The 265868-nt window shown below is 39.9% G+C and overlaps 2 protein-coding genes across 3 annotated transcripts; one reads left to right on the top strand and one right to left on the bottom strand.

Moving 5' to 3' along the window:
* Window positions 1–6821: 6821 nt before the first annotated feature.
* On the bottom strand, window positions 6822–89992 carry LOC126101570 (transmembrane protein 242). Its single transcript, XM_049912219.1, has 3 exons — window positions 89711–89992; window positions 21822–22042; window positions 6822–7214 (listed from the first exon to the last, which is right to left on the bottom strand). The coding sequence occupies exons 1-3, from the start codon at window positions 89745–89747 to the stop codon at window positions 7080–7082; spliced, it is 393 nt and encodes a 130-aa protein (XP_049768176.1). The 5' UTR covers window positions 89748–89992; the 3' UTR covers window positions 6822–7079.
* A 154-nt stretch (window positions 89993–90146) lies between these two features.
* On the top strand, window positions 90147–230243 carry LOC126101569 (palmitoyltransferase app). 2 transcript variants are annotated; one of them, XM_049912217.1, is made up of 9 exons: window positions 90147–90559; window positions 90633–90793; window positions 139100–139258; window positions 147634–147771; window positions 147872–148026; window positions 170851–170968; window positions 180558–180676; window positions 196799–196934; window positions 223523–230243. In XM_049912217.1, exons 1-9 carry the CDS (start codon window positions 90321–90323, stop codon window positions 223843–223845), a joined length of 1548 nt encoding a protein of 515 aa, XP_049768174.1. In that variant the 5' UTR covers window positions 90147–90320; the 3' UTR covers window positions 223846–230243. The 2 variants fall into 2 exon arrangements, with proteins under 2 accessions (XP_049768174.1, XP_049768175.1); XM_049912218.1 differs by having other exon boundaries at window positions 139103–139258.
* The last annotated feature ends 35625 nt before the right edge of the window (window positions 230244–265868 follow it).

Below are 265868 nucleotides of genomic sequence, written 5' to 3' on the forward strand. Positions count from 1 at the left end.
TCGTGTTGAAAGATGCAGTAGCCATCCCTGAATTGCTCTTCAGCAGTGGGAAGCAAGAAAGTGTTTAAACATCAATGTAGGCCTGTCGTGTGACAGTGCCATGCAAAACAACAAGGGGTGAAAGTCCCCTCCACGAGAACATGACCACATCATAACACCACTGCCTCCGAATTTTACTGTTGGCATTATGTACCATGATTCGTCCTCCACACAATGTTTTTCCACTGTACAATCGTACAATGTTTATGCTCCTTACACCAAGCAAGGCGTTGTTTGGCATTTACTGGTGTGATGTGTGGCTTATGAGCAGCCGCTTGACCATGAAATCAAAGTTTTCTCACATTCAACCTAACTGTCACAGTGCTTGCAGTGGATCCTGATGCAGTTTGGAATTCCTGTGTGACGGTCTGGATAGATGTCTGCGTATTACACATTATGACCCTCTTCAACAGTCAGCGGTCTCTTGTCAGTCAACAGACGAGGTCGGCCTGCACGCTTTTGTGCTGTACGGCTCCCTTCACATTTCTACTACAGTATCACATCGTAAACAGTGGACTAGGGACGTTTAGGAGTGTGAAAATCTTGTGTTCAGTTGTATGACCCAAGTGACACCCAATCACCTGATCACGTTTGAAGTCCGTGAGTTCCGCAAAGCACTCCATTCTGCTCTCTCACGATGTCTAATGACTACTGAGGTCGCTGATATGGAGTACAATGCACCTAATACGAAAAACTTTTTTTTTGTGTCCAGATACTTTTGATCACATAGTGTACGTACTTGTCCCCAAGACAGGATGGAAGCAGGGAAGGAGATTAGCCTGTAGTTTTCTGTATTGTTAATGAAAAAGGAAAACTTTCAATTAAAGCCATAAGTGCCATAGCAAAGAAAAAAAATTGCTAAAGACATTCAATGAAACAAAATACAATGGAGGAATATTAGTACGATCAGAATCAGCAAAGAAAATCATCTAACAATGCAGTTCAAGTATTCACTAACAAGTGACCTTGAGTGTACTAAAGTGGATTTTAGACTGGTTGCCCATCAATACTACTGCAGCTTTTGCATCAAGAAGAGTATGAAATAAAATTTAAGAAGTGAAAAAATCTTCAGGAAATAAACTACATCCCTCGAATTTATCATGACTTCTGTAACAATATATCCCATTCCCAGACCAGTTACCATGGATGTAAGGAGAGGTAGTAGGGACAGAGGAGGACGCGGTCAAAGAAGGGAACAAACAAAGCTGAAAATACACAACACACTGCTACAGCATGACTAGTGTTGCCCCAGGAGTGACATTCTTCAAGAGATACCACAGAAGGAATGTATATTAAGGCACTGACAGTAAGGTGGCTATAGAAAATAACGACGACTAAAATCTCTCATATGTATTGGAGCCATACCAATATATATTCATTTAGGTATTTTTATTTGCTTTTTTCAGTTTATTATATTAATTTTGCTTTAATTACACACACACACACACACACACACACACACACACACACACACACACACACTTGTTTCATAATGAATGTGTATTGTTCTAAGAGTACTGTACTGCAAAACTCATCAGAATAAAGCACAGTAAAAATGATGTTTTTGCAGGCCGTTGTACTTATTTTATGCTAAAAAGTTTTAAGGTGTAAAGAGTATAAGTATTTATAATATACTATAAAAATAATGCAGAAGCCTTACAATCTTGAACCATATCTACAGCCATACATGGACTAACTGACGATTAGAAAAAAATATCTGACATTTCAGTAGCAATTCATGTAATTTATAAATAGCCATTTAACTTTGGCTGTCATTTACTCAGTTTGCTTCAGCAAGCACTTGTACTCCAGCCCCTCAATGGTACATTACGATTGAACAAGCCAAACAATTGTTTTGATATCAAAACATTTGTTAAATGAAGAAAGAAAGATTAGGATCTAATGTCCCATTGACAATGCCATTTATGATGGTGTACATGCTTGGATGCAGAAGAGAATAGGCTGTGGTTTTTTCAAAGACCTTCGTCAATATAATAAATTTAGGAAATCTAAAATCTTAATACTGATGTTCAGTTTGTATTGTGTTGTTTGCTATGTGGAAATATGCCTATGGTGTCAGTCGCATGTGCTGAAGGCTACATTTCCACTGGTCAGTCTGTGCAGTGTGACACTAGTGTATGCGCTCCTGTTATACAAATGCTGCAGAGATTATGGCAGTGAAGTTCTTGAGGCAGGCCCTAGTGAATTCTGGCTGAGGTAAGTTACTAGAGTTATTGATGGTCTGGTCATTGAAAATTCATGCACATCCTGATATTGATTATTTTAGGAAAAAATAATCCCTTCTGCCTCATCCTTGAACATGTCAGGATATATTCTCCTGTTAATTAATCATTGGAACTTTGCTAGCAACTACACTAAAATCCTACGAAGTTTGGAGAAAGTCATTTTCATACTCTTTTTCCAATTACATTAAAATTTATTCTCACAAAAATTTAATAAAATCTTGATCACAGCATGTAGTGGAACACCTTGAAGTGTTTACCCAACAATGCCTCTTGATTACCTGAACTTATATATTTGCTTTTCTTGGACAGCACTGCTTACTGTTTAATATTAGAATGATTGAAGCATTACTAGTGTCCCATGGAGATTTACAAACGTATGCATAACATAAAATTAATTCATTCTTTAGTGGTGTATCTGTCTTATGTCCTGTCCTGTTCCAAGCATCTTCCCTCATCTGTTTGTTCATCCTCCCTAATGTCATCTATCATTCCAATTCTCTCATTCCTTCCACCTTCCCTCTATAATTCTCTGTTGCGAACAACTCTTACCCAGCACATGTCCCAGCCAAGATTCTTTCCTCTTTTTTATCCTTCCAATAATCTTATTTTCTTCCTTTTTATCCTTCCAATAATCTTATTTTCTTCCTTACTACTTCATTTTTAAATCTGTCAGTCCAGTTCACCTTAAACATTCTTCTTCATAACCACATTTCAAAACTTTCTAAATATTTTTTTTGATCCATCGACAATTCACTGCTTTCTAACACTACACTCCACACACATTTAGCAAATCTTTTCCCAGCTCCGTTCAAACTCTAGATGCTTTCAAATGCTCTCTTTCCTTTAGAAATCATCATCCTTATTTCTTCTGTACAGCTTATGCTACATGTCAGTAAACTTCCAAGGTGCAGAAAGAATTTTACTTGTCCTATCTTTTTTCCACCTAAGAATATGTTATGTGCAGCTTCCTTCTTTCTTATTCTTATCACTTTTGACCTATATTTACAGTCTACACCAACACATTTTCAATTCTCAGCAGTATACCACCGTCGACTCTACTAAAACTCTTCTCCCAGTCTATCATTCTTTCTCCAGTCCTCTTTAAGACAACCTATAGCATCTCTTGTTTCTTTACCCTTTCTGAACCCAAATTGGTCTTCACAGTATTTTCTTTTAAATTCTCCTAAGTATGACCCTCGTTACGGCCTTTGTAACAGGACTGGCAAAACCAATTGTCTTTGTATTTGTCTTGTGTTGCACTTTTTTTTGTAAAGATACTAGATGATTCTGAAGACACCTTGAGGCCAAATTTCTGTGTCAAATTATGTTTACTACCTCAATAAATCAGGCTACTGACTTTCGAATTACAGACTTGCAGTGCTTCAGATGGTATTCTGTCACAGCCCAATACTTTCTTTTCCCAGAGCTCCAGAAGCACTTTCTCTAATTCCCATTTCTATATCTTGCTTAGTACCTCTGTTTTCTTCATCCTGTTCCCATAGTGTGAATGTGCATAATCACACAGCATGCGAAACAAGTGCCTCCATGGCCGACTTCCAACACTGAGTGTTGTCACGCCTGTCTCCTATAGTGAATGGTCTACTTTACTGGTACTTGTCAAAGGAACTATTGGTACCCTTCAGCCCTGTGGCAAGTTAAAAGTGTCTGTAACTTCACAATTCATTATCGATACCTATCCCTTACCCTGTCCGGACAAACTTTCAGCACAGATTTCAGGGGGCCAATATTTTTCCAAAGAAGATTTGTAAGAAGTCTACTTACGACTGTCTCTGGATGATGATTCCAAATGTGTCCCTGTAGTGAATACTTTGTTCAAGTTATATAAGTAACAGCACCCGCCATTCAATGCGGCTAGTGCCCCTGCCATTTTTCCAACAATTTCTGGGGCAGCTCGTGGTCTCCATGCTGGCGTGCTTTAACTACTTAGATGATAATGTGATTTCAGCTCACTCAACAGCCGAATGTTTGCGGAACCTCCATGCCTTCTGATGGTGCTACAGGCTGCTGGTTCTAAATGTAATTTGGACAAATCATTGTAATTAGGGTTCCAGTGTCACTCCTTAAAACATTTATTGACTGACAGCTGTTTGGAAGATTTCCATTTTCAAGTAAGTCTATGTTGTCGTGATGTGTACATAACATCTGGTGTGAATGTATCTCGTGGCTATTCTCATTATATTTCATGTGGAATTACAAAATATCAATTTCATGTTGATTTTGGGCTGTTTTATACTGTGTGGCATAATATATTGATATAATATTGTAGATATTTCCTGTAATTTTTTGACTGTTCACGCCACAGTTGTTTTATGATAAAACAGGCGTGCACTGCACCACAAGGGGCGGAGGTCTGTCCAGTACAAGGTCAGCCGTGCATGGACAGAGTTGGTCATTGTGTCTCAACACCAAGTCAGTGGAGGTGTGCACAATGCAGAGGCGACAGCTTCAGAAGCAATGGATGACTGCTGGTGCATGCTTAGGGTGCTGGCCAAATCCATGGACCCAGATGGTGGAGCCTGGATGGAATCGCTGTGAGGCAGGTGCAAACAGGTCACATCACATCAGCCGGAGCAGATTTAAAAAATGTATAGGGCTGGAGCTGTACAGCAGCTCCGGTGGGCTCTGGTTCCCAACTGGAGTGAACGTGTATGAACTCAAGAACATATGAAGGACTTCCTCGGGAGAAGATTGAGTGATATATTTTTTCATCTGGGTTTTGAATGTAAGGATCAGCTACTCCACCTCTCCATTAAACTGGAGATGATAGGGAGGGGCCATAACAATAGAGAGCTTAAACAATTGGTTTTTCCAATTTTCTTCACAGTTCACACCATAGATGTTTTATCATGAAACAGGCCCAGCACTTACTATATTGTCACCAACGAGACACTATACTGATGTGTTCTATAGTTATGAGACTTTGTACTGTTCTATATTTCGTCTGTGATATTGTGGATCTCTTCACGTGGAAGCAGAATAAAACTTGGTTGGTATTACTTTCAAGGGGAGCCGCTGAATATATGAGACTTTATGTTCAAAATTAGAAGTTATAACCAATATGAAAGTATGTCTTGTACAAGGATGTGCTGACAAGTAACGCCAACGAATTTTTGTTTTATGAAAACTTAAAGCTTTTTAAACAAAACAAATTTTATTAACATCATAAAACTTTATTCTTCATGCCTACATATTTATTTCTCGACATTCACCCAGGCGACTAACATATTTCTCCCAACAAGAGACCAGTTTGTTGATACCATCACTGTACAAGGATTGATTTGTTGACAGAGCCACAACCTCACCTCTGCTTGCAATGCTTCATCACATTCAAAGTGAAGTCCTTGAAGGTATTCTTTATGTTTTGGAAACAGATAAAAAATGGGTAAGGCCTAGTTGAGACTGTATGGAGGATAATCAATGACAGTGAACCATGGCATCGGATTGTTGCAGATGTCACAGCATTAATGAGCAGTCTGACATTGTAATGCTGAAGGACAGGGTTCTCCATGTGCATACAAACTCCCTAAATAAGTGCTTTTGATTACAACATGCTGTTTCTTATGCAGCAAAATAGTTATGTTACACATTGCCAGATTACATACTACAGTTCGGAGCCCTCTAGTGGCAGAGGGTTGCAGCTTGCACCAGCAAAACAGAAAAGGCAACCTCAATCTGACAGAATTTGGTGCCAGATAAATATTAGCAATAACAGTGTAACTTGTTTTCTTTTTGAGAATAAATTAACACCAGCCCACTCACATAGATTTCTGCTGATCTGTCAGCAAATGCACTGTCAGCCAAAAGGTACATACCTTAGATTCTTCATGCAGCAATCAGTCCAACACTTAAGAGCATTCTTGATTTTACAAGTCTTACAGATGGGGCTTCAAAATACATTTTCAAGTAGTAGCATAGTCTCTTTGTGTCACAGTTATTCCACCAAGTCCAGAGAATGGATAGTCTTTTAAAGATCAGCTGTTGAACCACTTTCTAGCTTTTCACTGAATTACACACGTACTGCACAGGCAACTAGGGAAGAATTTTTCTCATTGCTGCCTGCTGAATGGATGAACTCCCTGTCACTTTGCTATCTTGGATATGAACACACTTTTATGCAACTTACAGTTGTCCGTTTTAACAATACTAATTCTTATGGCAAGATCCTCATATGGTTTGTTCCCACTAAATTGTTCCTTCAGAATTCTAAAATAATATTTACTTCGGTATGCTAGTTTTATTAATAACCTAAAATATTTTGTGTCAAAAATACAGGAGCATCAATTTATAAGCTGTAGGAATGAATTGGAGCAGGGCAGACAGACTCATAAATTAAAAAGAAAAAGAAAAAAATTACCACTGGACCTCTAGCATTCGAAGTTTTAAAGACTGCCGTTTCCCATTAAAAACGAGGAAAGAAGAAACACATATAAAGGAAAAATAACTTCCATCCCTGCACCAGGAGAGACAATTCTTTCATGTATCTTGCATCTTCTGTTCCAGGGTGTGGTTTACAGATTACAAAATTTACTTAAATTTATTTCACAGGTTTTAAATTATACAAGATTGAGTTATTTTCTATTTGTAAGAAAATGATAAATGGGTATCCACGTGACAGTGGAGGTAGTATGCACTCGAGCATAATTATATTTGTAGTGACAAACTACTTGATGTTTGGAAAATATTGTAGGTAAAACAGAAGTTAACAGAAATTATCTTTTTCAGAATTTTTTTGTGTCATTTAACATTATGAAACTCAACTATAGCTCAAGAGAATTACTTCTTCCCATATTCTTCTGAAATGTACTTCAGTAGATCTGTCAGTCCATCAAATTCTGTCCTGCTTTGTGGAGGGTCGTTCTTTGGTATTCTTGGTAAAGCAGACCCCATTTTCTCTCTGAATTCTTGAAGCTAGAACATACAGTTTTACTTAATGTTGTATTTAGCAATGTATTTTACATTATAGACATTGGCTATTTGCATCTTTCACTGGTTTCATCAGTTCAACAGCCTACTGACAGTAATATGTAACAGTCTGCTCTCTGTTGAACAGAGTTAGGTTCCATATTTTAGATACAATTCTAATGTAACAAAAAGAATACTTACACCACAAAGTTATCACCTAGAACTATTGCTAGAATACTATATCAGTAATCAATTTTACAGTATTGTTTTGACTCAGAATAATAAAAACCACATAAAATTCAAGATACACAGTTGGAAAATGAACAGACATAACATAGAAACATCATATTTACAGAAGGCAATACAGCCAACATGCTGTGAAAGGAGTAGGGACCCAGTACTGAATAAGAGAACCCAGCATATAAAATCTGTATTTGCCTGCCCAAAAGTGTGAGCTGTTGTTTCAAGTATCATACTGGTTTAGTACACACTGAGACATGCCACTGCAGTCTTGATGTGTGCAATTAACTGAATCTCAGAAAGTTATATAATGAGTCTGCAGGAGGTTAAGTCGTCATCCTGAAGACTCACATGACAGGTATAGCACAAATTACAACACAGCTGCAACCAAAGTAAGCTACGACCAATGGTATTGTTTACTGGAAGGTGGCCAACAAAAAAGGATGCTGCTAATCAGACATATCTAATATTGTTTGCCCACCTTCAATGATGTGGAAAGTTCCAATTTAATGATACCACATTCTGCCTTAGTGTCAGTGCACCATCAGAGCGAGTATCAAGCACTCATACCCAGACCACTTCTGTGCATCATTCCATGGGGGAGGCAAACCTATCAGAGATCACCACAGTTTGGTGAGGGAATACTAAACAGTACACAGTACTAAACAATGCAGGGTAGAGCCACATATTTATCCACTTAATTATTCCTGTTTCTATACCATGGAGATGTGCTCTCCCAGCAGTACAATGAGCATAGAAAAATATCTCTCATAATCAAACATATTCACCAAGATACATCAACTCTTCAGACCATGACAATCTTCAGCCTAGTCACACACTGACGAACACGTGGGACGCGGTGGGATCATGTTGTGCATGGTCTGTAATTACAAGTGAAAGTAGCACCCAGGAACACTCTCAAGATGATGCACCACACCTTCACACATGATTGTAGCTCAAGGTGGCAATACAAAACAATGAAATGAATTTTTGTCTGTTAATGTATGATCGTGTCACTAAAATCATATACAGGGTGATTCACGAAGATATGCAAATATTTTAATGTGTTATTCTACAAGTAAAACTAAAGAAAAAAAGACCATATAAACATAGGTCCACAATGTTTACCTATGGAGTTATAAAAGGTTTTGCCTGAAATTTAGCAACTTTGCTAATATGAAGCCATCGCAAAACTGTACGAGGTTAAAGTAAAGCACGATTTCCATTTATTTTGTTGTTTTGGTCTGGTGAATCTAATAAAACATGTCCCAGATGTGTATCTGCAGTAGTTTTCCATAACATCCCATAGTGCTCAGAGCCATTTGAACCATTTTTTTGCAACTGTCAGTTCACAACCTACTACCATTACAAAACAAAGCTTTCGTTTTGTACAAATATGAATTGAAGAGAAATAAATAATATAGAAATCACTATTAACACAAACATTGTTAAATAAATAAGTGAATACAGTACATTCATGCTGCTGAAGCTTGAAATAACAGCAGGGGAGGGGGAGGGGGCAGCGAGAAGAGGAAAGAACAGGCAGGTGCATTGCAGGATGATAGAGATGTGTAGTACTGGAGCCGGGGGGTTTCAGTAATGAAGGATATATTGTAGGGAGAATACTCACTTTCGCAATTCAGAAAAGCTGCTACTTGTAGGAAGAACCCAGATGGCACAGATTGTGAACTATTCTTTTAAGTAAAGAACACTGTGTTGGATGGCATGTTTAGCAACTGGGTAATCCAGCTGTCTCTTTGCCACAGTTTTGCTGTTGCCATTCATACGTGTAGGCAACTTGTTAGTTGTCTTGCCCACGTAAAAAGCGGCACAATGGTGGCAGCTTATTTGGTAGATTACATGGCTGCTTTCACAGGTAGCCCTGCCTCTGATGGGTTAGGAGATGCCTTTGACAGGACTGGAGTAGGTGGTAGTGGGAGAGTCTATGGAATACATCTTCCCTCTATGCCTATTGCAGGGATATGAGCCACATGGCAAGGGGTTAGAAGCAGGCATCGAGTACGGAGCACTGTGGTTATGAACTGCAGGAATTACATGCCTGAGAGACTCTGCCAGCTGTTAGATATGCCCAGTTACAAATCCTGCCTCAGTGACTCCACTCCTGAAATCCAGCAGGATCTCCAGTTCCTCAAATGCTTAAGACCATCCCAGAAACTCTCCCTTGAGTCTATCTTTCTCCTCAGCCCTACCCATTACCCTCACTCGTACATGCTACATGCTGGTTCTTAAAGTTCGTAAACCCAACCAGGTAGGACACTCCATCATGACTGGTTACTGTGCCACCATAGAAAGAATCACTGCTCTTGTGGACCCATTGCCTACCCTCCTAAGTAAAAGACAATGCTGTTCCTTTACCATCTGGAGCCCTGCTTGTCACTGCTGATGCCACCTCCCTCCGCATTAAAATCTCCAGTGTCCACGGCCTTGCTGCTACTGAACACTACCTTCCCTAATGTCTGATTGACTCCAAACTCACAACCTCCTTCTTGGTCACCATGACCTCTATATATCCACTCACAATTACTTCTCCTTTGAGGGCATCACTTACAAACAAATAGTGATACAGCAACATGAACCTGCATTGCACCTTCCTAACCACCTAGAATGCCAAATCCCTCAACTGGTTCAAATCCATTGATGATTCTTTGTGAAGACACGTCATCCACATTCCTCCAGAATCTCAAAACCTTTTCCCCCAAATTGCTTCATCTGGTCCAACAAGCCACCTTCCTCATTGTTGACCTTCACCTCAAGAATTATTACATCAGTACCTCTATTCACATCAAACCTACCAACAACCAACAGTACTTCCATTTTAGAAACTACCACCTATTCCATACCAAGAACACCCTTCCGTAGAGCCTAACCCCCTATGGTTGTTGCATCTATGGAAATGAGCAGTCCGTGACCAAATACACCAAGCTTCTCACTGGTACCTTCACAGATTGAAATTACTCTCCCTTTGTTCCAAGACAGATCTCATGTCTCTCCAGTCACCTATCATCCCCCCCCCCCCTCACACACACACACTCTGTCAGGACACAAATGAGCACTCTTCTCATAATTCAGTGCCACCCAGGACTGGAGAAACTGAATCACATTATCCATGAGGGTTTTGACCATCTCTCATCATGCCCTGAAATGATGAATATCCTCGCCAACCTTTCCACAATAGTAATCTGTCACCCACCAAATATCCTTGTCCATCCCTACTCCAACTCTGCTCCCAACCCTTTGCTTATGGCTCAAATCACTGCAACAGACCTACATCCAAGACCTGTCCCATACACCCTCCTACTAGTACCTATTGCAGTACTATCACAAGCATCTCCTACCCCATCAAAGGCAGGGCCACTTGTGAAAGCAGCCTTGTGATCTACCATCTAAGCTACAACTACTGTGCCACTTCCTACATGGTCAACTGTGACTAAGAGACACCTGGATATCCCAATTGCTGAACTAGCTGCCCAACACGATGTGATTCACTTTAAGTATGAGCTGGGCCTCAGTGCTTTGATAAAGTGGCCATGTGTGTGTTAGTTGTGCTTGTGTGAATAACTTATTTTAGTTAGTCTCTCTCTCTCTCTCTCTCTCTCTCTCTCTCTCTCTCTCTCTCTCTCTCTCTCTCTCACACACACACACACACACACACACACACTATCTGATGAGACAAAATATTATGATTAAACAATGGAAACTCTAGTTTGGAATAACAACAATATTAAGAATAGGATAGATTGCTACTCACTGCAAAGATGACCCACTGAGTTGCAGACAGGCACAATGAAAAGATTGTAACACATGTTGCTATCAGCCAAAGCCTTCCTTAGAAAAGAAAACATTCAAACGGGCAAGCACACCTCATACACACTCAGCTGCCATCACTGGCAGCTCCAAGTAGACATTATGACCAGTGCACATGGCTGGAATGAATGCTGCACGGTGATGTTGTGGGCACATGACTTGCTGAAGGAAGTGGAGAAAATGAAGGACCATGCTAGCCATGATACAGGCTGCAAATGGGGAAATACATAGGCATGCGACTTTGACAAAGGGCAGATTGTTATTGTTAGTGTCTACAAACAAGACTTTTAAAAACGGCTAATGGCTCTGAGCATTATGGGACTTAACTTCTATGGTCATCAGTCCCCTAGAACTTAGAACTACTTAAACCTAAGTAACCTAAGGACATCACACACATCTATGCCCGAGGCAGGATTCGAACCTGCGACAGTAGCGGTCGCGCGTTTTCAGACTGTAGCACCTACAACCACTCGGCCACCCTGGCCGGCTAAAAAAACAGCTAATCTGGTTGGTTGTTCATGTGCTACTGTTTTAAGCATCTATGGAAATGATTGAAGTATGGTGAAACTGTAAGTAAGAGACAAGATGTTGGACATCTGCAACTCATCACAGAATCTGGAGATCACAGGCTTGCTCACTATAAAAGGCAGGATGGGCAGCGATCTAAGGCAGATTCAATGACAGAGTACAATGCGCATGCAGGCACAAGCGTTTGGAGCGCACCACACAGCACACACTCTTGAACATGGTGCTCCACATAAGACAACACCTACAGGTCCCAAGTTCGATGGGGAAAATCTATGTGTATACCGAAAGGATAGGTTAATAAGAAATTGAGGTGGTGTGTTTATCACAGTAGACAAAAAACCCAATTCCATGAAGAAAGAAATAGAAGCATGCCAGTTTGTTTGGGTAATGCACAGTATCAAGGGTGGACATAAACTTATAACTAGTCTCCTACCAAGCACCACTCACCTACCAATGTAACGGAATATTTTAAGTTTTTTTAGTGGTGTGCATGACAAAATGTCCTGAGAAACATTACTAAATGCCTTCTCTAGAACAGATATATTTGAACTGCACTTATGACCGAAATGCATTGGATCTAATGGCAAAAATTAAATCTAACCTATTTGAGGATATCCACACTCAAACTAGTATCAGTGACCACGAGGCAGTTGTAACAACAATGATTACCAAAATGAAAAGGACAACTGTAACAAGCAGCAACATTTATTTGTTAATTGAACTACACAGATACAGCAATGTCATATCTCAATGAGGATCTTGAAACTTTTAGCCCAGGACAGGAGCATGTAGCGGAGCTTTGGCTCAAGTTTAGAAGAACAGCTGACCATGCACAGTTCATGTTGGGAGGGACCCTTCATGGTATGTGCTCACTGTAAATAAACTTCCAAAGAAACAGAGACTACCGAATAATACATGTAAAACGGAGTATGGCACTATAGATAGAGAGATATGAAGTGAAACGCATCTGGCTGTGAAGAGGGCAATGCATGAGTCTTTCAACACTTGCCATAGGAAAACGAATTGAAAGACCTTACACAAAACCAAAAGAAATTCTGGTTGTATGTAAACACTGCTAGTAGCACTACAGATAGTATCTAGACACTCATGGACAAGACAGGAACTGAAACTGAGTCACAAAGCAGAAGCAGAAATGCTTAACTCCATTTTTAAAAGGGAAACACAGAAGTATTGCCCCAATTTAATTCTCATACCACTGAAAAGATGAGTGAAATAGATATTAGTTGCACTGGCACTGGAAACATCTGAAATAATTAAAACTGAACAAAGCTCCAGGGCCTGATGGTATCCTTATTAGACTCTATACCCAATTTGCAGTTGAATTAGCCATTGGTTTAGTCAAGATCTACCGTAGATCCCTCTTGCCCAATAGCTGAAAAAAAAAATCCAAGTCACACCTGTGATCAAGAACAGTAGCATATGTGATCCACAAAACTACCACATGATGCCCTTGACACCTATTTCTTGTAGAATCTTATGACATATTCAGAGCATAAACGTAATGAGATATCTCAAATAGAATGACTTTAATCAAACGATGGAATCTCCAGATAGGAACATCAACAATGTAGGAAACGATAGATTGCTGCTTACTGTAAAGATGGCATGTTGAGTTGCAGAAACGCACAACTAAAAGACGCTTACCCAAAGCTTTTGGCCACAGCCTCCATCACAAAAAGAAAAACCCACATCATTCATTTACACAAGCAAAGACTGTGGCTGAAAGCTTCGTTTAAAAAGTGTCTTTAAAAAGTGTCTGTCTGCAATTTATCGTGTCATCTTTCCAGTAAGCAGCAATCTGTCCCAGCCTCCATCACAAAAAGAAAAACCCACATCATTCATTTACACAAGCAAAGACTGTGGCTGAAAGCTTCGTTTAAAAAGTGTCTTTAAAAAGTGTGTCTGCAATTTATCGAGTCATCTTTCCAGTAAGCAGCAATCTGTCTTTTCCTACTTTGTTGATAGAAGGACTGTATGAATGCCAACCACCGTTGATTCCAGACACATCAATCATGTTTTACTCACATGGTATCTCAAAAGTCAGAAATCATGGCAGTCAGGTAGATGCAGTGTTTCTTAACATCGGAAATGCATTTGCCTCTGTATCACACACACACACTTATTATGGAATGTATGTTCATATGGGCTATCAAACACCATCTGCTACAGGGTGGAGGATTTCTTGGTGTGGAGAACACAGCATGTTATCTCAGCTGGAGATTCATCAATGGATGTAAAGAGACTTCAATTGTGCCCCAGGGAAGTGTGTTAGGACCCTTAGTGTTCATACTGTATGTTAATGACCTCTCAGACAAAATTAATAGTAACTTCAGGCTTTTCACACATGGTGCAGCTATCTGAAAAAAGCTGCACAAATTTTTAATTATGATAAGATTTCAAAGTGGTGCAAAGATTAGCAATTTACTTTACATGTTTAGAAATGTAAAATATCAATGAGTGGCAATTGGAAACAGACAACTCATACAATATACCTGGGTGCAACACTTTTGTATGGATACGAAATAGGACTATCACATAGGCTCAGTTGTAGGTAAAGCAGGTGAAGATTGTGGTTCTTTGACAGAATACTGGGTAAATGTAATCGGTGTACACAGGAGATTGCTAACAAATCATTCGTGTGACCCATTCTAGAATATTGCTTAAGTGTGTGGGACCTGTACCAAATAAGACAAACATATACAGAGAAGGGCAGCATGAATGGTCATAGGTTTTTTGACCCATGGGAGACTGTTATGGAGATGATGAAAGAACTCAACTCTGCAGATTACTGAAGATAGTCACAAGCTATCCTACAACAGCTTACTCAGAAAGTTTCTAGATCCAACTTTTGAGTGATGAATCTAGGAATATACTACAGCCTCCTATGTATCACTCCGATAGGAATCACCAACAAGATTACACTAGTTACGATGCATGCAGAGGCATTCTTGCCATACTCCATACATGAATAGAATGGGAAAAAACCCTACTAACTGGCTGAGTTGGAAGTACCTTCTGCCATTCACTTCCTAGTGGTTTGCAGAGTACAGATGTAGAATGATACTGTCAATTATGATTACAGTCACCATGGATTATCAAGATTGGACTGCAGATCAGTGGAAACATGTTACTGGTCAGATGAATCAATTTTCTTGTTACACCAGGTTGATTGTTGCATTTGCATATGCCATCATCTAGGCAAATGGCTGGTCAAAACATGTACCATGTCATAGCTCCAAATTTAATGCCAATCAGCTGTTACTTTATTAAGGGGAAGATGTATGCCACAAAATCACTAAACTTAAACCACTTCAGTGTAAAATATCATATTAACAACTTTGACTGTAAATACTACAGATCTAGTTTATATAATTGCTAAAAATTTAAAATGTTGAACGCTGAATATTAACATACCATTCCATCATGAGGCTTATCTCCGACAAAATCTTATTTACCTATTTAATTTGCTTTAGTCAACATTTTTTGTTATTCTTACAATTTCCACTAAAACTGCTAAAAACTGTAACCCTAAAACAGCTTATGATTTTACTTTGATCGAATCATTACTGATGTGTGCAAGCCAAGGATATTTCTTTTCTCATCTTAAACACACAAGTCTTTTAACTAGTTTAGGAGGTGGATTACACACCATTACTTCAATGTTAATTGTATCTGAACAACAACCAACTAATATTCGGTGTCAAGCATTTATGACTGACAAGTATTATCTATGCTTAACTGCCATTGGTTCAGAGCTGCAGTAATATTGGCTCATTTTAAAAAACAAACGTTGTTCACTGACATTGCAACTTTTCAAACTTCATTGTGACTTGTGTTATAGTTTAAAAATGGCAAATTAAAATGCATTGCCTAATAATAAGTAAGTAATGTGATGTACAATACCTAGAGTCTGACGTGTCATAAGACCAATTCATCCTTTGATACATCAATCAACGAGATATAGGTCTTATTTATTTATTTTATTTTCCATGTCTAGTTACGTAGGACTAAATTGAGGAGCAAATCTCTGAGGTCATGGAATGTGTCAGTACATGAAATTACAACATAAAAGTAATGACCAATAAATTAAAATGTTTATGAACCCAAAAAGAGACAAGCCATAAGTTTACGTAAATGCAATCGACAATATAACACAAGAATTAGCTTACTTATTCCAGGAACTCTTCAACAGAATAGAAAGAGTGAACCATGAGCAAATTCTTCAGTTTCAATTTGAAAGCGTGTGGATTAGTGCTAAGATTTTTGAATTCTTGTGGTAGCTTATAGAAAATGGATGCAGCAGTATACTGCACACCTTTCTGCACAAGAGTCGAGGAAGCACAATCCAAATGCAGATTGGGTTTCTGACTAGTATTAACTGAATGAAAGCTGCTAATTCTTGGGACTACGCAGATATTGTTAACAAGAAACAACAGTAAAGAACAGTAAAGATTAGGTATATTGAGAGGCCAATGTTAGAGTACCCAGATTAATGAACAGGGGTCGACAAGAGGTTCACGAACTTAAACCTCTTATTGCCGAAACTGCCCATTTTTGAGCCAAAAATATCCTTTGAGAAACTGAATAGATACCCCAAAATATAATACCATATGTCATAAGCAAATGTGCAAAGTAGTCTACTTTTTGTGCCGAACGATGACTTACTTCAGGTACTGTTCGAGTAGTAAAAATGGCAGCATTAACTATTTGAACAAGATATTGAATGAGGGCTTTCCACGACAGTTTACCATATCTGAACAGCAAGAAATTTGAACTGTTCAGTTTCACTAATCATATGCCCATTGTGTGAAATTAAAACGTCTGGTTTTGGTGAATTGTGTGTTAGAAAATGTAAAAACCAAGTCTTACTGTTATTTAGCATTAATTTATTATCTACAAGCCACAAACTATTATAATGAACTGCACTATTTGAAACTGTGTCAATGTTGCACACTACATCCTTTACTACCAAGCTAGTGACATCAGAAAACAGCAATATTTTAGAATCACCTGTAATATTAGAGCACATATCATTTATATAAACAAGGAACTGGAGGGGCCCTAGCATTGATCCCTCTGGCACCCCTTATTTGATTGTGCCCCACTCAGACTCCCATCATAGCCATTCTCAACACTGTGGATACTGATCTTTTGCTGGTTGTTGTTAAAGTAAGAGGTGAACCAATTGTGAGCTACTCCCTGTATTCCATAATGGTCTAACTTTTGGAGCAATATTTTGTGATCAATACAATCAAATGCATTAGTTAAAAAAGAGATACCTAGTGATTGAAAACCTTCATTTAAGCCATCCAGTATCTCACAGAGAAAAGAGAATATAGCATTTTCAGTTGTTAAACCACTTCTAAAACTGAATTGTACATTTGATAGCAAATTATGTGAAATAAAGTGATCACTTATCCTTACATACACAGCATTTTCAATAACTGATGGCATAGAAATAGGTCTAAAATTGTCTACATTATACCTTTCTTCATTTTTATAAAGTGACTTTACTACCGAGTAATTAATCATTCAGGAAACTGACTATTCTTAAAGAAAAAATTACAAAAATGGCTAAGTATATGGCTAATGTGTGCAGCACAGCACTTTAATATTCTTCTAGGTATTCCATCATATCCATGAGAGTCCTTAGTCTTCAGTGATTTAATTATTCGCTAGATCTCTCCCTTGTCAAAATCACAAAGAAGTATTTCAGACACCAGTCTTTGGAAAGACATTTTCAAAAGAGTTCTATGATTCTAGAAACTAAGTTTTTATTAGTTCACCAGCAATTCTCAGAAAGTGATTGTTACATACTGTATCTGATGTATGAGAAACAGAAATATTTTTACTACAAACTGACTTTATATTGTCAACCTTGTGCTGCTGACAAGACACTTACTTCACGACTGACCATATGGCTTTAACTTTATCCTATGACTTAGTTATTTTATCTGTGCACCACATTCTCTTTGCCTTCCTAATAACATTTTTAAGCACCTTACTGTTTGTAATGGCTGTTGTAGCTTGATTGTGACTACTTCTAATATTTGATGTAATTTCCACTTTCTTCTACATGATATCTTTACCCCACTACTCAGCCACCCAGGATGCCTTTTGCTGCTAGTACCCTGTTTAGAACGTTCTAATAGAAAGCAACTTTCAAAGAGCATGAGAAATGTGTTAAGGAAAGCATGATATTTGTCATCTATGCTTTTGGCACTATAAACATCTTGCCATTCTTGTTCCTTAATGAGGTTTAAAAAGCTCTCTACTGCTGTTGGATTAGCTTTTCTACATAGTTTGTAATTATGTATAACAGCTGTTTGAATGCAAAAACCTTTTAGTGTTAAAATTTGTGCATCATGGTCTGAAAGGCCATTCGCCATTTTATTAACTGAAAGACCATCCATTAATGAAGAATGAAAAAAATATTGCCTGTGGCTGTGCTGCTGTTCCCCTGAAACTGGTTGGAAAAAAAAAAAAAAGAATTTAGCAGATCATCCAACATTCTTTTTCTTGCACAATCACATACAAAATTAATACTGAAGTCACCACATTTAACTAATTTTTGGCACTTCCTATAAACAATAATTATTAGAAGCTTAGATTCACTAAATTCAACTGCCCCTGCACAACATTCAAATACCTGTTCAGTGCAGTGCTGTGATATGTCTACGGACTCCAACAGAATACTAGTTTTTACATACATGGCAACTCCCCCACTCCACAAAGGACGCCTTAAAAAACAGCCAGCTAATCTGTATCCTGGTAAATGAAGCCTCTGAATTGCCAAATTATTTAAGTGGTGCTCCGACATACCAATAATTTCACAGAGTCAACATCTACAGGCAGTTCACTAACTTTATCTCTAATACCTCTTATATTTTGATGAAATATGCTAATTCCTTTACTACTTGGAAATCTGGCCTCCTTTGAAGGTGATTTCTTTGTTAGAGGGACTTCCTTTAAGCAACGATACTTATCAGCTGACTTCAATCTAAAAAAGGTGCAGCTCTAACCCAACTGCTACAGGAATTTTCCCATGAGTGATCCCACCACTGCCCACTACACTATCACCTATAAGCTTTGCCAGCCTCCCTTCCCTTATCTATTGAGGTGCAAGCCATGCCTAGTGAAACCTGATATATTGATAGACTCAACTGGCACTACTGCAGTGTGAGCCATACACTCCACATCAGTGCCTTCTCCAGCCCTATGTTAACACACCTGACAGCAGCATTAAGATGAGGCTGATCATGACACAAACAGTTTCATGAAGTGCACATTAGTGCCACCAGTTTGAGTAGCTATCTTTACCAGACCACCACCTACATTGTACTCCCTGTCCCTATCAAGACTATTTTCAGCACTACCTACAATCACTATCTGATCCTCTTTTGTGAAACTCCTACATAACCCCTATGTTGTCAGTTATCTGAGCCAACCCTGTACTAGGCTTCGCAATGCTGGTGACATGGTACTCATTCCCCAATACTTCCTGTAACTGCTGGCCCACACCTTTGCCATACGAACTACCTTGCAGCAGAACGTTCTTCTTTCTGTTAGAATTTTCAACTGACTTAGGCTTCCTATCTGCTGAGGACTGCTGCATGTTTCCTACACATATAGCTACACCCTCAGCTAGAAGCATTGGTGTACATTCAAGTGAGTTGCAAGAGTAAGATAAATTAGCAGCAAACTAGTAAATATAGGATTTTACCATTCCTACAGGCGATGACATCTTTCAATAGTATAACTGTCTCTATACCGAGGCCAGTATCATACAACAGTGGTTTGAGAAGCGTGCAGCCAGGTTTGTACCCACAAGCTGCTGGTCCCTGGTTCACAGGAATTACGTAAACTGTGAGTAGGCACATACCTCCAAGAACCCTACCAAGACCTTGTTGAATCTATTGCAAATAGAATTGCTGCTGTACCAAAGGTGGTTGTAATGTTTTGGCTTGTCAGTGTACATTGTTAAACAGGCATTTACCATTCATTCAGACCACTAGGAGGTATACTGGTTGTTTAGTATTGCAAATCATTATTTGAAAAATATATTTGTAACTAACTTTCCATCAAATATTAAGTGAATGCTAGGTTATGTTTAACAGGAATAAAGTGTTGCAGATCTCATGAGGACTGAATTTCAATACTGGTACTTCCTTTCTTGCACAGTGCTTAAATCATTTGTCATTTTACACTTTCCTCATATTTCATGCAACAAAGTCAACATACCCATAGCAAGTCTTGCATAGTTGTAATCATTGCTTGTTGTAATGTATGTTTAATGCTGCTAACAGTGCAAGTATAGTGAGGTGCAAAACTTAAGGACAAAAGTAATTTTCGCATGAAGTGTCACTGCCAAGTAACATAGCTCAATGAAACTTGGCTGTACATAGAAAGAACTGCTACAGTGTAGTACAGAAGGCAACTGGGGGGGGGGGGGGGGGGGGGGGGTAAACACTCCTCACGCTGGCCACTAGATTGGATGTGGGAATGGAGTGAAATGTCACAATCACGGCTGACCGGTTAGTGTACTGTGTTCAAAGATTTGGAGGTTAGTATGACTGTGCAACATTTTGCCTTCACGCACTGTAAATGTAGACTATCGAAACAATCCTATTTGACAAAGTTCCTAGGTGCACTGCGTGTTCTCACCTCTCACTATACGAGGGTACACTCAGCACTATCAAACATGCTTTTGTGGTCCAAGTGTTATGGTGTGGGGAGGCACAATGTTGCAAAGGGCATACTGACCTCCAAATCTTGTAACATGGTACACTCATCAGTCAAAGTTATTTTGACATTGTACTTCTTTCCCACGTGTGTCTTTTCAGGGGTGCATTCTATACTGACTTCACTTTTTTGGATGACAAGTGTGAACACATACAACAGTGCAGATGGAGGAGCTTTCGGAACAAGAGCATATTTGGTGAATGGACTGGCCCACATGCTTCCGTGACTTAATGCCATCGAGCAGTGTGGAATGTGTTGGGGAGTCGTACTGCAGCACCACCGACTATCCAGTAGTTGTCAACCACGTTGATGGAAGAATGGAACACGCTACTGCTAGAACTCCTTACCAGCCTTCTGGCCAGCATGGGAGCACATTGCAAACCGTGCACCGTCAACCACGATGATCGCACTCCCTATCAAAAGCCATGTCCCACCTTTTTTAATAAATCACAGTGGGCCCAGTGTAATTATTATCTTTGAATAAAAGTTTCATCTCTTTCAGCTACCTTCTGTACTGTAACGTAGCATTCTTCCTACGTGTAGTCCAAGTTTCTACAAGCTACACTACTTGGCTGTGATACATCACGCAAAAGTTACTTTTGTCCTCTTAAGTTTTGCACACAATCTAGTTTTCAGTATCAGGCAGTTGTGCCAAACAGCACCAAGACAACAAAATCCTATTTACCTGATGCACCTAATACAAATACTCATCACCACCATCTTGAGAATTTTACAAAATAAAGTGGAAAACTGAGCACTGCCTGATTCTGTCAGTTTGGTTTTTCATGTTACCTTTGCATTTCTCTATACCACAGGCAAAACAATTTTCAAATATGGTGTTGATGAATCTAGATATATCTTGAATTCCCATTTTGACACATGAATACACGAAAAAATCATTTTATACTTATTTTAGACAGTGCTTATGCAACTTTCAAGCAGTCCAAATAACTTGTTCTCTGCCTCTGATGGCAGTCATGGTCTGTAAAAGATGTTCATTTACGTAAAAAAACAAGGAATTACTTAATTTCCAGTGCATACATGGAACCTTAAAACTCAAATTTGTATTCACAGAAAGGTTACATCAATGGTAAGAAATGCCCTCATTTGCAAAGCTCAAAGTTTTAAAAGAACTAATTAAGCATACATAATACTTGCAAAAAGTTACAGTTTTAAATGTTAGCATTAATAACTGCTACAACAACATGAGCATGTTTATGAGAGAGACTATGCTACAGCTTAAACTATAATCCTTACATTATTTGCTCCTGAAAGTTTCCAGATTGCATAAAAAAGGCAACCACAACCTGCAAAAGCGTATAATGTTCCTCTACCCAGAGCTCTGATGGCTAGTGAGACACCTGTCTCCTCGAGTCCTTTATCAAAATTGGCAGGATCTTTCCTTTTGACCAAAGCAAGAGTAGAACCAAAGCCTATAAGTGCTGATATACTGCCCACAGTGGCAAGAAATGCAGCAGCTGGAACAATGTATAAATCAAGCCATTTAAATGGGCATCCACACACACACACACACACACACACACACACACACACACACACACACACACAGGGCATTAAAAATATTCCATATTTTGCTAGATGGTAGTATGGGCCAAAAGAAAAAAAAATGTTCAGTAAACATGGGCTCTATAATGCATACACTAAGACCTATGAGCTCTTGTTCAGCTTTGCTACTGTAAAACATCTCTTCTATTGCAAGCTCTCTGCTATTAGAAATGACCTACAGAATGCAATAAACAAATGAGAAGACATTATTATGTGACTGAAACAACAGAACTTGTAATGTAATCTGATTGCTTGTTAGTCATCGCTAAAGGTGCTCATCATGGTGTCCATTGATAGTAAGGTATACTTCTGTCTGATGTCTTACGGAATCATCCACTCCCTGAAAAACTCCAGATCAGTCACAGATGCATTGCCAGGCATTGCTAACACATTCCTGTAGTGTTTGTACACCATTAACGGGATTATTATACATCCAAGATTTCAAGTGTCCCTGAAACAAAAAATTATAGGGAATAAGATTGGGGAACAAGCTGGCCAACACACTGGATATTCCTGAGCAATCCATTGCATATTAAATTATGTGTGAAGTACACCCATACATTTAGGAGGAAACTGGGCTGGTGCACCAGTGTGCATGAACCTTATCCCCAACAGCTGTTAAAGTGGTACAGTCTCTAGCAGAACAGGCAAATTATCTGACAGGAACTGAAAACACTTTGCACTAATCAACCTATTTGGTAGTACCTAAGGTCCTATTAGTCTATTGTCAACAATTCCTGTCAATATATTAATTGAAAATTGGAGATGATGTCTAGTTTCTTCAACATCTTTGCAACAGCAATTGGCAGAACTGCATTCTGGCAGACTGATCTTGGGGCCAAAGAGCTTGGAGGAATGTGCCCTCGTTTGCTTCCTGTATTCTGTACGTCATCTGAAATAGCAAAGAGTTTGCAGCAGAAGAGATGTGTTTCACTGTAGTGGAAATGAACAAGTGCTCAGATCTCTTAAGGCATGCATTTTAGAGTCTATGTTCACTGGATATCTAATTTGTAGGAAATTGGCATTCATGATTTAGTTACTGTAGCAGACATTTTAACTAACATATTTTCCCTTGGAGAGGAGTACATATGATTTATGTTTATTATAAATTAACTCTGCTATCGTGTTTGCTAATAACTACAATTAACCTCAAAACTTCTAGGAAATTAGTAATTTTTTTCCACTCAGCAGATATAAAAGATAAACAGCAGGCTTAATTCATACTAATATGTTCACTGTTCTGTAATACACTGCACCAGCCAAAACGAAGCTTCACTGTGAATGATGTTCTCGAATACATGATGAGTTTGCTGACATCCTTAAGCAGCTGGAAATTGCTGCTGGCTACTGTCAAAAGATTGGCTGGCAGCTGCTGCAAATCATTGTGTTGGAAGATCTGTCATTACTCACCCACTTGACTGCAAGTGGAGCTTCAATGGTAGATCTTGGCATCCTGTCCAGTGTGGACGGGGATCAGGAAGGACTCAAGTGCTACACCGTACCCCCTAACCAAGTTTGATGTGAAGTCTTTCACTGAAACTGAGCCAGCGGGAATAACTTTGGTCCATCATATTTCGGGCTTGCAGCCGGATCACGTTGACATCTTGGCACGATATTTCGGCTAACAAACATGCAGCCATCTTCAGGTGAGTACGAGATTGAAGATTACTGGTGCGCGTCGTTCTATATATACCGAAAATTGGCGCGGCGGCGCCTGCGCAGTGGAGCGGGCCCCTATCTAATTTGGCGCGCTCTGCAGCACAAGCGGGCTGCGCATGCGTAGTGGTGTACCTACATTTGCGCTATCTGTCGTAAAGCGCCTTCGCGCAGCTGAGGCGCGGTAGTCGAAAGTATAAAATCAATTTTCGTCAGCCGTCGCAATAGATGCAGAACAATGTCTGTGTGAAGCGATTAAAGAAATTACAGGATCCCATGCTTTATCCATCTGAAAGCCGCCATCTCGATTAATAAGATCTTCTGCCAATCGTATCTCCACGGACTCCTTGATAATGGATTCCCAAAAAGATCTAGTTGTCGCTAAAATTTTTGTTCCACAATAATCCATGGAGTGTCCCGTGGAGATACAGTGTTCTGCTATGGCTGATTTGTTGGGCTGTAGTAGACGTGTGTGGCGCTCATGCTCCACGCATCTTTCCCGTACTGTGCGAGTAGTTTGGCCAATGTAGGATTTGCCACATTGACAAGGGATCTTATAAATACCCGCCTTCCTCAGACCCAGATCGTCCTTCACAGAGCCAAGCAAAGCCGATATTTTCGTAGGTGGTCGGAAGATCACTTTAACACAATGCTTCTTTAAAATCCTTCCTATTTTAGAGGAGAGGTTACCCACATACGGAAGGAACGCCCTGGACCTGACCACCTCTTTGTCTTCTTCTTCTTGTTTCTCTTTACATTTCTTCTTTGTTATAGCTGTGCGGATTTGGCGTGTAGAATATCCATTCTCCCTGAAGACGGATTGCAAATGTTCTAATTCTTTAGGAAGGCTGTCCTTATCAGATACCACATGTGCCCGGTGCACCAGAGTACGCAGCAAACCCATGGTTTGTGCAGGGTGGTGGCAGCTTGTCGCCTGCAAATACAGATCTGTGTGTGTGGGCTTCCGGTAGACGGAGTGCCCCAAAGATCCATCGATTCTACGATTGACAAGGACATCCAGAAACGGCAGACATCTATCTTTTTCGACCTCCATGGTAAACTGAATATTCTTGTGAATGGAATTCAGATGTTTCAAGAATCCTGCCAGTTTTTCTTCTCCATGGGGCCAAACTACAAATGTGTCATCCACGTAACGCCAGAAGACTTTCGGTTTAAATTCAGCCGACTCGAGTGCCTTCTCCTCAAAGTCCTCCATAAAAAGGTTTGCTACCAGAGGGGACAAAGGACTGCCCATGGCAACACCGTCAACTTGTTCAAAATATTCATTACTGAATAAGAAATAAGTTGAGGATAGGCAATGATGAAATAATGCTGTTATGTCGGCTTTGAACCTTCTGCTAATGAGTGCCAGTGAATCCATCAGTGGAACCTTAGTAAATAAAGAGACGACATCAAAACTCACTAATAAGTCAGAATTGTGGAGTTGGAGCGACTTCAGTCTACTAATAAAATCGGCGGAATTACGAATCTGATGTGGACACTTGCCCACATAAGGCCTCAGTAACGAAGACAGATGTTGTGCTAAGTCATAGGTTGGCGCACCGATATTACTGACAATAGGGCGTAATGGTAGTCCCTCTTTATGAATTTTCGGAAGACCATAAAGCCTCGGTGGAACAGAGCTATGCGCTTTCAGTCTTTTAATGACTTCAGGTGGAAGCGTAGAAGAGTGTAACAAAACTGTCGTTTTTCTTTCTACTCTGCTCGTCGGATCCTTGTCGATCTTCCGATATTGTTTTAGGGAAACCTGTTCTGTCCAATGTCAAGAGGCGGCACACACAAAACCGTAGCACTCCATTAATTGTTGGCAGTTCAAATGTAAGGTGAACAATGGTATTCCTTAGGGAAATGGCAGAAAGGGATAGGGAAGGACACCAGGTGCACACAGTGTGTGTGTGTGTGTGTGTGGGTAGGGGGGGAGGGGGGGGGGGGGGAGGCGTGCACACGTCTGCCTTGGGGTCTCGTTCAACATGTGGAAGATGCTATTCCAGCAGCCACTGAGCGAACAAGGTGCAAGCAACTGCAGATTGTGGTGCACATTGGAACAAATATCTGGGCTTCAAGGTCATTCTTGGATTATTCCAGCAACTGGTAGAGAAAGTTGAGAAGACCAGCCTTGTGCACTGACTTTCAACAAAACTCACAATTTGCAGCATTGTCTCCAGAACTGATCATGACCTCTTGATTCTGAGATGAGTGGGACTGAACCAGATATTTTTGAAGTTCTGTAACAAGTTAGGCTGCAACTGCCTGGACTTGCGCCTAGGGTTGGAAACTGTAGGATGCCCCAAAATGGGACAGGTGTGCCCCACACATCAGAGGCTGCTACTCAGCTAGCTGGCTGGCTGTGTTTCTGATGCACACAGGGACTTTTAGATTAAGAAACTCTCCATCCAATCCAGACGACGACAGCTGTAGGAAAGCCAGAAGTATCAGTGTAAAATCACAAGAAACCTCCCACAGATGAGAGTATTAATATCCTAGTGGTTAACTGTCGAAGCATTCACAACAAAGTGCCAGAGTATGAAGCACTCTTGAAAAGCAGTGAAGCTCACATAGTACTATGTATAGGAAGCTAGTTGAAACCTGAAATTGCTAGCAGTGAGATTTTTGGAGAAAATTTAAGCGTATATCAAAAAATTCAAATCCACCAAGATAGAAACTGCACGTGAGATTGTTTGGGAAAGACTCAGTGTCAAAGGTGAGCAAAAAATGGTAATTGGATCCTTCTATCAGCCACCAGACTCCTCTTGTGATGCAACCAAAAATTTTAGAGAAAATCCAGTTTGTTTGTATGTAAGTTCTTCAATCATACTGTTACCAACAATTAACTGAGAAAATTAGTTTTTTAGTGGTGGGTGTGAAAAGACATCCTGTGAAACATCACTAAATGCCTTCTCTCAAAACTACCTAGTTCGGAAAGTTTAGAACCCCACTCATGATGGAAATATATTGGATCTAACAGCAAAGAATAGTGCCCACCTCTTTGATGATGTACACACTGAAACTGATATCAGTGATATGATGCAACTGCAGTAATAATGATTACCGAAGTACAGAGGACAACTAAAACAAGCAGAAAGATATTTACATTTGGTAGACTACATGAAAAATCAATAGTGTCGTATCTCAATGAGTAACTTGAAACTTTCAGTACACGGCAGGAGCATGTAGAGGAACTATGATTCAGGTTTACAAGAATAATTAGCCATGTTCTGGATACATATTCACCAAGTAGACCATTTCATAATCGGAGGGACATACACTCACAGTCACTGTAAAGAAACTTCTAAAGAAACAGAGACTTCTGCATAACAAGTGTAAAGCAAAGTGTAGGAATACAGATACAGTGATGCTGAATGAAACACATTTGGCTGTCAAGAGGGCAATGTGTTAAGCCTCCAATGACAACCATAGCAGAATATTGTCAAATGGCCTTTCACAAAACCCAGAGAAATCCTGGTCATATGTAAAGGCTCTTAGTGGCAACAAAGTTAGTGTTCAGTCCCAAGTGAATGAGACAGGCACTGAAATTGAGGGTAGCAAAGCAAAAGCTCAAATGCTTAACCCTGATTTCCAATGTTCCTTGATAAAGGAAAACCCATGAGAAATGCCCTAATTTAATCCTCATGCCATTGAAAAGATGAGTGAAATCAGTATTAGTGTCAGTGGTGTTGAGAAACAACTGAAATGGTTAAAACTGAACAAAGCTCCAGGTCCTGATGGAATCTGTAACACATTCTATATTGAATATATATAATCCATTTTAGATAACTCAAACAAAAAGCTGTGCCTAGCAGTTGGAAGAAGGCACAGGTTAACATTCGTCTACAAGAAGGATAGTAAAAGTGATTCACAGAACTATTGTCCAATATCTTTGACATCGATTTGTTGTAGAATCTTAGAACATATTCCAATCTCAAAACATTATGAGACCTCTTGAACAGAATGACCACCTCTGTGCCATCTAACATGGATCATGCGTAACCCCACTTTTCTCACAAGGTGTACTGAAAGGTTGGGATCAAGGTAGTTCAATAGATACACTATTTCTTGATTTCTGAAAAGCATTTGACTTAGTACCACACTTGTGCTTAAAGTCAAAAGTTCAGTTGTATAAGTGAAATTTGGGATTGTATTAAGGAATCTGTGGTGGGGAGGAAGCAGCATATTATCTTGGACGGAGAGCTGTTGTCAGATGTAGAAGTAACTTTGGATGTGCCCCAAGAAAGTGTGTTGGCACCTTTGCTGTTCATGTTGTATATTAATGACCTCGTGGACAATATTAATAGTAACCTCAGATTTTTTGCAGATGATGCAGTTATTTAAATGAAGTACTGTCTGAAAGGAGCTACATGAATATTCAGTCAGATCTTGGGAAGATTTCAAAGTGATGCAAAGATTGGCAGCTTGGTTTAAATGTTCAGAAATGTAAAATTGTGCACTTCAAAAACCGAAAAAATGTAGTACAGTATGAATATTATATCACTGAGTCACAGTTGGACTTGGCCAACTCATACAAACATCTGTATGTAACACTTTGTAAGACTATGAAATGGAATGATGACATAGGTTCTGTTGTGGGTAAAGCACATGGTAGAATTTGGTTTATTTGTAGAATACTGAGGAAGTGCAATCAGTCTAGTACGGAGATTGCTTACAAATCACTCATCCTGCCTATTCCAGAATACTACTCAAGTGTACGGACCCACACCAAAGAAGACTAACAGGGAATATTGAACATATACAGATAAGGGCGGTACGAATTCTCACAGGTTTGTTTGACCTGTGGGAGAGTATTACAATGATGCTGAAGAGTGAACTGGCAGACTCTTGAAGACAAGACATAAACTATCCTGAGAAAGTCTACTAACAAAGCTCCTAGAACCAGCTTTAAATGATGACTATAGGAAATATACATCACTCACATACTGGATTTTGAGGATAAGATTAGAATAACTACAGTATGTGCAGAGGCATTCAAACATTCATTCTTCCTGTACTCCACATGTGACCAAATGGTAAGAAACCCTAATAACTGGTACAGTAGGACGTAACCTCTGCCACGCACTTTGCGGTGGTTTTGCAGAGTATGTATGTAGATGTGTATATTTTAGTATATTTTATCTTGTCTTGAACCATACTTCCACCTCTCAAATATGGAATACATTTCTTAAAACACCCTGAATGTACATAAAAATAAAACCAGCCAATAGCAGGTCTGACCAGCTGTCTGCATTGCAGTATCTTCTGTAAATATTTCAATACATGAACATATATTGATCCATTTTCATTGAAGGTAAAAACTTAAAGGTTATTATGTCATCATGTTGTTCCACAATTTCTTCTACCGGTTTAACCCACATAAGGGGATCTTCTTCAGGATATTCTGGTATTCATGGTTAGCTAACAACATAGAAGATTTTGTCGTCTATATTGATAATGCTAATATTTGTAAAATACATCAAAGGAAAATCCAGTCAAGAAAACGAAGATTATGAGACAGAACCGTTGGCCAGTACTTGTCTACAGGATGTGAAACGTGTAGTACTGCCGACACACACATACAAAAGTGAGGCATTTCCTAGCTTTCACAACAGATAGTTAATTCCTCAGAGAGGAGACAGAGACAGGGTGGGGAAGTTTATAAGGAACTGCAGGTCCCACGTACTCTAGGATGAGAGGGCCCCACCTGTAGTTAGGTTGAGGGTAGGCAAAGATGAAGAGAGAGGTGGCACGTAGAGTAGGTCAGGGATTGTTCGTTAGTAAGGCTTGATGCTCCAAATACAATGTGTCCACAACCAAGGTGGGACTGAATTTAATATTTGTAAATCCATTCTCCTCCTTGAAACTTTGGCATATATATTTGTAATTTTTTAACCACCTGTATATACACTAACTGTGTATGGACTTGGATTCAAGCAGAACTGGGACCGAAAGATTAAGTTCTTTGAAACTAAAACTGAGAAATAAACACAAAATGATAATCAAAATAAAGGCAGGGTTTTTGGCAGTGCACATATGTGAAACGAAAATGATCTGTTGCTAGGTAACATTCAATACTGTATTACTTTACCTCATGCATTTTAACTCGCTCGAGTCCACCTTACCGTGTTGTCCTAATGATGTTCTAGGCAGTGCTGTTTAAGCCAGTCCTATCTTCAGTGGCAGTCATATTGAGGTCATAAAATTTGTTAGGAAGGTTGTGTTGCAGTGTTGACAGAATACTGTAACGCCAAGGAATTATAGGACACAATGTTGACCAGTTACTGTCCCAAAGGCACAGGTCTTATAACACCCGAACCGTGTGACATGTTTTGTCAACCTATGGAAAGACTCCAGTAACAACATGTGAACACAGCGTTATGTCAATTGCATGCAGATGTCACCACTGCCAAAAAGAAAAAAAATTTCAGTGCAAGGGTGCTACAAATAGCTGCCTACCAGCAGCAACCGTCAGAGAAAACTTTGGCGACAGAGCAGCACACCTGTGTCTCAGGTCACACAGCCTCCTCCAGCCTGCCACGCTCCTCGGGCCCAAAGTTAAATTCCATTGCGCTGCTCACGGAATCCTAAGAAGACTTCGCCTAGCCACCACCAGCAGTGTTACCGTGCAGTTCTTCTGACCAGCAAGAATACTGCACGTTATAGCTGATGGCGCTACTCATCGCCTCGGCAGTGTGCTGTCTCCCATCAGCAGGCGTAACCTTCAGGGGTGACCAGCACCATTGCACCGACAAAGATGTTGCAGACTGACACTGAGCTAGGTCCACCAGATGAAAAAATACACCTCCGTCTGCTCATGCTTGATGCATAATAAAGAGTTTTCCTGAACCCCATCTACCTGATGTGTCCACTTCCACCTCTGATGGATTCCTGCAGTCCCCGTCGCTCTGTCAATTGCTAATCAGTATGTGGGAGAGCAGCTACGACATTCTGACAATCGAGAGAATGGTTTTCAACCCCTCTCCAGTGTTTATATCACTACAGCCTACATTTGGTGGCAGAAGGGGGATTTGAGGAGATACTACTAATATCTTCAATGTCATCATGAGTAAGCAGCAGCAGGTGCGTATTGTAACTGCTAGTGGGTTCCTTGTTTTGCTGGGTAGGTATATACAAGCATAAATAGTAGATAAGTGTAGGTGTAGTTCGGTAAATAGTAGGCAGGTAAGTTATAAATTTAGGAGTGCTCCAGGGATCTACGCTAGTAATGGGTGGGTTGATGCCCACAGAGTGCCAAAGTCATGTGTGGAGCCTTTCTCTTCCTTTCCAGTTTCTGTACCACACTCCTCCTGCTTCTATCTATGATTATTTTCTCTAGTTCAGTAGGTGAAAGCTCTGATTCGGCATAGACTAGTCTCAACATGAATTGATTGCAATAATGTCCTATAGTAAGATTTTTTGTATTTTTGTCATGCAAAATCTGTCTCAAACTGCAAAGTATGGTGCTGAGATATCACACAGACATAAGACTGTTATTGGCCATAATGTCATCACTATACCGCTCCTGGCCCCTCAAAGCTCAGCTGGTATGATATCAAAGAGTCTGCTTGAGCCAACTGCTGAACCAGTGTAGGGGATTATGGATGAAAGATCAGAAGTGTCATTAGGGTAGTACTCAGCAAGTTTCAAGGAAAAAATGCTAATGGAAGTTGAAATAAGGTAGCACATATTGAAGTTGGTAGAGCATCTGTGGATAATCACATGTCAGTGATATAACACAGCTTATGGAGAACAATATGCTGAATGGTTCTCTCTGGGAAGACGGGCAAAGTTTTATGGTTTGAGCAATGGTTCTCCAAGTGTTATGATCAGCAATGCAGATATAGTGACTATCATGAATTCTTCTTGTCAACCATTAAGTCCTCCTGGCCAAATTCTTGTCCTTGCAATTTAAATAGCAGATTTTATGATGTAATTATGAGACACACTCGGTTGATAGGATAATGTATAATGTGGGAAATTTGATGAATATATTGATGATGAGTGATATGTTGATGAAGACAGGTATAGATTTGTTGTGGGGCTGGATAATTAGCTTTATTGCAACATAAATACTCAACTGTAGCTCCTACGACTCCGTTAAATAGCACCTTCAACAACAGAATGAAACAGACATAAAAACAAAAAGAAAACATGAGTCAGTGACTGCCCCAAAGATGATCATTAAAAATAGTTATCACTTGCGCACAACATTACATGTCACATAATACACACTTCACCACTCTCCCATTGGTGTCAACAATACTTTCTGTGGAATCGGATGTGTTGTCTGGACCAGGTAACAATGGGTCAAGCACAGGCTGCTGATGGCACATAAGTGGTTACCTACATTGTCTGTAGCAGCTGATCTGTAACAGGCAGTGGACTGGCCTGAGTGCTTCATGGTGTGTGAAAATGAGCCTGTACCAAGGTAGGGTGTGTAGAAAACAGGTTTAAGCCTGTCGACAGTGATTGTGGTTGGCATACCCACCACATCAACATTGAATGGTTTGGCTTCCCTACTAACGGTACGGTAAAGACATTGTAGTGTGGCTGCAGCAGCTTGCATACTGCGTCATGCCGTATGAAGATATGTTGACACTCGCATAGCCCATCAAAAACAAACGGGCAATATGTCTGCTGATCTCTTGGAGCAACAGTGCGTAGTTGCCGGATTTGTGTATGCAGTTTTTGTACGAAATCTGACAGATCAATGCAGTCATGTGGCACGTTGGCACAGAAATTGCCAGGCAGTCTTATCAGCTGGCCATAAACAAGTGCTGCAGTTGTGGCTTTCAGGTCTTCTTTCAGCGATGCCCAATGGGCAATGTCTCTGTCCACTGCTGTGAGTCATGACATCAAAGCGACACTTACAGCTGGTGGTGCATGCGTTCAACTAAACCATTCGCTGCTGAGTGGTAAACTACAGTTCTAATGTGCTTTGTTCCCAGTAGGACGGAGAGTGCTTTGAACAGATACAACTCAAATTGTCTTCCCTGGTCTGTTGTAACTCGTGGAGACACACCAAAACAGGTAATCCATCCCCAGAAGAACACAGTCAAGTGCTGGTGGTAATATTGGCAATCGGGAACACCTCAGGCCAGCATGTAAAACAAATGATCGCTGTAAGGAAGTAGGTGCATCCTCCTGATGTTCTCGAGGTCTAGGTGGATATGTTCAAATCTATGATTTTAAGGAATAAATATGACAAGAGGTAACCTAATGTGCCAGCTAACTCTATTCCATTGGCAAGCCACACATTGTCGAACATATTGCTTGCAATCTTTGTCCACGTGTGGCCAGAAAAATGCTCACTTCACCATTACGGTAGTAGCTCATACTCCAGGGTGTAACATGTTATGTGAAGGTGATTGCCTATTGGCAAAAGTCAATAGTCACAAATGGTCGTGGTTCATTATTGGTGATGTCACAATACAGCAGCACAGTTAATGGTTGTATGCCTGATGGTTGCGCTAACAAACCTCATAGCTCGCTATCTGATTGATGATGATGTTTGGTTTGTGGGTCGCTCAACTGCGTGGTTATCAGCGCCCGTACAATTACCCAATCTTTGCTCAGTCCAATTTCGCCACTTTCCTGGATGATGATGAAATGATGAGGACAACACAAACACCCAGTCATCTCGAGGCAGGTGAAAATCCCTGACCCCGCCGGGAATCGAACCCGGGACCCCGTGCTCGGGAAGCGAGAACGCTACCGCGAGACCACGAGCGGCGGACGCCGCTATCTGATTGTTGCACTGTAGCGAGAGCTTCAATATCAACTGCATCAGTGATTGTTTCAGTCCAAGAGATAGTATCAACTGGCATGTTCAATTCTCCATTTGCAATGGCTGTCTTTAGCTTGGTAAATGCCAATCTGGCCTCATTATTCCACTGAAGTTCGTCCTTTGGCTTCGGTGAGCCATGCAAAAATTTATTCAGTGGTGCAGCTAGGATGGCATGATCATGAACAAACCGTTGGTAAAAACTGGTTACACCAAGAAATCATTGTAACTCTAACTATCATAGGCTGGGAAAATTAAGTATAGCTCCTACTTTCTCTTGTGGTGGCTGTACGCATTGTGTGTTGACAGTACAGCCTAGTGACTATACTTCAGATGCACTTCAATAGGTTGGTGAGCAGGCCATGTGCACACAGACGAGTGAAGATCCGTCACAAGTGTGACACGTGTTCTGCCTCAGAGTTTGACATGACCAGGACTTCGCTGATATACACTTAGCAAAGGTCTACATCACGTATGACTTCATCCACGAACCACTGAAATGTTTGGGCAGCATTGCAAAGTCCAAAAGACATTCAGGTAAATTCAAATAGTCTGAATGGTGTGTAGACGTTGGTCTTGGCAATGTCATCTGGTGCCACAGGTATCTGGTAGAATGCACGAACTATGTCCAACACAGAAAAGATGAGCTTACTGTGGACACTGAACATAAAATCTTTGATATTCAGCACTAGATATCAATCTGGAAATGTTCTGGCATTGAGGTGTCTATAATTGTCACAAAGATGCCATCCACTATTCTTTTTTTGGAGCATGTGTTATGGAGATGACCAACACTACTACTACTGCTCGATGCATGGCAGATTCCTTGTGCAAGCTTTGATGAGAATTCCTGCTTAACTATCTTCTTCAGTTGCTGGGGTGTCAAGTGGTACAGTCGAGCATGAACTGGTAGTCCAACTGTAGTCAAAATATAGTGCACAGTCAAGTGCTGTACAGGTGCTGGTGCTGGTGAGGGAGTCTGGTATGTGATCTCGTGGAACTGTCTGAGGAGCTCTATGAACGGAGAATCACTAGTAATCATCCCTACAGTTCTGTCTTCCACACGACGCACTCTATCTTGGCTTGCTATGTTGGTATTAAGTGTCAAGAAGGCATCAGTGATGGAGGTCAGGTAGGAGTTCATAAAATGATAAAAAGTCCACTCTGAGTATGGGATGCATTACATCCGCTATGACTAAAATCAAATTTGTGCCATAGGCCTAAGTTCAACAGTAATGTGACAATGATACACTGTGACTGTTGAACTGTGGGCAATGAAAAGATGGCAGTCATCATTGCTGCAATGCGGCAGACAGGCAGATGGATAGACTGAAACATCAGACCCATGTATACCAGAAACTTTAATTTTGTTGTTCAATTACAAATAGTTGATGGCTGCCCTCTGGAGGGCCAGCGGCTGTCATCACTGATTTCCTGCCAAGTTTCCTGTTCACACAGCGGGCTATACTTCAGTACCTAGGAACTATAACGTCAGTGATACCAGCAATCTTATGACCATCAGAGATCACACTGAGATCACCGATTGCTGTGGGGCTATACAATTAGCTTCATTGCAACATGAATACTGAACCATAAGTCATAAAACTCTGTTACATAGCACATTCAACAATAGAATAAAACACACATAAACACAAAGAGAAAACATAATTCAGTGACTTCACCAAAGATAACCACTAAAAAGTTACCACTTGCGCGTAGCATTTCATGGCACATAACCCTGCACTTGTGATTTAAAAACAAAAAAATGTTTCACAGATATGAATAGTATATAATTGTGTAATGTTCTGTAATTTTAGAAAGGTCAAACAGGTATGAATTAGTGATTGTGTAACTATACAAAACCTCCCAGGATCCCAAAACCCTGTCCCTACAAGATGGTTAAAACTGTTGCAGGATGGACAAATGAATTTCAGACTGTCAAAGTGTTCTACAGACTCACTTTGTCTAGACTCAGTGGGATAGCGTAGAAAGTGTTGCATGAAATAATGAGTGGACTAGGTGAACAGGTGGGCAAAAGTAGCAATTGGAGTCTAAGTGTATAAATGTACCACCTGTCCTAGTGTCTGATCAAAGCACGTGTAAATAGTTTCTGGAGTCAACCACTGATTAGAACAATACAAACTATAGAGACCTGTCATTCCTAAAAGCGTCTAAGTGTCTGTCCTAACTAGATTTCACTGGATATGTACCACTGCTACATTCGGGAACAGAGTTTCTCAGAAAGGGAGAGGTACATTACGGTGTACGCAGAACACCACAGTGCCAAGTAATTTCAGGATATAGGGATCCATTTGCCATCCTGAAGGCACGAAGCTGACGACGCAGCCAAACTGAAAACTTCTCTACACATCAACCTCTGCCAAGATTCTGGTAATGATGTGTCGACCCAGCATTATGTCAATTACACATTCATGTCATTACTGGTAGACAGCAAACAATGTCAGTGTGATGGTGTACAAATAGCTGCCTAGCAGCAGTGAGGGCTCTGTGAAGAATTCAGCACCAGACTGCAACAGACTTGTGCATCAGGTCAGACAGTCTCCTCCAGCCAGCCACAGGCCACCTTCCTTGGGGTTCAAAGTTCAACACCATTGGGCTGTCTCTTGAATCCGGTGAAGCCTTTGCCTGTCTGTGCTAAGTACAGTCACTCTGGCCTGCAAAAATGATGCACAAGCTGCACTGGCTACCGCAGCTTTGAGTGCTACACAGTAACTTGTCACACGATGCCTCCCAACGGTGTGCATGACCTCCAGGGACGACTGCTGCCATTGCACTGAAGCAAAGACATAATGGAATCAACACCATGCTGCACTCACTGGGCAAAGGTGCACACCTTGCTCTTTTTCCTGCAGTCCACCAATCTTAGTGTGCCTGGAACTACTGTCCCTCTTTTTACAGGCCCCCCTCCATTGGCTGCCGATACCACTGTGGATCAAAGACTTTGCAATAGTTATTCAGGACCCTCAAAGGGCCTTGCAGCATCTCACATGACAACCTTCGCCCCATCCATCACCACTTTAAAGTGGCTCTATGCAAAGGCGTGCTATCTAATTAATCACAGTAAGAAGGAATGCTGAAAGCATGTGTTTCTTTCATGGGAACCTATGTCTCTTCATCCCAGATGTTGGCTGAGCTACTCAGTCTACCTGGGCCACAAAAGATCAACAACTCTTCCAGGTCGCCTCTTTCGTGGTGTACTTTGCACCAATGCATCGGTTCTTGCTGAACACCTCCCAACCACTGTGCAATAATTTTGGTGCCCTCTTCTTATCCATCTACCTTTTGAATGCATAAAAGATAAGTTGAACTCTCCACTATCTTTTACCCACATAACTCTGCATTCGCTAAGCTCCCACTGATTGAGAACTGCTTCGGGCTCCAGATTGATCACAATAGGTCCAGGCTCTTATTAGTTTCATAATCCATGATCCATCACCTGAATGTCACTCACAGACTCCTTATACTCAGTCTTTGCCTGTACTGGGTTAATCAAGCAGTATCATATACCACGCTGTAGTTTAAAAAAAGGCCTGTTGTATTACTGTTCCAGATGTTCTATGGTGAATTGTCCCTACTGGAAACCACACTCCTAGGGGTACAAAAAGGCACCATGACTCATAACATTGCTGTTACTTACGTGAACAACTTTCTACATTAATAATCATTTTAGTAAAAGCAACAACGTGTGCATGAGACCCATTCACTCTAGGAGTCAAAGTGCACTACTGAAATACACGGAGTACACATGTTTACTTTCATCTTCATTACAGTGTGTGTGAGTATGTGTGTGTGTGTGTGTGTGTGTGTGTGTGTGTGTGTGTGTAGATCTTATGGATGCTCAACGGCGAGGTTATCAACACCTTTACATACATTAAAAGAAACGAATGTGGATAAAGCATCTAAACTGTCTGTCGCTCAGTGGGAAGGAAACCTATAAAATTATAGTCATTCACTTGAAGTGCAGTGTTATGTGCAGTGCAATGCTGTGTGTGAGTGATTGCCATTTGTGATTATTATCTCTGGTGCAATCTCTGACTTATGTTACCTCATTAGTTCTATTGTTTAATTTTCTAGTAAAGGAGCTGTATGAGTTACGGTGTGTTTTTATGTTGCAATTAAATAAATACAACTAGTCCCGCAACATTAGTGACCTGACGTGATGTCCGACGGTCACTAACGTGAAATTCAACGATCACTAACGCTCCGTATTGTGCTGCGTCGCATTAAATACGAACATCTGTGTCAGCCATGTCGCGCATCTTCCGTGTTCTATTTTGCCGTAACTCACGATGGCAGACCCACCACCAACTGCAGAAGGGTCTATTCGCGCAGTAATTAATCGTGTGACAGTTAAACTGCCACAGTTTATGCTGTGGTTTGCTCAAGTAGAAAGTCAATTTGTGCTAGTGCACATTACCGCACACAAAACGAAGTACAGTTATGTAGCTGCTACACTCAATGAAGATATTCTGGCGTCACCACCGAGTACTGATCGTTACGCAACCATCAAGAACGCTCTGATTACCTGGCTCTTGCAGTCGAGGTGAAGAGATTGGAGAAGCTACTACGAACAGAGGAGCTAGGCAATCGCACGCCATCGCAGCTACTACTCCGACTGCATACATTAGCGAGCAACGCGGTCAGTGACAACATTTTGTGGAATGTTTGGCTATCGCGCCTACCACCCGACTCGCAGGAAATATTGACAATGTGTGCCGGTGATCTGGATGCACTCGTGCAAACTGTGGATCGCAAAGCGAAAATGTATCCATCCACATGTGCCGCAACAGTTTGCTCACAATCTCAAGCAGATAACACTCTTGCTGCACTACAAGCATAGGTTGCCAAGCTTACCACACACGCAGCTGCATTACGGACCCAGACTAGCCGCCGATCTTGTCGCCACCACTCACCAGGTAAGCACAGCCGCTCACCTTCATCAACAAGAATCTGTTGGTATCAACGACGGTATGATTTGTTGGTATCAACGACGGTATGATTCCGAGGCATGCAAGTGTAAACTGCCGTGTGAGCAGGGAAACTCAGCAGGAAGTCAGTGATGATGGTCAGCCGTCGGCTGTTTGTAACGGAACATAGCACAAATTTGAAAGGCAATTTTTCGTTGCAGATGTGACACACCCCATACTTGGAGCAGATTTTTTATAATTTTATGGACACCTGCCTGACCTCCGTCACCGACGCCTTCTTGACATTACTACAAACCTAGCAAGCCAAGGTTGCATGCGTTGTGTTGAAGACACAGCAGTATGAATGGTTGCTGGAGATTCTCCATTTATAGAGCTCCTCAGACAGTTCCCTGAGATCACATGCCAGACTCCCACACTAGCAACTGTGCAGCACTCGACAGTGCATTATATTTAGACTACACCTGGGCCACCACTTCATGCTCGACTGTGCTGCTTGACATCTCAGAAACTGAAGATAGTTGAGCAGGAATTCTCATACCTGCTAACACAAGGAATCTGCCGCCCATCGAGCAGTAGTTGGTCATCTCCTCTACACGTGGTCGCATGGCATCCATGTGGCGATTACAGACAGCTCATTGCCAGAACCATTCCAGATCATTATCCAGTCCTGCATATCAAAGATTTTACTTTCAGTGTCCACGGTAAGCAAATCTTTTCTACGTTGGACTTAGTTCATACATTTTACCAAATACCTGTGGCACCTGACGACGTCGCTAAGACTGCCGTCTGCATGCCGTTCGGACTCTTTGAATTTACCCGAATGCCTTTTGGACTTTGTAATGCTGCCCAAACGTTTCAATGGTTCATGGATGAAGTGACACATGACTTAGACTTCTGTTATGTGTATATTGACGATGTTTTAGTCATGTCAAATTCAGAGGCAGGAAACCTATCACACTTACAACAGATCTTCACTAATTTACGTGCACATAGCCTGCTCACCAACCCGCCAACGTGCATTTTTGGAGCAGCTGAAGTACAGTTCCTAGGCTACACTATCAACGCTCAAGGCATATGGCCACCAAAGGAGAAAGTAGACACTGTACTGAATTTTCTCCAGTCTACGACAGTTAAAGAATTACGTAGATTTCTTGGCATAACCAATTTTTACCCTAGATTCATTTGCAATCATGCCTTCCTAACTGCACCACTGAATAAGTTCTTGCAAGGTTCACCGAAGCCGAAAGACAAACTCTAGTGGAACAATGAGGCTGAGTTGGCATTTAACAAGCTGAAGACTGCCATCGCAGAAGCTACATTGTTAGCGCACTCATTTCCGCAGGCACCTCTCACCCTGATGGCCGATGAATCTGCAACTGCAATCAGTGTTGCACTGCAACAGCAAATAGAAGGGCACTGGCAGCCCTTAGCCTTTTTCGGTAAAAAGCTATCGCCTTCTCAACAGAATTGGTCCACATATGATCGCAAACTGTATGCTGCATACGCTGCTATTAAGAAATTTTGTCACATGTTGCATCACAGACAATAAGCCACTAACATATGCTTTCCACCAGCATCCTGAGAAGGCATTGCCACGTCAGCTGTGACACCTTGACTATGTCGGACAGTTCACCACCAATATTGTCCACGTTGAAGGAGAACTAAATGTGCCAGCTGATGCACTCTCAAAGTTTGAAGCAATCAGTGAAGCAGTTGATTTTGAAGCTCTCGCCATAGTGCAACAATCTGATAGTGAGCTCCGAGATTTGTTGGCGCAATCATCGGGTCTACGACTCCATGTATTACACTGCCACTGTCAACTGTGCTGCTGTATTGTGATGTCACCACCAACAAACAGATCTTTTGTGACTACTGACTTTCGTCAACAGGCAATTGCCTCTTTACATAACTTGTCGCACCCTGGAATACGAGCCACTACCAACATGGTGAAGAGAGCTTTTGTCTGGCCACACAAGGACAAAGAGTGCAAGCAATATGTGCGACAATGTGTGGCCTGTCAACAGAATAAAGTTAGCCGGCATGTTAGGTCACCTCTTGGCATATTTCTTCCTCCAAATCAGAGATGTGATCATGTCCACCTAGACCTAGTAGGACCTCTCCCACCATCGGAAGGATGCGTCTACTGCCTTACAGACATCAATCGTTTTACACGCTGGCCCGAGGTGTTCCCGATCAGGGACATCACTGCCGAAACTGTCGCGACTGCATTCTTCAGGAGACTGATCGCCCATTTCGGAGTGCCGTTACGAATAACAACAGACCAAGGAAGACAGTTTGAGTCGTATTTGTTCAAAGCTTTCTCTATCCTACTGGGTACGAGGCGCATTAGAACTATAGCTTACCACCTGTCAGCAAATGGTTTAATTGAACGCATGCACCACCAACTGAAAGTGTCGCTTTGTTGTCACGACTTTCAGCGGTGGACAGAGACGTTGCCCATTGTCCTCTAGGTCTCCGTGCGTCGCTGAAAAAAGACCCGAATGCCATGGCTGCAGAACTTGTTTATGGCCAGCCGATATGACTTCCCAGTGAGTTCTTTGCTAATGTGCCAGACAATGGCATTGACACTTCAGGTTTTGTACAAAAGCTGCATACACAAATGCGGCAACTACACCCCATTGCTCCAAGGGATCAGCAGACCCATTGCCCATTTGTGTTTGAGAAGCTACAGGAATGCCAAGATGTCTTCTTACGGCATGACGTAGTACACAAGCCACTGCAGCCACCCTACAATGGACCTCATAGTGTCATCAGTAGGGAGGAGAAGACAGTCAATGTCGATGTGATGGGTACACCAACCACCGTCTCTGTCAACAGGCTCAAACCAGCTTTCCGCACTCCCTACACTGGAATGGACGCATCTATACACACTAAGGACATGACCGAAGTTCCAGCCACTCCACTGCACATCACAGGTCAGTCTCAACAGATGTCCGAGGCTACCTCTAATGCACCATCAGAAGCCTGTGCATGACCCGTTGTAAGCCGGTCCGGACTACATGCCCATTTCAACAAAAAGTACCGTTGACACGGAGGGTCCTCTCCCTGGAGCAAGAAGCCATGTGTCAGAGGACTGTGGCCTATACAAAGACAAGTAAGTACGACCTAATCCAGTCTTTGAGGCCACATAGTGGGTTTTACTAGACACAGCTTATCCACTGACGCATGATTCTCTACCTCAGCAGTGAGACAAGAGCAAGCAGAGGGACGGCACACTGAACTAACCGAGGATCAAGACACACCAGCTTGGCTGCTACACCTGCCCTTTCATTTCCTACGATATCCTCGTGCCCTGGCACCCAGGGGAATAATACCTTCTTCCTCAGCTGTTGTAGCTAGAGGAGGGCATTCTGCATATCCTGAACAGCTTTATCAGCTGGATACATTGTTTGCAGACACTGAAGGGCACTCAGGGAGTTGGAAAAGGTGAGAAATTTAGCAGGCATCGCACATCGCATCTAATCCAGCTCCCACAAGATTGTGGATACTTTGGTGTCAAACAGTGAACTCTAGAGGCAAACAAATCGTTAAGACACAACCTGGGAAAACAACAGAGCAACCAACAGAGTCCCCCTGTTTGAACCATCCACGAAGACAGCTACATAGTTGTGAAGCTGATATAAAATGTCAAAAAATGTTTCTTTAACACTCAGACTCCCAGAGGCGTCAAAATGACCCTTTTCGGTTTTTAAGTGCTAGCTACGTTTTGAAGAATAATTCAAGCGACATTTACTTTTGTGACATTTATTTATTTGGCATGTGCTTTCATTATATTAAAAAACAGTGCATTTTGGCTAACTGATTATGTGCTTTCATTATATTAAAAAACAGTGCATTTTGGCTAACTGATTATCACATTTTTCCAGTTTTACCTTTAATGCCCAGAGGGGTCATATTGACCCCTTTAGAAAATTCTATAATTTTGTTTATTGATGTGCCATACATTTAAAGACAAATCAACTTCCATTGTAGAAACAGTAAATAGAGCAAGAAGATAAATACCACATGTTATGAAGTCCTTGAAGACACCTTTGTATTCCACAAAAGTTTTAAAACATGATATTTCCTTGACAGTCTTTCAAGGAAAGAAAGCAAAAAATGTGCTAGTAATGTCTTCCTTTCATCACAGTGTTACCATAAATACAAATGAGAAAAAAGCTGTATGAACTGTATGTTATTACAACAAAACAAAATTTGGGGTTGACATAGTAGACAAAATGGTAAGGCAGTATTCAGTCTACACTTCCTCTAGAAGATGACCAATGCACTCCTCCTACAATATCTTTGACCTAGCAGGAATAAATGCTTGTGTAGTATTTAGGGCTGTTGCTGGGGAGAAGATCAAAAGAAAATATTTTATTCAGCACCTTGCAGATGAACTACGCTCTGAGTATGTGAAGAGTTGCTTTCCTCATATGACCACAGACAAGTATGAAAAGAATGAAAATGAAGATGAAGACGAAATACTACAGAAGCGCCGTAAATGTCAAGTTCTTGAATTCTGCAAATGTAATAAAACTATTTCCAAGTGCAGTGTCTGTAATATGATGGTTTGTGGAAAATGTACAAAGGAAACAGAATACAAATGTGTCAACCAATGAGGTAGCTGAAATTTCTGTACGCATGAAAAGTTCAGTTTTTTATGAATTTAGAACCAAGAAAAGCCCTTCATGTGCTTACACTTGTTTGCGTGTCACCAGGTTCAGTGAAATTTTTTTATATGTCAATAAATAATATAATTTGTGTCTGTTCTTTTTATTCACAACTCTGTATTTGAAACAGCTATAAATCTTGTAAATGTTAAAATATAATAAATGCTTAAAATTACACAATAATAGTTTAGAAAACTCTTTTTAAATGGTAGGAGTCAAATTGACCCCTCTGGGCATTCAAGGCTGCAGGCAAAGTCTGGATGTCCGAGTGTTAAAAACAGAAGCAGGAGTACTGTTTCTCCTATTCTGCTCTAAATATAAAATTACTCTGGGCCTCTGCAGTAACGAGGGTGGCAGACAGTTAAAAAACCAGATGAGAGCTCATACATGCCTCACACCAAGGGAAACCAGCACACATTTCGCACGGATCCGAAATGGCCTCATTGCCTGTATATGGTTCGTAAAGAGGCTTTCCAATGAGCAATGGTATGGTATGCTGGGGATGTGGGAGTAGCGAGAAGCTGACACACCTGATGCATCATGAGGAATTGCTGCTGGATGGTTCACCAGCCTTACCACAGAGACTGGGTAAGGGTCTAGTCCCGTAAGCACCCATGGCCAGCCTGATCCCTTCATGGTGGACAGCATCAATGATTTTCAAGTACGACGACCTCACTGTACCATACACTGTGTACCGCGACTGAATTAAAGGATCTGTGGCAAAGATATTTCAAAATATTCAGTGCCTTCTCGGCCCTTGCCTTCAGGTCTTCCAGGTGTGGTAACAATGACAGCTTGGAGTCAAAAATGAGGCCAAAAAACCGGAAAGAGTCTTTAAAAGCGAGAATAGTGTTCCACATATGCATCACACACTCTTCTCAGCAGAAAAAGTAAGATCAATCTGTGCAGCCCACCCCTCCAACCTCTTCAATGTAAGTAGCAACTGATGATTTGCTGCTGCAGTACTGGAGGACGAACAGAAAATTGAAAATTTGTCCACAAACAAGGAGCATTGTATAGGGCTCCTTACTGTAGACAAGATACTGTTGATGGCTATAGCAAAGAGGGTAACACTTAAAGCACTGCCTGGAGGAACACCATTCCCTTGCTTGAAACTATTTGACAGCATGTCATAAACTCAGTATCAAACCAAGTGCTTTGATAAAAAGGACCAAATAAAGATGAGATGGGGAGATGGCCATGAGAGCCCGGGGAGATGGCCATGGGAGCCCCACTCATGGAGGTGTACCAGGACAGGTGTCTTCAGATAGTATTGTACGTCTTACTAATATTAAAAATTATACCTACACCATGCTGTTTACATAGGGAAACTTGTTGAATAGCCATCTCTAGCAAGGGCAGGTTGTTGACAATCAATCGAAGTCTCCCGAATCCACAGTGAGAGCGACTTACGGGTTGTCTGTTCTCCAACATCCAGACCACATGACGGCTAACCATTTGCTCCAAGGTCTTTCCTACACAACTAATTAAGGTGATGCTCTGGTAACTACTGAAATAAGTTCAGTCCTTTTCCAGTTTGAGAAGAGGCACCAAAATTGCCTCCCTCCATAACTTGGGAAAGTGGCCTGTCTGCTACATCAAATTAAAACACTGTAAGAGGATTTCCTCGGACACTGGTTTCATGTTCCACAGCATGTTGTATCAGACTTGGTTGCGACCAGGTGCCGTATCACGAGCTGCAGACAGTGACGAATTCAGCTCCCACATGAGCTCTGGATTGTTAGACCTAAAGTCCAACTCACCCCTTTATATGGTGTCACGGTAATGATAGTACACTGGATCCTGGCTGGCAATGGTAGTACTCAGTGCAAAATGTTCTGCTACTGTCTGTGCTACCTCTCTGGATGCTGTTTCGACATCCCTTATTCAACAACACTGCTATAGGTAACTGACTATCTTTACTGGAAATTCTCTGGATGGCTTCCCATGCTTTTGTAGAACAAGTCGAATGATTGATGGAGTCCAGGAACACTTGACATGACCTTTTCATGCCCTTCTTATTTGTGTGTGAAGCCTTGGTTCTCACTACTTGAAAGCCTGTGAGGTACTCTGCTGTTGAGCGGCATTTGAAATGTTGAAGAACCACACGCTTGTCCCAGATTGCTGAAAGGTACTCATGTACAGTTTGCCTCCAAAGACAACCCGAATACTTTGGGATGGTTAAGCCAGTGGCACGATGATCACTTATGCGATGTAGTCCATCCATTCCTGGACCCTGTTGCGGTGTTCAAACATAGACAACTGCCTGAACAATGTGCAGTTAGCCATGCTGACCAACCATTTCAGTGGCTTCTGATCAAGCTATCTTTCCATCCAGTAGGTGAATGCACTGGAAAGAAGGTCGTCAATAACTTCTCACTGAACAGAGTCCATGAAGGCTGGAGAGCAGAATGAGAGGTTGATGGCTGCGAGTGACCCAGTAGGTGCACAGAAATGAGTGGGCATACCTGTGTTAAGGATGCACAGCTCCCGAGATGTCATGAGGCTCCTCAAAACCGACCGACCGACCGACCGCCCCCCCCCCCCCCCCCCCGAGGGCAATTAGAGGTAGATCTCACAAAACATGATGGAAATTAAAGTCTCACAGTAGGAGAAATGGTCGAGGGAGTTGTTCTGCAACATCTGTGAAAGCCTCAGCGTCTACTGCATTTTGCGGAGGTAGATACAGGGAGCTAACAGTGATCTTTTGACACACAAGAATTACAACAGCAACAACTTGCAGGTCCGTAGCCAAGGGGAGAGCAGAGGCGTGGTGTGGGTTATTAACAAACACAGCTATCCCTCCTTCGCCCTTTCCCTAGTCGAGTCACCCTTGCGACAGAGTGTATAACCCCGCCGTACAGGGGTATCAGACACTTTGAAATGCATTTCCTGCAAACACAAGCACAGGGGACATTCCTGTGCTAGGATTCTCAGTTTCTCCACGTGTCCTGAACCCATTACCGTTCCACTGTAGGAAGAGAGCCATCTATCAGAGGGGTACCACTTTCATCCTGGCTTTTTGCCTGGGAGGGGAGCCTACAACAGGTGGTGGCTCAGTCTTGGGGTGAGATGACTGCCCCGATCTGACACCAAGCTCTGCCGCCTCTAAAGAAGACAAGTGAGGTGTCAGATATAATGACTTCAACATCGGCGAGCTGTGTACTTCTCGTCTCCATCAGTGAGCAATTCTTTGTCTTTGACTTTAAGTTTTTTGTCTGAGGTGGCTTCAGAGCCCCAAGCATGGAGGTGGAAGTGACAGTGCTGGACGGTGGACACGACTTTATCTTTGAAGGGGCAGAAAGTTCAACAATGTCAGCAACCACGGCCTTCTCTGAAGTTCTGAGGGGGAGAGACAGGCTTCAAAGAAACTGCAGCAGTGCAAGTATACTGACAAACACAGTTTTCTGGACTGGCTGTCTGAGAATGGAAGCAAAGAAGGCAATGAACATGGGCAGCTGCATGACCTTGTATATCTTTTTGGTTTCACCACCATACAGGATGCACTTTGTTGTTTTTATCTCCTGGATCTTCTGTTCTTCAAGGAAGACATTGCAGTCCCTCTTCTAAATAGGATGATCCCCAGCACAGCTGATACTCTTTAGAGGAGAAGACCAACCAACTCAGTCATGGACAGCTTTGCCACATTTATCACAAGTGGCTTATCCCTTACAACCAAGAGTAGTGCACCCAAAGTGCTAGCATTTAAAACAGTGAATTGGGTTTGGAAAATAAGACTGCTCGCTGAGGTGAAGGAAACAAGCCTTAATATGTTATGGAAGTTTTGTGCTGCTGGAAGTCAGCAGTTGGTGTTCATCTTATATCCTCCCTTCAAGACACCATCCATTCCGTTCAACTGCTCTTCCACATCCTTTGCTGTCTCTGACAGAATTACAATATAATCGACGAACCTCAACGTTTTTATTTCTTCTCCAAGGATTTTAATACCTACTCCGAATTTTCCTTTTGTTTCCTTTACTGCTTGCTCAATATACAGATTGAATAACATCGGGGACAGGCGACAACCCTGTCTTACTCCCTTCCCAACCACTGCTTCCCTTTCATGTCCCTCCACTCTTATAACTGCCATCTGGTTTCTGTACAAATTGTAAATAGCCTTTCGCTCCCTGTATTTTACCCCTGCCACCTTTAGAATTTGAAAGAGAGTATTCCAGTCAACATTGTCAAAAGCTTTCTCTAAGTCTACAAATGCTAGAAATGTAGGTTTGCCTTTCCTTAATCTTTCTTCTAAGATAAATCGTAAGGTCAGTATTGCCTCATGTGTTCCAGTATTTCTACGGAATCCAAACTGATCTTCCCCGAGGTCGGCTTCTACTAGTTTTTCCATTCGTCTGTAAAGAATTCGTGTTAGTATTTTGCAGCTGTGGCTTATTAAACTGACTGTTCGGTAATTTTCACATCTGTCAACACCTGCTTTCTTTGGGATTGGAATTATTATATTCTTCTTTAAGTCTGAGGGTATTTCGCCTGTTTCATACATCTTGCTCACCAGATGGTAGTGTTTTGTCAGGACTGGCTCTCCCAAGGCCGTCAGTCGTTCCAATGGAATGTTGTCTACTCCGGGGGCCTTGTTTCGACTCAGGTCTTTCAGTGCTCTGTCAAACTCTTCACGCAGTATCGTATCTCCCATTTCATCTTCATCTACATCCTCTTCCATTTCCATAATATTGTCCTCAAGTGCATCGCCCTTGTATAGATCCTCTATATACTCCTTCCACCTTTCTGCTTTCCCTTCTTTGCTTAGAACTGGGTTTCCATCTGAGCTCTTGATGTTCATACAAGCGGTTCTCTTATCTCCAAAGGTCTCTTTAATTTTCCTGTAGGCAGTATCTATCTTACTCCTAGTGAGATACGCCTCTACATCCTTACATTTGTCCTCTAGCCATCCCTGCTAAGCCATTTTTCACTGCCTGTCGATCTCATTTTTGAGACGTTTGTATTCCTTTTTGCCTGCTTCATTTACTGCATTTTTATATTTTCTCCTTTCATCAATTAAATTCAATATTTCTTCTGTTACCCAAGGCATTCTACTAGCCCTCGTCTTTTTACCTACTTGATCCTCTGCTGCCTTCACTACTTCATCCCTCAAAGCTACCCATTCTTCTTCTACTGTATTTCTTTCCCCCATTCCTGTCAATTGTTCCCTTATGCTCTCCCTGAAACTCTGTACAACCACTCGTTCTTTCAGTTTATCCAGGTCCCATCTCCTCTAATTCCCACCTTTTTGCAGTTTCTTCAGTTTTAATCTACAGGTCATAACCAATAGATTGTGGTCAGAGTCCACATCTGCCCCTGGAAATGTCTTACAATTTAAAACCTGGTTCCTAAATCTCTCTCTTACCATTATATAATCTATCTGATACCTTTTAGTATCTCCAGGGTTCTTCCATGTATACAATCTTCTATCATGATTCTTAAACCAAGTGTTAGCTATGATTAAGTTGTGCTCTGTGCAAAATTCTACCAGGTGGCTTCCTCTTTCATTTCTTAGCCCCAATCCATATTCACCTACTACGTTTCCTTCTCTCCTTTTTCCTACACTCGAATTCCAGTCACCCATGACTATTAAATTTTCGTCTCCCTTCACCATCTGAATAATTTCTTTTATTTCATCATACATTTCTTCAATTTCTTCGTCATCCGCAGAGCTAGTTGGCATATCTACATCTACATCTATACTCCGCGAGCCACCTTACGGTGTGTGGCGGAGGGTACTTATTGTACCACTATCTGATCCCCCCTTCCCTGTTCCATTCACGAATTGTGCGTGGGAAGAACGACTGCTTGTAAGTCTCCGTATTTGCTCTAATTTCTCGGATCTTTTCGTTGTGATCATTACGCGAGATATATGTGGGCGGTAGTAATATGTTGCCCATCTCTTCCCGGAATGTGCTCTCTCGTAATTTCGATAATAAACCTCTCCGTATTGCCTAACGCCTTTCTTGAAGTGTCCGCCACTGGAGCTTGTTCAGCATCTCCGTAACGCTCTCGCGCTGACTAAATGTCCCCATGACGAATCGCGCTGCTTTTCGCTGGATCATGTCTATCTCTTCTATTAATCCAACCTGGTAAGGGTCCCATACTGATGAGCAATACTCAAGAATCGGACGAACAAGCGTTTTGTAAGCTACTTCTTTCGTCGATGAGTCACATTTTCTTAGAATTCTTCCTATGAATCTCAACCTGGCGCCTGCTTTTCCCACTATTTGTTTTATGTGATCATTCCACTTCAGATCGCTCCGGATAGTAACTCCTAAGTATTTTACGGTCGTTACCGCTTCCAATGATTTACCACCTATGGCATAATCGTACTGGAATGGATTTCTGCCCCTATGTATGCGCATTATATTACATTTATCTACGTTTAGGGAAAGCTGCCAGCTGTCGCACCATGCATTAATCCTCTGCAGGTCTTCCTGGAGTACGTACGAGTCTTCTGATGTTGCTACTTTCTTGTAGACAACCGTGTCATCTGCAAATAGCCTCACGGAGCTACCGATGTTGTCAACTAAGTCATTTATGTATATTGTAAACAATAAAGGTCCTATCATGCTTCCTTGCGGTACTCCCGAAATTACCTCTACATCTGCAGATTTTGAACCGTTAAGAATGACATGTTGTGTTCTTTCTTCTAGGAAATCCTGAATCCAATCACAAACCTGGTCCGATATTCCGTAAGCTCGTATTTTTTTCATTAAACGTAAGTGCGGAACCGTATCAAATGCCTTCCTGAAGTCCAGGAATACGGCATCAATCTGCTCGCCAGTGTCTACGGCACTGTGAATTTCTTGGGCAAATAGGGCGAGCTGAGTTTCACATGATCTCTGTTTGCGGAATCCATGTTGGTTATGATGAAGGAGATTTGTATTATCTAAGAACGTCATAATACGAGAACACAAAACATGTTCCATTATTCTACAACAGATTGACGTAAGCGAAATAGGCCTATAATTATTCGCATCTGATTTATGACCCTTCTTGAAAATGGGAACGACCTGCGCTTTCTTCCAGTCGCTAGGTACTTTACGTTCTTCCAGCGATCTACGATAAATTGCTGATAGAAAGGGGGCAAGTTCTTTAGCATAATCACTGTAGAATCTTAAGGGTATCTCGTCTGGTCCGGATGCTTTTCCGCTACTAAGTGATAGCAGTTGTTTTTCAATTCCGATATCGTTTATTTCAATATTTTCCATTTTGGCGTCCGTGCGACGGCTGAAGTCAGGGACCGTGTTACGATTTTCCGCAGTGAAACAGTTTCGGAACACTGAATTCAGTATTTCTGCCTTTCTTCGGTCGTCCTCTGTTTCGGTGCCATCGTGGTCAACGAGTGACTGAATAGGGGATTTAGATCCGCTTACCGATTTTACATATGACCAAAACTTTTTAGGGTTCTTGTTTAGATTGTTTGCCAATGTTTTATGTTCGAATTCGTTGAATGCTTCTCTCATTGCTCTCTTTACGCTCTTTTTCGCTTCGTTCAGCTTTTCCTTATCAGCTATGATTCGACTACTCTTAAACCTATGATGAAGCTTTCTTTGTTTCCGTAGTACCTTTCGTACATGATTGTTATACCACGGTGGATCTTTCCCCTCGCTTTGGACCTTAGTCGGTACGAACTTATCTAAGGCGTACTGGACGATGTTTCTGAATTTTTTCCATTTTTGTTCCACATCCTCTTCCTCAGAAATGAACGTTTGATGGTGGTCACTCAGATATTCTGCGATTTGTGCCCTATCACTCTTGTTAAGCAAATATATTTTCCTTGTACTACTGTAGTAGGTGTTGGCTTCGTATCTATCGTGGATACAATAATGCGTTCACTATGCTGTTTGTAGTAGCTTACCCGCATTCCTATTTTCCTATTCATTATTAAACCTACTCCTGAATTACCCCTATTTGATTTTGTATTTATAACCCTGTAGTCACCTGACCAGAAGTCTTGTTCCTCCTGCCACCGAACTTCACTAATTCCCACTATATCTAACTTTAACCTATCCATTTCCCCTTTTAAATTTTCTAACCTACCTGCCCGATTAAGGGATATGACATTCCACGCTCCGATCCGTAGAACGCCAGTTTTCTTTCTCCTGATAACGACATCCTCTTGAGTAGTCCCCTCCTGGAGTTCCGAATGGGGGACTATCTTACCTCCGGAATATTTTACCCAAGAGGACGCCATCATCATTTAACCATACAGTAAAGCTGCATGCCCTCGGGAAAAATTACGGCTGTAGTTTCCCCTTGCTTTCAGCCGTTTGCAGTACCAGCAGAGCAAGGCCGTTTTGGTTATGTTACAAGGCCAGATCAGTCAATCATCCAGACTGTTGCCCTTGCAACTACTGAAAAGGCTGCTGCCCCTCTTCAGGAACCACACGTTTGTCTGGCCTCTCAACAGATACCCCTCCATTGTGGTTGTACCTACGGTACGGCTATCTGTATCGCTGAGGCACACAAGCCTCCTCACCAACGGCAAGGTCCATGGTTCATGGGGGGAGGGGAGGGGGGCGGGATATTACAATATTACTTGTAATATGATTTATCTGTGTCATCATCTATGCCCCTCAATGCTAATGGTAAGTATAGCCTTCACTTATTTTGTATGAATGATATTCTGATTCTATATGCAACCAAGGACTCAGAAGCATTTAATCTAGTTATTCAAGGTGCTTTCTGGGACTTTTCAATCTAGCCTATGGCAAAGTTAAGAAATATATATATATATTTTTTAAACATCAAGGGTGTCATACGAATCTTGAAGTCATCAACTCCTTTCCTACTTATGAGTTTGTGCTTGAACTATAAGGATTTACACTATGTATTTGCAACCTTCAAAGGAAATATGTGACTGATGCCCATAACACTTGTTACACATTATATGGGAGGTATTTACAGAACATAAAATGGCAGGGGTCTTAACTATATCTCCAGAATTTGTATGCTCCAAAATAAAACAAAAAAAAAAAAAAAAAAAAAAAAAAAAAATTAAAATCTCCATTTCATATAACCTCAATTGCTGTATACTATTACTGTGAATGAATGTGAGTGCACCGAGTGTAGTGTCACTCCACGTGTGTGTTTGCATGGACACGAACTGAATCCGCATGGGCTGGACACAGCCTGTGGCAGGTGTGCATGTGGCAACATCTCCCCGGCTCTGTCCACCTGCGACTCATGTATACAGGGTGTTACAAAAAGGTACGGCCAAACTTTCAGGAAACATTCCTCGCACAAAAATAAAGAAAAGATGTTATGTGGACATGTGTCGGGAAACACTTAATTTCCATGTTAGAGCTCATTTTAGTTTCGTCAGTATGTACTGTACTTCCTCGATTCACCACCAGTTGGCCCAATTGAAGGAAGGTAATGTTGACTTCGGTGCTTGTGTTGACATGCGACTCACTGCTCTACAGTACTAGCATCAAGCACATCAGTATGTAGCAGCAACAGGTTAGTGTTCATCATGAACGTGGTTTTGCAGTCAGTGCAATGTTTACAAATGCGGAGTTGGCAGATGCCCATTTGATGTATGGATTAGCACGGGGCAATAGCCGTGGCGCGGTACATTTGTATCGAGACAGATTTCCAGAACGAAGGTGTCCCGACAGGAGGACGTTCGAAGCAATTGATCGGCGTCTTAGGGAGCACGGAACATTCCAGCCTATGACTCGCGACTGGGGAAGACCTAGAACGACGAGGACACCTACAATGGACGAGGCAATTCTTCGTGCAGTTGACGATAACCCTAATGTCAGTGTCAGAGGTTGCTGCTGTACAAGGTAACATTAACCACGTCACTGTATGGAGAGTGCTACGGGAGAACCAGTTGTTTCCAAAACATGTACAGCATGTGCAGGCACTATCAGCAGCTGATTGGCCTCCACGGGTACACTTCTGCGAATGGTTCATCCAACAATGTGTCAATCCTCATTTCAGTGCAAATTTTCTCTTTACGGATGAGGCTTCATTCCAACGTGATCAAATCGTAAATTTTCACAATCAACATGTGTGGGCTGACGAGAATCCGCACGCAATTGTGCAATCACGTCATCAATACAGATTTTCTGTGAACGTTTGGGCAGGCATTGTTGGTGATGTCTTGATTAGGCCCCATGTTCTTCCACCTACGCTCAATGGAGCACGTTATCATGATTTCATACGGGATACTCTACCTGTGCTGCTAGAGCATGTGCCTTTACAAGTACGACACAACATGTTGTTCATGCACGATGGAGCTCCTGCACATTTCAGTCGAAGTGTTCATACGCTTCTCAATAACAGATTCGGTGACCGATGGATTGGTAGAGGCAGACCAATTTCATGGCCTCCACGCTCTCCTGACCTCAACCCTCTTGACTTTCATTTATGGGGGTATTTGAAGGCTCTTGTCTACGCAACCCCAGTACCAAATGTAGAGACTCTTCGTGCTCGTGTTGTGGACGGCTGTGATACAATATGCCATTCTCCAGGGCTGCATCAGCGCATCAGGGATTCCATGCGACGGAGGGTGGATGCACGTATCCTCGCTAACGGAGGACATTTTGGGGTTGGGTTGTTTGGGGAAGGAGACCAGACAGCGAGGTCATCAGTCTGGAGGACATTTTGAACATTTCCTGTAACAAAGTGTTTGAAGTCACGCTGGTACATTCTGTTGCTGTGTGTCTCCATGCCATGATTAATGTGATTTGAAGAGAAGTAATAAAATGAGCTCTAACATGGAAAGTAAGCGTTTCCAGACACATGTCCACATAACATATTTTCTTTCTTTGTATGTGAGGAATGTTTCCTGAAAGTTTGGCCGTACCTTTTTGTAACACCCTGTATATACGTGTGTGCAGAGCAGCGCTAACTGATTCTCTTGTATGTCCTTTCAGTGTACTGCTCACATCTGCGCACTGTGTCTTGTTATTTGGAGATCCATGGAGCCTATGTTCTGTTATTTTTCAGTGCTTCATGAATAAAGCCAAATTTGCATACTTAGACCAGTCTTGTGTATTACTTACTTACTACACAATTGGTGACGAGTTTAGAGTGATTTCTGCATGTGCAGTCTTTAAGTGCTTTTTCATCAGGTTTATTCATTATTGGACACTGTGCTACCTGCCCTGATTGAACAACTTACTTCGGCTGTGACCACTTTGTTGGTTTCCATTGACAAACAGGGTACCCATTCACAGATCCATTCACCAACATTTCCTGCACATGATGATTTAGCTGAGGATGGGAATGCTTAAGAAGAGAGGCTCAGACAGCATTTTCTGGCTTTTGGAGTGACAGATTCGAATTTGTGCAGAACCTTCTTCCTCTTGTGGATTACACCTAATGTTTGTCAATTAGTGTGACAGCATACCCTTTACAAGAATCGGCAGCTCTTACTTTTAATCACTTGTGCAGTAATGTCCAACTACTATCGCAAATGAATGCATGTCATAACAGCACAAACTGAATTCTACTGATGCCGCAAGAAAACCAAACCAGTCATACAGGGCCTGGGCAGCCAAACTTCACGGCCCTAGCCATGTCAATTCATTACTGACACCCATCATGACTCTTATGCAGACTCTATGGTGTATGACACAATTACCTGTGTAGCTCCAGACAAGGAAGTATGCTACAAGGTTTTACTCTGTGGAAACCCCCCATTGGCAGAAGTTTTGCAAATAGCACAATTTCTTGAAGTTTCTTGGGCAGCTGGTCACCAAATTGAAGGGTGGGGCGATATTGGCAGTAGTGTCACAATTTATGCACACTAGGGTGGCAGATAGCTTGCACAAGAAAACAGCAGTGGCAGAGGCAAACATGTGGGCCCAGCACCGAGCCAACGAAGGCTGGGCTAAGCAGCAGTAACCACCAGTGCCCACATCTGTGTAATTTATATCTGTCTTGTCTTTTCTGTTTTATCCAGCATGAACAGTCAGTGTGGCCTAAGCATTGGGTTACTTGTAATGCTTGCTGGAGGAAAGGCTACATTGCCTTCATGTGTCATTCATGGAAAACTGCTTAAGATATGGAGATGGACATAAACTGTGTGACTTCAATGCGTGTGACTTCTCCAAAGATATTTATCAAGTTAGAGGTTTTTCACAAAGTGACCCAGCTACAGGTCAACACAGGGGCTGCAGTGACATTATTTAATTCTCAAAACCTATGTGAGTTTAGGCTCACCTCCGTTGACACCGGTCACACAGAAGCTGGTCAGTTATAACAAACAGAACATTGTGCTGTTGGGATAATTTACGGCAACTGACTTTTATAAGTCAGTGGTTTGCTCCATAAAATTTTTGGTGGATGCTGATGCTGGTGTTGAGAACTTGTGTGGGATGGACGCTTTTCAAGCCTTCGGATTTTCTATCACTGACACAGTTTACCTGGTGTCCAATCAGGTATCGTATTCTCAGTTGGAAACATTGAAACGTTTGGTGAGGAGTTTTTGGGCTTGTTTCCAGAAGGTATAGGGTGTGCTACAAAATTTTCTGCTCATATTTCTTTGAAATCCACAGCCCAGCCTTGTTTTTGTGATGTGCTTCTTATTCTTGTTGCCCTGAGAGACAAGTGAAAGCAGAATTGGACAGACTTCAATCTCTAGTGGTGGTGCAACCTGTTACGGCTAGTGAAAGGTTGTCTCCACTGGTTGTAGTTCAGAAACCGTTGGGGAAACTTCACCTCTTTGGCGAATTCAGTACTTCTGTCAATGTGTAGTCAATCGTGGATACGTTATCCTCTTCCATGCTAGGGGGAATTGTTGGTGAAAATATCGGAAGGCAGTACCTTTAAAAAATTGATTTGTCTGAAGCGTATCTGCAGGTTCCTGCATAAGAAGATTCTCATTTGAATACTGCTTCTGATCTCTATCAATATTTGCAACTTCCTTTTGGTGTGGCTAGTACTCCTTCTATTTTCCAACAACTTGTAGAGCAACTGCTGATGCCTGTCCTGGGATGCATTAATTATCTGGATGATATTGTCACGGGCTCCTCCATGGCTGATCACCTGACAAATATGCACACTTTGTATTCTATCCTACTGTCTGCAGGCTTACAGAGTAACCTCATGAATCTCAGTTTTTTTTCAACCTTCAACTTTGGGATTTTGATGTCTCCTGGAATGGGGTTTGCCGTTTGCTGGACCACATCTCTACTATTACATCTACGCTTTGCCCCCGTCCATGAAGGAGCTTCTGACTTTTCTAGGGAAGATAGCTACTACCACAAATTCCTGCCACAGGTGGCCATGTTGGCCCACTTGCTGCATGCCTTGTTACACAAGAACGTACCAAGAGGTAATGTTTGATAGCACCAAGGATATGGGCATTACAGATGTTGACTTACAGGAAAGTAGTGTCAACAGTGACAAGCAGGGATCCAGTAGGTAAAGGAAGGGGATTGCGGACAGTTGGTGAAGGAAGTTGTTAGTATTTTTGATGTGGAAAGCAAGGTTTCAAGCAGTTGGCTGGAGGTGCTGGTCAGCAAGAGTGGAAATTCTTTCTGTGGAAGCACAATATCTTGCTTTGGGATGGGATATTCAGGACTGCTGAGTTTGTGGATTCTGGGGAGCATGTAGAAGGTGAATATGCAGAGTGTTGGTGGGATGAGGAGGAAGAAAGGAAGATGGACTTGGGAGACAGGTTCTGGAAAGAGCCAATGGGTTTCAGTAGAGACTGGAGGCTTTGTTGGACTTGGATCTCAGTAGGGGTCAATGGTTATGTTGAACTTCTGGGATGGGATCAATACGGCAAAGATTGGGGTCGACAGAAGCATCCGATCCCACGCGTCTGCTTTGACCCGTGACGTAAGGGTGTTGTCGTGTGTGACGTCATGACGGCACAGAGTTTGGTTTGAGTGTGGCTGTCTCCAGTTCTGTTTTATCTTATTTTATTTACTTTTCTGATCTGTTCGTTCTATCTCGTGAGGTTTTTTTTTTTTTTTTTTTTTTTTAATTTAAAAACACTTACTTATTTTAATTATCTGTTTCCTCGAATTTCTGTTTTAGTTTATTATATTTATCTTTCTGATCTGTTCGTTCTCTCCCGTGAGATTTTTTTTTTAAAAAGACAAAAACACTAATCAGCTACTGAAGCATCTTTATCTTCTACGGGTTGCAGGGTTTACGACCCCTGGGAGGAAGGTGGGTATTCATGCGTGGCTGTCTTCACTTACACGTTATAGCTACGCAAGGCGTCTAAATTTGTTTATATTTAGTTTGCCCCCCACCCAAAACACCCCATTTCCCGCGCTTGTCCCGTTAGTGTCATTAGGCTTCTTGTGGAAAGTGTGTGTGTTTGTTTTTGTTTCCGCCATATTTGTGGCGTCATTGGTCAAAGCAGACGGGTTGGATCGGACGCTTCCGTATTTCCAAAGATTGTAGGTGTGGGAATCAGACTGAGACCTTCTGCTAGCTAGTCAATGCAACTCATCACAACAGTGGTGAAGCCTTTGTTTGCAGGAAGGATGATCAGTTCAGGATCAATTTTAAGGTCGTCTATTAACACCTTCAACCAACTGACTGAAACGTAGTCTCACACATCAAAGATTCTATCCACTTCCTTCACCAACTCCACTGTCTCCACCCCTCTGCCTACTGGATCCCAACTCATCACAGCTGATGCCACCTCCCTATACACCAACACCCCTAATTCCCATTGACTTGCTGCTACTGAACACCATCTTTCCCAACATATTTTAGGCTCCAAATCCACTACCTCATTCCTCATATACTTTACCAACTACATCCTGACACACAATTACTTTTACTCTGAAGGGAAGGTGCACAAAAAAATCCATGAGACTGTCATGGGTACCTGCTATGTACCATCCTATGCCAACCTGTTTATGAGCCATCTAGAGGAAACCTTCCTAGCCTCCCAAATCTCCAGCACTAGTCTGGTTCAGATTCACTGATATCACCATAATCTGGACTCAGGACCACGAAACCCATCCTCATTCCTTCACAAATTTAACACCTTCTCTCTCATCTATTTCACCTGGCCCCCTAAACCAACTTATCTTCCTGGATGCTAACCTCCACATCTCGATGGCTCCATCCACACTTCCGTCCACATTAAACCCACTAACCACCAACGGTACCTGCGTTTTGACTGCTGCTATTCCTTCCATACCAAATAATGCCTCCACACAGCCTGGCCACCCACAGAAGGTGTACCTGCACAGACGAGAATTGCCTTACCTTTTTCAGGGCTTTGATTATCTATCACTATGCCCTGAAATAATGGACATCCTACTGCATATCCTTGCCCCCTCCTAAAGTGACCTGTCACCACCAAACCTACACAACATCCTAGTCCTACCCTACGGCTCTCCCACTCCCAATCCCTTGGCACAGAGATAATATTCCCGTGGAAGACCAAAATGCAAGACCTGCCAAATCCAGCACTTCCTATCCAATTTTGTAACAGGATTACCCTACCTCATCAGAGGCCTGGCCATCCGTGAAAGGAGCCATGTTATATACCAACTCCACTGCAAACATTGCACAGCTTTTTATGTCAGTATGACTACCAACCAGCTGTTCAACAGAAAGAATGGCCACTGACAAACTGCTGCCAAAAACAAAATTGACCACCCAGTGACAACATGCAGCTGATCATAACACCCTTGATTTCAACAGCTGGATCACAAACCACGGAATTTGGTTCTTTCCCTGTACCACCAGCTTCTATGAAGTGTGCAGAAGGGAGCTATTCTTTCAATACATCTTTTGCTCCTGTAACCATGCTGGGCTCAATCCACCCAACAGTTTCCCCTTTCTCCATCCTGGCACCCCCTCCCAATTCACATCACCACGTCACCTTCATCTCCAGTGTGCACCACTTCTTGCTGGCTCCAGCAATCACACATCACGTGTGTAGCCCATGCACCTGCAAACCCTGCCTCCCACATTTTTTGCTGGCAAGCTGCCTGCCTCCCTCTGAGCCATTAGCCACCCACCACAACCTCTCTCCCTGCCCCAACCCCCTCCCCCTTACTACCTACACCACCAGATACAAACCCCACCCCGACCTAGTCCATGTGCCGAAATGCAGCACTGACATTGTGTGTCTGGTTGGCACCATGTAGGGGCATAGGCGCGCGTGTGTGTGTGTGTGTGTGTGTGTGTGTGTGTGAAAGAGAGAGAGAGAGAGAGAGAGAGAGAGAGAGAGAGAGAGAGAACAAAATATGGCACACCCTCACTGGCACATCGTGCAACCATTTACATCACTACCTAAGCTGATGAACTTTCACGTTACTGGATTGGGCATAGTGGCTCTGTTCACGGGGCTCCTAAGGCAACCTGACTTCCTCCTGTAGGGGTACACTAACAGCTAAGAACACCGCAGCTTCTCTGAGAGTGGCCCTTTGGTTCAGAGTCGAGTGGAAGAACTGAACCAGAAATTTCAATGGTTCTGTGATATGCTAGGTTGTGAATTCCTGGACTTGCGCCATAGGATTGAGACCTGTAGCATTCCCCAAAAAAAGAATCAGGTGTGCACTACATGTCAGAGGCTGCTACTCAGGTAGCTGACTGTGTGTGGTGTCGACACAAGGGTTAAAAGATTAGGTGACTCTCCAATCCAGATAATAATAGCTGTGGGAAACCCAGAAGTATCAGTATAAGATTGAAAGAAATTCCTCCTACAGGTGATCATATTAAAATCCTAATGGTAAACTGATGAAGCATTTGCCAACAAAGTACCACAGTTTGAAGTACTCATGAAAAGCAGTGAAGCTCACATGGTATTAAGTATAGAACGATGGTCGAAACCTGAAATTGATAGCAGTGAGATTATTGGGGAAAACTTAAATGTATATCGAAAGGATAGGCAAATGGGAAATGGACATGATGTATTTGTGGCACAAGCTGCATATGAGAGTGTTTGGTAAAGACTCAGTATAAGCGGTGGGCATAAAATGATTATTTAATCCTTCTATCACCCTTGTACATAAGTTCCCCAATCATACCGTAATCATCAGTGGAGGCTTTAATCATCCAACAATTAACTGAGAAAATTACACTTTTGTTGGTGGTAACTGGTATCAGTGACCATAATGTGGTTGTGGCAACAATGATTACTAAAGTATAAAGGACAACTAAAATGAGCAGAAAGATACCTATGTTCAGTAAACCAGATAAACAATCAGTAGTGTCATACCTCAATGAGGAACTTGAAACTTTCAGCACAGGGCAGGAGTATGTACAGGAACTCTGTCTCAAGGTTAAAAGGATAGTTGTCCATGCACTGGACAGATATGTGCCCAGTAGATCAGTTCATAATGGTCGAGAACCTTCGTGGTATACAGTCACTGCGAAAATACTTCCAAAGAAACAGAGATTACTGCATAACAGATGTAAAACAACATATAGGGCTATAAAAAAGAGATGCTGAATGAAACGTGTTTGGCTGTCAAGAGAGCAATGCGTGAAGCCTTCAATGACTACAACAGCAGAATACTGTCAAGTGATATTTCACAGAACACAAAGAAATTCTGATCACATGTTAAGGCTGTTAGTGGCACCACAGACAGTGTCCAGTCCCTAATGAATGAGACAGGAACTGAAATTGAGGGTCACAAAGCAAAAGTTCAAATGCTTAATCCATTTGAAAATGTTCCTTCACAAAAGTAAAACTCACAAGAACTGCTCCAATTTAATCATCGTACCACTGAAAAGATGAATGAAATAAGTGTTGGTGTCAGTGGTGTTGAAAAACAGTTGAAATCATGAAAATGAAATCCCTGTCAGATTCTACAAAGAATTTGTGGCTGAGTTAGCCCCTCTTCTAACTATAATGTATCGTAGATCCCTCGAACAAAAAACCATGCTCTATTCACAAGAAGGGTAGTAAAAATTATCCAAGAAACTACTGTCCAATATCCTTGATATCGATTAGTTGTAGAATCTCAGAACATATTCTGAGTTCAAACATGATGAGGTACCTTGAACAGAATGACCTTCTCAATGCCAATCAGCACGGATTTCAAAAAACATCGATCATGTGCAACCCAACTCACACTTTTCTCAAATGACATACTGAAAGTTCTGGATGAAGGCAACCAGATGGATGCAGTATTTCTTGATTTCCAAAAAGCATTTGATTCAGTACTGCATCTATGCTTACCATCAAAAGTACAATCATATGGGGTATCTAGTGACATTTGTGACTGAACTGAAGACTTTTTGATAGGGAGGACACAGCATGTTATCTCGGATGGAGAGTCAGCGTCAGATGTAGAAGTATATTCAGTGTGTGCCCCAGGAAAGTGTGTTGGGACCCTTACTGTTTATATTGTATTTTAATGACCTTGCAAACAATATTGATAGTAAAATCAGGCTTTTTGCAGATGATGCAGTCATCTACAATGAATTACTATCTGAAAGAATCTGCATAAATATTTAGTCAAATCTTGGTAAGATTTCAACGTGGTGCAGAGATTTGCAACTTGCTCTAAATACACAGAAATGTAAAATTTTGCACTTAACAAAAAACAGCATAGTATCTTATGACTATAATACTAATGAGTCACTGTTGGAATTGGCTAACACATACAAATACCTGGACATAACACTCTGTAGGGATATGAAATGGAATGATCACTTAGACTCAGTTGTGAGTAAAGCAGGTGGTAGACTTCGATTTATTGGTAGAATACTGGGGAACTGCAATTAGTCTACAAAGGAGATTGTTTACAAACCACTCTTGCAACCGGTTCTAGAATATTGCTCAAGTGTGTAGGAGTCACACCAAATAGAACTAACAGAGGATACTGAGCATATTGAACGTGTACAGAGGAAGGCAGCACAAAGGGTCACAGGTTTGTGTAATCCATGCAAATGTGTCACAGAGATACTGAATGAAGTGAACTGGAAGACTCTTGAATATAGACATAAACAATCCTGAAAAAATCTATTAACAAAGTTTCAAGAACTGACTTTAAATGATTACTCTAGGAATATACTACAATTCGCTATGTATTGCTCACATAGGGATCACAAAGATAAGCTTAGAATAATTACTGCATGCACAGAGGCATTCAAACAATCATTTTTCCCATGCTCCTTACTTGAAGGCAACAGGAAGAAACCCTAATAACTGGTACAACTGGGATGTACCCTCTGCCATTACCTCATTGTGGTATGCAGAACACAGATGTAGATGTAGGGTGCATCACTGCTGTTGTAATGACCACTGACAGAATGCTACCACATAAAGCACGGAATGAACCTGACTGCCATCTGGATGTGAATCGTGTGACCAGAGGGGCACTCAAAGAACATTTGTAGATTACAAAATGCAAACTTGATGACTTTATTGTTCTGTTCATGCATCAATCATATTTGTACATGTAATTTCTTTGGACAATATACAGTTCTGAAAACGAACATATCATCTGTAGTAGCCCTATATCATGACAGAGCCAATGGCCTTGCCACAGTGGTAACACCGGCTCCCATCAGATCACTGAAGTTTAAGCACTGTTGGGCTGGGCTTGCATTTGGATGGGTCACTGTCAGGCTGCCGAGTGCTGTTGGCAAGCAGGTGCACTTGACTCTTGTGAGGCCAATGGAGGAGTTACTTGATTGAGAAGTAGTGACACTGGTCACAAAAACTGACATGTCCAAGAGAGCAGTGGCCTGACCACATGCTCCTCCATATCTACATTCGGTGATGCCCAAGGGCTGGGCAGACACAGTGGCGGGTCGGTACCATTGGGCCTCCAAGGTCTGTTTGGTCAGTGTTGACTTATCTAGTTGACACTTGTGTACTGAAGTCAACACATCAGATGAATTCTAACTGGTTTAAAACAACTTTTTTCTTGATCAAATGTGGCACTAAAGCATACTCCTTTCCCAACTGTTTCATCTTCTCATTCAGATTTTTTGGATTCTGAAACATTATCAATTACAACTGTTGTAGGGAAAATATATCTGCATGTTATATCTGCTGATTTACAAGGTTCAAGGCGGTTTCTTCTGGATTTTGTAGAAGAGTAATATTATTTTCAACAACCAAAAAAATATGCTTCACTAGCTCACTGCTAATATCGTCACTTTATGAAGTGATGATTGCATTAGCTGTCAGTTCCAGTCTACCTGAGGAGCTAGTATACTCCATCAGCTTTTTAGATCTCGTATGATCAGGTCACAAACTGCCAGATCGAAAAGCTGTAATGAAGTCTTCAAGAAAACTTTTCCATGATTAGTCTTCTCACGCCTCAATTCAGTAGCAGACCTGAAGATGCAAAACTTATGACATTCATAACTGTACACTTATTAACACCTGTCTTCCTTTCCTTCTCTTTTTTCATTTCTTATGAATACACAATTTGATTGATTAACATGTGTCACTGAATAATTTTATTATTGGGTTTATTCATGCACCTACTCCCACTGACAGATTTCCATACCTTAGTATGGAACACTGCTGGACTGTGATTCAGGACTGCATCTAGACATAGGCTTCCTTCATAATCTCATGGCAACCATTGATTTTTGTTGTTTGAATAAGACATGCAGTATTCCTGGACCCACTGAATGCAAAGGTTGCTTTTTCATGGAAATGTTTTTTGGAAGGTTTTGCTATTACAAGTAGAGTAGAAACTGAAAACCAGTAATTTTGCTTCAATCTGATTGGTACTTTTTGCATACTGATGAAATACAATTTTTAAAAAAATCAAGAAACAAATGTCTACAAACACTCAACTGTGCAACATTTAACATTAGGTGCAGATATTGCACCAGAGCAACTCAAACGAAAATCAACATTTCCTGCACAAAGTCCCACATCCTACAGTGTTGTCAATTCGTACAGATGATGGACATTCGATTCTGAGAGGGAGCACAGTTTATTGGCCCCTTAGCGAATGACTCAGACTTAAAAATTCTGCAGTAATCAGCCAATGGTCTTCTGTCTTTTACTTTTTTTTTATGTGAAGCTATGAGCGTTGCCCAGAAAGTAATGCACCGCACTTTTTTTCTCAGCCGAAAACAATGCTACGAAAGTGATACGTTACGTATGTATTAATAAAGTCTCCTGAGTAGCTGCGCCAAGTTTCCATCACTTCCGACAGATAGCTTAGCTGCACTGCAGGACAGTTTCAAAATGGCGTCTGTAGGTGATGTACATTACAAGCAACATGCTATCATTCAATTTCTCACTGCAGAGAAAGAAACTGTGGGGAATATTTGCAAACGCTTGTGCAAAGTCTATGAAGCATCTGCTGTTGATAGAAGCACAATTAGTCAGTAGGCATGGAGAGTGAGGTCATCAGAAGGCGGTTTGTTGGAGCTCCACGATTTTCAGTGGTCGGGGAGACCATCCAAGTCTATCACACCTCACGTGTTGCAGTGAGCTGATGATGTCATTTGCAAGGACAGATGCACTAAAGGATGCCATTCATGGAAGACATTTTGAAGACAATGAGGAGGTGATTCACACAGTGAAGCACTGGCTCCGCCATAGGACAAGGCCTGGTACTGACAGGGCAAACAAGCCCTTGTTTCGCGCTGGAGGGATGCCACAGAACAGGATGGAGATTATGTGGAAAAATAAGGTGTGTAGATAAAACACCATTCTTCTGTGTGTGTGTAATTCTCATTATGTTCAATAAAGAATTGTTGAAGGAAAAAAAAAAAGTGGCACCTTACTTTCTGGGCAACCCTCATAATAGAACAGTTCATGATGGGACAGACCATTGGTGGTACACAGTCACTGTATACATACTGTACTACAGGAAGTTAAAAGCAGAAATGATGAACTCCTTTTTAAATGTTACTTTATGAAGAACCAAGTAATTAATGGAAAATCTCATATAAAGATGAAATTTACATATCCTAGCTTTCGGAACTTTGTTCCTTTATCATGGAGGAGAGAGGGGAAAAAAGGGGGAAAAAGAGAAAGTGGATTCAGTTACTCACAACCCAGGTTATGAAGCAACATGGGTAAGGTAAACAGGGAGGGTAGCAAAGATGTAGGCATGGGTGTCAGAGGGAAGGCGAAGATATTGTAGTGTAAGTACTATGCCAGCTTCAAACCAAAGAGGATGCATCAGAAGTAAGAGGTATACAGTATAAAGATAAACACAACTATGTAGGATGATAAGATGCATGAATGGCTAAAGAGGAAAGGGAAAAAGAAGACTGAAGAGTAAATGGGGGTGAGGTTGGTTAACGTAGGTTCAGTCCAGGGGGATGGCGGGATGAAAGGATGTGTTGGACTGCAAGTTCCCATCTCCGTAATTCTGAGGGACTGGTATTGAGTGGGAGAAGTCAAATGGCACGTACGGTGTAGCAGGTTCCTAGGTCCCTAGAATTATGCTGGAGGGCATGCTCTGCTACTGGGTATTGGACATCTCCTAGGCGGACAGTTTGTCTGTGCCTGTTCATATGCTCAGCCAGTTTAGTTGTCATCGTACCAATGTAAAAGGCTGTGCAGTGCAGGCATGTCAGCTGATAAATGACATGTGATGTTTCACATGTGGCCCTGCCTTGAATTGTGTATGTTTTACCAGTAGTGGGTAGCATCTTATCGTTCTACATAGTTGTGTTTATCTTTATACTATATACCTCTTTACTTCTGAATGCATTCTCTTTGGTTTGAAGCTGGCACAGTACTTACACTAGAATATCTGGCTTCCCTCTGACACCCATGCCTACATCTTTGCTACCCTCCCTGTTTACCTTTCCCATGTTGCTTCATAACATGGGTTGTGAGTAACTGAATCCACTTTCCCTTTTCCCCCTTTTTCCCCCCTCTCCATCATGATGAAAGAACAAAGTTCCGACAGCTAGGATACGTAAATTTTCTGTTCTGTTTTGTGTAACTATCGGCTGTACTGAGCTGAAGTAAGTACTTGCCAGCCCCTCTATCTCTTTATGAAGAACCCACTGTTTAGTTTTAAATCCAATGTCACTACAACAATGAGTGATATAGATATTAGTGTCTGCAGTGATGAGAAACAGCTGCAGTCACTAAAATTAAACATAGTTCTCCAGGGCCTAATTGAATTCTCATCAGAGTCTTTACAAAATCTAAGCTTTTTTGCTCCTATTTTAATTGCAGTTAAATCAAACAAAAAATCTATGTTCAGTCATTACAAGAAAGCAAAAATCACACCCATCTACAAGAACACTACACCTCAACCTCATTCATGTACATTTTTGTAGAATATTAGAACATGTTCTGAGTTCAGTACCCTCAACCCTGCTTTTACCACAAAAATATTTTGGTCAACAAGCCAAAACACTTTGATGTCTGATATTGTAGGATTCCACATTCAAACCCTTACTCTGTTAATAATAGTATTATTAAACATCAAACTGATTTCTGTTACTTCACTGTCATGCCTTTCCCCAGCTGCTGCAGATGTGATGAGCTGTGTTATCTGCTTGGGTCTTTCTCTGGGGGTATGTACAGATATGTCACCACTCCAATGCCTTTGATTTGTTGTGACGCTGGGGCTCTTGATGTTTCTGACCTCTCTTTATGTTTCTAGCTAATCTTCAGTATTGATGTTAAAATACTGTTCTGTTATTTGACCTGTTTTATAAGGGAGCAGAGGAAGAAATTCTTGCTATAATAAGATCTTCTTTTGGGCTCAGTATATGCTTTCAGATTCTACACAGATGTACATAGACTAGATTGGACAGTAGTTTTCTGAATCACTTTTGCAACTTGTAGGCAGGTGTGACTTTGCTTTCTTGTAACCACAGAGTATAGTTTTTATTTCATTTAATTAGGATTAAAATGGGAGATAACAAAGCTACACAGTCTGATGAGACTTCAATCTGGCCCTGCAAATCTTTGTTTAATTTTGGTGATTGCACTTGTTTTTCAGTGCCATAGACATTAATATTCATATCATTCACCTTTTTAGTGGTGTGGGAATTAAAGTGGACAGAAGTTCCTCTGTAAAGTAACATTAAAAAGGAGTTCATCATTTCTGCTTTTAACTTCTTGTAATGTGGTTTATTAACAGTGACTGTGCGCCATGGAAGATTCCTCCCATCATAAACTACTATATTAGGTGCAGCTTTTACAGAATGTCATAAGTCACTGGCTGACCACTGCAGAGTCTGAGTCATTCACTAAAGGGGCCAATAAACTCTGCCATCTCTTAGAACTAAAATTCCAGTCATCTGCACAAAATGCCACACTGTAGAATGCATTGTTGACTTTCATTCAAACGGTTTTGGCACAATATATGCGTATGGTCTGTTAGTAAATGTTGCACATTGTGGATGTACAGTCGAGTATTTGTAGTCAACCCTTTTTGGTTTTTTAAACTGTATTTCATGAATATGCTGAAAGCACCAGTCTATTTCACTTGCTGCCCTGCCAGTAATTGCAAAACCTTCTAAAAACATTTCCAAGAGCAACATTTGAATTCAATGGATGTAGGGAAGTATGGAAACCTGTCTTCTTAAAGACTTCCTCACAGATTTTCAATCTAGTTGCTTGTAGCCTGGTCAGAGGAGAGGTACAAAGCTTATGGCGTATACTGGCTACCAGTGAGGTTGGAACTGCAAATAATGCAACCTGTTAACAGTGAGCCACTGCTCTATTCCCTGTCTATCATGCAACACTGACAACTAATGGATTATTGCCAAATTAAAATATGAGATTAGTTGTAGCCTCTGCATGGCATGACCTCAATAAATTTACTAACTCTATGTCCCAGCTTAAGTGAGAATCATTTGGAATCTTATTAGAAATGATAAGAGAATGTCAAGTGAACTTAGTGGGATAATTCTGTGCCATTCCAGGAAGTAAGTCAACAGCACAGAACTGCCATACGTATTCTGTGATACAGCCAAGCTTTAATTACACTAGCAGCAGGAAGAATACCTCTCCACAGCCGACCTTTCTAATAAGTGGACTTGAGCAACACAGCATATGCTGCAGAGATGTGACATAAGCACATGCTGGTTGACAGACGGCTGAAATACCAATTGGACGGTCGAATGAGTTTTATTCTTATTTCTGTAACCAGGGCTGGGAGCTACAATATAATTAAGAATAATATTAAGATGGACTGACTGCAACAACAACGAATAACAAAGGTTCAAATTAAGAAAGTAAATTGTTCAAGGAAACTATGCACACTTACCACAAAAAGTGAACCGAAAGGCAGTGAACAAATGAAACTAGCAAATGTGTCTATTGCTAGTTCAGCTTCAGCAACTCTTAAAATGAAAGAAGAATAATTTATCATAAGAATACGAAAAAATCCTGACTGCAATGTCTTGATGAGTGGTTGTAAAATTGCAGCCCGAATCAAGTATTTCTGTGGTCCATGGTTCCCAGCCATATTTTATAATAATATACCTCTAGTAACTAACATTATGAGTTTATTAAGAGTGTAGTTCCTCTGCTCACAACAAACAAAAATACTTACAGAGATAGTACCATTTCGAGATGTGCACAGTTTTAACTGAAATTGGTGAATTCAACCAAGAGCTAAGTAAAGTTGGCCGATTACCTCAGGGGCAGAGGGCGAAATAGTAAAGCCAGTGCATTGTTAGAAAATGTGAGAGGGAATGTGTCATAGCTTGTCTTACAGTACTGACACCTCACGGGGATGCATGACTCGTACTGATCAGCTGCCACAGTACAAATTTCAAATGGACTATGCTTTCAAATGCAGTACATACTTGTAGCTGGGAATTTGAAATAATGTTAAGACTGTTGTAATACAGCTCAACGAATAGATGAAAAATGACATTCAAAATATTTAATACACACCTGTGATTGTATCTCATATAGCATAATGCATTTAAATGTAAATACAACTACTGTTATTAATCAGTTAATCATCTGCCAGACAGCAGAGATGGTGCCCCACAGTGTCAGTGTTGGTTATTGAACAAAAAAGTTTGACGACCACTTTATAGAATGTCACCCTTAAGCAAAAGGTCGCTGCTGAATTTATATTACTCAAAAGAATGAATACTTGTAATAATTACGATATAATTGATGCTGATGCTTTGTCGATAAAAGCAAAATGAATTTGATGAATGAAGTCTTAAATTTTAAGTGTGATCAAAACAGAGTGTACAGTCAATCAGGGCAGCTTTGTACCACTTCTTACCATGTTTTGACAAAGCACCACACAAAATAAATTACACATCACAACATACATTGTAACATTTTACATCTATAATTACTGAATGCCTGAAAAACTGAAAATATATACTAACTATGGCCTATTAGAGTAAAATTTCAATTTTAATGCTGGTGCAAAGTCACGCTGTCATTTAGCATAATTTTAGACCACTCTTAAAAAAAACTAAGAAATTAACCTGTATTTAATGCTCTGGGTAAATGTAGATCATACCAGAAGAAAATTAGCTGTTAGTAAGAAGTAAAAACAAACAATGTTAATTCATCAGTACTCCAGGTTTACTTTGAAATATCAAGATATTTGTACTGACCTGGCATTGTTCAACTTAAATCACTGTCACCACAAGCTCTCTTCACTGCCAATATAATTAAAGGTTGATCACAAGTCTAAGAACTTGTAGGAAGTTGAAATGACAATTGAAATACTAAATGGAAATCACAGACATAATAAAACTGTAACTTTTACTACTAAATAATGCAAGGAGGTGGAGCAGCAGCCCTTTGAAACAGAAGTGGTAAGTGGTTAGTTAGTTACTTGGTTGCATGTTCCATTGATCAATCGCATGGTACAGCCGTTGTGATGTGACACATGTCAAGTGCACAAGAAATGCACATATGAAACAAGATTTTTTAATATATACAACAATAAAGAGTTAGACAACCACCTAACAATAAAGAGTTAAAGATTAATATTTCTATTATTTGCATTATTTACCCCCCCTACCCCCATGAACCATGGACCTTGCCGTTGGTGGGGAGGCTTGCGTGCCTCAGCGATACAGATGGCCGTACCGTAGATGCAACCAAAACGGAGGGGTATCTGTTGCGAGGCCAGACAAACGTATGGTTCCTGAAGAGGGGCAGCAGCCTTTACAGTAGTTGCAAGGGCAACAGTCTGGATGATTGACTGACCTGGCCTTGCAACACGAACCAAAACGGCCTTGCTGTGCTGGTACTGCGAGCGGCTGAAAGCAAGGGGAAACTACAGCCGTAATTTTTCCCGATGGCATGCAGCTTTACTGTATGGTTAAATGATGATGGCGTCCTCTTGGGTAAAATATTCTAGAGGTAAAATAGTCCCCCATTCGGATCTTCGGCGGGGACTACTCAAGAGGACGTCGTTATCAGGAGAAAGAAAACTGGCGTTCTACGGATCGGAGCATGGAATGTAAGATCCCTTAATCGGGCAGGTAGGTTAGAAAATTTAAAAATGGAAATGGATAGGTTGAAGTTAGATATAGTGGGAATTAGTGAAGTTCGGTGGCAGGAGGAACAAGACTTTTGGTCAGTGAATACAGGGTTATAAATACAAAATCAAATAGGGGTAATTCAGGAGTAGGTTTAATAATGAATAAAAAAAATAGGAGTGCGGGTAAGTTACTACCAACAGCATAGTGAACGCATTATTGTGGTCAAGATAGACACAAAGTCCATGCCTACTACAGTAGTACAAGTTTATATGCTAACTAGCTCTGCAGACGATGAAGAAATTGATGAAATGTATGATGAGATAAAAGAAAATATTCAGGTAGTGAAGGGAGACTAAAATTTAATAATCATGGGTGACTGGAATTCGGAAGTAGGAAAAGTGAAAGAAGGAAACACAGTAGGTGAATATGGATTGGGGGGTAAGAAATGAAAGAGGAAGCTGTCTGGTAGAATTTTGCACAGAGCACAACTTAATCATAGCTAACACTTGGTTCAAGAATCATAAAAGAAGGTTGCATACATGGAGGAACCCTGGAGATACTAGAAGGTATCAGATAGATCATATAATGGTAAGACAGAGATTTAGGAACCAGGTTTTAAATTGAAAGACATTTCCAGGGGCAGATGTGGACTCTGACCACAATCTATGGTTATGAACTGTAGATTAAATCTGAAGAAACTGCAAAAAGGTGGAAATTTAAGGCGATGGGACCTGGATAAACTGACTAAACCAGAGATTGTGCAGAGTTTCAGGGAGAGCATAAGGGAACAATTGACAGGAATGGGGGAAAGAAATACAGTAGAAGAAGAATGGGTAGCTCTGAGGGATGAAGTAGTGAAGGCAGCAGAGGATCAAGTAGGTAAAAAGACGAGGGCTAGTAGAAATCATTGGGTAACAGAAGAAATATTGAATTTAATTGATGAAAGGAGAAAATATAAAAACACAGTAAATGAAGCAGGCAAAAGGGAATACAAACGTCTCAAAAATGAGATCGACAGGAAGTGCAAAATGGCTAAGCAGGGATGGCTAGAGGACAAATGTAAGGATGTAGAGGCTTATCTCACTAGGGGTGGTGGTGGTTGTTGTTGGGATGTTTAAGGGGGACTAAACAGCTAAGGTCATCAGTCCCCCACACTAGGGGTAAGATAGATACTGCCTACAGGAAAATTAAAGAGACCTTTGGAGAAAAGAGAGCCACTTGTATGAATATCAAGAGCTCAGATGGAAATCCAGTTCTAAGCAAAGAAGGGAAAGCAGAAAGGTGGAAGGAGTATATAGAGGGTCTATACAAAGGCCATGTACTTGAGGACAATATTATGGAAATGGAAGAAGATGTAGATGTAGATGAAGATGAAATGGGAGATACGATACTGCGTGAAGAGTTTGACAAAGCACTGAAAGACCTGAGTCGAAATAAGGTCCCGGGAGTAGACAACATTCCATTGGAACTACTGACGGCCTTGGGAGAGGCAGTCCTGACAAAACTCTACCATCTGGTGAACAAGATGTACAAGACAGGCAAAATACTCTCAGACTTCAAGAAGAATATAATAATTCCAATCCCAAAGAAAGCAGGTGTTGACAGATGTGAAAATTACCGAACTATCAGTTTAATAAGTCACAGCTGCAAAATACTAACGCGAATTCTTTACAGACGAATGGAAAAACTGGTAGAAGCCGACCTCGGCGAAGATCAGTTCGGATTCCGCAGAAATGTTGGAACACGTGAGGCAATACTGACCCTACGACTTATCTTAGAAAATAGATTAAGGAAAGGCAAACCTACATTTCTAGCATTTGTGGACTTGGAGAAAGCTTTTGACAATGTTGACTGAAATACTCTCTTTCAAAGTCGGAAGGTGGCAGGGGTAAAATACAGAGAGCAAAAGGCTATTTACAATTTGTACAGAAACCAAATGGCAGTTATAAGAGTCGAGGGGCATGAAAAGAAAGCAGCGGTTGGGAAGGGAGTGAGACAGGGTTGTAGCCTGTCCCCAATGTTATTCAATCTGTACATTGAGCAAGCAGTAAAGGAAACAAAAGAAAAATTCAGAGTAGTATTAAAGTCCACGGAGAAGAAATAAAAACGTTGAGGGTTGCCGATGACATTGTAATTCTGTCAGAGACAGCAAAGGACTTGGAAGAGCAGTTGAACGGAATGGACAGTGTGTTGAAAGGAGGATATAAGATGAACATCAACAAAATCAAAACGAGGATAATGGAATGTAGTCGAATTAAGTTGGGTGATGCTGAAGGAATTAGACTGGGAAATGAGACACTTAAAGTAGTAAAGGAGTTTTGCTATTTAGAGAGCAAAGTAACTGATGATGGTCGAAGTAGAGAGGATATCAAATGTAGACTGGCAATGGAAAGGAAAGCGTTTCTGAAGGAGAGAAATTTGTTAACATCGAGTATAGATTTAAGTGTCAGGAATTCGTTTCTGAAAGTATTTGTATGGAGTGTAGCCATGTATGGAAGTGAAACATGGATGATAAATAGTTTGGACAAGAAGAGAATAGAAGCTTTCGAAATGTGGTGCTACAGAAGAATGCTGAAGATTAGATGGGTAGATCACATAACTAAAGAGGAGGTATTGAATAGAATTGGGGAGAAGAGGAGTTTGTGCACAACTTGACAAGAAGAAGCGACCGGTTGGCAGGACATGTTCTGAGGCATCAAGGGATCACAAATTTAGCTTTTGAGGGCAGTGTGGAGGGTAAAAATCATAGAGGGAGACCAAGAGATGAATACACTAAGCAGATTCAGAAGGATGTAGGTTGCAGTAAGTACTGGGAGATGAAGAAGCTTGCACAGGATAGAGTAGCATGGAGAGCTGCATCAAACCAGTCTCAGGACTGAAGACAACAACAACAACAACAACAACACCCCATTCCCTTAAATGGCACAAAATGCATATACTAAATTTATTTATAGATTTTTGCTATTCGAATATTCATCTATGGTATAGAAGGAGTTGTCAAGGAGATACGATTTCAATTTATTTTTGAAGCTATTACTGCTGTCTGTCAGACATTTTATTTCATCTGGTAACTTGTCGAAAATTTTTATAACAGCATATTTTACCCCATTCTGTGCCAAAGATAGGTTGAGTAAAGGATAGTGTAAATCTTTCTTTTTTCTGGTATTATAATCATGAATGTCACTGTTTTTAAACCAGTCCATGTTGCTGAGAACAAATTTCATTAGTGAGTAAGTGTACTGTGAGACTGTTGTAAGGATTCCCAATATTTTAGAACGGTGCCTACAAGATGTGCAACTATGAACCCCACACATTATTCTAACCACTTTCTTTTGAGCAGTGAATACTTTTTGTCTAAATGTTGAGTTACCCCAAAATATTATTCCGGATGACATCAGAGAGTGAAAGTATGCAAAGTATGTTAGCTTACTAATCTCTATATCCTCAAAATTGGCAATTATTCTGCTGAACCTAGTCACTTTAGAAGATCTAAAATACGAATTTTCCAATTAAGATTCTCATCTATATGCACACCCAAAAACTTAGTATGCTCTACACTGTCTACTGATTTCTGTTGATGTGTTACATTTATTGAAGGAACTGCACTTTTTGCAACAGAAAATTGGATGTACTGTGTTTTTTCAAAGTTTAGAGCAAGCCCATTTGCAGAAAACCAATTAATGACTTTTCCAAAGACCTTATTTGTATCATTTTCAATTGGAGTTTCTTTTACAGGATTAATAATGATACTTGTAGCATCAGCAAACAGTGTCCGTTCAGCTTCCTGTTTCAAATAGGAAGGGAGGTTGTTCACGTATATCAAGAACAGAAGGGGACCCATGATTGAACCCTGTGGAACACCTAATGCAATTTCACCCAAGTTAGATGAAGTGGCGAACTTATTTAAATCATTTGTCCCATATAAGGAAACTTTTTACTTCCTGTTCTGTAGGTATGACTTAAACCACTCATATGCTATGCCATTTATACCACATAATTGTAATTTCTGTAACATAATGGCGTGGTTCACACAATCAAATGCTTTGGACAGGTCACAGAAAATTCCTATTGGTGACATTTTACTATCGAAAGACTTTATTACGTGGACAGTGAAATTTTATATTGCTGTCTCGGTGGAACAGCATTTTTGAAATCCGAACTGTGATTTACTAAGTATCCCATTATTGTTGAGATGGCTAACCACTCAAGTACATTACTTTCTCGAAGATTTTTGAATATGCTGTAAGCAAGGGTACTGGCTGATAATTATTGACACCTGTGAAGTCCCCCTTTTTGTAGAGAGGCCTGACAATGGCATATTTTAACCTGACTGGAAAAATATCTTGAGTTAGTGATGCATTACATATGTGACTCAGAACATCAGCTGTAATTGCTCCACATTGTTTTAATATGTCATCTACTCCAACAGAACATTTATTTTTCAAAGGTTTAATAATTTTACTTATTTCGCAAGAGGTTGTTAGGTGAAACTTAATCTGACTAATTTTTTTCAAAACAGACTCTTCCATGTTCTGCCTGGCTTTTTCTTCTGAACTGTCCTCACCAATTTTTTCTCCTACACTTAAGAAATGGTTGTTAAATACGTTAGCTACTTGTGTACTGTTGGTTAGGATGGTCTCATTTTCTTTAATAGTAATACTATCTACCCCAGTGGTTACTTTTCCTGTCTCCCTTCTAACAGCATTCCACATTCATTTTATTTTATTGCCAGAGTTTTTAATTTCTTCTCTAACATACATATTTCTTGATTTCCTTACAACTTTTATCAGTATGTTACAATAATTTTTATAGTGTAAAACTACTTCTGGATCTTTACTCATTCTTGCTATCTCGTACAGTTTTCTTTTTCTTTCTGAAGACACTTTAATACCTGTGGTAATCCAAGGTGGGAAACAATGTTCAAAAATGGATACAAACTTATCAAGAAATATGTTGCATTTATCATTATATACATCTCCCCAATTAACATTTCTTAAGCTTTCTCTGAAGTGCTCTATACAGGGTGTTACAAAAAGGTACGGTGAATCGAGGAAGTACAGTACATACTGACGAAACTAAAATGAGCTCTAACATGGAAATTAAGCGTTTCCGGACACATGTCCACATAGCATATTTTCTTTCTTTGTGTGTGAGGAATGTTTCCTGAAAGTTTGGCCGTACCTTTTTGTAACACCCTGTAGATACAGATTTGAGTGACCTCACACTTTTACTAAATGGTTTCCGAACTGTACACCCTTTTAGGTTTTGTAAGTTAATCAGTTGTGCATCATGGACTGACAATCCGTTTACCACAGGGAAAGCATGTGTTTGTTTTACATCCTCTTTCTGTACAAATACATTATCTATTAGTGTGCTACTGTCTTGAGCAATATGTGTAGGGAAATTGATCACTGATTCTAAGTTCTATGTTGTTAATGACACTTCTAGTTCACTTTTCCTATCAGAATTACTTAGAAAGTTTACATTGAAATCACCACAGATTAATAACTTCTTCTTTTCGTTTGACAGACAGCATAATAGGGAGTCAAACTTTTTTATGAAAAGCTCCAGTCTCCTAATGGGGACCTGTACACTGTTGCTAATATCGATACTACACTATCTAGCTGAAGTTCACATGCACAAACCTCAAAGTGCTGATCAACACAAAATTTGCTTACTTCTTCAGTTTTGCATTTATACCCTTGTTTTTGAAAATGGCAACTCAACTCCTCCTTTATCCATCCTGGATCTACAAATGTAAGATGCTAAATTATAACCACTTATACTGACACTGTCCACGCCCACAGTTACATGGTGTTTAGACAGACAGAGTATATTAATATCATTCTTATTTCTGAGGTCCTCTTAACACACTAATAGCTCATCTACTTTATTTTTTATTCCCCTAATATTCTGATGAAGTAAGCTGATATTACCGTTAGCTTTGCTCCTATTTACTGTACATGAAGTTTTTTTTTCTATTTATCTCGATTTCCATCTGTCTGGACTTTGGCTTTTACCTAAAAAAAAAAAAAAAAAAAAAAAAAACCTGTCTGCCTGGACCCATTAACCACAGGCATCACCCCTTGTGTGACTGTGGACCACCCCCTTACAGTTTCTGCTAATAGAGAAGCTAACTAATTTTTTCCCCATCCTATTCAGGTGTAGGCCATGTGTAGTGTATCCCCACCTACCAATAGCATTTACTGGAACAACACTTATGTGACAGTTTGCCGGTGTCTGGAGCATCCTGTTCAGCTCAGTGGTAACATGCCTTACAGCAGTGTTTACCCAGGGCTGATCATGGACCTGAAAGACCTCCACAAACCCCACATTTGTGTGCTCAGTTTCTGCTCCTATTTTATCCTGGTCGCTCCTAATACTGTATCTTGGATTCATAGCCAGGCCGTTTCCTGCTCCCCCAACTATAATTATCTGATCTTCCTTCAAGATCCCTGCATAGCTGACCTAAGTTTTCTGTCACCTGGCTAAGGCTAGCGCTTGGTTTCACAAAACTTGTGACCTGGTACCCTGCCCCTAATTTCTCCTGAAGCTGCTGACCCACACCCCTCCCATGGTTGCTGCCTATAAGCAGAATTCTTCTTTTCCTATTCTGGTTTGATCCCGACCTGTCTTTTTTCCTTTAAGCTAATATTCTGCTTCAACCTACTTTCAACTACACCTGGTACAAAGATACCCTGACTGGTAAAATATTATCCTGATTGACTGTAATCCAAATAACTGTGGTGTCACCGCCAGACACCACACTTGCTAGGTGGTAGCTTTAAATCGGCCGCGGTCCATTAGTACATGTCGGACCCGCGTGTCGCCACTGTCAGTAATTGCAGACCGAGCGCCACCACACGGCAGGTCTAGAGAGACGTACTAGGACTCGCCCCAGTTGTACGGACGACTTTGCTAGCGACTACACTGACGAAGCCTTTCTCTCATTTGCCGAGAGATAGTTAGAATAGCCTTCAGCTAAGTCCATGGCTACGACCTAGCAAGGTGCCATTAACCATATCTAGAGAGAGTCTCACTTGTATCATCCAGAATGCTGTATACAAATGATGGATTGAAGTTAAGCATTCCAGCAGCTACGTACTTTTCTTTATAGCATTCATTACGTATCCTGTTTCAGACTTAACGCAAGCCGGCGTGAGTTGACGCGTGCCCTTTCGGCTTCCTCGCCTTGTGTCTAGACTGTCTTGTCTAGACACAACAATAACAATTAGCAATTCAACAGGATGAATTGTTTCTATGTAGCGCCTTGAAGTTGGTGCAGTTTGCTCTTAGTACAGTTTTTGATGCTTTTGCAACAGGCTGAAGAGCCTAATGTGTGTATACAATGTGATAGTTCAAACTATCATCATCTCTAGGCTATTAGAGTATTAATATGAGAATTATTTAACTTTATTTGTTTGGCCAGACAGCTACTTTACTTAGTACTCTACTTGTGGCTGAATGACTCAGTTGGTAGCACTAACTGAAATTTCATTCCATATGTTGATAAATATAGAATGAGTTCTGAACTACTCTTGACTATTGTTAACCAAGTGTTATGTAAGTTGACAACGAGAACTGAATACAGAAATGAGCAAAATCTTCTCTCTGTTGCAGTAATAATTGTCACCACACTGTCCATTCATGGAGGTACAGATGTTGCCACGCAGTCTGTATGGATACTTGTCTTTCTGCAACGAAGCCCACTTCCAGATTCAGGGTATATGACATGGCTACTTGCCGATGCAAATAAAAACTTTCATATTGGAGGCCAGTAGACTGTCAGAAAAACAATCTTGTATGTCTCCTGGTCTATTACTGAAGCACAGCAAAAAGTTGTTTAAACAGTACTCTGTTATGTCTATACTCTGGGACTTAATTCGACCTTTTGTGTATATAACCACTCCCCCTTTTCTTGTATGATGGCTGCAGCAACGAGGTACAAACTTGTATCAATCTGGGAGCATTGTTTAAATTTTTTCCAAATGATCTTCTGTAATGCAGAACTTGAGGTGTATACATTCTGCTTTTAGCCTGCCCATGCTTGCCTATTAGCCAGGGAGGCAAGTGGCCGCATGTAATCAGCAAAATGCGCAGGCTGCTTTACTCCCATCCAAGCCAAGCTATGCCCAACCCAAGCATGCTAAAGGAGTCTTGCTTGCTTGTCTGTCTTCCCACTGGCCTGCACTATGTTGCTTATTCTGCACACTTTCTTTGTAGTGCAGTGAGTGGGGTTTGGAAATTGATGAAAATATCTGAATATCACAAGATGAAGCCCAATGAAATTTATATTCATTTCATGTAATTGTAGCCCAGAAAATGATGGATTTTATTTGTCCTTTTTTACCTTTTTGGTGTATTTTGGGCTTATTTATTTACATATAAATGATTCTCCCAGCATCTTCACCCTCTTTCGACTAGTACTGGACTTTCCCAATTCGAAGCATCATTACGACACGTCTAATACATGTTTTCTGTAGTTATGAGAACCATCTCTGAAATTTGAGATCTTTTGCACCTAAGAACCTGAAGATGTCTATTATACTGCAACATCATCTAAAGAAAGTTTGGAAGTCTAGTTTCTGTAACCTTAGTGTGTTACAGCTAAATATGATGCCAACTGTACCAATTTTAATTACTTTTGCCACGATATGTATTGCAGGTTTGTTGAATTCATTCTAAGTCGCCAAAATAGTATATTCTAAATTCACCAAATACCTTTTAGCAAGCATGAAGTTCGTTCTTCATACTTAACACAAAAAGCACATATCTGAAATAAGAAGCTTTTATTTTGCACTAAGCTTTCTTTGCACTTCAGACTGTGATTTTTAATATCCACTGAACTGCATTTTTTCCTATTTTGATCATTTTTTGCCCTTAATTTAGAAAGTCTATATACTGCTAAATGGCCTCAAGTCCTTAGGACACATTTCCGCACACTTGTCAGGTACAAAGTCTTAGTCCTCTTTCAAAATGTACATGGAGTGAGGAAACTGTGTGTCAAATTTACAAATACGTCTTAACATACTCAACATTCCTGAGTGAGTTTTTCGTAACTTTTTACATTACTTGCACTGCAAGACACCTACCAATTCATTTGAAGCTATCTCATAAAGACACACCATCTTTTCCTCCATTTGACTTGCACTCTGTTTCATGACTGGTATATATTCCCCAGTTCTCAATTTCTCCTCTATCTCCTTTACATATTGTTAGTTCATTTTGCTGCCCTCAACATTATGATAAGTGAGCTGCAGTGAAACTACCTACACAATCTGGCTAGTTACACTGGACTGATAGTGCAACCTGTTGCGACGCAGCAGGATGAATGGGTTCCGTGAAGCTTGTAAGGCTAGCGGAAACCCAATCTGACCTTCTTTAACCACTGTGCTTCAGTACATGTGTATCCTTGTGCATCTGTTGCTGCAGGTTGAGCTGCTTTAATGATTGCGGTGGAGACGTCGGCAAGCAGTCTGGAAGGAAAATTTGTACACCTCTGTGTAGAACACATCTGTAAAATTCCTTTCAATTGTCGATTTCATGTAGTGATATGAGAAACTCGTCTTTTTTACTACCAGACTTCATATGTTTTGATGGAAAAATTGAAATGTGTTTTGATTTTTACACTCTGTGCTCTCCACTCTTTGGTTTTTTGTTTTTCCACAGTTGTGTCATGTGATTCAGACAGGCCTTCACAATCAGCCAAGTGTTATATGGGCCAAACAAAAACATAGTCCCACAGCTGGGCACTGGAACAGTGCTGGTTCAGCATCATACAACACAGCATTTCATTTTCAGTAATTAATGGGATCACTATATGCTGCAGTATAATACTTAGATGTTTTGACAGCCAAGTATGACGGGAGCCTATCACCTATCATAACACACCCACCTGCAGCGAGCATATATGCTGCTAGATCAGCTGGTAGCAGCATTCCTTCAAACAAAGAGCATTTGACTGTCTCCATGTCAGTTGACAGTCAAATGTGTGGTGAAGCTACAACAGTTCCACTGAGCAGTGTGACCGATTATGGATGCAAAACCACTGAGCTATGAGATATCTATTAGCCTAGATGGTTCTGGGCTTGGAACTGGGTCAGTCAAGATATGGTCGCCCAGTGGGTGCCATTGCCTGACATTCCGGCTAGATTCTGAGGGTCTCGGGTTCAACTCAGGGTGCCTGCACATTTCTGCCAGACGCACTAGGCCATAAATGGTGCTCACCAGCCCCCTCATTTAACACTGCTGCACTGTTGAGTTGACAGCCGACTTGCATCAACAAGGACACTGCCCACTGACAGCCACCACTGTGCTGCCTTAACATTCTAATGCCTCAGCATACATTATTCATCATCAACTATAACCAGAACCTGAGTTGCCATCACTGGAGTGCTATATGAATGGCAACTGAAAATTATTTCTTTCTGTTAAGAAAGCATTCTTGACTCCACACTTGCCTTGGTACTGGAGACCCCATCCCACAGCTTCCACATGTAACATCACCGTCAAACATGCTATCCTCCAACACTGGTGTCAGCTGGCTGTACATCACTGATTGCTGCTACTTTGTTTATTCTTATCTGGCAGTTCTCGCTTCCAGAAACATTAACATTAAAAAGGCCTAGTGAAAATACTACAAATGAAATGGATTGGATAGACACTATTCTGAACACTTAGGGAAATTGGTGAGGCAAGTTACCTCTTACAGATAACATTCAGATGTACACTAAGCTGTGTCTTCTGGTGGGACCATAATCTCAATCATGCAAACAAGGATGCCATCAGGTGCATCACTAAGAATGTATCTGACTAATGTGATGGTCAAGCAAATCAATACTATGTAGAATTCTGTCAATTGTGCAAATGAAAAAAGGGACACAATTTTTGTATTAGTCTGATGAGAATTTTCAGAAGCATGCCTGATGTCATTCTCAACTGCAAGTTGAAGTTGTGATCCCAACTCTTGTTGACTCCAACCATAACCACTACCTTATTTTCATTACCAAGAACTGTCCCAGAGTGTCTAAATCAGAGGCGATATTACCAAGTCCTGTAATTGGCTTAAAAATACTTGTCTTCAAATACTATCAACAACATTATCATCCACCATCTCCATATCATAGGAAATATAGTTATAATTAAGACTCCTGTGTGTGCTAAGTTTAAAAAGTATTCTCCAAGTGAAATTGCACTGAAAAGCTGGTGCTGTATGAAAAGCAGTTACACATTCAATGAGGGGAAAGTTACTCTCAATCTTTTAGCATATATTCAATGTGCTGCTCCTTGTTCAAGTTTCCTATGCTCAATGAATGGAGACGGCTTGACAAATGTTCCATATCTCTCTATCATGATAAAATACAGCTGCTGCCATCCAGTCTGAGTGAGTACACATATCAAACAACATCTGACAGGTACCTACAGGGTGTTACAAAAAGGTACGGCCAAACTTTCAGGAAACATTCCTCACACACAAATAAAGAAAAGATGTTATGTGGACATGTGTCCGGAAACGCTTAATTTCCATGTTAGAGCTCATTTTAGTTTCCTCCACCTACGCTCAATGGAGCACGTTATCATGATTTCATACGGGATACTCAACCTGTGCTGCTAGAACATGTGCCTGGACAAGTACGACACAACATGTGGTTCATGCACGATGGAACTCCTGCACATTTCAGTCGAAGTGTTCATACGCTTCTCAACAACAGATTCGGTGACCGATGGATTGGTAGAGGCGGACCAATTCCATTGCCTCCACGCTCTCCTGACCTCAACCCTCTTGACTTTCATTTATGGGGGCATTTGAAAGCTCTTGTCTACGCAACCCCGGTACCAAATGTAGAGACTCTTCGTGCTCGTATTGTGGATGGCTGTGATACAATACGCCATTCTCCAGGGCTGCATCAGCGCATCAGGGATTCCATGCGACAGAGGGTGGATGCATGTATCCTCGCTAACGGAGGACATTTTGAACATTTCCTGTTACAAAGTGTTTGAAGTAATGCTGGTACGTTCTGTTGCTGTGTGTTTCCATTCCATGATTAATGTGATTTGAAGAGAAGTAATAAAATGAGCTCTAACATGGAAAGTAAGTGTTTCCGGACACATGTCCACATAACATATTTTCTTTCTTTGTCTGTGAGGAATGTTTCCTGAAAGTTTGGCCATACCTTTTTGTAACACCCTGTATATCTTGAACATACATTTCTATCAAATGTTCAGTTGATATGATTTACTGTATAGTAGATGCTTATGTCATAAGGATCTAATGTGCATATCTGTTATTCTGCTGCAGAATTCTAAATTAGGGAACATCCTCTAGACAGCAACATTTATCTGCTGAACTGTAAGCACAACTAAAAGGTTATCCTCCTTATTAGAATGTTTGTTGTCATCATGGAATGATAAACTCTGGCGGCAAAGTACTTGTGGAGTACTTGGTGACTTTTTGGCTAGGTGGTAGTTTGAAGGCCTCTGATGAACACTTGACAGTCAATACACAGAGAGCAAAATCAGATCGCACACAAAGTAGACACACTTCGACTGTCAAAATTTTAACAGTAAATTGTCAAAGTATTCGTAATAGAGATCCTGAACTTACTGCCTTCCAGGAAAGTTGTCACACTCAAATTATTTTCAGAACCAAGAGCTGGATGAAACCCAATGTAGAAAGCTCCGATATATTTAGCAAGGCATGGAATGTATATCAAACAGACATATTAGGTGCCACAGGAAGGGAAATGTTCATTTTTGTCAACAAAAATATCGTGCCTATCAAAGCCAAAACTGAGTCTGACTGTGTAGTTATCTGGACACAAGTAGCAGGCCTTGGTGAACTCAAGTTTATTACCAGATGTTTTTACCAACCACCTGATTCCACTCTAACACTTGCAGAAACATCCAGGCCACACAATATTGGTTGGAGGTGACTTTAATCTACTGAGTACAGTCTGGGACACCTATGGATTCACAGCCTTGAACAACTACTTCAACAGCCCACACACAATGGAAATATTTAGGACCTTGTAGCCATGAACAGACATTACCTTGTCAACAGTCTGTGTATGAAGACAGGGGTAAGTGAACATGACGTCAACATAACAATAATGGTTAGTTAAGTTAATAAAGCCTTCCAGATGGCTAAGGAAAAATAGATAAGCAGCTGTTAGCATCCCTCTTAGACAATGAACAGGCATGATTTACTTTGAATACAACAGACATATTATAATTACAGGCAAAGTTTAAAATGATTATTAATTGCACTCTGGAGATGTTCATGCCAAGTAAGTGGATTAAGGATGGAAACGATGCTCTGTGGTTTAATAATCAAATTCGGAAATTGCTGAGGAAACAAAGAATGTTGCACTGTTGGTTCAAAAAAGAATTCACAAATTTCAACAGGCAAAGAGTAGCAGAAATTTATGTGCGTATGAAGATCCAAGTGTGAAGCATACAACCTCCACTGTCATATCTTAGTGAGAGATCCTGCCTAAAATCCGAGAAAATTCTGGTCATACATGAAGTCACCAGTCTGGTGCGGCAATGAAGACAGCACAAGGAAAGCTGAAGCTTTAAATTTCGTTTTTAAGAACTTACTCATGCAAGAAGATCATACAAACCGTTGTTTGACTGTTGCACAGATTGCTGCATGGAAGACATATACATAAGTATCCCTTGAGTAGAGAAGCAACTGAAAAAGTTGAAAACAATTATAAGATGACAGGTGCAGATGGATTCTCAATTCATTTTTAGAGAGAGTACTCTGTAGCATGACCCCTTAGGCCTACTTGGCTTGCATTTATTGCAAATCTCTAACCCAGCGCAGCCCCAAGTGACTGGAAAACAAGTGAAGTGACTCCTGTATACAAGAAAGGTAAACAGAATGTACTGGTTTAACTGCAAATCAATACCCTTAACATTGGTTTGCTGCAGAATTCTGGAACACATACTGACTTTGAGAACAATAAATTTCCTTGAGACAAAAGCTTCTATCCACAAACCAGCATAGATTCAGCAACTATCATTCGTGTAAAACACAGTTTGCCCTTTTTCTCACATGATAACCTACAAGCCATAGATGTAGGACAATAAGCAGATTTCATATTCCTTGATCGCTTTGTCAACAGAGGAGAATGGTTGTCTCCTTTCCTGGACACACTAATAACGAAGAAGGTCGTTGTACTCTAGGCTATTCAGTATATAGGGAGAATACACAAGCAGCCCTATACCTGCATACAACGAGCTGCCACAATCTAGTGCAACGGCAGATAGTGCTGACTGCACTGATATGTAGGGCGCACGTCATCTGCGATAAAGAAAATCTTTAACAGACTCGCCATAGAGAGGAGGTGCTGAGTCACACCTAGGAACAATAAAAATACCTTTTGGACGAAAGTTTTAATGTGTAACTGTCTTCTCACTGATCTTGTCTGCAGCTCAAGATCTTCTCTATATGGTGCAAATGTAGCACATTTATCCTTTACATAAGACTGTATGTACATGTACATCATATACATTAATATACTCATTGGAAACTTGTCCATTATTGTAAAATTTTCTGAATATAGTATGCAGTTTTGGGAAATACGGAAGCGTCCGATCGCACCCGTCGGCTTTGACCCATGACGTCACAAATATGGCGGAAACGACCATAAACGACAATTCCAATATGGCGGATATAAAATTGTTGCATACGTATCATAAAGATGAAAATACATCGCAAAACAAACACACACACGTTTCACAAAAAGCCTAATGACTAACGGGACAAGCATGGGAAATGGGGGGTTTTTGGGTGGGAGGAAAGTAAATATAAACAAATTTAGCCACCCACCCCCATACAAAACCACGCAAAATGACGAAAAAAAAAATTGACATCACAAAACTCACCAAATACCACAAAACACAATATTATCTGGAATCGGACACTTCCCTTGACCTATATAGATCTACAGCAGCTCCCGATCCGATAAATTGGGATCGAACACTTCCCTTGACCTATATAGCTCAACAGCAGCTCCCGATCCCATCTCCCAATACAAAAACCAAAATGCACCGCCAAACATTACGAACAAACACTTCCCTTGACCTACACAGATCTACAGCAGCTCCCGACCCCATAAATTGGGATCGAACACTTCCCTTGACCTACACAGATCTACAGCAGCTCCCGATCCGATAAATTGGGATCGAACACTTCCCTTGACCTATATAGCTCAACAGCAGCTCCCAATCCCATCTCCCATTACAAAAACCAACATACTCCACCAAACATTGAGATTGAACACTTCCCTCCAACTATATAGCTTAACAGCAGCTCCCAATCTCATAAATTAGGATCGACCACTACCCTTGACCTATGTAACTCAAAAACATCTCTCAATACCAATACCAACCTTCACAGCCACAAATTTCAATGAAACACTTCCCTATACCCCAATACACAACACATACGCCAAAAACAAAAAAAATGAGAACTTACCACAAGAAAGTTCCAGCCCCACAAACTAGATTGGCCACCACAATCACACTCACACACACACACACACACACACACACACACACATACACACACACACACACACAAACCAACGAAAAAATACTAAACTAAAAGAAGAACCCAACCCACCCACACCTCACCCCCCCCCCCCGACCCCAAAATGAAAAACCCACAAACAAAAACCAAATGAAACATAAAAAACATCTCAATCACACACTACAACTCCACAAAAACTTCAACAAAATAGATCCTCCACAACTAAAACACAAAACAAACAAAACACTCCCCCTCTCCCCCCCCCCCCACCTTAACAAATACTATACAACAAAATAAACCACCCACCCCACCCTGAGCCACAGCCACCCACCCACCTACCCAGACCAGCCTAACTAACCACTTTCGGCCTATACATTTTACCCACAGCCCTTAAGAAAACCCGAACAATACAATAGCCCTCTGGAACACTCTTCCGCCAACAGTACTCATCTAAATGAGACTGAAGGTTGGAAGAGCGCCTCTTCCCCCTCCCAAGAACTGACTTAACCGCCCCCCACATCCCCTCTATTGTATTAGTACAAGCCCCTGTCTCATAATTCTTAAACTCTAGACTATGGTTCACTACTAAATGATTAAATCCCCTCTCACCCAACCCTCTATAAGAAGAAAAAGCATCAGAAACTATTGTGGACCCCGGCTCTATATACATTCCTCAATTAACCCCACTAATTCAGCCTTGGACCTCCCTTCCACAACCGTAAAAACACATTCGGAACCCCCACCCCCCGGAACAACAGCCCCCCACACCCAAAGACCAGCCACAGACTTCCCCCTCCCATACTTCCTTTTCCCAAACTGTGACTCGTCCACCTCCACAACAACCCCATGCCCCCCCAACTTACCCCTGTACTTAATAAATTGCGAACACACTTCACGACAAAAGGAATACCAATCTAAAACGCTCCTCTCACTCACACCAGTCTCATGCGCGCAAAAACTCTGTGGGGATCTATAACAAAAATAATATGTAACAAGCACAATCTCACGCATGCCCAACCTAGACTTCTCGAACCAGGTACCGCGCCGTATGGAACGCCATATATCATCTTTGCGACAGCACGACATATAACCGTCCCTGGTCCGAGAGGCCGGAACTTTAACCAATTTCATTGGTTCACGGCACACACCGCACTTCACCACCTCGGCAATTAAGCCAAAAAGCTGTAGGAACTTAATCAGCTCTAAAGCTGTGTCCCCCATCATAGCCCTCAACCGAGAACTATTTATCTTGTTTTTCATATCCATTCCTGAACTAAAAACCACAACCGATTAAACTTAATAACAAAACCACCCGACGTACAGCAATCATCACTACATTAACCTTCAAACAAAACCATAAAACCGTTAACTCACTGATACAAATTCTGCTTCAAAAATACGCAAGCAGCACTCGCCAAACTGAGCCCAATACACCAAACAAACGAAAACTCTGAACATACCACCAGAGGGCACAACAAACCACAACACGACGACATCTACAAACACGCCACACTCACAAACCAAACTCCGCGCCGTAATGACGTCACACACCACAACACCCTTACGTCACGGGTCAAAGCCGACGCGTGAGATCGGACGCTTCTGTCGACCCCAGTTTTGGTCCTTATGATGAAAAGCACATAAACACGGTGCAAATATAAATATTACACTATGTTACAGGTCAGTCTGTAAACACAATCTTTTCTTGACATTCACTTTTGCTGGCTTCACCAACAATCAACCTAGTTATCACCTTTCAACCTAACCTTGGCCTGCGACTATGCTACAGATCAGTCTGTCACAAGACCTAACATTTCGGGAAAAGGAGGGGGGGGGGGGGGGGGGGGGGATTTCAAAGTCATACACTGGACCTCTTTCATAACTGTTGTGATCTTCAGTTTGAAAACTGGTTTGAAGGAATTAGCCACAACTCAGTGTAGGTGCATGTGTTTGATGGATGGGAGGGGAGAATGGCTTTAATTTCCTCTTGGTGTCAGTCATTTCTTCTACTTCAGTCTCTACACCAACTCCTGGGCATAAGCCTCTTCCAAAGATTTCCATGTCAATCTTCACTGGGCAGTTTGTATTCAATTTTTTCCTGCATGTCATTGGATGGAATTTCCCCATCCTGTCAAGAGGACTGACACTGCTCTTTGACTCCCTCAAATACACTGTATCAGTGTTTTGGTCCGTTTAAAGTTGTTCCTGGCCAAATGTTCTGCACAATGCCACTTCAGTCTCTCTGTCTGTTCAATGTCATAGACCCCAATTCTTCTCCTTACCTCTTTGTCTGAATCCTATCTCTCAGACTCACTCCAAGTGTTGAGTCAGATGCAGGACCAAGAACAAACATATTAGGAAAAGAATGGGCCTCTACAGCATTGTCAAGCAGACAGTGGGACTAAAGTGGTTTAAACCAAAACACTGATGCAGTACCAGAACAGAATGGCCATGTTGGCTTATGTTAAGTGGCAAGTTGATCATCCACACTGTTGCCCCTGCAACTAGGCTACCACCCATCTTTAATAACCATATGTTAGTGCGGCATCTTCAGAGATATCAATCTAATGTGATAGGAACCTACAAGACATGCAGACTGCTCCGGCACGGCAAGGTGCACAGTTAGTCGGGAGAAGAAGGGGGTGTTTTGATGACAGACATCTCAAATTAAGTGTTGTGTTTTATTACTATTACAGCTTTCCTAAAGATGTCCATGTATCTGACTGGCACATCTAAATAGCCTATTTTGAATGCACACCTTTCTCCAACAGAAGAACACTTGAGCACAAATAAAAAGATATTATGACATTAGATCTGGGAGATGTGGTGCACTTAAGATCACACCAAATATACAGCAGAGGGCATTCTCCCACTTATTTTTTGTAACGCAGAAACTTGCAGATCTCCAACGACACTTCAAAAGTAGGTAACTTCACAGATAGCTTTTATTTTATATTCCCAGACAGAATGAGATACCGGTACTCACTGCATGAACATGCAGTGCTAGCCAGGAAGTGGTTATGGATTTCATCTCATTTCATGACAAGACCAATATCTTAATAAATGTCACCAGTAGGTCTTGTTATGCCTCAAATTAAAGTTTTACTTTAGAAACTAGGCCGAATCTTACATTTAACTGAAGTAAAACATTTTTAAAAAATTAAATTATTCACTTCAGTGAGATAGCTAGTGCAATGTTCTCCATCTACGAACATGGCAGGGAATTGAGTTCTATTACTCAATACTCAGCAGAAATCTTTAGCGACTCCAGAAACTAATTAGGCTCCTCAGCTTTATTTCTCTCTCAACCACAAAATTAATCTAATTTTACGAATCTTTTCATGATTAAAAGACTGAACTTCAACAAAGCAAATCCAAGAGTTCTGCAATTCATCAAGTGCAAAATTTCTTAATTCTCTATTAGACCATTCTTGGCATCCATTCATGTCCAAGAATACCGCAACACGTTCCCTGCATTGTCAAGAGACCAAACACTTGCATAGACCGAGTGTGCGGGAAATAAGTTGCAGAATGCATTTTGATTTTAGGGTCTAGCACTACTCCTGTGAGGGAGTCATTATTTCCAATATTCAAAGTGGATAAGATGTACGAAGAGTTCTATTGTGATTTCAACATAAATAGCTACGAACCTTTGGCCTTGAATTTGTTGTCTTTATCTTCAGTCATATCACACGATTAATAACGATAAGCGTTCAGTCAGTTGCTTCTTCTCCATTTCTTCTATTTATGCAGTTCATTACAGACTGTATTTGCGTTACAGACTATGTAAGTCTTAGAAACTTGTAAATTTAGTCATCACTTGTCACCGAGGCTTGCAAACACTAACCTATTTTGCTTGTTTCAACAATAGTTATAGATATCTAAATCGCATTTGAAGTTCGCACAGACTACAGACGATACTCCGCACGCATTGCATGGTTCCCTTTGGCGCCCGATAGTGGATTGTTCGTTGTAGTACTGTAGTTCCCCACGGAGTTTTGCTAGCGCTGTGATGTGTGTGATGTTGATTGTGTTAAAAGGGAGTGTAGCAGAAATAGCTGTCAATTATGTTTTTTGCTGCAAGTTCGAGGCATGTTTAAAGTGAAAATGGGCTATGGTTGTCGTGATGGAGTAAAAATGAAATACGATCTAACATGAGATTCCATAAGCAACAGAAGAGCTATAATGGCATTTAAATAGTGCCAAGCTGATTATTTCTTGTCATGTGCCCCTGGAGAACCGTAGCTTAGTTCAAAACTAATGGTCAAGGACCATAACCACATCTATCAACCTGTCCTCACAGAGTCACCAACTGGACCATCTTGTCAGTCCACTGACGAGGTTAAAAAAATGCCTCATGTTACACGGAAATGGGAATCATTTCCAGGGAAAAATCGGTTCTGCTGCGATGGACGAATAATGATGGCACCACAGACTGGCGTCTTTTACATTACTCTCATCCTTATAGTGGGAACTAGCGCACTGTTTTTTGCATTCGAGTAAGTAAAAACTTTTATGACACAGGATACCTCATCACAAGGGAGGCATTTCATGAAATGTTATCTTTTTCAGCTGCCCGTACCTAGCAACGAATTTGACGCCAGTAATACCCATCATCGGAGGAATCCTATTTATTTTTGTCATGTCAGCGTTACTCCGCACAAGCTTCAGCGATCCTGGTGTAATACCAAGGGCCACACCCGACGAAGCAGCCTACACAGAAAAGCAAATAGGTGTGTGCATTTCTTTCAGTCGTAGTCTATAGACTGTTGTCATGTCACTCAATATTTCAGACGCCTATTACCAGTAGTTGTTTTGTTTGGCTGCGGTAAAATCAGTTATGTACGAAACTCTGTTTGTACCTTTTGTACACTTCTGGTTAACAATCAACATTTGTGGGATATAATTCGGTTTCACATGCATGTGGGACATTTAGTCTCGCCGATGAGGGAAGTTTACTGGACAGTTGTTAAAGAAATATGTTTTAGCTTATAGCTATACTGCAGTCCATTGTAAGTTTGTCATTTGTACAGAGAAACAGGATTATAAATAGTGTATCTTTCAAGTTCCTCAATGTCTTCCACCTTAATTTATAAAATTAACTCCGTCGACACCAAAGTATCGGAAATAGCTGAACAGGTTGTGTAATCTTTCATTTGTTACATTTTTCCATCTGAATTGTGGTTCTGAGAATTCATTATGATACCCACAAGCCCATAACTTTATCTTTTTCATAAACTAAAATAATGGATCCAGGTCTAATACAGATGTTTCATTTTATTAGAGATTTGGCCTTCAAATTTGTTTTTATGAGTCATTTTATTAAGTTGAATTTTTGAATAAGGAAGCTTAAGATTTTTTTACAGCTGGCTTACATTAATCACTTATTTGGATGGAATATGAATTTCACAGACATTGTAACAAGCAGTATTGGACGTCTTTAAACTATCCTTCAAAATATCAGACAGCAAAATGCCATTAGTATGGAATTGGGTCAACTGAACTTTGCGATACCGAGTATTGACTTTGTCCTGAATGGAATGGTGAAATGCTATGTGACAACATATGTGCATGAACTGAAAGAGAAGAGAAGAGAACAAAACACCAATAATATTTCTTCTCCATCTATATTAGATTTTGAAATGTAGATTGTGGTGAGAGAATGATCCATGACATAGTACAAAGTCTAGGTTTGGCCAAAAGGTGATTGACTAATACTTGAAGGCACTGGATATGAATGTAAACTCTTAGACGTGATGACATACTGATCTGCAGCCAGAGTTCTAGGTTAGATTAAAAGGTGACAGTTTGATTGTGAGTTGGCAAAACAGTATCTGAACACTTCAGTTAATCTATAGAACCACCACCAGAGATGTATTAATATGTTTACATGACTTAACATTGTTAACAGATTAAAACACAGACTCAGCCCTTACCTTTGTTGAATGATGCTTTTATTGGCTAAACCCTCGAGACTGTACTTGTAACCCACTTTCACAGCTTTTTATACTACCAGTATCACTCTTGTGCATTCCACATTCCTCAGAAATTTTACAACATGATTTGATGGATTAACACTCCTGGTGGATAGATGGTTTTGCCACAGCATGAGGTCATGTCTTGAATGCATCTTCCACTCTGTGGTGAGGTATGCATTGTTGTGAAACTTTCACAGATCAAACAGCTCCCAAACTCTAGCTACAATATTTCACTGCTATGCCCTTTCTGTCAGGAGTAAATTTTATGATTATTTTGGATTGTGGGAAGTAAATACGGGCAGGCAGTATTTGAGCTGTTAAGGGAGGCAATGGACAAGCCTGGGGAATCAGACTAGCTAAGAGCACCATCCATAAAAGGCAAGGATCCATGTTTGAGTCTATCTACATTTACAGCCATAATCTGCAAATTACTGTGAAGTGCACAGCTGAGGATATTTATCTTTCATCATATGTTATGTTTTCTCCCCATTCCGTTTGCATACAGAGCGTGCAAAGACTGCCGGCTTAAATTTCTGTGTGTGTGCTGTGCTCAGTGTGATGATTTCTTCATCGATCCTATGGGAGTGATATGTAGGAAGCTCTCATCTAATCCTAAATTTCTCTCTTAATATTGGTCCTTGGAACTAGGCTATGTAAATAGGGTTTCACATAGAAGTTGCCATCCATCTTCAGACATCTGCTATTTCAGTTTTTTCAGCATTTCTGTGATGATGCCCTCCCGTAGGTCAAACAAACCTGTAACCATTCTTGCTGTCATTTTCTGTATACACCCAGTACCTTCTGTTAGTCCTTTTGGTATGCGCCCCTTACACTTGCATAATTTTATAATTTTCTAAGACTCATCACTCAAGTGTTTAGTAAGCCATCTCCTTTGTAGACTGATTGCAGTTTTCAAGTATCCTGTCAGTGAATTAATGTATAGTAACAATCCATTTCATATCCCTATGAATTGACTGACTGCAATTGTGACATGTAGGTATTAGTCATAGGACACTAATTTCTGTGTTTTGTAAAGTGCACACTTTTACATTTTTCAACATTTATTGCATCCTGACAAATGTTTACTTCCTTGGAATCGTATCAACTTTTACTCAATATTTGTGCAATTTTTACAAACACTAACCTACTTCATTATATATGACTGTACCATCTGAAAAAGGTCTGGGTTAAAAGAGGAGCAAACATATCTGCAAACTCTGTAAAGAAACTGTTAAAAATTCCATGAGGGCTTGGGGAGATTTCAATTTTATGAATTTCAGCTGCTTCTCATGACATTATTATTGTCATATAACAAGTAGAAGAGAGTGCAAATCTTAAAGAAAGCTACGGTCGCAGGTTCGAATCCTGCCTCGGGCATGGGTGTGTGTGATGTCCTTATGTTTGTTAGGTTTAAGTAGTTCTAAGTTCTAGGGGACTGATGACCACAGCAGTTAAGTCCCATAGTGCTCAGAGCCATTTGAACCTTAAAGAAAGGTCAACAGTGAAATACAATATGTGGCACTGAAAGAACATTTGTTACGAGCACCAACATACAGCCAGAACAGAACTGAACTCCTGGAGAGTGTGTGCAGCTATCTATGCAATCATCAAATATTCCAGAACACTCAAAAGTTACAAACATAAAATATATTGAGAACCTTCCGTAAATGATAAATACGAACATGACAAATAATTGGATATTTGACTGTTTTCTGGAAACCATCTGAAATTGTTAATCACATTATTTTATGCTCATAACATGCTTTTCTTTCCATGTGAATTTCAGAATTAAAAGGAAATGAAATTCAAATAATTTGGAAGTTTGCTAAAATGCTCCATTTGAATCGTGATGCCTGTGACATAACCGATTAGCATGCTTCTCCTACTGTCATAAAGCTCGATCACAGTACTATCTTGTTTTGGAAATTACATTTCGGAAATGGGTTACAGACGATGTGTAGTATCACATCGTACAAATATAGCTATAAAAACTCCTGAAAAGTTGCTTTTGAGTGTTTGAAAGAATGAGAAGATGCATAAAATTTGGATATAACTTGTTCGTAGAAATCCATATGAGATAGTGGTCACTGCATGCGCTTATTTCTACGAGGATCATTTGATGTAAATAAACACTCTACATGAACGCATTGTCACTTGTTGCGTATCAGGTGGCATGCTGTATTTCTTGTGTAGTGTTTGCAAGATTGATCCTGTTTTGGAGCAATTTTTTCCCCCCCCGTTCTCTTCACAAATATTACTGTCTTCTTAAGTTTACATTATTTTTGATACAGCTATGTAAGAGCTTAAAATTCTATATCATATTACATTTTAATATTGTTTTCATTTATTAGCTTCGTTTCTGATCAATTTGAGATGAACCACAAACGTGGTGTTAGGAAACTGGATATCATGCCTTGATGTAGCTTTTTTCCTGAAGAGTCGGAGAAACCATTTAATAATGTCTGGCCTTATTATGCTTTCCAAAAAAGACATTGCAAACAGTAATTTTTTGCTTCAACTGTCTCCATTGAACTTGTCATAAAGCTGTAAGATTTTGACAATGAGAAAAACTGAAAATTGCTTGGAACCCATGAGGAAATGTAATAAGACTACGACATTATAATAAAATGAAAGTTGGTCTCACTTTTAAGTAAGTGCTTAAAAGCACTTTAAAATTGAAGTGTCCAGGAGGTGAGTTCTGTTCTGGCTGTATGTTGGTGCTCGTAACGAATGTTCTTTCAGTGCCACATATTGTATTTCACTGTTTGAGCAGCAGTTATGTATTCATGTGGTCAAAACGGAGACACCGTCATGTCGACGTTGTACCTGTGGAGCAAAAAGAAAATGGTGTGAAACCTGTAATGTCTTGTTCTCTTTGCTGTATGTGGATATCATGACGTGCAAGGTTGTACCCCAATCTCTCTGTTCGACATCAGAAAACCTAAAAATCAAATTGCCAGTGTCGTAAGTTCTGTGAGATGTTCGTTTGTGGGTGGTGGGCATTTGTCATCCTGTGGATGAAGTTGCTATGTGAAATTCCCTCTGGTACTAGTCTCGACCAGAAAACTTTTCCATGATCAGAGATCACTATACAGCATGCTCTATGCTTGAAAATGATGCGTTCTACAAATAACACTGCAGTGTTCTGAGCGTCGGCAGTCAGCATAGTGTTTGTGACCGCGCAGTGGGTGAGAAACTTAGTACAGACTATTAGCCATCAATTTCTGTTTGTAAGCTTCAGGAATGTCTTCAAGAGGTTGATTCCAATTTGGTGGAATTGTGATGCTGCAGGCAGAATTGGTGTCAGGTGCTTCAGAGATAACTTCAACATGTGCTTCCATTGTTGACATTCCGAACAAATCAGTAGAGACCTGACCTGCAATATCTGCATCTAATTTGGTCTAGAGCCTTCATGAATCCCAAGTGACCAGATCATGGGAAAGGTTTGGGATAGCTGGCCTTAATTGAGCTGTGGTTATGAGCTTCATCGTATCATAGCTTCTCTTGTACTATGTTCTGTGTATTAATTGGAGCTCTCCTTTGATTGGTTCCTCATTGTTCGAAGTTTCTGTGGTTTTCAGCAAAGCTGGGTCTGGTACCTGGTGCTGGGTCAGACAATGGGTTGGCGTTCGATGCCAGTGGCATAAAGCTTAGTTGCCGGAGTCTGTTCTTCCTGTAGCGTTCCTGGTGGAATTGATGTTAAAGATTGATACGCCTCTTCTTCAACACATTTTATTACATCCTGACTTACAGGGTCGACATTCATGGGTGCTATTTCTTGCTTATGTGACACAATAGTTCTGGCTGCTATGAAGTTCTGTATCTCTTCTCTTACAACCTGGTTTATGATACAGCCGAGGTCATGGTAATCTTTCACAGCTGCCATAAGGATGATCCCCCCCTGCAGGCCTGGGGGTTAGAATAGGCCCGAGGTATAATAGGCCCAAGGTATTCCTGCCTTTCATAAGAAGCGACTAAAAGGAGTCTCACATCTTTCGGCCTTTGTGATGGTCCCCTGTCGGGTTTGACCTCTGTTTCTCAAAATTTTCTTGAAGAGCGAGCCAATTGGGGAAGAGCACCTTACATAGTTCATCATGTCGATTGTGCATTGAGATCTATAGCTCGCTTTCTCGTCGTGGCATTGCAGTTCCGTTCATCCTCCATCTCTTGAGCGAGGACACCTTCCTGTGTGCGTTTTCCTTCACCCACTATGCAGTGTCATTTTCTGCACAACGAGGACCATGGAATTCTTTGCACCTCGTATCCATCATGGTAGCAAGTCCATTGTGGTGGGACTGCCATGTACCCTCTCAGTTGTAGCCCCCTGACTACACAGGGATGGCTCTGCTGATGCCTGCACCGTTAACTCCCCACATATGCCAAGCAGCAGATGCCCATCACCCTGGGGTGTCAGGACTCCTGGCAATGGCCATCCTGCCAGGTGGCCTTTGCTGCGGCTGGCTGGTGCCCGTGGGGAGGGCCCCTGGTCAAAGTGGGTGGTGTCAGGGTGGAAGATGTGCGATGAAGCATAATGTGTCATCACTTACTGATGATCAAACACCAGCAGTCTCTAAGTGTTCCAAGTCTCAGTTCAGTGCAAGACTGTCAGGGTCAGTCTTGATAAAAATGGCATCCTCTGCCCAGTCACAGGCATTACTCGCTTGCGACAAGCTGGAGGATGTTTCCGTTACCATCAAGCCTCATAAGAGCTTAAATATGGTGCAGGGTATTATATTCCACAGGGACCTTCTTTTGCAGTCTGACAATGAGCTGCATGCCAACGTAGAGCGACGAGGAGTTCATTTCATCCGGCACATCCATCGGGGTTCGAGGGATAATTAGTTTTGCCACCAGTGCCTTCATCTTGGCCTTCAAGGGTAACATATTACCCGAGAAGGTCAAGGTGATGGTCTACCGCTGTGATGTCAAGCCATATATTCCTCCCCCAATGTGATGCTTTAAGTGCTGGAAGTTTGGCCTTATGTCTTCCCGCTGTACTTCCAGCATCACATGTCGAGATTGTGGACGCTTATCCCATCCCAGTACTCCATGTGCCCTGCCTCCCATCTGTGTCAACTGTGGAAACCATCATTCCCCTTGCTCACTAGACTGCGGGATTTTACAGTGAGAAATGAAAATCATGGAATACAAGACCCTGGACTGACTGACCTAACTGAGACCAAGAGGAAATTTGAGAGCCTACATCCTGTGGCTATGACTGTTGTGACTTCGCAAGACTGCCAAGTCACTATGTGAGGATGCCGAAATGCACGCGCTTAGCTCACGCAGGCTTGCGTGAGGTCTGGAACAGTGTAAGGTAGTTAATATAGCAAATAAAGTACGTAGTTGATGTAATACTTAACTTTATTCCATAATTGGAGAACATCGGTCTTGATGATACATAAGTGCAATCTCAATATACTGGTAATGGCGCCTTGCTAGGTCGTAGCAATTGACGTAGCTGAAGGCTATGCTATCTATCATCTCGGCAAATGAGAGCTTATTTGTCAGTGTAGCTTCGCTAGCAAAGTCGGCTGTACAACTGGGGCGAGTGCTAGGAAGTGTGTCTAGACCTGCCGTGTGGCGGCGCTCGGTCTGCAATCACTGACGGTGGCAACACGCGGGTCCGTCGTATACTAGCGGACCGCGGCCGATTTAAAAGCTACCACCTAGCAAGTGTGGTGTCTGGCGGTGACACCACAATGACCACCTCTTATGCCGCCACTACAAGAACAGTTGCAGCCCCATCAGCTCAACAAGTTCCAGTCGGCTTTCAGAGCTGGAAGACTACACCTGCCCCCTTGATGGTGGGGGGCACTTCCCTCCGTGTTGCTCCAGCACCACCAACTTTGGGAGCTCTGTCCCCCCAATCTTAGGGGACAACAGTCCCCACTTCCCAGCTGGAGAAGTGTAAGTCTCCTTTGGCTCCTCTCGCAAGGAAGGTATCCCTCTGGTCACTCCCTTCTCAGATTTCTGCTAGTGGGGAAGATGTCGATGACACCCGTCAGTGGCTGAAGTGCCCAAAAGTAGTTGGTTGGCTGGTTGTAGGGCTTCACACTCATCCTCAGTCCCGGAGACTGAATCAGTGAAGCCCTCCCAGCCAGGGAACCCGTGGATCAATGAGAGAAATTGAGAATGAAGACCCCCAAGACCAAGGGAATGGCAGTGGCACCCACACCACCGCTGCCTACAAGCCCTGCATCTGAGGATGAGGTGAAGATTGTGGCATCTGCTGAGGACCTAGATCTCGCCAGACCTTCAGACACAGTGGATATAGCCTGTTCAGGAAATAAATTGGTAGCAGCAAGTGACCCTGTGGTGTAGACTACCTCATTGAGTCTCACGATAACGTCATCCTCCAGTGGAATTATGGCGGTTTTTCCCACCACATGACTGAGCTATGGCAGCTGTTAAGCTTTACACCTACTTTCTGCATTGCCCTCCAGGAAACCTGGTTCCCAGCAATGTGAACCCCTGCTCCTCGCAGCTATAGGGGATATTACAAGAACAGTAGCAAATATAATAGTGTGAGGTGGAGTTTGCGTTTATGTCCTGTACTCAGTATGTAGTGAACCTGTGCTCCTTCAAACCCCTCTTGAAGCTGTGGCTGTCAGGACATGGACAATGCAGGAAATAACTGTCTGCAATGTATACCTTCCTCCAGATGGTGCAATACCCCTGAACATATTGGCTGCACTGATTGATCAACTCCCTAAACCTTCTTACTTTTGGGAGATTTTAATACCCATAACCCCTTGTGTGGTAACACCGTGCTTACTGGCCATGGCAGAAATGTCGAATATGTACTGTCCCAACTCAACCTCTACCTCTTAAATACTGAGCTGCCACACATTTCAGTGTGGCTCATGGTAGTTACTCTGCCATGGATTTATCAATTTGCAGCCCAGTACTCCTCCCATCTATCCACTGGAGAGTAAGTGATGACCTGTGTGGTAGTGACCACTTCCCTATCTTCCTGTCACTCTCCCAGCATCATGCCCACAGACGCCTACCCAGACGGGCTTTAAATAAGGCAGACTGGTTTGTCTTCACCTCTGCTGTCACTGTTGAATCTCCCTCACATGGTGCTATTGATGTTGTGATTGAGCAGGTCTCTACAATGACAATTTCTGCAGCAGAAAATGCGATCCCTCATTTTCTAGGGTGCCCCTGGCAGAAGACAGTCCCTTGGTGGTCACTGGAAGTTGCTGAGGCAATTAGAGTGTCGACGAGCTCTACAGTGACATAAGTGGCACCCTTCCCTAGAGCACCTAGGAGCCTGTAAGTGGCTCCGTGCCAGAGTTCACCTGCTTATAAAATGATGGAAAGAGGAGTGTTGGGAGAGGTATGTGTCAACCATTGGGTGCCATATGTCACCTTCCCAAGTCTGGACGAAGATCAGACATCTTTTTGAGTACCAGCCCCCAACAGCTGTCCCTGGTGTCAGCGTCAGTGGTGTGTTATCTGCCAAAGCAAACGCGATTGCCAAGCACCTTGCTGAGCACTATGCTTGAGCCTCTTGTGTCGGAGAACTACCCCCCAGCCTTTCGCACCCTCAAATGGCAGATGGAAAGGAAAGTAGTCTCGTTCACTACATGCCACAGTGAACCCTATAACACCCCATTTACAGTGTGAGAGCTCCTCAGCGCCCTTGCACATTGCCCTGACACAGCTCCTTGGCCGGATTTGACCCACAGTCAGATGTTTAAACATCTGTCATCTTACTACAAGCAATCTCTCTTCGTCATCTTCAACTGGATCTGGTGTGATGGCATCTTTCCATTGCAGTGATGGGAGAGCATCATCATTCTGGTGCTAAAACCCGGTAAAAATCTGCATGATGTGGATAGCTATTGGCTCATCAGCATCACCAGTGTTCTCTGTAAGATGTTGGAATGTATGGTGTGTTGGCGGTTGGGTTGGGTTGGGTTGGGTCGGTTCGGGTCCAGGAGTCATGTGGCCTACTGGCTCCATGTCAGGGCGGCTTCCGCCAGAGTTGCTCTGCCACTGATAATCTTGTGTCCCTCGAGTCTGCCATCTGAACAGCCTTTTCCAGACGCTAACATCTGGCTGCCATCTTTTTTGACTTGTGTAAAACATACGACACAACGTGGCCACATCATATCCTTGCCACATGTATGAGTGGGGTCTGCAGGGCCTGCTCCTTATTTTTATCCAAAACTTTCTGTCACTCCGTACTTTCCGTGATCAAGTTGGTGTCTCCCACATTTACCCTAGAATTAAGGAGAATGTCATTTCACAGGGTTCTGTATTTAGTGGCTGTCAATGGCCTAGCACCAGCTGTTTTGCTGTCAGTCTCTCCTTCTCTGTATGTGGATGACTTCTGCATTTTGTATTGCTCTTCCAGTACTGGTGTTGCTGAGTGGCGCCTACAGGGAGCCATTCGCAAGGTGCAGCCATGGACTCTAGCACACGGCTTCCAGTTTTCAGCTGCAAAGTTGTGTGTCATGCACTTCTGTCAGTGTTGTACCATTCGTCCAGAACCTGAACTTTATCTTAATGATGATCCACTCACTGTAGTGGAGACGTATCGATTCATAGGACTGGTTTTCGGTGCTAAGTTGATTTGGCTTCCTCACCTTCATAAGCTTAAATGGAAATGCTGGCAGCACCTCAATGCCTTCTGCTGCCTGAGCAACACAAAGTGGGGTGCAGGTCACTCTATGCTGCTGCAGCTCTACAGAACCCTTGTTCAATCCCGCCTTGACTATGAGAGTCTGGTTTACGGTTTGGTGGAACCCATCAGTGTTGCGTTTCCTCGACCCACTGTGGTGTTCGCCTAGCAATGGGAGCTTTTAGAATGCGTCCAGTGACCAGTGTCCTGTTGGAGGCTGGAGTGCCTCCATTGAAGATCTGACGTGCACAACTGCTTGCGCCAGTTATGTTGCACACATTCGTAGTTCTCCTGAGCATTAGAATTATTGTCTTCTTTTCGCACCCACGGCAGTTCATCTCCTGCATTGGCGGCCTTGGCGAGGACTCAATGATTGCAGTTCGCGTGCGATCCCTTCTCTCCAAACTGGAGTCCTTTCCTTTACTACTTGAACTTGAGGTCCATTCATGTACACTTCCATGGTGTACACCTTGGTCGAAGCTTCGTGTGGACCTTTTGTGTGGCCCTAAGGACTCCATTAACCCCGCCACTCTCCGCTGTCACTTCCTCTTGTTCCTTGATCTGTTCCGGGGCTCTGAAGTTGTTTACATCGATGGCTTGATGGCTGATAGTAATGTTGGCTTCGTATATGTCCACAGAGGCCATATTGAACAGCATTCCTTGCCCACTGGCTGCAGTGTATTCACTGCAGTGCTTGTGTCCATATCTCGTGCACTTCAGTACATCCTTTTCTGTTCTGGTAAGTCGTTTCTTTTCTTTTCTGGTTCCCTGAGCAGCTTACAAGCTATCGACCAGTGCTACCCTCGCCATCCTTTGATAGCGAACATCCAAGAGTCCATCTCTGCCCTGGAACAGTCCAGTCATTCAGTGGTGTTTGTGTGGACTCCAGGACATGTTGGAATCCCAGGCGACAAACTTGTTGACTGGCTGGCCAAACGGGCTATGCGGAAACCGCTGCTGGAGATAGGCATCTCTGAAACTGACCTGCGTTCTGTCTTATGCTGCAAGGTTTTTCAGCTTTGGGAGACGGAGTGGCATAACAGTATGCACAACAAACTGCGTGGCATTAAGGAGACTGCGAATGTGTGGAATTCTCCCCTGCGGGCTTCTCGCATGGAATCAGTTGTCCTTTGTTGACTCTGCATTGGCCATAGGTGGCTCACACATGGTTACCTCCTCCGTCGTGAGGACCCACCTCAGTGTCGCTGTGGCTCCCAAATTACAGTCATCCACCTCTTGCTGGTCTGCCCACTTTTAGCCGCTCTGCAGCAGACTTTTAACTTTCCCAGCACCCTACCTTTGGTGTTGGGCAACAATGTCTCAACAGCAGCTTTACTTTTACGTTTTATTCCTGAGGGCGAGTTCTATCATTTGATTTGAGTTTTAGTGCATGTCCCTTGTCTCTCTGTGTCCTTCACCCTAGGGCTTTTTGGGTGGAGGTTTTAATGTGTTGCAGAGTGGCTGGCTTCTGCTTTTTTATTCTCATGATCAGCCAGCCATGATAATCTGCTTTTTTGTTTTTAATCTCTTCTCCCTGTTTCTTGTGTCTCTCTGTGGTGTTCTTGCCCTGTTTTGTCCATTGTAGTGTTTGTTGTCCTTCTGTCATTCTGCTGGGTCTTCCTTTCTCCTGTTATTGTGCCGTACATCATCTGTGCTTTCTTATTTCCCTTGGGTAATTGTTCTACTGGGAACAAGGGACCAATGACCATCTTATTCCACCACTTTTGTTTCCATCATCGTGGTAATTCTTCTAGGTTTTCGCCATTTCTATCATTACTTCTCTGAGCTCATACCAGTTTCCCATCTTCTTTGTGTGAGGCTTTTTAATGAACTTGTTTCTGTCGTTTGAAAGAAATTTCGTGTCAATTCTATGGACTTTTTTAATTTTGGGGTTTGGTTTTTTAGGTAGAAAGTTGACTTTGATATCTATTAAAAAGGAAAGAGGTCTGAGTCTATGCCTAGTCCTCTGCTGACACATACGTTAATGATTTTTCTATGGTTTCGTTTGGTCATTTCTATGTGAGCCAGTTGATATGGTCTTAAATGTGTATTAGGAGAAGCCCAGGAATCCTTTTTACTTGGCAATTTTCTTAAAAAGGTTGGCATTAGTCTTAAGTCGAATTGTCTGCAGAAGTTGATGAGCCTTTCTCCATTCTTATTGGTGTGTTTGTGTTTAGGATAATTTCCTACTATTGCCTTATATTCCTCTTCTGTCAAACTGTGCATTGAAGTCTCGTACGAGTACTTGTATGTGGTGCTTTATTACTTTTGATGTCTCATTTTCTAGTGTTTCCCAGAATTGTTAGACCTTTTCTCGATTTTCTTCTGTTGTCATTGTTTGGTAGGTGCATGTTCATTTATGATGGTATGGCCCTTGTTCGCAGGTCTAAATGAGAGAAGTGACATTCGATATGATGGAGACACAAAATTTTTTATGGATTATGTTAGATTCTTTTTGGCCATGAAAGCCGTTCCAAGTATATTGATTTTCTATTTATTCTTTGTGGTTGGTTTCCTTTTATAAGTCCTTTAGCCCTCTGATTCAAATGCATTCTCATCTCTGTATCTGGTTTCCTGAAGTGCTAGTAGGAATGTGTTGCATCTTTTTAATACATCTGTCAGTTGTTTAAGTTTCCCAGCCTTTAGTAAAGTATTGATGTTCAATGTGCCTATCAGATGTTTTTTCTTAGGCGAGAAGCACTGATTCTTCCTTACATGATGTTCCAGGCTTTCCAGAATCTGGTGGCCTACCTGCATTGCTGTTTCCAGTGGTGAAGCATTGTTTGCCTCCTGGAGAACTTTTTCATTCACTGTTTACCATCATGTCTTCATTGAAAGTAAATTGGGAAGGGGTGTTGACGAGGTGGGTCTTAACAGACTGCCTTTCATAGCTGACCACTTTGGTAACGGACTCTACTGATTTATGCAGCTGCCATCAACATGTAGGCAGGTACTGATGACATAGCTGCTTGTTAAGAGTCAGATGCGATGTAGATCTTTGTTCTGCTTGGTGGCAGTTGTGCTTGGTGGGTTCCCTCTTCAGCTAGATCTGCCATATTGAGGTCTGTGCTATCTGCCTCTACTACAACTGAAGTATCAGCTGTCTGGAGAAAATTACTTGTCCACCTTTTTTGGCATTGAGATTAATATTTCCATCCACCACAGAAACCATTGATTTTCTTCACCTTGCATTGATTGTCTGTATCATTGAGTACTGAGGACCCTGCCACATCAAGACTTATTTCTGTTTAAATATGCCTGGAATTTAAATAATTGCATTAACAGTATTTGTACAGTAAACAACAAATGCGCTTGGTCGAAAGGAAAATGCAGTAACGTTAATTGTGTGTGTTTGGCGTTTAATTTCAGAGCCAAATTCCAAAAATATGCGAGAAACTGGGGTACTCTGAAAGGTAATCTGATTATTCTAAAAAGAATATACTACAAAACTATAAAGACCTAAATAAAATGTGATGATTACAATTCTCAAACATCTTTCCATGGAAGATGATCATAGTTATGCTTTCTTCCGGTAACAGTTTAATAAGTTCTAGACCCTTCCGGATCAGATTTTGCTGCAATAATGCGACAGTTCTGTAAAAAAAGATTACAGGTATTCTGTTTCTTAAAAATTTGCATTTAATGAAAGAAGTAATTTTCAGTTCTTTTACAGTTGCACAAGCAGTCATTTTTGGTGTGAAAGTTAGGAGTAGTCTTTCAGTAAAAACACAACCAGCTACATTTGTTCCTTCAGACTTTGCTAAGAGATTGTTTTGTCCTTTCTGGACAGATTTTAAATGGACACGCTTCAGTTATTGGATTTTTGTCCCAGAAAGTAGGTTCCTAAAATGGTATGGCTGTCAGTTTTACTAGGTATACTCCCTTGACTTAGTATTCTATCCCTCTAAAAAAAAGTATTTCGCAAATTAGACAAAAAAGGTAACTAATGATTAGGGCTCAGATTTTAATTACCTAAAAAACAGTGAAATATGCAAGCATTTATGACCTAAAACTTACATAAATATGACCTTAAAAAATAAAATATGACTTAATAGAAGTTTGTTTAAAGCATTCTTGTTTGTTTATTAAATTTTTTATTCACCATAAAGTAATACAAAATTCACTTCTCAAAATATTGTAAGCATAGTTCTTTATTTCTGTAGGGTTTGTGGCTAATTTACACCTATTTTTTGAATGTCTGAATGTTTTCTTTTCTAAACACAAAGTACAGTGAAAAGATCATCTGTCGAAACAGTAAAACAATGTTTTTATTTCTACATAGTATTTAAAGCGTTTCACATTATTTAATACTGTATGTCAATCTTCAGTATCTACAAAGTTGCACTGATTCACAAGGTGCATTTTCAGGTTTTCCACCGTCAAAGATCTACGGTTGTCGTTGAGGATAGTTTTGTACCTGGGAAAGCTCCTCTCCACTCTACAAGACATCAGTGGAGCATATTTGAAGGCAGCCAGGTCACTGGAGTTCAGCTTTGTTTCCGTATCTTCAAAGACTGTCGCTAATTTTACACAGTGTAGAATATCCAGGATTCCGTTGGAGAACACTTTGCAATTTGGTTTTCACTTTGTCAGCCACATGACCACGAGCTTGACCCAACTCACTCCGCACATGTTGCACAATACTCGAGGCCTCACATAACTGAGTGCCAACAGCTTCCAGTCATTTGATGGCTTTTGATAGCACTGAAAAATTGGCGTTGATGTATGCCAAGTTTCGAGACAATATATCTGTAAAAACTTCTTTCACAGTTTTGATAACACTTGATTCATAGCTATCAAGCTCACAGAAGATTGTATTTATTTGGGTGTAGTTGCTGCAGTAATACTGAGCAGCATTAAGCCAAGAACCCCATCGTGTAAGAACAAGTTTAGGTGGGAGGGGCGTTGAAGGTTCTTGTTCCTTGAATTTCTGCACCCGTAGCGGAGCCTTCACATAGGTTTTCTTGCCACAGGAAATTAATTTGTCCACATCAGGGTAATTTGATCGCACCTCTTCGGCAATTCTGTGCAACGCATGTGCAAAGCAAGTGGTGTACACCATACTAGGGTAGAGAATCTGAAGCTCTTTGGCTGCTTTAGCCTTATATGAAGCACCATCTGTTACAAGCAGCAAAACGTTGTCTCTTTTCACACCATCCGGCCACAGTAGCTTCAGAGAGTTGTCATACAAAATAGCAATCGTCAAATTGTTTACTCTATCGAGAGCTTCACACGTTAGTAGGAACATATCTCCAGGGCCATAAATTTTTAGAACACCAACAACATCATTTGCAATATATCGCCCACTACTACTGTAGTTTCATCTATCGACAGCCAGATCTTTTGCTCAGCAATAGTCATTCGTATTTTGTTGAACACATCATTGTAGCATACCGATAAATAGTTCTTTCTCAGTATAGATTCATATGGAACTGGATGTGCTGTGTACTTCTCCAAGAACAATTTGAAGCATGGATTCTTCAGCTTTTCCAATGGGATGTTGCAGGACACCATCATCTCACACAAATCCTTGCAGAATGATTACATGGTTGACGATTGACCTGTCTGTTCAAATAACAGCATTTGCCTGCTGTTATTTTCAGCACTTCGTTTCACACAGCTGCTGTGTTTAGCAGTATTACAGTGTTGTTGCACAGTAAAGCGAATTTTCTGCAGTAACTTTAACTTCACACAGTTTACAAAATAATATTTTCCCATCAGTACTAAAGAACTTCTCTCCAAATTCTTGAACATATCCTCCCAACTTCACGCTGTCGGAGGAGTTTGCTTTAGACATGTTGAACAAGGCAAAGGTTGTATTCAAACAGGTTACTGGGAACACCTGTATGACTGTGATGATTATTATGGCAGAAACTGCCTTTGTTGGCTCTGAGAGCGTATTGTCGACTCTGCGCAACAATGTTTTATGTTTGTGAAATGTTTGTTGTGGTACACCGATTTTCTGCTACAGTCCTGAGAAATAAAGCTGTGTACTAATTTACCTGTTTATCCTTCATAATTGCACGTTAAATATTGTCTCATGAGCAACATATTCATTTTCTTATTCGTGTGTCCTGTAAGATATGAGAAAAAGGATATATGCATTTTTTTGCAAAAGTTGATGGAAATATGACCTATTACATTAAAAGTTAGCCGCAGTATGACCTATTACTAAAATTTTTTGAAATACGACTTTATATGCACAATCAAAATACATTTTTCGACACTAAAATGCCTACATTTGTGTATAAATTGTTCTAAAATTCACCCTATAGTTCAGAAAAAGTATGACTTGTCATTAAAATCCGGGCCCTACTAATGCTAACTGTTCCTTTGCTTAGGATTGCTGTAATCCGCTTGATTGTAGAAAATCCATAAAAGTAAAAATGGCATTGTCAGCACAGTTGTTTCACATGTCTAGCAAGACCAATCGTGTAACATGATTTTGTTTATGTTTCTGTGGCATACCTCTGTGTTTCTGCAATTCAAGAGGACATACCATTTTCAGTCAGTACTGACTGTGACCTTTTGAGTGCTGCCATCTGTCAGGGATTATCTCTCACCGTATTGAGTACAGTTCCACAACACATATGTGTTTGCTGTAGCTGCTAGGATCATGAGAAAGAACAGTTTTGTTCTACCAATTCAGCTATTTCTCCTTCAGTGTAACATTTGCTGATATACACTTCGCTCTCATATGAAAACTGTCTTAATAATCTCTGATCGGAGGATGTAAGATGAGAATCAACAAAAGTAAAACAAGGGTTGTGGGATGTACTCAAAATCAGGCTATGCTGAGACACTAAAAGCAGTAGAGGAAGTGAGGAATGTTTTCACAAAATCTGACAACTATATAAAGCAAAGTTTTCAGGAAACATATTTTATTGAATTACTTGAACAGTATACATTCTGATGCCTTGCAAAATCATATTTTACAAATAAACTCTAGATAGACAATAAAATGGTGGAAAAACACTTCTATCTGCTTTCAGTTGTAAATAAAAAAAATGTAAAAATCATGACTTTTCCAAAACTGAATACCTGCAGGTTAATTTTTTTTATAGCAATAATGTTCTAGTTGATTTTAATGTACTGAACAAATAATTATTTAATAAATGGGTTCTTTAAGGTACTGTATTTCATTAGTTTCACTGTCATGTTCATGCAACAGTCTCTGGCTTCTTCTGGTAAAGTAACAAAAATTGTCTTCAGTTCCTTCACATCATCAGCTGTTTTGACACTTGCGTGGTGTCTAGGCTTTATTACAGTTGCTCAATCAATGTCCTTGAAAAAGCCTATGTTAGATTTCTTTACGTCAACAGTGATAGGAGAGGAAACGTATGTTGCGTTGACTCTGCAAATGGCACTAACCTTGTTGTTGTTTTTTTTCCTCACAATTTTGTTTGCAAGATTAAACTGGAAAATAGTAAGCTTTGATAAAAGCAATGGATTTGTCTCATTTAGAAGTACGCAAATGCATACATAAGTCATTTTTGCAAATTTCGTAGTTGTTGAGCTTTATGAAAACAGTTTACTGTTTTTCTATTTGGGCAGCAAAATAACTTAAGATGGCCTAAGTTGTGTGTACATAAAATGCAAACTGTTAGTAGAAAGAAAAGGTTATCTGTAAAAGGTAAACTAGATAAGTCTGTTAACACAGAATATAAATTTCAAAGTTATAAAGTCATTTAAGGAGTGAAGCCCTGTGCAGAAGTGAAACATTGACAGTAAGAATTCAGACAAGAAAGGTAAAGAAGCTTTTGAAATGCTTTGCTACAGATGACTGCTGAATATAAAATGGGTAAATCAAGTAACTAATGAAGAAATATTAAATCAAACTGGCAAAAAAAGGGGGGGGGGGGTTGGGGGTGGGGGGAGAAGAAAATTATGACCCGCAGTGTGGGAGTTAAAAATTACAGTGAGAGAGCAAAGGATGAACACAGTAACCAGGTTCAAATGGATGCAGCTTACAGTAGTTATACATAGTAGTAGTGGCTTATTCAGTATAGACTAGCACGGAGAGCTGCATCAGAACAGTCATCAGACTGAAGAAGAAGAAGGGGAAGAAGAAGAAGAAGAAGACGACTCTGTCACATGTTTTGCAACTCTTTGCTCTAGCCTTGTTTGTGCATCAATGAATCAGAATCTTTGTTTGAAAATTTATTGTGAATCTGTTGATGGCTGAAGTTTGTTAAATTTCTCACGCATGGCTTTGCCATCCCCACCTCTCCCCCCACAAAATCCCTAACTCCTTCTGTAAATATCTAAAAAGTTGTGTGAATTTTGGAATGTTGGAGCTTGGTATGTCATTCTGTGTGGCAAGTGTGTTTTAAACCTCTCAACAAGACTTGAAGTGTGAAATGAAGAGTACAAATAAAATCGGACACTAAAATTACAGAACCAGATAGATAGTTTGCCATTACATAAAAAAAAGAAATTTGTGCAATCTTCATCTTATTCAGTATCTTTTGAGTCAACCCTGAAGAATCCTGTTTAGAATAAAGAAACCTATTCATGCAAGCAATGTTTCTCAGTGGCTCTTATTGTGTCAGTTCAAACCAAGCAAGGTGACACAGACATTAATACAGTAAACTCATTTTCAGGTTTGAGGTTTAGGTCTCCATCCAGATATAGGATACCCTGGTGTCTGTGTGGTTTCATGATTTGCTCAGTTTAGGTAATGGCCTGACTTCTAGGATGGTTTCTTTAAGAAATTTATATCCAGTTCCTTTGCTTGCACTTGTCTAGCTGATATAGGTCCCTGTCTCCGATGACCTCTACAGAGCATTAAACTGTTACTTTCCTTCCTTTTACGTCAGATAAATTAATAATGGAAAAGCTCAAATTTTACTCTCAAAATAATATTGTGTAAATCTGAGAAGCTCCAGAATCTCTCCTACAGTTTAATAGAATTTATGTGATTGTACAGAAGTGCCATAATTGTCAATTCTGTGTGAAGTTGTTGTATTCACTTAGTATTATTTTGCTTACCTATAGCTTTGTGTTTTGAGTTAGCAAATGCGTATATTATCCATTGAGATGCAGCAGCATTTGATGGAAGAACAGCAACTGAAATCTGTGGATGCATCAGCAGTTTCTGGAACAGGAACCGAGTGCATCAAAAGAACAATGTGGGTTGTTAAAACTGCTGAACAAATGCCATGCCATGATATGTACCAGCATTTTTAGCATTCAAAAAATTCAAAGGAACACTGGAACATGCACCTGTGCAGTCTAGATAAACATTTCAAGGCATGCCCATTGACAGGCAACAACCACAAATGGTGGGCATACTTTCTGCTGTGGGTCAGCATTGACACATTTGACCTGCTAACAAACCTCTCTGGACAAAAGGACATCCATAGAGAAGAGAAAAATATTCTGAGCTGGTTAAGCACCTGTTGACCTCTTAAAGCAAAAGCGCATGTGCAGATGGTCACCTACAAATTTCTCAATACAAAAATGAAGTCTTCACCGGCATGAATAGTTTTTGGGATGTGAACTAAGGATTGCAGTTTCATAGATCAGATTAAATTTACTTTTTGTTCAATAGATGCACAGTGAGGAAATCATCAAGGATGAAGAATGTGCCAGAAAGCAAGAATACACAGTACATATTTACAAAGAAAAAGACATATCTAATATATCTGTCACAGTGAAATGGTCCTTAGAGATGTGCAGTAAAAAAAGAAAAGGAAAAAAAAAGAATAAAAAATCATCGTTTAAACGTACAATGAAGTAAGATGCATATGATAATTCTTAGGCTATTTTAGCCATTCATCATCAAAGAGAAAATCAGTTTGAACTCTCAGAACAGTCAAGGTTGTCATTGTACTGCATACCTCTCATGTAGAATTTGGTCCAGAGTATAACTGTCTTCACTGGATGAAGTTTTAAAGTCTGCTACTCAATACACTGTAATTACTAATCAAGGGTGAAAATATAAAAGGTTCCCTTGATATATATATATTTTTTAATGACCAGTTGCTACAAGTCCAGAAGTCCACATTCAAGAAGCTTGTCAAAAGAATCAAACCCTGATCTGGAAAAATATTGGTCTTGCCCAAAATGTGGAGTGAAACTTGAAATGAGTGAAAACTCAGGAATGCAGTATGCAACATTTGCAGGAAGACTGGTCACGTATCCATCATATGCATGGGGTGAAATGTTTTACTGCCAAGAAACGTAAGCATCCAAACCCCTGGACAGGAAAACACAAAATGAAGTAAATAAATTTGCATTTCCTGAATAAATCAACTGTAAACAAGCAGGAAAAATTTGTAGATCACTTGAAATCAAAGGCTGCACAGTCAAATTTCTACTGAATCCTGGTGCAGTTTGTGCCCTGATATACTTAGATGCCCATGAATTACTGGCATCACCAGAATACTTAAAATTGAACATTGAGACATTCAATGGATCCTAGACAGACTTAAAGCAGTGTCAGTGGACAGATACAATGGAACATCCAGGAACTTCCATTCAACTCAGAAAAACAGCCAATCTCTTTGGTGTGGACTGGTTCATTGTCTTCAAGTTGAATATCGGTGGAAATAAGTCACTGATTGCAAGCTTGATGGATCAAAACAGTTTTAAAGGAGCTGGGGAGAGAAAAAAAACATGATCAGAAATTTATTTTCCAGCCTGAGTTATGCACCTGCAAAACCTACAAACCAGTCCTGAAATTGCAGACAGTAGCCACAATAAAATTTTCCAAGGCCAGGCCAGTACCATTTGTTATGATGGGACAAAGTTAAAAAAAAAAGGATTGAAAGGCTGACCAAAGAAGGAATATGAAAAGCCATTGAACACTAGCCAGTGGGCTACACAAATTGTGGCTATATCAATGGCAAATGGATCAGTAAGAATCTCTGAAGCCTTCAGAGTGACCAAAATCCACAGCTGGAAATAGATCAGTATCCAGTCCCAAGGCCTGAAGAGGTCTTAGAGAGAGAGAGAGAGAGAGAGAGAGAGAGAGAGAGAGAGAGAGAGAGAGAGAGGGACGGTGTGGGTTTTACAAAAATAGATTTATCGAGTGCATATCTGGAGTTGGAACTGACAAAGTAACAAAGAAGCTAATAGTCATCAATACTCCAGTTGAACTGTTCGAGTACAAGAGACTATTGTATGACATTGCAATTGCTCTTCCATGTGCCAATTACTTTGATGAAATTTCAACAGTACATGTATGGAATACAGTTTGAATTGTTCATAGATCACAAGTCTCTGGTTTAAGTATTGCATCCAGTCAGATAGCTGCCAGTGGTGATTGACAAGAGACTGGAAAGACGGGCAGTTACACGGATGGCATACAACTATGAAATGCAATGCAGTACCACAGAAATAAAGGGAAATGCTGATGCCTTTCAGGGCTGGCTACTGGTCTAGATGAAAAATTCATGTCTGAAGAGTCTTGTTGCCAGATGTATGTAGATATTAACAAACAAATCAATTCATTTTCAGTCGATCGCAGAAAAAATTGAGAAGCCATAATCAATGGTGAATCACTACCAAACTATTTCTGTAAGGTCACAGAATTTTTGCAGGCCTATTTTCAAAGAAAGGACTGCCTTCAACACTGGTCATAGATTTTTACTTCTTCAGACAGATTTCGAAAGTGTCATTATGCCCAAAATGTGCTGAAAGAAAATTTTGTAGGGTCTTCAGGGTAGACTTCTGCGGCATCATCAGAATAAAACAAATGACAAGAAGGAATTGCTAGTGGGCAAAACTGTACAAAGAATTTGTAGAAATGGTTTCACAATGTAAACCTTATCAAATCACAAAACCAAATTACAAAAAGGATTTTCGAAATTGACAACAAGTAACAGAACCATGGAAAGAATCCGTATTGAATGTACTAAATCATTTTTGCACAGCACCTTGATTCAAATGTGTGGATGCATACTCAATGTTGTCATATATGTTAAAGTGATTTCAACCAGTGCAAAAGCTGCAATATAGGCACACACAAAAATCTTTACTCTAGAAAGGCTCCCTGAGACCATAGTTCAGACAATGAGAGATAATTTGTATCAAAGATTATGTGTCGGGAATGGCATAGAACATCCAAATACAGCTCCATTTCACCCTACTTAAATGAGGTGAGGCAGAAGGAAATGTCAAATCAAACAATGGAAACTCCATATAGGAATATCAACAATGTAGGAAAAGACAGATTGCTACTTACCGTAAAGAAGACACATCAGGTTGCAGACAGGCGCATTTAAGGCACTTACATAAAGCTTTCAGCGACAGCCTTCGCCAGTAAAAGAGAGAGACATATCATTCTCACACACGCGCGCACGCACACGCACACACACACACACACACACACACACACACACACAAACACACACACACAAACACAAACACAAACACACACACACACACACACAAGCAAATACACACGCAAACGTGACCGCCAACTCCAGCAATTTGTGAGGTTTTCATGCTTGTGTGTGTGAATGGTATGTGTTTCTTTTTTACTGATGAAGACTTTGGCCAAAAGCTTTATGTAAGCATCTTTTAATTGTGCCTTCCTGCAACTTGATGTGTTTTATTTATTTTTATTTATTTACATGTCAAGTCCCATAGGACCGAATTGAGGAGCAAATCTCCAAGGTCATGGAATGTGTCAGTACATGAAATTACAACATAAAAGTATTAACAGATAAAAATAAATGTTATGAACTCGAAAAAAGTCAGTCCATAAGTTTAAATAAATGCAATCAACAATATAACAAGAATCAGCTAAATTTTTCAAAGAACTCATCAACAGAATAGAAGGAGTGACCCTTGAGGGAACTCTTCAGTTTTGCTTTGAAACCATATGGATTACTGCTAAGATTTTTGAATTTCAGCAGTAGATTATTGAAAATGGATGCAGCAGTATGCTGCACACCTTTCTGCACAAAGGAAGTCCAGTCCAAATGCAGGTTTGATTTCTGCGTGAAAGCTGCTAATTCTTGGGAATAAGCTAATATCGTTAACAAGAAATGACAGTAATATTTGAACAAGATCCTGAGCGTGGGGTTTCCACAACAGTCTGAACACCTAGAAATTTGAACTTTTCAGTTTCACTAATCATATGCCCATTGTGTGAAATTAAAATGTCAGATTTTGTTGAATTGTGCGTTAGAAACTGTAACAACTGTGTCGTACTGTGATGTAGTCTTACTTTATTTTCTACAAGCCATGAACTTAGGTCATGAACTGTGCTATTTGAGACCGAGCCAATGTTGCACACAACATCCTTTACTACCAAGCTAGTGTCATCAGCAAACAGAAATATTTTAGAGTTACCCGTAATACTAGAGGGTATATCATTTATATAAATAAGGAACAGGAATGGCCCCAACACTGATCCCTGGGGCACCCCCCAGTTGACTGTACTCCACGCAGTCCCCACATCATAGCCATTCTCATCATTGTGAATAATGACCTTTTGCTGCCTGTTGCTAAAGTAAGACGTGAACCAACTGTGAGCTACTCCCCGTATTCCATAATGGTCTAACTTCTAGAGCAATATTTTGTGATATACACAATCAAATGCCTTAGTTCAATCAAAAAATTTGCCTAGTGTTTGAAACCTTTTGTTTAACCCATCCAGTACCTCACAGAGAAAAGAGAATATAGCATTTTCAGTTGTTAAACAACTTCTAAATCCAAACTCTACAATTTGAGAGTAAATTGTGTGATATAAAATGATCAATTATCCTTACATACACAGCCTTTTCAATAACTGTAGCAAACACTGATGGCATAGAAATAGGTCTAAAATTATCTACATCATTCTTTTCTCCCTTTTTATAAAGTGGCTTTACTTCTGAGTACTTTAATCTCTCAGGAAACAGACCATTCCTAAAGGAAAAATTACAAATATGGCTAAATACAGGGCTAACATGTGTGGCATAGTATTTTAATATTCTGCTAGGCGCTCCATCATAACCATGAGAGTCCTTAGTCTTCAGTGATTTAATTATTGACTCAATCTCCCTTTCATCTGTGTCACTGAGAAGTATTTCAGACATCAATCTTGGAAAAGCATTTGCCAAGAAAGTTATATGATTCCCTGTAGAAACTAAATTTTTATTTAATGTACCAGCAATACTCAGAAAATGATTGTTAAATACTGTACATCGTAAGTAGCAATCTGTCTTTTCCTACATTGTATAAAGATTTGTCAGAACTTCCAAAGAAGCCATGAGAAAGGCTAACTGGTTTGGAGAGAAGAAGCAAGATGCACTTCAGACAATTTTGATAAATTATCACACAACTTGTAATACAGTAACCGGAAAAATCACCTGCTGAAATACTTAGTGGACATCAGCCAAGGATCACATTGTTGGATCCTTTAGTGGAAAGGGGAAAAAAAGAAGCAAAAGAAGAATTAAAAGTTCCAAGTTTGCAGTTAAGTATGTACCAAAAATTTCTTGAAGAATTTGTCAAGAGAATTGCCATGGATCATTGGCAGTATAATCAGACAGCTAGGAAAAATGCTGCCTCACAGATTCATCAGAAAGCATCAGAACAGATTTGGATAATGCAGCGTTTTGGAGAATAGTAGCCTACACAGAACTGAATATCAGTGACACTTAATTCAACCACATACTGAACTAGCAATAGAGAAAGATAAAAATGGACTCCAGAGGAAGGAAAAGGAAAACAAAATTGGTGACAAAAAAGGTGAAGGACCCAGAAGCAGGAAACGAAATTTCATGGATAGTGAGAGGATATGTCATGAAACTTCCTGGCAGATTAAAACTGTGTGCCTGACCGAGACTCGAACTCGGAACCTTTGCCTTTCGCGGGCAAGTGCTCTACCTACTGAGCTACCGAAGCACGACTCACACCCGGTACTCACAGCTTTACTTCTGCCAGTATCTCGTCTCCTACCTTCCCAAAGGCAGTTAGCCGCAAGATTTAGTTTTCTGTTAGTATCACAGATAGTGTTACAGTTGCGTCCATGTCGAGATACGTATTTGTTATTCTCAACAGATGTCACCTCTTACTACATTTGTGCGATTCATGCTTTCAGCACTTTGGTCGCTATTGTTGTTTGAAACGTGAGTGTTTGCCACTACACGCCTTGTGATGTAAGTATTTTCTATACTTGTGTCTTCCTTTCGCCTCAAGGCAATCTTTCTTCTATATTAGTATATAATGAATATTCAAATCGAATCAAAGTTCCCATATGCAATTTTCATTACTTTTTACAATCTTGGATCTTGATTTGTTACAATGTATTACTTTTATAAAAATGTGTTTCATTAGGTCTCATAAAAGTGTGGAAATGGAGAAAAAGAAGGCATTTGACAGGCACCGTCTAATTGAACGTCCTGAAGACTATGAGAAAGTATTGCGAGAATTGTCAGAAGAAGAATTACAAGAATTGTCAGATTCATGTGAATCTGAGTCAGAAGAGGAAGTTATCGAAGAAGAAAACCACAGCAGTGAGTCCGAGTGATCAACAGAGGAAATAGATGACCACCTGGTTGAATAGGGGAGACAGCAAACAGATGATTACCAATTTTACGTAGGAAATGATAAAGAAACTATTTGGATGAGTGAACCCTTTCCTTCATCTAAAACCAAGGCCAAGAACATCCTAAAAGATTCACCAGGTCCAAAAGCCAAGTGCTGAAATCACAGAAAAAGAAATTGAAGCATTTTACCTATTTATTACTGATGGGATGATTGACAACATTGTGGAAAATACAAACCGATACATCCAGAATAGTAAAAAAGCTGAAGTTCAATATTCAAGAGAACAAAGACTGCAGAGACACCACAAAACTAGAGATAAAGGCTCTTTTAAGTGCATTATATCTAATGGGGATAAAGAAAGGAGGACACACAAATTGCTGTGAACTGTGGGGTGCAGATGGTACAGGAATGATTATTTTATGAGCTCTCTTCAGCTATAAGCCCTTTTGCTTTCTGCTTCAAACTCCTACGTTCGTCGCTTTCTGCTTCAAATGCTTAGGTTTGACGACCTGGGTACCTGGAATAAAAGTAAACAAACTGACAAACTGGCACCTATTCGGGACTTCCATCAAGAGTTTGTCAACAACTGCTTTGCTCACTACAATGTCAGTGAGTTTGTCACTGTTGACCAGATGTTGCATCCTTTCAGAGGACGCTCCAGATTTGTACAGTATATCCCTAATAAGCCTGCAAAATACGGGATCAAGAGCTATACCTTTTTTATGCCAGAACATTTTACACCATGAACTATGAAATTTATTGTGGCAAGCAGATGCCAGGACCCTACCTGAAGAATTAACAAGCCTGATGACAGTATGCAAATATTAGTGACACCAGTTGAGAAAACAAACGGAAATCTTACAACTGACAATTACTACAGTAGCTACCCTCTGGCTGAAAATCTCCTCGGCAAAGGTTTGACTTTATTGGGAATCATGAAAAAAAAAAAAAAAAAAAAGAATAGGGTAATACCTCAAGAATTCGAAGCAAATAAAACCCTGTCATGTCTCTTCAGTTTTCAAGATGATTTTTGTATGGTCTTGACTGTTCCTAAAAGAACAAAGCTGTGAATTTCTTATTGACAATGCACAGCACAAATGGAATAGATCAAGAGACTAACAAATCGAGAGTGAATTTGGACTACAATGCTACCGAAGGAGGAGTAGACACTGTAGATCAGATGTGCTCATCCTACACTACTTCAAGAATAATGCAACAATGACCACTTGCACTTTTCTACAGACATCTAAGTATTGCTGGGATAAATGCAAACATTATTTTCAAATTCAACAATCTTGATAATAAAGAAAGAAGAGGAGTTTTTTGAAAACATCTTGCTCTGCACCTAATGGAAGAACATCTGAATTAAAGAGCGTTACTTGAGACACTTTCCAAGGATATCCACTCCGTCTTGACCAAGTATAGGCATGAAGAGGAGACCTAGGAACCAACAAAACCTGGAATTTGTTACCTATGTGGCAGGCATAAAAACAACAGAACCGAAACAGTATGTATGAAATACAAGAAAAATTTATGCAAGAAACATAGTATCACAGATACAAAATGTGTGCTATGTGAAAGTGAGCTGCAGGTGGAAGTTGACTAATTTATTCACAATCGTAAACAGGAGTGGGAATTTACAAATGCTCCATTTCATAATGTTTTCCCTTGTTGCTTTCTTTTCATGTGCATCAGTGCAATTAAGTGATATAATTAAAAGAACCATGAAGGCAATAAAGAATATTGGCTTGTTATAAATTACAGTGATAATACTAGACAATTATGAAGGCGACAAATAAATAAAAGATTAATTTTATAGAGCCATGTAATGTTGTGTTATGTTTTCTCCAATAAAATGTAACTGGCAATTAGATAAAGATTATTTTTCTTTAGGTTAAAAATGTAATACTAATTGCAGTGTAAAAGCCACAATGCCCACTTGTGGAAGTATGAAAGGTGCGCCCATGAAGGGTTAAAAAGATAAATCAGAAAATGCATGAATTGAAGAAACACCTACCAAACTAAAGAGATCAACAAGGTTTCTTTGGAAAAAAATGGGTGAGGGTGCTTAACCGCTTTCTGAAATAAACTGGCAAGGGAATGTCGTATCTTCAAAGCTCCAGAAAATCTCGTGCATTTAAATAGAAATTCTGTGAAGATATAGTAGTGCTACAATTGACAGTTTCGTGTTCAATTGTTACATTCATTTATCTTCCAATATAATTGTAATTACTTACTGTTTTGTGTTATGAGTCATTAAATGGGTATATTATTAAACCAACTGTCTCAAGAATTATAATTAATATGGTCAATAACCAAACAAATGCATTACTTCCCATAAACGAAAGTTAATAAAAAGTGTGTGTGTGTGTGTGTGTGTGTGTGTGTGTGTGTGTGTGTGTGTGTGTGTGTGTGTGTGTGTGTTTTCTGGCCACTCTGCTGAAGAAAGTGAGTAGCAGGAAGAAATGAGATCAGAGATATATGGAGAGATCTTTCATATCAGTCAACAGTAAGTGCTCAGATAGCACAGTATATAGTGTACTGTCATGAAACCCAGGGATCCAGGTTCAATTTCCAGGCAGGTACACTGTTTAACTCCTCACTGAGTTAGGTCAGTAGAGTGGCTTGTGCCCTAGATTTCCATCTAGAAAAAGACTCACGGGTAACTCACAGTTTATTGGTGAATTTTTGCTTGAGAAACACAGGCCCCTAGACCTTGCAGTATTACGGTTTCTTTTTTTTTCCAAAGCCACAAGTCTGACCCCCTCCTGTTCTCCTGCCCCACTTTCTCTCTCTCTCTCTCTCTCTCTCTCTCTCTCTCTCTCTCTCTCTCTGTACCCCTCCCTCCCTCTCTTGGCCCTCCCCCCTCCCCCTGCCCCCCCTCCCAGCAGCTCATTTCTGGTGAGAAACTGGTTGGCACCCACTGGGTTCCCAGCCAGTACTGACATCTGCTTCCCCAGGGCAGTCCCAATCTTCTATTTTCATCTTTGCTGCTCAGCCCTTCATCCTCACTTCTGACACTACAACATAACCATTTTATGCACAGGCCATCTTTCCTTTCTTTTCTCGTATGCTGACTTCTTACATTCTTCGTCCACTTTGACATTTGAGGTCTCCAATTTTGCCTCTTTTCCTCTCTGTATGTTGCTGAAGGCCAGCTCAGTTATTTGACATATAAAGAGTGCCTGGGATATGCATGATTCCTGGCATCTACATCTACATTTATACTCCGCAAGCCACCCAACGGTGTGTGGCGGAGGGCACTTTACGTACCACTGTCATTACCTCCCTTTTCTGTTCCAGTCGCATATGGTTTGCGGGAAGAACGACTGTCTGAAAGCCTCCGTGCGAGCTCGAATCTCTCTAATTTTACATTCGTGATCTCCTCAGGAGGTATAAGTAGGGGGAAGCAATATATTAGATACCTCATCCAGAAATGCACCCTCTCGAAACCTGGCGAGCTGGCTACACCGCGATGCAGAACGCCTCTCTTGCAGAGTCTGCCACTTGAGTTTGCTAAACATCTCCATAACGCTATCACGGTTACCAAATAACCCTGTGACGAAATGCGCCACTCTTCTTTGGATCTTCTGTATCTCCTCCGTCAACCTGATCTGGTACGGATCCCATACTGATGAGCAATACTCAAGTATAGGTCGAACGAGTGTTTTGTAAGCCACCACCTTTGTTGATGGACTACATTTTCTAAGGACTCTCCCAATGAAACTCAACCTGGTACCCGCCTTACCAACAATTAATTTTATATGATTATTCCACATCAAATCATTCCGCACGCATACTCCCAGATATTTTACAGAAGTAACTGCTACCAGTGTTTGTTCCGCTATCATATAATCATACTATAAAGCATCCTTCTTTCTATGTATTCGCAATACATTACATTTGTCTATGTTAAGGGTCAGTTGCCACTCCCTGCACCAAGTGCCTATCCGCTGCAGATCTTCCTGCATTTTGCTACATTTTTCTAATGCTGCAACTTCTCTGTATACTACAGCATCAACCGTGAAAAGCCGCATGGAACTTCCGACACTATCTACTAGGTCATTTATATATATTGTGAAAAGCAATGGTCCTATAACACTCCCCTGTGGCATGCAAGAGGTTACTTTAACGTCTGTAGACGTTTCTCCATTGATAACAACAAGCTATATTCTGTTTGCAAAAAACTCTTCAATCCAGCCACACAGCTGGTCTGATATTCCGTTGGCTCTTACTTTATCAGGCGACAGTCCGGAACTGTATCAAACGCTTTCCGGAAGTCAAGGAAAATAGCATCTACCTGGGAGCCTGTATCTAATATTTTCTGGGTCTCATGAACAAATAAAGCGAGCTGGGTCTCACACGATCGCTGTTTCCGGAATCCTTGTTGATTCCTACAGAGTAGATTCTGGGTTTCCAAAAACGACATGATACTCGAGCAAAAAACATGTTCTAAAATTCTACAACAGATCGACGTCAGAGATATAGGTCTATAGTTTTGCGCATCTCCTCGACGACCCTTCTTGAAGACTGGGACTACCTGTGCTCTTTTCCAATCATTTGGAACCTTCCATTCCTCTAGAGACTTGCGGTACAGGGCTCTTAGAGGGGGGGCAAGATCTTTTGCGTACTCTGTGTAGAATCGAATTGGTATCCCGTCAGGTCCAGTGGACTTTCCTCTGTTGAGTGATTCCAGTTGCTTTTCTATTCCTTGGACACTTATTTCGATGTCAGCCATTTTTTTGTTTGTGCGAGGATTTAGAGAAGGAACTGCAGTGCAGTCTTCCTCTGTGAAACAGCTTTTGAAAAAGGTGTTTAGTATTTCAGCTTTACACGTGTCACCCTCTGTTTCAATGCCATCATCATCCCAGAGTGTCTGGATATGCTGTATCAATCCACTTACTGATTTAACGTAAGACCAGAACTTCCTAGGATTTTCTGTCAAGTCGGTACATAGAATTTTACTTTCGAATTCACTGAATGCTTCACGCATAGTCCTCCTTACACTAACTTTGACATTGTTTAGCTTCTGTTTGTCTGAGAGGTTTTGGCTGCATTTAAACTTGGAGTGAAGCTCTCTTTGCTTTCGCAGTAGTTTCCTAACTTTGTTGTTGAACCACGGTGGGTTTTTCCCGTCCCTCATAGTTTTACTCGGCATGTACCTGTCTGAAACGCATTTTACGGTTGCCTTGAACATTTTCCATAATCACTCAACATTGTCAGTGTCGGAACAGAAATTTTCGTTTTGATCTGTTAGGTAGTCTGAAATCGGCCTTGTATTACTCTTGCTAAACAGATAAACCTTCCTCCCTTTTTTTTATATTCCTATTTACTTCCATAGTCAGGGATGCTGCAACGGCCTTATGATCACTGATTCCCTGTTCTGCACATACAGAGTCGAAAAGTTCGGGTCTGTTTGTTATCAGTGGGTCCAAGATGTTATCCCCACGAGTCGGTTCTCTGTTTAATTGCTCGAGGTAATTTTCGGATAGTGCACTCAGTATAATGTCACTCGATGCTCTGTCCCTACCACCTGTCCTAAACATCTGAGAGTCCCAGTCTATATCTGGTAAATTGAAATCTCCACCTAAGACTATAACATGCTGAGAAAATTTATGTGAAATGTATTCCAAATTTTCTCTCAATTGTTCTGCCACTAATGCTGCTGAGTCGGGAGGTCGGTAAAAGGAGCCAATTATTAACCTAGCTCTGTTGTTGAGTGTAACCTCCACCCATAATAATTCATAGGAACTATCCACTTCTACTTCAGTACAGGATAAACTAAAACTAACAGCGACAAACGCGCCACCACTGGTTGCATGTAATCTATCCTTTCTAAACACCGTCTGTGCCTTTGTAAAAATTTCGATAGAATTTATCTCTGGCTTCTGCCAGCTTTCTGTACCTATAACGATTTCAGCTTCGGTGCTTTCTATCAGCACTTGAAGTTCCGGTACTTTACCAATGCAGCTTCGACAGTTTACAATTACAATACCAGTTGCTGCTTGGTCCCCGCATGTCCTGACTTTGCCCCGCACCCTTTGAGGCTGTTGCTCTTTCTGTACTTGCCTGAGGCCATCTAACCTAAAAAACCGCCCGGTCCACACCACACAACCCCTGCTACCCGCGTAGCCGCTTGCTGCATGTAGTGGACTCCTGACCTATCCAGCGGAACCCGGAACCCCACCACCCTATGGCGCAAGTCGAGGAATCTGCAGCCCACATGGTCGCAGAACCATCTCAGCCTCTGGTTGAGACCCTCCACTTGGCTCTGTACCAAAGGTCCCCAGTCAGTCCTGTCGACGATGCTGCAGATGGTGAGCTCTGCTTTCATCCTGCTAGCGAGACTGGCAGTCTTCACCAAATCAGATAGCCGCTGGAAGCCAGAGAGGATTTCCTCCGATCCATAGCGACACATTTCATTGGTGCCGACATGAGCGACCACCTGCAGTTGGGTGCACCCTGTACCCTTCATGGCATCCGGAAGGACCCTTTCCACATCTGGAATGACTCCCCCCGGTATCCACATGGAGTGCACATTGGTTTTCTTCCCCTGTCTTGCTGCCATATCCTGTGTTGACAGATTGAGCTAGCGCGTACCACATGCCAGGCACAGAGAGAGATGGTTGCCTGAACTGGTACCTTCCCAATTGCTTCATGGAGCTTGAAAAGTGTGGTGCGAGTTGTGGACAGTCACCTAAGATGAGTACTTCTGTGTGGAAAACCACAAGAAGGTAGGAACACACCATTGAAGAGCCTGGCAATCGTTAGTGATCAAACTGCAGTAAGTTCAGCAAAGTGATATCTTTAAATGGGATGAAGTCAGGGAAATAATGGCACTAGTTTCACAAGCTGTGACATTGTCGCAAATCTTACCTCTGTGAAATAATGGAGTAGGATCATCCTGCTACTGAACACTCTAGTGCAACACATACAAAACCAGTGTTTCTAAGATAATCACCACTAATGCTGTAAACGTCTCTTTTTCTTCTTTTGGTAGAAGGTGTCTGGCATCAGATCACATAGGAGAGAAGTTCAGCTGCCACAGCGTTCACAGTCCCCAGCTCTTACATGTCTCCAAGAAATGAAAATACACCCTCAAGACCACTTTGATCTTCTACACTTCACTCTGGAACATTATGACCTTCTCACAGAAATATAGAAGAAAACACTTTGATCTCTTTTGTTAATTCTTGTAATAGTTTTACACTATCTGCTGTGGTCTGTGGCAAAAATGTCTGTCTTCCAGTACCCAGTTTGGCTGTTGCAAATGATTTCTTTGTAGATGATGATCTCTCCACCTTGGGCTGACACTTCACTGTGATTTCGGGGTCTTTATATTAACATTATACCTCCTTACTTCAGAAGTGAACATTGGAGGGTTCAGAAAATCTCCTTCAATTTTCATAATTGTGAATGCTGCAATACCATTTTTCCTGTGAGGGAGTTGGAGCATGCCCTTTCTTCGTCACAACTCCCCATCTCAGGACCACATCACATTAACATTCATATGTTGCAATAGCAAGCACTTTCACCTTCATACAGCCACCCAGGGGCTCGCTGCTCTTCGGCGGGTTCGTGCTTGGCTACTGTGGGCTCCTGGCCTTTGCAGCATTTTTCCCTTCCGTGCTGCATGTCTATCCTCTTGCTGTTCTTTTTCCTCTCCCTTGGGGAACATCTCTGGGCTATTTTTGAAAATGTATTCTGCATTTTCAGTAGTCAGTATCAGAATACTCTCCACTGTTCTTTTTTTCGTTCTTTGTTCACCTTCTCTTATCTTTCCTCCACTTCGGCATTTGAGGTTCCTCTTTTTCTTCCTCCCTGTGCACTCCTGAAGGCCGGCCCATGTGTCTGACATGTAACAGGTGACTGGATAACCCATAATTCCCAGCTCTGGGTCGACAGGTAGGGTTTGCACGTACTCCCTCATACAGGCCAGACTCAGGGAGGGGTGATTGCCTGAGCTGCTTCCTTCTCAAATTGCTGATTTGTCCCTCTGTCAGGTGTTCGGGAGGTGTGATCTGAGGTGTGTCACCTAAGGCCCCCAGTTGAAAGGAGTGTGCATCGAAAAGGTTGGCAATCGTGAGGGATTTTCTCGCAATGAACGAATCATCTTCACAGTTGGCGGCTACGAAATGTAAATGGGATGACGCTAACGGTTCAAAAACCCTCTGAGCTGCACCAAGATTCTTCATGGTTTCACGTACTGAAGACAGGCACTCCTTAACTATGGTAAATCCAGTTATTATTCAGAAAGTGTTGATGCAGTTGTTTGCCCTGTGAAATCCTGCTCTCGTTTACGCAATGGCACTTTACTTTTGGAGACTACTTCTGATTCTCAAGCACAACAAATGCTTGCAGCTTTGCTCCTCCATGGCTATCCTGTTCGTGTTGAGGCCCATCAAATGCTGAATTCTTCCCGTGGTTTTACTTACGCTTGGCTGCTCGATGGTCTGACCGAGGCAGAATTCCAAATGTATCTCTCTGATCAGGGTGTCATAGCAGTCCATCGAGTGATGAAAAAAAAGTAGTTGCTGCTAAAGTACCCACACACGCTCTCTTTCTCACTTTTGATAGAGAGATTCTTCCGTCAAAGATCAAAGCAGGTTATGAAGTTATCACAGTCCGACCGTATATTCCAAACCTGATGTGCTGCTACAAGTGTTGTCATTACAGCCACACTCGAGAGTCCTGTTGATACCCAGCCAAATGTGTAACCTGTAGTAGGGATGCTCGTGAGGGCAATTGTTCACCGCCTCCTCCCTGCTGTATCAACTGCAATGGCAACCATGCTCCCTTCTCCCACAATTGTCCCATGTGTCTTGATGAGTAGGCTGTCCAGGAGATCTGGATGAAGGAAAAAGTGCCTTACCCAGTCACACACAAGTTGTTGGCTAGTCAGAAACCCTGTGTTCTACCATCAGGCACCTGCAGTACTGTTCTTGCTACATTTTGCTCCACGAAGGACATGGCCACGCAGACGTGCGACCTCGAATTTAGCACAGTGGTTGTGAGATCACCCAGCATCATGGTACCATCCTCATCTCCTCCTCCAGCTGTGCAACACACCACAAAACTCTTGCCTAATGGGGCGAAGTGACCAGCTGTACAACTGGCAGGCCAGAAAGGACAGAAGGAATACTCTGGTGAAGACTTCCTACGTCCCTCCAGCCAACCAACACCTAAGTCTTCCTCTGCTAACCTGAAAGGCTCAAAGAAGTCAAACAAAGGCAAACGGTCTCTCCTTTGCCAACTCAAAGATCCTCTTTGATGGTGTTGCCCTGTGATACCCTCGTCTGGCCAACCTCCATATGCGCACCACAAACCGTTTTTCTGCCCAAGACTCTGCAGGCCGAGAGCAGAAGAATGCCGATGCTTCTGTAGACCTCGTGGAGCAGGACCCTCCTGCCTCTGTGCCCTGTAACTGCGAGTCTTCGAAGGGTGGCACTTGGCAGCCGCTGAGGCGACACCCCTTCATTTTTTCCTTGGCATGATCCTCCTCCAGTGGAACTGCTCTTTGAATCACAACATCCACTTGCTCTCTGCCTTCAGGAAACAAAATTACGTCCTCACGACCGCTTTGAGCTCTAGCATTTTTTTGTGATCTGTTTCGACCCTCCATCTCAAGGTCGGCTTTCCATCTCATGGGGGAGTCATGCTGCTCATATGGAATTACACTCATAATCAACTCATCTCCCTGACTACCTGCCTTCAACCTGTTGCTGTTCGCCAGTTCCTTCCTCACTCGACATTTTCTGTTTGTACTGTTTACACCTCTTCGTCATACAATGTCACCAGGGTAGACTTCTCCCTAATTGGGCAGCTACCTCATCCCTTTCTGCTGCTTGATTTTTGCACCATCTGCTTTGAGGTTCTCCCAGAACCTGTCTGAGAGGCGCCCTCTTGTCTGACCTTCTCAATAAACTTAACCTCTTCTGCTTAACACAGGAGCACCCATGTTCTTTTCAGATGTCACACACACCTATTCCCATTTGGACCTATCCTTCTGCACTGCTCAGCTTGCCCATCATCTTGAGTGGTTCATTCTCTCACACACATACTCGGGCAATGATTTCCCTGTCCTATCCATTTGCTGACTCTGTGCACCCCCAAATGACAGCTTATTAAGGTTAACTGGAGGTTTTACTCCTCCCTGGCAACTTTTGATGAACAACATTTCCCCAGTTGTGATGAGCAGATGGAATGTCTTACAAATGTTATCCTTACCACTGGAGGACGTTCCATTCCTCACACTTCCTCTGTACCACTCCGTGTCCCAGTCTTTTGATGGCCTGAGGCATGCTGCGATGCGATTTGTGTGTGGAGATGGGCGCTCTGTGTTTTTAACTGTCATCCTTCGATGGCAAACTGCATTCATTATAAACAGATGTGTGCACAATGTTGTCGCATTCTTCGGAATAGCAAAAAAGCTAGCTGGATTTCATTCACTAGTTCTTTTAATAGTTCCACTTCCTCTTCCGTCGTGTGGGCCAACCTCCATCCTGACAGTAGCAGATGATGTCATTGTGGACTCTATTGCTATCTCCAACATTTTGGACCGCCATTTTGCAGAAATTTCGAGCACTTCCCACTATGACCCTGCCTTCCTCCGTTGGAAATGAGCGGAGGAGCCTCGGGCGATACCCTTCTCTTCTCCAAATTGTGAGTGCTGCAATGCCACCTTTGCTATGAGGAGCTAGATCGTACTCTCACTTCATACCAATCCTCCGTCACATGGTCAGGTGCTGTTCACATTCAGATGTCGCAGCACATTTCTCTTGCGGGCAGCAGTTTCTGCTTAATACGTTTCCCAGACACTGGCGTGAAGTCACTGTCATACACATACCTAAAACCATAAGGACAAACACCTTCCTCCTAGTTACTGCCTAATTTTTCTCCCCAGCTGTGTTTGCAAGGTGATGGAATGTACGATTCCTGCTCATCTGGTACGGTGGCTCGAGTCTCGCAATTTACTAACCACTGCACAGTGTGGATTTTGAGTGCGGCGTTCTGCAGTTTACCATCTATCACTTTGTCCACCCATGTCATGAATGGTTTTCTGTGGAAATCCCAGACTACAGCCATGTTTTTCAATTTGGAGAAAGCCTATGACACCTGCTGGAGGACTGGTGTCCTCTGTACACTCTCCACGTGGGGTTCCCTGGCCACCTGCCCCATTTTCTTCAGGAAGTTTTAAGAGACTGAGTTTTCAAGGTATGTGTGAGTTCTGTCTTATTGGACACCTTCATCCAGGAAAATTGTGCGCTTCAGGGTTCCATCCTAAGTGTTGTCCTCTTTGCTATTGCCATTAACCCTATAATGGCCCATCTCCCGCCGTGGATCTCTGGCTTCCTTTTAGTTGATGATTTTGCCATCTATTGCTGTTTTCCAGACAGACTTGTCGAGTAGCGACTTCAGCGATGTCTCAATTGCCTCGACTTGTGGAGCATCAACAGTGGCTTTCGTTTTTCCACTGACAAAACTGTTCGTATGAATTTCTGGTGGCACAATTGATTTCTTCCACCATCTTTACATCTTGGGCCTGCTGCTCTTTTGTTCGTTGAAACTACGAAATTGCTGGGGCTCGTGTTCAGTAGGAAACTGTCCCCTGTCTGTTTGAAACTAGACTATGGGTGTTTCGTTTATGCAACTGCACATCCGTCTCTCTTATGCTATTTCAAAACTATCCACCATCGGGGCATCGGTTTGGTCACACTCGCCTTGTACTCTAGACCAGCTGAGAGCCTGTATGCAGAGGCTGCCGAACTACCACTGTCCTACTGCCGTGACTTTCTCTTCAGCAGATATGCGTGCTGATTGTCTGCCATGCATGCCACCCAGCCTGAGCCTTCTTCATCGATGACTCCTTTGATTGCCAGTACGGGGTGCGTGCCTCTCCCTGTTGCCCTCTGGAGTTCTTTCAGCTCTTTTTCTGGCAGCTTAATTTCACACTACATCCACATCTACATTTATACTCCGCAAGCCACTCAACGGTGTGTGGTGGAGGGCACTTTAGGTGCCACTGTCATTACTTCCCTTTCCTGTTCCAGTCACGTATGGTTCGTGTGAAGAATGACTGCCGGAAAGCCTCCGTGTGTACTCGAATCTCTCTAATTTTACATTCGTGATCTCCTCGGGAGTTATAAGTAGGGGGAAGCAATACAGGGTGAGTCACTTAACATTACCGCTGGGTATATTTCGTAAACCACATCAAATACTGACGAATCGATTCCACAGACGTAACGTGAGGAGAGGGGCTAGTGTAATAGGTTAATACAAACCATAAAAAAATTGCACGGAAGTATGTTTTTTAACACAAACCTACGTTTTTTTTTTTTTTAAATAGAACCCCGTTAGTTTTGTTAGCACATCTGAACATATAAACAAATACGTAATCAGTGCCGTTTGTTGCATAGTAAAATGTTAATTACATCCGGAGGTATTGTAACCTAAAGTTGACGCTTGAGTACCACTCCTCCGCTGTTCGATCGTGTGTATCGGAGAGCACCGAATTATGTAGGGATCCAAAGGGAACGGTGATGGACCTTAGGTACAGAAGAGACTGGAACAGCACATTACGTCCACATGCCAACACCTTTTTATTGGTCTTTTTCACTGATGCATATGTACATTACCATGAGGGGTGAGGTACACGTACACACGTGGTTTCCGTTTTCAATTACAGAGTGGAATAGAGTGTGTCCCGACATGTCAGACCAATAGATGTTCAATGTGGTGGCCATCATTTGCTGCACACAATTGCAATCTCTGAAGTAATGAATGTCGTACACGCCGCAGTACATCTGGTGTAATGTCGCCGCAGGCTGCCACAGTACGTTGTTTCATATCCTCTGGGGTTGTAGGCACATCACGGTACACATTCTCCTTTAACGTACCCCACAGAAAGAAGTCCAGAGGTGTAAGATCAGGAGAACGGGCTGGCCAATTTATGCGTCCTCCATGTCCTATGAAACGCCCGTCGAACATCCTGTCAAGGGTCAGCCTAGTGTTAATTGCGGAATGTGCAGGTGCACCATCATGCTGATACCACATATGTCGACGCGTTTCCAGTGGGACATTTTCGAGCAATGTTGGCAGCTCATTCTGTAGAAACGCGATGTATGTTGCAGCTGTTTGGGCCCCTGCAATGAAGTGGGGACCAATGAGGTGGTCGCCAATGATTCCGCACCATATATTTACAGTCCACGGTCGCTGTCGCTCTACCTGTCTGAGCCAGCGAGGATTGTCCACGGACCAGTAATGCATGTTCCGTAGATTCACTGCCCCGTGGTTTGTGAAACCCGCTTCATCGGTAAACAGGTAGAACTGCAACGCATTCTCTGTTAATGCCCATTGACAGAATTGCACTCGATGATTAAAGTCATCAACATGTAATTGCTGACGTAGCGACACATGAAACGGGTGAAAGCGGTGATGATGCAGTATGCGTATGACACTACTTTGACTCAGTCCACCGTCTCTCGCAATGTCCCGTGTACTCATGTGTGGGTTCATGGCAACAGCAGCTAACACACCAACTGCACCCGCTTCTCCTGTGACTGGCCGGTTACGGACCCATTTGCGTGCTACGACCATACCTGTTGCATACAGTTGACGGTAGATGTTTTGCAATTTGCGGCACGTTGGATGCTCTCTGTCCGGGTACCGTTCTGCATACACCCTGCAGGCTTCAGCTGCATTTCGTCGACACTCGCCATAGATGAGTATCTTCTCTGCCTTTTCAGAGTTCGAATACACCATGGTCACAGTCCCTACAACACTACACTATTACAGACGTCTGGTAACACTACAGTTGGTCTGCGTGCGGAGACGAATGCAGAATAACAATAGCAGCAAGCGCTACATGCGGACACTGCGACAGCTAGACCAAACCACAACAGTGCGCTACAGCCACACTCGTAATCACGGTCGTCATCGTAAACATGTCCCTGCAGATGCTACTCGCCGACCGTGGCCCGTGTTTGTTACAACACGCAACTGAACGTCGGAGGTTTCAAGCGTCAACTTTAGGTTACAATATCTCCGGATGTAATTGACATTTTACAATGCAACAAACGGCACTGATTACGTATTTGTTTATCTGTTCAGATGTGCTAACAAAACTAACGTGGTTCCATTTTAAAAAAACGTAGGTTTGTGTTAAAAAACATACTTCCGTGCATTTTTGTATGGTTTGTATTCAACAATTACACTAGCTCCTCTCCTCACGTTCGGTCTGTGGAATCGGTTCGTCAGTATTTGATGTGGTTTACGAAATATATCCAGCAGTAACGTTAGGTGACTCACCCTGTATATTCGATACCTCGTGCAGAAACGCACCCTCTCGAAACCTGTACAGCAGAGTCTGCCACTTGAGTTTGCTCCGTCAACCGGATCTGGTATGGATCCCACACTGATGAGCAATACTCAAGTATAGGTCGAACGAGAGTTTTGTAAGCCACCTCCTTTGTTGATGGACTACATTTTCTAAGGACTCTCCCAATGAATCTCAACCTGGTACACGCCTTACCAACAATTAATTTTATATGATCATTCCACTTCAAATCGTTCCACACACATACTCCCAGATATTTTACAGAAGTAACTGCTACCAGCGTTTGTTCCGTTATCATATAATCATTCAATAAAGTATCCTTCTTTCTATGTATTCGCAATACATTACATTTGTCTATGTTAAGGGTCAGTTGCCACTCCCTGCACCAAGTGCCTATCTGCTGCAGATCTTCCTGCATTTCGCTACAATTTTCTAATGCTGCAACTTCTCTGTATACTACAGCATCATCCACGAAAAGCCGCATGGAACTTCTGACACTATCTACTATGTCATTTATATATATTGTGAAAAGCAATGGTCCCATAACACTCCCCTATGGCACACTAGAGGTTACTTTAACGTCTGTAGACGTTTCTCCATTGATAACAACAAGCTATATTCTGTTTGCAAAAAACTCTTCAATCCAGCCACACAGCTGGTCTGATATTCCGTAGGCTCTTACTTTATGAGGCGACAGTCCGGAACTGTATCAAACGCCTTCCGGAAGTCAAGGAAAATGCCATCTACCTGGGAGCCTGTATCTAACATTTTCTGGGTCTCATGAACAAATAAAGCAAGTTGGGTCTCACAGGATCGCTGTTTGCGGAATCCATGTTGATTCCTACAGAGTAGATTCTGGGTTTCCAGAAATGACATGATATGCGAGCAGAAATCATGTTCTAAAATTCTACAACAGATTGACGTCAGAGATATAGGTCTATAGTTTTGCCCATCTCCTCGACGACCCTTCTTCCTGTGCTCTTTTCCAATCATTTGGAACCTTCCGTTCCTCTAGAGACTTGCGGTACAGGGCTCTTAGAGGGGGGGCAAGATCTTTTGCGTACTCTGTTAGAATCGAATTGGTATCCCGTCAGGTCCAGTGGACTTTCCTCTGTTGAGTGATTCCAGTTGCTTTTCTATTCCTTGGACACTTATTTCGATGTCAGCCATTTTTTTGTTTGTGCGAGGATTTAGAGAAGGAACTGCAGTGCGGTCTTCCTCAGTGAAACAGCTTTGGAAAAAGGTGTTTAGTATTTCAGCTTTACACGTTTCATCCTCTGTTTCAATGCCATCATCATCCCAGAGTGTCTGGATATGCTGTTTCGAGCCACTTACTGATTTAGTGTAAGACCAGAACTTCCTAGGATTTTCTGTCAAGTCGGTACATAGAATTTTACTTTCAAATTAACTGAACGCTTCACGCATAGCCCTCCTTACACTAACTTTGACATCGTTTAGCTTCTGTTTGTCTGAGAGGTTTTGGCTGTGTTTAAACTTGCAGTGAAGCTCTCTTTGCTTTTGCAGTAGTTTCCTAACTTTGTTGTTTAACCACAGTGGGTTTTTCCCATCCCTCACAGTTTTACTCGGCACATACCTGTCTAAAATGCATTTTACGATTGCCTTGAACTTTTTCCATAAACACTCAACATTGTCAGTGTCGGAACAGAAATTTTCGTTTTGATCTGTTAGGTAGTCTGAAATCTGCCTTCTATTACTCTTGCTAAACAGATAAACCTTCCTCCCTTTTTTTTATATTCCTATTTACTTCCATATTCAGGGATGCTGCAACGGCCTTATGATCACTGATTCCCTGTTCTGCACATACAGAGTCGAAAAGTTCGGGTCTGTTTGTTATCAGTGGGTCCAAGATGTTATCCCCACGAGTCGGTTCTCTGTTTAATTGGTCGAGGTAATTTTCGGATAGTGCACGCAGTATAATGTCATTCGATGCTCTGTCCCTACCACCCGTCCTAAACATCTGAGTGTCCCAGTCTATATCTGGTAAATTGAAATCTCCACCTAAGACTATAACATGCTGAGAAAATTTAATGTGAAATGTATTCCAGATTTTCTCTCAGTTGTTCTGCCACTAATGCTGCTGAGTCAGGAGGTCGGTAAAAGGAGCCAATCATCTGTTGTTGAGTGTAACCCCCACCCATAATAACTCACAGGAACTATCCACTTCTACTTCACTACAGGATAAACTAAAACTAACAGCGACAAACGCGCCACCACTGGTTGCATGTAATCTATCCTTTCTAAACACCGTCTGTGCTTTTGTAAAAATTTTCGATACAGTTTATCTCTGTCTTCAGCCAGCTTTCCGTACCTATAACGGTTTCAGCTTCGGTGCTTTCTATCAGCGCTTGAAGTTCCGGTACTTTACCAATGCAGCTTCGACAGTTTACAATTACAATACCAATTGCTGCTTGGTCCCCGCATGCCCTGACTTTGCCCCGCTCCCTTTGAGGCTGTTGCCCTTTCTGTATTTGCCCGAGGCCATCTAACCTAAAAAACTGTCCAGTCCACGCCACACAACCCCTGCTACCCGTGTAGCCGCTTGCTGCATGTAGTGGACTCCTGACCTATCCAGCAGAACCCGGAACCTCACCACCCTATGGCACAAGTCGTGGAATCTGCAGCCCACACGGTCGCAGAACCGTCTCAGCCTCTGGTTGAGTCCCTCCACTTGGCTCTGTACCAAAGGTCCACAGTCAGTACTGTCTACGATGCTGCAGATGGTGAGCTCTGCTGTCATCCCACTAGTGAGACTGGCAGTCTTCACCAAATCAGATAGCCGCCGGAAGCCAGAGAGGATTTCCTCTGATCCATAGCGACACACATCATTGGTGCCGACATGAGTGACCACCTGTAGATGGGTGCACCCTGTACCCTTCATGGCATCCGGAAGGACCCATTTCCACATCTGGAATGACTCCCCCCGGGATGCACACGGAGTGCTCATTGGTTTTCTTCCCCTCTCTTGATGCCATATCCCTAAGGGAACGTCTGAACTAATTTACAGAGAGCACAAACAATTTGACACAAAATTTAAACGGTTATTAAAATACAAGATTGCCTAGTAAATGCAGTAATGCTGCTACTTGCGCACTGCTGACACACTGCTCGGCGGCGGAAGGAGACTACACAATTTTACACTATTCAGGTACTAAAACGTGATGCTACAACTCTCAAATACTATAATACGCCCGAAATTTTTGAATTAAACAATGCAAGTACCCAAAAACACGCAAAGAAATTAAGAATTAAACTACATAACAAATAAGTCAGCTAAGAGTATATGACTTGCTGCTAGCAGCTGCTTATCCAACGGTGGCAGGGAGCAACTTTCCCAGTGGGTGTGAACCCTTCACCACCTTGACTTTGTGCGGCAGCCTGTGTTCACCTTGGCATTCATTCCCTTACTAGGACACTACCCCGGCCTTCAGTTTCACGACCTTCACATGCAATTTCACAATAGTGTACACTGATGGTTCTTGGACTGACCATGGTGTTGGGTGTATATACGTCTTTGGTCCCGAAGTTTTGTGGTATTGCCTTCTGGAACACTGCTTAGTATTTACAGCAGAGCTCTTTGCCCTGTATTAGGCCATGCAATACATCCAGTGACACAGGATTTTCAATTTCATCATCTGCTCAGACACTCTCAGAACGCTTCAAAGCCTCTGTGCATTGCAGACCATCCATACCTTAGCGCAGTGGGTACAGGGAAGCTGTCACTTGCTCACAGACTGCTTTGTGTGGAAGTGCCAGAGTTTACCTGTGTTTTTTTTTTTTTATTTGTAAAATACCTGTGGTGCTTGCTGAAGGATGGGATTCCCCCATACACTGCACAGGTGGGGCTTATGATACCACCTGCTCCTCTTTATTTGAGAGTTTTTGGAAGACCAGACTTTCAATGTATGTGTGCACACTTTTATTCAAGAGAACAGTGCACCATAGGACTCAGTGCTAATTGAGTGCTAGAGCAATCAACCCCTTATCGACTGTCACTCATCGGGCATGTCAGGCTTTTTGTTGATAGATGATCTTGTGGTCTATTGCAGTTCTCAGCAAATCTGGTTACTTGAGAGATGACTTTAGCTCTCTTTCGACCACCTCTGCTTGTGGGAGTGTAGACAAAGACATCCACATTTCCACTGAAAAAAAAAAAAACACCTATATGAATTTCTGGTGGCGAAAGGATTTCCTTCCACCACCCTTTGACCTCAATCACACTACTCTTCCATTCATCAAAACCACGAAATTCTTGTGGGTTAACACTTAATAGAAAACTGTGTAGCTCCTCCTGTATACTGTACCTGGAAACACACTGCTTCCATTCTTTGAATGTCCTTTTCATTGTAAGTGATACCTCATGGGGAGTGGCCAGATGGTGATTTTTGTTGATAATTGGTTCAGTGAAGCTGTGCTATAGATGTAAAGTATATTTATCTGCACAATGATCCATTTTATGTCATCTTAACAAGGTCTATCTTCACAGGATCCGCCAGTTCAGAATCTGTACGCAGAAGCTGCCAAATTGCATCAGTCATTGCAGTGTGGTATTATCCTGTGCGAAAAAGCTTGCTGATGGTGCTGTGTGTCCAGCCACTCATCTTATGCTTCCTTTCTTGGTAACTCCCTTGAACGCCAATTTGAGGCAAGTTCTCCTACTTCTTGGAGTTCGCTTTCATATTCTGCTTTGAAAGCTTCATCTCACGTTTCTCGCTATACTATATGGACTCTCATAGACATCTCTCCCCTCCCCCTTGGCTTCATGCAAAGCTTTGTGTCCATTTTGGGCTTACTTTGCTTCCGAACAACACCTCTCTTGTTAGGATCATTCAGTAAGTAAGAAGGTAGGAAGGTTAGGGTTACACACCACACCTGCAACAAGGTCCCCTGAGACAGACCACAACCTCAGAATGAGAGAAGGAAAGGAATGGACTTAGCTGGATCATCTACATAAGAACTATCCTGAAACTATTGGAAACTAGGTAAAATTTAAATCTGGATAGGTACATAGGGATTTGGACTCCACTTCTCCAGAAACATTTATCACCAAAATTTGTCCCTAATTCATTGAGTAGCAACCAAAAGCAGTGCCAAATGAACATTGCTCACAAGTTTCTGAATGAAATTCATGCTAGTTCAGAGCTACTTAAGTGGGTTGTAACTAATAAATAAAACGGTTTTATAAGAATTGAGCACCTGAATTAAATTAGCAAATAGTTTAATTAGGAAAAAAAACAGTCATGTACATTACTTTGTGATTCAGTAATGACAAGACCGTGTTGCATAAGCAATAATGTTGAAAATTGTCCGATCATCATGTGATTGTTAGACTTTAAGTGCATATAAGCTCTCATCTTGTAAGAATACTGTAGTTTGTTGCTTATGGTAACTTCTTAAAATGATGGCATACATTCCATAGTGGCTAGGAATGGCATTGTCTGCACCCTATGCACTTCCAGGATGTGATGATGAACCTCAGTACACCCAAGACTTTGGCTTCCTTTTATGACAATAGGGAAGTAAATTTTGACTCTACACATAATTTTGAATTTGGACTCTCATAGACATCTCTCTGCTGTAACTTTGTTGTGCTATTCTGTCACATTTTAAGTACAAATTTGAAACTATCATAGTTTGCTCTGTCATTTTTGAAATGGTCTGTGGCCTGTATTTCTCAGAATCGTGTAAGCTGCATCTTTTCTGAGGTTTCCTTGCTTTGATTGAGACAAGGTGTATTTTTTTGTTTCCAGTCAGGTTGTGAATTGTTTGTGATCCAGAGTATTTCTTTTATAACCCATTATCTTAATAAGGAGCTGTGAGTTGTGGTCTGAATTGTGCTCACTGTATGGATTCCAAACATACTGTAAAATATTGTTGATAAATTTGCACTATTTATTCCTGTGTTCATAACTAGGTGCACACTATCCTGGAAAATAAGAGCATGTCAAAGACAATGTCAAGCATTTGGCTAATATGGCAAAATGCTGCCCATTTATGTGACCCATAAGATTTGTTGTCTCAGACTTTTTTGGTTTAATATCTCATATCTTCGTGTGCCATGTCAAGACTGAGTAATAGTGTAAATAGTGCCATCTTCTAGTGTTATATTTGTCTATGTTACTGTTATTTTCAAATTGATTGATTATTGATAGAAACTTTCGTATGAGAGTAAATGTACTGAGATGCTGTTGTCAGTACGACCAAATGTTTGGTGCTGTCTGCGAGGGTTTCTGGAGTAGACACCACCTGTTATCATAATTACACACTTCTGTGCAACAAACCCTTCTTTCCTCAGTGATGATTTGTCCCAGAATATGTCGTCATGAGACAGTAGTGAATGAAAACAGGAAAGTAAGTAAACATTTTGATATTTTCATCTCCAAACTCTGGTATCGGTAATGTAAAAATTGAAGGGTTAGACTTTTAAGATGGTCTATAACATGACTTCCATTTCACTTTCTTGCCAGTACAGACATACCAGAATTTAAAACATAGTTCCATTTATTGATTTACCCACATACATTGTTTCTAATGGTATGATCAGGCTGTGTGCAATACTGAAATGCATATAGGCCTCATGTTTTTTTATCTCATTTCATTGAGAGTCCATTTGCAGAAAATCGCTTATTGATTTTCATGCAATAATATTTACATTCCAATTTGTTGAAGTTAGTGCATTAGGCTTGATGATTATACTTGCATCATCAGTTTTATACTAATGAGTACAATGACTCATTCTTTTTCAATCTTTAGGTCTGGTGCTCCACATATAATTGTGTCTTAGATTATACTGATTTGCTATTCTTCCTTTTACTCCCCATCCCCTCCTTTCCTCCTCCCTACAGAACTCACATCCAACCATTATTGTTTCATCTGAAAAATTTTATTTTTATCATATGAAGATATTTTAGTATCATTATTATAAACTGACATAGTTTTAAATTACTTCTAAATTCAACCATTATCAGTAGTAGTTAAAATGCAGGGAAACATGCTGTTGATGTTTCAGTGTATACCTATATTATTTCTTTCCTTTCTCAGACGTTATGTCTGGTTAAAAATGGAAAGTGACGCGGACCTTGATCAAGTGTGACTTCCTTTTAACTGTACGGTATATGTTACATTGAATTTAGGAACTTTCTGGTAATTGAACATGTATCAATAATTACAGATTTCTGTAGTTGTATATATATACGTTTGGATGTAGCTGTATTGCGTTGATGTACTGGTGGATATTGTGTGGTATGACTCCTGTAGTTGATAGTATAATTGGTATAATGTCAACTTTATCCTGATATCACATGTCCTTGACTTCTTCAGCCAGTTGGATGTATTTTTCAATTTTTTCTCGTTTTCTTCTGTATATTTGTTGTATTGGGTATGGATATTTCAATTAGTTGTGTTAATTTCTTCTTTTTATTGGTGAGTATGATGTCAGGTTTGTTATGTAGTGGTGTTTTATCTGTTATAATGGTTCTGTTCCAGTATAATTTGTATTCATCATTCTCCAGTACATTTTGTGGTGCATACTTGTATGTGGGAACATGTTGTTTTATTAGTTTATGTTGTATGGCAAGTTGTTGATGTATTATTTTTGCTACATTGTCATGTCTTCTGGGGTATTCTGTATTTACTAGTATTGTACATCCGCTTGTGATGTGGTCTACTGTTTCTATTGGTTGTTTGCAAAGTCTGCATTTATCTGTTGTATTGGGATCTTTAATAATATGCTTGCTGTAATATCTGGTGTTTATTGTTTGATCCTGTATTGCAATCATGAATCCATCCGTCTCACTGTATATATTGCCTTTTCTTAGCCATGTGTTGGATGCGTCATGATCGATGTGTGGCTGTGTTAGATGATACGGGTGCTTGCCATGTAGTGTTTTCTTTTTCCAATTTACTTTCTTCGTATCTGTTGATGTTATGTGATCTAAAGGGCTGTAGAAGTGGTTATGAAATTGCAGTGGTGTAGCCGGTGTATTTATATGAGTGATTGCTTTGTGTATTTTGCTAGTTTCTGCTCGTTCTAGAAAGAATTTTCTTAAATTGTCTACCTGTCCATAATGTAGAATATAATAGAGGGAAACATTCCACATGGGAAAAATATATCTAAAAAGAAAGATGATGAAACTTACCAAACAAAAGCGCTGGCAGGTTGATAGACATACAAACAAACACAAACATACACACAAAATTCTAGCTTTCGCAACCAACGGTTGCCTCGTCAGGAAAGGAGGTAAGTGTTTCCGCTCCCGGGATTGGAATGACTCCTTACCCTCTGCCTTAAAACCCACATCCTTTCGTCTTTCCCTCTCTTTCCTGACGAGGCAACCGTTGGTTGCGAAAGCTAGAATTTTGTGTGTATGTTTGTGTTTGTTTGTGTGTCTATCGACCTGCCAGCGCTTTTGTTTGGTAAGTTTCATCATCTTTCTTTTTAGATATATGTCCATAATGTAGGTTTTTTATGTCGATAAATCCCCTTCCTCCTTTCTTTCTGCTTTATTATTATTATTATTATTATTATTATTATTATTATTACTGACGTATTGAAATGGCTTTAATGCTATGTTTTCTTTGCCAGAAGTTCCCAACAGTGCAAACTCTCCCACATATCGACCACCTCCAAGGACGAAGGAAGTTCTCGTACGAGGACAGACGGTGAAGTTGAAATATTGTTTCACGTGCAAAATATTTCGGCCACCAAGAGCTTCGCATTGCAGCTTGTGTGATAATTGTGTTGGTATGTATGCTTGTGATTTTGTCTCTTAAATAAGTATGCAAAATACTTATTAAAGTATTATTTGTATGGTGTGTTCAGTGGCTGAAAATAACTTAATTATAGCATAAAGAGCAAGCACCATGAATTCACCCAGTGGATTTATTATGAACTATTTTCATGGACAGTGCTCTGTGGAATGTGTGCTAGGAGTGGTAGCTGAGACATTTGTATGTTCTTAAAAATCCTTTCAAAAGTACATTCTTGAAATGTCAATAACTGTCAATTATAGAACTGATTTATGAAACTTCTGTTGCAGAATATTTAATTCTAGTTTACTGAGAATGCACACAGGCTAAATTATAGAAATAGTAGAGGTAGCACCAAGGGAAAGATATTAACCAAAATACAACTTCTGGGGGAGTTACAAAAGTAGTGAAAGATAAAAATAGGCATCATTAAAAGTGTGCGTAAGAAGTGTTGGCAGAAACCTCAGGGAGAGGTTGTGCTGTTGATAAAAAAAAAAGAAAAAAAAACTGTTAGCATAATGGTAAAATACAGGAGGCTGACAAAAAAACAGAAATGTCAGGAAGAGGTAGGGTGAAACTGATGCAGCCAAGGACCAACAGTTGCACAAGGCGGTTAACAAAATGCAAAAAGCGCAATGAGAAAAGTGAATGCAGCTGCCTTGAATGAAAGCTGTGAAAAACTGCAGACAAAAGCAACACACGCCTTTTTTGGAATAGTGTAGACTAGAGGCAAGGATTTACTCACATTACACAGTCAAATTACCAAAGTAGGATCTCTGTTCAAAGATGATGGTGAGGTTGAAGAACATTGAAAATATTACTTTGAGAAACTTCTGAATGAATAAAACCAAAGAACCTTCTCAGAAAAAGTGGTGCCAATAGACCATAATATGGGATTGATAATGGGAAGGGTTAACAGTGCTGAAGAGAATCAAAGCTGGAAAGACAGCTTGTCTAGATTAAATCCCCATCAAAGCATAGAATTATTTGGGTGTGGCAGGAATATATTGTGGGGCTTCATGAGGCAGTTCTATAAAGAAAAGGCTTTCATATGAATAGAGACTTAGTGCGGCCGTGCCCATTTACAAGGAGACAAGGGATATACAACACTGCGCATTATAGAGGAATTAAACTTACTGAATTTACAATGAAAGAATGGGAGAATTTGTGGGGAAAGTGGCCGATACAAAATATCTGCAGGACAGCAACATATGTTGTCTTCTCACTCTGCTAGCTTAACCCTTTTTGTGCAGGTGTGGGGTGGTGGGGACACCCCAAACTTTAAAAACTGCCCGTATTATTAAACTTTCATAATTTTCTAAATCGCCTGTTAGCTTTGTAACAGTTATGTGAATAATTAAATTATAAAACATTAAATTCTAGTTACCCTTGTTAATCAATTGTCTCATACACTGGGGTGTTTGAGACATCCCGCACCAGTCCTAGTATAACAAAAATCAAAATAATACCGAGCGTCAATTTTTTAAATTTCACAGGCATTTCATTTTCATTGCATTTCATGTTATATTAAGTGAACTCATTGTTATCTATTACAGTTATTGTAATTGCTTTCCAAGAAAAATAAAAGTCTTGGAGTCAGTTTACTTTCTGTCACTATAGGCTAACAACTCAATCAACAATATGTGTACACATGAAGAAAATGAAAGACAATTACAGAGATTACTCGAAGTTGACACAGAAGAAATGTATGACAAATCAGGTTCAAAATCATCTGGTGGATATGAAGAACAGCAATATTATGAAAAGGCTAGATTGCTACTCACTATATAGAGGAGACATTTGAGCCACAGACAGGCACAACAGACAGGCACAAAAGAAAACATTTGATCTTTCGGCCAAAGGTCTTCTTCTGAAGTAGAAGGTAAACACGCATTGAACAGTAGCAAATCTCATGCACTCATGGCTGCTGTCTCTGGCTGTTGTGGCAGCATAGTTGTTGAAACAGATTCTGGGTATCCAAGGTGCAGTTTGATACAATCTTTCAGGAAGGCATAGCACGGCCATTGGAAAGCACATAGGCATCACAGCTTCCATTTGGTGGCAAATAAGCCATTTGACTTGTATCTGTGCTGTAATTATAGATCACTGAATGCTCTGACAGTTCCCAAGTGCCTGGTGTGACACATTGGAGATTTTACGTAATTGTCATCTTTCTGGCATGCAGTTTTTCTTACACTGGTTGTCATCAAGATCTACAAAGAGATCCCATTGAGCACAGAGGCTAGACGCAAAATAGCTATCACAGCATGTTTGGACTTAATGAATTACCCTACATGTTGTATGGGCTGTGCAGTGCTGCACAGACTTTTCAGTGGTTTATTGGTAAGGTGCTAAGGGGCTTAGATCTCTGTTTCACCTACACTGTTGTGTATTAGTAGCATCATCATGTGCAAAATAACACAAATGCTGCCTTTGAGAAGTTTTTCATCATGTTAAACTTTGTAATAAGCATAATCTCGCAAAATATGGTATCATAATGTAATTGGATAGATAAAAAATCCATTCATCAAGCTTTCCTTCTTATCCCATCTGGAAAGTCCCACCTGATCCGGGATCCTGGTCAACTTTTTGGAACTCCCCATTTCCTAAATCTCAGCTTCCTTTTGCTTCACCGCACTTCCTTCCCTTTAACCCTTCAACTCTTGTGCCAGGAGAAGTAGTCACTGGCTATGAACACTTGCAAATTTAAGTATGTTTATATGTGTATGCTCCTGGAGCTGCTTGGTGAGTAGATTTATATGCATCCAATTACATTATATTTTCACAAATTGATTATTTTTGTTGATATACAAATGCTATATCAGCACTACATCTGTCCTGAGAGATTATCTAGTGCCAACAACAGAATGAGAATTGTGCGGTTAAACTTCTATTATCATTTTACCTGCCTCACTGCCAAAGTTGAGGAAGTCCCAGTTGCCACCACAGTGCATAATTGCACACCATTTAATGGATTAAAGACATACAGAAGACTTTGGAGAATGTCAGATGAGTCTTGCACAAGTTGCACTGCTCACACATCCCGTTGGAGACCTTTTCAGATGTTTTAGCATGTTCAGTGAGTGTGATTTTGCAGCTGCACATCAACAGAGCCTGGGTATCCTTAGGTTTTCTCATCAAAAAAGCCAACTCAAAAACAGTACTCTAGCCCATCATTTTATACAGAGCTCCTGAATGTCTGTGTATCCATAAAATGTTTTTGGTTTATGGTCAAAGGCTAAGTCTGACCTTATGCACAGGCCATCAACTGCTGATGTTCACATTTTGGCCATTAAAATTGAACCATGTAAATTTTATTGCACAGTTCACGACCAACATTCACAAATCAGTAGTGCCAAATAGTGGTTGCTGATGCACTGTCTTGAGCCTATGCCATACCTGATCCAATAGATTTCAACAGGCTAAAAATGACACAGAACAATAATGCAGAACTGAAGGACTTGCTGCAAGAAATGTCGGAAATTGCAGTGTGTACCACTATCAGGTGTTGTAGCAGTTTGCTGTGGTGAAGCCACAGGCTGGCTGCAGTATTACATACACAGGTAACTACACTGCTGTGTAATCAAGTCCTTGCATAGCATCTGTGCTATGAAGGCACTGGTGACCCAGCATCCCCCCCCCCCCCCCTGCCCCTCTCCAGAAAGATTGCTGCTCATGGACCAAAATATGTGTGCCCTGCCAGAAGTGCAGAGTGACACATCATGTACAGGCACTGTTTCAAAACTTTGTTACTGCCAACACACAGTCTACACGTCTGCATGTGGATCTTGTTGGCCCTACTTGTTTCTCACAACTTTCTCTAATGCCTGACAATGATTGACAGGTTAACAATGTTGCCAGAAGTAAGGTCATACAGTGGAGCCTTTGGACTACCCCTTTACATTTGGTTGGGTAGTGAATCAAGGCTGCTTGGAATGGGCAACATCAGATCAAAGTTGCCAGTGGGACACTGTACTGTGACAGTATGGCTTTCACCTGAAAAATAAAAAATAAAAAAAAAAACAACATATCGTACCTCGCAGCTTCTGATGGTATGATAAAAAGCCTCCACTGTCTTAAACTCCTTTGAAGCTGCACCTTTGAAATGCTATCCACAGTTTGTGCAAGCTTGTTCAACTACAGTTCATGTGTTGTTGTCAGTTGGTGCAGTGAGTTTCTGGCAAGTGTGATACCCATGTAGAGTGCAGGAATTTGTCAGGCACTTGTGGATCTGTCAACAAGCAGAGGTGCTGCTAGAATTGAGCTGGTTTTCAGATTCCCAGCTCCTCATTGTACAGCAGCAGCTGCAATCATTGCATACTTGCAGGTGATAGCCACCACACAACATCTTCTTTCAGCAGCTCCTATGGGTCTGTCAGTGGAAGTTTTGTGATTACACTGAGGTGGCAAAAGTCATGGGATAGGAGTATGCACACATATAGATGACAGTTGTTTCACATACACAGGGTATAAAAGGGCAATGCATTGGCGGATCTATCATTTGTACTCAGGTTATTGATGTGAAAAGGTTTCTGATGTGATTATAGCCACGTGATAGGAATTAACAGACTTTGAATGCAGAATGGTAGTTGGAGCTAGATGTGTAGACATTTCATTGTGGAAATTGTTAGAGAACACAGTATTCCAAGAACCACATTGTGAAGAATGTGCCAAGAATACCAAATTTCAGGCATTACCTCTCATTTTGGACAACACAGTGGCAAATGGCCTCCACTTATAGACTGAGAGTAGCAGTATTTGCTATAGAGTTGTAAAGACAAGCAACACTTAATGAAATAACCACAGAAATCAAAGTGGGACGTGTGACGAATGTCTCCGTTAGGACAGTGTGGCGAACGTCTCCGTTAGGACAGTGTGGCGAACAAAATTTGCCGTTAATGGGCTATGGCAGCAGACGACCAATGTGAGAGCCTTTGCTAACATTACATTATCACCTGCAGTGCCTCTCGTGGGCTCGTGACTGTATCAGTTGGACCCTAGATGACTGGAAACCCGTGGTCTGGTCAGATAATCCGATTTTAGTTGGTAAGAGCTGATGGCATGTTGGTGTTGCACAGACCCCATGAAGCCATGGACCCAAGTTGTGAACAAGGCACTGTGCAAGCTCTGGTGGCTCTATAATGGTGTGGGCAGTGTTTACATGGAGTGGGCTGGGTCCTCTGGTCCAACCGAACTGGTCATTGACTGGAATTAATTATGTTCAGTTATTTGGAGACCATTTGCAGCCATTCATGGAGTTCTCATGAAATTGTACTGTGCCACCTGGCCATGCACGGCGTCACCATGCTGCAATTGTTTGCGACTGGCTTGAAGAACGTGCCGAACAATTTGAGGAAAGGATTTGGCCACCTGGATTGCCCGACTTGAATACCATCGGACATTTATGGGGTGTAATCGAGAGGTCAGTTCGTGCACAAAATCTGCAACGGTAACACTTTCGCAGTTGTGGAGACCTATAGAGGGAACATTTCTGCAGGGGACTTCCATTGACGTGTTGAGTCGATGCCGCATTAAGTTGCTACACTACACTGGGCCGAAGGAGGTCTGACACGATTTTATGAGGTACACCGTGACTTTTTTCACTTCAGTGTACATCGCTCACATCCAGGGCAGCTGCACTGTGTTAACAGGGCCGTCATGTGACTATATTTTGGAGCATGTTGAATCTAGTTATGACTGAACCGTAGTGCTGTGCAGTTAGTCGACAACAGTGAACCTTTGAACGTTAGACTACACTTCTGAACTAGAATATCACAGACATTGTGGCTGCAGCTGGCTGGCCTTACTGCTGTGGCAGGTAATGCCTGACTCGTGAAGTCTGTCATTTCGGTGATGGGTCTTGTGCTTAGCGCGTCTCACGTATCTTATTATTGCTGGCTTACATGGAGGCCATATGGCAGTCCGATTTTTGTAGTTTTTTATGTTCGAATACCTACAGTTCAATGCAATTCTCAAAAATTCTGTAGAAAATTGACTTTGAAGGACTCCAAGCTACTTTAATTCACTAAAGAGAGGGCAGTTTTTGATGTGCTGCTCCACTCTGTCAGTAGAATGGTAATCCCTGAGTGTCACTTAGCTCATTATTTGGATATTTTTCTATTCAATTCAAATAATTAAATTGTTAAATCTAAAATTAATCAAGTATGTGCTGATCAACACATTAAATTATGAGTTTTTATTCTGTATTGTAGGCAACCACAGCCAAATGTCCATGTTTTTATAAGAAGGCAGAAAACAATGCTCTGGCTGTAGAAAGATTTTTTATTAGAACTACAACCAATTTCACTCCAATTTATGTACATCCTCAGGTGATATAAATTGTGTCTACAACATTATTTTATTCTCTCATGAAGCCTCTGCCCGGTCACTGAAAATTATTGGTAGCCAGTTGTAATCTATTACTGATGTGAAGGATGGGGAGAGACTTCAGAACAGTGTAAAATAATGTCGCAGACACAATTTATGTCAACTAAGGATGTGCTTAAATTGGTGTGAAACCAGTTGTGGTTTTAATAAAAAAACTTTCTGCAGCCAGAGCAGTGTTTTTTTGCCTTCTCATAAAAACTCTTCATTTGTTACAAACTTTGCTTAGTATAAAGCTTGTATTTTGGACCTTCTGTTAGTAGCATTACTTGTTCAAGAATTATTGCAGATGATGTTGTTTTGATGAGATTGTTTTCTGTGAGATTTTGCTCATAATATACAAAAGCATCTCTCATTCATAATCTTGAAAATTTACTGCGTAAGCAATCTTCAACAGCATATCCTTCTACCATCGAAGAAACTAGTAAATTGTTATCATCCATGTTTGACATTAACTCTCTCTCTCTCTCTCTCTTTCTCCTCTCCTCCCCCAAACTCAAGAAAATAATAAGGAAATTTTCTGAGCACACTTGGCTCTGCTTAACATATAAGTTTTTCATCCATGAAAGGAAAATTCTCTTATGTTCATAAAATTATCAAGAGTTTATAGACAATACAACCCTTATGAATTGATTTGGAATTTTTATTTTTAAACAATCTGAATTACTACAAAAAGACAAAATATAGTCACAAGGATTGTATCTACACTATATAATGCTGGTTATCTGCACAAGACCAGTTTTTGGGTTGGCACTATCTTTTGTTCAAGCACAGATACACATATTCTAGCACTTAGCTTTTGATGCAGCATAAGTAGTTGTCACTATGGCTAGTGGCCTAACACAAGAGGCAGAGGTATCCACCAAGCCTCAGGCTTGTATTACAACTGTATAAGTTTTTGTGAAAACAAAAACAAAGGGAGACCCACTTAAAACGTTCAGAAAAGTATTTCCATAGCATAAGTAGAAAAAGTGCTCTCTGCCCTCTCCTGTTCCCTACACCTCCTCCTCCTCCTCCTACCCCCTCTCTACGCCCTTCCCCTTCTACCCCCTCTCCACCCCAGTCTCGACTGCCCCGCTGGTCTCTGCCACCATCACACTCCCCTCCTCCCCTCCCTCCCTCCCTCCCTCCCTCCCTCCCTTTATTGACTTAAAATAGCATTGTAGAAATTCATCGAAAGCATTCTGAATGTCAAGAAAACATGGTATCCATCTGATTGCCTTTCTTCTGAATGTTGTGAATGCACAAACCGAGGAGTATTTCTCATAATTGTTACTTCTGAAATAGAAACAATTACTAATAGGGTAAATGATTTCCTTCGGTCACTTATAATATGACTGTGACAGGAAGAGCATCCAACAGCATACAAAATTAATTCCATTATATGAGTGATCATTAAATCCATTGAAAATAAACAGTTATAATTATGGGTGCTACAATATGGGTAAATAACTAATGAATGCTTTGTCATCAAGGCTTGTTCAAGGAGAAACAGTTGTTACCCTTTGTACACCTGCTTCCAACAGCAACAGAGTAAATGAACACCTCTGCTTCAACAACAACAACAACAACAACAACATCAACAATTACTGCTGCTACTACTACTACTACTTACTACTTGTTAAATAATTATTAGATGTACACAATCATTTCCCTTCAGTATAGATCTGACTATCGCATCAAGTTATTTGTACATTGTAATTGTTTTCATTATGGTAACTCGCAGTACTGCTGCTACAGCTTCTACTTCTATTATTAACATAACATCAATAGTCTTATGCGTGTATTCTTTCATTGTTTCTCTTAACCAATATCGACTTTCATATTTTGTATTAGTAGATACTGTAAGGATAATCCTGGTCTTGCAGGAGAAATAAATGTGTGACTAAATAAAATATTAAGTTTTACCTTTGCACTACTGAACAGTTTCTATTTGTGTTAGTGGCAATAGTATTGTGGTTGACATTTCTTTGTTTTTATTGCCAGATCGTTTTGACCACCACTGCCCTTGGGTTGGAAACTGTGTCGGCAAAAGAAACTATCGTTACTTCTATATGTTCATCGTATCACTGGCTTTTCTCTGCGTTTTTATATTTGCTTGTGCTATTACACATTTAATATTACGTAAGTAAAATTTGTCAGATATATAGAATCATTTTGAATGTTGTTGATAAGCTTCAGTTTTGAAAACAGTATATTGATGATTTTCTTGCCACTTTTCCAGTTACAAAGGATGACCGTCCATTCCTTGATGCTGTTAAGGACTCTCCAGCCAGTGTTATTGTAAGCCTCGTCTGCTTCTTCAGTGTGTGGAGCGTTATTGGCTTAGCGGGCTTTCACACTTATCTTGCCACGTCAAACCAGACTACAAATGAAGACGTTAGTTGTTTTGTCATTTTTATATTGTAATTATGAAATGGTGTATTTATTTGGACAGAAAAGCCAACTAAATAAGGTGATGGGAAGATCTGCTGGAAAGAAAATAATGTAAGGAACCTAAGGAGTAAAGACAACAACTCACAAGATAGTAGAGGCTCCTGAGTCATTGAAAGGCTCATAAACTACATTGAGAAATTTGCTAGCCTTTGGATGAATCGTTTTTAGAGATACAGAGGACACAAACGTACTCAATCATGAGACAGCAACAAAGGACAGATGGTGCAAGTGTGTGCACTTTTATTGTTCTGAAACAAAATTTTCCTGAAAGCTAGTGAGGTTTTTAGCCTTCTTTATGTGCCTTCTGGTGATTACATGCCTCTACTGTTGTGTAAGTTGTAACTTTTATTCCTTACATTATGAAAAGAAAAGAAAAAGTATATGAAACTGAGATGTGCTCTTGCAGACTAGTGGGAAGGAACAAGCTTAATAATTGTCTAATTCTTATGCTGTGAAACTTTTGTAGTGAGCACAAATTTCTTTTATAATGCTTAATTGTTTATAGATTACTTGTGAATTAGAAAATACACACCACATGTTGATAACACTGCTGATGTGTGCGTGTGTGTGTGTGTGTGTGTGTGTGTGTGTGTGTGTGTGTGTAGGAATACACTACAGTCAGCTATTACACATTATTGCTGTTCATTAGATCCTGATGCTACACCATATAAGGGGCGATCAAAAAATTTCTGTTTGAGTACATTCCTGCAGCATATATGAAACACAGTGTGATTCAAATGTGACTGGGTATATAAGCACTAACATGGAGGCAAGGGATTAGTGTGGCATTCATGTATTTCCAACTTGTATGCAGTAAATTCAAAATATAAGTATGATGACGTTATTACGAAGTGCATCTGAGGAGGACCAACATGATGATATTCTTTTCTCGGTTGCCAAAGCACAAACACCGCTAGGCATCCGTCGGAGAGTGAAGAATTTGTATGGGGCAGCATGTCTCGAAAACCACCATTGTGCAATGGTTCACTGTAGAGGGGTGCTGCTGCTTCGTGACAATGCACGTCCCCATATAGAAAATGTTGTAATTTAGACATTATGCTGACGCAAGTCAGAGACACTTAAGCCCCCATCCTGTAGTCCTCTTTCCCCATGCAATTATTGCACCTACAGTCTTGAAGGGTTAACAATTCCTGTCAGATGGGGACGTGGAGCAGGACTTTTTCGCTCAGCAGGACGTGGTGTTTTTCCAAATGGGTATCTTCAACTTGGTGCGTCAGTGAGATGATTGCCTCAATGCTCACAGCAGACAATTTTGCCCAGTGGCATGCTGATTCTGGACGGTACGCAATTCGTATGGAAACTTAATTGATCACCCCTTATATTTATCAAAGAAGGCAGCAGCTAGACACTGTTCTCGTACAACTTGAAACACTAATGTTGTTTAAATATCTTTTAAAGTAGATAGATCTTTATTGCTCTTTTAATGCCAGCTGAAATATTGATGGAATATAGAAAAACATGGGATAAATGGTTGGCAGCATTCAAAGAACTGCGAGTCGCAGAGTGTTCTTTTAAGTTATAGAGAAGTAAAGCAATTTTGTATATCATTAGGGGCAGGAAAAATTCATGTTATATTACAGCCGAATTGATGTTATTTCTAATCAAATTCAGTGTTATTTTTTGCCAAATTTGATTTATTGCATCACATTCCATGTGGTTTATTGCCAAATCTGATGTCGTGTCCCCCCTCCCCCTCCCCCCCCCCCCCCACCTCCATGTTCAGTTTTTTGCCGAATTTGGTGTTTTTGCCAATCTCCATTGCTTTTTAGATTTTGGTGCTGTTTTAGGCCAAATATAGGGTTGTTTTTGTTAAATTTGGTGGTTTTCCAAATTCAGTGTTGTTTTCTTGCCGAATTAGGTGTTTCATGCAAGTTTAAATGTAGGTTTTTGTTTCAAATTTGGTATATTTTTGGCCAAATTCAGTGGTTTTTTACTGAACTAGGTGGTGTTTTACGAATTCTGTAGTTATTTGAAATTCAGTTCTATTTTTGCAAAATTCGATGTTTTTGCCAACTTTGGTTTTTTTTTGTAAAATTTGGTGTTACTTTTTTAGTTTTTGCAGAAATTGCTGTTAGTTTTTGCAAAAAATGCTGTTAGTTTTTGCAAAAAATGCTGTTAGTTTTTGCAAAAAATGCTGTTAGTTTTTGCAAAAAATGCTGTTAGTTTTTGCAAAAAATGCTGTTAGTTTTTGCAAAAAATGCTGTTAGTTTTTGCAAAAATTGCTGTGATTTTTTGCAAAAATTGCTGTGATTTTTTGCAAAAATTGCTGTGATTTTTTGCAAAAATTGCTGTTATTTTTGCAAAAAATGCTGTTATTTTTGCAAAAAATGCTGTTATTTTTTGCAAAATTTGCTGTTATTTTTTGCAAAATTTATTTCAGAACAGTTACTGTCTACATGCAGTTAAAGGCCATTGACCTTCTTCTGTGCGAATGCGCACACTTTGCCCGAACTCTTACGGGAATCGTCACCTTAGTTGGTGCGAGTAGTGAGTGAATGGGAAAATATCCTTTAGGAACATTACGAAGGTAGGTTGTGGACAGTTGGGAGTGTGGGTCTCACGGGAAGCATGCAGGGACTAAGTCGCTGCAGTCGCGCTATCCTCTGTGCTCTCGGTGGCTCAGATGGATACAGGTCTGCCATGTAAGCAGGAGATCCCAAGCTCGAGTCCTGGTCGGGGCACACATTTTCAGCTGTCCCCATTGAGGTATATCAACACCTGTTGGCAGCTGAGGGTTTTGATTAATTATCATTTCTTTCTAGAGAAGCTGCATGGTCATAATTGGTATCTGTTCTTTCAGAACAGTTACTATCTTCATAATGAATATAACCACGTTTACATTTTAACTCTGTTTACCATCTTCGGTGTGTGGCAGAGTATATCATGTGCAATTATAACTTCACCCTGTCTTCAGTTCTATTTGCAAAAATTGTACAGCAAGAATTTTTTTTCAGTATGTCTGTGTAAATGTTCAAATTTCTCTGATTTTACCGTCATGGTAATTTCATGACACATAAGTGAGGAAAAACTATGTAGCTCGACACTCCTTGTTGCGCACTAAGCTAAGTTTTGTATAGGTAAGGGCACTGGACTTACATTTGAAATGGACACATTTCAAATCCCCATCTGAATGTCTTAGCCTATATCTTCCCTCATCTTTCTCAAGTTGATCTTGTACTCCATTTAGTGAGCCTTTATTTGAAAATATTTCTTTCCTTCGATGAAATCTTCTTGGATTGTCAGTAGAATCATGGTGCCATGTTGTCAAAGTATTTCACCAAGTTTCTAACTCATTCCCTTAACTGAAATTTGCCGAGAAAGCCTGCATTCCCATATAATTTAATTTCTATCAGCAATTGCAATACAAAATTTTCACACAGTTGCCCTTTTGAGGTGTGCATGGCAACCTTCAGATCTGTTTGTGACATGATTTGATGGTCAGATTTGAAGATGATGAATACAGCAGACACTGGTCATTGTAATGAAAATTTCACTTTGCATCTATTGATGTAAATAAAATTATTTTCAAATAAATCATTTTCAATCTCTGATCTGCATGAATTTTACCCACTGTTCCCAGGACCTCATCAGTGAAATGTCAAACACTAATCTCCCTTTTTGCTTTCTTCCTGCCAGCCTTCTTAGAATTTTGACAATAAGCTTCTTGGTAATCCACAACACATCTCTTGTAGCACTCAGTACTTGATTTGCTTTAGTATCGCCACTACTCGCATGTTGAATAACTGAACCTGTAATGAAAAATATTCTTCTTCTTTGAATCTTCTCTATATACTTTACTCATCCTACCTTGTAAACATTTCCACTAATGAACAGCTTTCAAGGATTGGATTGTGGATGAATTACATTTCCTTAGAGTTAATCCTATGAATTTCGGTCTTACATATGCCTTCTGAGCATCTGGTTATGTCGTTGTTGTAGACTGCTTTTGCTTTTCTGGTTCGCGTTGTAAAATCACAATGAGCAAGGACCAATCTCAGATCTCACAAATGGTGCCTCACAATCAGTTTTGCATTCTATTCCAACTGTAACCACCACATTCTGAGTGGACTGCCATATTTGTAATGAAGAAGACAACCTGTGCAGGTGGGCTTGCGCGTGGGCATGGGCACGAGCGTGTGCGCATGCTCGCTCATACCCGAGGAAATGTGCGTGGGTAGTATATTGAGGGTAGATTGAAAAGTTCAGCTTCTGTACTACAAAAATTGCACAATCTTTGTCTCTTACCGGCAGAAAATTAGTCACAACTTTATTATATAAAAAACAAGTGTCTCTAAAAGTCAGATATTACATTTCCCACTTTTGTCTGTACAAACAGTTGGTATTGAGCTACAGTGGTGAGTTGCTATAGCCAGAGTCCTAGTGGAAGGAAGAGCTTGTATTAGTTGTCAACAGAGATGTTTGCAGGCTGAGTTTAAACAGTGACTGCAGTGTATGGTCTCACAACATGGCAGTAAGATGTCCTCATTGCAGCTGATTATGAATGAAGAGGAGGCTGTAACAAGTTCATGGTTCAAATCTTCATCCAGCCATCAGATTTTGATTTTCCATGATTTTCGTAAATTGATTGAGACAAATGCCCCAGGGGACACCAGAAAAGGAAGTGGCCCATTTCCCCTCTGTATCCTTTACCAATCCAAGCCTGTGCTTTGCATCTAGTAACCTCACCGTTGATGGAATGTTAATCCCTTGTCTTTCTCTCTTCTTGTAGCATGTTGAATCTGTGACTCAGTCTTTAGCTCATGTTCAGGTGACTTGCTTAGAGATCGCTGCCTCTGATATACAGGTGTCTACAGCAAAGCCCCAGACCAGCATACAATTTTAACTTCCCACAAATTTTAATTGCAATTTTTCCTTAAAGTCAATTAATTATAGGCTTGCATGACATCAGAATATGAGTTAACTGTGAGATGGGTTTGAGTTTGGGATCTGTTGATCAAATGAAACATTCACTTAGACAGAAAACTGTAGCTCTCTGCAGGGAGCCTGTGCCATGAGATATTAAAGTTGCCATTTTCAAATGATGTCCATATCAGAACATAAGCATCACTATTGGAAAGTCGAGTTTTTGGTTTTGAGTGTAATATTTGAACCTCTAATATTATAGAGCAGTACTGATGGGCTTCATTGCACATTGTCAGATGATTTGTGATGTGTAGAATCAGAACTGCATCATAACCAAGATGAAAGTGATAGTGACAGCTGTAGTATAATTGCTTAAAATAGAAATTTGTAAGTGTTAAATCTACGGTATGTGTTAAATACCTACTGGAATTCTAAGTCTGATTTTGAGGGGTAGTCTTGTGCTAATAATACTTGCAAGTGTTCATTCCAATTTGTTCTCTTTTCATGGATTTTTTTTTATTTTCCATATTTTATTTCAGGTCATTCCCAACATCCTTATTCTTAATTCTGTCTAATTATTAAATTTTATTGTTCGCGCAGTTACATATTGTTGTTTGTATAAGAATTGCGTTAGTTTCTTATAAGTATCTCGTACCATATTCATATTTAATGTCTCATTTTAGATGTTAAAAATATTTAACTTTTTTTAATATTTCATTATCAACAAAAATTTTTGGTCTTTATGGGTCTTTTTCTTTAAAAACATTTTTTTTTAATTTTCCTTGCATTGCATAGTCTGCCCAACAAATAATTTCTGTTTTGTTTATCATATTCTTTTTTGGCCAAAATGTGACATTGTTTGCATGCAAGAGACATGATAAAATAGTGTGCCAGTCTATTGGAATACGTACGTTATACTGGGCTATCCATTCTTGTTTCTCAAGGCAAGAAAGTTAGTATGTACAATGACATGCAAAAAAGATTGCCTGGCCTGAATAATTTATAGTACAAGAACAGAGCATTGCACATGCCCAAGTTCAGAAGTCCAGTGTTCACAACTCTGGCAGTCTGTACAGCTTCAGCTTGGTGTTTACATTATCAAATAGAAGCAATATGATAGTTAGGATACAGTATATGTCAAGATTCATTGAAATTTAACTCATTGTATCATTTCTTTTGAAAATCATTATTAGATCACGTAGAAATGGTTGAAATATAGGGACTCCACATAGCTAGAATTACTGCAATGGTGAGTGTTTCACATCTGTTTCAATGGCTGAGTGCATGGGTTGCCGGTTTATGAACGAATGTAAGGGACACGTGTTCGAATCTAAGAGGAGTCAATTGTCTCTCTTTTTAAAGACCTGTGCAGTTAATGCTTTAAACCTTAATTTGTAAAAGATTCCATTTTGTAATGGTCTAACATATAAACAAATAGACAAATGGTCATAGTAAAAATACTAAAAATGGATGTATTTATTTGTAATTACTTCGACCCCAACCTGGCATGACTACTGTTATCACCTAAGGGAAATGTATCGACTGATTGGCGTATCTTTGTAAGTCCTTATATCTGGTTTACACGAGCGAGTGGATGTGCCTTCCAATATGTGTTGTTTCCAGTTTAGTGTCAGATCAAATCTCACTGCAACCTTTTTTTATCCTGTCGCAGATGTTTCATTCTGTATTTACTTTTTGTTGTTAAATTATATTTTCTTTTTTATTACAGGGTGTATATGCTCCGGGACAACCGGGAAAAACCCGGGAAATTTTTCATCTGGGAGAAAACTGGGAATTTTTAACAATTCGGGAATTTTCGTTGTTTTAATGTTCAGTTAAATTTTTGTAGTTTTGACTGGTAAGAACTAATACTCTAACAAAGAATTTTACTGTAGCCCATTACTGCAATATAATACTGCAGCAATAAAATATAAACGAGGGGGGAAAAAAACTTAAGTTGCAAAGGAAATGTGCCATTTACAACAACAAAACACAGCGCACACACAAGTGCCTGCCAACAGCAAAGTGTGTCAAAGGCTTTAAGATGAAGACTGCAATACAACAAACTGCTTCCAATGGGTGTGATGTCACAGCAGTTAACATTAGGTTCTTTTGAGAAGTTGACAGCAGGCTTATGCGTATGCACAGTTGCAGTTGAGTCGCGTATGAGCAGTACCGTCTTATGCTTCTGGCTACTATAAGTGCGGCTGTTAGCTGTATCCAAGGTAACTAGACACGAGCTGTATCAGCAGTAGAAACAAGCAGCCAGATGATACCCGGAAACATTTCTCTGGTACACCCAAGCTGCCAGATTCGTGCATGCGCAGAGCATTCGGAGTTCCAGTGGCATGAGGAGTAGTCTCCATGTGAACCGTGTTTATGTTTAGTGATTTTACTGTTTTGTCTTGGTTTACAGCTCTCTAGAACAAAACGGATTTCTGTGGCCGGGAGCTATGTAGCAAATTAAAATATTACATAATTATGGAAGGCTGAAATATGGAATTAGTCTCAGTTTTCTGATTTTATCTTATTGCCAGGTTTTTGGGGCAGTCGGGTATTAATTCCCTTGAGGAACAATGAAGTTATTTTTGTTAATTTGAAAAAAAAAATTGTCTTTAATTAACCTTTTCCACAGAGGCTGTCAATTTATTTGAAACACTATTGGATGGTGTCAACTTTTGCGCACAAGTGCACATTGTTATCTTTTGCGATGTTTGGCATTATGCCATAGAACTAAACATGAGATAATACAGTACTGGTACTTCAAGAAAATTTGCATTCCGAAAACCACAGCTTGGGACCTACTTCTTTGTGAATCTGGACATACGAATATGCTCTATAAGTCGAATTACGGATTTTAATATGATTTACGAAATTCTGATTTCTAACAGGTCGCCGAAAAATATTGCAATTGGTCCTTTGAAAAGGATTATTTTCAAAGTACATTTAATTTTACACAATATTAGTTATGTTCATGTGCGAATGTGCTTTGAATTTTGTAAATCACAGAGTGTTTGATTTTCATTTAAAGCTTAACGCTTTGAGGGCCAGCCACTTAGAAGAATTTCAAGCCCAGAAGACCAGACACTTCGTCATTACTTAAAATGTTACTGACTCATTTGCGAAAGCAAAGGGAGCTTCACTGCAAGTTTAAACACAGCCAAAACCTCTCAGACAAACAGAAGCTAAACGATGTCAAAGTTAGCGTAAGGAGGGCTATGCGTGAAGCGTTCAGTGAATTCGAAAGTAAAATTCTATGTACTGACATGACAGAAAATTCTAGGAAGTTCTGGTCTTACGTTAAGTCAGTAAGTGGATTGAAACAGCATATCCAGACACTCTGGGATGATGATGGCATTGAAACAGAGGGTGACACGCGTAAAGTTGAAATACTAAACACCTTTTTCCAAAGCTGTTTCACAGAGGAAGACCACACTGCAGTTCCTTCTCTAAATCCTCGCATGAAAGAAAAAATGCCGACATAAAAATAAGTGTCCAAGGAGTAGAAAAGCAACTGAATCACTCAACAGAGGAAAGTCCACTCGACCTGACGGGATACCAGTTAGATTCTACACAGAGTACGCGCAAGAACATGGCCCCCTTCTAAGAGCCATGTACCACAAATCTCTAGAGGAACGGAAGATTCCAAATGATTGGAAAAGAGCACAAGTAGTCCCAGTTTTCAAGAAGGGTCGTCGAACAGATGCGCAAAGCTATAGGCTTATATCTCTGACATCGATCTGTTGTAGAATTTTAGAACATGTTTTTTGCTCGCGTATCATATCATTTCTGGAATCCCAGAATCTACTCTGTAGGAATCAACGTGGATTCGGAACAGCGATCTTGTGAGTCCCAACTTACTTTATTTGTTCATGAGACCCAGAAAGTCTTAGATACAGGCTTCCAGGTAGATGCCATTTTCCTTGACTTCCAGAAGGCCTTCGATACAGTTCCGCACTGTCGCCTGACAAACAAAGTAAGAGCCTACGGAATATCAGACCAGCTCTGTGGCTGGATTGAAGAGTTTTTAGAAAACAGAACACAGCATGTTGTTCTCAATGGAGAGATGTCTACAGACATTAAAGTAACCTTAGGTGTGCCACAGGGGAGTGTTATGGGACCATTGCTTTTCACAATATATATAAATGACATAGTAGATAGTGTCAGAAGTTCCATGCGGCTTTTCGCAGATGATGCTGTAGTATACAGAGAAGTTGCAGCATTAGAAAATTGCAGCGAAATGCAGGAAGATCTGCAGCGAATAGGCACTTGGTGCAGGGAGTGGCAACTGACCTTTAACATGGACAAATGTAATGTATTGCGAATACATAGAAAGAAGGATTGTTTATTGTATGATTATATGATAGTGGAACAAACACTGGTTGCAGTTACTTCTGTAAAATATCTGGGAGTATGCGTACAGAACGATTTGAAGTGGAATGATCATATAAAATTAATTGTTGGTAAGGTGGGTGCCATGTTCAGATTCATTGGGAGAGTCCTTAGAAAATGCAGTCCATCAACAAAGGAGGTGGCTTACAAAACACTCGTTCGACCTATACTTGAGTATTGCTCATCAGTGTGGGATATGTACCAGGTCAGGTTGACAGAGGAGATAGAGAAGATCCAAAGAAGAGTGGTGCGTTTTGTCCCAGAGTTATTTCGTAAGCGTGATAGCGTTACTGAGATGTTTAGCAAACTCAAGTGGCCGACTCTGCAAGAGAGGCGCTCTGCATCGCGGTGTAGCTTGTTGTCCAGGTTTCGAGAGGGTGCATTTTTGGATGAGGTATTGAATATATTGCTTTCCCCTACTTATACCTCCCGAGGAGATCATGAATGTAAAATTAGAGAGATTCGAGCATGCGCGGAGGCTTTCCGGCAGTCGTTCTTCCCGTGAACCATACGCGACTGGAACAGGAAAGGGAGGTAATGACAGTGGCACGTAAGGTGCCCTCCGCTACACACTGTTGGGTGGCTTGTGGAGTATAAATGTAGATGTAGATGTATGATAACTCTAAGTGTAACACCTGCAAAAAAGACAAGTATTATATGTGAAACATCAGCTTTTCTTGTAGCTACTCTATGTACATTAATTTAAATCATTAACTTTTCCTACCTGTGTTCGCATTACTTAACGGTGACATTGCTACAGGCTAATTACATCATGTGTCCTATGCTCTGAATCACTGCTTTTATATGCAACACATCTTCTGAAAGACGAAAACCAAGTTTTGGAATCTGTTTTTCACTGTTTCATTTGCTTGTTAAGGTGTGAAGCAGATTTGCTAACACAGTTAACTATGGCACCTGGAAAACAGCAGGTGTAGTTTATGATTTAGGTAGCACAATTGCTATTTCTCTTCAGTTAGACGAGGTTGTAAACAGCTTCAGTCTAATATTTCTACTTATCCTTCACTGTACAAAAAGCCACTCCATCAATATTGGCCGAAATTTTTAAAAACAAGACAAAGCCTGACAGTCCAAGCGCATTTCAATACCAGCTGCGTTCACATGGCAGCGAAAATAGATTGTTGAACTGGAAAACAGGCAAACTGAAGCGGATTTCTAGAATCAATTTTGAAGTGATTACCTGACCACCCAGGAGCAGTATTGGGAGATCGATTTACAAAATCAGGTGTGATTATCACATATGGTTGGTCGGTAATAACGCACACTAAGAATCGTATATACATTTATTAAACACCAAGACATAAAGAACAAAATAGCAGAACACAAGTTGCATGCCGAGAGAAGGCATAGAACAAAAGCAGTTCAAAGAAATAAGACTCAAAGATAGGGTGCTCTGTGCCAGAGATGCTGCAGAGCCCCCCAATCCCCCTGGTAGTGCGCAGCATGATGGATGGAACTTCATCACTCGAATTCATAATCTTCGCGCCAGCGCGGCGGTTGTAGGCGGCGGCCATCGCGAGAAGTGTGCGCTTCAGAAACTACGCTGCAAGAGTCAAGGCAGGTCTGGAGCATCCGGTGGCAGGGCAGCAGCATCGGGAGGCAGGTCGGTGAGTGACCACACCAGTTTCATGTTATTAACAGACACAGTCTGTGGTCACCCATGTAGGGGGATTAAAAACGTGTTCGTACCCCGATGTAACACGCATGAGGGTCTGAATAAGTTGCCTGCAAGGTTGCTTGCACAGTGTCACACGAAGCAAGGTCCTTATGGACGAACACAGGTGGGGTGGAGTGAGGGCGTGGAAGGGGGGTGCGGAGGCATGCAATGTGCGCACGAACCCATTCAACCAGTGCAGGAAGATCCATGGTTTTGGCTGACGGTGAATCCTCCACGAATTTTGCGGAAAGGGGGAGGGGTTCACCGTATAGAATCTCGGCGAGCGGTACGTGCTAGTCTTCTTTATAGACCGAGCAAATGCCTAGCAGGACCTAATGGAGTACCTCGGACCATAAGCCAACGTGGCACATAAGCTCGGCCTTGGGAGTGCGGTGCCACTGTTCGACTAGGCCGTTCGCCTGCAAGTGGTGAGCTGTGGTTTGGAATTTGGCAACATCACAGAGTTCGCACAGTCGTGCAAAGAGGATGGACTCAAACTGTCATTCCTGATCTGTCATGAGAGACAGGGGACAGCCGAAATGAGCAACCCATGCCGCGACGAAAGAACAAGTGATGATCTCAGCCGTGACTGCCTCTACCTAGTGGGTCGCGATCGATGATCGATTAGATGTGTCTGTAATCCTTGGTAGGGGGCCAACAACATCGATGTGAATGTGCCAAAGACACACCTTTGTAATGTAAAATTTGCCCAGCAGAGGTTGAGTGTGCCTGCCGACCTTGCTATGCAAGTGCGGGTTCAAATGCGGCAGTTGTGCTTCACGCTGGGCCAGACAAAGCACTCAGTAACCAGCCGCATCGTTGCTCGCGTTCCAGGGTTGGCCAGGCCGTGCAAAGCAGTAAAGACTTCGTGACGAAGGGCGATAAGAACCAGGGGGCGGGGAGTGCCAGTAGAGGTGTTGCAAAGGACAGTGATCGTTGATCCGTGTAGGATATGGAGTTGTACAGAAAGCAATGACTCATTGTCTGATATTATTCACTGTATATCATCGTCTTCAGCCTGAAGTCGGGCGAGCTCTTCCAGATTCAGTGGTGCGGCTAGCACGCAGATGCGCAAAAGATAGTCTCCCACAACAGTCTCTGCACCACAGATATAGCACGCGTCAGAAAAGTGCTGACGGATGTAGTCCATAAGGCAGAAACGCCTTGGTGGAAGGTCCTTAGGCGGGTTACGAATAGCATCCACGAGTGGCTTGTGATCTGTGTAGATCGTGAAAGGTCGCCCCTCGAGGTCACTACGGAAATGTTTAATTGCCTTATACACAGTGAGGAGCTCACGATCGAAAACCGACCACTTACACTGGGTCTTAGTTTCTTGGAAAAGAAGTGGAGTGGTTGCATTTAATTCGCAGTGTGCTGTTGTAAAACAGCATCCACAGCTGAGTCAGTCGCATTAGTCGTGATAGAAACTTGGGCCTCTGAGTCAGGGTGGGCAAGTGTAACGGATTTGGCAAGGGCAGTTTTAAGGTTACCAAAGGTGTCGAGCGTGGGTTTGGTCCAGTCCAGCTTCTGTTTCCCTGTGGTGTTTTTGCCGGAGAGGGTGTCAGTGAGGACCATTTGGACGGAAGCAGCTTGAGGAATATGGCGGCAGTAAAAGTTTGCCATACCCAGAAAACGACAGAGCAGGGCATAATCCTCAAGAAGAGGAAGATCAAGTATGGTTTCGACACAAGAACTCATCGGTCGGAGGCCATCGGCAGAGACGTTATGGCCTAGGAAGGTAACTGATGTGGAACAGAGTTGAGATTTATTATGATTCATCACTATGCCATTGGCAGCAAGGGCTGAACAGACTGCATCGAGATGAACGTTATGTTCCTCAGCAGAGGAGGAAAAGATCAGTATATCATCTAAGTAAGCGTAAGCAAATGGCAGAGGTAGCAAAATGGAACCAATGAACTGCTGCCAAGTCTGCGCAGCATTTTTCAATCCGTAAGGCATGTAACAGTATTCAAATAGGCCGAAGGGTGTGATGATGGCCATCTTCGGAATATGCGGTGGATGCATAGGGATTTGATGGTACGCCTTGGAACAATCTAAAACAGAGAAAAACTTAGAACCATGTAGTAATTGCTTGAAATCCTCGATATGAGGAATTGGGTAGTTATCGATAATGGTGCGAGCATTAATGGCCCTTTAGTCCCTGCAAATGCGTAAGGTGCTGTCCTTTTTAGGAACGAGGTGAATAGGTGAAGACCAGTTGCTATTGGAACGGTGAAGCATGCCTGAAGCCAACAAATCCTGAACGATTTCCTTGGCGTGCAAAAGTTTGGAAGCATTAAGGCGTCTGGCCCTGTAACGTACAGGTGGGCCATCTGTGGTGCAAATCTTATGACAACTGCCATTACTCGCAAAGGGAAGTTGTCAAGAGGGGTCAGGAAGGGATCCGCCGGCAAGTTGTTTCACTGACCTAGCTGAAAGGGGGGGGGGGGGGCGTAGGCAGTGCGTGAGTGGGGGGGTTTGACACTAGGCATATAAGAATTTGCTACCCTGTGCATAGAAATGGTCGAATCAAAGTTCTGGAACTTCATCTGCATGTCGAAGTAACCCGAAGGTACCTGAGTAGATGAGGGGTAAACCACAACGTCTGGATGATCATCCACAATGTTGTTAGGCGGCGTGCACTGTCCATGTTGTGGCTGTTGTTGTGCTGCCACACTAGATGGTGGCCATGTTGAGCCTGTTAAGGTTAGATGGCCGCTGGCGTAGCTGGGGGTAAATAATTGTTCACTGTGAATCAAACGTGCATTAGGTACACTTGACCACTCATGGTCACAAGCACAATTAATAGGGTGCGTGGCACTAGCACAGAAAGACACTGATAGATCCATTGTGGTGAGAACAATGTGGGCTGGCACCCGAAGTTCGTTAATGATGAAAACAAGCACAAAATAACTTGCGATCACACGACGAAGAATGGGAGCCCCATGTCAACGCTATGAATATCTGCTATTATTGGCTGACAAGATCACGTGGCATGAGGTATGATTGGCTCACAAAAGCACATGGCGATCTCAATTTCAATGCTTCGGAAACTACCCTTCTGTGTTTGGTTGAAATCGACTATATACTTTCGTAATACGGAAATATGCAGCTTACATGTTGCTGCAAATCGAATATCTTTCCAAAACGCATTTTTTTCTGAGTTTGTTTCCTAAACTGGCGGGAAGTTCTACACTGATGTATGAAACCTTAACCATTCAATGGATTGATAAGTTTTACGATCCCGAGGGAAAGTATACTGTCACTTAACACAGGGAAAGCATATTTTCACGTGGAAGGAAGTTTATTTTTTAACCGGGAAAAAGCCGTGAATTTTTTTCCTTGTCCACGTATACACCCTGTATTACTTTTTTCAATATTCTCTTCAGTAAATAACTAATTATGGTTTTCAACAAAGAAAATAATCAGTTATTGATAAGATAATATAAGCGGATGGACAAAAAATCTGCTCACCAAGCAGCGGCAGGTGAACACACACACACACACACACACACACACACACACACACACACACACACACACACACACACACACACACAAAGGATTTAACTTTTACAAGCTTTCGGAGCTTATATAAATAATATAGTAGCAAGTAGATTTGTATTTTGAAATTAATATTGTTGGCCTTATAACTATGTAGGCCTTTTACAGAAAAATGAAATAAATTAAAATGAAGAGTACGCTATGTATAGCTTCAGTATTTTGTCCACGTGCCATTGGCATCAAGAACAGTGTGGATCCTTCAAGGCATAAAATTGACAAGTCCGTCGAAAAAGTCCTCATCCATAGCAGTTCTCTCCCATGAAGAATGAACTAAATCCCATAGGGCTTTCACAGTTCCTGGAGGTGGGTTGCCAATTGCCCCATATATTATTCTTGAGCTGAGCACATGAATGCTGTATAGGATTGGCCACGGAAGACAGATAATATTCTCCCTCCTTTGAAACCAGCTCCAAATCCTAATGCTAGTGTCTGATGGATGATTATCATGTTGGTAAGTGAGACATCCTTCAGTGTACCAAAATAGAGCTCCAGGCATGATTATATTTTCAAGGAAATGTTCATAGTGTGCTGAATTGAACTTGACTTGGATATGTTCTAATGTTCTTGCACCCATGTAAGACATCCGGACCCAACATTTCACACTTATTCATCCGCTTCTAGTGCATGTGGCCACAAGGTACGCATCGTATTGTCACCCATCTGCACGGTAAACAAGAACAGGACCCCTACTCATGGTCTCAGTCGTGCAGTCATCAGAGAAAATGACTTTCCTTCAATCAACATCTTCCCTGGAGCTATAATCCATCTCCTTGCTGTGGAAGTATCAACATCATAATGACATACTGCATCAGATGCACTAACACAGTTTTTAAAGAGAAATAATTCGCTCGTAAATTCACATCAGCCATTTTGATGCAGGTGTATGATGTATGCCAATCAGCTGGTACGCTTCTCTTAGCTGGAACCTGTAGTGGCACCAGGCAGTGGTCGAAGTAATTAAAAATAAATACATCCATTTTCAATATTTTTGCTATGACCATTTGTCTGTTTGTTTAAAGATTAAAGAGAACGTGGAACCTAGAAATGCCTATAGCTGAACAATTTGTAACAAATTAAGGTTCAAAGTATTATCTGCACAGGTCTAAATAAAAAAAAACCCAGACTTTACTCTAGCTAGATTTGAATGCTCATGCTTTACGTTTATAAACTGTCAGCCGATCCACTCAGCCTTTGAAACAGATGTGAAACGCTCATCATTGTGGTAATTCTACCAGCATGAAATCTATATATTTCAACCATTTCTATGTGCTCTAATAATGATTTTCGAAGGAAATGATGCGATGAGTTAAATTGCAATGAATCTTGATGTGTACTGTATCCTAACTATTATATTGTTTGTGTTTCATGATGCAAACACAAGGCTGAAGCTGCAGAGATAACCACAGTTGTGAACGCTGGCATTTCTGAACTTGAGCATGTGCAATTTTCTGTTCTTGGACACTAAATTATTTGGGCCGGGCAATCTTTTTGCCTCTCTTTGTACTCAGATATTCCTAGCATTTGCACTGGCTGTAAACTGACCATGTATTGACCAGTTACAGTTTCACAAGTAAAACTGCATTGCTCTGCCATCAGTTGATGACAGGCAACTCCACTTTTTGAGATAGTACAAGGATGTTGTGCCGATGCATTGCTAAGATGTTTGTTGGGAAGTGTGCAAGTCAGAAAAAAATCAGGAACAGCAAACTGTTCTCGTGCAAGGAGAAAAATTTATAACGTCTTATGTGAAGATATTTAGAAGACTACTAAATGGGAAATGTAATCATGGTATGTTATGAAGCACAATGTAATACTGTGATTGATTATTATGTAATGGATAAAGCAGTGCTGGTTCAAATTATACCAAATTATTTGATTATTTTTCAAAGTTTGTTGAAGCACAATAAGTGTTCTCACATCAAGATAATATGCCTACTCACGCATTGTAAGGATAAATGTGCAGAAGCTTGCTTTTGAATCAGTCTCCCACCCACTGTATTTCCCAGATTTGTCACCATGGAACTTTTTTTCTGATTCTTAACCACAAAATGTGGCGTAAAATCTTCACAGGTTTCTTGCTGCATAAGATTGCAGTGTTATAGTGGTGTTTCAGAAGTCTACTCTTTCTTTCCATCTTCTGGCAAATTTCCAGCATTGTTTATGAATCTGTTGAAAAGACAAAGAAAGATGTACTTATAAATTTCAGACTCTCTCTCACAACAGAACAGCTGAAAACTCACAGGAACCGACTGCAGCGTAGAACTTTGTTTTGTAGATTTCTTCAGAGTGTACCACATTGAAAGTTCATTTTTATTGATGATGTGGTTTTTAAACATAATAAATGTCTATTGTTAACAATTCTTGGAAATTTAATTAATTTTGAACATGTAATTCCTGCGCTAGAACAATTTAAATAAAACACTGCATTCCTGTGCTATCCAGCTGTGTAAGCTACTATCACTTAGCTAGATCCAGGTAACACATTGCAACCAGCTCATATCCCTTTATTTGTCAATATAGGTTGTGTTTATTTGCCATTAAATTTCCCATGATGGTGTAATTTTGTAGAGGCTTCTTAGAAAGTCTACCAGATGTAATAGGTAACCTTTTTCTACGTAGATGTTCTTTATTAACATTATAAAATGCTTCTATAAAGTCAATAAAGGTAACAACTGAATAGCGAGATCCTCTATTCCATTCTCCTTTTTTTTTAATTATTTGCTTTAACACAAATGCTGCATCTGCCAAACCTGATTTGTTCTTCACTTAACAGACACCTCAGTCTGTATACTTTTCACAGTATTATACAAAATCTTATTCTAAAATTTGTCTAGAGTATTCAGCAGGTTGGTCCTTAATAGTTTTCAGAATTATTCCTATCTTTATGTTTGAATAATGAGATTACATACACTATGTGATCAAAAGTATCTGGACACCTGGCTGAAAATGACTTACAAGTTCGTGACGCCCTCCATCAGTAATTCTGGAATTCAATGTGGTGTTGGCTCACCCTTAGCCTTGATGACAGCTTCCACTCTTGCAGGTATACATTCAACCAGGTGCTGAAAGGTTTCTTGGAGAATGGTAGTCCATTCTTCATGGAGAGCTACACTGAGGAGAAGTATCAATGTTGGTCGATGAGGCCTGGCACGAAGTTGGTGTTCCAAAACATCCCAAAGGTGTTCTATAGGATTCAGGTCAGGACTCTGTGCAGGCCAGTCCATTACAGTGGTCAGAGATGTTATTGTCATGTAACTACTCTGCCACAGGCCGTGCGTTATGAACAGGTGCTTGATCGTGTTGAAAGATGCAATCACCATCCCGCAATTGCTCTTCAACAATGGGAAGCAAGAAGGTGCTTAACACTTTCGCTGCGGCATCGGTGCAGGCGCGCAACTCTCCAGTGCGGCCCGGAAACGTGCGGTTGCGTGCTGGTAATGCTAGAGTGCGGGCCGGTAACACTGAAACGGCAGGCACCACTTGGAGACGACACTCCTAAGCACACCTGAGCTATAGGCTGACATCAAGACCTTGTAAGATCTGTAGGATCATGTTCAATACTGACTTAATGGTGACATCTTAGATGCATTACTTCAAATAAGCTTCGACTGTATTGTGGTCAGGTTTTGAAGTCTGTTTGCTGGTCACAGGCGTCATTCAAATGTTCGTGATTTGTTGATAATGTAACAAAAAGTACAGTTCAAACAAGTAACAAATCCACTGCATTCAGGAAAAATTTGGATTCCAAAATGCAAATTCTTAAGAAGGAAAAAAAGTAAACAGGAAACTGGATTCATTTGAAATTATATTTACTTCAAATGGGCATTTTTAAGATTGACTCTAATAGAGGTCGTCAATTTAGTAGCATGTTTGCTCCTGGTATGAGAGAATTAGCCATCTACATGTATCATAGATGCCCAGGGGACGCCCGGATGTGTAGATATTAGTAAGCGAAACACACCCTACGTGGAGGCTTCTCTCATGTCTCCCATCACTTCAATTGCGGTGCTATTAAAACAAATTTAACACAACAAATTCTTTCGCAAAAAGCTGAAGTGAATGCTTTACAACGCAATAAGGAATAAGTCGACTTAACACAAAAGAAAACCTCATTTTCTGAGTAATCATGAAAAAAAGTTCTAACCTTTCATGTCATAAAAAGAAACCATGCAATGTCAAAAGAAATAAAAGAAGTTGTCTTTGATAATCAGAATTCCCCCGATATTATCGCGTTTTTGCTACTTATGGGAAATTATACAGCAGTTCAAGCAGTATCCATGTTTGTCTGGTAAGATTGTACACTTGTATGGTGTATCAGTGTGCTTGCCTTGTTCCGCGCTTTTCTTACACCACTTTTCATAACTTGCTTCTTCCTTGCAGTAGCTTCCCGCTTTTGCACAACATGTGTTTGTTTGTTTTTTATGTTTCTTGCTCAGATTTAGTGGAACGTCCATTGGTGGAAGGAAGCCCTTTATAATGTTCATTCTGTAATCGTACGACGTCATTTTATTTCCTGAGTATTTGCTGTACAGGTATTGAGAATTGAAAACTAGCATGTCAATGACATGAAAGAATAGTTTTTTCAACCATCTGATCTTGTTTATCAGTCCCAGACAAACACGCATTGTACCTAATTGTAGGCAAAGGTTTTGTGACTATTTGCTGGCGCGCTTTCGTCACTTGCTCCATAACATCTAGATGTTCTGTGGAAATGTAGGAAACCTCTCATCGATCCTTCCATTTTCCAATCAAAACTCCATTACAATACTGCGCAATTGTCTCTCCTCTCCCAAGTTTTGCCGATACAGCGCCTTTGGTGGTATATTTCCTGTTTAATTTCAGAGTTCCTGTGGAAAGTGTTTTTAGGTTCAACATAGTTGTAGCTAAATGAAAACTGTTATAATAATTGTTCAAATAAATGTGATGACCAACATGCAGCTTTTCTGCCATCAAATGCAAAACGACCTTTTCAGTGTGACCTTTTCCCCCCATATCTCCACTACTTCCCGTGTACACAGCGCACTTATTTATGAAACCGTCTGGATTGTTGAGCATGTGCATCTTAATGCCATATTTATTAGGTATGTTTGCTTCTTATGTATTGTCTAAATGACAATCTTCCCCTCCAAAGAATCATTGATTTATCTACTGATAAATCTCTTCCCAGGTAATACACTTGAGACATTCTCGTGTTAAAATAATCCGATGTAGATCGTATCTTATATAAACAATCGTCTGGTTTCGGGTTTTCTTGAAGTGGATTTTTTGCAAAATGCAGAGACTGTAATATGATCAAATAGCAGTCTCTGCTGATACTCATCACTATTCCTCTATTCTCAAACAGCGGTTCTTTCTTCCAGTAGTCTTGTAATTGCGGATATTTAATGTTACCCATATGTAACGAAACTCCCAGGAAAACTAGTAATTTGCCTATACTTAGAGGTTTCCATTTACAGATCCTAGATCCCTCTTTTGTATTTTTGCTCAGCAATATGTTGACTGCGTTATCGTTCGTTTCGTCAACTACAAGTTGCAATAATTCGTCTGTTAGCAATAATCTGAAGAAATCCATAGGAGAATTAGCAGCAGGATGAATTTGCAAAACTTCTTCCTTTGTAAATGGGTGATACTGCATATTATGTGGTTCTTTATGCCAGGACTCACCTGGATTATCTTCGAGTGACAGGTCGGGCTCTTTTTCATCATCAATTTCCACACAATCGTCATGATCCATATCGTCAGATTCAGAACTGTCATGAAACAGATGTGAAAGCTGTGCTTCCATGCTATCATCACTCTGCAGTTCTTCTGCAGCCTTTAAATGACAATCTCCGTGGTATGCCTCGTCCTCACTACACAGAAAATAACTGTCGTCTAGTACGCTAAGTAACTGTTCTTCTGTCAGTTCAACACTTTTCCTGCTCCTTTTCACATTGGAAGGTCCAGATATCTGTGCATTAGCCGCCATTACGAACAATATACGTTCAATAACTGACCTGCAGTGGATCCTGATGCAGTTTGGAATTCCTGTGTGGTGGTCTGGATAGATGACTGCCTATTACACATTACGATCCGCTTCAACTGTCGGCAGTCTCTGTCAGTCAACAGACGAAGTTGGCCTGTACACTTTTGTGCTGTACATGTCCCTTCACATTTCCACTTCACTATCACATGGGAAACAAAGGACCTAGGGAAGTTCAGGAGTGTGGAAATCCCGTGTACAGATATGACACAAGTGACACTCAATCACCTGACCATGTTCGAACTCCACGAGTTCTGCAGAGCACCCCATTCTGCCCTCTCACAATGTCTAATGACTACTGAGGTTGCTGAAATGCAGTTCCTGGCAGTGGGTGGCAGTGCAATGCACCTAATATGAAAAACGTATGGTTTTGGGGGTGTTCGGATGCTTTTGATTACTTAGTGTATGTATGTCGCCACACTTTTGATACCACCAGTTTTTCCAACACATGTTGTAGAGCTGTAAAAAGCTGAAAGGTAAGGGAAAACTGATGTACTTAAAAATTAATTATTTATGCATTGCTTTTTTAAAACAAGTTTTCATGATGTTTTATCAGTTATTCTCTATCCACATCATCCAGTGTGTTCATGTATTTTTGTATTGTTGTAATGGAAAACATGAACACAGATAAGTGGAATTTTATCAGCTTTAAAGTTAGAAAGAGAGACTGTGGCTGGCCAGTACTTACCTTCAGTATTTGAAATTTTAGTACTGCCAATAGACACTTTTAAAATTGAAATCACTAAGATGGTATATTGGTAAGCACACTGCCAGCTTCAGTCCAGAGACAATATAATGACAGGCTGAGAAACAAAAGTGGGACAGAGGAGGAGAAATGGGAATTGAAATGAATAGTCCATTTAAAAACTTAAGTGAATATGGTGGAGGAGGAGGGGGGGGGGGCAAAAGGAGTGGTGGAAAGGAATAGTGTACATAAAAAAGTAAATAAAGATCTGTATAAAATGCCATGAAGTGAACATGCATAAATTGGTAAACAGTATGCAAAGTTTCAAACATGGGATTTACTAGTGGAGGAGCTGGAGTAAGCTATTGGTCCTGAATGGAGTGGGATTTACATCAACAATTGAAGGGATTAAATCACCAAGAAAGTCACTCGGTAGAAGGAAGAACTGTAGTAACAGATGGATTATAAGAGCAGAATAACTAGGGATAATGGTCTGGTCTGGGAATGTCATATGGTTTAAAAGGGATGTCAGAGGTCAACGTAGGACTACAGTGAGTGATGTGGGGATGATATGAGGAGGAGAGGATCTCATTTCAGGTTCTAACTTCAGAAAGTCATAGCCTTGGTGGAGTAAAATATCGAGGTGTCCAAGCTCTGGTTGGTACCAGATGACAAGGGGATGCTTCTGAGTCTTTTGTGAGTGGCAGCTGCGTTGGCCAGAGTATGAGAGGGTGATAATGCCCAGCAGATTTCGTTTGCAGAGGAAAGAGAGAGAAGAAAGCAGAGGTGAAGTTACTGATGTATGTGTCGAGGAATTCATTGGTGGAGCAGGTATGTTGGCTGTGAATGCCCAGACCGTAGGGAAGAGAGTATTTGATGTGGAAGGGATGGGAACAGTCAAAATCCAGGTATTGTTTCTTATTGGAAGGTTTTATGTGGACCGAGGTATGGATGTGAGCTGTAATGAGATGGCACTCAATATTTGGGTTTTGAAGAGGAACATGTGAATTTGAGTTGAGATAAGAAATTAATTTGTTGCGGTAAGTGAAGCAGCTCATTTTCATCACGAGTCCATCCCACAAAGATATCATTGATAAATCTGTACTAAGTCAAAGAGGACTAGCTTCTGGGTCAGTTCTTCTTCCAAGTGGCCCATGGAAAGGTTAGCGTAGGACAGGACCATTCTAATTCCAATAGTGGCTGCTCTGATTTGTTTTTCGTGAACTGCCAGCCACTAAATGCAGAATATGGGTTTCAGAAAAGTGATCTAATTATGCCAATACTTGTGTAGGTGTACCTTGTATCCAAAATACTAACAAAATTGTAAGAGAAATTTCAACTCCCATGACTACTTTTTTGTCTTTTGAAGGGTGTTTCTTGAGCTCACTACTTCACATGCCATAAAGAAAAAGAAATTTGCCTTTTCATGCTGCAAGATGCTTAGAGTATGCTTAATCCCTTATATTTGTTTCATAAATGAATACAGTGGTAAATTTTCTTGTTAAATCATAATACATAGATAGATAATTCATTTTCACTTTACAGATCAAAGGCTCTTTCACAAGCAAACGAGGACAGGAAAACTTCAACCCCTACAGCCAAGGAAACGTGTGTTCAAACTGCCTGTACGTTCTCTGTGGCCCTGTGCCACCTAGCTTAATTGGTAAGTCCTTTAACATGAATTATGATTCCATTATCTCCAGCAGCATTAATTGAAATGCCCTGATGGCATACATATTAATATTTGGCTGCTACTAATGGCCATTGAATGTTCTGAGATAGAAGTGACAAATATTGAAGAAAGAAAGGGTGGGAAGCACACTTTGAAGGCTGAGAGTAATTTTGATCTTCACACATCATGTGTTTGCGGTATAGCAGTAGACAATCTCATGTAGTCCACTATTACATGATGTGATTATTCAAGATTAGCTGTACACAAAGGTTAATTGCAGACAGCGGCAGGGTCAGGAATTTCTGGGTGAAAAGTAATATGGATATGGCTACACAGTAGTTCCTGTGCTGTTTAATAATAGGTATGATGAGTTGACTAATGCTGAGAAGATTCCTGATTCATCATAAGTTGCCTAATGTGTTGGGACTTCGATCTTCGTACACAGTCAAAACTATCACAGAGAAGGGACTTGTTCATATTTAGGAGCTCCAGTTCTAGGCAGGTGATGATGCAATTAGCAAAGAAATAAGATGGCAGTTTAGTTTGCATACAGTATATTTGCCAGGATGAAGAAAATAAACTTCGTGAAGGCTCCACCTTGATTCATTAACAACATTAGAAAGTTACTCTGAAAGCAGAGAGCAGCAAGGCAAATTCAAAGCAGACTTCCTTTCTGAATAAATAAATAAAATAATCTACAAATTCAAAACACAAGCCAAGACAGCTGTGAAAGATGCATTCAGTAAAACTTTGAACAAGATATTACCAACAGATTGGTCAGAACTTTTGAAGTTTAAGTCCTACTTAAAATAGGTCAGTGGAGGAAAATCAGTTGCCCAGATTCTAACTGAACATGATGGTACCAAAATGAAACACGATAAATGGACACAGAATAATTCAATTATCCCTTCCAAAATTAAATCACCAAGAAAGTCACTTGGTAGAAGGGAGAACTGTAGTAACAAATGGGTTATAAGAGCAGAATAACTAGCTGTTTTTGTAGAATGAGTCAGCTGTCAGGTGCTTGAACAACAGAGCATTCTGTGATTTTGAAAAAAGGCATAGACTATCCTGACTACTTTAAGTAGGATCTCACATCAGACATCCAGAACTGTAGACCTACAGATTAACCTCACTAGTGTTAATTTATTGTAGAGTTATGGGACCCCTTTTCTTCTATGGCAGCAATTTTTAGCTGAGAATCTCCTCAGTGGAAATAAACATGAATTCTGCAGCTGATGATAAAGTGATACTCAACATGCTCTATTTGATTTCAATACACAGATGATATTGGAAGTGGAGTTGAGGTGGCTGGCATGTTTCTTTGCTCCCTTAAAACCATTAGTACAGTTCTGTCAGTTAATGGGAGGACATGACCATAAATGTGCCGTGTTCCTGAGGAAAGCGTTGTGAGGTTGTGGTTGCAGTCAGATTCCTTCCTTTGGCTTTAGAGAGAGAGAGAGAGAGAGAGAGAGAGAGAGAGAGAGCGCTAACATGATCCTTTTTGGAATTACACTACTGGCCATTAAAATTGCTACACCAAGAAGAAATGCAGATGATAAACGGGTATTCATTGGACAAATATATTATACTAGAACTGACATGTGATTTTTGGATGCATAGATCCTGAGAAATCAGTACCCAGAAAAAAACCACCTCTGGCTGTAATAACGGCCTTGATATGCCTGGGCATTGAGTCAAACAGAGCTTGGGTGTGCGTACAGGTACAGCTGCCCATGCAGCTTCAACACGATACCACAGTTCATCAAGAGTAGTGACTGGCGTATTGTGACGAGCCAGTTGCTCAGCCAGCATTGACCAGACGTTTTCAATTGTTGAGAGATGTGGAGAATGTGCTGGCCAGGGCAGCAGTCGAACATTTTCTGTATCCAGAAAGGCCCGTACAGGACCAGCAACATGCAGTCATGCATTAACCTGCTGAAATGTAGGGTTTTGCAGGGATCGAATGAAGGGTAGAGCCACGGGTTGTAACATATCTGAAATGTAACGTCCACTGTTCAAAGTGCCATCAATGCAAAGAAGAGTTGGCTGAGACATGTAACCAATGGCACCCCATACTAACACACCAGGTGATATGCCAGTATGGCGGTGACAAATACAAACTTCCAATGTGCGTTCACCGCGATGTTGTCAAACACAGGTGCGACCATCATGATGCTGTAAGCAGAACCTGGATTCATCCGAAAAAATGATGTTTTGCCATTTGTGCACCCAGGTTTGTCATTGACTACACCATCGCAGGCGCTCCTGTCTGTGATGCAGCATCGAGGGTAACCGCAGGCATGGTCTCCAAGCTGATAGTCCGTGCTGCTTCAAACGTCGTCGAACTGTTCATGCAGATGGTTGTTGTCTTGCAAATGTCCCCATCTGTTGACTCGGGGATCAAGACGTAGCTGCACGACCCGTTACAGCCATACAGATAAGATGCCTGTCATCTCGACTGCTAGTGATACGTGGCCGTTGGGATCCAGCACGGCATTCCGTATTACCCTCCTGAACCCACTGATTCCATATTCTGCTTACAGTCCTTGGATCTCAACCAACGCGAGCAGCAATGTCGCGATACGATAAACGGCAATCGCGATAGGCTACAATCCGACCTTTATCAAAGTTCGAAACGTGATGGTACACATTTCTCCTCCTTACACGAGGCATCACAACAACGTTTCACCAGGCAATGCCGGTCAACTGCTGTTAGTGTATGAGAAATCGGTTGGAAACTTCCCTCATGTTAGCGCGTTGTAGGTGTCGCCACCGGCACTGACCTTTTGTGAATGCTCTGAAAAACTAATCGTTTGCATATCACAGCATCTTCTTCCTGTCGGTTAAATTTTGTGTCTCTAGCATGTCATGTTCGTGGTGTAGCAATTTTAATGGCCAGTAGAGTATTTTAATGCTGGAAAAAAAGGGAGGAAGTTTTAGCTGCTCCTATCATTTAGTAACATGAAATGTTGGTGTACCAATTCAAGATCACATCCACAGATTGCACAAATTTGGAGAAATTGATCTAAACAAGCAAAATGACAGCAAATTAAATCAGATTTGTCATTTTATTACCTCAGTCATGGAGGACTGACATGTGGTGTTATCCCCCTCATCTTATCCCAATGCAAACAGAACTGTCAAGTTTTAAGGATGACACCCTTGTTTCTTTTATAGGGGAGGGGAGGTGGGCCCCCTTCCTGAGCTTGGTAGGTACAGAATAGAAGCCAGGTTCCCGTGTAGGTATACTTGGTAAGGATCCTCACACCACTTTTTCTTAATGGAAGCTGCCAAACAATCCCTCAGTACAATGTTTTTTTTGGGTGTATTCTGGTTGCCCGTGGAGGACAGAACTTTCTAAATGAACCATCCACCATCTTAGCATTCCCTTAAATAATTGACCGTGAGATGTTAACTATTCAGAAGCTGGAATATAGGTGCCCAGTCTAGGATACAAGCACGTGAGTTGATTATCAGCATGATTGCAGGTAGAGTGCAGCCCTTTTATGCACTGTGGCACTGGAAGGGGGAAGGTGATGGCCCTCTCATACCAACAGCCTTTTATTCACAGGAAAATCTTCAGTACTCATTTTGACACGGTCTGTATGGATTTGGGGTCATCCTGAATAGACTGGAACAAAGTAAAACCAGCAACCCCCCCCCCCCCCCAAAAAAAAAAAAAAAAAAAATTCAGGGAATTAACCTGCTAACACCAGAGACTAGTGCTCCACCCACCAGACCACCATGCCTCATTAGTTCACCAGTTCATCAACATAATAAGATGGTTAGTTGAATTATAATCCTTTCAATTGGCATGAAATTTACATATACATTTATGTGAATTCTTAACCAAGCAGTTAATCAAAATTTTAACGCAAGTGATCTGTTCCCAAAGCCATACATTACTCATTTGTTGGAATTGTTATTTGCCATTCACACTTTGTTCTTCACACTTATCAAAGAAATGATGCTTCACAGCTTGATGGACCATTACTGCTCATTGTTTGTAAATCTTTCTGGCTGTATGCAGATGACAGTTGTTTACAGAGGGTGAACGCTGTTAGAAATTGTTACGAAATGTCTGGAGCCTTTCAGAGTATCAGCACTTGATGTAAGTCAGGGGCATACAGACTCGTTAGTACCGCAGCATCCATACCACTCACTGTCAATATGTAAGGGCCACCGGAGGGGTGGGTTGGGGAGTGGCGGGGAGTAAGAAAGAAAAATTGTATCCCAAAATATTTACTTTACTGAAATTTAATACTGTTCCTTTATTATTATTGACTGATAATCATGAAGTAAACGCTTATGGGTCCACAGAAATACATAAAATTTTGTACCTTTGTTGCAGAAAGCGTACTGACACAAAGTGTGTACTGTGGAAAACGCAAATCACTGATGACTAATCAATGTCATTCTTAGCAGACCCACGTGCAGCACCTGTTATCACAACTACATTGTTCATAAATTATGTGCTGAGAGACAAGTTATTATTCTGAATTGGGATCCCTATGACCGAATGCCTGGCATAGCATAACAGAACTACATTTTACATGGGCTGACCTGACGTTTCCGGGAGGGAATGAAAGATAAGTAAAAAATGTACAAGAACTAATAGGGGTGGGCTGCCATCAGATCGATGATGGGCCATAAGTGACCTCCAGGCCGTGGTCTGTGCATCCCTAATGTAAAGACTAACTGACCATAAATGTAGTGTAAAGTGCGTACGTAGACTAGAAGACCCATTATTGTTTGACTGCAAGGAGGCAAACAGTCCTACTTCCAAGTATAAAGGAGCCAGAAAAATCCTAGGAAAAGATATACACTCATAAAGACATCATTTACAAAACTTTCAAAGCACTCTGAGTCGATCTTGTTATCTAAATGAAATTTTACCTCCCAGGGAGAGCTCTGACAGAAATGGTGACACTTTCAAATCATTTGCCACAAAATTCAATGATTTCTGGCACAATCACTGCAAGCTGTGCTCCTAACCAAATACGAATGCTTTAGATTTACTTGTGCAGACACTGCATACACCATGAACAGGCATTACCTTCTTTTTTTCTTAGTTCTGTATGTGGAAGGAATGGCAGGTAAACATGACAGATGCCGATCGTCTGGCTGAAGTAGACGAAGTGTTGTCCATGGTTGGTGCTGTGGAATATCTTGACTAGATTCTTCACCTTGTTGCAGCACAGCCACTTTCTGCTGTGGAGATGTACTGTATGTGTGGGAAGACGTGGTGTGGGTTCTACAGCAGCAAGGTGAGCACCAAGTCGAGAATGTTTACTTAAAAAAAACCATTATTTATAATTTGTTGCCTCCCAAACAGAATGTCGACGGCAGTGGGCAGACGGCAGTGGCTGTTGGTTGGCAATACCCTTGCTGGTGCAAGTTGTGTCACCCCTCAGCACAGTGTGGCTAGGTGGCGGGACTGGTGTGCCACATCCGTGGCCCGTGGCAGCTGAGAGGCCCGATGTTAAACCTGGGATGTCTGGAGGTTGACTGGAGTGTCAGGCAGTGACACCCATTGGATGATCTCACATCATAAAATTCAGTTTGAAGTCAGGAACTACCAAAGCTGATGGCTCGCAGATCAGCTAGTGACACTTCTCTGTTAGGATGGAGTAGCTGGGCTGTACAGTCGACTCTCAACTGGCGCTGAGACTGCACCTGTGAATGGGCAACACAGAAGGAATGCAGAGCTGGGAGAATTGACATTCCCTCTGACTGGGTGCATTATGACAGGAGCTAGGCTCCCATCAAGTAGCCAGCTGTGGAAACCCGACATTTTCCTGCACTGTGTAGCAACACAGTCACACACTGATGGCAGATTGTTGCATTGCAGGTGCTGCACAGATTATTGCAGTACCCACCCACAGAATTAAGTCAGTGGCTGGCTCTCATCTTGCTTGTCTGGTTGAAAAAGCCTCCATGAAATTCATGATGCAACACTCCCAATGGGTAGAAGGTCATTAAAAAGGTTGTTAATGCTGTGTGACAGGGTGATTCAGCTGTCTCTACCATTGTAGTTTTATGCAACCTGCAATGTTCTATCTTGTCTCCATTAACAACAGACGAGATTTTCGTATTCTCCCCCCTGCTATGCACAAACTGTTAGTCCGGCAGAGAAAACGAACAGGATCTTTTTGTAGTAAATTTAATGTAGCTAAATTTTGTAGTGGAATATGTCTTTGCTAGAGTCTGTAGTTTTTGAGAGGTTCAAGAAAAACATAACAAAAGTTACCTGCAAATGCATCCCAACTCCCACACACAATCCCCGCTGGTCAGAATATCTAGGATGTTGTTCGTGCCCCTCCCTCCTAAGACTGTACAAAAATTTGCGACTGTCCAGATTATTTCCCACATTTGAATTTTTGGTCTTCACTGACTGGATTTATTACACCACTGGCTTAGTTGAGAACTTGAAAATTGTAAAACTGATGTTTGTGTAAATTTTACCTAACAATTTTGTGACTTTCAACAGCATAAACTAAACAATTATGTTGTCTTAATTGTCAGGCATTCTGACTGCAAAACTACTGTGCTTGTATTGTAAGGGTTAAGTTTGATCAAATTGCCAAAGTAATTAGTTTTAGTGTACAGTTTACAAAAGTCATTTTTCATTCATTACCCTCATGGGCACATTAAAATTAATAATGTCAATGAAATAGCCAGCTGTGCTGGTAGTGTAATAGCCCAGTCAAGAGAGACCAAAAAAAGCTGAATATTGGGAATAGTTCCTGTAGTTGTAAATTTTTGTAGAGTAATAGGAGGGAGTGCCACAAACAACATACGAGAAATTCTGACTGGTGAGGGATGTGTGTGGGGGTGGAGGTGTGTTTGAAAGTCACTTTTATATGTTTTTTCTTGAATAACTTGAAAACCATGGCCTCCAGTGAAAATGTATCCTGGTACAAAATTTAACTACATCAATTTTCTTACAAAATAAGGTCCTACTTATTTTTTCTGTAGGACTAATAGTCACTATGTAGTGAGTGAGGGCGTATGAAAATCTCGCATGTCACTAATGAAAATTGCATATAACATTGCAGGCTGCATAAAATGAGATTGATAGGGACAGCTGAATCACCCTGTATAATTGGCTTCTTGAAGGCTGAATGGTGTTATTTGAAAGTCCAAAGTCCAGTGTAAGACATTCTCTCAGACAGTTAGTAGAGGGGTTGAATGGTACATATGGTAGATAGCAGGCACCATTAATGGCACAGAAGCTCTTGAATACACAGGATCAGAATTTTGACATCCAGAAGGCTTTCTATCTAGAATGTGTGACCTAATAGCGTAGTCATGGCTTCCACTGAGGTGGAGAGGACATTTGGATCACATATGGTTAGGATGACAATGCGTTCAGCACTATCGTCGATATAAATGATCGGAATGTGAACACAGAGTCCACATGGAGGTGATCTGAGGAACCCTGAGGTAATGGCCAAGACAGAAACTGCTGACAGGATGCTGGCTGGGATGTGGTGTACACTTTGATGATGTCCTAGTTCATTCTGTGCCACTACATACTACAGTGTTAGACTTCAAGTCTCTGGTGCCGTACCAGTGTCCCTGATGGCGTAAATTTCCCTGATGTAGGAGTGTTAAGAAGTCTGATGAAAGACTTTTTAGATTGACCACACAGTCACCTTCTGTGTAGCCAAGGCTGATGACAGATGGAGAACACGCTTTTGGCCTCCTGTTGTTTTGGTTAGAATTTTTCAGACCAGCCGTTGATTCCGCAACCTGCAACTCTGTCAGGGGTAGATCTGTGAGGGCAGTGGGGCTAGCTTCTCCAATGTAACAGCAGTGCTGTGAAGAGGAGTCTAAGGATTCATCTTGTCTTCTACATTGGCACTGCGTAGTGAGTATTGAAATGAAATTCTATATTGGTAGTTACAGTAGAAGAGAGCCCAGCATTGTAATCATTGGGCATTTAGCATTATGGAATGTGGCAGTCAGGGGCAAAGATTCAAACAAGGAGATAATGATTAGTGACTAGTTTGAATGAAGTGCCAGAAAGGTGTTCGTGGAATTTTTGCATGCCAAAAGCAATAGGGAGAACACTCTCCTCTCTGTGTGAGTAGTTGGTTTGGGCTGATAATGCTTTTAACACAAAAGAGACTGGTCACTCAGATTCACGTGATGGATGATGGAGTATCACTACACCAATTACTTGCTGATACATGTCAGATGCCACAATACGTGGCAACCGGAAATGAAGTCAGTGAAGTCATGTATTGAGATCAAGTATGACTGAGGTTAGAGAAAGCACTGTTGTGTTCCAAAGTTTGCTCAAAAGACACACTACAGCAATGCGGAGCTTAATCGATGGTTTGGCAGTTACAGCTTCATTGACTGTGAAATAATTTAACTTGCCGAGTACTGCCTGTAGTTCATGAAGATTCCAAGGTGTAGGAAGGTTGTGAATAGCTTGGAGGTCGCACATGGTTCTTGAGCATGATTTGCCCTGGATATGATCTTCATACTGTAAAAAAAATCAGCTTGTGAAAGTTGCTACACTGGTACTTTGTTGTAGCAAAGACATTGTAAATGATTTCCTCGATCTGTTGTCATCACAACTATATTGTCTAAATAGTTAAACTAATGCAAAGTATTGCCTATATGTTGTTCCAGGAATTGCTGGCAAATAGAGTCCACTGGACACACCAAATTGCAATCTACAGTATTAATATAGCACGAATAAGTTGATAGTGATCATAATTACATGGTATTCTGCATGAAGGGGAAGCTGCAGTTGATGAGTAAATTTTTTTTTTTAAAGAGGTATTGAACATTCAAAATTTGCCTGTTACTTAAATTAGCATCAAAGAAAATTTTTGAATTTCTTTAAATGCAGATACAGGCTTCCGGCATTGGATGGAAGTGAGAATTATGGAACTTCTTTAATGGAATGTGTTTTTCAGTTTTGTAAGTTGCACAAAAGAGAACTTGAGGTTATAGTGTGATATAGAACTTTTGAGACTGATGAAATTTCAGTACAAGTTGGTGAAACCATAATTTGACAAAATCTGGCACACACTTTCATTAAAGGTCAGTGAGACTACAACAAACTGAAGTCATCTTCTCTCCCTGGCACTCAAACCCCCTCCCAAAAAAAAATCACAATCACAATCTCTCTCTCTCTCTCTCTCTCTCTCTCTCTCTCTCTCTCTCTCTGTCTCTCTCTCTCACACACACACACACACACACACACACACACACACACAGACAGAGAGAGAGAGAGAGAGAGAGAGAGAGAGAGAGAGAGAGAGAGAGAGACAACAATAATGATTGCTATTTCATTCCCTGTATTTCGGTGGTGATGGTTCAGAGATCGTGTGTTATACCATGTTTCAGTACATAATAAGTGAAATTTCTTGGAAAGTTCTCAGCTAACTCTGACAGAACTTCAGCAGCTGTAAAAGTCCATTATTCAGACATCAAATTATGATTTTATACAATGCAACGATGTCATTATAGAAATAAATGTTATGTTACTCATGCCTGATGTTATATAACATTCATTATGAGAAAAATTATGGAATTGTCATTTGTTTATTTGTAGATCGACGAGGAATTGTGACTGCAGAGTATGCAGCAGAACAGATGAAGGTCATTGAAGACAGAGATACTGTTGTAAACAGCAACAAAACTTATGGCAGTGTGAAAGCCATTCAGACATCAGTGAGTGACAACTATCATACTTATTTTAGTTGTATTGTTGACGTATGATGAAGTGTTCAATCTTGTTTCAGCATTTTGGAATACTTCTGGTTATTGTTGTTGTTTGCCACATTTTTGCTCCCTTCACCCCTATCTACACTATCCCTTCTCTTCTCACTTCTAACTATTTATTTGCACGGACCACTGAAAGTCACCCTTCAGGCAGAGTAAAGAACTAGTAATTGAGTATTAGCAGTTGTTGAGTATTTGCAGTTGTTGTGATAACCAGTTACCTGTGTTGGGAAAATTATTTTTCTAATTGCCAACACTGTGTGCCTTCTCTCCACCACAGTTATGTTGGATACCATTATTCTTACCTCTCCAGGAATAATGTTAACTGACATTGAGGTAATAATATTATTATAATTGATTGTGATCTACATTAAATTAACCACTAACAAAACTGTGAATATTTCACAGCTCTTATTTCACTTTTCCATGCTGTTACTGCTACATGAAGACATTGCCGTCTGTTGATTTCTTTCAGTGTCATGGTTAAAGAGAGCATCAAATGCTACTTAAGTCAGATAAAGTTTTAATTTAATGTTATATTCATGTGTGGGTTCTCGGTACATTTCATGAGTGTTTTTGTTGTTGTTGTTGTTGTTGCTGCTGCTGCTGCTGCTGCTGCTGCTGCTGTCTTCAGTCTGAATATTGGTTTGATGTAGCTCTCCGTGCTGGTCTGTCCTGTGCATGCCTCTTCATCTCTGCATGAGTGCCACAACATACCTCCATTTGAATCTGCTTACTGTGTTCATGCCTTGGTCTCCCTCTACATGTTTTACTCCCCATACTGCCCTCTAGTGGCATGTTGACAATTCCTTAATGGCTCAGAATGTGTCCATGTCAAGTTGTGTGATACATTTCTTTTCTCCGCGGTTTGATTCAGTACCTCCTTATTAGTTAAACAGCCTACCCATCAAATCTTTAGCATTATTCTATAGCACAACATTTCAAAATATTGTATTATTTTTTCTGAACTGCTTATCACTCACATTCCATATCTGTACAAGGCTACAGTTCAGAGAAATAGCATCAGAAAAGATTTCCTAACAATTAAATTGGTATTAGATGCTGAAGCAATGCTTTTATTTCTACTGCTAATCAGCATTTTATATCTTCTCTACTTCACCCATCATCATTTTTTTTAATTTTATTTTTTTTATTCATTTTTTATTTTATTTTTTTTAATTGCCAGCACTGCAACACTAATCTACTACTCACAGTTTCACATTTCCTAATCTAATTGCCTCATCACTGTTGTTGTTGTGGTCTTCAGTCCTGAGACTGGTTTGATGCAGCTCTCCATGCTACTCTATCCTGTGCAAGCTTCTTCATCTCCCAGTACCTACTGCAACCTACATCCTTCTGAATCTGCTTAGTGTATTCATCGAATCTGCTTAGTGTATTCATCTCTTGGTCTCCCTCTACGATTTTTACCCTCCACGCTGCCCTCCAATACTAAATTGGTGATCCCTTGATGCCTCAGAACATGTCCTGCCAACCGATCCCTTCTTCTAGTCAAGTTGTGCCACAAACTTCTCTTCTCTCCAATTCTATTCAATAACTCCTCATTAGTTATGTGATCTACCCATCTAATCTTCAGCATTCTTCTGTAGCACCACATTTCGAAAGCTTCTATTCTCTTCTTGTCCAAACTATTTATCGTCCACGTTTCACTTCCATACATGGCTACACTCCATACAAATACTTTCAGAAACGACTTCCTGACACTTAAATCTATACTCGATGTTAACAAATTTTTCTTCTTCAGAAATGCTTTCCTTGCCATTGCCAGTCTACATTTTATATCCTCTCTACTTTGACCATCGTCAGTTATTTTGCTCCCCAAATAGCAAAACTCCTTTACTATTTTAAGTGTCTCATTTCCTAATCTAATTCCCTCAGCATCACCCGACTTAATTCGACTACATTCCATTATCCTCGTTTTGCTTTTGTTGATGTTCATCTTGTACCCTCCTTCCAAGACACTGTCCATTCCATTCAGCTGCTCTTCCAAGTCCTTTGCTGTCTCTGACAGAATTACAATGTCATCAGCGAACCTCAAAGTTTTGATTTCTTCTCCATGGATTTTAATACCTATTCCGAACTTTTCTTTTGTTTCCTTTATTGATTGCTCAATATACAGATTGAATAATATCGGGGATAGGCTACAACCCTGTCTCACTCCCTTCCCAACTGCTGCTTCCCTTTCATACCCCTCGACTCTTATAACTGCCATCTGCTTTCTGTACAAATTGTAAATAGCCTTTCGCTCCCTGTATTTTACCCCTACCACCTTCAGAATTTGAAAGCGAGTATCCCAATCAACATTGTCAAAAGCTTTCTCTAAGTCTACAAATGCTAGAAACGTAGGTTTGCCTTTTCTTAGTCTAGCTTCTAAGATAAGTCGTAGGGTCAGTATTGCCTCACGTGTTCCAATATTTCTACGGAATCCAAACTGATCTTCCTCGAGGTCGGCTTCTATTAGTTTTTCAATTCGTCTGTAAAGAATTCGCATTAGTATTTTGCAGCTGTGACTTATTAAACTGATAGTTCGGTAATTTTTACATCCGTCAACATCTTCTTTCTTTGGGATTGGAATTACTATATTCTTCTTGAAGTCTGAGGGTATTTTGGCTGTCTCATACATCTTGCTCACCAGATGGTAGAGTTTTGTCAGGACTGGCTCTCCCAAAGCTGTCAGTAGTTCTAATGGAATGTTGTCTACTCCTGGGGCCTTGTTTCACCTCAGGTCTTTCAGTGCTCTGTCAAACTCTTTACGCAGTATCACATCTCCCATTTCATCTTCATCTACATCCTCTTCCATTTCCATAATATTGTCCTCAAGTACGTCGCCCTTGTATAGACCCTCTATATACTCCTTCCACCTTTCTGCTTTCCCTTCTTTGCTTAGAACTGGGTTTCCATCAAAGCCCTTGATATTCATGCAAGTGGTTCTCCTTTCTCCAAAGGTCTCTTTAATTTTCCTGTAAGCAGTATCTATCTTACCCCTAGTGAGATAAGCCTCTACATCCTTACATTTGTCATCTAGCCATCCCTGCTTAGCCATTTTGCACTTCCTGTCGATCTCATTTTTGAGACGTTTGTATTCCTTTTTGCCTGCTTCATTTACTGCATTTTTATATTCTCCTTTCATCAATTAAATTCAATATTTCTTCTGTTATCATCACTACTTGATATAATTTGATCACAATCCATTGCCATTGTTTTACTTTTGGTGATGTTCATCTTATAATGTCTTTTCTAGATACTATCCATTCCATTCATGTGTTCTTCCAGTATATTCCTTTTCCATCTCTGACAGAATGACAGTCATTGGCAAAGCTTAACATTTTCATATCTACTTCCTGAACTTTTAATTCCATTTCATAATTTCTCCTTGGATTCCTTTCTGCCTGCTCAGGTGGGATTATACTAGGCATGGTATTCACCTTAACAGGAAAAGGAAGGGTAAATTGGTTGGGAAAATAGCAGGAAAGTTAAAGGGGGGAGGCACTGTCATGAGTGATAAAATACCAGTGGTTTTAGGGTTCAGAAAAGACCTTTTCAGGGTAGGGAGGAGAGAAAGAAACAAAGTCTTAAGAGAGGTTAGGCTTGAGACAAACCTTCAGTTTGAGAAAGAAACCAAGAAACATAATTCTATCTTATTACATCAGCATAAACAGCTGTTTGTTAAGTATTTTCAGTAGTCATTAGAAATTTCAACTCTACCCAATTTTAATTCAGTCAATGTGAAATGTCAGCTATCTTTATTGCCAATTGTCAGCGCTATAGGTGGACCAACACACGAGTTAGCTAGACACCTTGCCTCAATGCTGCAACCTTATGTTGGTAGGACGGACAGTCATATTAAAAATTCAGCTCATTTCATTGACAAGTTAAAGGAAACGAGTGTGGGCCCGAATGATATCCTCGTCAGTTTCGACGTTGTGTCATTATTTACCATGATTCTGGTAAACGAAGCATATGTTATGCATAGCGGATATTTTTCCTACCGATATTGTGGCATTATTCCAACACTGCCTCACCACAACTTACTTTCAACACAATAATGACTTTTATGAACAGATTGACGGGGTGGCTATGGGCAGCCCTCTCAGTCCTGCTGTGGCTAATTTATTTATGGAGACTTTTGAACAACGGGCGTTGCAGACTGCCAGTAAGAGACCAGCCAGATGGTATCGCTATGTCGATGACACGTTCGTATTATGGACACACGGAGCAGAGGAGTTGGATGCCTTCCTGACACATTTAAATAGCATTAATCTGAAAATCCAATTCACTATAGAGACGGAAAGGAATGGGCAATTGAATTTCCTGGATGTGTCTGTGATTAAACGACAGGACGGAACGTTGGGCCATAAGGTGTATAGAAAGCCCATACATACTGATCGTTACCCACATAAAGATTCAAACCACCACCCTAGACAAGAAAGAGGTGTAATGAAAACTTTGATAGACATGGCGTACAAACTTTGTGAACCTGTTAATTTAAAAGATGAGATTGAACATCTACGGACAACTTTCGTGAAGAATGGCTATTCCAGCAAGGATATAGATCGAACACGTCACTCTAGGCAGAGAATCAGGACCAACGACAAACAACAGTCGCCCAAGGGCAAAGTTTTTCTTCCGTTCATTAGTAAAGTCACAGATAGCATTGGGAAAGTTTTAGGCAAGTATGGGGTGGAAACTACTTTCAGACCCACTAGGAAAATAAAAGAATTTTTAAGGTCGGCAAAAGATGCACAACACCCTTTGGCTACACCGGGGTTATATAAAATTCCTTGTATTTGTGGACAGGTTTACTTCGATACCACAAAGAGAAGTGTGAACACCCATCTTGTTGAACATAAGATGAATTGCTGCCTGGGTCACACGGATAAATCGGCCGTAGCGGAACATGTTTACCAGGAAGGTGATCATGAAATAAAATTCAGCGAGACAAGCGTCATATCAGAAACCTCGCATTATTATGCACGCTTGTATAGAGAGGCTATCGAGAATGATAAACATTGTAATAATTTTAACAGGAAAGACTAAGGTGTTAAACTGGATAAAATTTGGATGTCAGCGTTGCACCGCAAGCGTGACGATCGATTACTTTCAATCGAGAATGTTGGCATCACCAGAGACAATCTCATAAGCGACGCCACGTGATCGACTGTGGCGCCCTCTGTACTGCTTATATAATCAGCGCTTCCTCGAGTTCTCTTCGCAGTTCACCGTTCTACCTCCGAGGATGTCTCCTGCAGTCGGAGATGAAACGTCAGGAGACAGTTTTCTACTTCGACCACGGCCTCCTATCAGCCCGGAAGTTTTAAGTGTGTAACCAGTTGTTTATCAGTGGAATATTTCCTGAATGGGTGAAGTATGCTGAAGTTAAGCCATTGTTTAAGAAGGGAGGTAAAGAAATAGCATCAAATTTCCATCCAATTTCACTTTTGCCAGCATTCTCAAAAATTTTAGAAAATGTAAGGTACAATTGGCTTTATAACCATCTTATCATGAATAACATGCTGTCAAAGTCACAGTTTGGATTTCTAAAGGGTTCTGATACTAAGAAGGCCATCTTCACGTACAGTGAAAATGTACTTAATTCATTAGACAAAAAATTGCAGGCAGCTAGTATATTTTGTGATCTGTCAAATTCATTTGACTGTGTAAATCACAATATCCTTTTAGGTAAATTAGAATATTATGGTGTAACAGGAAATGCTACAAAAGGTTCAAATCTTATATCTCTGACAGGAAACAAAGGGTGTTATTAGGAAAGAGACATGAATCAAGCTATCGGGCATCATCCAACTGCGAACTAATTACATGTGGGGTCCCCACAAGGTCCCATCTTAGGGCCCATACTTTTTCTTGTGCATATCAATGACCTTTCATCAGTAATATTACCAGATGCCAAGTTTGTATTGTTTGCTGATGATAGAAACATTGCAATAAATAGCAAATCAGGTGTAGTCTTAGAAAGATCGGCTAATAAAATATTTGTGGATGTTAATCACTGGTTCCTAGCCAATTCTTTGTCACTAAACTTTGAAAAAACACACTACATGCAGCTCAGAACTTGTAAGGGGTGTCCCACAAGTATATGCCTAACATACGATGACAAGCAGATAGAATAAGTGGACAGTGTTAAATTCTTGGGACTGCAGCTTGATAATAAATTCAACTGGGAGGAGCAACCACAGAACTGCTGAAGCGTCTTAACAAATCTCTATTTGCAATGCGAATGGTCAGACATAGGGGATATAAAAATGAAAGAGCTGGCATACTATGCTTACTTTCATTCCATAATGTCGTACGGGCTTATTTTTTGGTCTAATTCGTCAAGTCAAGCTAAAGTTTTCTGGACACAAAAACATGCAAATAAGAGTTGTATGTGGTGTGAGCTCAAGAACATCCTGCAGAAGCCTGTTTAGGGAACTAGGGATACTAGCTACTGCTTCCCAATATATTTATTCCTTAATGAAATTTGTCATTAAAAATATATCACTTTTTCAAACCAACAACTCAGTTCATGGAATCATTACTAGAAATAAAAATAATACTCACAAGGATTTAAAGTCAATTACTCTTGTACAAAAAGGTGTGCAGGAACACACATTTTCAATAACGTGCCAGCGGCCACACCCAATCTAACTTCTGCACCATTTCAGCGCAGTAATGTGTTCATTGTAAATAAGTATTGTAGTAGTTATATTGTTCTATTATATGTTTATTACCTTATGTGTGTTTGTAAAATGATTCTTTCATATAGTGTTCATTAAAAAAATGATGATCATTCCAGTTGGGACCTGTGGAAGGTACATTAGCTTATTTGTTTCGGTTGTAAATACTTGTCATGTATTATTTGTTTTTCTGACATGTTCTACATCCTGGAGGACCTCCTCATTACGGATCAATTGGAATGAAAGTAAATCTAATCTAAAAAAACCTAATCTGTACATATTGAATAATATGAGGGATGAGTTACAACCTTGTCTCACTCCCTTTTTCAACTATGGGTTTCTTTTCAAGTTTGCAGTTTGTTTTCTGTACAAATTTTAGACAACCTTTTGCTCTCTCTCTTTGATCCATGCTACTTTCAGAGTAATTTTCCTATATTTCTGCAGAAGCCAAACTAATCTTCCGCGATATTGACGTCTACCAGTTTTTTCGGTCTTCTGTAAATAATTCATGTTAATATTTTGCAACCCTGACTTAATAATTGATGGTTCAATAGTATTCGCACTTGTCAGCACGTGCGTTCTTTGGAATTGTAATTATTATCTTCTTCCTAAAGTCTGAGGGTATTTCACCAGTCGCATCACAGGCTCCTGAGGATCTCAATGGTTCTGAAGGAATGTCATCTATTCCAGGAGCATTATGTCTTCCAGTACTCTGTTAAATTCCTATCACAGCATCATATCATCCATCTCATCACCTGCCTCCTGTTCCCTTTCAGTAAGTTTTCTCAAGTTTGTTTTCCTTATAAAGACCCTTTATGTATTCCTTCCAACTTTCCTTTCTTTGCTTGGTACTGGCCTGTCATCTCAGCTCTTGATATTCAAACAGCCGCTTCTGTCTTCTCCAAAGGTATCGCTAATTTTCCTCCAAAGATACCTCTAGTTTTCCTAAAGGTGGCATCTATCTTTCACCTAGTTATGCATGCTTCTACAGCCTTGCATATGCCCTCTAATTATTCCTGTTTCATGATTACTGGTAGCTTATTAGTGAAATTTGTCACACAGTATAGGACCTCATTCTGAACTCAAGATTTCAAATATTATGTTCTTCTTCTTCTTCTTCTTCTTCTTCTTCTTCGTCTTAGGCTACAGCAGCAGAAGCAGCAGCAGCAGCAGCAGCAGCATCAGCATCATCATATTCCATTCAGCCTTCTCTGTCTGATAAAATACTCCTCTAGATTTCCCATGCAGAGTCTTCAGCTATATGCATGCAAAAGTTGGGTTCCCTGCTTTCTATCATCGTCTACCCATCTTCGATTATATCATCATCTCAATCCTTTCTAATATCTTGGTTTCCAGAAAACAACTACCTTGGTGCTTCTACCATCTATTTGCTTGACTACATATGCCACTCACCTTCATTTCAGTTTCATTACAGCCATAATTTCTTCTTCCATTCCAGTCTGTTTCCTCATCTATTTGTTTGCTTCCAGTACCTCCTGGTAAACCAAACATGCATATCCCCATCACTCATTTGGTCGACCACAGTTTTTGAATGGTTTTCACATTTAAAATTCATGTTTTATTGCACAAGTCCAATCTGCTAATACACATGACTTCTGAATGTTTCTTTTCACACTTATTTGAAGCATAGTTTTGAAAACCTTAAATGTGGTTTATCAAAAGCCCTCTACGTCATTTTTATTCATCTGTTAATTTCATTTGCTGTCCTTAATAGGAAAACTCATTAACTGGTTGTATGACTTCAGTGTTAATTTGTACTAATTTCTTTTTGATTTGTTAATGATAAATTACTTTAGCTTTATTGTAATTGACTTTCAAGCATTCTTTAAACATTGCTCTATGAATTTCTTCTATTTATTGCTGGAGTTAATCTGCATTAGGAGCAAACAGTGTAAGGTCATTGGCAAAATGCTTCTTTTTTTTCAGCTTGAGGGTCTGAGAAACTTTCATTGGACTGTAGAGAATGATTTGAATGGTATAGAATCTCCTTGCCTGACTCCTCTTTCAGTTTTGAATTTTTCTGTATCGTAATGGAGTATAACGGAATCTGTAGCAGTGACATCTATATTCTTCAATATACTTGTTTCTCCATGTTTACCAGTGGTTTTATTGAAACTGAGTCAATAGCTTTCTCAAAATCTATTAATCCCAGACAAAATGGTAATCCATACTCATAGCTCTGCTCTGTACTTTCTTTCATTACTTGCAGATGGTTCATCCACTTCTAGAGGCGACTCATTCATTTGCCTGCTGAAAGTCTAATGTTTTTTTTTTTTTTTTTTTTTTTTTTTTTTTTTTTTTTTTTTGTGTAATAGATGACAGTTTCAGTGACTATTTTGTACATTATGGAGAGGAGGCTGATTATTTCTTCCATTTTGTCTGTACCTTTATCTGTGAAGTGGAATAACTATAAAATGTTGCAGTTTTGTGGAATTGTCTTCTCTCAAAACTAATTTTGCAAGTTGCCTTTGTATGTGTACCTCTAGCTTTAATCTTTCTGTTGAAGCACCATCATTTCCCACCATCTTTCCTTTCTTCGTACCTCAAGTGGCTTTACATATTTCTCTAGTACTACATCATGAAATTCGTTGCTAATTGTTTCTGATTCATTTCTTGAACAATACCAACAGTGAAGAAACCTGGGAATGTTTGTTCAGTTTTCTTTCTGGTGTTAGTTACTGAGCCATCTGCCAACTTAACTAATGAAATGTAGTTTCTATCCAATATTATTTCTATTTTTTAAAATTCTAATAGTGTTCCCATTTGTTTCTTTTACCTAATTTTCATTGTATTTACACATCCTTGTCAAGACATTTATGCATAGTTCAGTTTAATTCAACATTTAGAATAATGCTCAAGTGTGTGGGTCCTGTACTAAATAGAACTAACAAGTGATATTGAGCATATGTCTAGAAGGGCAGCATGAATGGTCACAGGTTTGTTTGACCCATGGAAGAGAGTCATGGGGATTCCGGAAAATTTGAATTAGCAGTCATTTAAAGATAGATGCAGTCAATCGAGTGAAAATTACCAGCTTTAAGTGAGGAATCTAGGAATATACTAATATCTTCAATGTGTTGCCCCCATAGGGATTGCAAAGACAAGTTTGGACTGGTTATATATTGCACACAAAGATGTTAAGCAATCATTCTTTCTATATGTGAATGGAAGAGGAAGTAACCCCCGTAACTGATACATTTGGAAGTATCTACTATCTCGCATTTCACAGTGGGTTGCAGAGTATAAATATAGATGTATATATTCTGGATCTTCGTATTATTGTTTATCTGAAACTCTTGCAGTTTCTGTATAGCTGTCTTGCTCCATTTAAGCTTTTTATGTGTATAAAAGTCTGCAAATAATACAAAGGCCATGTTGGCTGGGATATAACTTGCTGAGACCTCTCTGAGGCTTTTATATAATATTTAGTTGTGAACTAACACATAGTAATTTTACTGCTCACATTTGTGACATAAGCACACTTTGTTTCAGACAGAATTCATCAGAAGATTGTATGACAAGACAGGTGACATTCTTACTGTAAAGTCTTGATAGATATTGTTAGCATCATTGTTGGTGTGTTTCATCAACAGTAATCATTTTCTGACTACGTGGTATTCACAAATCGCCAGCCAGTCTGAATTATCAGATACAAAATTCGATAATTTAATTTTCTGGAGTACATTAAAAGATGCTATAGGTTACTCTTACCTGCTATCTTCCAGTATGGTATGATATGTCATACAGTAAAACCTCGCTTTTACGCTTCTCAAGGAACTTCAAAAAAATTGTGTAAAATGCGGGTAAATGTAGAATGTGGGAAATAACGTTTTAAGCCATAAAAGTTATGTATAGGATACCCCTTTGATTTATGCACTTTATCTGTGATATATATACATAACATACATTAAAAGACTTGTTTACCATCTAATATAGGTTTATTATCTAATAAACTGCTGATGTAACTGGAACTGATAACTGTCTGGGAAGTAGGAATGTTTGTCTCAATTTCATACGCCATAATCAACATTTTTGAAAGTCTGCAGCTATCATTCATTATTTAAATAATGAAGTACTGTACTAGTTACATATTTTTCATGTTTAGCACAATGCGTTTCGAGAATATTTCCTCATTGTCAAGTGTAAATGTGTACATAAATGTTTTATGTGCTGTTTGAATGTGTGTCTTTCTGTGTCTCTTGCACTGTAGTCATCTTTTTAAGGTTATCAGGTACTGTGCCTCCTCACTTATGTGGAAAACCACACACATGCAAACTATCACTCACATTGTTTGTTTGTGTAACATCACAAAAAATACATATGTAAATACTACACTTGACAACAAGAATAAATTCTTGGAATATGTTTTGCTCAGCATGAAAAAAATATGTAACTGCTGCTGTGTTCAAACTAAAAGTATTTGAGCAACGCAAAGCTAATGATGTTGTCAACTAGCACTACAAGTGGCCAAACACCGAATTACACTGCATATGGTTTGGGTAGACAACGTTGTGACAATGATGGCAACAATCACGAAACTGCATTTGTGCAGTATAGACAGGTTGGAAATGGATGTGATTGGTCACAATGTCTTTATTCAAACAAAATTCCCTCAGCCACCTCGCCAAGTAGGGCTCGGCAGCGGCAGGAGATAAGGCACAAATTGTTCCAAATTTTACATGTCTGTGGTTCAGATCCGTTGAGTAGAGTGCCCTGGTGTCAACTTAACCGTGTAACATTTGTAAACACTTCTGGACGGACAAAAGTATGCCAGCATGATTTTCTTCTCCACGAACATTTTTTCATAATGTGTAAATCGCAGGAAAATTATAAATACGTTGACCCAAAATCGGGTGTACATAGGAAATTAGACGGGAACAATAAAAAAAATATTGTAAATGTTAATTCTGGGAATGTAAAAACAAAGTTACACTGTACTATGATTTTTTTTTTTTTTTTTTTTTTTTTTTTTTTTGCATCTGCAGGAAACAATGGGACACAGAACAAGTGTTTGAACTTAAACCTAATATGCTGTAGAGCAATACACTATCTGGCAGAGATTGTTGCACTTTTGATCCAGAAAAGAATAGAGAAGTGTCGATAGGCAAACTTCAGTAGACACTTGGGGTCCATAAATAGATCAGTGCACAAAACATACAGTTTCCACTGTCATACATTAAGGACAGATCTTGCTGAGAACCCAAGAAAATTCTGGTCCTGCATAAAATCATTAAGCAGGTTAAAGGCTTCGATCCAGTGATGTAGTGATTTGTCTGGTGTGGCAATAGAGATGACAAAAGGAAAGTGGAAATTTTAAATTTCACATTCACAAAATCATTCATACAGTAGGATTGTACAGGCTTGCCATCACTTTACTGTAATACAGACTCCTGTATGGAGGTCATAGAAATAGGCATCCCTGGCATTGAGAAGCAGTTGAAAGAGTTAAAAACACACAAGTCTCCAGGTCCAGACGGAATACCAGTTTGTTCTTAAAGTGAGTACTCTTTGATATTGGCTCCTTATTTAACTCACTCAGTGCAAAGTCCCAAGCAACTGGAAGAAAATGCAATTGAGGTCTATATATAAGAAGGATAGAGGAACAGATGAATAAAATTACAGACCAGTGTAGTAACATTGCTTTGTTGCAGAATTTGTGGGTATATTCTAAGTTTAAATATAATAAATTTCCTTGATATGGAAAAGCTTCTACCCATTAAACGGCATGCGATTAAAAAGTATTGCTCCTACTTAAATCGCCCTTTTCTTGCCTGACATCTTGGATGAATGGCAGCAGATAGATTCCATATACCTAGATTTCCGGAAAGTGTTTGACATGGTGCCTCACTGCAGACTGGTAACCAAGGTACAAACATACAGAATAGGTTCCTAGATATGTGAGTGGCTTGAAGACGTTTTATGTATTAGAGCGCAATATGTTATCCTTGACAATGAGTATTCATCAGAAGCAAGAATATCGTCAAGGGTGCCACATGGAAGTGTGATAAGGACTGCCCTTATTATCTACATACATAAATGATCTGATGGACAGGGTGAGCAGCAATCTGGGCTGTTTTCTGAGGATGCTGTGCTGTATTGGAAGGTGTCGTCATTGAATGACTGTAAAAAGATACAAAATGACTTAGGCAATATTTCTAGTTAGTGTGATTAACAGCAGTTTGCTCTAAATGTAGAAAAAAATGTAAGTTAATGCAGGTGAATAGGAGAAAAAAATCCTCTGATGTTAGAGTACAGTACTAATGGTGTAAACAGTTTTTGGTGTTGCAGAGCAACAGTCATACAATGATTTTTAAATGAACAACTCACCATTTGACTGTATTGTTTATTTAATTACGACCCAGGTTTTTGCCTTGTATGCCATTTTCAAGTGATTGAGTTCATGTCATTGATGTAAAAGTGCAGAACATCAAGCTCAAAATTGACCATAAATTAAGAATAATAATCGCTCCCCACAAGATCTTGTAGAAAGATGATGAATTTACATCTGGCATTTCATGGGGAGCAGTTATTTTTGTTAATTTAAGTTCGGTAATAGAGAAGGAAAATGGTTGACTTTGGTTTAGTGGGAGAATCTTAAGAAAGGGTCATTCACCTGTAAAGGAAACCACGTATAGAACACAGTGCATCCCATTCTTAAGTATTGCTCAAGTGTTTAATAAAAAGATGATGAATTTACAGCTGGCATTTCGTGGGGAGCAATTATTTTTCTTAATTTATGGCCAATTTTGAGCTTGATGTTCTGCATTGTCCTTGTATGCCATTGAGTAGAAGTCAATGTCAATGACGTAACCTCAATCATTTGAAAACGGTGTAAAAGGCCGAAACCTGGGTCATAATTAAATAAACAACAATACAGTTAAATGGTGGTGTGTTCATGTAAAAAAATACTAGTAATGTGTTACTTCAAACAGTCACATTGATTAAATATATAGCGTAATGTTCAAAGCAATACAAAATGGAACGAGCACATAAATTGGGTAGTAGACAAGGAAAATGGTTGACTTTGGTTTAGTGGGAGAATCGTAGGAAAGTGTCATTCATCTATAAAGGAAACCACGTAATAGAACACAGTGTGGCCCATTCTTAAGTGCTGCTCAAGTGTTTGGAATCCCCGCAGGTCGGATTGAAGGAAGACATCGAATCATTTCAGAGACATGCTGATGCTTTAGTTATTGGTAGGTTCAGTCAACACCTGAGTATTAAGGAGATGCTTCATGAACTCAAGTAGGAATTTCTGGAGGGAAGGCGACACTCTTTTTGCAAAACACCATTGAGGAAATTTAGAGACCAACATTTGTGGCTGACTGCAGAATGATTCTGCTGCTACCTGTGTACATTTCATGCGAGGACCCCAAAGACAAGATAAGAGACATTAGGACTCATGCAGAGGCATATAGACAGTTGCTGTGCCCGCATTCCATTTGCAAGTGGAACAAGAGAGGAAATAACTAGCTGTGATAAAGGGTATCCTCTGCCATGCACTGTATGGTCACTTGCAGAGTATGGATGTGGATGTATATGTTACAATAAAGTGTATTGATGACAGATTCAGTCTTTGTAGTGTAACATACTGAGTGCTGCACTCATAACAAAATATTGCTGAATTTATAAAAAAATATTAAGTGGGTTTTATTTCATCAGAATCTCCACGAAATAAGATGCACACCAACACATCTTGTTAATATTTTGATCACAATACACATTTTGTATCACAGGTTTCACAATTATAAAGCCTTCTTCAGGACACTATTAGTTAGTTGCATTCATGTTCCATGGATCATTTGTATCATAAATCATAATGATGCAGAATGAGTCATTTCACACTTACATTGCAGATTAATGTGTAAATATGACTAGATGCTGATCATTTATAAACATTTTTGTTATTATTATTATTATTATTATTATTATTATTATTATTGAACATGCAGATGTGGATTAGTAATTCCTGTCCAACCCCTTTTACATATTACAATAATAGAAATTCTTCTGTGGAATAGGACGGGTTATCAGAGAGAGACTTTTTCGGTTTGCTTTTGAATTTTCCTTTGCTGTCCACCAAACATTTTATATCACTGAGGAAGTGATCACTTTTTGTTGCAGCTCTGTGAACCCCTTTTTGTGCTAAAAACAGCATTAATTTGGAATAATGAATTTCATTTTTCGTTTTGATATTGTAATTGTGTACATCATTGTTATTTTGAATGGCGGTGGATTATTTACAACTATTTCGTGAGGGAATAAATATACTGTGAAGTGGTAGTCAAAGTTCCCAGCTCCTTAAGCAGATGTCTACAAGATGATCATGGGTGAACACCACATATTGTTCTTTCAGCACTTTTTTAACAGTGAAGACTTTCTTTCATAAATGAGTTACTCCAGAACATTATTCCATATGACATTATTGAATGAAAATATGCAAAATAACCTAGTGATTTGTCTGTCCCCAAGATTTTCGGTGATTCTAAGTGCAAATGTGGCTGAATTAAGGTCTTTTAGGAGTTCCAAAATGTGCTATTTCCAGTTTATATTCTCATAACATAGATGATTTAAAAAAATTGAAGTTCCCACTATATTTATTAGTTACACTTATCATTTGTATAGTAACTCTAGATGTGCAGAACTGAGTATGTTGTGTCATTTTAAAATTGAGAATGAGACCATTCACAGAAACCAATGACACTATTAAGAATATTGTGTACCATTCTGTCTGTTGCTGTATGTATGCTTGAATTGATTCCAATACTACTGTCATCCACAAAAACAACTAATTCTGCTTGTTGTACTTCAGACAGAAGATAATTTATATATATGAGGAACAATGGCAGACCTAAGATTGATGAGTTAACATGTAAATGTCGTTCTCAGTAGAGCAACTCTTTTGAAATCCAAACTCTGATTTACTGAGAATATTATAAGCCTGGCATGCTCTATCATAATTATCTAATTGATTTTCTATGTAAGCAGTCTTCTTGAATCATCTTGACTGAGACCTATCTTGTGGATATGTGCCAGATGAGTAGTTTTCCCATAAACTAGACTTAAAAGAGCTCTCGAGAGATAAACTGAGTACACCAGTAGATCTTACACTCTTATTATTGTTTATGGATTATATATTTTAAATAGAGACAGGATTCGATTCAATTCTTGCATAAGAAAGTGATAATATTTCTTTTTTTCTTATTTTGCGTCAAAATATTGCAAGGATAATTAACTTTCACTGCAGACAATAAAAACCAGCACTGTGCAGGAAATAAATGCAAATAAACGCTTGACATTCAGTGTTGTAAAAGTACTTTGTTTTTCAATAATCAGTACATTTTCTTTGCTATTTCAGAATGGTGCTAGCCAGACAGGAAGTGTCGCAAATGATGCATTGGGTTCTACACAAAATCTAGTGACTTCACCTTCTGGAGCCAGTGCCATCAGAGGGAGTGGTGGTACAACCACGACTCTGGCAACGTCATTGCACGGTGCGTACAGATTACGAAGTGTTGTGTCTGCCTCTTCAGCTTTAGTAAATGAAACAAGGGGGGAGAGGCTGACGGGCCGCATTCGACACTGTAGACCTGCTCTGAGAGGCCCTCACGCTCCACGTGAAGCCAGTCCGCTGGTCGGAGGACCTGTTGTTTCAGCAGGAGGTTTTCGTGGCCTCAGCAATCTCGTAGCTCTCGGTGATGCCTTTGGGGGACTCGTGCCCCTTGACTCTTCTGTCATTGTCAGTGAACCTGATTCTGAAGATGAAAATGGGGATATTTAGTCCCACTATGTTGAGTGCTTCAATAGTGCTACTACATATTTGAAAACTGCCCATAAATTCCTAGTTATAACAGATGCTGGTATGCTTTATTTCCAGTGATAGCTGCAGCAGATGAAGGAACCTGATATCAGTATTTCAGCTTTTTAATTATTATAATTATTTTCCTGTCTTGTGTTTAGTGGCTGATAAGGTTGTGTGAGACTCATATGTGGAAGAATTCACCTTTTTGGATAACTTTCAACACTCGGTATGTACAACTTTTCCAATACTGCAAGAAAGAAGCTTTCTCCAGATATGGTTACTATTTCTCTGTAATCCATTGCACACACAGTCTCCATAATATAAATGTGTACACACACCAGATGGGTGTGTGTTTTCATGTGCATGTGTATCTCTGTCCCTGCACAGAAAAATTTTGGTGTGTTAAGTCGTGAATTTAATAATATGGTTTTTATAATTTTTCGTGCAACTTATTTCAAGTGCAATTTTATCCAGTACCCTTCACATGCATCTTAATTTTTCTCCTGCATGTTTCATATGAGAACATTATTTCTTTATCATATTTTTCCACTCAGTTTTAATTTGTAGTAGTTCACGTAAATAATCCTCACATTCTGATTAAACATAATAAACAACAATATCACAATGCTTGTCACATTCTAGTCCAAAAATTACACCATAGAAAAGGTGAAAGCTACTGCATATCAGTTCCTGTGTGATGATTGATAGGGTGTAGTCTGCAGATTGTATAATTGGATTTTTCAAGTTTTCAAAACCATTGGTTGAAACGGGGAAGAAGCAGATCACAAGAACAGCACATTGGAGGAATACAGCAAAGGATGGTTGACCTATTTGACTCTTATCTCCTATATTCCAATAAGATTCTCACATAAATCTCCCCAGTAAATTTTTCACATAATTCTCCCTAAATAATGAACTGAATCCTTTGGCTGGTAATATTCTGCAGAGGAGGAAACATTTGAGGAAGAGAAGGCGAAAATTTTTACACCCTTCACCTCTCCCCCTCCCCCCTCCACCCTCCTCGCTCTCGCTCTCTCTCTCTCTCTCTCTCTCTCTCTCTCTCTCTCTCTCTAAAAACCACACACACACACACACACACACACACACACACACACACACACACACACACACACACACACCTAGGTGAAATTGAAATGTAAATCGTGTTTTCAGAAAAATCACATTATTATAAAATTTTCTTGGAAGCTAACTGTAGAAGTGTTGAAACCTATGATCTCCATTTAGCAGTTTCTAGCACATATTTTCCACAGATGTATATTGCAGGCTGCTCATTAAACACACTACTTGTTGCAGGAACACCTGTTAGACGTAACAGGAATATTTCAGGTGATATTCAGCTAATTTTATCCAAGTAGATATTTCTTAGGTGACATCCTGGTTCTCATGATGATCCAGCTGGGTTGTCATATAATTCAGAAAAAAATGATAGCACAAGTAGCTGTAATTGGTTAAGGAAGTGGAAAAACTGTATTAGCAGGAATACTTGAACTTTGTGAATAGTAATTTATTCATCTTATAATCTGGTATTTATGATTTACATCTAATCGTCTACCTGGAGGCACATAAAAAAAAATTAATACAACTTTGTTGCTATTGAAGTTCATTCAGGTAATTCAAGAAACTTTCAATCAGCTGGTAGGAAGACTAGAGTTACTTTTGTGTCCTCTACTGTGGTGCTCTTGGAGTCTTCTATCCCAAGACAGGTTTGATGCTGCTGTCCACACTAATCGGTGGGTGCCAGCCTCCTCTTCTCCAAGTAACGGCTGCTATCTGCATCCATTTGTATCTGCTTCCTGTATTCATCCCTTGGTCTCCCTCTACAGTTTTCTCCCACACTTTTCTCTATTGCCTCATGATTCCCTCCCGCCTTAGGATGTGTCCTATCGGCCAATCCCTTCTTTTAGTCAAGTTGTCATGAATTTCTTTTTTCCCCCAGTTTGATTCAGTATCTACTATTAGTTACCTGACCTGTGTATCAAATACTCAGCATTCTTTTGTAGCATTACATGTCAGAACCCTGTGTTCTCTTCCTGTCTGTACTGTACACTGTCCACATTTCAATTCCGTATAAGGCTATACTCCAGACAAATACATACGGAAAAGTCTTCCTAATACTTAAATTTATTCTAAATGTTAGCAAACCCTCTTTTTCAGAAATGCTTTTTGTGTTAAAGTCAGTCTGCACTTGATATCCTCGCTTTCAGCGATCGTTAGTTATTTTGTTGCCCAAATAGCCAAACTCGTCTACTACTTTTAGTGTGTCATTTCCTAATCTGATTTTTCCAGAATCACCTGATATAATTTGATTACATTCCAATACCTTTGTTGTTCTTTTGTTGATAATCGATTTGTAAACCCTTTTCAAGTCACTGTCCATTCCATTCAAATGCTCATTCAAGTCCTTTGCTATCTTTGACAGAATTACAGTGTCATTGACAAACTTTAAAATTTTAATTTTTCTTCCTGCACTTTAATTTCCTCTCAGAATTTGTTCGTGGTTTCTTTTACTGCTTGCTCAAAGTACAGAAGTAATAATATTTGGGATAGGCTACAAGCCTGTCTTGCTCCCTTCTGAACTACTGCTTATTTTCACGTCTTTCAACTCTTGTATAGAAACCAGATAGCAGCTACAAGTTATAAATAACCTTTGGCTTCCTGTGTTTTGTACCTGCCATCATCAGAATTTCAAAGAGAATCTACAAAAGTGCCTGCCTTCTATAGAATTGTAATTATTGCATTCTTCTTTAAGTCTGAGAGTATTTCACCTGACTCATATATCTTGCACACCAGGCGGAATGCTGTTGTCATGACTTGCTCTCCCAAGGGCCTCAATAACTCTCAGGGAAAATTGTCTACTCCAGGGGCCTTCTTTTGACTTAGGACTTTCAAAGCCGTCACATTCTCCTCGCAGTATCAAATCTCCCAACTCATCTTTATATTCCTTCCCCCTTTCAGCTTTCCCTTCTTTGCTTAGTACTGGTTTTCCATCTGATATTCATACAGCTTCATGTCTTTTCTCCAGAAATGTCCTTAATTTTCTTATATGCAGGATCTATCTTTCCACGAGTTGTGTGTGCTTGTGCATCCTTGAATTTCTTGTTTAGCCATTCCTGATTTTCAGTTTTGTAGTTCATCAGTTTTCTATTTATATTTTTTTCCTTTCATCAGTTATTTTCATTATCTTGTAAGTTATCTAAGGATTTCTACAAAGCATTTTCTGTCCTGCAAGTTGAACCTGTGCCGGCTTTACGATTTCATCCCTCAAAGCTACCCATTCGTATTTCATTGCATTTCTTCCCTTGTTTCAGTCAATTGTTGTCCAATGATCTCTTTGAAATTCTCGGCAATGTCTGGTTCTCTCAATGTACCCATATCCCACATCCTTAATTGTGTACATTTTGTAATGTTCTCAGTTTTAATATGTAGTCATAACCAAAACATTATGGTAAAGAGTCCACATGTGCTGCTGAAAATGTTGTTTTAGTCTAAAATCTGTTTTTTTTTTAATCTGTGTTTTAGCTTTATGTAATCTATTTGAAACTTGGCTGCGTCCCCAGATCAGATATAAAACCTTCTGTGATTCTTAAACCAGTTGCTAGTGATGATTAAATTATGCTCTATGCAAAATTTTATCAGATGGCGTCATTCATCCAGTCCATGTTTTCTTACTATTTTTCCTCCTCGTCTTGTCCCTACTGCCAAATTCCCTCGCTGTTAATTTTTCATCTCCCTAACTATCTGAATAATTTCTTTTATCTCTTTACAGTTTCTTTCAATTTCTTTATCATCTACAGACGTAGTTAGCATATAAAATTGTAGTGTTGTGGTGGGTGTTGGCTTTTTGTCTGTCTTGGCTGTGAATGTGTTAACTGTGTTGTTCATAGTAGCTTATGCATATTCCTATTTTCGTATTCATTTTTAGACCCCCTCTTGCCTTACCTGTGTTTGATTTTGGATTTGTAAACCTGTACTCGTGCGACAAGAAGCCCTGTTCATTTAACAGTACCGTAGAGTTGCATGCCCTCAGAAAATGTAATGGCCGTAGTTTCCCCTTGCTTTCAGCCATTCACAGTACGAGCATAGCAAGACCGTGGTGGCTAATGCTACAATACCAGATCAGTCAGTCGTTCTGGCTGTTGCCCCCCCCCCCCCCCCCCTATCGTCCCCCGTCCCATACAGCTACAAATGGCTTTGCCATCTTCAGGAACCATATGTATGCTTGGTCACTCCACAAATACTTCTCTATTCTGGGTACAGCTGTGCTAAAGGCTACTGTATCATTGAGGCATGCACATCACCTCATCTCACCATGGTCAGTGGCCCGTATATATATGACAAAAATAATATTCTTTCAATAATTCAGTTTTGCTCCACCTAAAAGTTTAATTTCAAACAATGAAAATTCAGGGTGGAATGTAGTAATGTCTGAAAAGGATAGTTGCTACTAATCATATGATGGAGATGATGAGTCACAGGCACAGCAAAAAGACTGTCAGAAAGTAAGCTTTTGGCCAACAAGGCCTTCATTGGAAACACACACACGACTACAGTCTCTGGCCACTGAGACCAGACTGCGACTAAAACAGCGCTTTATTGGAGAAGCAACCTGGTGGGAGGAGGGGGGGGGGAGGTGGTAAGGAGGAGACTGGGATTCGGAAGGGGGGAAATGCTGCCAGTGGGAGTATACAGGCATACAAGAACGAGGTGGGGAAAGGTTAGGGCAGCTAGTTACAGTCTAACCTCCCGACTGCACCTAGCTACCCTATTCTCTCCGACCTCAGCCCTGTATGCTCTCATTAGCAGCAATTTACTGTCCCCAGCCCCTGCCTTGCTGTCCGTGGCCCTCCCTCTTCCTTACCCCCACCAGCCTGTTGCTTCTCCCATCATGCCACTGCTGCTTTCAGTTTGACCTCAGCAGCCAGAGACTGTGGTCGTGTGTATGAGAGGTGTGTGTGTGTGTGTGTGTGTGTGTGTGTGTGTGTGTGTGTGTGTGTGTGTGTTGTGTTTCCAAAGAAGCCGTTGTTGGCTGGAAGCTCACTTCCTGGCAGTCTTTTTGTTGTGCCTATCTGCGACTCGGCATCTCCACCATAGGGTGAGTAGCAACTGTCCTTTTTATAACATTGTTAAAAGTATAATTCCATAGGTGTGGTGGTGGTGAGGGGGAGGGTGTAGACACTGTTAAGTGAGCTCCTAGTCATTAGGAGTAGAAAGGCCAATTGATGAGAGGAGGAAGGGGTCATGGTGTAGGATGAAAAAACTGAATGTGATCAGTTAATTCAGTTTCTTCAGGGGGGAAAAAGTTAAGTGGTGGCAGAATGAGACAGTCAACCCATCTGATGTTAAGTCAGCAAAGAGAGTTGCATTAGGGACTTTTATATAGTTCGTAAGAATCAAATTGTGGAAAAGACAATTATTACATACATTTTGAAACTTCCAAGAAAAGATTGCTGAGGGTGACTGCAACCAGCAACAAATGTTCCTAGGTGAGGTCTCATTTGACAATCTTTAACTGAGAAATAATATTTAAGCTAATTAAGTTCTGATTTAAAGGGGAAAATGTCAGGTAATAGAAACTGTTTAATTAGGCAGCAGGTGCGGTTAACTATCTCATGATGACTTTGCAAGTAAAAAACTGGTTTGGTTAATAATAAAGAAATATTAGGGGAACAATACATAGTTTGTTTGCTTTTCAAGCTTAAAAATTTGAGAAATGTCCGTGTGTGTGTGTGTGTGTGTGTGTGTGTGTGTGTGTGTGTGTGTGTGTGTGTGTGTTTTACAGTTGGTTATTATCTGTATGGTTGGTGTTAATTTTTATATTGTGCTTTTGATCATTCGTAACTGACAACATTATTCAGGATTTTCTTAATGTTCTAAATTATAGCTTTATTTGGTTACATTGGTTTGAATCATTACTGCAGTTTCTTTTCGTATCTGCAGTAGTGTTTTGCAGCGGTTATTTATGTAATTCAAATTCTTTGTATGAACAATTGTGGGTTTGCATATAGAATTTGCTTGCTCTCCCTCTACAATTTTTACCTTGTACATTTCATTACCAAATTGGGAATTTTTGTATCCCTTAGGGTGTGTCCTATCAGCTGACCACTTTTATTAACCAAATTCCTTTTCTCTTCAGTTCTGTATGTCTTCTTGAGTTACACTATCCAACCATCTAGTCTTTAGCATTCTTCTGTAGAAACACATCTCGTAAACTTCTATTCGCTTCTCATCTAAAGTGTTTATCATATACTTTCTGTTTACATACAGAGCTGTACTCCAGAAATCTATCTTCAAATAAGAATTTCTAATGCTTAAATTTATATTGAACATTAACAAATTTCTGTTTTTCAGATATGCTTTTCTTGCTATTGTCAGTTTGCATTTTACGTCCTCTCTACTTTGGCTATCATTTATTACTTTTCTGCCCAAATGTTGAAACTTGTCTGTTACTCTTAATTTTCCATTTTCTAATCTGATTCCCTCAACATCATTTGTATAAATTTGACTGCATTCAGTTATATTTGTTTTACTGTTGTTGATATTCATCTTACAACCTCTTTTCAAAACACTATCCATTTTTTCAACTGATCTAGGTCTGTTGTGAATTTGATAAAACTACAAAGTTATAGGCATATCTCAGTTTTAATTTCTTCTCTGTGAACTATAATTCCATTCCAAATTTCTCCGTGGTCTCTCTGTAGTATCTTACAAATGGTTATTGCAATGCTGCTATCTGTGTGATAGGTGTGTTAAGTCGTATATTATGCAGGCTGGATTTTCTGTTCCTCTAAAATATTGTTTTATTTACTTACAATGAGTTTATTTCCATCTCCACAGTGGGATTTTCTAGCAGATGTGTGTTGTGCATATAATTCAAGTTTTTATCTAAAAACAAAGATGATGTGACTTACCAAACGAAAGTGCTGGCAGGTCGATAGACACACAAACATACACACAAAATTCAAGCTTTCGCAACCAACGGTTGCTTCGTCAGGAAAGAGGGAAGGAGAGGGAAAGACAAAAGGATGTGGGTTTTAAGGGAGAGGGTAAGGAGTCATTCCAATCCTGGGAGCGGAAAGACTTACCTTAGGGGGAGAAAAGGACAGGTATACACGCGCGCGCACACACACACACACACACACACACACACACACACACACACACACACACACATACACAGACACTGTGTGTGTGTGCGCGCGAGTGTATACCTGTCCTTTTCTCCCCCTAAGGTAAGTCTTTCCGCTCCCGGGATTGGAATGACTCCTTACCCTCTCCCTTAAAACCCACATCCTTTTGTCTTTCCCTCTCCTTCCCTCTTTCCTGACGAAGCAACCGTTGGTTGCGAAAGCTTGAATTTTGTGTGTATGTTTGTGTTTGTTTGTGTGTCTATCGACCTGCCAGCACTTTCGTTTGGTAAGTCACATCATCTTTGTTTTTAGATATATTTTTTCCACGTGGAATGTTTCCCTGTATTATATTCATATCATTAATTCAAGTTTTTCACGTATAACAATTATGGATCTGTGTATGGAGCTAGCTTAGTCATATTCATATTGTCTCGTGGATGATTAATTCAAATAACTGAGAGGCGGTATTCTGTGCACATGCTTCTGCATTAATCACATCTTTAAAATGCAGAATGTACTAGCTGTGAAATAATTTTTCACTCTGATTCATGTCAAAGCTAATGTTAATAAAGAGTAATAAAAATTACAGTAGATGACACTGTGGATAGTGAACAAGGACTATGGAGGATGCCTACTTCACTACTGAGCTCTGCCCACCTCCAGAGCTGCAAGACCCTGCTGCCACCTTTCCTTTTTTCACTTTTTATGTGCTTTTTGTCATCAAATGCAATAGCATAACTTTTATAATAATTGGAAACTACTAGATATATGGAAGAAACAGGAGAAGATTTCAAGTGACAGTGAGGTGAGGCAGAGGGCAAATGAGATATGGTTATGATTACAGGGAAAGTACAACAACTGAAGAACTATGAATATCCATAAGCAGGCTAGGTGGCATAGATGGAGAAGTTGCCAGAAAAATCACAAGAAAAAGTGCAGGTCAGAATGATGATTGTTTCAAGCAAAAATCACACAAAATACCAAATTTAAAGTAAATATAAATTGGCATCATGGTTAGTAAGATTGAGAGAGGCATATAAAAGTGAGAATTCTATAGAATAAATGAAAGTAGAAACAGAGAAAGATGAGGTGCCACACAAATTTAATCTCCATTCTACTTCAGTTTTTTGTCTCCTTTCAAAAATAATTGTTTCTCTGTGGTTTAGTTCAGAAAATTATCTTTTCAGTTTTACTTTGAGTATTATTCATTACCTTTTACATTCTACAGTTTATACCACTGTCTCCTCCTCCTCCTCCTCCTCCTCCTCTTGCTCTTCCTCTTCCATTTACTCATTTCCATTTTTATTTCCTTTCTCCATGATGTTTCTGTTTCTTCTAGCACTTCTCCTTACATTTGTCTATGAAATGGAAAGTATTTTTTCCTCATTCCCTTGTACTAAAAATTTTGATACTAAGGTCATTCATAAATGATGCACTCATTTTATTTATTTATTTCCATGTTTTGTGTTTTTCTTAGCATTGTACTGAAGGGCTGTAAAGAGATAACCTTGCTGCTTCTCAGTGACCACATCCCAACATTAGGGAAATTTTAACAATTCCATCAACATATTCAGCTGATGAATGGTTTGTATAGTGGCAGCAGAAACCTTTGCCCAGGTGAATAACCATGTCAGCTCTTAGGGACTCCCTGCTTCAAGAATAATGGAAGTCTGGTGGACTCATGTCAGGTCTCCAGGGTGCATGAATTAACAATTGCCATGTTTACTGAGCTTTTCACTTAAGACATTGACAAGTAGCAGATGAATGTGTCCTCATAAATGAGATACCCAGCCTCAAGCAACAGAATACGTTAACCTGTGACAGTTTGTATACATGCAACTCTGCCTGGAGCCTTCCCCATGTTATCATTAAGACAGATTTCTGAGTATTTATTTCTTGAAGTAGCAAACAAGGATACACACTTATTCATGCTGTCCTAACCACCAGCTGAGCAATGCTCAAGACAGCGAAGATTTAACACTTTGAGTGCTAGTCACTTATTTAAACATACTCATCCCAATAGCAGCCTCACCTCGTGCTGGGCAGTTTATCTCTAATTTGACCCTCTGCACTGGAAAAAAAATGAAACTAATTTTCACACTTAAAAATAAAGTGCATCAGATGCTTTTTTAAATAAGCATAAAATATATTTTTCTTCTGGTAAACCTCTGATCATCAGAGGTCAAGAGAAAGACTGCCTTCCTCAGGTGAATAAAGGTTTATATTAGCATTTCATTTATAATTTAAGAGCGAAAGTACATATTTAAATCTATGTATACGGTGAAAAGGAAGAATATATTACGATAACAACTTAATGTTCGACATAGTTATTTTTTGTGTGGTAGAGCTGGCAATGTCGTTGCACACAAAACACCACTTTGCATACACCACACAGAAATGATTTACCTTTCCTTTTGGCTACTCCTTCTTTCTTCTCTCTGCCTGAGCACACACTATATGCATTCTGTGCTTCTTTTTTTTTCCCCCCTGATTGTATTGGTCCTCTTTTACAGGAAATGATTTCTAATCACCTGTGAAATCTCAGTAGCACTTGCGGAAGTTGAGTGTTAGTAACACATCATTGACAGATCTTTGCAAACAGAACTAGTGAATTGGCTGGTACTAATTTTCTTCTTCATGAACTGTGTATTTAATACAAACTAATCTGAAACAGCAGTGAGAATTAGGTGCAACAAAGGCTTTGTTCACCACTTCAAAGAGCAATGGTTGAATATTCCATGTGACATTTTCTGGCCATTGGAGTTAACACCAAGCTTGTTTTTATTGTAATCAATGATTGCCACTAGTCTGATTCACCCCTTCCCTTCTGTACATGTCTCTTCTGTACGTTATGCTTATCATATAAATGTCTGTTGTCTTTCCTTCACAGTGGATAACTGTTTCTGTCTGTTCAAGTGATTTAGGAGGCAGGCAGCATTCTTCTTCTTTACTTTTTAATGCTACCAGTGAGAGTAGTGCACTTTCTTTCAAGAGCTGCCGATGGCTGTACACTTGTATAGTACCGATCAGTTAACATTGTGTGGCCCTACTGCTAAGTTATCAAGAAATCTTAGCACTACATTCATCACAGCATTGTCCTGCCACAGGATACATCAAAATATCAAATACATTCTGATTCTGCTTCCACAAGCACATATTCAGTATCTGTGTTCCTTCTGTGGCATATACTGTTTGAAATGAAGACATCCCTGAAATGGACGCATCCCTTCATTAATTGCGAGGTTATATTTGCCTTGATATCCTCTCTTGCATCAGTGACATATTTTGTCATACTCTGCCATATTTCAAGTAGCGAATCAATCCTGGTTCACCTTTAGCTTTCACATGAATTTTTACCATTCGTGTGGAAGTTGGAACATATTAGTAAAAACCTATTTCTACTCATTATGGTCAGACAGAAACTGCATGATGCTACTGGAGCTATGCTCCAATGATCTGCAATTGATGGTTGCTTGCTAACACTCAAATCTAAAATGACAGCAGTAAATTTTCAAATGTAGTCCAGAGCGGCTGTTTTCCACCACTAGTGTGCCGTTTGGTTGTAGTTGATTAAGGTGTTGTTTTCTTTGTATTTTCTGCCCTTCGTACAGGTTTGTCTGCTCTTTCATGAGGTTTTCCAGCTCATCATCAATAAAATAGTAAAATAAATCTTCCAGATCACTTTTACTCTTCACGTTTGTATCCATGTGTATACTTGCATTAAGGCCAGTATAAATTGAAATACTATTTTGAATATCATCCCTCTTGTTCCAGTCATTTTTCTGCACTGACCTAGTTCATCCTCTGTCATTTGCTACTTGCAAGTGCCTCTCAGTTTCTGTGGGCCCAGCAGCAGCTTACGTTACTTTTTCATTAAACACACTTGATTCTCAAATAATAAATAAATTATGAGTGAACATGAGCATGTATGTAACATAATAGCAAAGTAACATGAATAAAAACATTGTATTATATTATTTCATGGCATGCACATATGTACAAAACAAAAAAAACAAAATCACAGAAGCCTTCTTGCCTGGATCAGATAAATTGTAAGTGTTGTCTTCAACCATGCCATCAGCATCAAGAAGATTGCTAAGATCACTTTCAGATCCCTCAAGAATGCAAAGAATCTCTATGTCACTGAGTGGACTGTTATGAGATGTACTGTTTAGCTTGCTGATAATGCTAAGAGTGGCATCTCAAACTCCACTTTCTGATATAATTGTTTCAATTACTAGATTGTGTTGTGAACCAAATTGGCTGTAATGAGTATGACATAGCAAATGACCAGGTACATTCAGTTCCACCACCATGAATTTATTTTGTTGTGATCTTCATTCATGACCAGTGTTTAAAAGTAGTAGTCTGTAACTTTTAATTCCTGGTTGAGAGCTCCTGATACCTTGCTGTCATACCCCTTTGGCACTATTTCGACTGGCATATAAACACTGAAAAACTTTACTTCCTTCTTTAATGTTACAATATTAGGGATGAAAAGTTGCTACTCACCATATAGCGAAGATGCTGAGTCGTGGTAGGCACAACAAAAAGATCACACAGTTATAGCTTTCAGCCATAAAGGCCTTTGTTAGCAATACACACACATACACACATGCCAGCTCATGGAAACCAAACTTGCACACACATCTGCAGTCTCAGATAATTGAAACCACACTGCGAGCAGCAGTACCAGTGCATAATGGGAGTGGCGACTGGGTGGGGGTAAGGAGGAGGCTGGGTCCGGGAGGGGGAGGTATAGTATGGTGGGGGTGGTGGACAGTGAAGTGTTGCAGTTTAGGTGGAGGGCAGGAGAGATGGTGGGGAGGGGGAAGTAGTGGAAAGGAGAGAAATAAAAAGAAATTAAAAGACTGAGTGTGGCGGTGAAATGATGTGTGTATAGTGCTGGAATGGGAACAGGGATGGGGCTGGATGGGTGAGGACAGTGACTTAATGAAGGTTGAAACCAGGAGGGTTACAGGAATGTAGGATTTATTGCAGGGAAAGTTTGCACATGTGCAATTCAGAAAAGCTGGTGTTGGTGGGAAGGATCCAAATGGCACAGGCTGTGAAGCAGTCATTGAGATGAGGGATATTGTGTTTGGCAACGTGTTCAGCAACAGGGTGGTCCACTTATTTTTTGGCTACAGTTAGTCGGTGGCCATTCATGTGGACAGACAGCTTGTTGGTTGTCATGCCTGCATAGAATGCAGCACAATGGCTGCAGTTTAGCTTGTAAATCACATGACTGGTTTCACAGGTAGCCCTGCCTTTGATGGGATAGTTGATGTTAGTGATCAGACTGGAGTAGGTGGTGGTAGGAGGATGTATGGGACAGGTCTTGCAACTAGGTCTCTTACAGGGGTATGAGCCATGATGTAAGGGATTGGGAGCAGGGGTTGTGTAAGGATGGACGAGTATATTGTGAAGGTTTGATGGATGGCGGAATACCACTGTAGGATGGGTGGGGAGGATATTGGGCAGGACATTTCTTATTTCATGAAACGATGAGAGGTAATTGAAACCCTGGCGGAGAATGTATTTCAGTTGCTCCAGTCCTGGATGGTACTCAGGTAGGAGGGGAATGCTCCTCTGTGGTGGGACTGTGGTACTTTGCGAGGTGGTGGGAGACTGGAAAGATAAGGCACAGGAGATTTGTTTTTGTACAAGATTGGGAGGATAATTACGGTCAGTGAAGGCCTCAGTGAGACCCTCAGTATATTTTGAGAGGGACTGCTTGTCACTGCACATGCGACGACCACGGGTGGCTAGGCTGTACGGTAGGAACTTCTTGGTATGGGATGGGTGGCAGCTGTTGAAGTGGAGGTATTGCTGGTGGTTAGTAGGTTTGATATGGATGGAGGTACTGATAGCCATCTCTGAGGTGGATGTCAACATCTAGGAAGCTGGTTTGTTGGGTTGAGTAGGACCAGTTGAAGCAAATGGGTGAGAAGTTGTTGAGGTTCTGGAGGAACGTGGATAGGATGCCCTCACCTTCAATCCAGATATCAGGAGTTTACGAATCTGGGTTCTTAGGAAGGATTCCTCTAGATGGCCCATGAATAGGTTGGCATAGGACGGTGCTATGCGAGTGCCCATAGCCATACCCCAGATATGGCTATGAGCACTCACGTGGCACCACCCTATGCCAAACTATTCATGGGCCATCTAGAGGAATCCTTCCTAAAAACCTAGGATCCTAAACCCCTCACCTGATTCAGATACATTGATGACATCTTTGCTATATGGATTGAAGGTGAGAACACCAAATCCACATTCCTCCAGAATGACAACTACTACTCCCCTATTTGCTTCAACTGGTCCTACTCATCCCAACTAGCCACCTTCCTAGATGTTTACCTCAACCTCAGAGATGGCTACGTCAGTACCACCATCCATATCAAACCTACTAACCACCAGCAATACCTCCACTTCAACAGCTGACACCCATTCCATACGAAGAAGTCTCTTCCATACAGCCTAGCCACCCATGGTCGTCACATCTGCAGTGACAAGCAGTCCCTCTCAAAATATACTGAGGGTCTCACTGAGGCCTTCACTGACCGTAATTATCCTCCCAATCTTGTACAAAAACAAATCTCCTGTGCCTTATCTTTCCAGTCTCCCACCACCTCCCAAAGTCCCACAGTCTGGCCACAGAGGAGCATTTCCTTCATAGCTCAGTACCATCCGGGACTGGAGCAACTGAATTACATTCTCCGCCAAGGTTTCAATTACCTCTCATCATGCCCTGAAATGAGAAATTTACTGCCCACTATCCTTCCCACCCCTCCTACAGTGGTATTCCACCATCCAACAAACCTTCACAATACTCGTCCATCCTTACACAACCCCTGCCCCCAATCCCTTACATCATGGCTCATACCCCTGTAAGAGACCTAGTTGCAAGACCTGTCCCATACATCCTCCTACCACCACCTACTCCAGTCTGATCACTAACATCACCTATCCCATCAAAGGCAGGGCTACTTGTGAAACCAGTCATGTGATTTACAAGGTAAACTGCAGCCACTGTGCTGCATTCTACGTAGGCATGACAACCAACAACCTGTCTGTCCGCATGAATGGCCACCAACTAACTGTGGCCAAAAAACAAGTGGACCACCCTGTTGCTGAACACGTTGCCAAACATAATATCCCTCATCTCAATGACTGCTTCACAGCCTATGCCATATGGATCCTTCCCACCAACACCAGCTTTTCTGAATTGCACAGGTGGGAAGTTTCTCTGGAATACATCCTACATTCCTGTAACCCTCCTGGCCTCAACCTTCGCTAGTCACTGCCCTCACCCATCCAGCCCCCTCCCTGTTCCCATTCCAGCACTACACAGCCATCTTTCCACTGCCACACCCAGTTTTTTAATTTCTTTTTATTTCTCTCCTTTCCACTACTTCCACCTCCCCACCTTATCTCCTGTCCTCCATCTAAACTGCAACACTTCACTGTCCACCACCCCCACCATACTATCCCTCCCCCTCCCCACCCCAGCCTCCTCCTTACCCCACCCAGTCGCCACTCCCATCATGCACTGGTGCTGCTGCTCGCAGTGTAGTTTCAGTTATCTGAGACTGCAGATTGTGTGTGTGTTTGTGTGTGTGTGTGTGTGTGTGTGTGTGTGTGTGTGTGTGTGTGTATTGCTGACAAACACCTTAATGGCCAAAAGCTATAATTGTGTGAATCTCTTTGTTGTGCCTATCACGACTCAGCATCTCCGCTATATGGTGAGTAGCAACTTTCCTTCTGTAATATTGTTACATTCCATCCTGAATTTTCCATTGTTTGAATTTCTGTAATGTTATGAATACTTGGATGAGGCTGCGTGGTGATGTTACGCAGATCACAGTTTTATGGTGTAAAATTGGTGGTATTTCAGTATTTGGAGTAATTAAACAAAAGTTTGTCAGTTTCCAAAAATTGCTGTGAAAACATTATGTCAATGATCATCTCAGAAATTTGTTAAATATTTTTCTGCTGGACAATAAGATATTTATTTCCTTTCCAGCAGGACTTTCCTGACAAAACTCCAATAATGTCTGAACAGAAACATACATGATTGAAATCCTCCTGGATATTAGCCATATCATTCTCTAAAATTCAATAGAATCTATAAAACAAAAGTAGAATTTTCAGTCAACTTTTAGTGGTCCTTCTTAGGATGACAAAGCATTTAGTGATATGATAAAATTCACAAATTTCTTTCTTCAGATAATTTGACACACACACACACACACACACACACACACACACACACACACACACACACACAGAATCCACCCACCTACCCAGTAGGTAGGCTAGTTTTAAACCTAGTAACTGAGTCATTAACATGACTGCAGATATAATTAAAAAATATAATGAGTTAGCTTCGAGAGATTAAATTAAGCGAAAGTTCTTCTGGCCTTGTGCTCAGCAAAGTTGAGCGACTTTTCATCTCTACTTAGACATCTCAAATTGTTCAGTCTCATTTGGGCTTCTTGTCTGTCTGTTATTTACTTATTTCATTTCCTTTGAATTGTCTGTCCCTCTTTTCGCTCTTATCCAGGAGACAGGAAAGAAATCGGATTCCAAAAGTTGGAGCAGGTTTTCTTTGAGTACTTAACTGTTTGATAAAGTAATCCTTTCATTTGTATTCTTTATTTTGTAACAACTGTGAACAGAACAAAGCATCCAGACCAGTGATAAAATTTTAGATAAAGTAAAAATATGATGTGATAAGACAACTTGTCAGCAAGAGCTTTTAATGCAGAAGGAAACAACTTTATTTCTGAAAGTGTAATTCCAAGTCATGTAGCTTGTCCAGAATTAAGCTACAGAACACCATTCCGTATTATCACTGCTGGAATCATTATCTTATAATGTTTTGCTGTAGGCTTGTTTTAAAAACTATTGTTGGTATTTAATGATATTTTCTGAATCACAAGATGATGACAGTATCTCTTCATCCTGTTCTAAGTTTTGATGCATGGTGCAGAAACCATAACAGTGATCGTGATTCGTTCAATGATTGGAGAGTCAGCCGCCAGACATACATATCAGTAGGCAGTCAAAAAACTTACCGCTAGATGTAGCCGATGTGTAATTATTCAAATTGTTCCTTTGGAGTAAAAAAACAATATACAAGTGACAGTACTACTAATGAAATATACATCAAAAACTTTATGGTGAATTCCTACAAATTAGAATTTAGTAATGAGATCTGATTCCAGTGGTGTTGACTTTTAACAGTAAATCTATTTATGCACAGTGGGTGCTGATAGCACTAGCACTTCTTTTAGTAATAAACTAGACAGGTTATATGATCCTGAAATCTTAGTCTAAAAACTAACAAATTTTTTGAAGAATTTCCATTTAATTTCCAAATTCCCTTGCTAGTTTTCATTAGTTTGTCCAATCGCCTCCTTTCCATTGCTGAGTGACAGCTGTTGCTCTCACTAAATAATAGTAATATTCAAAACATTAGAACTTATTTGTGTCTCATAATAATGGAAGCATACCAGATACACAAAGGACCCCATTACAATTATCTAAAAGACAGTGTGGAGTAGCTACAAATATGTTCATGTAGCAGAATCCAAAGTTCACAGATGTTACTGGATATGAAATGCTGGAATCCCAGGATTATAACATATCCGAAATTAAGAAATCAGAAAAATGATAGAAATGGAAGAGAACATAATGGAAGCTTTTAAGAGGAAGAAGTTACTGTGGTATAGCCATCTCTGGAAGGGGGTGAGGAGGATTTGGAAGGTCCTACACTGTGGAGGTTGAGAAGTGAGGAATGTTATAAGCTGTGAACAACTCACAAAATGAATATATGTATATCATGGGGGAGGGAGGGGGGGGGGGGGAGAGGGAACCTCTTGCATATTCAGAGTCGATGGTGTTCTCGACTTCTGATTTCATTAGACTTCTGATTTCATTAAAACCTTCTCAGAGGCCCTGAGAACATGATATTTAAATATGGAGATATGGTAATAGTAGTTTGAGGGAATGCTATGAGAGAACCACAGTCTTACTTGCAAAAAAATCATTTTACGATTTGTAAATAATTTTGTTGATATTGGTTCCTTGGGGAATTGGTTTTAGTTGTTTTCATGGGATTATTATTTCAGGTTAAAGTGAAATTGCTTCAGTAACATTTCTGTCAACGCTCTATCTGTTTTACTCTCACCAGTTTTCCAATTAATTTGAACTAGTGTAAAGCTTATGGGCCACTAGCTAAGTATTTGTTGGGGTAAAAACGTGCAGTTCACTCACATCATCTTTGACAGTGATGCACAGTAATACAATTCTCTGCTGATCCAGAAGAAAATAGAATGAACCTCATCAAAACATTACATTTTTTGCTGAGCTAACTCTAATGGAAGCCTGTGAAATTTATTTTTGGAATTTTGTGTGTTTTCTTGGATTTAGTAAACAACCAACTGACTTATAAATCAGACCAGAAGGAAAAGGGTATAGTGATGATTTGCTGATGGATAAACATGGTATATATTAAATCACATGAGTATCTTCCCTATCAGCTTCATATTTTCTGTGCTATTTCTATAGCACACAGCCACTCAGCTGTTTGTGCTGCTCGTTGCTGACTAATTTACTAGTTTTATAATCTTGTCTAATTCATTCTTCTCTTCCTGTTTTTTGTCATATCTTATTCTGTTCACACAGTATTTTGAGGACTTCTCCTCTGCACCATTCATAACTTTATTTGCCTCCCTTTTTCCTCTTCTCTTAACTGATATTTCAAGAACAGGCTGTATATAGTATTTGTTACCTTGAGCCTTATCACAACTGCTACTATTGATGAGTACCAAAGTGTTTATACCTTATTGAGAAATCTTTCTTTTTCCTTTATTTTTCTGTAAACAGTTGATTGTTTCTTTGTTTTTGCCTTCTACCTCCATGATTTTTTAAATATTTGTTTTAGACATTTTAAATTCCTTGTTTATTGAGAATGGAAGTCATCATGTGTGAGTGTGCTAAATATAAAAAATAGAGAGATACACATCAAATTAATATTTAGTTTTATTGTTCATGCTACCTACTTTGTGTCTGTTGTTAATTATTCAGGTGACGAATATCATCAAAAACAAAGAAAATACAGTTTTGTTTGTCTTTAAATGGCCTTTGATATAAAATGTAACTGTAAGTTGTCACATTAGTAATATGGTAAAAGCTCCATCCCTGAAACTAGTAGACTTTATGTGAAAGCAATGAAATGATATCCTACTCCAACTTTTATAAGACAGCAATTCTACTATCCTCCCTATAAAATCCATTACTGTAAGAAATGATTAGTAGTATAATCTTACCACTACATTCATAAAAAGTAGTTTACCAAAAGCAACATTTTCGTTTGATATTGTATCCGCTTGATATGAAAAACATTTGTGTATGGTCATGAAGTGCATTTTCTGCATTCAAATTTGTCTTGCTGAAATACTTTTTTGGTGTGTAATGTATGTATGTTTTTTATTGTTCTTATAATTATTCTTAGCATTTTGGTAGCACCATATATCCAGAGTATTATGTACATTTTCATGTGTAATTTTGTTTAATACTGTATGGTTGTTATGCATTTCAATGTGTATGATGATGAGTTTCTCTTTGTTTAAATTCCCTTTTACTTTTTCTTTTCATTCCGTATCTTTGGAGGGTCAAACATTTAGGGTAAGTGAGGGCTTTATGGTTATGATTGTTTTCTTAAAAAAGAGAGAGAGAAAAAGAAAAATGCATTTGCATGTTGCTGGTAGCTTATGAGTGATAGCTGCTGAGTGCTATTACACAAGTATAGCCAAGTTATGTGTGTAGTGAAGTTCTGCATGCTACTGCCACTTCTATCCTCCTAGTATTGAATGCAGTCTTAAGTATGGACGCTACACTGTGTATGAGGCATTAGTTTGATGTGTGCATGGCCGTGATTTGCCCCATTATAAATTGAAATATTGGCAAAAAAAAAGACACTGGAGTTTCATTTATAGAACCTGAGTTGGTATGGTCTCTGAAGCTTGTCTAAATTGGGTTATTTGTGCTTTGCTCATTGTATGTTTATTTTGCATGTGAATATAAAGAAAATAGTGAACTTGATGAAAACTGTGTGTTCTTTTTGTTAAATAAATTTGTGAATTTGATTCACAGTGAGATATGTTCTGCATGTATGTGACATACGTGTTAGTAATCAATCAATGAAACATTATTGTTGTTATATGAGTCAGCAGTGTGGGACATTTGAAGCATCCAGTTCTTGAACTGTTGGGAATTATATACTGAAAATAGGACCATGTTCGCCTTTATATTTTATGCCAGTCTTAGTAAGTACAAAGTGAACAAAATCACATGCATCCTACGATTCCAGTCTGTTTTCACTTAATCACCTTGCGCAAAGTGTAACTATTTTCAGCAAATTTCCACTAACTAAGTAATTTGAGCAGTTCAGACATAAATGTCTGATATGATTTTGGACACGAAGCTTATTACTTTAGTATGTGGATTGGTAGGAGTATTGTAATAAAGTTCCAGCAGTTGTGGTATATACTTATCTGATACTCTCATCTCAGAAGCTGTCATTGCATAATTTTCTCATTGAAACATATTATAATGTAATTTACTATTGTGTCTTGTGCATTTTTATTGTTGTAAGTTCAGCTATTATCAGAGTCTGTTATAAAGTTTAATTTATTATTATTACATGACAAAGAAAATAGTGCTCCTGGCAGTAGAGAGAACTAGACCTGTCCATGTTAGTAGATACCACCAAATTCCAGACATTAGTGGTATGCACTGTTCACTCAATATCGTCAGAATGCAAGAATGGAAAATAACTGAGGGAAAGGTACTTACACAGGCGTAACAACTTGCTATTAAATTTGACAAAGAAAAGAAGAAAGGAATGAGAGAACTAATGGAGAATATAACACTCATGAAGTATTAAACTTGTGTGATTTGCTAGCTAAGGGTGGAAGAACACAGCACCAAGAGTAATAGGCATCAGATATCTACCTAAGCAATGAGAGAGAGAGAGAGAGAGAGAGAGAGAGAGAGAGAGAGAGAGAGAACGGGGGTGGGGGGGACGACAATGAGGCTTACAATAAGTATTCATAATACAGATAATGGTGCAATTTCTACATTATTATGAACAATGTAATGGCTCTATATTATGTCCCTTATGATATTATTTGCTTTATATGTTAGGAGCATGTTTCCTTAAAATTTTTATCTTAATGCCGTATGCATACGTTAATGGACTGATGTTGACTCCATTAATTTGAAGATGACTCACAAGGGCAAAGTGTGTCATTGGCAGTAAATATATGAATAAAATTTGCAACCAAAACTGTCTTATTTCGAGGAATGTAAAAAAGACATAGAAAAAGCTTTACAGCTATGTTAAACTGGAATTGGTTTGTAGGCTACCTATAAACAACAGAATTAAAATGACCATTGATTTGTTTCAACAAGATATTGATCGATAAACTTTACGAAGTAAATAGGTAAAGTGATTCTGTATGAGGAGTTTTTCGAAGAGGTATGGCAGTCAGTCTTAAATTGTTGTGCATACTAGTAGTGACATTTTTTAATTCAGATTTTACTGTCCATCTACACTGAAGTGCCAAAGAAAATGGTATACATTCAAATACAGAGATATGTAAAGAGGCAGAATACAGTGCTGTGGTCGGCAATGCCTATATAAGACAACATGTGTCTGACGCAGTTGTTAGATTGGTAACTGCTGCTACAATGGCAGGTTATCAAGACTAGTGAGTTTGAACGTGGTGTTATAGTCTGCACACAAGTGACCCGTATAACCATTTCACGAGTGTACTGTGAACATGAGGAATCAGGTAAGAAATGAAATCCAACATCACTGCCGTTGAAAAAGATCCTGCAATAAAGAGACCGACAATGACTGAAGAGAATCATTCAGTGAGACAGAAGTGCAACCCTTCCGCAATTTTCTGCAGATTTCAGTGCTGGGCCATCAACAAGTGTCAGCATGCGAACCATTCAATGAAACATTACTGGTATTTTTTGGAGCCAAAGGTCCACTCGTGTACCTTTGATGACTGCATGACACAAAGCATTACACCTTGCCTGGGCCCATCAACACTGACCTTGGACTGTTGATGACTAAAAACATGTTGCCCAGTCGGATGAGTCTCGTTTCAAACTGTATCGAGTGGATGCATGTGTATGGGTATGAAGACAGCCTCATGAATCAATGGACACTGTATGTCAGCAGGTGACTGTTCAAGCTGGTAGAGATTCTGTATTGGTGTGGAGCATGTGCAGTTGGAGTGATACGGGACCCATGATATATCTAGATACGACTCTGTCAGGTGACATGTATGTAAGCGTCTTGTCTGCATCCATTCACATCCATTGTGCATTCTGACGGATTTGAACAATTCCAGCAGGACAATGTGACACCCCCACACATCCAGAATTGCGACTGAATGGCTCCAGTAACACACTTCTGAGTTTAAACACTTCCGCTGGCCACCAAACTCCCCAGACATGAACATTATTGATCATATCTGGGATGCCTTGCAGTATGCTATTCAGAAGAGATCTCCACCCCCTCGTACTCTTACAGATTTATGGCCAGCGCTGCAGGATTCTTGGTGTCAGTTCCCTCCAGCACTACTTCAGACATTAGTCAAGTCCATGCCATGCCATGTTTTGTTGCTGCACTTCCGCATGCTCACAGGGCCCCTACTGGATATTAGGCAGGTGTACCAGTTTCTTTGGCTCTTCAGCATATAATTACAAAAGCATAATTCTGTTGTTCATTTAAAACTAAACCATAACTTACCCTGGATTACAAAGTGTTTTCATGAATAGCCGATAAAACTAATTTTTAGCTCTATTCCTCTTACAAGTGCAATTTCGGTGTATGACAGTGCTGCACTTGTAACAATACACATGTCTGAAGTGATACCTTTGTCTCTGAAAAAGTCACATCTCATGAGTTCATCCTCTACAAGAGAAATAATGGCACATGACATTTGCTCTTCCTAGTGGAACTCATTATTTCATCCACAACTTCAAAAATCTTCTTGTCATTAGTTTCTGCATTCTGTCACATTTACAGTCATTGTAGTGAAAATAATTTTGAACTTTTCAAAGTTACACTTTTACCGTCAATCCTATGGCAAAAGGTAAAAACTTGCAGCTTTCATATATCCAGACTTTGTCTGTAAGAATTTATCAATTTTTTACTGTTACCATTTTGAGCATAATATATGAACTATTGAACTAGCACTTCTTTGTACTCCATATTTATTTCTGTTCTGTTCTGCAGAATACTTTTATTACCAATTGACATTAGTGGTTAATTGCCCTCTAATTGTATTTCTATTAAACCTCATTGCATGTATCTGAATATAGTTTATATTAATAACCATGTTTAAGGTATAGGCAATATTAGAAAAATAAAATGTGTTGCTAATACTAAGAAAAGAAGATATATTGATGTTAAATAGCTGTCACCATATTATTATTATTATTATTATTTAGTTGGCTGAAAGATTCCATTAAGCTTAATTATATTTTTTAACTGTAGTATTCGATTTTTTAACTGTTGTATTCGATTTTTTAACTGTTGTATTCGATTTTTTAACTGTTGTATTCATGTTTGTGTTAATCAGTTAGTCATAAGAGATAACATCAGTGTCAGCAGTTCACTGTGCTGAGCTAGCTTTAAATCGGAGAATCATGTGAATACATCTTTATAACCTCTGAGGATGCCTCTTCTAGTAGGAGACAAAAAGCTAGGCACAAAAAACCATGGTCTTAATTGACAGAAAGCCAATTTCTTCAGAAGGTAAATATGAAGACTGACTTGTACATTCCGTGGCTTACTGGGCATGGTCATGTTGGGGACTGGAGGTGATATGTCTTGCGTAGATGCAGAGTAAAAACATATTCAAATGTAGAAAGAAATAAAGTCTTCCAGAATGAGAACTGACAAAGTAGATTATGAGAATTTATTTAGGAATACGTAGATGTACGAGGTCAAATTGTGCTGTAAATGCAGAATCATAGAAATAAAGTTTATATCAATATAGATGAAAGAAACTTGTACGGACAGCATATGTTGCAATTATGAAGAAACCAAAAGAAAAGGAAGTTCCGAATGGAACAAGGCAGCTATAAAATAGAAGGCAATCTGCAAATAGTGATAGGAATGTGATAGATTTATAAAAGAACTTATTAGACATAACAGCTTGAAGAAAACTAAACAAACTTTTGTTGGGTAGACACCACATTTCATCAGGTAAGATGGCAGATGGCACAATAACTATCAACTGAGAGAAAACTGTGCAGGCATTCTAAGATTTCTTTAACTGTTTGTGGAGTTTCAGAAATGAATCAGCAACATAGGTAGTTGATAATGAAAATAATGACCTTTTGGAAGACGTACCAAGTGAGGAATATAAAGCCGTTTGAGATATGGAAGAGGAGAGGTGCATGGACATGACAGTATAGAAATGGTTAAATCAGTGGAGGAAAAGTAATATGAAAGGAACTTGCAATATTGTTTTCAGAAAGTTTGCAAAAGAAAATTCCCCAAGCGTGGAACAGTGCTTCTGCTTCACATGAATGGAGCAAACAACGCTCAAATATTGACCCATCACCCTCCCCCCTTTCTCATAATGTACACGTGGATGGAAAAAACATTACACTTTAATCATTTGGAGAAACAAGATGACTTAGAACTGCTTGACCATGTGCAAATTGTGAACGAAAGTATAGAATGAAGCAGGGAAGTATGAATTATCACTTTGCTGGGTTTCATGGGCTTTTAGAAAGCTTTTGACTTGGATAGTATACAAGGTGTTACAAAAAGGTACGGCCAAACTTTCATGTTATGTGGACATGTGTCTGGAAACGCTTAATTTCCATGTTAGAGCTCATTTTAGTTTCGTCCACCTATGCTCAATGGAGCACGTTATCATGATTTCATACGGGATACTCTACCTGTGCTGCTAGAACATGTGCCTTTACAAGTACGACACAACATGTGGTTCATGCACGATGGAGCTCCTGCACATTTCAGTCGAAGTGTTCGTACGCTTCTCAACAACAGATTCGGTGACCGATGGATTGGTAGAGGCGGACCAATTCCATGGCCTCCACGCTCTCCTCACCTCAACCCTCTTGACTTTCATTTATGGGGGCATTTGAAAGCTCTTGTCTATGCAACCCTGGTACCAAATGTAGAGACTCTTCGTGCTCGTATTGTGGACGGCTGTGATACAATACGCCATTCTCCAAGGCTGCATCAGCGCATCAGGGATTTGATGCGACGGAGGGTGGATGCATGTATCCTCGCTAACGGAGGACATTTTGAACATTTCCTGTAACAAAGTGTTTGAAGTAACGCTGGTACGTTCTGTTGCTGTGTGTTTCCATTCCATGATTAATGTGATTTGAAGAGAAGTAATAAAATGAGCTCTAACATGGAAAGTAAGCGTTTCCGGACAAATATCCACATAACATATTTTCTTTCTTTGTGTGTGAGGAATGTTTCCTGAAAGTTTGGCCATACCTTTTTGTAACACCCTGTATACTGAGGAATACATATGTCAGTGCTACAGCTTCAATTAGGCTGTATCAGGTTTCAGATTCCAAATAGAAATCAAACAAGGGATTCCATATCACAGAAATTCTTCTCACCAGTCAAGGAAGTTTCCTGACCCTGAACTGGAAAAATAAAGATGGAATATGTATTAAACAGAAATATCAGAACCACATTTTTTTTGCAGATAACTCTGTACTGTTTGCTTCTAGTGCAGATAAACTTCAGCAGTAAATGGAACAACTAATTTGGTGAGTTTGACGGGTCAGAAAATTCAACTATAATAAGACTAAAATTCAACTACAATAAGACTAAAATAATGTACATTGAACACTCTGAAAAATGAACTGTAAAAATTAACAGTGCTGTCCTGTTTTATGGGGTTCTGTATTTAGTAGGACTCTGGAAGACACTGACTGGATGGACAGTGAAATAAATGCAGCAAAGAGTAAAATATAGCTTGGAGTGCTTTTGGTGAACCAAACAAGGTCTTCAGAACTGTTTCTGATATCTCTTAAATGGGTAGTTCACATTTAGTGTGTCTTAAGAATTTTGACGTATTGAAATAGGATATTGTCTTTTAACACAAAACCACTCAAAATTGAAGGATTGGGAGAGGTGCAAGCTGGGAATTACAAGGAGAGGCAGAAAAAAGAAACAAATTGGCCAGGGAACAGAATGGAGTGAAATACATAATTACGATACTAATGAAAATGAAATGGCAGTTGGCAGGACATGTAGCCAGACGATTGGGTGGAAGATGAACCAAGAAGGTTGTCTGCTGGATTTGGAGATATAAGAAAAGACCCCAAGAAATTGATCTCATGGAAGATGGGTAGAAATATGCAGGAGTTACATGACTCCACATAGCTGAAGACTGTAATATATGTAAAAATCTAAAGGAAGATATTCAACAATGTAGGAGAAGATAAATTGCCACTTACCATAAAGAAGACACTTAAAGTTACAGTAAGTAGCAATTGATCTTTCCTACAATGTTGATATTTCTGACTGGAGTTTCCATTGTTTGATAAAGGAAGATTTTATTCAGCAGTGGATGTCAACCACCACCACCACCACCACCACCACCACCACCACCTTCCGACCTTCAGATTGACTTACCTGATCAGTTAGGCAATTTTTGATGGTCTCCAAACCATGGTACAACTTGGCATTTTTCACTTATAAAAATCGTAGCTAGGGGATAAAGAAGTGAAAAGTGATGGAAAAAAAAATGCTGGGACTGACAGAATTTAGTGCTGAACCTTTTAGTGGTCATGCTGAAGAGTATGTACTGATGTATAATATTTAAAATTATATACTTTAAATGTAATCATCATGTAGCAGCTAGCATAATATCAGTTTATTTTAAATGTCTCTCGTTCCCACCCCAGAGGTATTACACAATAATGTTATGTAGTATGGATAAGCAAATGACGTAGCAATGTTCACTTTGTTTACAGTTTCATTATTATGTCTATCTCAACTTTGTGGTGGGATAATTAACATATTGACATTTTTCTGCAGGTAGTAATGCGAGTAGCACAAATGGCAGTCCCACCGGGGTCACCGCAGCAGCCATTAGTTCAAATGTGTCTCCAGCTCAAGATGCGGTTGCTCCCATTCACCCCACACTCATTACCCAAGTACCATGCGAAGAAGCTGCAGGTACTGTTACAGACTTCACACTCTGTGATGCTTCTGTTGCAATGCCCTTAAGTGCATCAAGATTACGGTTGCTGCAAGACACCACCATGATAGAATCTGCCTTGGATTTGGACTCTCTGGAGGAAGCTTCTGTGGGGGCTGGCAGCCAGGCCGGCTTGCTCCATGTCGGCAGTGTTGTTTGACAGGAGTCTCTGTCTGCTAAAAGATGTACATTTTGCATTTTCTAGGCTAGTAACAGTGCTGTGGTGTGTGTGTGTGTGTGTGTGTGTGTGTGTGTGTGTGTGTGTGTGTGTGTGTGTGTGTAGCAAAATTTTCCTGGCACTGAGATACAAAACTGTCTTCAATCTGCAGTACTGCAACCTACAGAACATCACTTTTGTGTAATTGTGGCAAACAAGGCTACACTGGAAGACAAATCTTTTTTTGTGTGTATGTTTTAGAAATACTTTGTACATTTTAAAACAAAATGGGTGAAGTACTTCAGTTATTATTAGTAGCTCATAGCATAATTTTTGTATCATGCCAAACGTTATTGGTCATTATCACATTTTTAAGGAATTTAAGCTCTGTTTTGTGATCTTTGCAGGTCCGAAATCATTCTCTTTGCATGAACAGTTTTAATGTGTTGTGTGTTGAGTGCTAAAGAGGTGCTTTTCTCCCAATGTCTGTGCCTCAATTTTGCGATAATAAAATCAGTACTAATTTTTTGGTTACGCATTTGAAAGTGTTAATTAGAAAACTTTAGCAAGATTGCTATGTTCAGTCAGTGTGGACCAAAATTTTCTCAGTTACTGTGAATACAGGATATTTAAGATCCTTATTCACAGTGGAGCAAACATTCCAAAATTTAAATGGCTGCATTACAATGCAATTTATTCGTAATAAAATATATTGAATGGTGTGGCAATTGCATGATTCAAAAGAAATTTCTTGCTTTTGTATAAACAAGCTGGAAAGTCAGCATTGCTATAAAAGTTGCATTTTCTGATTCACTGTAAACAGATTTATGCCTTTAACAATTTTGAGTTCTTAATTGAACACGAGAAGCTAATGCACATTTAGAAATATGTAACCTTAAAATTTTATATTTTTCGTCAAACCAGTGCTGTATCTCTGTCCAGTTAGATGTTTGAACTTTATTTACTTCTTTTAATTTGTCAACTGTTGTCTCAAAACTACTATCTCTTAGTCCCATCACAGTCTTCTGCCACAACCACACCTCTCTAACTGTGCAATAGCTGCTTGTGTCTTTAATTTTCATTTTAAAAGTGTGTTGTGTTTTTATCAATCAGAACATAAGATGACGACTTAATTTTCACCACTTATGTAATCAAGAGTATTCTATGACTTTTAGAATCACTTTTAATAACTTAAACACAGTTTCCTATTATCGTCTCTGTTTATGAAGTCAATTATTGAAACATATTTTAGCAGCATGTACCATCCTTAAGTTCCTTATATTGATGCCTTACATTTCTGCATTAATATACAATTACTGTAAGGCAGTAATAGGATACTTTAGATTGGCAACATGTTATTGGAACATGCTATTCTAACTTAATTAGTAAATCACGAATGAGAAAGCAGTTCATGTTTAATTTAGTGTGCCAACTATGATGTCTCCAATATATAGTGTATTCAAACATTTGTAGCTTCATTTCTCATGCTACTTAATTTTATTTTACTTATTATCTAATTTTGTAAACCACAGGTATTACGCTTTCTGGGCAAGTATTGCTTAATTTCATATTCAGGTAGTTGTTTGAAAATGTCTCTTTAAATTTAAGTGATGGCAGTGAAAAAATTCATTTTGTGATGATAGTCAAGATATATGCAGTTTTGTCACTAAGTGTATTTGGTTATGACTTGCACTTTTGAATTCATCAGATGTTTTCAAATGCTAATAGAACAGGTTAATACATACTAACTAGATGTTACGTATCTTTTCATTCTGTATATGCTGTATGTAGGGAGGGGAGACTATTTGAACAGTTAGGTAATACACAGAGGCAGAAGGGATGAGGGATGGGAATATGTATATGTACATGAATTTATAGACAGGCAAGAGGTAATAAGAAAGAAGGCCACAGCCGTATTGACACAAAAACTCTATATGGACTAGATAAATTGTGGTTGTCCTACACAGTTTTATAAATTATTTTATTACTTTTGTGTAGAGTTTATTTTTACTATTATTGAAGTAGTAACAATTAAAATCTTCGTGGTATAGTATGTGTTACCTGACATTCTAAACTTTTTTTTGTGTCAGTCCAGTATGTTAAAAGAGCTGGTAGACAATTCTGTGTTAGTATTTCTTTTTCATCACTTCAGTTGTCCCATACATGCCACAACTGATTCTTTTATTGTGGTTCACCTTTTTTTAGTTGTATGTTGGTGCTGCATTTCTTTTCTTCATTATTTCAGAATTGTTCACTGAAAAAACTATCACTCAGGTGAGGAGCAAATGTATGTGATTAGAATTTTTCAAAGTCATCTTGCAGAATGACACCACTTTAATTATAAAAGCCTCATGTCAGAGAGGGTTGATCATATAAGAATGTTACAAAGAATGGTGAGAGCCATTGTAACATAAGTTTGCCGACCCTGTTAACAGATAAGATAAGTCTGCATTTAAATTAAAACTGAAAACATTGCCTTAAGTATCAGCATATAACAATATTTAGTTTATTTTGCCACCAAAACTATACCCAAGTGAAGGCTGATAAGTTTTTCCACCAGTATTCATACATGGAAAAGTGATACACATACAAGCACATATGACAGTGTGGTAAAATTAAAGCTCATCATGTTGCTAACCTTTGGCTCACACAATAGCTTGTATGTTCATCCCTTTACTGATGTAGAGGTCCTTTTCTTGCCACTCCAGGTGTGAGGTTACCAGATCAATCACTCCATAAGCAAGGAACAGGATATTTGTGGATTGATTTGATTGTTTGTTTTCCCCTTTCTTTCTTGCTTCTTTTTAAAAAAAATAAAGGTTATTAACAGCAAATATTAAGTTTTGTTATCTCCTTTATTTATATAACATGTTGTAAATTTGCATCTGCGAGTGCCCCCCAATCTCTAACATTTGGCTTCCTGCTACAAATGCTTCAAACCAGGTGTGAAGCCTAATTCAAATGGACATACTCCTTATCAAGAAAAAAATTGCATGGGGGCTGCAGAAATATTACAATGTTTTAAATATAAAATTTAGAGTCAAATGTAATAAAAAGTTGCAGCAGCTGCTGTTTAAGAAGAGTGTAAGTCTTAACAGATTAAAAACAAAAGAAAAAAAATAACTTCCTGCAAAGTATTTAACTATAATTAAGAATGATTTGTATGCAGACTAGGCTATCACATTTATATTATTTCTTGGAAGAGATTTGTTTACAGAATTTTGGAAGAAGTAATATGCATTTTGCTTCTTCTCATTCATTTATAATTTTTTAACCTTAAAAATCACAGGCACTCCAGCAGTGTGTTAAATCTTAAATCTTGTGTGTTATTCCATGACTCAATACCAGTAATACCTGCAACTAAATTAGTGTCTTCCATGGGGGTCATGTTTCTTAGCACACGCACTCTTGCTTGTGACACATTTCCTACAGGACCCAATGTGTTTGAAACTTTGTATAACTTTTGTGCTTAATTGGATTTCATATAAAAAAGATTGTCTTCTGTTTATTTCTCAGTGAAAGGAAAGTGGTCCATCTTTTGGATAAAATACGAACTTAAAAATACTAATTGGACAGGTCATTTAGCCCACTGAACTTTCTAAACAGTTAGTCTTGTAATCCCCAAATAAACAAAAAAAATTCATACAAATTTTTAGATTTGTATAGAGTAATTTGGTGAAAGTATGCGTATTCCAACTTGCTGCCTGGTTATTTATAAGAGAAGCTGATGAATTCAAAAGTTTATTGATCATTGTATATTTTGTTACTGGTGTGTTGATATCTTTAGTTTTTGTAGATAGCTTCTTCTCACATAACTAATTACTTGTCTTTACTTTCTCATCTTCTGTACCTTTTGTGATGAAAAAGTCAGACTGAAGAAACAGGTTATTATTCACCAAGTTCCAATATCCATCTTGTATAGCACAGGTACAGTTCTTTAAGTTTTTCATTCAGTCTTTTTCTCTAAGATTGCTAACATATATCAGTGTTCAAACATTCTATTATCAGTACCCCATACTTTAATGGTATGAGCAGTGCTGACTGATAGCTTTTTGACAATGATAAAAGTACAAATAGAACTTCAAAATTACGATGATGGAAAGGTACCTTATTTGAAAGTTGGTATATTTAGTATATCTATGTCATGTGTTGCATCATTCAGTATTGCCACTGACTTCAGTACTTTCTTACTTGAGTTACAATACAGCGTGTTTTGCGTGTATATGTATTATGAAGGTTGTGAGAAATGTGCTGATAAAAGATATCCCCAAGCATTTCACAATTCACACAAATTTTTGTAACAGCACTATTATAGCCTCAGTATAATATGTATATAATTACATATATGTAATTCTTATTGTTTGAAAGCAAAGATTTTCAGATCCTTTCTCACTGCTGAAACTCCATAGAAATCAGAATATTTTTCTAAAGACTGTGTACATTTTTTGAAATCTTTTTATTTTAAATAGTTTGTTGAGTGAACTATTTACTCAATTGCCTTTTGTAAATAGAAAATGTCAAAAATAAGTTCATTCCTTGTGAACTAATCTACAAATTGTTTATAACAAAATTCCTTATGTCCAAATGTTCAAACTGTACAACATGTAACATTTAATGAAGATCGTGTTTGTATAAGTACCATTAATTTATTTTTGTAAATTTGCTGTGGAAACCTGGTTGGTTGTTTGGCTGATCAGTTAGTGTTACCTGATGATTGATTGTGTGTGAGTACAGATGTAAGACAGTGCCTTTAAGCCATGGAGGTCACAATCATTAGATGGTTAAAGATCTCATGCTTTTGTTGAAGTTTTGCCTTTGGTCTTTTTCTAAAACTCTCGCATCGTGACTAATATGAAATATTAACTGTCTTGTGTAAATCTGGACAGTGTAGTGTAAATGTTAAAATGCCAAAAATCTTCATTAATTTATTTCTACTTGTATAATTACCAGATAGATGATAGAAGATAATGTGTGTGATCATATTTGGTTATTCCCATGTTAGTCAAGCTAAAAGGTAGCATAACATCCAAACTGCTTTCTTGGATGGCAGTAGCTTTCATTTTATACTTGTTCCTGTTTTGTGTGCCACACTGATAATAAATATATCCGTGTTTAATTGTGTTATGGATGGCACAGGTGAAAAAAGAATTTATAAATGCTTGAATATTTTTAAAAACTTAGGTGGTATGTTTTAATGTGAATATCATAGTCATGGCAATAATTTCCCAATTGTATTTAGGCGTGTTAGCTTTTGTAGCTAAATTCAATGATTTGACTTCCACGTTGTACACAATTTATATTGAGACAGACACTCCTTTTGATCTATAAAATGTTAGTTATCCTATGTTGCAGCCACAGCTTTCTTCCATGTTGCAGTTTCACTGACAAGTGCACATAATTTCAAATATATGAAAAATATTGTGATCTCTGAAACTGCTCATGAGAATTGCAGAGATTCAGTGTTTGTTAATAGCGATTTAAGTTTAACCACTTTTTTATTGCAAGAAAAACATTTAGATTTTGGAGTGAAGCAACATCATTTACAATTAGTGTTCAGTTTCATTAAAAATTATATCTTAATTTCAAATGCTGAAGTTTGCCATAAAAGCTGTAGACACCAGACAGGAATGGTTGTTGTTATTTTTGTTGTCAGCTCCTGTTGATCACTCAGCTCTCTGTCAAACTGTACATCTTAATCTGTAGTGCAATTATTTTATGATTTTTAAGAAGACCATGGATATTTTTTATTATTTATGTAGCATTTTTATTTAGCTTTATGGAGACAGCAGAGTCAAGCGCATTCCCAGGAAGTTTAACACACAGTGGGGATAAATAGTTTGCACTAAGTCTCCAGGACCATCACTCATACTGTAAAGGAACATTTTAGTTCTCAAGATAATTTATTTTAATTGTTAATGCCAAAGCAGATTTTGGCATCCTCTAATGTGATACTCATTAGATTTATTTTGTCTAATAACAACCTATTTTCTGTGGGTAGTAAAATGACAACCATTGCAGTGTGACAAGCTATGGATTTCTTCATAATGTCTGTTAGTTGCAATTTATGTTGTACACTGTCCAGTTTATATGTAATATTTCAGCAAATTTGTATACATTTGTGTATGTACATATGTATATATATACATATATTATGAAGTGATGTATGTAAATGTAAATAGACTATATTATAAAGCAGACTGAAATTTGTGTGTGAACCTATTGGCATTTTCCTTCTTCTCCCATTGCATATAAAATTATTGAATGCAGTATTTAATGGTATATTTCTACCAATAGCAGCCATCATTCAAATGTTAAGAGACTATCATTGTTGCGGACATAAATAATTGTTGTTAGTTTCTGGCAGTTCCATCACATTGGTACTAATAAATTCATTTCGCTTTGATCCTGTGCCACTCACATTCTTCATTATACAGTCATTACCTCCTCCTGTAGCACTTCATGTTGTGTTATCCGACAGGAGATAAAACTGCACTGGAGATTTTGTCATATGAATCTGTTAATGGAGAACTGCAAATTGGAATAAATAATGCCCAAACATCAAAGAATGGAGTTTTAGTCATATTGCACAAGTCCTGTTTTTACATTTACTCCTCCAAGACATGAAGTCTCTTGAACATCTTCTATAAATAGAGAGGCAGCAGTGTATTTCTACACACTAAGATTACAGAAAATATAAGCTGCTTTTTAAGCCAGTTTTTATAACATAGTCATCAGCCAAGTAAGAAACAATATAAAATCCTATCCTAACTCTGAAATTGGTTAAGTTTGGTCCCTGGGTACAGATATGCTTTGTATACTCCACTGAACAGAAAATTATTAATTAATGCTTTGACTGCTAGAGATGTTCTCCCTGCATTTCATGCTGATTGTGTCTTTATTGTCATATACTGCTACCCGCGTTGAGACACACCGTTCAGATCACAGTCTAGTTCTGCCGCATAGATTGACTTACTAGTCCAGACAACAAAGGAAAATTAGGAGAAAAAATTCGTGTAGTAATAAATTTTTATACAGTGGTAAGAGGGAGTGTCATGAACAACATACAAAAAATCCTGACCTATGGATTGTGAATGTTGTAGAAGGGAAGACACTTCCTTATATTTTTCTTGAATGATTCTTAAAACGATGGTGTATAGCGAAAACGTTTCCCAGTACAAAATTAAACGACATTAAATGTCCTCCAAGAAAGGTCTTATTCATTTTTTTCTCCAGTACAAATAGTTTCTGCATTGCAGGGGATGGAAAAATCAGTTATTTCTAAAAATAGTGTTATAATACTTCTAAAATTTTTTTAGTGTGCCGCCAATTCCTGTTGACATTCTGCTACAATATATAGGTACAGAGATGGCGGGCCATCTTCATATGAGTAGGCAAGTACTGAAGAGCCGAGGTGTACGCACAGTATTTATGCCAAATCTCTCGTGCAAAATGTGCTGGTGTCTTTCAGCACCCGTGTCAGATGATGACATGCGTGTGGCAGCCGAGTTGTGTGTACTGACCTTTGTAGTGGATGTGAGAGATAATCTAACCATTGAGTATCAGATGACCCTATTGACTGTGACTGGATAATTTTAGTTCTAGGATTCGAGTTTTTATCCAGTTTAAAGCCATTATCAGCATGATGTACTTTCACCGATTCTTTGATTAGTGAATCCCAAAAACTGGAAACTGGTGCTAAAATTTTTGTTCTATTGTGTTCCATTTAGTATCCCATGGAAATATAGCGTTCTGCTACTGCTGATTTTTAACAGCTGCCAAAAATGGGTGTATCTTTCGTGTTCTGTACAACACTCGTGGACAGTTCATGTCATGTGGCCTATATATGCTACACCACACTCAGGGAATTTTTTTAAATGCTCACTTTTTTTCAGTTGTAAGTCATCGTTAACGGATCCAACCAGATACAAGCTCTTCGTTGCTGCATGGAAGATAACCTTGATTTTATTTTTCCCAAGCAATCTGTCTATCTTAGAAGACTCATTCCCAGAATATTGAAGGAACACAGTTGATTTATAGTCATTATCAGTGCCCTCAGTGTGTTGCTCCTTGTTATTATAGCTAATCAAAGAATTGGTGGAAATACGTCTTGCTGATAATCTTATACACCATGACAACTGCTTTCAACTGGATAAAAATTGAAATCCTATAATTAAAATTAGCCATTGATAGTGGAACCGTTGGGGTCATTTGATGCTCAATTAGATCATTTGTCACTTCCATCACTGAGGGCAGCTTACACAATTCGGCAGTCACATATGTCATCACCTCACACGTGCCCCGAAAGTTGCCAGCACATTTTGCTTGTGTGAGATTCGGCATAAATACAATGGATGCACCTGTGCTCTTCAGTAGCTGCCTACTCGCCTGAAGATTCCAGACATCTCTGGGCTGAAATATCGGGGCCGAATGTTGACGGGATCTGGCAGCATACCCAAAAATGTTGAAACAAGTAATACACCAGGAAAAGTTCAGAAATTACAGTGTTATAATAGTATAAAATTAGATTTCTATTAAGTAAATTGGGTTAAGATAAAATATTAAATGTATATACCACATCTAAGTGCAGTAGAACTATATTGAGGGATAAATTGTGTTCTGGGCTTGTAAAAGAATGGAAGGGCTTGGGGGGAGGGGATGTAGTTTGCTGGATTGTAATCACACATTTCCCTCCTTCATAGGTCCACAGTCAGGTGATTCCCCACTATCTCTATCCCTTACACCCCAAAAAGCTACTGCAGGATGTTTCACAAAGTTAATATTGGCCATTCTGCAGCGCGTTCTTGACGGTGGCTAGACATGCCCAGATGGCGATTACTTTGTACGTAGTATGTTAACATTACGTGGAATACAGATATGAATTACCAGTAACACTAACACAAGAAATGCATACGGACAGAATGTATGTAAATCTCTGAACACTGTGTTACTCTGGTAGTAGGGATATTGATTCTTAGTCAGCTTGTACAGCAGCTGTAGTGTTAATCCAGGGAAGGCAGTATCCTCCACCACTAACACTGATCACTTTTTATTTTGCATACAAGCTCTATATTCTCCACATTTCCTTTCCAGTTCTCTTATATGGGTGAACAAATCACTCCACTCAGCTCCACGTTCATGTAGCAGCTATTTTCAGTTTCTTAAATGGGAACTTATTTGTGGTTGTTAAATGAGCTCCAACTGTCTGCCACACTGAAGAGCCTGTCTCAAGTGTATCTTGCTGTAAATGTGTATTCGGGCATCTAGATTTCATTGTCTCTAATGTCAGTGCCTGGATCACTTTTCCAACATGACGGTTATCAAATCCATCACCCCAGCCTCTGCTCTTGGAACTTGTGAAGAGACCCAGAAGCTTAAATTGGTTCCCTCTGAAACATAAATAGATCATGCCTAGGTGTTATGGAACTTGAGATATTTTAAAATAAGTCAAGCAATTCATTTCAGCAGATTACTGCTTTGAATCTGAACATGATCAGCCCCATTCCATCAGGTATTCTGTAGGTGAGTGCTAAATGGCTCCAATCAATGCAGCCCACTCTAAAAGTGTCAGCAGTTCCTGAATGGAAGAGATTTATGTAGTCTACCACTGACACAGTTAACAATAATATGTAACACAATTAATTGTGAGAGAAATGCAATAACTTTCGGACTATTCATTGATTCATCACCAAATGGCTATGACATGTTACATGGCTTTAAAATGCACTGTCAGTGATACACAGCCGCAAGATGCCACATTTACTAATCCAGTCTCATTCCTATCACCGCTACATAGGTCGCAGAGAAAATCACACAAATTAAACACATTGCAGCCATCCTTTATAGGAACATACACTCCTGGAAATTGAAATAAGAACACCGTGAATTCATTGTCCCAGGAAGGGGAAACTTTATTGACACATTCCTGGGGTTAGATACATCACATGATCACACTGACAGAACCACAGGCACATAGGACAGGCAACAGAGCATGCACAATGTCGGCACTAGTACAGTGTATATCCACCTTTCGCAGCAATGCAGGCTGCTATTCTCCCATGGAGACGATCGTAGAGATGCTGGATGTAGTCCTGTGGAACGGCTTTCCATGCCATTTCCACCTGGCGCCTCAGTTGGACCAGCGTTCGTGCTGGACGTGCACACCGCGTGAGACGACGCTTCATCCAGTCCCAAACATGCTCAATGGGGGACAGATCCGGAGATCTTGCTGGCCAGGGTAGTTGACTTACACCTTCTAGAGCACGTTGGGTGGCACGGGATACATGCGGACGTGCACTGTCCTGTTGGAACAGCAATTTCCCTTGCCGGTCTAGGTATGGTAGAACGATGGGTTCGATGACGGTTTGGATGTACCGTGCACTATTCAGTGTCCCCTCGACGATCACCAGTGGCGTACGGCCAGTGTAGGAGATCGCTCCCCACACCATGATGCCGGGTGTTGGCCCTGTGTGCCTCGGTCGTATGCAGTCCTGATTGTGGCGCTCACCTGCACGGCGCCAAACACGCATACGACCATCATTGGCACCAAGGCACAAGCGACTCTCATCGCTGAAGACGACACGTCTCCATTCGTCCCTCCATTCACGCCTGTCGCGACACCACTGGAGGCGGGCTGCACGATGTTGGGGCGTGAGCGGAAGACGGCCTAATGGTGTGCGGGACCGTAGCCCAGCTTCATGGAGACGGTTGCGAATGGTCCTCGCCGATACCCCAGGAGCAACAGTGTCCCTAATTTGCTGGGAAGTGGCGGTGCGGTCCCCTACGGCACTGCGTAGGATCCTACGGTCTTGGCGTGCATCCGTGCGTCGCTGCGGTCCGGTCCCAGGTCGACGGGCACGTGCACCTTGCGCCGACCACTGGCGACAACATCGATGTACTGTGGAGACCTCACGCCCCACGTGTTGAGCAATTCGGCGGTACGTCCACCCGGCCTCCCGCATGCCCACTATACGCCCTCGCTGAAAGTCCGTCAACTGCACATACGGTTCACGTCCACGCTGTCGCGGCATGCTACCAGTGTTAAAGACTGCGATGGCGCTCCGTATGCCACGGCAAACTGGCTGACACTGACGGCGGCGGTGCACAAATGCTGCGCAGCTAGCGCCATTCGACGGCCAACACCGCGGTTCCTGGTGTGTCCGCTGTGCCGTGCGTGTGATCATTGCTTGTACAGCCCTCTCGCAGTGTCCGGAGCAAGTATGGTGGGTCTGACACACCGGTGTCAATGTGTTCTTTTTTCCATTTCCAGGAGTGTATTTTACATAAAAGCTCACTTGGCAGTTGCAAATAAGTAATCACTTAATAAACTAAAAATAACTCCGCTATATAAATGTCGAGCTTAGTGATGTTATTTTTTCTACTCACATAAGAGACGTGGATAGCAAAAGTTGAGGAAGGATGTTCTGTCTGTAAACTGAAAAGTGAGCAATGTTCATGGTGGAGGAAGCCGTTTTACCTGGAAGAGCAATGCAACTGCTGCACAGGATGATTGAGAATCAATTTTGCTTCTGGCTGTGTACAGAGATTGAGGCACACCTGTCCATAAGCATTTCTAGTGTTAGTATTGTTAGTAGCTCAAATCTGTATTCCATCGAGTGTTGATGCGACCCCCCTCTGGGCATGGGGAAGTGCCATATAATTTTTTGAAACATCCTACAGTTGCTTGTTGTGACTAGTGGGGTACAGAGTGTGAGAACTGCATGACCACAATTGAGCAACAACTTGTCTTTCCTCATGCTTCTATCCTCCCTCACACTCCTCCAGTCCCGTCCTGCCTGTTGTACACCAAGAACACAATTTATCCATTAATACGGTTCTACTACTCTTAGATGATACATACATTTAATATTTGTCCATAACCCACTTCATGTACTATGTTGTTGTTGTGGTCTTCAGTCCAGAGACTGGTTTGATGCAGTTCTCCATGCTACTCTATCCTGTGCAAAGTTCTTCATCTCCCAGTACCTACTGCAACCTACATCCTTCTGAATCTGTTTAGTGTATTCATCTCTTGGTCTCCTTCTACGATTTTTACCCTCCACGCTGCCCTCCAATACTAAATTGGTGATTTCTTGATGCCTCCGAATATGCCCTACCAACTGATCCCTTCTTCTAGTCAAGTTGTGCCACAAATTTCTCTTCTCTCCAATTCTATTCAGTACCTCCTCATCAGTTATGTGATCAACCCATCTAATCTTCAGCATTCTTCTGTAGCACCACATTTCAAAAGCTTCTATTCTCTTCTTGTCTAAACTATTTATTGTCCATGTTTCACTTCCATACATGGCTACACTTCATACAAATACTTTCAGAAACAACTTCCTGACACTTAAATCTATACTTGATGTTAACAAATTTCTCTTCTTCAGAAATGCTTTCTTTGCCATTGCCAGTCCACATTTTATATCCTCTCTACTTTGACCGTCATCAGTTATTTTGCTGCTCAAATAGCAATACTCATTTACTTTAAGCGTCTCATTTCCTAACCTAATTCCCGCAGCATCACTCGATTTAATTTGACTACTTTGTGGATGTTCATCTTACATCCTCCCTTCAAAGACACTGTCCATTCCATTCAGCTGCTCTACAAAGTCATTGGAGAACCTCAAAGTTTTTATTTCTTATCTGTGGATTTTAATACCTACTCCAAATTTTTCTTATGTTTCCTTTACTGCTTGCTCAATATACAGATTGAATAACATCGGGGAGAGGCTACAACTCTGTCTCACTCCCTTCCCAGCCACTGCTTCCCTTTCATGTCCCTTGACTCTTATAACTGCCATCTGGTTTCTGTACAAATTGTAAATAGCCTTTTGCTCCCTGTAATTTACCCCTGCCACCTTCGGAATTTGAAAGAGAGTATTCCAGTCAACATTGTCAAAAGCTTTCTAGAAGTCTACAAATGCTAGAAATGTAGGTTTGCCTTTCCTTAATCTATTTTCTAAGCTAATACGTAGACTCAGTATTGCGTCACGTGTTCCAGTATTTCTACGGAATCCAAACTGATCTTCCCCGAGGTTGGCTACTACCAGTTTTTCCATTTGTCTGTAAAGAATTTGTGTTAGTATTTTGCAGCAGTGGCTTATTAAACTGATAGTTCGGTAATTTTCACATCTGTCAACACCTGCTTTATTTGGGATTGGAATTATTATATTCTTTTTTAAATCTGAGGGTATTTCGCCTGTCTTATACATCTTGCTCACCAGATGGTAGAGTTTTGTCAGGACTGGCTCACCCAAGGCTGTCAGTAGTTCTAATGGAATGTTGTCTACTCTCGGGGCCTTGTTTCGACATAAGGTCTTTCAGTGCTCTGTCAAACTCTTAACGCAGTATCATATCTCCCATTTCATCTTCATCTAGATTCTCTTCCATTTTTATAATATTGTCCTTAAGAACATAACCCTTGTATAGACCCTCTATATACTCCCGCCACCTTTCTGCATTCCCTTCTTTGCTTAGAACTGGGTTTCCATCTGAGCTCTTGATATTATTGCAAGTGGCTCTCTTTTCTCCAAAGGTCTCTTTAATTTTCCTGTAGGCAATATCTATCTTACCCTTAGTGTGATAAGCCTCTACATCCTTACATTTGTCCTCTAGCCATCCCTGCTTAGCCATTTTGCACTTCCTGTCGATCTCATTTTTGAGACGTTTGTATTCCTTTTTGCCTGCTTGATTTACTGCATTTTTATATTTTCTCCTTTCATCAATTAAATTCAATCTCTCTTCTGTTACCCAAGGATTTCTATTAGCCCTCATCTTTTTACCTACTTGATCCTATACTACCTTCACTATTTTGTCTCTCAAAGCTACCCATTCTTCTTCTACTGTATTTCTATCCCCCATTCTTGTCAATTATTCCCTAATGCTCTCCCTGAAGCTCTGTACAACCTGTAGTTCTTTCCCATCTCCTCAAAATCCTACCTTTTTGCAGTTTCTTCAGTTTTAATCTACAGTTCATAACCAATAGATTGTGGCCAGAGTCCACATCTGCCCATGGAAATGTCTTACAATTTAAACCTGGTTCCTAAATCTCTGTTTTACCATTATATAATCTATCTGAAACCTGTCAGTATCTCCAGGCTTCTTCCATGTATACAACCTTCTTTTATGATTCTTGAACCAAGTGTTAGCTATGATTAAGTTGTGCTCTGTGCAAAATTCTACCTGGTGGTTTCCTCTTCAATTTCTTCCCCACAATCCATATTCACCTACTATGTTTCCTTCTCTCCCTTTTTCTACTATCGAATTCCAGTCACCCATGACTATTAAATTTTCGTCTCCCTTCACTATCTGAATAATTTCTTTTATCTCATCATACATTTCTTCTATCTCTTCATCATCTGCGGAGCTAGTTGGCATATAAACTTGTCCTACTGTAGTAGGCATGGGCTTCGTGTCTATCTTGTGAAATACGGCAATGACACAAGTTGAAAATATGATCACTATTTTTTCTTATTTACTTAAATTTGCCATATTTCGTGACAGTACCTTTTCCATTAGACGTTTATACGGCGATATAGTCTTGGCTTCAGTTGTCTGAGAATGATTCCACAATGCATCTTTGATGGTTGCAGAATTGACGTGGTTCAACGTGTTTCTCTCATTTTGGTGTTTCAAATACAGTTTCTTCAAATGTAATTTCTTCTTTTTTTTTAGTTCATACAAAAATAATAGTAACATACTTCAAATTGTTCTTCCGTCAACACCATGGTCAACACACACCAAGAGTTAGCTGCCGACTAAGTACAGTCAAAGATGACTCCAACGTCAAAGATGTTTTACACCACACACAATCTTCCAGTTGTAATCAGTCTCTTTGCTGTTCTTCGATACATTTTCTAATAGTAATCAATATGCTTTTACTCTCAAAAACAGAAGTAAATTAACATATAATAAGACAAATTATAATAAATCCTGACAAAAATATAAGAAAACATTTACAATTCGGTATCGACAAATACGGTAAAAAAATAACATCTCCCAGATCCATTACACTTGGTCACAATAATGCGTTCACTATGCTGTTTGCAGTAGCTTACCCGCACTCCTATATTTTTTTATTCATTATTAAACCTACTCCTGCATTACCCCTATTTGATTTTGTATTTATAACCCTGTATTCGCCTGACCAAAAGTCTTGTTTCTCCTGCCACCGAACTTCACTAATTCCCACTATATCTAACTTTAACTTATCCATTTCCCTTTTTAAATTTTCTAACCTACCTGCCCGATTAAGGGATCTGACATTCCACGCTCCAGTCCATAGAACGCCAGTTTTATTACTCCTGATAACGACATCCTCCTGAGTAGTCCCTGCCCGGAGATTCGAATGGGGGATTGTTTTACCTCCGGAATATTTTACCCAAGAGGACGCCATCATCATTTAACCATACAGTAAAGCTACATGCCCTTGGGAAAAATTATGGCTGTAGTTTCCTCTGGCTTTCAGCCGTTCGCAGTACCAGCACATCAAGGCCATTTTGGTTAGTGTTACAAGGTCAGATCACTCAATCATCCAGACTGTTGCCCCTGCAACTACTGAAAAGGCTGCTGCCCCTCTTCAGGAACCACACGTTTGTCTGGCCTCTCAACAGATAACCCTCTGTTGTGGTTGCATCTACAGTACGGCTATCTGTATCGCTGAGGCACGCAAGCCTCCCCACCAACAGCAAGGGGAATAAACATTAATAAAATTATAAAATTCATGTACTAATAAACATTGATTTTACACTGTTACAACACTATTTTTAAAAACCTGCAGTTTTCCATCCCCTGCAATGTTGAAACTATTTGCCCTAGAGAAAAATGAATAGGAAATTTACTGTAGGAAATTTTATGTAGATTAATTTTATACTGGGAAAAATTTTCACTTTAAGCCACAGTTTTAGAATTATTTAAGAAAAACATAAAAAAGTGACCTTTAAACATGCCCCCAGACCCCAGTTACACCCCACCAGTCTTGATTTTTAGTATATAATTCATGGCAGTCACTTCTACCACTGTACAAAAATTTGTGACTACGTTAATGTTTTTCTATGTTTTACGTTTTTGACCCTGTGCTGGATATTTTTGGAGTGACAGGCGTGACAATCTTGTCTGTTGCCTCTGGAATTCGTCACCCTCAACAAAGTACAGTTACTCTGGCACCTAAAAGTTTTTTTCATTTTAAAGCTCTTCTAGAAGTTAAATTAATGAATAGACAAACATACAGGTATGCCAGTATTGTTTCGCACTTGAGTTTTACATCTTACCTGCAGTTTTCTGTAGGATTTTAGTATCCTATGACAAAAGCCACATTTCACTTTAGATTCACCTCAGTAACTTAACATTCTTTCTTAGTTACTCTTCCATAATACCTGCTTTCCTCCATATATTTGTCATTGTAATAACTCAAGGAAAGGATGAATCTGTGTGATATTGCTCAAATGCATCAGCAGTTGTTGGGAACCAATATAATAACTTTTTTGGTCCATGTTTGTTGATTCCAGTTTATGTGATGTCTTTGATAATTATGTGTATGATTTGTTTCATATACAATAACAAACTGAAACTTTGTCATGCTTGCCTCTACTACATACACTAGTCCCACAATCCAGTTTAACAGTAAATCAAACAATTTCTATTTATTCCTTATCACTGGAAATAGGCGGCTGACTGCAATTGAGCTTTCTTTAATGCAGTGATATATTATAAGTCTCAGTTTTTTTTTATTGGAACTTATGAAATAAATGCTGTAGAAGTGAAAAACTCAGACATTTCCTTTTCGTCTGTGCTAGCACTGTGGCTCTTCCGTGAGCATATTTCAAGGGAAGATTTCTTTGTACAGGAGAACTTGTTGGAAGTTTGTCATTATATTTCAAGAACATCAGCCAAGTAAAATATCTCTAGGCAGCTCCAAAACCAGATAATCAAGGTTTCCGAATACCTTTTGCTGGGCTCCAAGTAATAGTTGCTTATTCAAAATAGGCAGTTATATATAATTTCGTTTCATTGACACAATGGATGCTGTAATTTTAATTCTTGTACTTCATGTACTAGATAGATATTATAGCATCCAAAGACTGTGAGATTTTTTGCTTGTGACCGCAGAAGAAGATTCAAAATAACCATCTCTTAAATGTTCGAATGCCTTTCATATCTTCTGTACATATATATATTGGTGTCCAAAACTTAAGGATGAAAAGAACTGGCAAGTAACATAGTATGACAAATCATAGACCATACATAGAAAGAACTACTCCAGTATAGTACATAAGGTAACTCAGAGAAATGTGACTAACAGAAATGACACTTTTATTCAAGGACAATAATTACACAGAGGTCATCGTGATTTATTAGGGTCCCCTGGATATTACAAAAATTTAAACCTCCACTTGGCTGACCATATTTAGGTTTCCCTAAACTGTTGCATTGAAAGTCCAAAGCAGTTTCGTTTTGTGATCCTAATATGTTCTCAATCCTTAATGACTTCATCATCAACAGAACAACAAACCCTAATCTTTCTTCCTTTTGTCACTGTTACTGGGATGCTAGGCATGTTCAGTAATATGATAGAGAATGCAGATAAGATTATTACCCATGTCTTGTGTTGGATTATTCATAAGTATCTCTGTGGTTTTCAGAAGACAACTATCTGAATATTACAAGACATTGCAGCATAAATGTTTATTAAAATTTGTAACTGTTTCTTAAAATATCTAACTGTTTCTGCAAATGTGGAGCTCTTAATATACTTGTATAACAGCAGTTTGACTGTACTTTCCACTTTGATCATCCAGATTTCATCACCAAAATTCCTTTAAATCCAGACAGTGGTATCTCATTTACACGACATTAGACATTAGGATAAAATTTCACACCATTTAAAATTGAACTTACTATATATTTTCCTCTGCTTTAGATACATCAACAATTCATACTAATTTGATATGCTCATTTTTTTCCAATTGTGACATCAGTGTCAACTCAAAGAGTTCAGCATGCTTCCATTTCTGTTCTTGATGTAACAGGTCTTGAGAAGTCTGTACATCTCCAGTACAGGATGGTGATCCATGAAATACCTGATGCCACATCTGAGCAAGTATTTCCTCTCACTAAATCACTGTGACCATCATTCCCCACTGAATATCCACGTCTTCTCTCCACATAGCTCACCATGTGCACCATAAAAATAGACACACACTGTCAGCCCATTTACATTGGACATAATTTTATGTTATTTTTTCCTCACCAGACATTACTTTTGTTTTAAGTCTCATTCCTAGGTAAAAATGTTTAGGGATGATCTTCACTCCCCTGAAGTGGTATGCGTCACTATAATATACAGAAATAGACACATCAGTGGATAGAGCATCCCTCCAAGTTTTTAGCACGTATTACAGGTGCTCAGTATGCACACAGTTTTTGACATGGAAAATACCATTACGATAGTCATATTTGTGCCTCATACATCCATAAGCAAGAGGAGGCACAGGCCCCATCCTGGAAACTAGGTATAGTTTTTATTCATTATTGAGTTCTCTCTGACTTGTAGCAATCATTTTTTGCGACTTGACTGAGCTATAGCAATAAATAACCATATGTCATGTGTTTTCTTAGTTGTCACACTGTTCATGGGAAATTATGTTGATTTCTCGTTGCAGCTGCAGTTTCCATGTTTTGCATCAAGATGGATATGATTCCACATGTAACCATGCTGAAATAATGTCTTGTATCTTTTTCTATCATTTCCTTGTTCAACCTCTACCAAACTTCAGAAAGGAGCCAGTCTAATACCCTGGTGCACAGATTCCTTAGTCAGTCCCCAACACAATTTGTGACAGTCATCCATCCCCAATTTCCTGTCATACACAATGAAATCACAACAGTAGTTTACCATTTCTCTGTGGAAGACGAAAATCCATGATACTGCCGCCCTTCTCTGTATATAGTAAATATCCTCTGTTAGTCCTATTTGGTATGGGTCCCATACACTTGAGCAATATTTTAGAATTGGCTGCACAAGTGATTTGTAAGCAATCTCCTTTGTAGACTGCTTGCATTTCCCCAGTATTCAATCAATAAACCAAAGTCTACCTCCGTGAGATCACTTCATTTCATATCCATGCATGCTGTTATACCCAAGTGTTTGTATATATCAGCTGATTTCAATTGTGACTCATTGATATTATAGTCATAAGATACTATGTGTTTTTTTATTTTTTTTTAGGGCGCAATTCTACATTTCTGTACATTTAAAGGAAGTTGCCAGTCTTTGTGTCACTTTGTAATCTTGTTAAGATCTGACTAAATATTTATGCAGCTACTTCCAGATAGAACTTCATTATAGATAATTGCACCATCTGCAAAAAGTCGGATGTTACTTTTAATATTGTCCATGAGGTCATTAATATATAATATGAACAACAAGGGTCCCATTCTGAAGTCACTTCTACATCTGATTATTACTCTCCATTCAACATAAAATGCTGCATCCTAAATAATAATAATAATAATCATACTTTTGACAATAAGTGTAGATGTGGTACTGTTCCAAAATCACGAATTACTGAAATTATCTGACTGCCTTGATACAGATTTTTGTAATTACATTTTGTTTATTTAATTTGTGATACTTAGCATTTAAATACATGACAATTTGAAAAGAAGCTCAAACAAGTAAATTTGAATAGGAAATAGAAATGTTGTCCTAATACGAGGCAACCAGAGGAAACACTCAGCATTGACCAATTAAAGAACAGGTAAACTCTAAACTAATAATATTCTCTTCCTTGTTGTCCAAGTGCTGTCAGAACATATAAAAGCTGTTCTGGAAGTTACCACTCTTTGGGCACCCTAGCATAACATTCCACGCACTGTGCCCATTTCTCTCTGTTAGCCTTCAGACAAATGATCTCTGCAGAACATGCACTCAGTATCTTCTTCTTTGTGTTCAGATTGCATGTACGAAACATGCTATGAATGACTGGAAGATTATTTCTGGTGTTTTTCTCTTTTTCTTTTTCAAGAACAAAACTTTCGCTTCTGTCTCCTTTGGTTCTGCTAAGCTGTCACATATCTGAATTGTTTTGAATGTTCCCTGTACAGAGATGAATGATCACACAAATATTGTTAAAACAGCTACTCAACTTCAGACATTAAACACCCACGAGCATATACACTCAAAAAAATTGAAATTGAACACCTCTAAAGAAAGGATTCTTGACAACATCCAACTCTGCAGTGGTCTTACTGTCACTGCTGTACGCCCCGTGCACTGTGATAACTACATTATGATACCCTCCAAGAAAGCTGATCACTTACTTCAGCCAGAAAGTAGCTTTCCCAGATTAACATGTTAGTGAACTCTCCTGTAACAGGCACCTTTACTCCATGTTCAAAATCATTTTCAGTAATGGTAGTATCTTATGGGTAAATTAAAAACAATGTCAAATCAGAACATAAACAGTCATTTGCGCAAATTAAATTCTAGTAGTAGTAAGACAAAGAGTCATACACTACATCATTGGGTATCTACAGAGTTATGTCCCTGCTTATTTCTTTCAGATTGTTATATGTTCCAACAGCATTTTAATAATTTTTTAGTTCTTTTGATATGGTTCTTTTAGCTCACTACAGTAGTTCTCTTAAAGACTACAAATAATATACACCAGTGTTATACTCATCAATACAAGAAGAGCTACCACAGAAAGGCCATTGGCAACTGCCACAATGGGGGGACAAAAATATATCAACCATATGGGGGAACTGAACTCTGATTTTAGGAGTGACAACTAGACAGTTTGACCATAAGCTAGTGGAATAGTGATCCCAAGACCTCCTGTGGACCACTTCTTGCATTTCTGGTCAGATAACAACATATTTTGCAGTCACTTCGATATCTGATATGTCCACATGTAATGCTTTATTGGTATTAATTTCTAATCTTGTCTACAGTATGTTTCACTGGCATGATAATATGTTGTCACTATAATGCAACATGGACATTAACGAGACAAAAGAGTTGTCAAAAATTGTGACATGGCTGTGCATGCTGGTGTGGTACTAAGTCGTATTCTGTGCGAACAGTTTTGCTTTGTCAACTGTACCTGGACATGCTGGAGCAATGAATTCTGCTGTAATTACAGCAAGACAGTGCAGACTTCATTTTGCAGAAAGACGGTTCTCCCGGATACTTCCTTTCAGTTGTTCAGTAGCAGCTCATTACTGGACTGCCTCAGCATCACAGTGGATGTGTTTCCCACAGGACACTCCAGTTCTTCAGTGGCCCTCACATATTCCTGAATCAACTTGATATGGTTTCTTCTTATGGAGTTATCTCAAAGATTATGTGTTCCTCACTCAACTGCCATTGAAGAGCTGCATGGGAGGATCATTCATGCAATCACTGATATTAACCATGACGTGGTGGGATGTGTACATGTGCATCCGCAAAATTTTTTCCTGTAAACATATTGTATGCCAACAGTTTGATATGAGTCTGCTTAGTATTTTTAAAGTAGATTACTTGGGTACCTAAATGGTAAGTGTATTTCAACAGTATAAGCAAAGTACCTCTTTTTATTTTGGTAATGTGAATATGGATGTCACTTTTTTCATTGGGTGATCAGAAATTATGTCCTCATATGATTAAATTTAGGATATCAGTGAGTTATCAAATAAAGCTAGAAAGGATTCACAAAAAAAATGACACTCCCATAATGGTAGATTGAAAATGAATGTGAAACAGGCAAAGAGGATGATTTATAAAATCCTGCTAGACATCAACAAAAATACTACCTTAACACCCCTCAAAGTGGAGAAACAGAAAATAAACTTTAAGAAAGGGGTGTTCAGCTCTGAACCATACATAAGAATTTGTTGGCTTATAAAACTTCGCATCTGTTCACATTAAAGGAGCTTTGATATTATTTTTCATGATCTATATTTTTTTAGTATTGGCTAGCATAAGTGAAGTGGATTTTAATGTAATTTAACAGCTTTTTTTGCTGGGTTAGGTAAAGCATAGCCCATGGCCAACATATGACTACACGAATGTGGAAAACCTCCAAAAATCATTCTCAAACTGCCCATTAGAAGCAACTTTTAGCAAACTAGAATTGCACTGAGGTAATCCTCATCTCTACATTTTGCCGCATTACTGTGCAGCACGCCAACTGGAATGCAGAATTCGTAGCTCTGTGACTGCAGATGGTGCATTATTGCACACACAGGCTTAGAGGAGGTCCCAATCCTGGAGAGCCTTTTTTTCCACTCTCCTTTAACGTAGAAAGTGGTATTTCCATTTTTTGATTGACATGCTTGGAATTAAATATAGACATACACACCTACAATATAGCACAGATATTTTCTTACAAAACCTGTTGTGCAAGACTGAATGTGGAATCAGCAAGCTATCATGGATTTATGCTGCAATGTCTTGTAATATTCAGATAGTTGTCTTCTGAAAACCACAGAGATACTTATGAATAATCCAACACAAGACATGGGTAATAATCTTATCTGCATTCTCTATCATATTACTGAACATGCCTAGCATCCCAGTAATAGTGACAAAAGGAAGAAAGATTAGGGTTTGTTGTTCTGTTGATGATGAAGTCACTAAGGATTGAGAACATATTAGGATCACAAAACAAAACTGCTTTGGACTTTCAATGCAACAGTTTAAGGAAACAATGGGAAACCTAAATATGGTCAGCCAAGTGGAGGTTTAAATTTTTGTAATATCCGGGGGACCCTAATAAATCTCGATGACCTCTGTGTAATTATTGTCCTTGAATAAAAGTGTCATTTCTGTTAGTCACATTTCTCTGAGTTACCTTATGTACTATACTGGAGTAGTTCTTTCTATGTTGTATCATCAATAAGATATGTTTAATGAGTGTGAAACAATGTTTACATAAGTAAGAAACATGCATAAAAATTTCAATGTAATTCAGGTGTTTGATGCTTTCATAGGTAGTCGACATTCACAGTAATTAGGTTTCGACCCCTTGATTATTTGATAGTACTCAACCTTAGTTCAGCATCATGATATGTGACATACTGCAACTGTTTTCTTCTTCACACACTTTCACACTATCACATTCATACATAACATAAATTTACAACTATATTTACTTGTAGTGCAGTATTTTATTATTTTTATATGGTACCTAACAGTCTACAAGCATTTATCTTTCTTCACTTTAGGACATGTCCATGCATTGTTCCCTGGAAGAAAAAACTTAATACTAGCTTAAAACTAAATCTTCTTAGATATGTGTATAATGGCTCAATGGCTACTAATAATTTTTTCATATATTCAACCATGTAGTCATTCACTTCAGTGTGCAGTCGTACTATCACAAAACTTATTTAACGTAATGTGTGTGTTTCTACTTACCTTATAAATCTAAAAGATAAAGTGTATTACAGGCATGGTGTGACCTCTTATTCCGTTTTTGATAAAATTATTTAATATTGTTTAATAATTACAGACCTCTCCAGTCCTTTTCCTTCACCCTTTTTCCTTCCCCTTCAATCCTTCTGCCTGAAGAAGGAGCCACTGGCTCTGAAAGCTTGCCAGACACAACAGTCTTTTATGTGTGTGTCCTGCTGCCACTTGGTGAGTAGATTTTTTTGCCTATCCAATTAAATAATTTTATCAATAATTGATTGTCTTCTCTTATTCAGTTTGCCACTTATACTGCACTCGCTTGTTTGCCTGCAGCAAGACTTTTCTTGTCTATTAAGTATAATTAGTGCGTGCACTTTCAATATTTAAATTTGTAAATATTATACACAAATACAGGGTGTTACAAAAAGGTATGGCCAAACTATCAGGAAACATTTCTCACACACAAGTAAAGAAAAGATGTTATGTGCACATGTGTCCGGAAACGCTTAATTTCCATGTTAGAGGTCATTTTAGTACCGTCGTCCACCTCCGCTCAATGGAGCACGTTATCATGATTTCATACGGGATACTCTACCTGTGCTGCTAGAACATGTGCCTTTACAAGTATGACACAACATGTGGTTCATGCACGATGGAGCTCCTGCACGTTTCAGTCGAAGTGTTCGTACGCTTCTCAACAACAGATTCGGTGACCGATGGATTGGTAGAGGCGGACCAGTTCCATGGCCTCCACGCTCTCCTGACCTCAACCCTCTTGACTTTCATTTATGGTGGCATTTGAAAGCTCTTGTCTACGGAACCCCGGTACCAAATGTAGAGACTCTTCGTGCTCGTATTGTGGACGGCTGTGATACAATACGCCATTCTCCAAGGCTGCATCAGCGGATGAGGGATTCCATGCGACGGAGGGTGGATGCATGTATCCTCACTAACGGAGGACATTTTGAACATTTCCTGTAACAAAGTGTTTGAAGTCACGCTGGTACGTTCTGTTGCTGTGTGTTTACATTCCATGATTAATGTGATTTTAAGAGAAGTAATAAAATGAGCTCTAACATGGAAAGTAAGCGTTTCTGGACACATGCCCACATAACATATTTTCTTTCTTTGTGTGTGAGGAATGTTTCTTGAAAGTTTGGCCGTACCTTTTTGTAACAACCTGTAGATATAATGTGTACAGTAGCATAGCTTAAGTAAATATCTCATAGTTTAGCATCCCATTCCTGTGTATATAATCCCTTGGCTTATCTTTGTGTGTATGTGTGTGTGTGTGTGTGTATTTTGCGGATAGTCATAGTTGTAGTATAGACTCACTCTTAATTTTCTATGTCCTTGTTTATTCAATCGGCTTTACAAATGCTAGTGTGGGCTGTAGCTCATCAGGTTTGTTTGTTTTGGGCACTCCAACACTTCCAGATGTGCCTGTCTGGCGAGCGCACGGTTGCAGTTTGTTACTAGCTTGCTCCCCAATGCGCACGCGTTGCATTGCTCTGATACCACTTGCATTGTGGTGAGTTGTGTATTGCACTGGGTGCTACTGTGCATTTCACAAGTTCATTTATTTGTTTACAACTGGGCTACGCACAATGTGAAGCATTGTATTTAAAGTATCGTCATCTCTAGACACATAATAGTAAAATTCTCCCGTGTTACAACCAGTCGTATTATCGTTTACAAATTTGACATATAAGAAAAAAACACAAACAAGAATTTTCCTTAACAACTAACAATATAAATTCTGGAATATGACTTTCCAGCATCCTAAATCTAATATAACTTAGAGAGTATACAGATCATCTTTCACATCACTACCTTGATCATATATAATGAAGAAAGTGTTGATCAAGCTTGTCCCCCAGTCTCCTCCCGGGTCACAGAACTGGAGCCTACTGTGACTGGCTTAAGTTTTGCGGTGTCATGGTGGCATTGGTCTCTGGGTTAGGTGTAATTTCGACTATATGGACTGTTGGTGTTTGATTACACCAGTTAGTACCCTGTGAGGCTCTTGACTGAAATCCTCTTTGCCTTTGCATGTTATTTGGCATATGTGCATTACTTTGCTGGCCAAATACCGCTGTCTATGGATTATTCGACTGTCTGGGGTATTGTTTTGAGTTTGCCAAGTGATCTGCTGATTATTTCTGGTAGCTTGTGTCTATAGCTAGTGTAAGGCTGGCCATACTCTACTTGCCCATTGTAGTTGTTTTTGTTAAAGTTTTGCCCATTTCTTTTGTTCCACCCTTGAATTTATGGCTTTTGCCATTGCTGTTGTGATTACCTTTACCATCACCATAGGTATGTGTGGGGTAAGGTTGCCATCCATGTTGTACTATGAATACGTTGTTCACGTGTTGGTCCGTAAATCTCTGTGGCACTATCTGTGCATTGACAGGCTTTGGTTGTACTGCTCTCTCTTTGTATATTAAATCATTGAGTCCAGTACAGATAGAAAGTATTCAGCTGTATGTTCCGGAATGGTAATGAATTTTTCCCTAACATGGGCAGGAAGACAGCTCTTTAAAATTTTCAGCACATCTACTTCAGATACCGGGTTCGTCCAGTATCTGGTTTTATTCAAATATTTTTCAAAATAGCCCCTTAAGCTTCCATCTTTGCTATTGAATGGAGCTGGGTTGAATACTTCACATCTGAGCCTCACTTAAACAGCCTCAGACCAATATTTATCCAGAAAGGCTCTCTCAAACTGTTCATAGTAGTGGCAACATTCTGCCACGTCTGTAGCCAATAGTGGAATGTCACTTTGTGTGTATCCAACAACAAATCTAATTTTCTGGGCTTCAGTCCAGGTATGGGGTAAAACATTTTGAAATGCTCTGATAAAGACCACAGTTTATTCTTTTCCCTTCAGAGGTAAATACTGGAAATTGCTGCTGCCTAAGTAATCCCTCATCTGCAAGTAATGTTGACAAACACTCCATGCTGTCAGTGACAGGTATGTTTACGTTCGCTTGTGACATAGCACATGGCAGTTGCGCTTGCTCAACAGGTACAGCTGCTAGCAAGTGTTGCTGCATTCTGCAACCTTCGCTAGTTTCCTTCGACAGGCTAGCCAAGTGTTGTAGGTAACCAGTGAAAGTATCTAACTTATCTAAAAGCATGGGTTTGTTTTCTGTCCAGTATTGTTTTGGAATGTCAGTAGTTTTAGCAAGACTGCCTCATAACCTTTCCTCTGCTTCCTTTAAACCTGAATCTGTTTTAGCTATAAATTGACTTTTTTCCTCTTTTAGAGCTTCTTCTACAGTATCTACATAAATTTTGCACTCTACCTTTTCAGCAAAGATGCTGCCCTTATCCAGTAACCCCGCTTCAGCCTTTTCAGTTTTATTTATTTATTTTTTTTTTTTTTTGCACATAACTTATCTCTCTGTCTTTTTTTTTGGCAAATTTTGACTCTAAACTTAACTGGTACACTCTAAGACTTAACTTTTGTACTTCTGTAGGTAAGCTTTTGTACATGTCTTGAAACTTGCTGACTGCATTTGTCATACTTTTTACTGATACATCCACTTGGGATTGCCTCTCCTAAATTTGGGAATATGCTTCACTGAGGTTTTGTAACTCATCTGCTAGTTGTTCCTGCTTATTGTCTACTCTTTCTGTTAACATATGCATATTGTGGGATATTGCAGTAATTATTTCTTGTTTTAGTGGTTTATCTTGCTCTGTCAGCTTCCTGAACAGTTCGTCAGATAATTCAGTGCGCATAGTTTTGCTCACCTCACTGAACTGTTGATAATATTATTCTTGAAATCATTAAATGCCTGATTTTGCTGTGTAAACTGTTGTCCTATACCCTTAAGTTGTTGTGTTACACTTTCCTGAAATTCCTGTTGTTTTGTAAACTGTTGCGTTATTTGTTGCATGTGTTGGAACAAACTGTGTGTCTCACAAGTATTTACATTGTTTATACAAAGTGTTTCCTTTTCTTGCATTCATGATGTTGTGAGCAAGTAATCAAAGAAATTTTTGCTGTCGCACCCTTCAGTTTCACTATTTGAAAAAAATGTTTCCCGCTGAGAACTGAGAAATTTTCGCATTGAGCATCATAAAAGTGACATCATGATTAGTTATATTACTAGTGTCATCATTTATTGATAGTAGGATACCAACTTTGTTGTTTAGATTGCCATCGGCCAGTTCACGAGTTGGTGCGTTACCTTCAACTGTTGCCAAGCTCGGATTTCTGACATCTTGGCATATTGCATTTTGTAATGAATTTTCAACAATGGCTCTTTCCTTTGACTCCATTGTGAATAGTTTTTAACAAAATAATGATTTTTTTTTGTTGTTGTTGCAAAAATGAAATTTTGTTTGTACCGGTACTTTTCAATTAAAGTAGGTTTAGCTGCATATTCACTAATGAACTTGATTATTATCTGACACAGTCTTATAGAATGTGGATGACTTATCTTGCACTTTAATGGTGACTTTGTACAAATTTTTGTCTTTTCTGTAGAAATGCACTTTCTGTAAGGGATATTAATTGGAAGTAAAGGAGCTCATCTACTGCCAGAGAGATGGCGCACGGCCATACTAGCATACAGCATAGCAGCTTTCTACCTTTACCGCTGAAATCAGCATTCCTGGCTCATCTTGTTTGTAGGCAGAATTAAATTTTAATTTGCTCCTTCAATGTTTTTATCATTTCCCATCTCATGGACATGTAACAAAAACAACGAAAGTTTCATTAGTGTCTTGTAACAATAATATGAATCATTTATCTCAATAATTGAAAGATCCCCCCCAAGAACCATGGACCTTGCCGTTGGTGGGGAGGCTTGCGTGCCTCAGCGATACAGATAGCCGTACCGTAGGTGCAACCACAACCGAGGGCTATCTGTTGAGAGGCCAGACAAACGTGTGGTTCCTGAAGAGGGGCAGCAGCCTTTTCAGTAGTTGCAGGGGCAACAGTCTGGATGATTGACTGATCTGGCCTTGCAACACTAACCAAAATGGCCTTGCTGTGCTGGTATTGCGAATGGCTGAAAGCAAGGGGAAACTACAGCCGTAATTTTTCCCGAGGCAATGCAGCTTTACTGTATGGTTAAATGATGATGGCGTCCTCTTGGGTAAAATATTCCGGAGGTAAAATAGTCCCCCATTCAGATCTCCGGGCGGGGACTACTCAGAAGGACGTTGTTATCAGGAGAAAGAAAAATGGCGTTCTACGGATCGGAGCGTGGAATGTCAGATCCCTTAATCGAGCAGGTAGGTTAGAAAATTTAAAAAGGAAAATGGATAGGTTAAAGTTAGATATAGTAGGAATTAGTGAAGTTCGCTGGCAGGAGGAACAAGACTTTTGGTCAGGCGAATACAGGGTTATAAATACAAAATCAAATAGGGGTAATGCAAGAGTAGGTTTAATAATGAATAAAAAAAATAGGAGTGCGAGTAAGCTACTGCAAACAGCATAGTGAACGCATTATTGTGACCAAGATAGACACAAAGTCCATGCCTACTACAGTAGTACAAGTTTATATGCCAACTAGCTCTGCAGATGATGAAGAAATTGAAGAAATGTATGATGAGATAAAAGAAATTATTCAGGTAGTGAAGGGAGATGAAAATTTAATAGTCTTCGGTGACTGGAATTCGGTAGTAGGAAAAGGGAGAGAAGGAAACGTAGTAGGTGAATATGGATTGGGCCTAAGAAATGAAAGAGGAAGCCGCCTGATAAAATTTTGCACAGAGCACAACTTAATCATAGCTAACACTTGGTTCAAGAATCATAAAAGAAAGATGTATACGTGGAAGAAGCCTGGAGATACTGACAGGTTTCAGATAGATTATATAATGGTAAGACAGAGATTTAGGAACCAGGTTTTAAATTGTAAGACATTTCCAGGGGCAGATGTGGAGTCTGACCACAATCTATTGGTTATGAGCTGTAGATTAAAACTGAAGAAACTGCAAAAAGGTGGGAATTTAAGGGGATGGGACCTGGATAAACTGACTAAACCGGAGATTGTACAGAGTTTCAGGGAGAGCATAAGGAAACAACTGACAAGAATGGGGGAAAGAAATACAGTAGAAGAAGAATGGGTAGCTTTGAGATATGAAGTAGTGAAGGCACCATAGGATCTAGTGGGGAAAAATACGAGGGCTAGTAGAAATCCTTGGGTAACAGAAGAAATATTGAATTTAATTGATGAAAGGAGAAAATATAAAAATGCAGTAAATGAAGCAGACAAGAAGGAATACAAACGTCTCAAAAATGAGATCGACAGGAAGTGCAAAATGGCTGAGCAGGGATGGCTAGGGGACAAATGTAAGGATGTAGAGGCTTATCTCACTAGGGGTAAGATTGATACTGCCAACAGGAAAATTAAAGAGACCTTTGGAGAAAAGAGAGCCACTTGTATGAATATCAAGAGCTCAGATGGAAACCCAGTTCTAAGCAAAGAAGGGAAAGCAGAAAGGTGGGAGGAGTATACAGAGGGTCTATACAAGAGCTGTGTACTTGAGGACAATATTATGGAAATGGAAGAGGATGTAGATGAAGATGAAATGGGAGATACGATACTGCGTGAAGAGTTTGACAGAGCACTGAAAGACCAGAGTCGAAACAAAGCCCTGGGAGTAGACAACATTCCATTGGAACTACTGATGGCCTTGGGAGAGCCAGTCCTTACAAAACTCTACCACCTGGTGAGCAAGATGTATGAGACAGGCGAAATACCCTCAGACTTCAAGAAGAATATAATAATTCCAATTCCACAGAAAGCAGGTGTTGACAGATGTGAAAATTACCGAACAATCTGTTTAATAAATACTGATTCGAATTCTTTACAGATGAATGGAAAAACTGGTAGAAGTCGACCTCGGGGAAGATCAGTTTGGATTCCGAAGAAATAATGGAACACGTGAGGCAATACTGACCCTACGAATTATCTTAGAAGCTAGATTAAAGAAAGGCAAACCTATGTTTCTAGCATTTGTAGACTTAGAGAAAGCTTTTGACAATGTTGACTGGAATACTCTCTTTCAAATTCTAAAGGTGGCAGGGGTAAATTACAGGGAGCAAAAGGCTATTTACAATTTGTACAGAAACCAGATGGCAGTTATAAAGAGCCGAGGGGCATGAAAGGGAAGCAGTGGTTGGGAAGGGAGTGAGACAGGGTTGTAGCCTATCCCCGATGTTATTCAATCTGTATATTGAGCAAGCAGTGAAGGAAATAAAAGAAAAATTTGGAGAAGGTATTATAATCCATGGAGAAGTAATAAGAAACTTGAGGTTCTCCGATGACATTGTAATTCTGTCAGAGACAGCAAAGGACTTGTAAGTGCAGTTGAACGGAATGGACAGTGTCATGAAAGGAGGGTATAAGATGAACATCAACAAAAGCAAAACGAGGATAATGGAATGTAGCCGAATTAAGTTGGGTGATGCTGAGGGAATTAGATTAGGAAATGAGACACTTAAAATAGTAAAGGAGTTTTGCTATTTGTGGAGCAAAATAACTGATGATGGTCAAAGTAGAGAGGATATCAAATGTAGACTGGCAATGGCAAGGAAAGTGTTTCTGAAGAAGAGACATTTGTTAACATCGAGTATAGATTTAAGTTTCAGGAAGTCGTTTCTGAAAGTATTTGTATGGAGCGTAGCCATGTATGGAAGTGAAACATGGACGATAACTAGTTTCGACAAGAAGAGAATAGAAGCTTTCGAAATGTGGTGCTACAGAAGAATGCTGAAGATTAGATGGGTAGATCATATAATGAATGAGGAGGTATTGAATAGGATTGGGGAGAAGAGAAGTTTGCGGCACAACTTGACTAGAAGAAGGGATCGGTTGGCAGGACATGTTCTGAGGCATCAAGGGATCACCAATTTAGTATTGGAGGGCAGTGTGGAGGGTAAAAATCATAGAGGGAAACCAAGAGATGAATACACTAAACAGATTCAGAAGGATGTAGGTTGCAGTAGTTACTGGGAGATAAAGAAGCTTGCACAGGATAGAGTAGCATGGAGAGCTGCGTCAAACCAGTCTTAGGACTGAAGAACACAACAACAATTGAAAGGTATTTTCATATATTGCTTGGCACTGGCCTGTCATGGTAGCCATTGAATAGGTATGTGGCATGAGGGAAATTGATTAATAATTGCTTGAATAATTGGAAAAATTGATTGGAAAGAATAGTTGAAAGATATTTGAAGGTGATTTATGAATCTGCACAATTCTGGGTGAACTATAACTTATACCAATATCAACAGACATTTAATATCCACACATTCAAGGTCAATAAACATAATTTGCACTATGTACTGCTTCACATTAATTCCATTGTGTTTATTCTTGATTGTGACAATGTCAATGCAGGAACACTCCTCTGGATACTGTGTAAATTCTTGTTGTCTGCGCCGAACCTCTTGATGCAGGATCTTGGCAGTGAGTGAAATGATAAACAGCTAGGAGTTGACCTCTAAACATTGTGAATAAATAGTGCTTTTCTAATAACTTTTTATAACACTTTTAATGAACAGTTGAAATACATATTTTTAACAATGCTGGTACGCCAGATCCAAGCATACATTCACATGGTACCACTTCTAAAAACAAAAGGGTGAATATACAGGAATTAATAAATTGAAGAGCGTATTTCTTACTATGTTTCGTACAGATATTTAATGGTGTATCGAAACATTGTCACAAAACAACTCATTAATTTACCTTTGGCTTCTATAACTCATTCAGTTTACATACACCTTCCATGTAAGAAAAGAAGATACTGGTTGGCAGCCCTGCAGCCAGGCGACTAGCGCGAGTTTTGATGTTCTCGTAAAGATAAGTTATTTTAGATTATAAAACATATAGATTAGTACTGATTACGTGGTAAATAAGTGTATTAGTGTGCCGTTTAAGTGTACCATTAAAGGTTTCATTTTTATTTACGTAATATAGCAGAAAACGCGAAAAGACCGTACAGTCGTATTTTCTGTTTACGTTCTGCTGCAGCAAATCAATAGAATTTCGTTTAGTTGTTCCTTGCTCTCTCCAGCAATTTAACTTAGCGTACCTCTTCATTATTTAACTAGCATTTCCGGAAAGTAGCGTAAAGTTTAACTTGTTGTTTCAGAAACTTTGCACTTTTGTTTTTGTTTACACACAGTTGTGTATAGGCCAAATTTGTGTAACCATATTTTCGTGTTTATCTGTAATTTAACTGACTTATTCTTAATAAACTATTACGTTTATCATGAGTGAAAAGTGCTTGACTTGCCGTAGAATTGTTAGGTCGGGGCTTTGGTGTGATGGGTGCTGTAGTTTTTTCCATGTGGGTGACTGTAGTGGCGTGGGAATAGGGGAAGTAAATGAGACTCATCAGTGGTTTTGTAGGATTTGTAGTAGAGATAGGAAGATACTAGAACAGGAGGGGAAAATTGCCGCCCTTCAGGCTGAGTTAGACAAGGCCAGGGGAGATCTTGACAGGTTAAGGAGGGAGAAGGGTAAAGAGAGGTGGGAAGTGGCAACAGGCAACAGGAGGAACAGGCCTAGAACTTTGTCTGACAGCTTTATGGTGAATGTGGAAAATAGATTTGACCTGTTGCTTCAGTTAGAAGCTGGTGAGCCTCAAGCAGTTGCAGGTGTAGACAGGGCACAACAAACTTTCAGCAGCAAATTGAAAAGTAAGAATGTAGGGAAATCAGTAAAGAGAAAGAAAGTGTTGTTGTTAGGTAGTTCCCATGGAAGAGGTGTCGACCAACTTTTGCAGGATGTACTAGGATCAGAATACCAGGTCACCAATTTTTTTAAACCTAGTGCTGGTCTGGAGCAGGTGACAGAGGATTTAGGATCACTTTGCAAAGATTTCACTAAGGAAGACACCGTGGTTATAGTGGGTGGGGCAGGTAACAGTATTGACAGAGATCCTGGGTACAGTATAGAGTGTGACCTGGCGAAGATTGCATCAGCATCGAAGCATGCTAGTGTTGAGTTTGTATCTGTTCTTGGGCGCCATGACTGACCTCATTTGAACTCTTCTGTCAAGAGAGTTAATTTGGAGCTGGAATGGCTGCTCATGTCGGGTGCGGGGTCACACATTGGTGTGGTTCATGTTGATTCTCTCAGTAGGTGGGATTATACTAGGTATGGCCTTCACCTCAACAGGAAGGGGAAGGGTAAATTGGCTGGGGAAATAGCAGGAAAGTTAAAGGGGGCAGGCACTGTCATGAGTGGTAAAATATCAGTGGTTATAGGATTCAGAAAAGACCCTTTTTTAGGGTAGGGAGGACAGAAAGAAAGCAAATTTTAAGAGAGGTTAGAACTGAGACAAACCTTCAGTTTGAGAAAGAAATCAAAAAACATAATTCCAGCTTATTACATCAGCATAAACAGCCATTGGTTAAGAATTTTCAACTGTCAGCAGATATTTTAACTCCACCCAATTTTAACTCAGTCAATGTGAAATGTCAGCTATCTTTATTGCATCAAAATATTCGAGGACTGAGAAATAAAATTAATGAATTAACTATCTGCATAGATGAATTAGAGTCTTCAAACCCAGCTGACATAATCTGCCTCTCTGAACATCATGTGACCACTGGTATAGAACTTTTAAGTGTTACAGGGTTTAGGTTAGCATCTCACTTTTGTAGATCAGAAATGGAGAAAGGAGGAGTTGCCACATTCATCAGGAACTGTCATAAATTTAAGAACATAGACATTCATAAATTTTGCCTAGAACAGCATATGGAAGTATGTGCAACAGAATTAGATTTTCACAAAAAATCTTTCATAATATTAAGTGTATATCGAGCACCTGCAGGTAACTTTAATCTGTTTGTAAACCACCTTGAAGCTGTACTGGCCCATTTAACAACCAAAAACAAAGAAATAGTGGTTGCTGGTGATTTCAATTTAGATTTCCTTAAAGACTCTCCCAATAAGAACTTATTTGAGTTAGTAACACTATCATTCAACTTAATTCCCACAGTAAAGTTCCCCACTAGGATAGCCACTTGCTCACAAACAGCCATTGATAATATCTTTATAGAAAAGTCAAATGAACAAAATTATATTACAAAACCAATAGTCAATGGCCTCTCAGACCATGACATGCAGTTCCTTCTGTTAAATGTTAATACTGAACAGGATATAAAATCTGTTAAATCTGAGCTCAAGAGGGTAATCAGTAAGCCAAAAATTGATTATTTTAGGACACTCCTCAGAGACATTCACTGGACTGATGTTTACAGTGCTCATGGCATGAATGAAAAATATAACATTTTTGCTAATAAAGTGCTTACCTTATTCGAAAACTGCTTTCCCCCAAAACTTACCAAGGTTAGAGCAAAGTCTACAAAGAAGCCATGGATTACTCGAGGAATAGGGGTATCTTGTAAAACGAAAAGAAAACTGTATCTGTCAATCCGAAACATTTCCAATTTTGATGCTATAGCACATTATAAGAAATACAGCAAAATATTAAAGACTGTAATACGGATGTCAAAGCAAATATATTACAAGGAAAAGATAGTCATATCAGATAACAAAATAAAGACAATATGGGATATAGTGAAGGAGGAGACCGGTAGAACCAGACATGAAGAGGAACAAATAGCATTAAGAGTAAATGATACATTGGTGACAGATGTGTATAGTGTTGCAGAACTTTTTAACAAACATTTTATAACTGTTACTGAAAAGATGGGGTTGTCAGGTTCGGTAGATGCTGCTATGGATTACCTTAGACCAGACATTTCAAGTAACTTCCATAATATGAATTTGACCCTCACTACCCCAACAGAAATAATGTCCATCATATAAGCTTTAAAATCACAAACATCTAGTGGGTATGATGAAATATCAACAAAGTTAATTAAAGAATGTGATTCTGAGCTAAGTAACATATTAAGCTATCTGTGTAACCAGTCGTTTATCAGTGGAATATTTCCTGAATGGCTGAAATATGCTGAAGTTAAGCCACTGTTTAAGAAGGGAGATAAAGAAATAGCATCAAATTTCCGTCCAATTTCACTGTTGCCAGCATTCTCAAAAATTTTCGAAAAAGTAATGTACAGTCGTCTTTATAACCATCTTATCTCAAATAACATACTGTCAAAGTCACAGTTTGGATTTCTAAAAGGTTCTGATATTGAGAAGGCTATCTACACTTACAGTGAAAATGTACTTAATTCATTAGACAAAAAATTGCAGGTAACTGGTATATTTTGTGATCTGTCAAAGGCATTTGACTGTGTAAATCACAATATCCTTTTAAGTAAACTAGAATATTATAGTGTAACAGGAAATGCTGTAAAATGGTTCAAATCTTATATCTCTGGCAGGAAACAAAGGGTGTTATTAGGAAAGAGATATGTATCAAGCTATCAGGCATCATCCAACTGGGAACTAATTACATGTGGGGTCCCACAAGGTTCCATTTTGGGGCCCTTACTTTTTCTTGTGTATATCAATGACCTTTCATCAGTAACATTACCAGATGCCAAGTTTGTTTTGTTTGCTGATGATACAAACATTGCAATAAATAGCAAATCAAGTGTAGTCTTAGAAAGATCAGCCAATAAAATATTTGTGGACATTAATCACTGGTTCCTAACCAATTCTTTGTCACTAAACTTTGAAAAAACACACTACATGCAGTTCAGAACTTGTAAGGGGTGTCCCAAGAGTATATGTCTAACATAAGAAGACAAGAAGATAGAAGAAGTGGACAGTGTTAAATTCTTGGGATTACAGCTTGATAATAAATTCAACTGGGAGGAGCACACCACAGAACTGCTGAAGCGTCTTAACAAATCTCTGTTTGCAATGCGAATTTTGTCAGACATAGTGGATATAAAAATGAAAAAGCTGGCATACTATGCTTACTTTCATTCCATAATGTCATATGGGATTATTTTTTGGGGTAATTCATCAAGCCAAGCTAAAGTTTTCCGGGCACAAAAACGTGCAGTAAGAATTATATGTGGTGTGAACTCAAGAACATCCTGCAGAAGCCTGTTTAGGGAACTAGGGATACTAACTACAGCTTCCCAATATATTTATTCCTTAATGAAATTTCTCATTAAAAATATATCACTTTTTCAAACCAACAGCTCAATTCATGGAATCAATACTAGAAATAAGAATAAATTTCACAAGGATTTAAAGTCACTTAGTCTTGTACAAAAAGGTGTGCATTATTCAGGAACACACATTTTCAATAACTTGCCAGTAGCCATAAAAAGCTTAACAACCAATGAAATTCAGTTTAAGAGAAGCCTAAAGGATTTATTGGTGGCCAACTCCTTCTATTCCATTGATGAATTTCTTAGTAAAACCAACTGATTTGTATATAAGTACAACATAACTTCTGCACAATTTCAGTGCAGTAATGTGTTCATTGAAAATTTGTGTGTGTGTGTGTGTGTGTGTGTGTGTGTGGTATGTGTGTGTGTAAGTATAATCTAACTTCTGCACCATTTCAGTGCAGTAATGTGTTCATTGTAAATAAGTATTACAGTAGTTGTATTACATGTTTATTACCTTATAAATAAATAAAAAACTTTTTTATTTTAAATTCAGTGCATTAGTATTTGTAAAATGACTCTTAGTGTTCATTAAAAAATGATGATCATTCCACTTGGGACCTGTGGATTGGTACATTAGCTTATTTGTTTTATTTGTAAATATTTGTCATGTATTGTTGTTTTTCTGACATGTTCCACATTCTGGAGGACCTCCTCACTACGGATCAATTGGAATGAAAGTAAATCTAATCTAATCTAATGAAAAAATAATATGATTCAATACAATTTGTTTGACCCACAGGAGAATGCTCTACAGACGCTGGAAAAACAAAACTGGCAGGTACTTGAAGGTAGACACAAACTATTACATGAAACTCACCTTACAATGTTTCAAACACTTGCTTTAAGTGAGAAACCTAGGAATATATTGCAATACATGTATCATTCCCACAGTGATCATGAAGGTAAAGTTAGATGTGCGCAGAGGCTTTTAAGCAACAATTCTTTCTGTGTTCTGTACACAAATGGAACAGGAAAAAGCACTAATAACTCATATGAAGCTGGTATGAAAGCACATGCCTTCCCATAGCATGCCAGATGTGCTGTATGAGTGACAAATTGGGGGACCGACTAGGCCAATGAAGGACCCCTACATTCGCTGAGGCATTTGTGATGTGAAATGTTGTGTGAGATCCTGCATTATTCTACAGGAAACTGCCATTTGGTACCATGGTCATGAATGGCATGCAGCAAGGTCTATCATTCTTGTGACATGCTGGCCTTTAGTCTCTCTTCAAAAATTACCAAACCAGCCCTGTTGTCATTTCCAGTACTTCTCCACACTATGATTTCAGGTTTTGGAGAGATGTTGGTCTCTAGGATCACCACTTCCCGTCGCCTTTCTCTAGGTTGTCTATGGACACATTGGTGCCACTTTTGTTTGTGAGATTTTTTTTTTCCTTTCCCTGGTGGAAAAGGAACTAATAGGTCGAAAAACTAGGATAGTGTCATGTATTTTTATGTGTCTATTCATAGTACCAAATTTTTACTTTCTGAAGGTAAATAGTCACCAGTAATTCTGCCACTTTTTAAGATTTCTGGTTTTCATGGAAAGGAAGGTGTGGCTATTGGAATGGTGTCACATTTATTGGATGCACATCTTGAAAGAAATTCTGAAACAAATGTATGGAACAGGAGAAAATTATTGGGTAATAGACTTGTCACATTAGTGTGGACTCAAAAGCCTCTAAAACAATCACATTTAATAACTTACTCCTTTATTCTTATGAAGAAATTGAAATGACTTGTTGCCATTTTGAATACATATATCTCACAACAGATTTAAGACTTTTATATTTCTTAGGAAAACATAACATATGAATAATCTGGAATTCTATGGTCTATTCAGTAACGTTACATTTAAAAGTTATAGTCTTTCAGTATAAAATATTTCTTCTTCAGAACATTTTTATATAAATATAGGTCCAACATAATTTCCATTCAAATATGAGAACCCATCTAACACTATCAAAAACTGTATTTTATGTTTACCCTTGTCTTTCTGATCCTCACAACAGGTACTTCCTTTCACCTTGTCTGAATGACCTATCCCCTACCTTTCCAGACCTTACCCAACCCATCCCTCTTTCCTCTGTGAAGATGGAGCATCCAAGTTCTGAAAAATAGGTTTTGAACTTTCTTCAAATCTTTCAATCAACAATGACAGAATTTTGCCTTCTGAAGGTAAGTCCTGGTGAGGCAGACTGTCTCATCTTAATTTTAAGAGTTTTATCAACTGAATTATGCCAACATACATCTTATAAAAATCATTAATGTGTCTGGCCCGCAACAAATTCCCCAATTCTTTACTCAAAAGCAACTGTCCTCTGTATCTGGTCACTGCACCAGTAAGCTCACAGACCTTAAACATTTACTGAATCTTCCCTACACTTTCACCTATGTTACCTGTAATTGGCATTACCTACACAACAATATTATGAAAAGGAAAGATTGATACTCACCTCACAGAGAAGGCATTGAGTAACAACAGGCACAATGAAAAAACTGCTAACCATATAAGCCTACAGACAAAAACGTCCTTCTTTGGAAATAGAAAACACACACACACACACACATATACATGGCCACTGTATCTGATTGCTGCGGCCTGACTGCGGACAGCGACTGCATCTGTGTCTGACATGAGCAACAATCTGAGGTGGGTGGTGAATGTATGGATGTGGCATGGAGAACAGAGGAGGAGGGATAACAGGATAGGGGTGGGGGAAGATTTATTTCTACCTGTGAGAGTGTGCTGGACTTTGGACAGGATAGGGCTGGTAGATGCAGAGTTAGGAGGCTATGCTGTGGGGAGCAGAGGGAGTGGAAAAGGGAGAGGGAAGAGGAGAGAGTAAGAAAGGGGAAAGGAGACTAGTTGGTGCATTGTCAGAATAGAAAGCATGTTTAGTGTTGGAATGGAAGCAGGGAAGGGGATAGGTAGGTGGAGAACAGGGACTAGTGGAAGTTGATGCCAGAGGGTTTACAGGAACATACAATGTGTTGTTGGGAGAGATGTCATCTGCTGGTGTTGGCAAGAAGGATCAGCATGGCAGATGCTGTGAAGTAGAGACTGAAACATAGCACATTGTGTTGGGTAGCATGTTCAGTAACCAGGTGGTTCAGCTGTTTGCATGCTGCATACTGTTTGGTGATGGCCATTCATATGGACAGACAGTTTGCTTGTTGTCATGACCATGTAGAAAGCAACACATCGTTGCAACTTAGTTTGTAGATCACATGGCTGTATTCACATGTAGCCCTGCCTTTGATGGGGCAGGAGATGTTTGTGATAGGACTGTAGTAGATGGTAGTGGGAGTATTTATGGGAAAGGTCTTGCATCCAGATATATTGCAGGTATATGAGTCACAAGGCATTGTCCAGACGCTTAAATGTTTAGCAGCCTTTTCATCGTGCCTGTCTGTGACTCAATGCCTACTCTGTATGGTAGTAGCAATCTATCCTTTTCATAATATTAAACAACAGAAAATCCAGGGTGGAATGTAACAATATTATGAGAAGGAAAGTTGCTACTCACCATATATCGGAGATGCTGAGTTACAGATAGGCACAACAAAAAGATTTTCACTCTTAAAGCTTTCGGCTTTCAGTTGCCTGAGACTGCAGTCATGTGTGTGAGTTCCGTTTGCATGAGTGTGTGTGTGTGTGTGTGTGTGTGTGTGTGTGTGTATTGTTGACAAAGGCCATTGACCAAAAGCTTTAAGTGTGAAAATCTTTCTGTTGTGTCTATCTGCGACTCAGCATCTCCACTATATGGTGAGTAGCAACTTTCCTTCTCATAACATTGTTACTTTTGATAATATTGCTGTTATTCTGTCCTGTACTTTCCATTGTTTAACACTACCTACAAATATGCATATAAATCCACAAACCATTTAATTTGTTACTCAACCCAGTCATTAGACTTTACTAAACCTTCAGGTTTTGAAACTATTATTTACAAAAAAATTAAACATGAAAATTTTTAACAAACTATACACAAAAAAATAAAAACAAATGAACCTTTATTTCTCTGGATAGTATTTGGAATTCTACAGTTGGTAACTACAGCTTCTCCTTGAGGAATACCTATTTTTTCGGGTTGTCGAGCTATAAAGGTCAAGGCTCAAAAAGGTTGGCAGCCATCCTGTCAAGTCGTTCTACTTGTGGTTGATCCATTAGAACTTCACAGAAATCGGAAGAGTTGAACAATTACAGTGTATGCAAGGAATGAATGGAAGCTGGAAGATGAAAAAAAGTATGTTGTGAACCAGGATCAAAGAAGTAGGCTAAAGAAGACAGAAAAGATACAAAACTCCTCTCATAGGAAACACGTCTGGGAGTGGACAGTCATAAACTGTAGAATGAAAGACTTTACATCATCCCCTTGGCAGGCCAAAAAATTGATCTTGGGGCATTGTATAGGTAGCTACTCAACACTTTTGCCTTGATTTTGTCCTCAGTCATACATAAGGGCCTCACCTACAAGTTCATAATTGCTAATATCTGCTTCACATTAGCAATCTTACTACATTCCCCTTTTAGCACGCCATAACTGCAGTGGTAAAACAGAAGCACCACAATATACACACAAAAAGGAATACAACTCTTCTGGAAATATGAAATTTCAATTAATTTCCTAAAATATGAATTGGTAGTTTCTTCACCAAGTCATTCTGGCGTAGTGCTACCTTATCTCACAAAATGCAAAGTGGTTCATGAGAGGTGACCCACCATTTTAAAACAAAAACAGGTGGATACATTGAAATTTGAAGTCATGCAATGTGAGATGGGGGAGCAGGGAAACCTGTGAGACTATCTTATCATCGTGGTGTCCATTTTAGAAACTGCAACCTTTGGATGAAACCTATATTTTCAAATGGTATGTGGGATATGTGACATATTAAACACACATAAAATTCAAGAAATGTATTTTTCAATTGCGAGTATGATCTGACTCCAGCTGTACAATGTGACAGTGGAAATTTGTGCCAGACCAGGACTTGAACCCAGATTTAACACTTTGCATGAGTGCTCGTCTACCCTACATTGGCCACTGGAACATGCCTCCAAGACCAACCGAAACTTCCATTTGTCACTGTGTGACTATGTACTGTATTTGCACAATTGCTGTGATTCCCACACAGGGAGAGACTTATGATTATTGTCAGAGCCCTGTCTTCGCATGAAATTCCATATTACAGCGCCTGAATTTATATGGTGTACACATGGGGTGGATGTGTGAAGTAACAGGCTCTGCTGCAATCAACCAACAGCTGTATGAAATATAAGAAATGTATTTGCAATTATGAATATGATCAGACTCTGCTGGACAATGTCTTGGTGACAGTGAAATTTGTGCCACACTCGGACTCAAACCAAGTTTTCTTGCTTTACACAAATAGTCATCTTAACCTCCTCAGATTTCTGAGCACAGCTCTAGGACCAACCCTAACTTCCATATGTCACCATGTGTCTACATCCTGTACTTGCACAATTGCTGTGATTCCTGCCAAGGAGAGACTTCTTATTATTTTTGTGGCCTTGTCTTGGCATGA

Source organism: Schistocerca cancellata, chromosome 9 (assembly GCF_023864275.1).
Source record: "Schistocerca cancellata isolate TAMUIC-IGC-003103 chromosome 9, iqSchCanc2.1, whole genome shotgun sequence".
Taxonomy (NCBI): Eukaryota; Metazoa; Arthropoda; class Insecta; order Orthoptera; family Acrididae; genus Schistocerca; species Schistocerca cancellata.

Excerpts from the sequence above, each read along its gene's own strand:
- LOC126101570 (XM_049912219.1), bottom strand. The coding sequence starts at position 89,747 with ATGACTGAAGATAAAGACAACAAATTCAAGGCCAAAG. Across the intron at positions 22,043-89,710 it reads CAACAAATTCAAGGCCAAAG|CTGCTGCATTTCTTGCCACT; the intron begins GTTCGTAGCTAT and ends ACATTGTTCCAG. Across the intron at positions 7,215-21,821 it reads AACTTTCAGGAGCAAATAAT|CTTCAAGAATTCAGAGAGAA; the intron begins GTAAGGATTATA and ends TGTATGTTCTAG.
- LOC126101569 (XM_049912217.1), top strand. The coding sequence starts at position 90,321 with ATGGTCAAGGACCATAACCACATCTATCAACCTGTCCTCACAGAGTCA. Across the intron at positions 170,969-180,557 it reads TGTGCCACCTAGCTTAATTG|ATCGACGAGGAATTGTGACT; the intron begins GTAAGTCCTTTA and ends GTTTATTTGTAG. Across the intron at positions 196,935-223,522 it reads TCTGGCAACGTCATTGCACG|GTAGTAATGCGAGTAGCACA; the intron begins GTGCGTACAGAT and ends ATTTTTCTGCAG.